The 285,276-nt window shown below is 39.2% G+C and overlaps 22 protein-coding genes, 4 long non-coding RNA genes and 3 pseudogenes across 43 annotated transcripts; 16 read left to right on the forward strand and 13 right to left on the reverse strand.

Annotated features, from left to right (window-relative positions):
- Positions 1 to 8,204: 8,204 nt before the first annotated feature.
- Positions 8,205 to 9,581, reverse strand: LOC122020754. The gene is made up of 3 exons (XR_006122314.1): positions 8,991 to 9,581; positions 8,817 to 8,903; positions 8,205 to 8,700 (listed from the first exon to the last, which is right to left on the reverse strand). It is a non-coding gene; the product is annotated as an uncharacterized LOC122020754 (long non-coding RNA).
- Positions 9,582 to 13,727: 4,146 nt separating this feature from the next.
- Positions 13,728 to 16,401, reverse strand: LOC122020753. 2 transcript variants are annotated; one of them, XR_006122313.1, is made up of 4 exons: positions 15,801 to 16,401; positions 15,627 to 15,713; positions 15,358 to 15,510; positions 13,728 to 13,790 (listed from the first exon to the last, which is right to left on the reverse strand). It is a non-coding gene; the product is annotated as an uncharacterized LOC122020753 (long non-coding RNA). The 2 variants fall into 2 exon arrangements; XR_006122312.1 differs by lacking the exon at positions 13,728 to 13,790 and adding an exon at positions 14,952 to 15,007.
- A 3,929-nt stretch (positions 16,402 to 20,330) lies between these two features.
- On the forward strand, positions 20,331 to 48,692 carry LOC122020750 (cycloartenol synthase-like). The gene is made up of 12 exons (XM_042578772.1): positions 20,331 to 20,513; positions 20,733 to 20,846; positions 20,927 to 21,049; positions 21,160 to 21,426; positions 21,492 to 21,590; positions 21,660 to 21,716; positions 22,626 to 22,672; positions 22,768 to 22,911; positions 23,339 to 23,516; positions 24,009 to 24,089; positions 24,792 to 24,875; positions 48,499 to 48,692. The coding sequence occupies exons 1-12, from the start codon at positions 20,403 to 20,405 to the stop codon at positions 48,640 to 48,642; spliced, it is 1,449 nt and encodes a 482-aa protein (XP_042434706.1). The 5' UTR covers positions 20,331 to 20,402; the 3' UTR covers positions 48,643 to 48,692.
- A 26,325-nt stretch (positions 48,693 to 75,017) lies between these two features.
- On the forward strand, positions 75,018 to 78,925 carry LOC122020038 (gamma-glutamylcyclotransferase 2-2-like). The gene is made up of 9 exons (XM_042577745.1): positions 75,018 to 75,215; positions 75,845 to 75,991; positions 76,079 to 76,155; positions 76,923 to 76,979; positions 77,068 to 77,124; positions 77,216 to 77,256; positions 77,348 to 77,419; positions 77,655 to 77,734; positions 78,535 to 78,925. The coding sequence occupies exons 2-9, from the start codon at positions 75,883 to 75,885 to the stop codon at positions 78,696 to 78,698; spliced, it is 657 nt and encodes a 218-aa protein (XP_042433679.1). The 5' UTR covers positions 75,018 to 75,215; positions 75,845 to 75,882; the 3' UTR covers positions 78,699 to 78,925.
- A 449-nt stretch (positions 78,926 to 79,374) lies between these two features.
- Positions 79,375 to 83,567, reverse strand: LOC122021434 (ribose-phosphate pyrophosphokinase 1-like). The gene is made up of 8 exons (XM_042579552.1): positions 83,296 to 83,567; positions 82,904 to 83,080; positions 81,654 to 81,902; positions 81,223 to 81,366; positions 80,945 to 81,112; positions 80,310 to 80,379; positions 80,083 to 80,164; positions 79,375 to 79,955 (listed from the first exon to the last, which is right to left on the reverse strand). The coding sequence occupies exons 1-8, from the start codon at positions 83,428 to 83,430 to the stop codon at positions 79,778 to 79,780; spliced, it is 1,203 nt and encodes a 400-aa protein (XP_042435486.1). The 5' UTR covers positions 83,431 to 83,567; the 3' UTR covers positions 79,375 to 79,777.
- Positions 83,568 to 88,415: 4,848 nt separating this feature from the next.
- LOC122019873 (glycosyltransferase BC10-like) lies at positions 88,416 to 94,573 on the forward strand. The gene is made up of 11 exons (XM_042577459.1): positions 88,416 to 88,567; positions 89,190 to 89,693; positions 90,697 to 90,795; positions 91,121 to 91,221; positions 91,312 to 91,383; positions 91,510 to 91,600; positions 91,980 to 92,060; positions 93,019 to 93,078; positions 93,169 to 93,291; positions 93,416 to 93,454; positions 94,105 to 94,573. Exons 2-11 carry the CDS (start codon positions 89,310 to 89,312, stop codon positions 94,231 to 94,233), a joined length of 1,179 nt encoding a protein of 392 aa, XP_042433393.1. The 5' UTR covers positions 88,416 to 88,567; positions 89,190 to 89,309; the 3' UTR covers positions 94,234 to 94,573.
- A 240-nt stretch (positions 94,574 to 94,813) lies between these two features.
- Positions 94,814 to 99,819, forward strand: LOC122018704 (probable inactive purple acid phosphatase 28). 6 transcript variants are annotated; one of them, XR_006121872.1, is made up of 6 exons: positions 94,814 to 95,059; positions 95,138 to 95,285; positions 96,488 to 96,879; positions 97,106 to 97,591; positions 97,697 to 97,788; positions 97,870 to 99,819. XR_006121872.1 is itself a non-coding variant. In XM_042576104.1 (5 exons), exons 1-4 carry the CDS (start codon positions 94,865 to 94,867, stop codon positions 97,556 to 97,558), a joined length of 1,188 nt encoding a protein of 395 aa, XP_042432038.1. In that variant the 5' UTR covers positions 94,814 to 94,864; the 3' UTR covers positions 97,559 to 97,591; positions 97,870 to 99,819. The 6 variants fall into 6 exon arrangements, 4 of the variants coding, with proteins under 4 accessions (XP_042432038.1, XP_042432039.1, XP_042432040.1 ...); XR_006121873.1 differs by lacking the exon at positions 97,697 to 97,788 and having other exon boundaries at positions 97,870 to 99,164; positions 99,253 to 99,819; XM_042576104.1 differs by lacking the exon at positions 97,697 to 97,788.
- LOC122018703 (protein TIC 55, chloroplastic-like) lies at positions 97,836 to 99,652 on the reverse strand. Its single transcript, XM_042576103.1, has 2 exons — positions 99,282 to 99,652; positions 97,836 to 99,144 (listed from the first exon to the last, which is right to left on the reverse strand). Exons 1-2 carry the CDS (start codon positions 99,650 to 99,652, stop codon positions 97,920 to 97,922), a joined length of 1,596 nt encoding a protein of 531 aa, XP_042432037.1. The 3' UTR covers positions 97,836 to 97,919.
- Positions 99,820 to 108,126: 8,307 nt separating the features above from the next.
- LOC122021884 (probable small nuclear ribonucleoprotein F) lies at positions 108,127 to 110,994 on the forward strand. The gene is made up of 5 exons (XM_042580057.1): positions 108,127 to 108,266; positions 108,674 to 108,761; positions 109,029 to 109,066; positions 110,622 to 110,686; positions 110,759 to 110,994. Exons 1-5 carry the CDS (start codon positions 108,162 to 108,164, stop codon positions 110,820 to 110,822), a joined length of 360 nt encoding a protein of 119 aa, XP_042435991.1. The 5' UTR covers positions 108,127 to 108,161; the 3' UTR covers positions 110,823 to 110,994.
- A 563-nt stretch (positions 110,995 to 111,557) lies between these two features.
- LOC122018783 lies at positions 111,558 to 114,939 on the forward strand. Of its 3 annotated transcripts, XR_006121899.1 has the most exons (5): positions 111,558 to 111,932; positions 112,746 to 112,886; positions 112,988 to 113,189; positions 114,572 to 114,753; positions 114,822 to 114,939. It is a non-coding gene; the product is annotated as an uncharacterized LOC122018783 (long non-coding RNA). The 3 variants fall into 3 exon arrangements; XR_006121897.1 differs by having other exon boundaries at positions 114,572 to 114,869; XR_006121898.1 differs by having other exon boundaries at positions 114,575 to 114,869.
- Positions 111,978 to 114,933, reverse strand: LOC122018782 (putative serine/threonine-protein kinase). Its single transcript, XM_042576198.1, has 7 exons — positions 114,838 to 114,933; positions 114,592 to 114,750; positions 114,385 to 114,512; positions 114,103 to 114,318; positions 113,777 to 114,024; positions 113,053 to 113,203; positions 111,978 to 112,941 (listed from the first exon to the last, which is right to left on the reverse strand). Exons 1-7 carry the CDS (start codon positions 114,857 to 114,859, stop codon positions 112,684 to 112,686), a joined length of 1,182 nt encoding a protein of 393 aa, XP_042432132.1. The 5' UTR covers positions 114,860 to 114,933; the 3' UTR covers positions 111,978 to 112,683.
- A 1,718-nt stretch (positions 114,940 to 116,657) lies between the features above and the next one.
- Positions 116,658 to 126,653, forward strand: LOC122018802 (Golgi SNAP receptor complex member 1-1-like). 2 transcript variants are annotated; one of them, XM_042576215.1, is made up of 5 exons: positions 116,658 to 116,762; positions 125,288 to 125,515; positions 125,628 to 125,795; positions 126,042 to 126,155; positions 126,380 to 126,653. In XM_042576215.1, the coding sequence occupies exons 2-5, from the start codon at positions 125,321 to 125,323 to the stop codon at positions 126,491 to 126,493; spliced, it is 591 nt and encodes a 196-aa protein (XP_042432149.1). In that variant the 5' UTR covers positions 116,658 to 116,762; positions 125,288 to 125,320; the 3' UTR covers positions 126,494 to 126,653. The 2 variants fall into 2 exon arrangements, with proteins under 2 accessions (XP_042432149.1, XP_042432148.1); XM_042576214.1 differs by lacking the exon at positions 116,658 to 116,762 and adding an exon at positions 122,685 to 122,914.
- LOC122018800 lies at positions 119,086 to 120,599 on the reverse strand (annotated as a pseudogene).
- Positions 126,654 to 127,032: 379 nt separating the features above from the next.
- Positions 127,033 to 128,079, reverse strand: LOC122018801 (ATP synthase delta chain, chloroplastic-like). Its single transcript, XM_042576213.1, has one exon. It carries the CDS (start codon positions 128,041 to 128,043, stop codon positions 127,309 to 127,311), a length of 735 nt encoding a protein of 244 aa, XP_042432147.1. The 5' UTR covers positions 128,044 to 128,079; the 3' UTR covers positions 127,033 to 127,308.
- A 783-nt stretch (positions 128,080 to 128,862) lies between these two features.
- LOC122018799 (probable cyclic nucleotide-gated ion channel 5) lies at positions 128,863 to 137,652 on the forward strand. The gene is made up of 8 exons (XM_042576212.1): positions 128,863 to 129,016; positions 129,722 to 129,873; positions 131,597 to 132,167; positions 133,666 to 133,878; positions 134,700 to 135,001; positions 136,203 to 136,314; positions 136,432 to 136,668; positions 136,748 to 137,652. Exons 2-8 carry the CDS (start codon positions 129,815 to 129,817, stop codon positions 137,426 to 137,428), a joined length of 2,175 nt encoding a protein of 724 aa, XP_042432146.1. The 5' UTR covers positions 128,863 to 129,016; positions 129,722 to 129,814; the 3' UTR covers positions 137,429 to 137,652.
- A 1,349-nt stretch (positions 137,653 to 139,001) lies between these two features.
- LOC122019586 (probable small nuclear ribonucleoprotein F) lies at positions 139,002 to 140,028 on the forward strand. The gene is made up of 3 exons (XM_042577041.1): positions 139,002 to 139,088; positions 139,656 to 139,720; positions 139,793 to 140,028. The coding sequence occupies exons 1-3, from the start codon at positions 139,002 to 139,004 to the stop codon at positions 139,854 to 139,856; spliced, it is 216 nt and encodes a 71-aa protein (XP_042432975.1). The 3' UTR covers positions 139,857 to 140,028.
- Positions 140,029 to 140,591: 563 nt separating this feature from the next.
- LOC122018789 lies at positions 140,592 to 143,903 on the forward strand. 2 transcript variants are annotated; one of them, XR_006121903.1, is made up of 4 exons: positions 140,592 to 140,966; positions 141,780 to 141,920; positions 142,022 to 142,223; positions 143,606 to 143,903. It is a non-coding gene; the product is annotated as an uncharacterized LOC122018789 (long non-coding RNA). The 2 variants fall into 2 exon arrangements; XR_006121904.1 differs by having other exon boundaries at positions 143,609 to 143,903.
- LOC122018788 (putative serine/threonine-protein kinase) lies at positions 141,012 to 143,967 on the reverse strand. Its single transcript, XM_042576202.1, has 7 exons — positions 143,872 to 143,967; positions 143,626 to 143,784; positions 143,419 to 143,546; positions 143,137 to 143,352; positions 142,811 to 143,058; positions 142,087 to 142,237; positions 141,012 to 141,975 (listed from the first exon to the last, which is right to left on the reverse strand). The coding sequence occupies exons 1-7, from the start codon at positions 143,891 to 143,893 to the stop codon at positions 141,718 to 141,720; spliced, it is 1,182 nt and encodes a 393-aa protein (XP_042432136.1). The 5' UTR covers positions 143,894 to 143,967; the 3' UTR covers positions 141,012 to 141,717.
- Positions 143,968 to 145,702: 1,735 nt separating this feature from the next.
- Positions 145,703 to 155,698, forward strand: LOC122019953 (Golgi SNAP receptor complex member 1-1-like). Of its 2 annotated transcripts, none has more exons than XM_042577610.1 (5): positions 145,703 to 145,808; positions 154,333 to 154,560; positions 154,673 to 154,840; positions 155,087 to 155,200; positions 155,425 to 155,698. In XM_042577610.1, the coding sequence occupies exons 2-5, from the start codon at positions 154,366 to 154,368 to the stop codon at positions 155,536 to 155,538; spliced, it is 591 nt and encodes a 196-aa protein (XP_042433544.1). In that variant the 5' UTR covers positions 145,703 to 145,808; positions 154,333 to 154,365; the 3' UTR covers positions 155,539 to 155,698. The 2 variants fall into 2 exon arrangements, with proteins under 2 accessions (XP_042433544.1, XP_042433543.1); XM_042577609.1 differs by lacking the exon at positions 145,703 to 145,808 and adding an exon at positions 151,730 to 151,959.
- LOC122019950 lies at positions 148,132 to 149,646 on the reverse strand (annotated as a pseudogene).
- Positions 155,699 to 156,077: 379 nt separating the features above from the next.
- On the reverse strand, positions 156,078 to 157,124 carry LOC122019952 (ATP synthase delta chain, chloroplastic-like). Its single transcript, XM_042577608.1, has one exon. It carries the CDS (start codon positions 157,086 to 157,088, stop codon positions 156,354 to 156,356), a length of 735 nt encoding a protein of 244 aa, XP_042433542.1. The 5' UTR covers positions 157,089 to 157,124; the 3' UTR covers positions 156,078 to 156,353.
- Positions 157,125 to 157,907: 783 nt separating this feature from the next.
- On the forward strand, positions 157,908 to 166,615 carry LOC122019946 (probable cyclic nucleotide-gated ion channel 5). The gene is made up of 8 exons (XM_042577599.1): positions 157,908 to 158,061; positions 158,767 to 158,918; positions 160,642 to 161,212; positions 162,715 to 162,927; positions 163,749 to 164,050; positions 165,252 to 165,363; positions 165,481 to 165,717; positions 165,797 to 166,615. Exons 2-8 carry the CDS (start codon positions 158,860 to 158,862, stop codon positions 166,475 to 166,477), a joined length of 2,175 nt encoding a protein of 724 aa, XP_042433533.1. The 5' UTR covers positions 157,908 to 158,061; positions 158,767 to 158,859; the 3' UTR covers positions 166,478 to 166,615.
- Positions 166,372 to 179,100, forward strand: LOC122019947. Of its 4 annotated transcripts, none has more exons than XM_042577602.1 (6): positions 176,827 to 177,058; positions 177,222 to 177,325; positions 177,391 to 178,179; positions 178,329 to 178,382; positions 178,496 to 178,680; positions 178,878 to 179,100. In XM_042577602.1, the coding sequence occupies exons 3-6, from the start codon at positions 177,435 to 177,437 to the stop codon at positions 178,956 to 178,958; spliced, it is 1,065 nt and encodes a 354-aa protein (XP_042433536.1). In that variant the 5' UTR covers positions 176,827 to 177,058; positions 177,222 to 177,325; positions 177,391 to 177,434; the 3' UTR covers positions 178,959 to 179,100. The 4 variants fall into 4 exon arrangements, with proteins under 4 accessions (XP_042433534.1, XP_042433536.1, XP_042433537.1 ...); XM_042577603.1 differs by having other exon boundaries at positions 177,266 to 177,325; XM_042577600.1 differs by lacking the exons at positions 176,827 to 177,058; positions 177,222 to 177,325 and adding an exon at positions 166,372 to 166,509.
- Positions 169,828 to 171,126, reverse strand: LOC122019954 (FCS-Like Zinc finger 6-like). Its single transcript, XM_042577611.1, has 2 exons — positions 170,681 to 171,126; positions 169,828 to 170,183 (listed from the first exon to the last, which is right to left on the reverse strand). The coding sequence occupies exons 1-2, from the start codon at positions 171,019 to 171,021 to the stop codon at positions 170,093 to 170,095; spliced, it is 432 nt and encodes a 143-aa protein (XP_042433545.1). The 5' UTR covers positions 171,022 to 171,126; the 3' UTR covers positions 169,828 to 170,092.
- Positions 179,101 to 179,835: 735 nt separating the features above from the next.
- Positions 179,836 to 183,464, reverse strand: LOC122019949 (annexin A13-like). The gene is made up of 4 exons (XM_042577604.1): positions 182,794 to 183,464; positions 180,883 to 181,028; positions 180,589 to 180,807; positions 179,836 to 180,515 (listed from the first exon to the last, which is right to left on the reverse strand). Exons 1-4 carry the CDS (start codon positions 182,861 to 182,863, stop codon positions 179,970 to 179,972), a joined length of 981 nt encoding a protein of 326 aa, XP_042433538.1. The 5' UTR covers positions 182,864 to 183,464; the 3' UTR covers positions 179,836 to 179,969.
- A 131-nt stretch (positions 183,465 to 183,595) lies between these two features.
- Positions 183,596 to 186,593, reverse strand: LOC122019951. Of its 2 annotated transcripts, XM_042577607.1 has the most exons (6): positions 186,456 to 186,593; positions 186,338 to 186,413; positions 186,199 to 186,272; positions 185,003 to 185,135; positions 184,443 to 184,754; positions 183,596 to 183,989 (listed from the first exon to the last, which is right to left on the reverse strand). In XM_042577607.1, coding segments are annotated over exons 1-6 (867 nt in total). In that variant the 5' UTR covers positions 186,458 to 186,593; the 3' UTR covers positions 183,596 to 183,719. The 2 variants fall into 2 exon arrangements, with proteins under 2 accessions (XP_042433541.1, XP_042433540.1); XM_042577606.1 differs by having other exon boundaries at positions 186,338 to 186,585.
- A 47,532-nt stretch (positions 186,594 to 234,125) lies between these two features.
- On the forward strand, positions 234,126 to 239,960 carry LOC122020916 (protein SCAI homolog). 3 transcript variants are annotated; one of them, XR_006122368.1, is made up of 9 exons: positions 234,126 to 234,797; positions 236,085 to 236,291; positions 236,470 to 236,712; positions 237,579 to 237,645; positions 237,716 to 237,904; positions 238,039 to 238,130; positions 238,839 to 239,012; positions 239,098 to 239,223; positions 239,475 to 239,615. XR_006122368.1 is itself a non-coding variant. In XM_042578959.1 (9 exons), exons 1-9 carry the CDS (start codon positions 234,267 to 234,269, stop codon positions 239,668 to 239,670), a joined length of 1,776 nt encoding a protein of 591 aa, XP_042434893.1. In that variant the 5' UTR covers positions 234,128 to 234,266; the 3' UTR covers positions 239,671 to 239,960. The 3 variants fall into 3 exon arrangements, 2 of the variants coding, with proteins under 2 accessions (XP_042434893.1, XP_042434892.1); XM_042578959.1 differs by having other exon boundaries at positions 234,128 to 234,737; positions 239,087 to 239,223; positions 239,475 to 239,960; XM_042578958.1 differs by having other exon boundaries at positions 234,129 to 234,797; positions 239,087 to 239,223; positions 239,475 to 239,957.
- A 7,411-nt stretch (positions 239,961 to 247,371) lies between these two features.
- Positions 247,372 to 248,371, forward strand: LOC122021749 (annotated as a pseudogene).
- A 6,838-nt stretch (positions 248,372 to 255,209) lies between these two features.
- LOC122019587 (anthranilate O-methyltransferase 2-like) lies at positions 255,210 to 256,603 on the forward strand. Its single transcript, XM_042577042.1, has 4 exons — positions 255,210 to 255,290; positions 255,384 to 255,776; positions 255,852 to 256,124; positions 256,229 to 256,603. Exons 1-4 carry the CDS (start codon positions 255,210 to 255,212, stop codon positions 256,601 to 256,603), a joined length of 1,122 nt encoding a protein of 373 aa, XP_042432976.1.
- Positions 256,604 to 285,276: the final 28,673 nt, after the last annotated feature.

Consider the following 285,276-nt stretch of genomic DNA (forward strand, 5'->3'; position numbering starts at 1 on the left):
TAAACTCTCTTTTAAAACCATGGAATCCACATAAGAAAAATTTTAAAAATTAAAATCCTTTTAATTTGATTAGGGCCGACCACTTATGCTTGGGCTCCAAGCATTGGTCGGCCACCTACTTGGCTCAACCTTTTGGTCTTGGTCGGCCCTAGCTTGGGCTTCAAGCTAACTTGGCCGGCCACCTAAAGCTGGCTAGAAAGGTGGGTATAATTCTCTTCATACAAGAGGTTACGATAGGGACCGAGAGGAGGAATTGGTTTTGGTCTCCCGATGAAATTAAGCTCCCCGTGTTCGCCCCGAACATCCAACTTAATTTCATCAATAATAATTCATACCACTAAAGAATTATTATTGAACTACCGCACTAATCCCAAATTACATTTTAGGCTCCTTCTTATTATAAGTGTGTTAGTCTCCCTATGTTTAAGATGTCGGATGCCCACTAATTAATTGAGTTACTGACAACTCATTTTAATTAATGTCTTAGTCCAAGAGTAATACCACTCAACCTTATCGTCATGTCGGACTAAGTCCACCTGCAGGGTGAAACATGACAATCCTTATGAGCTCCTCTCGGGGACATTATTAACCTAGATTACTAGGACACAGTTTCCTTCTATAATCAACAACACACACTATAAGTAATATCATTTCCCAATTTATCGGGCATATTGATTCATTGAGCTAAATCTCACCCTTTGATAAGTCAAAGAAATAAATACTAAATATATGTGTTTGCTATTATATTAGGATTAAGAGCACACATTTCCATAATAACTAAGGTTTTGTTCTTTTATTAAGTCAGTATAAAAAGAACTTACCTTAAATGGTCCTACTCAATATACTTAGAGTGTATTAGTATAATTTATTAGTCAAGATAAACTAATACCTAATTATACTATGACTATTTCAACGGTTTGTTCCTTTCCATCTTAGTCGTGAGCAACTGTTTATAATTTATAAAGAACTGATAACATGATCTTTTATGAGTGACACCACTCACCATGTTATCTACATTATAAATTAATTGAACAACTACACTTAGCAAATAAATGTAGACATTTGACCAATGTGATTCTTTTATTTCAAAATAGATGTTTACAAAAAGCTAGACTTTTAGTATACACTCTAACAATCTCCCACTTATACTAAAAGACTATGCTACCATATATCCTGCCATACATCTGATTCCCAACCCTTCAACATGCCCATCAAAAGCTCTTGCGTTAAGGGCCTTAGTGAAAGGATCTCTCGGGTTATCACTTGATGCAATCTAGGCGGCAACAACTTCTCCTCGTTATACGATGTCTCATATTGGGTGGTACTTGCGCTCTATTGTGTTTACTTGCCTTATAGACTTTTGGTTTCTTTGAGTTTGTTACTACACCACTATTATTACAATAAATTGTAATAATTTTTGGGCAAATCAAAAATCATGTCTAAGTCTATCATGAAGTTTCTGAGCCATATAACTTCTATGGTTGCCTTAGAGACTGCCACATACTCAGATTCTATGGTGGAGTCTGAAAAAGCACCTATTCTTAACACTCCTCCATTGTTATGGCTTCACCTCCTAAAGTAAACACAAAACCCCGAGGTCGACTTACTATCGTCCCTATCTGATTGGAAGTCAAAAATCCGTGTAACCTTCAAGGAGCAAATTATCTGCTTGGTAAACCATCATATAATCTCTAGTTCTTCTCAGGTACTTTAATATATGTTTTACAGTAGTCCAATGTCCCTGCCTAGGGTTACTTTTGATATCTGCTAACCATGCCCACAGCAAAGTAGATATTCGGTCTAGTGCATAGCATACATTAGGCTTCCGATAGCCGAAGCATAAGGAACTGCCTTCATGTCCTCTATCTCCTTTGATGTCTTCGAAGACATCTCTTTAGATAAAGCTACTCCATGTCTAAAAGATAGAAAACCTTTCTTGGAGTCATGCATGCTAAAACGTGCTAGGATAGTATGAAGCTCGGGATAAGCACAACATTCTTTTCTTGTGATCTCTTATTACTTTGATCTCGAGAATATGTGCACCTTCTCCCAAGTCCTACATATCGAATTGCTTGGACAACCATACCCTTACTTCCGACAACACTTTGATATTGTTTCCAACTATCAAAAATGTCATCTACGTATAGTACAAGAAATACCACCACGTTTCTATCACACTTCTTGTATACACAAGACTCATATGGTTATTAAATAAATCCATAGGTCTGGATTACTTCATTAAACCAGATGTTCCAAGACCTTGAAGCTTTGCTTCAGTCCATAAATAGACTGATTGAGCTTGCATACTAGATGCTCTTTGCCCTTTGCAATAAACCCCTCTGGTTGCTCTATATGGATGTTTTCTTCAAGACTTCCATTAAGGAAAATTGTCTTGACATCCATTTTCCAAATCTCATAATCCATATGAGCAGTAATAGATAAAAGAATCCGGATAGACTTAGCATAGCTACTGGTGAAAAGGTTTCCTCATAATCGATACCCTTTTTCAACAAGCCTTGCTTGAAAGTTTCCACCTTCCCGTCTGTCCTTCTTTTTCTATTGTAAACCAAATGGCTTTTACATCATTTGGTGATTCTACAAACTCCCAGATTTTATTAGAATACATATATTCTAATTCTGTATTCATTGCACTTTGCCAAGATGCTGCATCTTTATCTTGGAGCGCTTCATCATACGTCCGGGGATCAGGTTCATGTTCACGAGGGATCAAATCCAAACACTCTCCCAAAACATGAATCTTTTAGGTTGTCTAACAACCCTCCCACTATGACGAGGCACTTTCTGCAATTGTGTATCATTTGTGATACGTGTTGCATTTTCTTGTGATATTTTATCTTGTACAGTTGGTATTAAATTAGACGTGTCCTTTATTATTTCCTTAAGAACAAATTTACTTATGGGCTTGTGGTTCATTATATAGTCCTCTTCTAAAAATCGAGCATTTGTGCTAATAATGACCTTCTGATTTTTTTAAGACTATAAACCTTTCTTTCGTTTCTCTAAGATAACCCTCAAACAAGTGAACTCCTATCCAACTTATCAGTGTCTCCCTTTAGCACATGTGCTGGACTACCCCAAATCCGAATATGCTTTAGACTAGGCTTACGCCTATTTTACAATTCTATAGGAGTAGAGGGTTCTGTCTTAGAAGGTACGATATTCACTTCTGTTTCCAGAGTATATCCCTAAAACAAATTTGGTAATTCTAAATAACTCATCATTGATCTAACCATTTCCATAAGAGTTCTATTCCTTCGTTCTGTCACACCATTCTGTTGGGGTGTACCAGGTGCAGTTAGTTGGGATTGAATCCCGACTTCTGATAAGTGACTCCTAAACTCTCCTAAGAGGTACTCGCCACTGCGATCTTACCGTAGTGTCTTGATACTTTTACCTTGACGTTTCTCCACATCAGTTTTGTACTCTTTGAACTTATCAAAGCACTTAGACTTGTGGCGCATCAAGTAAATGTACTCATATCTCGAATAGTCGTCTATAAAAGAGACGAAATATTTGAAACCACCTCTTGCCTGGATAGTCAAAGATCCACACAAATCAAAATGAATCAATTCTAACACATCTTTGACTCCTTACCCCTTAGACTTAAAAAGTTTTTTGGTTATTTTTCCTTCCAAATAAGACTCACAGGTTGAAAAGTTTTCCACTACTAATGAACCCAAAAGTTCATTGGCTACCAATGAATCCTACTCAAATTAATATAACCTAGCCTTAGATGTCAAATATATGATTGGTTCATTTTCGAAGGTTGCTTTCTCTTGTTAGAGTTAGAAGATATGTTATTAATTTCCATTTGTTACATCATGGGAGTTATTGGATAATAAATTGTCAACCAACGTACCAGAACTGATAACTTCCCTCTTTTTCTTGATAATAACATTGTTATTAAAAGAGGCAGAATATCAAGTTCTTTAAATAGTTTAGAAACTGAAAACTAGTTCTTTCTAAACTTGGTACGTAAAGATAATTTCTCAAAAAATCATGTTTTATTCCTATCGGAGGATAAACATCTCCCACTGCAACAGCTGCTACTTTCGCAGCAGTGCCCATGGTGATTTATTCTTCATATAGTTGTCGGATTTTCTGGAACCCCTGCAATGAATTGCAGACATGATCAGTGGCTCCCGTATCTACACACCAGGGACCGGTAGATAACACCTCTAAACATGTTTCAACAACTAATGAATAAAATACCCCTATATTGTTCTTGGTTCTGAGAGGACAGTCCATCTTAAAGTTTAAGTTTTGTTTCCAATCTTAATTGGGACTACTAAGTCTATTCTATAGTATAACATATGAAATCTTAAAAATCACAAAAATATTTGGTCAAGACCAATAACTTAAAATCCCCGTGAATTTTGTCTGTCATGATAGTATGGACGTATATAAAAACAAAGAGGAGATTTTATCCATTAATTTTATTATCTCGTCAACCTAACTTTATGACAAATAAAATTAATAGTTGGTCTATCTTGATTAAATATTTGGTCAAAACTTTGAATTTAAAATAATATTGATTCCTCAAAACAATATCATTTAAATTCACCAACACCTCAAACACCGTGAATTTTGCATGCCACGATAGTGTGGACGTATACAAAATCAAACATTTGTAAGAGAAGGGTTTTACCCATTAATAACCTTGTCAACCTATTTTTATGACAAATAAAATTACCTCAAACACTGTGAATATTGTATGTCATAATAGTGTGGACGTATACAAATCCAAACATTTGTAAGAGGAGGTTTTACCCATTTTATTATCTTGTCAACCTATCTTTGTGACAAATTAATAGTTGGTTTTCCTTTGATCACACAAATAATAGCAGTGACTCCGATGGGGAATATACTATTAAATGTGTCTAGGTGTATACCATTACTTGATACTAATTCCATTAAATAAGATTGTGCCCCTTCCGATGGGGAAGATCACACGCTCGTAATTAATTTCATATAATCATCCAAGATGGAAGTTTGATCTAATGATCCGTAAACAAACTCATCCGATGGGGAGGGAGGCACTCAGAGCCAACACGCAAGTTTGTCGTATCACTTACAAACCAATAATGGAGACCGTGAAATTTATCTAAAAATCCCTCTCCCACTTTATTATTTAAGGTGAGGAATTTTAACTATGCAAGCATACATCACATGCACACACATCACAGTAAAATAAAAGCAATAAATATGGAAATTAATTTTTCAACTATTATGGCTTCTTTCATCACTGTCCTCCATGTGCTGTCAATCCTATGGTTCATGCCGTCGGGTCCATCGAGCTTCCTTTTCCGCTGCGCCTCTGGTCCTTCAATAGCACCACGCCTCGCAAGGACACGATCCGCGACAGAAAAAAAAATTTACATACATCGATTCTATATTCCACAAGGGAATGTACATAAAGTCTAGATCGAACATAAATGTAAAATCCTAAGGCTAATACAACTCCTGCTGTATTAGTTAAATACAATCATGCACACACAATAAAATTCCCTTGACATGTCTAAGGGTCCAATCACACACAATAACCATAAGTCATAGTAGTTGGAGCCTGCAACCACAGAGTTAGTATATCCTACTATTATCCGGCCTAAATTATGTATGACATGTGCATAACTAAACTGAAAACCAAACACACAGAGGCAAACCCTAGCTTTGATACCAATTATTGGTTGGTCCTAGAAAGATCGTACCGGTTCCACTGTACAAAAATTTTGTATAAGTGTCGAACCATTCTTAACAACCTATTGTGTTCTTTAGAAATTAAATTCGGAATTGCAAACGGAACTTAACATTATTGATTCCAAATTTAACTTATCTGTTCTTAATGGCTTAGACTTGGATCGCAAGCGAAACTTAACACTATTGATCCAAATCCACCTATGTTATAAATTCAATTAAATATTAATTTCAGAAATTAGCTCCCAAGTCAAACATGGCGAGGCATATGCCCTTCTTGGGTATGGGAGCATCCACCACTGCCTCGACAAAGTCTCTTAACAAAATTTAATATTTAATTTCCTAAAATAACATTAGTATAACCAAAAAGAACAATCGAATCACAAGATCAAAAAAATAGAAAAAAAACGCAACTTCGAATATCTAATCCGAAAATCTAGAATCATATGCCTCTTGTGTTTGGAATTCATACAAAGAAAAACTATCATGATGCGGAAAATAATTACTAGTTATACCTTTCTTTGTATACAACTGTAACGACCCGTCCCCTCAGCCCCTTGGGCGGCCCAACTGGCGGCCCATTTGGCGGCCCCTTGGCGGTCCCTTGGGCGACCCCACTGGCGGCCCAAATTGGCGACCCCTTATGTCGTCGACCGACGACCCTCGGGGTTGTGCCGTTACTCACAAGGTCTTCCCACCCCTGGCCAGTGGATTGTTGCCTTCCCCAGGATTCGAACTCTAGATCTCCAGGTTAAATACTAGAGTTTATGAATCCTGGTAGCCAAGTGAGCTAAATTGTCACGCCCCGGCGAAGTCCATGTCCGAAGAAATTTCGACAGAACCTCCCCTGTATGGGTGACAATCTGAATCATTTCTACAGATACAATATACATTAGCCACAGGCGGCTAGAATATATACACAACCGCACAGTTATATATGCAGCTTACTCGGCTAATACCACAAAAATACAACCACGCAGTTATATATAAATCTAACAGCCCACTCGGCTGTACCAAAACCAAACACAACGGAAATCCAATAGACAACACATACAACTATAAACAAAGATTGCTAGCCGGCTAGGCTTACACCACACAACAAAACAACATTCCAGAAACATAACTGGAACACAAAGCGAAATACAGAAATTTCATATACCAAAAATGTAAATAAATAAAAATGAAGACAGATCTTCTGATGTGACGTGGGGACCGGCAGGTAGGATACTCCAAGCGACTCCATAAACAACCTGGTACCTGAAAAGATAGTGTCCACGGGGGTGAGTTCAACAACTCAGCGGGTAACAACTGATATGCATAATAAAGAAAATAACAACCAGCACTAATCATGCGTACAGTCTCCTGATACAAGAAGGGTAAATGCAACTAAAATAAGCAGGAGAAAACTGTACTAACCAGGACCAGGGTATAAGTACAACAAGGTCGTCAGACCGAGAGTGTCATAAATCCTGTATGCATGTCAATCATATGCATCCATATAAATGCAACAAGTAAATGCAGCAAACACAAGCAATAATTGCATCATGCATATGATGCAAATGTCATGGTCACCCCTGACGCCAGTCAGGCATCTCACACACAATGGTGAGACTGAGTGGGTAGGGTTGTGATAACCGTGCACTCTGTCATCACTGCTCTTGATGAGTGACCGAGTGGACGGGATGCTGTCGGAGTACACCTATCCTCCTTCCCCAAATCATAAATGGGGGAGCACAATACTCTCATCTCTCGGTACACGATGACGGGGAGGAATCTTTGCCGGCTACCACGCTACATCACACTACCCATGAGCGGACCAACGGAGCCAAACAGAGTCCAACCGCCTGCCGGCTACCACGCTGCTACACAAAACCAGCGGAGCCAAACAGAGCAGAACTGTCTGTCGGCTACCACGTTGAGTCACCAGACCAACGAAGCCTAACAGCAGAACTGCCACACACCTGTCTGATATACCACTAACCCGTGAGTGGTGGTGTGTACAGATACATGTAACTGGCGATGTCCTCGACAATAATGGAGCAAACTATCGCACAGCATGCAACCATGTTAGATGATGCATGACACTAAACATGACAATATCCTGAACAACATAGCAATATCCATACATGAATATAAAATGTGTACCATAGAACAATGAACCAAATCAAAGTTACACCAATCATATAAGGTATCAAAAGCCCTAGGTCCTGAACATAATAAATAACATGATTGTGTCACTACCCCTATAAGCATGTATGATCAGATAAGTACTAACATGATGTGCATAATAAATAAACAAACAAGCATATAACAGAATCAGGTAGTGATCAACCGAAGCAAATAAGAAAAATACAATCATTGCTATTTATTAAAAACATTACTATGCATATCAAATGACATAAAGTCAAAGTACCCGCCTCCAAATCGAAAAGTCCAAACTAGCCCAAATTCGACGTCGAGATACTCGTCTCGCGTCAAAGTCCTGTGTCACCAATACATATACATTTTATTTAGCTAATTACTAGAAATAGCTAAATAAAAATCTCTTACACTAAATTAGGGACAACCCCTAATTAACACAATAACATAAACCTAATTCACAATCAACCATTAGATCAAGAACCCAAACTTAATTCCATTTACACATGATTACACATCTACATAATCAATCACCTAATCCAAACACATAAGCAATTATATATGTACCAATTCCTACCTAAATCAACATGTATCATAATCATGTTCCTTACCTAGATTCACATGATCATCTAACCAATTCCTCCAATTCGGAACATGATCTACAACAAGTATTCAAATACACCTAATCCTTATCTTAATTCAGCCGCTGCTGGAACTCAAGGGTTGTTGTTGGACAAAGTGTTGCTGGATGAAAGGTTGCTGCACAATTAGCGGCTGTTCGTTTCCGGACACGAGGTGAGCAGCTGCTGGAAGCAAGAATATCTGCTGGAGTTCAAAGCTCTGTTGCTAGAAAACAAGTAAGCACAGATTCCAGATCAAAGAACGAAACAATTCATAACTCGGAACAAATTACATTGTTCGGACCAAGAACAGAAGATCCAAAACCAACAACCCAAACTTACCTCAACCGTGACCTAAATTTCCTCCGCAAGGAAGGAGTCCGAGCTCCGATTAAGGGAAACAACAAGAACTGATCCAAGATCTTCCTCCTAGTGTAAAACAGGAAGAAGGTTACAAGCCAATAAACCCAATCAAACAAGATCCTTGAATCCATAAACTTCTCGTCCCTATTTTACCTTGAGGATCACTGCTAGGGCACGGTAACACCGGCGATGGATGGACAATGGCACGCAGAGACAAAGGAAGTCAGGCGATCGTGTGGAGACGGCTAGGGCAGAGAGGAAGGGAAAAGGGCGATGGCCAGCCCTAGGTGGCTGCGATGCCAACTCCTCTGCGGTGGCTAGCGACACCGTCGCTGATTCTGCTTCGACGAAGCAATGGCAGCGGGGAATTAGGACACAGTGGTCAGGGTCAGATCAGGTGGTCGATTAGTGGGTTGTGCCGACGTGAGGTCCTGGCGCCGGTGCTCGACTGGGCAGCGGAGCAAAGATTAGGGCACAGGTAAGACAAAGGAGAGGTGGGTGGAGCCTAGGGCACGACTTGATGCTTGGTCTCCCGGCGAGCTCCTGTTGACCGAGACCAGGAGAGGGGAAAAAAATCGACAAGGGCAAAGGAGTGGAATCGGGGCAGAGGCGAAGAGAAGAAACGAGACTCCTTGGTTGCCCCTTTTTGTCCACGAGAGAGAAGAGGAAGAAGAAGGAAAGGGGGAGAAGAAGGGATCTGTGGCGGAAGAGAAGAATCGGGAGAGAAATAGGAGGATAAAGGAAACCGTCGGGGAGTAGTTCGGTGGGGGAGAAAAGAAAAAGAAAAGAAAAATAAAAAGGAAAAGCAAAAATAAACTTTTCCTTACTTAAATGGGGTAGTCTAAATAGACTTTCCCGGGTCCCATTTTTATCCCCGTAACCTAGGCCGTACGGGCTCCGAAAAATTTCCAGAAAATTTTCTAAAAAGTCTGGAAAATTCTCTTATCGTTATTCACCATTTTTTGATATTTTACATTCTCCCCCACTAATACAAATTTGGTCACCAAATTTCATTATCTATCATCAGCAAGTACTAGCAAAAGTTAAACAGTATAAATGTTGAACGGAACCATAATTTACATAATTCAAGTGAAAAGATGGGGGTATCGAGCTCGGATAATATCCTCGAGCTCCCAGGTAGCCTCCTCGTCTGAAAGATGCTGCCATCTGACTTTAACCAGTCGGATCGACTTGTTCCGCAGCCGACGCTCTTTCCAATCCAAAATCCATACCGGAACCTCCTCGTAGGTAATGTCAGGCTGTATAGGAACTGAGATATCTGTCTGCACATGTGTCGGGTCGGGTATGTATCTCCTCGGCATGGATAAGTGGAATACGTCATGGACACCTACCAAAGCTAGTGGTAGCGCCAAACGATAAGCTATTGTTCCAATCCTCTCCAAGATCTGGAAATGGCCAATGTATCGCGGAGCTAGCTTACCTCTGAGGTCAAATCTCTTCACCCCTTAAGTGGGTGAAATTCGCAGAAAACATGGTAACCTATAAAGAACTCTAAGGGTTTTCGACTCTGGTCAACATAACTCTTCTAGCAGTCCTATACCTCTGACATCCTCCGTCTGATTGTACGGACCAACTCTGCCTCATGCTGAGCACTATGAGGTCCCAACAACTGGGCCTCCCCAACCTCAACTCAGAGGGTGGGTGTCCGACAATGCCTACCATACAACTATTCAACCGGTGCCCTCTACATAGTCAAATGAAAGCTGTTGTTGTAGGCAAACTCTACCAATGGCAAATGGTCCTCCCAACTGCTTTCAAAATCCAATACACATGATCTCAGCAAGTCCTTTAGAGTCTGAATGATCCGCTCTGACTGTCCATCTGTCTATGGATGGAAAGCTGTACTGAAACGGAGCTGAGTGCCCAAGGCCTGCTACAGACACTGCCAATCGATCCAGGGAATCAGTCTTCTGCATCGCTAAGAAGTGCGTCGATTTGGTTAATCGATCAACGATTACCCAAATCGCGTCATGGCCTCGTCGTGTCCTAGGCAAACCCACCATAAAGTCCATGGTGATGTGCTCCTATTTCTATTCAGGAATAGGAATCCTCTGTAGAAATCCGACAGGTCTCTGGTGTTCAGCCCTCACCTGCTGACAGACAAGACATCTAGCTACAAAATCTGCGATGTCTTCCTTCATGTCGTCCCACCAATAGGAACACCTCAAATCTTGGTACATACGGGTACCGCCTGGGTGGATAGCAGATTGAGAGCGATAAGCCTCCTGAAGTAGCTCCTGTAAGACCGGGTGAGACTGAGGTATGCATAATCTGCCTCGGGAGTATATAATACCCTCCTCATCTCGTGTGAACTCGATCTGTTGCCCGGAAACTATCTGACTACCAGGAAGCTATCTAGCTGCTAATGAATTGAAAATGTTGATCACCGGCCTGGGCCTCTCGGATCCTCGTCCTAATCGACGACTGAGCAACCATGGTAACAAGAATACCCTGCTCTGTTTGCCCCTGCTTCTGAAGGCCCAACTTGGAGAAACCCTGAACCAAGTCTGTAACTGAAACTCGGTGGCAAGCCAAAGTCCCTCTGGACTTCCTACTGAGTGCATCGGCAACCACATTAGCTTTCCCCGGGTGATAGCTACTGGTACAATCATAATCCTTCAAGAACTCCATCCATCTCCTCTGTCGGAGATTAAGTTCCTTCTAAGTAAAAAGGTATTTGAGACTCTATAATCCGTGAGAATCTCAAAGGTAATGCCGTATAGATAATGTCGTCAAATCTTCAAAGCAAAGATGATGGCAGCTAACTTCAGATCATGAACTAGGTAGTTCTTCTCATGCTCCTTCAACTGTTGAAAAGTATAGGAGACTACCCCACCGTTCTGCATCAGAACAGTGCCCAAACCCTGAAGAGACGCGTCGGTATAGAGCACGAATTCGTCCTCTCCAGAAGGTAAAACCAAAACTGGAGTCGACATTAATCTCCGCTTCAGCTCCTGAAAGCTGGTCTCGCAATCCTCGGACCACATGAACTTCATGTCTTTCCTGGGCAGGCGTGTCAGTGACATAGCTATACGGGAGAAACTCTCGACGAAAGGTCTGTAATATCCTGCCAGTCCCAAGGACTGCGGATCTCCTGCACTGATTTCAGCTGCTCCCAACGGTAACAACCTTATCTCCTGTGGAACTATGGTATACTCCTACTGGTGACCATGTGTCCCAAACATCTCACATAAGACAATCCAAATACGCACTACTGATCTTCACATATAGATGTTCTCGTCAAAACATCTCTAGAACTATGTGAAGATGGTGTATGTGACTCACCTCGGATCTGAAATAGATCATAACATTGTCAACAAAGACAATGGAAACCGATCCAGCATCCTAGGAATACCAAAAATCATCGAGTCCATGAAAACATTTAGGGCACTGTAAACCTAAATGGTAAAACCAAGAATTCACAATGTCCGTACTAAAGACATTCCTGACCATAAGATCCACGATAATAAGTCGGAAATCTAATCACCAACAATATAAATAACCAAAGAATATATCCTCCAATGTGAGAGCAACGCTCCATCACAAGAAATACCACATATGTGGGAGCAACGCTCTACCACAAGAAATCCTCAATATGTGGAAGTAACGCTCCACTACATATAATCCCTAATATGTATCTGCAATAAATATGGGACAATGCTCCGCTACAAGCAATCCGTAATATGTGGGAGCAACGCTCCACCACAAAATAATCCCTAAATATGTGCAAGACATATAACTATCAACTAGTGACTGCACGAAATCACTCTACCACATATCACTATGAACAACCAAGGTATCACAATCCAATACGCAAATCAAATCCATCGTCAACTCTATCAACATCGTAGTGGGTCACCCACTAATAGGAGAATTAGCTGACAGAGTAATACAACAAATGACATAATGTAGACACTCTATATAAGTAGAATCATCATCATGCTACCAACAATACACCTGACACACGTGCACACACAACATAACTATGATCGATATAATCATCCAATTAGTACACACCAAATATACTCATAGCACAGGTAAAAATCAGTGTGATACCTCCAACATTACATACCGAACCCGTGTGCATAAATCATCGTAGGTATAATCGATATTACACCTCAAACAACACTTACATGACATATATACACCTATGCCAAGAGTATAATCAACGTAATACTTCCAACAAATCATACTCGACACGAATGTACACACAGAACAATTATAATCAACAAGATACCTCTCATAAAACACCAAACACATGTACACATACCATAACACAGATTTAATTGACATGATACCTTCAATTATACAATCAGACACATACACCTAACTACATAGCTATGATCCACAAGGAACCTACAAGAACCATATCAGAACATGTATACATATACTACTTGCAAATGGATAGCCTACCACAGGACTCCTACAACACATAACAAGTATCGTATAACTTGGCTCTGATACCACTAAATTGTCACACCCCGGGGAAGTCCCTGTCCGAAGAAATTTCGGCAACACCTCCCCTGTATGGGTGATAATCTGAAATATTTCTACAGACACAATATACATCAGCCACAGGCGGCTGGAATATATACACAACCACGCAATTATATATGCAGCCTACTCTGCTGATACCACAAAAATACAACCACGCAGTTTTATATAAATCTAACAGCCTACTCGGCTGAACAAAAACCAAACACAGCGGAAATTCAATAGACAACACATACAACAATAAACAAAGACTGCTAGCCGGCTAGGCTTACACCACACAACAAAATAACACTCCAGAAACATAACTGGAACACAAAGCAAAATACAGAAATTTCATATACCAAAAATGTAAATAAATAAAAACGGAGACAGATCTTCTGATGTGACGTGGGGACCGACAGGTAGGATACTCCAAGCGACTCCATAACAACCTGGTACCTGAAAAGATAGAGTCCACGGAGGTGAGTTCAACAACTCAGCGGGTAACAACTGATATGCATAATAAAGAAAATAACAACCAGCACTAATCATGCGTACAGTCTCCTAATACAAGAAGGGTAAATGCAACTAAAATAAGTAGGAGAAAACTGTATTAACCCGGACCAGGGTATAAGTACAACAGGGTCGTCAGACCGAGAGTGTCATAAATCATGTATGCATGTCGATCATATGCATTTATATAAATGCAGCAAGTAAATGCAGCAAACACAAGCAATAAATGCATCATGCATATTATGCAAATGTCATGGTCACCCCTGACGCCAGTTAGCCATCTCACACACAATGGTGAGACCAAGTGGGTAGAGATGTGACAACCGTGTACTCTGCCATCACTGCTCCTGATGAGTGACCGAGTGGACGGGATGCTGTCTGAGTACACCTATCCTCCTACCCCATATCATAAATGGGGGAGCTCAATGCTCTCATCTCCTGGTACACGATGACGGAGAGAAATCTCTGCCGGCTACCACACTGCGTCACACTACCCATGAGCGGACCAACGGAGCCAAATAGAGTCCAACCGCCTGCCACGCTGCTACACTAAACCAGCGGTGCCAAACAGAGTAGAACTGTCTGCCGGCTACCACGCTGAGTCACCAGACCAACGGTGCCTAACAGCAGAACTGTCACACACCTGTCTGATATACCACTAACCTGTGAGTGGTGGTGTGTACAGATACATGTAACTGGCAATGTCCTCGACAATAATGGAGCAAACTATTGTATAGCATGCAATCATGCAAAATGATGCATGACACTAAACATGACAATATCCTGAACAACATAGCAATATCCATACATGAATATAAAATGTGTACCATTGGACAATGAACCAAATCAAAGGTACATCGATCAGATAAGGTATCAAAAGCCCTAGGTCCTGAACATAATAAATAACATGATTATGTCACTACCCCTATAAGCATGTATGATCAGATAAGTACTAACATGATATGCATAATAAATAATCAAACAAGCATGTAACAGAATCGGGTAGTGATCAACCGAAGCAAATAAGAAAACACAATCATTGTTATTTGTTAAAAACATTACTATGCATATCAAATGACAGAAAGTCAAAGTACCCGCCTCCAAATCGAAAAGTCCAAACTAGCCCAAATTCGACGTCGAGATACTCGTCTCACGTCAAAGTCCTGTGTCATCAATACATATACATTTTATTTAGCTAATTCCTATAAATAGCTAAATAAAAATCTCTTACACTAAATTAGGGAAAACCCCTAATTAACACAATAACATAAACCTAATCCACAATCCACCATTAGATCAAGAATCCAAACTTAATTCCATTTACACATGATTACACATCTACATAATCAATCACCTAATTCAAATACATAAGCAATTATGTATGTGCCAATTCCTACCTAAATCAACATGTATCATAATCATGTTCCTTACCTAGATTCACATGATCATCTAACCAATTCCTCCAATTCGGAACATGATCTACAACAAGTATTCAAATACACCTAATCCTTACCTTAATTCAGCCGCTGCTGGAACTCAAGGGTTGCTGTTTGATAAAGTGCTGCTGGACGAAGGGTTGCTGCACAATTAGCGGTTGCTCATTGCCGGACACGAGGTGAGTAACTGCTGGAAGCAAGAATACCTGCTGGAGTTCAAAGCTCTGCTACTAGAAAACAAGTAAGCACAAATTCCAGATCACAGAATGAAACAATTCATAGCCGGGAACAAATTACACTATTCGGACCAAGAACAGAAGATCCAAAACCAACAACCCAAACTTACCTCAACCGTGACCTAAATTTCCTCCGCAAGGAAGGAGTCCAAGCTCCGATTAGGGGAAACAACAAGAACTGATCCAAGATCTTCCTCCTAGTGTAAAACAGGAAGAAGGTTACAAGCCAATAAACCCAATCAAACAAGATCCTTGAATCCATAAACTTCTCGTCCCTTCTTTACCTTGAGGATCGCTGCTAGGGCACGGGAACACCGACGATGGATCGGCAGTGGCACGCAGAGACAAAGGAAGTCAGGCGATCGTGTGGAGACGGCTAGGGCAGAGAGGAAGGGAAAAGGGTGATGGTCGGCCCTAGGTGGCTGCGATGCCAACTCCTTTGCGGTGGCTAGCGACACCATCGCTGATTCTGCTTCGACGAAGGAATGGCGGTGAGGAATTAGGACACAGTGGTCGGGGTCGAATCAGGTGGTCGATCAGTGGGTTGTGCCGACGAGAGGTCCTGGCGCTGGTTCTCGACTGGGCAGCGGAGCAGAGATTAGGGCACAGGTAAGACAGAGGAGAGGTGGGCTGAGCCTAGGGCACGACTTGATGCTTGGTCTCCCGGCGAGCTCTTGTTGATCGAGACCAGGAGAGGGGGAAAAATCGACAAGGGCAAAGGAGTGGAATCGGGGCAGAGGCGAAGAGAAGAAACGAGACTCCTTGGCTGCCCCTTTTTGTCCATGAGAGAGAAGAGGAAGAAGAAGGAAAGGAGGAGAAGAAGGGATCTGTGGCTGAAGAGAAGAATCGAGAGAGAAATAGGAGGAGAAAGGAAACCGTCGGGGAGTAGTTCGGCGGGGGAGAAAAGAAAAGGAAAAGAAAAGAAAAAATAAATTTTTCCTCACTTAAATGGGGTAGTCTAAACAGACTTTCCCGGATCCCATTTTTATACCCGTAACCTGAGCCATACGAGCTCCAAAAAATTCTCAAAAAATTTTCTAAAAATTTCAAAAAATTCTCTTATCGTTATTCGCTATTTTTCAGTATTTTACAACAACGACCTCTTGATCTTCTACCATATTCCTCTTCTTATCTTGGATGTTGTGTGGGAAACGATCTACCGAGATGAGAACCACCCAAGCCCTTTTTCTTCCTCACCAAGTTTCGGCCACCAAGACTCTTCCAAGGATATAGAGGTTCGGCCACCACCACCAAACTCCAAGGGATGCAAGAAACAAAGCCTCCTTTCTCTACTTCTTCTCCTAGCTTGAACCGGCCACCAACAAAAGCTCCAAGAGAGGGAAGAACCCGGCCACTAAAGAAGAAGAGAAGAGGAGGAGAGCAATGGCTAGGGCCGGCCACCAACAAGGAAGAGAGGGAGATAAATAGAATAGAGTTGTCACCAATGAAGGCACCCCTACCCCCTCTTTTATAATCTTTGGTCTTGGCAAATAAGGAAAATTTAAATAAAACCTTCTTTATTTTCTTTGCCATGACAAGGAAAATTTAATTGATTAAATCCAATTTCCTTTTCTTAATTATAATGGTCGGTCACCTCATAGCTCCAAACAAGGAAAGTTTTAATAACACAAGAATTAAAACTTCCTAATCTGTTTTCGAAAATTTTTAATAAAAAATTTATCTATTAATTTTTCCTTTCATGGTTGGTTATAAAAGGAAATTTTATAAATTAAAATCTTTCTTTTAAACATGTGGATGATTTCCAAAAAGGAAAGTTATCTTTAAAATTAAAATTTCCTTTCAATCTACAAATAAGGAAAGATATCAAATCTTTTCTTAATCTTTTGTAGAAACTTATAAAAGGAAATATTTAATTTTAAAACTCTCTTTTAAATCATGAACATGGTTACAAAAAAGGAAAGTTTTATCAAAATTAAAATCTTTCTTTCAATCTACAAATAAGGAAAGATATCATATCTTTTCTTAATATTTTGTAGAAAGCTATAAAAGGAAAGATATAAATTTTAAACTCTCTTTTAAAACCATGGAATCCACATAAGAAAAATTTTAAAAATCAAAACCCTTTTAATTTGATTAGGGTCGGCCACTTATGCTTGGGCTCCAAGCATTGGCCGACCACCTACTTGGCTCAACCTTTTGGTCTTGGCCAGGCCTAGGTTGGGCTTCAAGCTAACTTGGCCGGCCACCTAAAGGTGGGTAGAAAGGTGGGTATAGGTGGGTATAATTCTCTTCATACAAGAGGCTACGATAGGGACCGAGGAGGAATTGGTTTTGGTCTCCCGATGAAAATAAGCTCCCCGTGTTCGCCTCGAACACCCAACTTAATTTCATCAATAATAATTCATACCACTAAAGAATTATTATTGAACTACTGCACCAATCCCAAATTACATTTTAGGCTCCTTCTTATTATAAGTGTGTTAGTCTCCCTGTGTTTAAGATGTCGGATGCCCACTAATTAATTGAGTTACTGACAACTTATTTTAATTAATGTTTTAGTCCAAGAGTAGTACCACTCAACCTTATCGTCATGTCGGACTAAGTCCACCTGAAGGGTTTAACATGACAATTCTTATGAGCTCCTCTTGGGGACATTATCAACCTAGATTACTAGGACACAGTTTCCTTCTATAATCAACAACACACACTATAAGTAATATCATTTCCTAACTTATCGGGCATATTGATTCATCGAGCTAAATCTCACCCTTTGATAAGTCAAAGAAATAAATACTAAATATATGTGTTTGCTATTATATTAGGATTAAGAGCACACACTTCCATAATAACTAAGGTTTTGTTCTTTTATTAAGTCAGTATAAAAAGAACTTACCTTAAATGGTCCTACTCAATACACTTAGAGTGTACTAGTGTAATTTATTAGTCAAGATATACTAATACCTAATTACACTATGACTATTCCAATGATTTGTTCCTTTCCATCTTAGTCGTGAGCAACTGTTTATAATTTATAAAGAACTAATAACATGATCTTCTGTGAGTGACACTCCTCACCATATTATCTACATTATAAATTAATTCAACAACTACACTTAGCAAATAAATGTAGACATTTGACCAATGTGATTCTTTTATTTCAAAATAGATGTTTACAAAAAGTAGGCTTTTAGTATACACTCTAACAGATATGAACACATTTCTTACTTTTTCATGACCCAAACTTCATTTCTTGATATTTATGTGTGATGGCATCCTCAACTCCTATTAGACAATGGGTTTTTTTTTAATGCTCCATTTTGAAGCATACATTATCTTCATGTATATTATGGAGTTACCATATGTATGATTGTCTAAGTGCTAATTATTCTTTGAAGATATGTGTTGAGAATGCTTATTAGTTGATTATGAAGCTCTCATTGTATCTGCATTCTAAGTTATCTACGGGCTTAAAATTTATTCCGCTTGAAATTATCTTCTCAACATGCTCTTACTCCTCCCATTGTCTAGGTAGATTTTGTTGGTCCCTTAGCGGCTGGCTAGAGGGAGGTGAATAGCCTGTACAATAAAAACAAACAAATCTTCCTCGACTTTATAACTTAATAAAAATAAACACTTGCATAAGAGAATTAAAAGCACGGGAAGAGTTACTTGGTCTGCAATCAATGGATTGCTAATCCAAGAAAGTTAAAGCTCACTAAAATTTCATTCAGGTGGAGAAGTGTCTTACAACAGTTAAAGTACTCAATTTGCAAAGCTAAACAAAAGACAAATCAGTTACAAGTGTTCTATTGCACTACTGAGATCAGGGTTGTATTTATAGCCCTGATCAAGGCGCTTGGAAGGGTTCCAAGCGCCTGGACTCGGATAGAATTTTATCCGCGTCGTAATGGCTCACAACACGTTGAGTTTCGATAAACTTTCTAGTCCGGGAGCCTTGACCTGTTCTGGACGCCTGAACCGGGTTGAATCGGCCTTTGCAGCATCGTCGAGCCGAGGTGCCCTCGGGCTCTCCAGGGGCTCTCTCTCATGCTGTCCTTCTCACTAGCTGCGTCTTTCACTCGATTTCCTGTGCTCCTAAGTTCCTGCACACTTAGACATAAGGGTTAAACACCAACATGAACTAACTTGACTTGGTTGATCACATCAAAACTATCTTGGGGTACTTATAGATTTCTTTGGGAGTAATTTAGCATCCTCTCAACCATGTTTCTTTGACTTCTAACTTCTTATCCAAGCATCCTTGAGATTCCTAGCATAAAATTGTTTCATGGATAACTCCTTAGAGAGCTAGACACTTAAACAACGATGGATGCCTTGCCCACATGAATGTTGTACTTTTTGTTCTCCATAATTTCTTCCTACATCTTCAAAGCTGCTAAATGGGTGATTTATTAAATTGGCTCATCCTCTATTTCTCAGTTGATTTCAAGAGCAATTGTTTTTTTTTTGTCTAGTTGTAAATCTCAAGAACTTGGAATCATTGACTTAAATGTTCATAGGCTTGCCCTTCTCTCATAATGGTGGTAGCATTTATTTTACTGTCTCTTCTCTCCATAGGCTTTAAAATTGCCTCCTCGTGTAACATCATCTAGCTCTTGTCAACTCCTTACCCTCAATGGGATACTCCTGAAAACTTTTCTTCCTTTTTATCCACAAATTTCTTAAGCACAAAGTGCATTTACTAGAAAATCATAAAATGAATTAAATAACTTTGTAATTGGTGACTATAATAAGTTGTGATGCTTAATTGGTGACTTTAATAAGTTGCGATGCTTATTAGTATATACTAATGCTCTTTTTTTGTGGCTTGATGATGTGTGTTTCAGGAAGATTTATACTATCCACATCCATTTATACAAGACATCGTTTGGGCGTTCCTTCATAAAATTGTTGAACCTATTTTGATGCATTGGCCTTGTAGCAAGTTGAGAGAGAAGGCTATTAATACTGCTATCCAACATATTCATTATGAAGATGAGAACACTAGATATATTTGCATGGGTGCAGTTAACAAGGTAAGCCGAAAGATTTCTTTGAAGAAGTTGATTACTGTTAATTTTTATAGCAAACGATAGGATTCATTATCGGCAATTCATCATAAGTGCATAACAACCAAGAATGTGAATGAAAAATCCAAGCCAGTTTTTCTTTCTTCTGACCAACACTGTAAATGTATTACAATTTATGTAGCAATTATGTGAGCAATGTTTTCTTTTGAAATTTCATCTATATAGGTACTTAATATGCTTTGCGTCTGGATTGAAGACCCAAATTCAGAGGCATTTAAGTTACATCTTCCACGAATATATGATTATCTATGGTTAGCTGAAGATGGAATGAAAATGCAGGTATGCTAGAATATGCAGTGCATGTACTCTTATTAGTTTTGGTATGTGTAAAAGAAGTTGTTGTATTGTTAATTTTGTAGGGCTGTAATGGCAGCCAGGTGTGGGACACAGCTTTTGCTGTTCAAGCAATTATGTCAACTGATCTTTCTGAGGAATTTGGTGAAACACTCAAGAAGGCTCACGAATTCTTTAAATGCTCACAGGTTAGCATTTTTTAACAAAGTTCTCAAAAGTATGTGTATTCTTCTACTGAATATTTACCCTTTATTGAATATGCAAGTACATTAAGTTTTCTCTTCTTTCTGATTGGAAGATCCTTGAAGATTGCCCTGGTGATCTTGATTTTTGGTACCGCCACATCTCCAAAGGTGCATGGACCTTTGCAACTGCAGATCAAGGGTGGCCTGTCTCATTGCAGCAAAAGGCGAAGCCCTCGCCCCCAGGGCCCCCACCGACCGGACCCACGGCCATCGTGAGGGAGGTAAATCGCAGCACCCGAGCTAGTATGGGACGGACCGGGTGGGATACAGGGATAGGGGAAGGGTGGCCTGTCTCAGATTGTACAGCAGGAGGACTTAAGGTAACTGCTATCTTCTATTGGCAAAGCCAAATTTCTTGATGTTGATGCTGATATTTCTTCTACAGGCAGCCCTCTTGTTATCTAAGGTTACTCCAGAGATTGTTGGTGATCCAATTGAAACAAGGAAGCTTTATGATGCTGTTAATATCATCCTTTCACTAATGGTAACAACACCAAAAATAGATGGAAATACTTAACAATAACTTTTTCTTCTAATTGTAGTTATGTTGCAGAACAAGGATGGTGGTGTTTCCGCTTGGGAACCTACAAGGTCCTATGCTTGGTTGGAGGTATGTGCCCCAAGAGCATTATGTTGCTATTGCATTCTGCATATGTTTCTAGCTCAATCATGTATCTGGAGTATGCTCATTGATTAATTCACTTTGGACAAACAAGAGTTGTTTATATAACACTAGCTAGGGTCATCCTTGAAGTTGTTAATTTTCCAAGTAATTAAATTGAGGCATAAAGGTTCTTTAAGCCTAGAAATGGGAAGGAGACAACATGCATGTGTTGATGAAGCACATGAGCATTTACGAAATGTAGTTTTAAAGATGTAAAAATGAGATTAATTATTGTTTACTATTATTATTATTAACTAATTCCTTAGATCATTAGTTCAAGGCATTCTTATGTGCATTCCAGAACCATACATACTTTGGATAGTTGAGGAAAGCGCGAGGAATAAGACAGCAAAAAATAAAGGAAAGAAAGAAAGTTTGGAACATATATACAAATTGGTGTGGCTAGTTTATATTTAGAAAATCTTATTATATGTTCCTTTTCAATTTCAAAATAAAAAAAAGTGAAAATTTCTTAACGGACTGGTATCTTTTCTGATTTTTAGAAGAAAGAATTAATTAAATCCACAGATATTTTCCAGTTTTGTATAATATGAAAGATAGGATGGAGTTAGGGATGGGAACAATGTACAATTTAACAAAACTTGCTTTATCTTTACTTGTTGGAACAATGTACAATCAACTTAAGCTTCCTTCTAAGGCAACATCTTTTGTGGAAACTGAAGTATAAGTTAATAAACCTAATGTCTTAGTTATATTGCAGAAAGTATTGATTGGTCTATTGGATTGGTTGATAAGAACCTAGAATTTTTATCTATAAATTAGGATAGATAATTATATGTCACTCTTCTACCAAAGTCATGGCAATCTTCACTTACTAAATTATTTTTTTTATAGATTTTTAATCCCGCTGAATCATTTGGAGACATTATGATTGATTACTCGTAAGATTCCATCACTTCTATTTATTAATATAATATTTTCTATTTAGTTACTTTAATTTTTTATTTGCAATTGAATTGCAAATGCTTTTTTATAGGTATGTCGAATGCACCACTTCAATGATTCAGGCATTGACATCATTTAAAAAGTTATATCCAGACCATCGGCAAGATGAGATAGATGATTGTATTAACAAATCAGCCCATTTTCTTGAAAAGGCACAGCGAGATGATGGTTCATGGTTTGCACTTATAGTTGTCCATTTCATTTAAATTCATTTTGTAGGATTCAATCGGTTCAGTTTAAATTTTCTATATAAAATTTTACTTTTGAGGGGTGTTTTTCGGTCAGAGGAATTAGTAACAACAAATGTAGACTATCCTCTTGATCATTTTTGTCCAAGTTCCTATTTTGCCAATTAATTATGGTGTTGCATTACAAAGTCATATTTGTAAAATTAAATATCCTGTTTCTTTAAAGATTCATCAAGCTAATGTGTTATAATCTACATTTGCGGTTACTAATTCCTAAAGATCCATCTTGCTGAACTATCTTATCACTAGTCTTATTTTGGTATTGCCAAGAATAAAATCTTTACAATCATTTATTCTAAAAGTGCTATTAAGGCATTTAAACTTTTGCTATATTCTGTTAACTTCTTCTAATAGGTATGGATGTTGGGGAGTTTGCTTCACTTATGGCACATGGTTTGGAGTAGGGGGATTGATTGCCGCTGGAAGGACATACGAGAGCAGCTCTTGTATTCGAAAGGCATGCAACTTTCTATTATCTAAACAACTCGCCTCTGGCGGCTGGGGAGAAAGTTATCTTTCATGTCAAGATAAGGTTAATTCCTAACTGATTGCCCATTTGTCTTTTCCAGCTTCTTCCATGAATCAGCACCATTATATGGGTTTTAGTTCAGTTTTTCATATGATATTCTACTCTCTTTTTCTTTTTTTAACATGCAAGTCATATATTTCAATGTTTATGGTCGTGGTACGGGTAGCTAATAACATGTCCTTTTCCTTTTTAAGATATAGCGAGAGATCAAATTTAGCTAGAAAGATTTTTTCCCCAGATTGTTTCATCGGGTTGTTTCATGTTTTTGTATTAGCCAAGATGTTTATGAATCAAGTAACATACTGACATCTTGATTCTGAATATTTCTACATAAGTTTACTAAACAAACTCTATTCGAATTCTAATTCGTTTACCCTAAAATTATGATTGGGTCACACTGGCATCTTGACTGGTTCAGAAGTTACTAACCACTTTATTTTTCACATTATCAAGATGGCAAGTGACTAAGATATTTCTTGTGTTCTCTTCGAACAGGTCTACACAAATCTTAAAGGCAATAGGATTCATGCAGTGAATACAAGCTGGGCAATTCTAGCTCTAATCAATGCTGGAGAGGTTAGTTATCTGTCAATCACAAATCTCATGAAGGCTTTGATTTTCTAGGATTACAAAGTCACAAGCAATTTTTTATCTAGTGAATGGAGAGAAAATAATGAAAATATTGTGTTTAAGTTCATGCAAAATGAGTGAAATTTTGATTCAATAAAGATTATGGTGCAAGTGCTTACTTGTCTTGAGATCTTCGAAAGAACTAGAAATCAATCAAATGTTCAAAATTAGCACGTGCAAAAAAAAAAAAAAAAATATAGCGTTCAAAGATGAGGTTATTTAGGGGGCTATTTGGGGTTGCTAAGAGGGCCATAAGTCTCAACTATTTGTGATTGTTAAATCACTTATCTTTTCTAGTCGCCTTATGTATCTTTCTTGACGACATTGTTTCTTTTTACATCATTGTTTTTTTTTGTTTATGAATTGTCTATCATCCTAAGTCCAAAAATAAGGCAAATCATATCACCATCTATAAAATTTTCTTCGAGTGCATCACCGATACATCATCAATAGCTCTCTATTGATTAATAGATTCAAAATACTCCCAACTATTTTCTCAATTATTTTTTCATTACATAGAAGGTTGAAAACCTTTTGGTAATATATTGTTAGGTTGCATTAGTTTTTGTGTTATTAATAAAATGTTCTTGAATGTAATTACGTAACAGATGAAGTAACATTACTTTTTTCAAATTTGTGTTGAAATAGGGTGATAGAGATCCAAGACCATTGCATAGAGCAGCTAAGGTATTAATAAATATGCAAATGGAGAATGGCGAGTTTCCCCAACAAGTAAGACATCACTTCTGTTTTTTTAATTCATCAAACACCAATTGATTATTTCTATAGATAGTTTTATTTTCTATTTTACTTTTATTTTATTGAGGATGTGTTTTAGTGCTTCTCTAGTCTTATATTTGTTACTTCTGTAAATTTTTAACAATTATTTTAACTTCAATGGAATTATTTTTCTTCCATTTTTACATCTTATTCTTTCATTTATTTTTTTATTAGTGTTATGTTCTTTTACACTTTCTCAATTTTATTTTACATATTGATACAAAGGAATAAATTGAAAATATGTGAAATATGTAGTGATAAATAATGTTGTTTGCTTTTGCGTTATTCAAGGATAGGTCGGATACTGGACTCCAAAAAAAAAAGAACTTTAGATTAGATTCATGCTACTTTCATTTTCTCATTTCTTGAGAAATGAGATGAGCAAGCGAGGAAAAGAAAATAAGTAAGGACATGTATTTATTTTTACTCATTTGTTATAGACATATATAATTAGATGAATGATAAATGGTTTAATTAGGTGATGTGATGAGATGGTTAATCAAGGAAGAGGGAGATAAAAAAATTATTAATGATGTTAATGATTACGAGTAAAATGATAATAGTTTGAACATATTTTGACAAATTTAAACCTCTACAGTGCATTCAGAAAAAAAAAATGATAAACTCTATCGCAAAATGAGATTTTCTCTTCTGCTATCAAGTTGTTTATCTCAACTAGTATTCCGTAATTCTAATTGCATTCTTGGTTTATAGCAATGTTTGCTATTGCATTATTTAAATACGTACTTATATTTGTTTCTGGCTCTCTGGCTCTTATTTCGTCCTCATATTGAATTTATCTCTTTCATTTCTATAAAAGACAAAATCAATAGTAATTGATCCTGACCGCGCGCTGAGTCGATGGAAACTGGAGATGTAGCGCCCTCTGCTGCTCCCGGGTGATCTCCGCAGCGACGTAAGCCTCCGATGAACCTGCAACAAAGCCTGGCCGGGAAGGGGTTCCCAGCGACGACCCTCCGATGCTCAAGTCAGGCGATGGCGAGAAGAAACAGAGTCAGAATAAAGACTGTGGCTATAATAGATTAGGAGAAAAATCATACCTCCGTCGAAGTCCGGGGATCTTTATATATGACCCCGGAGAGGCGTGTACACGCTTCCCAAGGCGTGCACGTTCCTCAAAGCATATCTCAGAATGGTTGTGTCAGAAAAACATGTCTGACGTCATACCGAAATTGTCCGACCATACCTCTGCCATGGTAGCGGAAACTTCCTCTGTACGATCCTTGGTACGACCCGGCCGCCGACCATGCTGCTTGTCGGCGGCAGGTGTCTCGAGAATGATATCACTAGCTGCCCCTTTTGTCCTCTTCTAAGCCCCTTGTCTCTAATTGGGTCGGACGGGCTGATCGCTCGGCCTCCCGGGTGCTCGAGTATACACGCACCTTGGACTAAGCGAGATGGTCGCTCGGTCACATACTCGGATGGGGCACCAGCTAGTTGTTCTGCAGTTCGGCCGAGCAGCTTGACTACTCGGCCTAGAGGTTCCTCCATAAGGGAGCTTGTGAGCGTCGGAAGCTCGACCCAAGGTCGAGCTGTCTTCGTGCCGACCCGTGATCTACTCAAGCCGGTCGGCCAGGAGACTTCCTCCCCACTCAGCCGGACTTTTGACTCTCCCGTGTCGTTGACCCCTTCCTCTGTGGGCCCCCACTTCTTACCACCGAATCACGTGCCTTCCCTTCAAGTCTAGTCGAAGGAGGCGGCAAGTCCGACTGAATGGACCGTTGGCTTGATGGCGTGTCTGCCACTCGGCTACCGATGTTAGTGTCTATCCGATCGGGGACTACGCAAGTAGGTGATGCCGATCGGCGCGTCATCGGTTGGCACTTGGAAAGTTTTGTTTGCCAACGGTTGTCTTGCCGTTCCGGCAGTGGTCAACGCTGATATCCCTAGAAACTTCTCGGGATTTGTGTAAATCACCGCCATTAAGGCTGAGCACGCGACCACGCCCGCATAATGGTGCTCATTAAATGCGACCCGTGAGTGGGCGCCACGTGGTCGCGCAGCCGTCACCGCTCGCTCGAGCTGTCAGGGCTGATATGACCTTTGGCTTTTCGAATTCGACGGTCAGATCCGCTCCTCGGATCCCGTGACCTGGATCAGACGGCTCCGGTCGATTGAGCCCAACGTTTATAAGGACATCTCCTCTTCCCCAGCCGCTTCGCGTTATCGCATGCGCATCCGAAGGCTTCCACTCCATCTCGTTCAATGTTCCGGCGAACTCGTTTCTTTGCATTCCGGTGATCCCTCGCCTCCTCCTTCGGTCATATCTTTCGTAAGGCCCCTTCGCCCTTTTCCTTTCAGTTCTTTTGCGTTTCTCTTTGCACTCTCGCCGTATTCGTGCCCCCCTTAGACACTGTTCCGGCCATTCTTCTCGTTAACCCCCACCATCTCTTGCTTCGGCCCTTGTCCTGATAATGGCTAGTTCCTCTCGCCTGTCCGACCTCGCCCCCGACCTCTGGTATACCACCACGGAGAGCTGATTTGACGAGAGGGATGCACTGAGCCTCACCCGAACCTTCAAACTTCCTTCTGACCATGAACTAATACTTGCCACCCCATCCGACCGGCCACACAACCCTCCGACCGACGCTGTTTACTTTTTCCGAGACCAATTTGTGGCCGGTCTACACTTTCCTGTTCATCCGTTCATCATTGAGGTGTGCAACTACTTCCGCCTCCCGCTCGGCCAACTTGTCCCAAACTCCTTTAGGTTGCTGTGCGGGGTAGTTGTCCTCTTTAGGCTGCACGACATCCCCTTAGTCCCCAAGACTTTCCACTATTTCTAATATCCAAAACAGTCTGAGTGGGGAACCTTCCTCTTCCAGTCGCGGATCGGTCTTGTTTTCTTCGACAAAATGTCGACCTCGAACAAACATTGGAAGGAGAACTACTTTTATCTTCGTTTTCTCGAGCGGCCACCTTTCCGAACTAAATGGCAGACCACCGTGCCGAGCCCGCCAGACCTTGGCAAATACAAGAGTTAGCCAGATTATCTCCACGCAGCCAATCTGCGGCCGGGTAGAGATTCAACATCCACAAGCCGCTTTGCGAGGATGTGCTGTACATATTCGGATTGAGCCTGATCCGAACCAAGCTTCTGAGCAGCATGGGTAAATGTTTTTCTCACCCCCCTTCCTTTTGGTCTAACTGATTTATTCTTCTTTTATGCAGCCAACATCATGTGGCGGGCCAAGGCTACTGATCGGATGAGGTTGAAAGCTGTCGAGGTAGAGGGGAGATGGCTGATCTGGGCATCGAACCGGTCGGCTCACACGAGGTTGAAAGCGAAGAAGCTCCACCTGCAGTTGGAGAGTTGGACGTTCGGCTCCCTACAACCGAGACGGTCAATGATGCTATATCGTCTGCCGAACATCCGGAGTCGGAAGACGCGGGGCACTCGGTCGAGGACTCCCCCTTGGTGATACACAAAAGGCGTCGGACAGACCTTCACACCCACTTAGCTACATCTGTGGAACCGGTGACAGAGCAGGTCAGTGCCCCCTCTGCAGTAATCACCCCGGCCCCCGCCTCAGTCGAGGCCATCTTTTCGAACCGAACTCCCTCCCAGCTTGATCTACCAGTAGCTTCCCTTGAAGTGCAGCCCGTCAGTTCCCAGCCCCGAGCTCATCTTCGGCTTCGACGGTCAGGTATAATTTTCGCTCCGCTCAGCGAGTCGTCCGGCCGCGCAGCCTCAGCCCAGTCGGATCTGAGCGGTCGTCGAGTGGTTAAAGCCATCCTCCATCTCCCCACAGAAGAATTTCTTCTGGCGGCTGATTGGTCAGTTGCCCCGGAGTATTAGATCACTATTCGCGGATAGCTCGCCAAAATATGGGAGGATGCGAGGGACCGCGTTGCCTTGATGACTCCCGGTCAGCTCGGCGACATCCACTTGCAGCAAGCTACCGGGGTATGCTCCTCAACCTACTACATGGCTATTTAAATTGGTTCTTGATATTATTTCGTTTTGAGTATAGAACTAGGTGGAGAACATCGTGGTTAGCAATCGTTTGGCTGCGCTAGAGGAATAGTTGAAAAAACTTCAGATTTCTGGAGGGGCACCTGCTCAGGGGCTTTCGTACGCCACGCTTCGGTCCGAACTGAACAAGATAGAGAAACTGCTTGCGGCCGAGCGGCACAAATCTTCTGGTCTGGAAACCAGGGTAGCTGGGCTTGAAGCCCAGGTTAAATCTCACGACCAGGAGATTAAGCTGGCGACCAACAGAAAGAATAGGGTCGTCCCTGGTTTAGAAGCACAGAATGTGCAGGCCCGAGCGCTGGAGCAGCGCACCCAAGAATTAGCCGACCTGCTATCCACCGAGCGAGAAACCCGATCGGCTGTTGAAGCTAAATTTCAATGAGATAAGAAGGATCTCCAAGACGCTCTCGAAGCTTCCCGAGCTGCACTAAAGGAATATCAAGACGGTGAATCAAGCCTCTTCGCGGTGATGAAGTAGAACTATTTCCGCTCGGACTAATTTGGCGAGAAGTTTAGCGATCAGGTAGTCCTGGCCTTTGAGGAAGTCATCCGGGCTATAACTGCTTATCTGAAGGCTAAGGGTCATCTCCCTGAGACTGCATCTATCCCCCCCCCCCCCCCAAAGACATGGCCGGACTGCTGGAAACCATCCCTGAACCTATCTTTGATGTCCTGGAGTGAGGAGCGTCTTTAGCTTGTCTTTGTCTATTTTGAAATTTCATCTGTATGCTCGTCATTCCATGAGTTAATATTATCCGCTTTTATCTGACTTTTAGCCCACTTGCCTATGTATTCTTATACGACGAGTCAATATAAAATTCCGATTCTGCTAATGTTACTCCTTCGCACGCATTCTTTCCGAGCGGCATTTGGTGGTCTTCGGGCTAGGGGGTTTATAGTCGCCAGTCCGACTCTGGGATATAACGTCGCCACTCGACGGTCTTCAAGCTGGGGTTTTTATAGTCGCTGGTTCGACTCTGGGATTTAACATCGCCGCTCGACGGTCTTCGGGCTGGGGGGTTTATAGTCGCCGGTCCGACTCTAGGATTTAACGTCGCCGCTCGACGGTCTTCGGGCCGGGGGGTTTATAGTCGGCGGTCCGAATCTGGGATTTAACGTCGTCGCTCGACGGTCTTCGGGCAGGGGGGTTTATAGTCGCCGGTCCAATTCTGGGATTTAACGTCGTCGCTCGACGGTCTTCGAGTCGGGATTTTTATAGTCGCCGGTCCGACTCTGGGATTTAACATCGCCGCTCGACGGTCTTCGGGTCGAGGGTTTTTAGTTGTCAGTCCTGTTAGGACCAAAAGTAGCTAGAGGGGGGGTGAATAGCTCGTCGCGTTCGCTCGTTGCTCGGCGTTGCTTGTTCCTTCAAAGATGTGCAGCGGAAAATACAGAAACAATCACACAACGCTAACACGGTTGGTTTACTTGGTATCCACCTCACAAGAGGTGACTAATCCAAGGATCCACACCAACACACACACCCTCCACTAAATAAAACTCTCCTTTATGGTAACTACCAAGGGCGGAGAGGCCCTACAAGACTCAATACAAGAAGAGAGGGAAAGGATACAAGAAATACAAGCTTACAAGCTTACAATGAGTATAAACCCTAACCCTAGCTTCTCTTCTTGGCTTTGATCCGCCTCTTGACTTGGAAAACTTCCAAGATCCTTCAAGAACTAGCGATCTGAGCTTTGTGAGTGCTGTGGAGGAGCTGGCGAGAAATCTGGAGTGAATCGGAGAAGAGATGCCGAAGGAAATGAACGCCTGCGGCCTTTATCGACGCCAACGGTCGGATCCCGATCGATTCGAATGTTCCCAATCGATCGGGGAGGCTTTGGATCGATCCACGGATCGATCCAGAGCACCTCTGTGCTCTGGAAAAGCGCCTGGATCGATCCACGGATCGATCTAGCGCTTATCGCGCGAAGCAGCCGCGTCCCAATCGATCCACAGATCGATTGGAACATCTGGATCGATCCACGGATCGATCCAGAGGCTCTCTGTTCGCTTAGGAGAAGCCTGGATCGATCCACTGATCGATCCAACACTTGGTTTTTGCCCAAAACCAAGTTTCAAGCCTCTCAAACCAACATCCGGTCAACCTTGACCTGTTGGTACATCATGCCTAGCATCTGGTCACTCCTTTGACCTGCTAGGACTTCCCACCAAGTGTCTGGTCAATCCCTTTGACCCACTTAGACTTTTCTATTCATGCCAAGTATCTGGTCACTCCCTTGACCTACTTGGACTTCCATCAGATGTCTGGTCAATCCCTTTGACCTATCTGTATTTCCTCGTGCCAAGTATCCAGTCAATCCTTTGACCTACTTGGACTTCCCAACACCAGATGTCCGATCATCCTTGATCCATCTGGATTTTCCCTTGCCTGGCTTCACTCACCAGGACTTTCACCTAGCTTCACTCACTAGGGTTTTCCATCTGCCTAGCTTCACTCACTAGGGCTTTCACCTGGCTTCACTCACCAGGACTTTCACCTAGCTTCACTCACTAGGGTTTTCCTTCTGCCTGGCTTCACTCACCAGGACTTTCACCTAGCTTCACTCACTAGGGTTTTCACCTGGTTTCACTCACCAGGACTTTCACCTAGCTTCACTCACTAGGATTTTCCTTCTGCCTGGCTTCACTCACCAGGACTTCCCTGTCAAGTATCCGGTCAACCTTGACCTACTTGACTCTTCTTCAATCAATTTCTTATTGTCAAACATCTAAACTCAAACCAAGACTCAGCTTGGTCACCCAGGTCAACCTTGACCTGAGGGATGTTGCACCAATAGGTCCGACTCTGGGATTTAACGTCACCGCTCAACGGTCTTCAGGTCGGGGGGTTTATAGTCGTCAGTCCGACTCTGGGATTTAACGTCGTCGCTCGATGATCTTCGGGCCGGGGGGTTTATAGTCGCCGATCCGACTCTGGGATTTAACGTCGCCACTCGACGGTCTTCAAGCCGGAGTTTTTATAGTCGCTGGTCGGACTTTGGGATTTAACGTCACCGCTCGATGGTCTTCGGTCCGAGGGGTTTATAGTCACCGGTCTGACTCTGGGATTTAACGTCACCACTCGACGGCCTTCGGGCCGGGGGGTTTATAGTCGTCAGCCCGACTTTGGGATTTAACGTCGCAGCTCGACGGTCTTCCTTCGGTATAAATTGTTCCTTTGATTTTACTCCTACGGTCAAAAGATACAACAGGATTGAACATTATGAGTTACAATGGAACACCTTTCACCTAGCTTGGTACGGCTGGAGGTGATTTGTGCTCCACGGTTGCTCTAGCTTCCGCCCATCTTCATCCTCGAGGTAATAGGCGCCCGAATGGAGCTTTTCTATAATCTTGAACGGCCCAGCCCAAGGAGCTCCCAGCTTGGTCATGTCGCCGATTGGCTTGACTTTCTTCCAAACAAGATCGTCGACCTGAAAAGATCTGGGAATTACCCGTCTGTTGTAGCTTTGCCTCATCCTCTGCCGGTACACCATCAATCGAACGACGGCCTTGGCTCGCGTCTCGTCCACCAAGTCCAGCTCCAAATGCCTCCGCTCAGCAATGTTCTCGTCGTAGACTTTGATCCGGTCGGATTCTACCCCGTCTTCTACCGGGACGATGGCTTCTCCACCGTACACCAGGTGAAAAGGGGTCGCTCCTGTTCCCTCCTTGGGCATTGTTCGGAGCGCCCATAATACCCCGGGCAGCTCGTCTACCCAACTGCCACCTTCATGGTCGAGCCGAGCCTGGAGAACTCGTAAGATCTCACGATTGGTGACTTCGGCTTGCCCGTTACTTTGGGGATACGCTACAGAGGTGAAGGCTTGCTGAATGTTGTACCCCTCGCACCATTCCTTGAGCTGCTGACCCGAGAACTGCCTCGCATTATCAGAGATGAGCCGTCGCGGGATGCCGAATCGACAAATGATATGCTGCCGTATAAATTTCTTGACCATTTCCTCGATTATTTTAGCTAGTGGCTCGGCTTCAATCCACTTGGAAAAATAGTCCACTACTACTAGCAGGAACTTTCGCTGTCCGGTCGCCATTGGAAATGGTCCCACAATGTTCATGCCCATTGATTGAACGGGCAGGACACCGTGGAAGTTTTTAATTCTTCCGCGGGACGATGTGAGAAACTGTGGTACCATTGGCAGGATAAGCACGTGGCGACTGTTCGGGCGGCATCCTCCTATAAAGTCGGCCAAAAATAGCCGGCCAAAAGAATCTTCCTCGCCAACGAGCGACCGCCCGGATGCCCGCCACATGAGCCTTGGTGTACTTCTTGCAAAATGTAGTCCACATCTTCCGGACCGACGCATTTAAGCAGAGGCCTAGATAATGCTTTTTTGTAGAGCTGGTCACCAATGAGGACGAACCGACCAGCTCTTCTTCTGAGCATATGTGCCTCCGACCGATCGGACGGCGTTGTTCCAGACTTCAGAAACTCTGTTATAGTCGTTCGCCAATCATTTGGAAATGTGAGTCCCTCCATCTGATCGATGTGGACGAGCAGGGACACTTGCTCGACTGGTTGCTCAATGACGATTGGTGATATTGAACTGGCCAACTTAGCCAGTTCATCTGCAGCCTGATTGGCTGCGCGGGGGATCTTCTGTATCACGACCTGTCAGAAACCGACCCTTAGTTTGGCGAAGACTTCCGCATAAAGCTTGAACCTAACGTTGCTTATCTCAAATGCTCCCGAAAGTTGCTGAGCGACCAACTGTGAGTCTGAATGGATTAAAACATTGCTAGCTCCCACATGCCGAGCAGCCTGCAAACCTTCTATAAGCGCCTCATACTCCACTTCGTTGTTGGTTGCTTTATAGTCCAGCCGTATGGACAGGTGCATTCATTCTCCGTGGGGGGGAAACCAGCAACACGCCTACTCCACTTCCCTGCCGAGTGGAAGATCCATCTACATACACCTTCCAGGTGGCTTCGGACTCGGGATTTTGTACCTCAGTGATGAAGTCTGCCAACGACTATGCCTTAATTGCTGTCCGAAGCTGATACTGTATGTCAAACTCGCTAAGCTCTATGGTCCATTTGATCAGTCGCCCGGACCCCTCGGCGTCTAGTAGAACTCGACTTAAGGGGTTGTTCGTCATGACAATGATCGTATGCCCCAGAAAATAGGGTCGGAGCCTTCGAGCGGCTAGAACAAGTGCGCAGGCAAGCTTCTCAAGACCAGTGTAGCGAGACTCAGCATCCTTTAGAATGTGACTAAGGAAATACACTGGCTGTTCTTCGCCGTTCTGCTGAACTAGCGCTGAATTGACCGCATGCTTGGTTGAAGACAAATAAATGCGGAGAGACTCGCCGACAGATGACTTAGCTAATACAGGTAATGAGTTTAGGTAGGCCTTCAATTCTTCAAACGCTCGGTCACACTCCTCATCCCATTGGAATTTGATTGCCCAGCGCAGGATCTTGAAGAAGGGCATGCTCCGATCGGCCGTCTAAGAGATGAACCGGGAGAGCGCTATTATGCGGCCCGTAAGGCGTTGGACTTCCTTCAAGTTTCGGGGCGGCGACATATCCTGTAGCGCTTTGACCTTGCTAGGGTTGGCCTCAATGCCTCGCTCGGTGACTATGTAGCCTAAGAAACGGCCACTTTTTGCTCAGAACAGACACTTCTGTGGGTTCAACTTGATCCCGTACGCCCGTAATGTCTGGAAAGTTTCCTCTATATCTGCACAGAGGTCGGTTGCTCGGAATGATTTAATGAGTATATCGTCAACATATACCTCTAGGTTTCGCCCGATCTGCTTCCGGAACACCTTGTTCATGAGTCGCTGGTACGTAGCCCCTGCGTTCTTCAATCCGAATAGCATAACGTTGTAGGAGTAAGTGTCGTCCGCCGTGATGAAACTAACCTTCTCTTGTTCTTTCTGGGAGAGTGGCACCTGGTGATAACCCTGATATGCATCCAGCATGCATATCAGTTCGCACCCGACAGTCGAATCCACCATTTGGTCAATCTGGGACAGTGGGTAAAAATCCTTCGAACACACCTTGTTCAGGTCGCAGAAGTCGATGCAGACTCTCCATTTGTTTCCGGGCTTGGAGACTAGCACCATATTTTGCAAGCCATCTTGGGAACTATACCTCGCGTATGTGGCCGACCTCCAGAAGCTTCTCGACTTCTGCCCGTATTATGACGTTCTACTGGGCACTATAGTCCCGCTTCCTCTGCTTGACGGGCCAAACGTCCGGCCGGACATGTAGCTTGTGCTGCGCAACGCTCGGCGAGATTCCTGGCAGCTCGTGCGTCGACCACGCGAAGACATTATGATTTTGTTAGAGACATCTGGTCAGCTCCTCCTTCTGGCATGCCTCCTGGTCGGAGGCTATGAACGTCGTGGCCTCCGATCGAGCCGGATGAATCTGTACCTCCTCCTTTTCTTCATAAACAAAAGTAGGTGGCTTCTCGGTTATAGTATTTACCTCGATACGGGGGGCCTTCCGAGCGGACCTCTACTCTGCTCACACCATCTCCACATATCAACGTCGCGCTGCCAACTGATCACCTTTAACTTCTCCCACTCGGTCTTCCACGGGGAATTTGATCTTCTGATGGAAAGTTGAGACGACCGCCCGAAACTCGTTGAGAGCTGGTCGGCCCAAAATGACGTTGTACGCTGAGGGAGCGTCCACAACGATGAAGTTAGCAGCCCGCGTCCTTCTGAGTGGTTCTTCTTCGAGTGAAATGGCCAACTTAATCTGACCGACTGGTTAAACCTCGTTACCCGTGAATCCGAACAAGGGTGTGGTCATCGATAGTAGCTCCGCCCTGACGATCTGGAGCTGGTCGAATGCTTTCTTGAAGATGATGTTGACCGAACTCCCTGTGTCAATAAAGATGCGATGAATAGTATAGTTTGCTATTACCGCTCGGATGATGAGGGCGTCATCGTGCGGCACTTCGATTCCCTCGAGGTCACCTGGACCAAAGCTGATCGCCGGCCCGCTCGCCTTCTCTTGGCTGTATCCCACAGCATGTATTTCCAGTCGTCGGGCATACGACTTGCGGGTGTGGTTGGAGTCACCACTTGTTGGCCCACCAGCGTTGATGTTGATTTCCCCCCCCCCCAGCGGAATTACTTCTATTTTCTTCCTCCCGAGCAGATGGTCTGGCTTGCTCATGGGAGACTCAAGGGTTGGCCCTTGGCTGGTGTTGTTGCTGCTGATGGTGGTGCAGCTCGAGTGAACGTCTAACTATTCACCGCTCGGCGTGCTGATGATGAGCTCGCCTGTCCGGTGAAGGTGACCGGCGGCGATAGATCCTCGGCTCGGGTTGGCTGACCGGGGGGAGACTCCGGCAGTCCCGAGTGTTATGGGTGGCTGATTGATGGATTTTGCAAAACATGGGCGCCCATACCTTGCCTTTTTATCGAGGTCGCTCGGCCGCAATGTGTTGGACTGGTGACCTGGAATCTTGAGGTGGCCTCATCCCCTCGGCACATGGTCCTTTTGGCGGTGGCTGGTTGATGTGTGTTCTCCATTCAGTTTGGGCTGGGGGCTCGCCCGGTGCTTCCTTCTTTCGGGCCGCCTGCGCTTCCTACACATTAATATACTCGCTTGCCTTTTTCAGCATGTGGTCGTAGTCACGCGGCGGCTTACTGATGAGCAAGCGAAAAAAAGTCCCCGTCGACTAGGCCTTGTGTAAAAGCATGCATCATCGTCTCAGACGAGACCGAGGGGATGTCCATAGCTGCTTGGTTGAAGCGCTGGATGTAGGCTCGGAGAGTTTCTCTTGGCCCTTGCTTCATGGAAAAGAGGCTAACACTAGTCTTCTAATAGCGTGGGCTGCTGGCAAAGTGATGGAGGAATGCCGTTCGAAAATCTCTGAAGCTCTTAATTGATCCGTCCGGCAACCTCTGGAACCAGCGTTGAGCCGAACCAGACAATGTAGTAAGGAAGACTCTGCATTTGACCCCGTCGGTGTATTGATGAAAAGTGGCAGCATTATCGAACTTACCGAGATGGTCGTCCAGATCGGTTACACCACTATACTCCCCGATCGATATTGGAGCGTAATGCTTTGGGAGAGGATCTTGCAAGATCGCCATAGAGAACTGACGATTGACCCGCTCGGGGGATGACTTTGCGCGCGACGCTTTCCCCTTTCTGGCGTCCCGCACGGGTGCTTCATCGGACGATCCCTGGTCGGCTAGGGCCAGCTTCGACGGAGTCTGGAACAGTGCCCGATGGAATGGAATAGGGCCAATCGGCGCGTCTCCTGGTGTGCCGATCTGCCCCTTGTTCTGAGCCCAGGTAGAATATTGTTCCGGTAGGTCCTCCATTGTCGCTCGGCCTCTAGAAACCGAGGCGGCCTGCTGCGCTATCCTCTCAGCTTGCGCCTTCTACTGTTGCTCAATCATCTTTGCGGCTCACGCTTGGATGAGTGCCTCAAGCTCCTCGGGAGAGAGCGTTACCATGAGTTGGCGTCCAGCTTCTTCCATCTTCTTGGCTCGGATTCAGGTGTGTTCCCACAGACGGTGCCAATTTGATCCTGTTCGCGCGCTGAGTCGATGGAAACTGGGGACGTGGCGCCCTCTGCTGCTCCCGGGTGATCTCCACAGCAACGTAAGCCTCCGATGAACCTGCAACAAAGCCGGGCCGGGAAGGGGTTCCCGACGATGACCCTCCGACGCTCAAGTCAGGCGATGGCGAGAAGAAATAGAGGCAGAATAAAGACTGTGGCTACAGTAGATGAGGAGAAAAATCATACCTCCGTCGAAGTCCAGGGGTCTTTATATAGGACCCCGGAGAGGCGCGTGCACGCTTCCCAAGGCGTGCACGTTCCTCAAAGCATATCTCAGAATGGTTGTGTCAGAAAAGCATGCCTGACGCCATACCGCAATTGTCCGAGCATATCTCTGCCATGACAGCGGAAACTTCCTCCGTACGATCCTTGGTACTGCCCGGCCGCCGACCATGCTGCTTGTCGGCAGTAGGTGTCTCGAGAATAATATCACTAGCTACCCCCTTTGTCCTCTTCTAAGCCCTTTGTCTCTAATTGGGCCGGACGGGTCGATCGCTCGGCCTCCCGGGCGGTCGAGTATACACGCACCTTGGACCGGGCGAGACGGTCTCTCGGTCACATAATCGGATGGGGCACCAGCTAGTTGTTCTGCAGTTCGGCCGAGCAGCTTGACTACTCGGCTAGAGGTTCCTCCATAAGGGAGCTTGTGAGCGTCGGAAGCTCGACCCAAGGTCGAGCTGTCTTCGTGCCGGCCCGGGATCTACTCAGGCCGGTCGGCCAGGAGACTTCCTCCCCACTCTGTCGGACTTTTGACTCTCCCGTGTCATTGATCCCTTCCTCTGTGGGCCCCACTCCTTACCACCGGATCAGTAATATTCATCAATCTTTCACTATTTGTTTGTGTAGGAGATTATGGGAGTCTTTTGCAAAATGGCACAATCAGTTATTCGGCGTATAGAAATATATTTCCAATATGGGCCCTCGGAGAATATCGCGCTAGTGTATTGGCCCCTTAAGAATACTGAGACTTGCCTTTGCAATGATATGATTAAATTTATTGTGATCAGGGGCGTAGCTACATGGGGCCCAGGGGGTGCGACCGCCCCCTCTGAAATTTTGGGGGAAAAAAATTAATACAATGATTTTTTTAAAAAAATGGATTTAGTTATAAATTCTAAAAAATTCAGGATTTTTTCATAAAATGTTCAATTAAAACAAAAAAAAATCCAAACTTTTTTTTTCTCTCTCCCATTACCCGTACTTTTTTCCCCTCTCCCTTCATGTGTTTTCTTCCTCCTAATCTCCTCTCCTTTTTTCTCTCCTGTGGTCTTTTTTCTCTCATAATCCCCTTATTATTCTTTCCCTAATTTTAATTTTACCCTCAAAATTCTTTTGTCGTACATTGATGTTGTTGTCATCCACGTTGCTATCGTCGTTATCACCAGCACCGTTGTCATTTGCTGCAGCGCTGCCATCGTCGCTTTGCCGACGCTCCACAACAAACGCATTTTGATTGAGGCAAAGTTTTCTTACTTTATCTTTTTTTATTACGAATTTAAGTGTTGGAAAAACATATAGTGTTAATTTTTCATATATGTATAATTTATTTTCTAGTTAAGTATGTCAAATATTTATAGATATTGAGATCTTCTATGCATTTAATGTTTGATTTGTTTATGAAGATGATCAATTTCATTGGCTATCATTCAAAATTTGATCAATTAAATAATATCATTGATTATTTCTCATCATATAATTCACTACAAGAAAACCTGCAATTAACGATAGAATTTAATTTTCATCACTAATTAGCGACTGAAATAAATTATTGTTAGTAATTTAGCGACAAAAATTAAATTTTATTATCAATTCCATCTCTATACTTATTTAACCTCTTTAATTAGCTACGAAAACTTAATTCCCTCGCTATTTTAGCAACAAAATAAGTTTTCGTCTCTATTTTAGCAACTCAATTAAGTTTCTGTCACTAATTAACTTTCTAATTAAGATTTTTATTCTCGATTTTTCTTCCCAGAGCCCTAAAATCTTCCTCTATGATCGACCTTCTCTCCTATCTCTGACATACTGCTCTCCTCTCCTCTTCGATCTCTAGCACTGGCATGCATCTCATCGGTATGCACGATCTTCTCCCGTTCCCTCTCCTCTCTTAGTGACTGCTTGGCGGTGGCCTCACAGCGAGGACTCGCTTTGGCCATAGCCTCACAATGAGGTCTTTCCTTTGTTGCGACCTTACAGTGAGGTAGGGAGGTTGGGCTTGACCTTAGTAGTATGCCGTGATCAACTTGAATTCGCCCCTCCTGAATGCAAATTCTAACTACGCCACTGATTATGATCATAATAAGCTATCGAGTGTGTGTCTATGTGCTCACACATCATGAAAACAAATCGACTAGTATCATGCATGCATTATGGATTCTTACTATGCATATGTCTACTTGTGATGAAATTATGTGATGCACTACTACAATTTTATTGGAGAACCTTTTGCATGGGTTATGTTTGTTTATTTTGCATTTAGTTTAACCTTGTGTTAATGCCTCCGTTCAAGGAAAATAATAATAGTTACTTGTTATTTTTGGCTAGGAAATAAATGCTAAATCGAATTAGAGAACCTCTCTTAAGTTTCAAGTTATGATGAACTATGGGAACAATAAAAGATATCCCTTTACTTGGCTCCAAAATTGCCACCCTCCGTGGAATTGCAAAACCAACACTACAAGAAAAAAGCCTTACAATAACGGTTTTTCACCGTTGTCGTAGCCCCTTTCGGATTGTTGTTAAAGGTTGTGTTGTTAAAGGGGGTGCTCAAAGACAACAGTTTTTAACCGTTGTCTTTGAAGATAGACAACAATTTTACAACGGTAAAAACTCGTTGTTTTGTCATTGACAACAGTTTTTCACCGTTGTCTTTGAACGTATGTCTTTAATAATAGGCTCTTCAACAACAGTTTTGAACTGTCTACGACAACGGCTAAAAACCGTTGTCTTTTTAGCCAATGATAATGGTTTGACAATGATTAAAAACTGTTGTCTTTTTAGCCAACAATGTTATTTAACATCAGTTTGACAATGATTTTTCACTATTGTCTTTTAATGTCATTGACAACAGTTTCACATATTTAAACTGATATCTTTGGGTACAATATACAATATTTTGACAATAAATAAAAAATTGAATTTTTTCCATCATTTAATAACCATTATTTTATTTAAATAATATATTTACAAAATATCATATATCAAAAACCTACAATCCGATCCAAACATCATAATCCAGTGCAAATTTCATTAAAGTACCAAACATCATCATCCAAACATCATTAAAGTACCAAACATCAACATCCAAACATCACAAAAGTTTACAAAACTATATAGTACCCATAACAATATATCACACATATATATGAAGTCCAAAATATCTTGTTTTGTTGTATCAAATCTTCTCTACCTATGCATCTTCTAAATACCCTGTGCATCTTCTAAACACCATATCGAGAACTGCAACCTTTTCTGCTTTCTCCTCCCTCCTAGCTTCTCTTTTCTTCTCTGTTCTGGGTATGGTCATTATCTTTTCCCTGAGGTAAATAGCATATGATTGCAAGTTAAGTCATTTCCCAGGAGAAAATGGCGTAAAGATGATGATGACAAAGACGCTGTACACATTTGAATATGATAACAATACTTCTTTCTAGGCACAAACTAAAATTACTGCATACCTCACTTTCAGTTCAAGTTATCTACAAAATATCATTGATCAAGAACCTACAATCCAAACATCATCATCCAAACATCATTAAAGTACCAAACATCAACATCCAAACATCACCAAAGTTTACAAAACTAAATAGTACCCATAACAATATATCACACATATATATGCATTGAAACTTAACAGACTTTATTGATATGAACACTTAACATCATAAATGTTCAAGCTTGTCACTTTTCCCTGCATCAATAATGCATTGAAACAAGGTATCACGCAACCAATCCACGACAGTTTGCATGTCATTCGAAATTGAAAAGTAAACTTTTGTTAGCAAAAAAGACAACTTGATAACATGCACTATGAAGGTGAGACTAGGGGAAATTATCAGGTCATTTTACACTATAATGGAATAAATCCTGGTTAGGACCTGATTAATATGGAACTAAACAGGCTACACTATACAAAAAAGTAAATTTCAATAGAGGGAGAATACATATAAAAATCATACTTTTAGTTCAAAGATGGAACAAACCTGAGCACGAATAAAGCCAGAAAGAGCAAAAGTGGTATACTGGCCGGTGTACACTCCATTATCATCCAAGTGTCCAATATTGATTTGGACGGATGCGTGATCCTTGCCAGTGATTAGTCTGTTCGTAGCAGAACTAGGGGAGAAAACGAAAGTTGGAAAAAACATCACAATAATCAACATAATCGATCAATATATCCATGCTACAGAAGATCTAATTACTAATAAGATAATCACCATTTTCTAAGGATATAAAGATTCATCATGTCACCCGCTTTGTTCTGCATCTTGAAAGTGATATCGCTTCCCTAGATTCACAAATATGTGACCAAATTACCTGATAACACAATAAAAACAATTAGGGAAAAATATTTGACCAAATCACCTTATAATAAACATAGCCTTCAAGCACATAAAATACGAAAATAAAATTCAAGAAACTCAAAGACATACCACTACTTTGTGGACCCATGATAGAAACTACAGCATAGGAGAATCCATGCTCTGCCAACTTCACTGGCTTCATAAAGTGTTCAAGACTCGTGACATTGAATACACCATCTCCGTCAATCAGTTGGATAGAGCAACATTCATTAGCCATTTTTGCTTAAAAAAAGAAGAAAACAGTAATTGATGTGAGGTCAAAAACAATCCTTTAACCGACACATAGACATCAATTGAATTATTGCATTATAGAAGTGAAGTAATAATCCTTTAACATGACAGACATAATAGATTACTCATATCACAAGCCAATGCATATAACTTATCATACAACTATACTTATTGGTATTGATGGAGTCTATTTGTTGATCCATTCCATTGGATTGTAGGTTATTTTCTTTGTAACGACTTGGATGCTGAGATCTCTAGTTATGGTATCATCTCCTAGAAGCCAACATGACTACATGAAAGGCAAGCAAGGTCATGGACTCTAGTGAGTACTTAGATAGACTTGAACCTTCCTAAAGTATCATCTCTAGTAATGGTACAATCGTTTTTCAGAAACTTAAGGGGAAGTTGTTGATGTAGTTGTACTTGAGTTGGACTCATTTTAATGTGTTAGTAAAATGTATGACGTTATGTTTAAGTTGGACAAAACCTCTATATCCTGAAGCTTTAATCCATACATCAAACTTTAATGAGAAAAGTAAATGACCAAATTAAAGATAAAAATATGTTATAGCTACATGCGCAAAAGGCAAAAATAACATATTCTGATGCATAAAGCAGTTATTGGGTTGCGCGAGTAATCCAATAAAGCATCAGGCTGAAGACATTCAGAACATAAAAATAGGGGAACTTAAAGAACAGTGATTATTGGGCTATTAGATCAAATACCAAACTAAAGCATCAGGCTGAAGACATTCAGAACATAAAAATAGGGGAACTTAAAGAACAGTGATTCCTATTTCAGAAATTCAGATATCATTTATTTGTGACACCCAAGAAATGTTGCAAGTATTCTGCAAACAAATCGAAGTAACATCAACCTTAAGTTTAGCATGGAAAACTTTTGATCGGGTTAAGTAGACATTACTGTCCTGTCTGAAAGGATCTCTTACTTCCAAAGGCAAGTAATTATCCTACAATAGTAGAAAACACAAGAGGAGAAAACTAAGTAATCTCAAGACTAAAGCAAGATGGATAAGTGAAGTAACAGATAACATAAAGAAGTAGCACCAGGGTTGCAATATCATCAACGCAACCATTGGTGTCGACTTATCACACCTCAGTACGTAGCTCATCGGTTGTCCCAAAGCCAACCACATATCCCTCAAAGGTCCACCATAGTCCATCTAAGGAGCCTCCTTCATCCATGGATTGACGCAGTAAATCAGCTTCGACTTTGTAAAAACAACCTCTTCGCCTTTCCCTTACAACACCTCCTTCGAATCAGAAATTTAAAAAAAAAAAAAAAGGAAAACTTTTTCCAATCTGGAGTGCATTCCCACTATCGAACTGCATTTCGATCCCGCACAAATGAAAAAATAATAATAAATACAAGAATCAGATGAAGGCGTAAAGAAGTTCACCCCTAGTACAGCAAAGAATACCAGCGCATGGCCCGTTGGTCGGGATCAAACCCAAAAAGCAAGGAAACCTAGCATCAAACTCAAGCTCTCCTAAATACCATCAATTCTCCTTACTTCGGGCACCGGCTTCCTTGGTCGAGATGCATCGTAGGGCTCAGTACTCGAAAAACATGGATATGCGAGAGAACTGGGAATCAACTCCGCGGAACGCTAGTCAGAAATGTCTTCGACGAAGGAATCAGATCTATGGGCGACGACGAGCTGATTATTGGGCTGCATGAGTAATCCAGCTTTGCCCTGCAGGGAAGCGTCTCCCTCGCGGTCAGTGACGACTAGGAGGAGGATTTGTAGAAGTAGTGATTATTGGGCAGCACAGCTTGGAAAGGAATGGAGAAGGGGCGACGGGTTTAGGGCTTCGAGAGGAAAGGAGAAGGGACGGTGTGTTTAGGGCTTGGAGAGGAAAGGAGAAAGAAAAATGTGAAGTAGATGAAGAGATCGTAAAGGGGGGAATGCGGCGGCAAAAAAATTTCGAGGAGAGGGAAAGAAAAAACGCTGCTGCAAAAAATGGCGAAGGGGAAAAACGGCGAAGGGAAAAAATAATGGTATTCAACAACACTTAATAGACAACGGTTTTCAAAAACTGTTTCGTAATCCCAAAAAAATAGCGCACATAGATAATAATTTTCAAAAACTGTTGTCGTAGCCTTTAAAAATTGTTGTCGTAGCCCTAAAAAAGCATAAATAGACAACGGTTTTTAAAAACCGTTGTCGTAAGCTAAAAAAACTGCTAAAAGACAACAGTTTTTGTTAAAACCGTTGTTAAAAGGCAAAAAGACAACGATTTGACATAAAACCGTTGTCGTTTGAGTGTTGTTGAATGAGGATTTTCTTGTAATGCAAATGCAGTATGCGGGTTGACTTGAGTTTGAGGCCGCGAAATCTTAGCTAGACCGCCATCTTCTTGAAGCCAGGTGACATAGCTACCCATTTCTCCTATAAATTACATATGGTTAGCATTCACACACTTTGTTCAGTTGCTAGACTCTGTTCCAAATTATCATTCTGGCATCCGACTGGATGGCTCATTTCTGTTCCCTTTTCCTTTTCTTGATTCTATGTTATCAAACAAGACCCACAAGTAACGAAATCAGGGGGGGCGAGAAATAAAATCTTCTCAAAATATAGAAGTTGATTCACAAATAACAGTCACTGTTAAGACAGTTATGATAAACCTTGTCCTGCCAAAAAGCATCAAGAAAGCAAATCGAGTTTTTGATCACCTCCTATGTGGCATAGCTTTAGCTTCGTGGGATTCATCACTTATTCACCTTTCTCGGACTTCCATGTGGCATAGCTTTAGATTCGTGGGATTCATCACTTATTCACCTTTCTCGGACTGGGCACTACGCATGAAGGTGCAGACTTCGCCGATGATAATTTTTTGGGATACTTCTCTTCTGTCCTGCTGGCTATTCCGATGCTCTCCAACATTATGATTGTCAGGGATTGCGTCTCCTCCATGAGCTCTGAGATTTGTTGATATGCTGTAGTTTATGAATAATTTAAAATTCACTGATTATAAAATAATTAAAAATCATCCAAAGGTTGACTATTTTATTTTATGATAATGAATATAATTATGGTTAATTTTTTATATTTATATATCCAAAGATAACAAAGATGTTGAATTAGAGCATATATAATTACCTAGTATATTACATTTTATTTGAGCATCAATTATGCATGTATTGTAATATTACCCAAAGGAGAACTTCAATATGCATTTAAAATTCATATGAATGTTATCTAAATTTTATATTATGATTTACGAATCAAAGAAGTGAAATATGAGCAATCTATATATTATGTTGCTCTTCATTCGTAAGCTTTGTTTAAAATTCATATGAATGTTGTCCTTGTTCGCTTCAGGCGGTCCTCTCTGAGTGAGATGTCCAACTTGATCTGGCTGATCGGCAACACTTCATTGTTTATGAAGTCATAGAGTGGAGTCATCATTGGCAGCAGCTCATTTCGATCAATTTTCAATTCTTCTTGTATATGATATTTACCGAGCTCTTTCTATCAATAAAAGTTCGATGGACTGTATAATTAGCAATTACCGTTCTAATGATTAACGCATCATCGTGGGGAACCTCCACCCCTTATAAATCTTTAGGACCGAAGCTGTTTTCGGGTCCTTCAACTTTCTCTTTGCTGCAACCAACAGCATGGATCTCAAGCCGCCGAGCGTGCGACTTCTTGGCTCGATTAGAATCTCCGTCGGTCTGCCCTCCAGTGATCATTCCTATCTCCCCCCTAGCAGCGTTACTCGAGTTCTCCTCTTCCCTTGCTGATGGTCTAGAAGAGGTTCGAGTAGGGATTTGGTCATTCCTTGGTTGATGACGGCGTGGCTCAGCCGTCCTTTCCTCCCTCCTTCATCCTGCTGATCGGCTTCGTTGTCACCGGTCTGAAAGTGGGGATTGACGACGATATTTGCAGGAGGTTGACCGACTGTCCACCGGGTCGTAGCAGTCGTGGGTGTTATGAGTCATCGACTCGTGGAAGGTGCAAAACATAAGTGCCCGCCTCTTGCCTTTTGGACGAGCGGCTGCCACGTGCTGCACTGCCTGTGCTCGGGACTCATGGGGCGATGGGGCTCCCGACCGAGGCCCCTTAGGTGCTTGATGGTTGTTTGGTTGACACCGGTCGGATGCTCCTACGGGCTCGGGAGTTGTCTCCTTCTTCCTTGCCGCTTGGACTTCTTCCACATTATTGTATTCGTTGACCTTCTTTTGGAGATGACCAAAGTCTGCTGGCGGTCGTCGTACGAACGATCGGAAGAACTCTCCTTCAATGAGCCCTTGGGGTGAAGACATTCACCAATACGTCTGAGGAGGCCGCTGGAATGTCCATCGCCACCTGATTGAAGCGTTGAATATAGACCCTCAGGGCCTCTCGGGGTAGCGAGAATCGATTCACGCTTATCTTCTGGTGTCGGTGACTACTTTCGAAGTGATGTAGGAAAGACGCCCAAAAATCTTTGAAGATGTGTATCGAGTTATTAGGCAGCCGCTTGAACCATCATTGCGCTGATCCAGTTAGAGTAGTAAGGAAGACTCAACATTTTACCCCGTCCGTATACTGATGAAGGATCGTCGCATTGTCAAACTTGGCCAAGTGATCGTCGGGATTAGTCGCTCCATTGTACTCCCCGATCGTCAGCGGGGTATAATGCTTTGGCAAAGGGTCATTTAGTTTCCCCTCCGAAAATTGCTGATTAACTCGCTCGGGCGAGTCGTCTTCCCTCGGTGCTTTTCCCTTTCGTGCATCCCGTATGGGCACCTCATCCGATGAAGATCCCCGGTCTCTATCCGCTCGGCCCCTCTCTTCTTGAGGAGCCCAGAATAACGCTCGGTTGAATGGACCCGGCGCATTAGGGGCTTCTCCATAGGTGTCGATCAGCCTCTTGTTGGGTTCCCGAGCGGATATTTGTTCCTCTTGGTCCCTTTGCTTAGCTCGTCCCACTGCAGAAGTTGTAGGCTCCTGCACTTGTCGATCGGCCAGCGCTTATTCCTGCCATTGCTCCAGTATCTTTGTAACTTGAGCTTGTATTAGTGTGTCGAGATCCTCTCGTGTCGGTGTCACAGTTGTGAGTCATCCAGTGTTATCCATCTTCTTATTTGGATGCAGGCTACGTTCCCACAGACGTCACCAAAATGTTCCTGTTCGAATATGAGAAGTTGGAAAGCCGAGGATGTGGTGACCACCTGACGGGATGAAGACTTGCAAAACATAACCAAAACCAGGGAAGAGGTCCTTGGCGTTGGCTCTCCGACACTCAAGTTAGAAGCAAATGGTGGGAAAAGAAGTCGAGAATCAGAATAATAGATGAATCTTGTCTTTCCTCATACCTGGGATGCCCTTTTATATCTTTCTTAGTGACCTTTCATCTGCCCTTGTTTAATGACATCAATTGTCAGAGGAAGGTTTTTTATCTTGACTTCCGTGCCTTCATGATAGCTGGAGTGTTTTTTTTTGTCTTGACTTCTTTATATTTAATAATAGGCGGAGTGTTCTCTTTTATTTTCTCGTATCCTCCTGTATAATGTTATTACTTGCTCCGGACAGCCGGTCTGAGCGGCTCATTTATCTGCGGATTAGAACACCCGATTACAGGTTATTCTATGCATCCGACCGGAACATGGTATCCATTCATTCGACCGACCCATGGTCCATCCAATCGGTCGGGTGATCCACTCGGCCAGTCCTTTATCGACCGGGATAACCAGCCAGCCGCCACCCTTGGCCGAGGGCGTTGACCACCTTGACTTTGATACACTGTGTCCATTGATCCATGATAGGTGGACTCCTTATCACCGCATCAATGTTAATGGTCGGGAATCAAATGTATCAAATAAGTACCAAACACCCCTTAATAGGAAAACAATGTATTGCATATATGGTACCTTCTTCCACATCGTCATTTCCTTGGTCAATTAATTAATGGTGTTAATGGTCGGGAGTAAAATGAATAAAATGATAATACTTTAAAACTATTAAAAATATTTCTATGAATTTGAACCTCTTGGTGCATTTGAAAAAATAAGATAAATTCTGTAGTGAAATAAAAACAACTTTTATGTTTTTGCTATTGCATTACTCAAGAACTAATGTTTATTTCACTCTTCTTTGGTTGTCTGAATGTATTGCATTTATTCAGGATCATTTATTTTGACAATATCAATGGTAATACTCAATCATTTCTTTCTTTTTGTTTGTGTAGGAGATTATGGGAGTCTTCAACAAAAATTGTATGAGCAGCTATTCATCGTTTCGAAATATATTTCCGATATGGGCTCTCGGAGAATATCGCACTCGTGTGTTGTGCCCTAAAGAACGTAAAATCTTACCTAATACACTGGTATGATTGAAATTATTATGATCATAATAAGCCATTAAATTGTAAAAACAACTAGTATCTTGCATCATGTATCCTGGCTTGGTTATGTAAGTCTCTACTTGTGATTTTAAAATTTTCAGTTTCATAATAAATAATATTTCATAGCAAGTATAAAAAGTTGATGGAATACTAAGATGTATCTCATTGAATTTTAAAAATGTCTATGAATATTTGTTTTCTGTTTTGAGTGGTAATTTTGCCTTTATCATCATAATATCATTTGATGCAACAATCATTTTTCAGTTCATATTCATTTATACTCTCTGCAAACATATCATATACAAAGAATTAAACAATCAATGTTACTAACTGGAGATTGACTTGAGATTGTTGAGATGCCAAAAATTGCACAAGAAAGATTTTGTGAATGCTATCAAGAAAGAAAGCTTCCTTGCTTCTCCACTAAGAACTCTGAAAGTTCCGATAGATCATGTGTAAAATGCCCATGACCGATAAAATCAGACTATAGAAGGAGGTGGTTTTCTCCCCCTGTTATGTCTCAGGAAGTGAAAGCAAGGAACATCTTTTGCAGTTATTTAAGGGTCTCAGCCAAAGGTGCATCAGTTCTCTTGATCAATATCGATGAATCCTCTAGAGTACTCTTCTTCCTTCTATACCTCAACAACTTTTCCTGCAAAAGATTCCAAGTTATCGACCTCGACTATTTCAATGTCAAAGAAATGAATGAACAACCTCTAAGAAAGTGAATGTAGAGATTAGCTAGAGAATCCTTGGGACAAACAATTCAAGTAAAATTGAAAGGGAATGTAACAGTTGGTCCATCAACCATCATCAAGAGTTTAAGACAACAATATTGTGAGGTGTAGGATGTGAAATAGAAACCTAACCAAAAACACTTCATGGAGCATTTGCCCTGAACTAAAAGCCTAACCAAACCACGTAATCCTCTATCTTTGTGCTTATTTTGCTTTTCTTGGGCATACACTTATTTTCATCACTAGCTCTTTTTCATGATACATAACGTTTTAATCTGCAATTTCGCTTGCCCACAGACATAAAATGTGTCTAATTAGGTTACACAATCTCATAAATAGAACACGAGATTTGCTATGCCAACTGATGGAATAAAGTTCTCCGACTAAATGCTCTCTCTATATTGGAATGTCAGAAATTTCATCTCAATTAGTTCGCGTTTTAACTCGGAAGAGTAGACAAACTGGATACTATAAGACGCAATATCGTAGATTTCAGCTGAAAAAAAACCCATGTTTTTTTTACAATCCACTAATCTAGATGAAGGAAGAAGAAACAATTTTCTTTCTCAAAACGAGTGGGTCTGTGGATGGTGGCATACTTCAACTGAAACAATTTTCTTTCTCAAAACGAGTGGCTGAAATTGTGGATGGTGACATACTTCAGCTGAACAATTCTCACACGAGCATGTTATCAAATGTAGATCTGTTACATTAATGACCCCATAGTCCCGGTCCTATAAATATGGAGAGAGGTACATACAGGTACACATACGTCAGGCGTATGGTGGGGTAAACCTCAACTCGTCAGTTCCTAAGAATCGACCCCTGACCATTACGCTAGAGATGTCATGCGCACACCGTCTGTGCTACGCTCTGGGGGCCACGAGCATGTTATCAAGCACACACAACACATGACTATACTTAATTTTGAATAGAAGTAAATAACTCGATTCATTCAACAAGTATAAAGTACCTATGATCTACTAATGAGAGGAAGAAGAAGCCGTTTTTATAAGGAGCAAATAACTTGATTCATTCAACAAGAACAGAAGGAGCACATTGTTTCATATAAGTAATATGTCAACAACAAATAATACTAGGAACATGATTACTCTTCCACTAACCTTTGTATACACTCAAGGTTCATGTGGATTTTGTAAAAAATCAAATTCTCATCCAAGTCAGTTTTTCATCTTAAAAACTCACGTGCACCCAATAGGTACTATACCTTCGGGTGGATGCACGAAGTTCCAAACCTGGCTATACATGAAATCTATTTTCTGATTTCATGCATGGTTCTCAACCACGAGTCCCTTTCTAAACTTGTCAGAACTTTTTCATAACTACCTCATCCACAATAAGTGACTGACATCTCGACTCACTTATGATAAATCCATATTTCTTGGGACTTAGACGTGCCCTATTTGATCTATGAAGTGGCGGTGTATTAACAGGTTCAACTGTTACCTCATCCCAATGAGTAATCAGTTGTGGGTCTTATTTAGGCATCTCTTTTGTGTCTATTAGAGTCATTTGAACTATTTTAAGTTCAACCTCACTCTCACTTGTTTTCTTGCAAGAGAAACCATTTCTCTAGAAATACAATATGCCTTGAAATGAACATTTTTTGTTTCTTGGGATCATAGAATTGGTAATCGGTAGTTTCCTTAGGGTAACCAATTAATATACACTTATCAGACTTAGCATCTAGCTTTTCTGATACAATCCTCTTCTCATAAGAAGGATAACGTCATATCTTCAAATAAGATAACTAAGGGTTTTAACAAGTTCATATCTCAAATGAAGTAGTCGAGACTGCCTTAGTTGCGAGTTTGTTTAGCAAGTAAACAACTGTCACAAGCACGTAATCCCAAAAGGTTTTGGGAAGACTTGCATGATTTACTTTTAACCTAACCATGTCCAACAAGGTTTGGTTTCGCCTTTTAAATATATTGTCATATGTGGTATGTAAGGCAGAGTCTATTGAGATAATGTTTCATTGTCTCTTGGACAATCTTGAATCTCTTGGCTTAAGTACTGACCACCTCGATCAGATCAAAGTATCTTAATACTTTTGCCAAGTTATTTCTCTACTTCATTTCTGAACCCGTCTAAACTTTTCACAAGCCTCATACTTGTATTTCATTAAATACATATACCCTAATCTTAAGTAATCATCGATGAAGGTCATGAAGTAGTTATAACTTCCTTGTGCATGAGTTGACATTTGTCCACATATATCGATATGTATAAGACTCAATATGTCATTCTCCTATTGTATCCTTTTAAATAAAAGATAACTATGTCATCTTGCCTTTTAAGCAAGAAGCACGCATATCAAATGAATTCAATTCAAATGATTCTAAGATTACATACTAGTGTAATTCGAATACATGTTTCTTACTTGACCAAGGAAACTTTGCCACATGTAGGAAGCTAATTGATTATCTAATTGTCTACTATTCTTTAGCTCACTTATGTCATTACATATATGTGAGGCACACTCGGTATCCAATACCAAGTGCTTAAAGAAATAGTGTGAGATCCAATCTCGAAGATAGGGGATAGGACATTGGATGCCTTTTTCAATTCTTCATGGACTCTAGATAAATCATGTCGTTTCTTCTCCAATGTCACATTTTACCACCATGGTAATATGAGTCCTTTGGAGTTAACCCGGTCAATTTGTTTGTTTTCATAGTCGAGCACAAATTTAAAGAAAACATTCTAACTCTAATAATTTAGAAATACACAATTGAGCATGTTTAAGAAAGATGATTTTATTTCGTAAATGTAAACAATTTACATATAAATACGAAATCCACTTACTTATCAAATTCAATAGCCCTTATTATGAATTTGGGAGATGATAGATTTTCTCCAAGTGGATTGATATCCACTATAGATAAGAATACCTTTGACTTCGGCCAACAAGTCATTCTTATCTCTAACGGTAAGTAACAAATTTACCGATTCCATATCGCTTATATACAACTATCACATTATGTTAGCAACTAATTGATATTCGCATAAACATTGGGTTGTTAACACATGAACAAATATAAATCAAATGCATATCAGCCAACTTCACCTCTATCCACATTGATCATGACTTTGACACAACAAATCAACGCTTCAAGTTAAAACTAACCCGTTAATCATGAGAATGTATTTTTACGGTTTGAACATATTTAATTTCATGTTGAGCTTGACTTTGGCCAATAACTCAAACAATAATTTAAACTCTGATTCTTACCATATTAATAGAAGGTGTAGGCTTTAATATTTTAATGTAAGAGCATCCACAATGTATCCGTGTTATAACACTTATCCTCTCATCAAAAAGCATGGGGTCCACTGTCACATACTCGTTATAACAACATATCTTTTTTACTCACATTCCTTTTAACGTTAATACTCATTATTCATGGGTCATATGTGAGACCCTTGATATTATAAAATAATCTCAATTTTATCTTTAGTGACTTTTTCGAGTAGTGCATTAAAAGCATGTGGTATTTTACCCTAAACCCTATATTTTTGATATAGGCTCTCGGAGAATACCACACTCATGTCTTGTGCCCTAATTAAAGACCATTGAGTCTTGCCTTGCCTCCTACAATGGTCAATGGTATGATTAAAATTGAGATAGCGACAAGCTATTAAATTGTTCTCTTACCTTTTTAAATATTTTTTTAGTAATTCAGTATCAAATTATTCAAACTAATTAATCCTAAAGATGATCTATCCGATTTCATAGAAATTTTTTACCGAATACTAAAATAAATCAAGAATAAATTTCCATTTTCAATTGTGTGTTAAAGTTCTCACACATTATGAAAAAAATTAACTAATGTGTGTCTAGTGCCCACGCATCATGAAAAAACACTTGTATGATGCATCTCTATTTGTGATAATGATTATGTGGACTACCAAAATTTGAATTTGATTGGCGAATCTTTTACTATACGTAGGTTTTGTTTGTTTATTTTGCATTTAATACGGTTCACGAAATTGAGCGGAGAAATTAGAATGAAATAGATAAATAAGAAAAGATATTTGTTAATTGGGTTAGAAAATAAATGCATTTCCTATTGATTGATAGCTAGGAAGATATAGCTAACAAACAAAGAATAGCTTTCATATTGATAAATGTCTACATTAAACATTGTCTTCAGCTTGTAATGATCTATTTATGTGATAAAAGGTGATTCGTTTGTCCCTAGTGTTCCTGTCAACTCATCCTTAGGTCAACACGGAGGAGGTAAATCACGGGTGGCTACTAGCCATTAGTGTAAATGGCCAAGACATGTGGGAGGTTATGCTCGGTCACGTAGAGTTTCGACCCTAAGACCTCATGTGACAACACTCCATGTCTTAACCATCGCACCACCCCGAGAGGACTTGTAACGGTCTACTTAGCTTGATCGTCGGATCCTCCTGTCCACTCATTTCATTTTGCTTGATTAGGCCTCTTATGGACCTCATTGATATACTTAGTTTGTCTTATGTAAATAAGTGGAATTTTTTTTTGTGGCATCTAGAGAAAGAGAGATATAGACATGACAACAGATGTGTGCCTAGAATAATCAAGGAAACATGGAGAAAGGGAATTAAGGAGGAGCAATCAGCAACGGGAAGGAAATAAAAGAAAACTTTGTGTGTTTGGATCGTGGATCCTCACGATCGGCAGTCGGAGATCCATCGATGGACCTTCATTGCCATTCAACGCGAGGCACAAGTTGAAGAGGCAAGATGATTGAGAGGGATAGATCTTGACGAGGTCGGACAGGGAGCAGGTCGGATCGGCTAACTTGGTCCAACACTAAGCACAACATCAAAACGTCCCTTTATTTTTATTTTTAATTGAAAAAATAATTATAATGGCTATGATTATGATATAGAATAAAATTAGTTTATTTTAGTATTATTAAATATATTTTTATCAATTAATGCGTTACGTTCTAAATTTTATTTCTGATGTTTAAGTTAAATATCAAGTACTTAGCAAATCATTATGGGCGCACTTTGAGTGTTGAATTATCGTGAAAATCAATTAATTAATTCGGTAATCATAATAAAATTCATTCTGCTATTATCAAAAGAAAGAAAAAATTGATTTATTCAATTTCAATTTAATTAAAGCTAATAAGGGAATTTTGGGGAAAAAATGAGGTGCTCGTTCTCTTTTAATATTAATATTATTTAAAAAGAAAAAGAAAAAAGAGTGTATTACTGTATTGTCTTTTTAAAATTCTAATGAATAATAAGATACTCCATTTGATCAATATTATATCAGGTAGCAATTTAAAATTTTTATAAATACTATATTATTAATTGTATCGGCCAAATAAAAATGAGACAATTATTAATATTTTAATTTGAGTTGATTTTTTATTATACTGGCACAAATATGTGAAAAAAAATGAGAACTTAGATTAAAAAAATAATATTTTTAACATTGATTGCTACCATGGCTCTGAATGGAAGTTTATTAAATGTCATTGCGCTCCTAGAATTTTCATCAATTTCATTTCACATCAATGCCGTGATTTTTCTTTTTGGTTTTCAGATTAATTTTTTCCATTAGCAGCAAAAATAGACGGTCAAACAAAATGGATTTATGGATCAAATTAGAAAGTAAAAACTATGAGGCCGAGGCAAACTTTAAAAAAAAAAAAAACAAACTCATTATGCGGGTGCAGGTACGAGTTTTTGTTCAAAAAAATAAAATATTTAAGATGATAAAAGATGAATATATTCGTCTTTAATATTTCTGTCAATTTATCTCAGGATCAACATGTAAGAGATAAATTACGGACAAATATTAATCTTTGGAATAATAACTAATATATAGGAGAGATATTTATCTCGATTTTATTAAAATTTGAATTCTAAATTATATGATGACAATATTTCATATACTAATCACTATACCTATCGACAAACTGTTCAACAAATATTCAAGTTCCAACGGCTGATGGATTTGCCATTATGTACAAGAAAGGACATGATTAGTTCGTGTTGGCGTGTTGCTGCTTTATATATGCAGAGCTAGGAAATAGTTTATTGAGTATACTCTAATACTTGACTCTCAACTTGGTCTTGGACCAAGTGTCACTTCTTCATTTGGGTCAAAAACAACTCTTGCAAATTATTTTCTCACTGAGACAAAAAAAAAAAAAAAAAAGGACACCTTAATGGCATAATCAAATATTTCATACGCCAACTTTTAGTTGCTGGTTCACGAAATGAAACCGACAATCTGTAAATCCTTTCTTAGTGCATATATATGCATGCATTCAAGATATTCTTATACATTTATGAATAATTATTTTATAAAAATAAATATTCATAGTTAATCATTTATTTTTTTACGTATATGATTAATAATAACTTTTCACGGATTAATAAATATATTAATATATAAGTAGTAATAAATATAGAAAATATAAATATCTAGATTAATGCTGAATATGACTAAGTTGAGAGAGATGGAAGGATAGATATCCAAGTTGTACTTATGGACGTCTTGAATTTAGAGGTACACTGAACAAAACCCGCTTAAGAGGAGACTACATATTAAATATCATTAGTCATTCCTCTTATGAACGAGTGTAACTAATCTTTTGACTTGAGACTTTCATGTATTCTATACGTGGAGTTATGTACTTTGACACTGTTGAAAGTAGTGTTTAATCGGATTATGATTAATATGAATGTTGGGAGTATAGTAAAACGTAGATAAAATAGTGTTGAATCAATAGAGGATTCATCCCTCTTTTAGATTAGGAGTTAACATTTTGATCGTTGGATAGAGATATTAGTAACTCGAAATCCATGATCATGGGAGGAATGATTTATCATTCAAGAGGAGTCTGTTATATCTAATAAACCAAGTAAAATAATTAATTTGGTGATAATGCATAGTGCACCGAATTAATTGGGATGTAGATTAGATGAAGAGATTGAATCACATAGTAATCGATTCATGATGGTTTGTAATTTATAACGAATATTTTATCACATTAGGTGTCTAAAAATTATTACTAGACGATTATCTTAGTCTATGTATGTATTTATATTGCCTTCGTGGATAAAATCTAGAGGGTTGCACGCATAACACATAAACATGAACATTATGTATAATTGATTATTTTAGTGGATACTAAAATTAATCAATTTTATTATTTCTAAGAATTAGAATTAATTAAATTATTAATTAATTCTAAAAAATCAGAAATTAGAATAGATCAAGATCAAATATGGATTTATTTGATCCAAAGACGAGAGAATGGAGAATTCGAGTAGACACAATTAGGATGATTAATAGAGAATTCGAATAGTCATAATCATGATGATTAATAGAGAATTTGAACAGCCACAATCAGAATTAATGTCGTGATAAGGAAGAGTTCACCTGGAACGAGTTAATTGCCACAGTGTAGGTCAACGTCAGGGCTTAAGCAAGGCTCATCCACATAACCCGGGTGGAAGGTGGCTACATTAGTCGATCAGATGAACCACTATCCGATCGGCTGACCGGACTAACCAGTGTCTGGTCAGCCTGGTTGGTAGGAGAACGAGCCGAGCGGGCTACCCGTCCAGCTCGGAGTATGACATTGTACATATTAATAACGAACCGATAAAATAATAAAAGAGGAAAAGACTGAGATATTTAATAAAGGGAAGAGAAAATAAAAGAGAACATTCCATCTATCATTGAATACAAAGAATCCAAAACAAAATAGTTTTCTGCCAATGATTAATGCTAGTTCCATGAATGTGAGAAGCCAAGATAAAGATGTCTTCTATCGGTAATTAATATCATTAAACAGGGGAAGATGGTGTTGGATCGAGTAATTCGCTAGAGGGGGGTAAATAGTGATTTAGAAATTCGAGTAGAAGATCGAGTATGCAGCGGAAAAATGAAAACAGAACAATGTTAACACAAGTAATTTTTTACTTGGTTCGGAGCCTTCGTCGACTCCTACTCCAAGGCCTGCACTCGTTGAGTGTTTTCGTTGGGCAATACACTAGCAGTTCGAAAATATGATTACAAAATTAAAGTACAAGAACTACTTTAGAAAAGAAATACCGACAATAGTAAAGAAAATAAAAGGCAGCACATTGTCGGAGTAGCTTCGCAGCGTCGTAGAAGTACAGCACAGCAGAGCAAGCATTGGAAGATCTTGTTGTGAGTTGTTCTTTGCTCCAGGGCTCACCCTCCTTATATAGGAGGCTTCGGACGTTCAGATCCCTTCCGAGCGCCCGGAGTGTGGCGTAGCCCAGTCAACCATGAAGCTCCACGTGGTGACGCGGCGAGGGGATAAAGTTTGCATTCCGGGCGCCCGGACTCCTTTCGGGTGGCCCGACCTCCGGGCGCCCGAACCTCTATTTTCTAGCAACCTGCAAGAAAACGTTAGTCCAAGGCAAAATGCAAAACTACCCTGAAAAACAAAGTGTTAGCATAGTATAGTTATAATAATAAAAATAGTAATTAGATTTCGTCTCATCGAAACCGGAATCTAGTCAAGATCTCAACTTAGAGTTCCGAAATAGTTCTAAGTTAGATCGGCGCCTAAGTTCCCTTCTCAGGAATTCGTCCTCACCGTGACTTATCTTAACTTACCTGTCAGACGTCCGGTCAGCCCGTCAATTCATCTGGACTTCGTGCCAGCTATCAAGTCAGTCCGTTGACCTAGCTGGACTTCGTGCCAGACATTCGATCAGTCCGTCGACCAGTCTGGGCTTCTCCTGCAACACTGAGTTAGCACAATGAAACAGTACAATTAAACTTAGGGTTACCTCTCTAGGGTTGCCTAGCTTCACTCACTAGGACTTTCATTGCTTGGTTTCACTCACCAAGACTTTCATTACTAATAGAGGGTTAAATCCTCGTAGAGCTAAATATATGTTTATATAAACTTTAGACTCTAAGGCTAAAAAAAAAAATACAGATATAGACCTTAATTTCAATTATGTAGAAAAAGAAAATAAATCTTTCTAGTAAATGAAAATTTACTGAACAGGATGATGATAAAGATAAACGAGAACATATAAATACCATAAATATCAAAATTATCCTAAATATTATTAAAAATTTATTTTAAAAATAGTAATTAAATCTTCGAAAACTCAAACAATGACTTAAACATTCCTTTTTGGGCCCGAAATTTGACAGTTATGCATTCCCGGTAATAAATATAATTCTCTAAATTATGTACACTTGGCTACCGACATAGCCTAATTTTGATTCCTAAGTCAAAATTATATCTCTTTAAAATTTAAGGGGTCACGTTGGGTCGATCTTGCATCAGTCTATATCTAAATTTTGTTTTACCAAATTCATCAAATTTCAATTTTTCTATGTAAATTACTTTACAATTATAATTGTGTCACACTGGCATCTTGATTGATTCTGAAAGTTACTGAACATTTTATATTTCACATAATCTAGATGGTAAGTGACTTAGATATTTTTCGTGTTCTCTTTGGGTAGGTCTACACAAAATCTTTAGGGCAACAAGTTCACGCAGTGAATACAAGCTAGGCTATGCTAGCTCCAAATGATGTTGGACAGGTCAATAGGTTATTTGTTGATCACCAATCTTACAAGGGATTAGATTTCCTAGGACTACAAATTTAGTCATATCATCATTTATAGAATTTTCTTGAAGCACATGACTATCACACAAGATTCTAAAAATGTCCCTACATTCCCCAAAATATTTAAAACTCATACAATCATTCATAACTATTTCCTCAAATTTTTTTCATTATGGAAGCCATAACAACAAATAGTAGATTAAACCTTTTGGATTATATTATTAGGTTCTCTTAGTTTTTGTGTAATAAAATGTTCTTGATGTAAAATTGTAATAGATGAAGTAACATTACTCCTTTTAAATTTGTGTTATTTATTTAATCTACTTGAATTACTTAAGTTAAGTTTTTAAAATTTTTATTAAAAATTTGATAAAAATATATTTTATATTATTTTTTATTTCCTTATTATTTACTAGTATTCTATTGTATTCATTTTTAATATATCTGATTTGGATAAGATCTCTCTTCCCTTTTTTTATTAAATTTTTTATATAAACTTTTAAAAGTTTCACTCTTAGCTATTGCAAAAAAATATGATAGTACCTTAAAAATATTGAGAATATTTCTATGAGTTTAACCTCTCGGGTGCATTTGAAAAAAAAAATAAGAAGGTAAATTCGGTAGTAAAATAAACAAACTTTTGTTTTTAGTATTGCATTATTCAACACTTATGTTTATTTCATTGTTGTATGATTGTCAAACCGAATTTATTACATTTATTTAGGATCATTTATTTTGACAATATCAATAATAATACATTATGGGAGTCTTCAATAAAAATTGCATGACCAGCTATTCATCATTAATTAGAAACATATTTCCGATATGGGCTTTGGGAGTCTCACTTGTGTCTTGTGCTCTAAGGATCTCTAAGTCTTGCCTCCCATAATGGTTTAATTAAAATTATTATAATCAAAACAAAACAAGTTATTAAATTGTTCTCTTAAATTTTCATTTTCAATTGTCTTAAAGTTCTCACACATCATGAAAAAAAATTAATATGGATCAAGGTGCTCAAGCATCATATTGGGATTGAAAGCCGGATATTTAGTCCTAGCTAAAAGTCTAGCATCGTGCATCATGTATGTAGGGATCTAGCGCGCTAAACATACTTAAGCGTAGTTGAAAATTAATTAGATCCTCTCTAGATAATCCATGCGAATGAGAAAACAATCATATACTAAGTTTTACATGAGAGGTATACCTTTGTTGCGTGCCCTTCGTTATCTCGACAACAACCTTTTTTCTTTAGATGCATATCTCAGCGCGATTAAGCGTCCACGCCTCTACGGTATCCACACGAACACATCCTTCGTTCGTCATCTGAATGAAGTCTTCGAAGAAGAACCACCTTCATGGTGCTAGCCAATCATGGAGGTTCGGCTAAGAGCAAAATTCGCCCAAGGAGGAAGAAGGAGAAAGAAGAGGGAAGATTAAGAGTCACCATTTTCATCTCTTTCTCATCTAATTCTCATCTTACGAAAAATTCACTCAAAAAATCTATTTATATTCATCCCATGAATACCAAGGGCCTTTTATATCTTTGTATTCCTCTTAATAGGTTGGATTATTATATTGGATTAACCATTAATCCAATAACTCAATAAGTCTAACCCATTGAGTCTAACCCATTAGTCCAATGTGTTTAATTCGGATTGGACTCAATCAAATCCAATGAGTGAGTTCATTTGAGTCTAACTCAATGAATAACTCAAAAAATCTAATCATCTCATAATTGATTCTTAGGACTAATTACTAACCATGTGCCCTTACTATGCATCTCTACTTGTAATGAAGATTATGTGAACTATCAAAATTAATTAGTGTTTGTTTATTTTGCATTTTGGTTGACGAAATTGTGAAATTGAGTGGAGAAAGAATGAAATAGATAAATAAGAAAATAATAATAGTTATTTGCTAATTTTCATGAAAATCAGATCGCGCCTGTGTTTAAAAAATATATAAAAAGTTCATCCTATTTTTTATTAAAGCATGTATTATTATTATTATTATAATAGTTTAATCAAAATTTAAAATAATTTTAATTAAACTATTCGTATATTAACTAAAATTAATTCCAACTTGTGCAGAACTTCAACATTATTATATCAATTTTAATTAAAAATACTATAAATATAAAATTGTTTTAATAAAACTTTATAATATAAACAATTTAACTAGAATTATTTAAAATAATTCCAACTAAAATTATTCTACAACATAATAATTTTGACTAAAACTTTTTAAAAAAATTATTTTTAGAATAAAATTTAAAATGGGATTTTTTTTTTTGATATTTTTTCAATATGAGAGACTATTTTAATAATAAGAAAGGAGGCATTTAAAAAAAATTTGCCTCAATTATGCTTTGCCCCCAAAAAATCTAGTCATAACAATTTTATGTTTACGACCTCATAGTTTGTAGTTTCCAGTTTTATCCTAAATCCATTTTGCGGAAAAAAAATATAATCTTAACAACCAAAAAGAACAATATGCCTCATTGATGTGAAATGAAATTAATGAAAATTCCAGTTGGGGAAACTATACAAAATTATATAATTATTAAAACATTAAAAAAAACAACACGTCAATTTTAACCACTTAAATTCAAACTTTAATAGAATAATTATTTCCCTATATTTACTTTAATATAATAAAAAATAACTCTAATTAAAACATTATTACGTGTGTTATCGCCTTTTTTTCAAAAAAAAAAAAAAATTAAAAAAAACACCTCGTTTTTTTCCAAAATACTTTTATTGTAATATTATTATATTAACTATAATTACAGCTAATACAATATAAAATAAAATTATATCAATTAATTAAAAGTATCATATGAAAATATATTTTTTTATCGATTCAGTGGCTCTACTTTAATTATAAAAATTATTTAAACTTTATTAAAAATAATTTTAACATTCTATTAGCATGTATGCTACAATAATATATTTTTAAAATGAGAAATATAATAAAATATTTTTTCATAATTTTTTAAAATGTGTTTATGGGTGGGACGAATTACCTAGATAATAAGGGTTCGAATCTTACCTATGACATATTTTACACTGGAAATTTGAATTACTTGTGATATTGGACCGTCTGTTAGAATTCATCTATGTTTTCCAATTTATCCTTATGGCCGGTGAGAAACTTCTATGAGGTTGTGTCAATTACCTCCCAGATTAGTCATATCATTACCTGAATTATCAAAAAAAATATTTTATTAGTTTTTTGGTAATATAAATGTTCAGTTCTTACAATCTGACTAATCTTAGATGTGAATGGTCTGGCTGTTACAGTGTATACTAAAAGTCTAGTTTTTTGTGAACATTTATTTTGAAATAAAGAATTACATTGGTCAAATGTATACATTTATATGCTAAGTGTAGTTATTTAATTAATTTATATTGTAGATAATATGGTGTGTGGTGTCACACATAGAAGATCATGTTATCAATTCCTTATAAGTTATTAAAAGTAGCTCACGACTAAGATGGAAAGGAACAAACCATTGGAATAGTCATAGTGTAATTTGGTATTAGTTTATCTTAACTATAAAATTACACTAGTACACTCTGAATGTATTGAGCATGACTATTTAAGGTAAGTTCTTTTTATACTGATTGCATAAAAGAACGAGACATTTGTTATTATGGAAGTATGTGCTCTTAATCATGATATAATAACAAGCACATATACTCAATATTTATTTCTTTAATTTATCAAAGGGTGTGATTTAGTTCGATAAATCAATAGGCCCGATAAATTGGGAAATGATATTATTTATATGGTATGTTGTTGATTATAGAATGAAACCGTGTCATAGTAATTTAGGTTGATAATGTCCCCAAGAGGAGCTCATAAGGATTGTCATGTAAACCCTGCAGGTGGACTTAGTCCAACATGACGATGAAGTTGAGTGGTACTACTCTTTGAGCTAGATATTAATTAAGTGAGTTGTCAGTAACTCATTTAATTAGTGGACATTCTATATCTTAAACACAGGGAGATTAACACACTCATGATAAGAAGGAGTCCATATAGTAATATGAGATTGGTGCGGTAGTTTAGTAATAACTCTTTAGTGGAATGAGATATTATTGATGAACTCGAGTTGGGTGTTCGGGGCGAACACGGGAAGCTCAAGTTCATCGGGAGACCAAAACCAATTCATCCTCTCTGTCCCTATCGTAGCCTCTTATTTATAAAGTCTTATACCCACTCATATCCACATTCTTACCCACCTTAAGGTGGTCGGCCAAGCTTAGCTTGGAGCTCAAGCTAGGGCCGGCCAAACCAAGGTTGGATGGGTCAAATAGGTGGCCGACCCTAGCTTGAACTCAAGCTTAGGTGGCCGGCCACAATTAAATAAAAGGAGTTTATTTAAAATCTTTCCTTATGTGGAAGTCATGGTTTTAAAAGAGAGTTTAAAATTTAAATCTTCCCTTTTATAGCTTTCTACCAAAGATTAAGAGAAATGTTTGATATCTTTCCTTATTTGTAATTAAAAGGAAGATTTTAATTTTTGATAAAACTTTCCTTTTTTTGTAATCATCCTCATGGTTTTAAAATAGAGTTTTAAAATTTAAATCTTTCCTTTTATAGCTTTTTACAAAAGATTAAGAGAAAGATTTGATATTTTTTCTTATTTGTAGTTAAAAGGAAGATTTTAATTTTTGATAAAACTTTCCTTTTATGTAACCATTCTCATGATTTAAAAGAGAGTTTTAAAATTAAAATTTTTTTTATAGTTTCTACAAAAGATTAAGAGAAAGATTTGATATCTCTCCTTATTTGTAGTTAAAAGGAATATTTTAATTTTGAAAAAAAACTTTCCTTTTTGTAATCATCCACATGTTTTAATAGAGAGATTTTAATTTATAAAAGTTTCCTTTTATAACCAACCATGAAGAGAAATTTTAAAGAGAAATTTTTATTTTAAAAATTTTCGGAAACAAATTAGGAAGTTTTAATTTTGTGTTTAAAACTTTTTTTATTTGGAGGAATTGAGGTGGTCGGCCACATTGATAGAGAAAAGGAAATTTATTTTAATCAATTAAATTTTCCTTTTTATGACAAAGAAAATAAGGAAGTTTTTATTAAAACTTTCCTTATTTGCCAAGACCAAGGAATATAAAAGAGAAGGTAAAGGTGTCTCACCTCATAACAATATACATCTAGTATTTCTCTCTTTTCTTCCTTGTGATGGTCGGTCCTCCCTCTCTTCTTCCTCTTCCCCTTTTCTTCTTCCTTGGTCGGCGGCATCAACACTCTAGGAGACTCTTGGTGGCCGGATTTTGCTTGGAGAAGAAGTAGAGAAAGGAGGCTTTGTTTCTTTGCATCCCTTGGAGTTTGGTTATGGCCGAAGACCTTCATCTCTAGGAGATTCTTGGTGGCCGAAATTTGCAAGAAAAAGAAGGAGGCTTGGGTGGATTCTCGTCTCGGTAGATCGTCGCCCACACGACGTCCGAGATAAGAAGAGGAATACGACAGAAGATCGTGAGGTCTATAAGCTATAAAAGGTATAACTAGTTATTAGTTTCCGCATCATAACTAGTTCATCCTTTTATTTAGATCTTGAAATACCAAACACAAGAGGCTAATGAATCGAGGTAATCGAATTTATGTTTTTCAATTTTGTGTTTCTTTTGTTTTTCGAACTTGTGATTCGATTGTTCTTTTTGTTATGACCAAAAGTAGCTAGAGGGGGGGGGTGAATAGCTCTTCGCGTGCTCGTTGCTCAGCGTTGCTTGTTTCTTCAAGGATGCGCAGCGGAAATACAAAGAAACAAATACAAACACGCTAACACTTGGATTTTACTTGGTATCCACCTCCAAGGGAGGTGACTAATCCAAGGATCCACACAACGCACGCACCCTCCACTAATGAAACTCTCCTTTATGGTAACTACCAAGGGCGGAGAAGCCCTACAAGACTCAATACAAGAAGAAGAAAGGGTAGTAAAGAAATACAAGCTTACAAGCTTACAATGAGTGCACAAACCCTAACCCTAGTTTCTTCTTCTTGCTTTGATCCGCCTCTTGACTTGGAAGAGCCTCCAAGAACCTTCAAGAACTGGCGATCTCGAGCTTGAGAAGAGTTGTGGAGGAGCTGGTGAAGATCTGAAATGAATCTGTGAAGTGATGCCGAAGACAACGCTCGCCTGCGGCTCAAATACGACGCAACGGTCGGATCCCAATCGATTCGATTATTCCCAATCGATCGGGGAGGCTTTGGATCGATCCACGGATCGATCCAGAGCGCCTCTGTGCTCTGGAAAAACGCCTGGATCGATCCACGGATCGATCCAGCGCTTATCGCGTGAAGCAGCAGCGTCCCAATCGATCCACTGATCGATTGGGACCTCTGGATCGATCCACTGATCGATCCAGAGGCTTTCTGTTCGCTGGGAAAGGTCTGGATCGATCCACTGATCGATCCAGAGCTTGGTTTTTGCCCAAAACCAAGTCCCAAACCTCCCAAACCAACATCCGGTCAAACTTAACCTGTTGGTACGTCATGCCTAGCATCTAGTCACTCCCTTGACCTGCTAGGACTCCCTCACCAAGTGTCCGGTCAATCCCTTTGACCCACTTGGACTTTTCTTTCATGCCAAGTATCTGGTCACTCTCTTGACCTACTTGGACTTTCACCTAGTTTCACTCACTAGGGTTTTCAATCTGCCTAGCTTCACTCACTAGGTCTTTCACCTGGCTTCACTCACTAGGGTTTTCAATCTGCCTAGCTTCACTCACTAGGTCTTTTACCTGGCTTCACTCACCAGGATTTTCATACTGCCTAGCTTCACTCACTAGGACTTTCACCTGGCTTCACTCACCAGGATTTTCATACTGCCTAGCTTCACTCACTAGGACTTTCACCTGGCTTCACTCACCAGGATTGTCATCTGCCTAGCTTCACTCACTAGGACTTTCATCTGCCTAGCTTCACTCACTAGGACTTTCACCCAGTCAGGTATACCTACTTGACTCTTCTTCATTCACACTGATCAGTCCCTGATCAGAATCTCCCCACACGAGCAACTGCACCTGCATTGTCCATGTGTCTACATGTATTGTCAAACATCGAAACTATGACCAAGACTCAAGCTTGGTCAAACCAGTCAACCTTGACCTAAGGGATATTACACCAACAATCTCCCCCTTTTTGATGTTTGACAATACCTTTAAGTTTGGACCATTCTGAGTTAAGTTAATCACATAGCCTTAACTCCATTCATGCCAAGGTATGAATGTTGGTTCCCTTCATTCTCCCCCTATGACCTCCCCCATAGGTAATGAAGGTCTAACTTAAACCACACATTCTCCCCCTATTGGCACACATCAACCCATCTTTGAACACACATCAACCCGTGCCTCAATTTTGGGCACTCTTCAACAAATGCCCCATTGTTGAAAACTCTCCCCCTGAAGAGTTGCTCATCGTTGTTCACAACTTCACTCATTGTGACCAACACGATAATGAAGGACTCATTCCCTTCATTTTCAAATAATGCTCGCTCTGGAGCATTAACATGGTCTAATGACCCAAATGAAGGTCTCATACCCTTCATTTATCCTTAACCCTACATTCTTCCTCAATGTAGACAAATATCCATCCTTGAGCATTATCCACTTAACGGAAGGTTAACCAACTTCCAAGGTTTATGAAAAATAATTTTCATGCCTTTAAAGAGTCCCTCCCCCTAAAAACATGGTGGTAACTTCTGTCATTGCACCAACAATGACCTGGATTCCCTAAAACTTTAGGAAACCCTATTGTAGAAGTTTTGAGGTTCAAATATTCAAAATCTGAAACAAACCTCAACCTAAACTTCAACTTAGCCTTCTTTAACCAATCCATCATTGTTTTCACATGAAAACACCTTTTTTATGTATACACATGTATTTTTAGGGGTTTGGAAAGGTTATCTAGACTAAATTAGGTTTAAAAATGCTGAAATCAGGCTTTCCCAGCCAAAATCAGCAACTTGGATCGATTGGAGTTGGGTTCCAATCGATTGAACCTTTCTGAATCGATCCACTGATCGATTCAGACTTCCTGGATCGATCGGCTGATCGATCCAGCGAGCTTCTACTATTTGCCTTCTGAATCGATCCACGGATCGATTCAGGCACTCCAATCGATCCATGGATCGATCGGAGCTCTGATAGTAGCTAAATTTCAAAATCAGCCAACTTCAGAAACCCCTAGAAAATTCTACAAAAATCCAAAAATCATGAAATTCCGTGTAGGCATTATTTAGGGCATATACTATCAAGGAAAAATAGTTTTCTATGAAAATACTTCATATTTTCAAATATTGACACAAACTTGAAAACTTGTAAAAACTTTAGTGTTTTTCTTCAAGATTGTGTCTAACTATTCAATGATGATTACTATCAAAAGATAGCCTTCACCAATGTTTTCCAAAATCATTTTGAAAACATTTTCAAACCAATATCCCACCATGTTCCTTGGGCTTAATGCACATGACTTGTACATTAGCTTTCCCAATGATGGTAAAACACATAACTATGTGTTTTGATGAACCTAAAACTCAGAAGAATGCACTAAATCAACATCTTGAGTTTTGTTCATCTTCCTAACATCTCACTTGTATCTAATGTGCACTTAAACACATACAAGTCACCTTATAGTCCTTGTGAGATGTGAGATTTTGGTTTTACCCTATTCTAGGGATCATGCATACCTATCTAGGCATTTTAAAGATATTAAACATCCACCTAGGATGTCACTTGTTAATAAGTTATGTTAAATGCCATTTGTCCTTAATTTCAAGGAATTTAAACTTAATGCATGATTATGTTATGGCATACATCAAGATGAAATAATTTTCAAAAGAGAATATCCTATAACTACTTGATGTATGAATGTCATGACATGGTATTTTTGGATTTTTCATAATAAAACATAAATGCAAAAATAGACATGATGTCATGACATATGATGAGCAAATAATCATGGCAAGGTTTAGCATAAGTAAAATATACCTAGATTACATATCTAAGTATCCTTAACCACTTAGCTAACCCAAAATATATCACTTGTTTTAACTTAAAATGTTAAACCTAGATTGCCCTAAATGCTTCAAAGAAATGCCAAAACCTAAATTGACATTTCTATTTCTCTTGATTTGTTTATGCCACTTAAAAATTAAGCATATCCTCAAATGTTGGCATATTCCATTTTTCCTCAAGAATAATCACATAAATCAAGGCCCGGATTGCCTTAAATTTCTAAGAGAATACCAAAATCCCAACTTGGTATTTCTCTAGGTTTTCCCAATTTATGCCATTTTAAGATAAAATCAAATTTTCACCATTAGGCACATTTTACTCTTTCAAGGAGTAAATAATAATTCAATTTCATTTTCAAAGGTTAACAAAAACCTTGAAAATGCTCCTTGAGTGTCAATTTCTTTATGATTGGGTTAACTACCCTTTCACTTAGAGTTGACACTCTCTAACCCATTTATGGGATAGAGAAAATGCTCCTAGGAACCCAACACCTATTGGTGCTCCTTGGATGCTCTAGGTATTCACTAGGGATAACTTCCCTAGATACCTTCCTAGTGACCTTGTTTGGCTTCTTAGAAGCCTTGGTCACATTTTCTATGTCAACTCTAGGGATAGCCTCCCTTGTGACCTTGTTGGTGACTTTCTTAGACTTCTTAGAAGTCTTAGTCACTTTGGTTGCAAAGATACTTCTAGGGATATCTTCCCTTGTATCCTTGACTTGACCTCTAGACTTAGGGTTTGTTCCATAACTATATGGAACCATATGATAACTAGACACATCCTTTTTAGCTTTGGGTTTGTATCCCAAACCTCTATGGTCATTGGATGGCTTTTGTACCCCTAAACCTAGGTTATGCTCATTTTGCCCTAATAGGATATTTTCCAATCTTTTTAGGGTCTTTTCTAATTTATCAAGTCTTGACCTCAAGACTTGATTTTCCCTTACTAAGTCCTTAGTATTTGATTTTTCATTTGATCCATGAGTATTTTTATTCTTGGGCTTGTATCTATTATCCTTAGTGTTTTTGCCCAAATGTCTATCTACCTTCCTAACCTTAGGTTGGGTAGTCTTGGCATGTAGGGCCACATGCTTTTCCTTAATGCCCTCATGCTTTCTATTCTTATGGTAAATTGTATTAAAATGATAAAAATTTGAACTATCATGCTTTTTACCATAACGTAGAGGGGTAGGCTCAATAAATGTTACCTTCTTCTTTACCTTGGAAGCTCCCCCTTGACTGGTGCCTCCTTGAGCCTTGACCATCTTCTTTCCCTTGGGACACTGACTTCGGTAATGCCCTTTTTATTGACACAAGAAGCACACAATGTGCTCCTTGCTCTTCTTTATCCCGGGGGTGGTCTCCTTTGGCTTCTCCTTGCCCTTTCGTGTCACTTGACCCTTCTTCTTGGCCAAGTTGGGACACTTGCTCTTGTAGTGCCCACTTTTCCTACACTCAAAACATATTATATGTTTTTTATTTTTAATTGAAACATTTATACCTTCTTGTGTAGGGGTGGCGCTTTCTCCTCCATGTGATGTGGATGTAGAGACTTCCTCTTGATCCGATAGTGATGCTCCTCCATTTGATTTTTCTTGACTTGTGGAGGTGGAAGCTTCTTCATCCTCTTCTCTTCTTGACCCGGATGTAGACGATTCTTCTTGCTCTTGATCCGGTGTCAATGAAGATTGCTCCCCCTCAATCCTAGAGGTGGAGGCTTCATCATCTTGTACATGGAACAAGGAGTATGCTCCCTCCTTGTTCTCTTCATTGCACTCCCTTGAAGATGAAGCTTCTTCTTGGACTTCTTCTTCGGAGGTTGAGCATCTCTCAACCTCGGAGTCCTCCTCTTGGTCTTGCTCCAAAGAGTCACCCTCTCTGGATTCTTCTTGCTCTTGTACAGTGGAGGGGATCTCTTCATGAAGCTTGGCCAATTTACTCCACAATTCCTTTGCATCTTCAAATTCTCCAATTTTGCAAAGAATGACGCTTGGCAATAAATTGACCAAAAGCTTGGTCACTTTGTCATTGGCCTCGCACCTTTGGACTTGCTCTTGACTCCACTTGCTCCTCTTGAGAACTTTGCCCTTTGAGTTTGTTGGAGTCTTGAAGCCTTCCATAAGAGCAAACCATTGCTCTATCTCCATCATAAGAAAATTTTAGATTCTTGATTTCCAAGAATCGAAGCTCGTGGAAGTGTATGGTGGAGCCACCCTCGTGTCGAATCCGAGCCCATCTCGGAATTCCATTGTAGAAGTTGAGCTTTTGAATTTCTTTGACTTTGACAATTTTGCTTCAACTTCTTCACCCTCTAGCTCTTCTTGTTATGCTTGACCCTTCCGGCGATGATTCCGGTGAAGAGCGGTCTCGCTCTCCACCTGTTAGGACCAAAAGTAGCTAGAGGGGGGGTGAATAGCTCTTCGCGTGCTCGTTGCTCGGCGTTGCTTGTTTCTTCAAGGATGCGCAGCGGAAATACAAAGAAACAAATACAAACACGCTAACACTTGGATTTTACTTGGTATCCACCTCCAAGGGAGGTGACTAATCCAAGGATCCACACAACGCACACACCCTCCACTAATGAAACTCTCCTTTATGGTAACTACCAAGGGCGGAGAAGCCCTACAAGACTCAATACAAGAAGAAGAAAGGGTAGTAAAGAAATACAAGCTTACAAGCTTACAATGAGTGCACAAACCCTAACCCTAGTTTCTTCTTCTTGCTTTGATCCGCCTCTTGACTTGGAAGTGCCTCCAAGAACCTTCAAGAACTGGCGATCTCGAGCTTGAGAAGAGTTGTGGAGGAGCTGGTGAAGATCTGAAATGAATCTGTGAAGTGATGCCGAAGACAACACTCGCCTGCGGCTCAAATACGACGCAACGGTCGGATCCCAATCGATTCGATTATTCCCAATCGATCGGGGAAGCTTTGGATCGATCCACGGATCGATCCAGAGCGCCTCTGTGCTCTGGAAAAACGCCTGGATCGATCCACGGATCGATCCAGCGCTTATCGCGCGAAGCAGCAGCGTCCCAATCGATCCACTGATCGATTGGGACCTCTGGATCGATCCACTGATCGATCCAGAGCCTGGTTTTTGCCCAAAACCAAGTCCCAAACCTCCCAAACCAACATCCGGTCAAACTTAACCTGTTGGTACGTCATGCCTAGCATCTAGTCACTCCCTTGACCTGCTAGGACTCCCTCACCAAGTGTCCGGTCAATCCCTTTGACCCACTTGGACTTTTCTTTCATGCCAAGTATCCGGTCACTCTCTTGACCTACTTGGACTTTCACCTAGCTTCACTCACTAGAGTTTTCAATCTGCCTAGCTTCACTCACTAGGTCTTTCACCTGGCTTCACTCACTAGGGTTTTCAATCTGCCTAGCTTCACTCACTAGGTCTTTCACCTGGCTTCACTCACCAGGATTTTCATACTGCCTAGCTTCACTCACTAGGACTTTCACCTGGCTTCACTCACCAGGATTTCCATCTGCCTAGCTTCACTCACTAGGACTTTCATCTGCCTAGCTTCACTCACTAGGACTTTCACCCAGTCAGGTATACCTACTTGACTTTTCTTCATTCACACTGATCAGTCCCTGATCAGAATCTCCCCACATGAGCAACTGCACCTGCATTGTCCATGTGTCTACATGTATTGTCAAACATCGAAACTATGACCAAGACTCAAGCTTGGTCAAACCAGTCAACCTTGACCTAAGGGATATTGCACCAACACTTTTTGGTTAAACCTAGGGTTACTATAAGGAAATTAAATATTAAATTTCGTTGAAAGGCTTTGTCTAGGAAGTGGTGGATGCTCCCATACCCAAGAAGGCCTAGTGTCTCGCTATGTTTAAACTGGAAGTCGATCTCTGAAATTAATATTTAATTGAATTTGTAACATGGGTGGATTTGGATCAATAATATTAAGCATCGTTTGCGATCTAAGTCTAAACCACTAAGAACAGATAAGTTGAATTTGTAATCAATAATGTTAAGTTTTGTTTGCGATTCCAAATTTAATTTCTAAAGAACACAATAGGTTGTTAGGAATGGTTCAGGACTTGTACAAAATTTTTGTACAGGGGAACCGGTATGATATTCCAGTAGCAACCAACACTGGCTCCATGAAAGTGTCCTACTAGCCATCAAGATAAATCACAAGCGTAGATAGGGCTATAAACGAGTCGAGTTCAAACTTGTTTAATAAGGTAACCGAATCAAAGTCAAGTTGAGCCTAAAATACATCAAGCCGTTGAAATGATTATTCAAATTTGACTTGGTTTCTTTTTTATGAATTTGAGTTTGGTTCAAGCTTAGCTTGAACATGGTTCGTTTAGATGTTATTGAACCCTCAATTTAAGTTTGTCTAATTGCTTGAAACTTTTATATTTTAAACTTGTTTAGTTGTTTATTGAGCTTAGTTATTGAGTTTGATAATACAAACTTGTTTATTCATTTTAAATTTTATTTATTTATTTAATATATTGATAAGAATTTTATTGATGAATATTATTTACAAACATGTTCACGATATTGTTCATAAACATTAATGAGCTGAATACACATGTTCAATCTTGTTTGTTAGTTTAATTGGTTGTTCAAATTATTTATTTAATTGATTTTATATTAAACAAATATAAATAAACTCTTACCAAGTCGAACACTAAGCTTGTTCATGAATATTTATTTCATATATAGCCTTAAGTGCAAATGGGTATAGAGAATAATATTTTATTATTTTTTAATCCAAATATCTAGCTTTTATGATTCAATTAATCCTAAAGGTGACCGTTCAACCTTATGGAAATTTTCCACTGGTTATCGGGATAAATCGAGAAGCACAGATGTATGGGTCCTAACGAATGACCCAGCGTCATAAGTTTTTTTTTAATCTCTCTAGGTGTAATGTGCTTGAGTGAGATTTGAACCCTTGTTGCATAAGGAGTTCGTTCCACCTCTTACTAGTGAGAAAGAAAAAAGCTCAAGTGTCTAAGTATTTCAACCTTTCATTCACTTGAGATGGTCAATCTGACTTTATGGAAGTTTCTCACTAACCACCGGGTAAATCCTGAAAGCATAGACGAACCACAAGGACGACCTAACACCATAAGTGGTTCAAGAACTGTAGACGTTTATTTGCACTGCATGGAAATCGAACCCTCGTCCACTTACCTCTTACCATTTTCTTTAATATCATGTATCATCTTACAACCTAACTAATCTTGAGGTAGACGGTTTGCTCTCATATTCCTCTCACCAAGTAAATCCAAGAAACATGGTGGCTCCTGACGTGGCACCCCAACTTCACTAGTAGTTTAATGATGTGTACCCCTTATGAGAATTGAACCTTAGTTGCTTATCTCTTACTACCCCCACCAAGTCCTCTGGGGAGCTTACCTCTTATCAATAATTTTTTTCTAATACAAGTATTTAATTTTTTTAACTGACTAATCCTTGAAGTGACTAATCCAACTGACAAAAGTATATCACTGACCACCAAGATAAATCTGAAAGTGTAAGCGTCTCATCGCCTAACAACTAACGTCTCTGGATCTTCGTTCCACTAGAGGAAATCATAGTGCAGTGCATCATAGCTGAGACTTGAACTATGAGTACTTAGAAACTGCTGGAGTGTCATTGTTGCTGTATCATACCCAGGGGAACTTACCACTTACGAGTTTTTTTATACCAGATATTCAGATCTTACAACCCAACTAATCTTGAGATAGATGGTCTGACCTCACATCCTGCCCACCAATTGCAAATTCAAGAAGTGTGATGGTTCATAGGCCGACATCATCAGTTGTTCAACCACTGCAAACGTCTGAGAATGCACTAAATGAGAATCAAACCCTTGTCGTTGGATTTATCCTGCCTTACCATCTCATCGTGCCTCGAGGCACTTATATCTTACCTACAAATAGTTTGTTTTTTTATATATAGCTGCCACTAAGTATCTAGTTTACGCCGACTAATTTTGGGCGCAATCGATTTGGTCTCATAGAAAATTTTCATCAACTATCAGAGTAAATCAAGAAACGCTTGTAGGGAGCCCATTAGCCCAATATTCTTAAGTCAATTACTCATTAAGGAAAATTTATCCGTTAATTTTTCAAAACTGAGACTCAATAGGAACTGAGAATGAGCTTTACCGCTACATCATTACCTCAGAGCCTCTTACTAGTGAATAGTTTTTTTAGTTGGTACTAGGTATTCAGTTTATGTCTACTAATTTTGAGAGTGATCAATTCGATTCCACTGAAATTTTTCATCGATCACAAGATAAATCGAAAAGTATTCGTAACGGATAATCCATCAATCTAATATTTTTATATCAATCACTCATTAAAAAAATTATTTATTAATTCACTAAAATTATAATTTGATGCTTAAATATTTGAAAAATTGAAAAGACCCTCTGCATCGTTTATGAACCTCTTACTAATAAATACAGTCATATTCACAATCGTAAAAATCAATTCGATAGTAAAAATAGATTCACTCATCCCAAATACAACAATCTTAATATAAAAATCCAATTAATTTCATTGTTCACACGGTTTTATAATTTTTTTTCTATCAATCACAGATATAAATTAAAAAGTGTACATAGCCGATAGCCCAAACTCTATAAATATACTATAATTGAAATTCGAATCCAGATACAAATATAGCAATTTTTATTGGTGATAAAAAATGAATATGCTTGTTTCCAGTACTTCCGTCAATTCATCTTAGGATCAACACAGAGAAGATAAATCACGGACGACTACTAGTCTTTGGAATAGTGACTAGCACATAAAGAAAATATTTAACCGAGATTCGAACTCCAAATTTCATTGATGATAACACCTCATGTGTTAGTCAGTAGTTCGGAGCAATCCTCACGTGGCTTGATCACGTGGTGATGACAGCCGGATGCACACGTGTCCTGTCGGTCTTATCCTTTCCACATGTTCCTATTTATTTACAGCTTCTGCTATTGCCTTATTCCCCTCTCGAAGCCCAAATCTGAGAGAGAGGAGAGCGAGCAGAAGAGCTAGGGTTTCGCCTCGGTGCAAATCTCGGTGAAACCCTAGTCCAAGCTCGCGCTCTCTCTCTCTCCCACTCTCGCGGCTCCGGTTCCCCGGCGACGGCGACAGCGCCAGTGAATAGACACCAGGTATTTGAGAATCGAAACTTTCTCTGTAAAGGTGATCTCTAAGAGTCGCATTGATTTGTTTACTGACCTTTCCTGACAGTCTCACACTGATAATGATATTCACTGCTAGCGTACAATGGTTCGGTATTTTTCTTCTAGCATCAAGTTAATCAAAATGGGAAACTGGTAGCTTCAAATAAATGTTTAGTGAACAAAGATCCGATCTTGAATAGCCAAATCCTAGATTCAAAATAGTCAAAATGAGAAATTTCTAGTTTAAATGCAACGAGGGGGAAAACAATCATGACTGGGAGAGACAAGTAACTAAAATGGAAGATGATCAGAGAAGAAAGTTATGATCTATTCATCAAGTATTTGACAATTCCTTCAATTGTGCTTACTTGGACCTTCATAAAACATGATGCCATATTTGTGATTATCAACTATTCAGTTCTGTTAGTTCTACCTTCCTCTAGTCATGCTTGAGTAGCCAATCTCGTCTCCTTGGCTATTGTACTACAAAGATTATTGTCGGCAGCATGGTTTCGCGCATAATCATTGTTGCATTTTGTTCAAACTTCTTGTCTCTAAACATTAATTATGCAAATCGGTCCTGTGCATTGATGCTATGCATGATTTTGTCTTCGCAGGAAGCTCACTGATCACTATCCTACCAAGCTAAATAACGATGGTGTTGTGGGTTTTTGGATATGGATCGTTGGTTTGGAACCCTGGATTTGATTTTGATGAGAGAATAGTAGGCTTCATCAAAGATTATAGACGTGTCTTTGATCTTGGTAACAGTTGTTTCCTTGCCTATAGGATATTTATCGGCGTTACATGTGAAGTATTTTACAGAATTATATTTCCTTCCTCCTCTGCAGCATGCATAGACCACAGAGGTACACCAGCTAATCCAGCAAGAACTTGCACGTTGGAATCAAAGAGCAAAGCAGTCTGTGTAAGAAATTTTTTGGGTCATGGTTTATCTATCTAGGGCGGGATCATGCATTTGCTATCTAAATCCCATTTACCTGGCTTATATTAGCAATTTTCTGCTTGTGTTTTACATGTGTGATCAATTGATTAGTTGCTTCTGTGTGCCAGAAAGTACTAATAATTCATTGCCTATTATGACACACTAAGGAATATATGTTGCTGTATTTGTTACTCTGAGTGATATATCAGTAACATCCATGGATTCATATGAGTAGCTACTATCTATCAATATCTTTCTTCTCGGACTAAACAAAATTGATGTGTACTGGTCATGGTCGTTGCAAGTTGACTTTTGCCAAATATAAGTTGGTTTTTGTATATTTAAAAAGTTAATACTGAATGTTTGCTTTAAATTTTAGTTTCTAATTGTTATTTGATATATGACAAACAGACAGATGATCAAAACACAAAGGGATGGTAGTTATGGTTGCTGGAGAACTGATCGGCATATATTTAATTTAAACCATGCTTTTGAAAATCATTCCGTGCCGATTAGCTTGGGTGAAAGTTATTACCTCACTTGCCGAACAGCAAACACTGCCACAGTATTATTCCTGTGAAGACCCAAACCCCAGTTCAAAATGATTTTTCGGACCACGATTGAACAAGTTTACAATTGACAGATGAACACAAGAATCTCTAAATAAGACTTTAGTTTTTAAGTGGTTTTGTTCTGTCAAACAAGTGTCTTACATATCTATCTCTTAAACTTATTTTCTTTTACCTCAGTGGGGTGCTGCATACTGCGTTAAAGGAGGTCAAGAAAAAGAACAAGCAGCAATGCAGGTTAACATTATTTCATCGGTTGTTCTCCTGATGATATCTCTATTGTACATATAACAAAGTTGCGAAATTATTCACTTGAACATCTCAGTATTTGGAGAGAAGAGAGTGCGAGTATGACACGAAGGTGTTTGTGGACTTTTACAAGGTGTGGATCTCAGACTCTTGATTGATGCTACTGTTACTTCTTCTTTTCCTATTATTTGTGAAATTTGTGTAATGCAAAAATATTCTTTTAGGAGGATGATCCATTTAAGCCAGCAATAACAGGAGTCCTTGTGTAAGAACCAACTTGGTGACAATCTTTTTCTCCCACAAATATCTGCGTTTGCATTTCCATTTGAGTTAAATTATCTTTTCAATATTTGCAGTTTCATATCCACCCCTGATAAAGAAGCCAACAGATATTACTTAGGTCCAGCTCCTCTGCAGGATATGGCAAGGTAGCATACAGAGGGAAATTTTAAAATCATCAAAATATTTTAATGTTTTCAAACTTTTGTCATTTCACTCCTAGTCATTTGCATCTTTAATTTTCATCGCTTCTCCATCAAGTGAAAGTAATGGTGTTGGTTAAGGGTGAAATGAAAAAATTCCATTAATGAATCAAAAAATTCCTTTTTTATTTTTTTATTTCTAGTTTTTAAATTCTTAGCCAAGCTCTGTGCTAATTTTCAGGCAAATTGCCACTGCAAGTGGTCCATGTGGGAACAATAGAGACTACTTATTTCTACTAGAGAAGGCAATGCTTGAAATAGGTATGAATCATCTCTTGACTTCCTTCTGCCACTCACATAGCACACTATTATCAGTTGTTTGATCCAAGTTAATATGAAGGAAAATTTCGATTTGCTCATAGGATTTACTTTCCTTTTCGAGAACCTCCTCAGAATTTCAACAACATCAAAATGCTCCCCTAAAGAAGAAAAACTAAGCGTTGCCCCCCAAGTCTTTGTGATTGTTGCTCCATCTCACTGAAAATTGGTATAGAGTTTCAGAAATGCCATAGTTTTGTGTGTTCATCGCGCCCCTATTCGGGAATTTTGATAATTTTAGAACTTTTGATGGGGTTTTAAAATTATAGGTGTGCGAGAATAACAAGCATCAGAGAGTTCCCCAGGAGTTTATTTGGCTAGGCCCTTTCCGATGCCTAAGTCATCATTGGTGCTTCAAGAAAGAAGATAAAAAAACAAATGTAGAGATGAAAGGAATTTGGGGTTTGTGAAGGCATACCTTCCTTTACTATATTACATGTGCTATTTATATAGCCTTATGCTCTCAAACCCTAATGATTTAATGGATTTCGGGTTGTGGTTCATGGGTGTTAGAGAGGCGATATAATCGGAGGTAACAATAGGTAAGTTGTAAGGGTAAAATGAAATGTTCTCTAATACAAGATCTTTCATTTGTGCCAATCACGGTAGCTTAGAAGCCATAAAATTCATGTAGTCGACTTTAAATAGTTGAAACAAATTTGGTTTGATGATGATCATAATGTTTACTTTAGAGTTTTACTTGAATAACCAATCAGTTGGTAACATCGAGAGGATAAATGCAGGCCATGAAGATGCAAGAGTGATTGAGTTGGCGAACGAGGTTAGAAAAGTGCTCGCAAAGCTTAAAGAGAAGAAGATAACTTCCCCGCGTATCTCAACCAAATCCCATCTGCCTCGGATCAACATTGCTTGCCTCCCTGAGACTGCCGTTGCGAGTTCAAGATAAGTGCAAACATCAAATGCTAAAGGAAGATCGTCATCAAACCAAAGGAAGATCGTATCAACTATATGCATGCTCGAGCAAAGCTCTATTCTGTAATACTGAAACTGCCCAACCTTTTCAAATCTCAAGTAGTGATTACTGCCTAGCATCTATAGTAGATTGTATCGACTAAATGGTGTGCAGTGGAAAACGATATGAATTGTGAGTTGAGATTGCAAGCTTTTCTTCTATTGTGCCAAACTTACCCCAAACCAACATGAGTAACCCAAGCCCATTCTGGACTAAACTGAAAATTATATAGATCATTCTATGCTTTTGGATTTTATCTCATCAAATTCATAAAACCTTTCCTCTCCAAACCCTCGAAGATCCTTTGCTCTTACAACGATGCTAAAGTCTGTAACTTCCTACTCCATGCAACTCACCACCTCTTCTCCAAAATTATCCATTAGTACCTAAAAGTGTTCTAGACTAGGGTAATCAGTTGGATTCAAAGTCGATGAATAGGCAAGAGATTTCCACATCGGATATTATTACAATGGCTGCAGTCAATTTTTCGAATGAACTTTGGCTTGAATTCGAAAGCTTGGCTTACAAATTGCTCAAGCAAAGATGTTACAAAAAACCCAAACCCAATTCATCTCTGAAAGTTATCCATCAATGGACCAGGATGATAAAATTGTGAAAAGATTTCCAAGTATTACATGGAGGAATACACTAGAATTTTGTCTCAAAGTACAAAGCGATCGACAGGAGAATATCTGCAATGAGATATTGAAAGGATATTGTACATAAGCTGCACAAGATCCTCCCGCCTCCGTCAGAATCAATCAATGTCCAAACTAGAATTGGGTTCATAGTCAACCTGGTCAGTAAAGCGCGACAGGAATCCGATATCAGACTCGTCTCTCTCTTTATTCAAAAACTTGTCGAAATGTTAAATAAATAAACAGCAATCGTTATTGAAGATCAGTCAAAGGAGCTGAAGGGGTTATTGTTGCCGAAGCTCAATAGAAAATGTCTCCACAGCCAAACAAAAAGCTGCTGCTGCTGATTTGTCGATCTGTCAACTAGAATATTTATCATAGAAAAATGCTACTTACTGAGCAATCATCATGAACCCGCCAAATTGTCTCGCCTAGGAGATTTGCAACGGAAAGAACAGTCAACTGAGGAAAACTTTGTTCCGATGCAGGGATAGTGTTGGTAACAATGACTTCCTGGAACAAACCACTCGATAGCCTCTCAATTGCAGGAGGGCTGCATCCAAATTAAAATATAATTATCGACGTGACTAAACTCAAAAAACACAGTGTAACGCTAAAGTAGAGTACAAAGGAGCAACCTAATTTCCATATTTGAAGTAAAACAAGACGAGGAAAGATACCTAAAGACAGCGTGTGTGCTGCATGCATAAACCTCTCTTGCTCCTTCTTGATGTAAAAGAGCTGCACCTTTTTCTATAGTGCCTAGAATCATCGAAACAGTAATCTGAAAGTCAATAAAACTACTAATCTGAATGGTCATATATCATCTAAGTAGTCTAAAGAGACACTGAGGGAATGAGCAATAGGAGTTATGGTTGAAGAATGAAGACAATAAGGAATGGCTTACCAGCAGTATCTATCATATCGTCCACCATGACGGCCACTTTTCCTTTAACATCACCAATCAGGTTCATTACCTTCACGGTTGCAATAACATACTTCATTAGTTGATGATAGTAAAGTAACAAGAAGAAAAGTCAAGGATATTCCATACAAGTGACAAGGGAAATGACCAACAAAGCATCAACCTCACTTTTTTTACCATCTCCTAATAAAGACTAAAGTACAACTGATTCCAAAACATATCTCAACATTGACAAAGTCTGATTATGTGATGTATAATGGAGTGAATTATAATCATCACATTTAACTTAGAGGGAGACTAGCAAAAAAACAAAAAAAGAGTTTGTGATAAACAATACTTTGTTAAGCCAAATATGGGTTGGTGGAAACAAAATGGGATGTATTGAGAACTCCAGATTACTCCCATAGTCTTCCATACAGTTACTTATGCATTTAATAGGTGAAAGCACTTGTAGCAGGATAGTGTGTTATTCCTATTCCACGTATAAGCTATGCAACTTCTACAAATTTTCACTCATCAGAGAGAAGCTTGATCAATATTCGACATCACTGTACAGAAAAATCATGTTGAACATATATTCTACAATAAGAATCAATCGAGTAAACTATTCAGTTTACCTCTGCAACGTTATGTCCATGGCGTCTTTTATCAACAATTGCTAGAGGTGCATCGGATAACTTTTTCGCAAAAGCACGTGCTCTTGCCACGCCTCCAACATCTGGTGAGACCACGACCAAATCATTTGAAGAAATAGTTTTACTTGCTAGGTAATCAAGTATCACTGGCTAGACAAATGAAACAAACAAAACCTGATTAGGAGAGATGTTAACCAATTTTATAGTAGAATTCAAAATAGAAAATGCGTAAACAATTTTAAATGACCGACAATAGCTACCTGACCATACACATGATCAACTGGAATATCAAAATATCCCATGGACTGTCCAGAATGCAAATCACAAGAAATCACTCTATTTGCGCCAGCTTCCGTGATCAAGTTAGCAACAAGCTTCGCAGCAATAGATTCACGGCCTTGAGTCTGAAAAGACAATCACATGCAGATGAGATGTAAACTCGACCAGGTTCACCAAAATAATCATCTAAAACATACATGAGGAAGCAACATAGGTTTCAAGTCAAGGAACCTAAAGCAAGAACTGCACTATTCATTAAGAAACGAAATAAAAACAATCCAAGAAAACACTCGACTATTGATAAGGACTGATTGGAAAAAATATTAACTAAAAAATTTTGTAAAAAGAAAATATTTAGTGACGGAAATGCTAGATAGAAAAGAGTAACCATATTAAACTTAGAAAATATTACCTTTCTATCTGCTCTAGCATAACCAAAATAAGGAATTACTGCAGTGATGGTTTTAGCAGACGCCCTACGGCAAGCATCAATCATTATCAAAAGCTCCATGAGATTTTCATTTGCCGGTGGGCAGGTTGGTTGAATAAGATATACATCACAGCCCCTAACGCTCTCTTGTAACTGAACATAAATTTCACCATCTGCAAATCGCTTTATATTTATCTTTCCAAGTTCCAGACCTAAATAGCTAGCAATTTCCTACCATGGAAACAAAAAAAAAAGTAAACAACTAACATAACATCGAGAAAGATAATTAACAATATAGAATCAGATCATCAGTAGTAATACCATATTATACACATAATTACTCAAGATAAGAATCTTATTGCTTACCATGACTTATTGTTATTATAAATATACAATAACACGATCATTCTTTAACAATTTTTTAATGTTTCTACTACTTTCTGAATCTAAGTTTAATAACTTTCTGAATTGTTAACTGTAAGAAATACAAGGTTATTTTTTTTGTTTTCACAATACTTCTTCCCAAATTTTCAAGAGCTTCTAACTTATTGGATTAATCTTTCATAATTTTCCATTCTTTCACTTATCCTTTCCAAAAATTAATCCTGGAATACAGTGGAACAGAGTTTTGAAAAAAAAAAAAAATTGGTGTGTTGTCATCATATATGAAGTCAGCAGATTCTTCAAACTAAAACACTCTGATTCTCGAGTATCAAAAAAAAGTTAAGACTCACTGACTTACCAGTTCTTTCAAAAATTTCAGATCCTATCCTGGCCTATTCAATGAGAGAAATGGCAGGGATATGATTACAACATTGATATCTTATAAGTTAACAGTGTCAATAAGAAAAGAATGAGGCATGAATCATATTAAATGATTCACAAAGAACCCATAGATAGTATCAAGGATGAATCTCTCAACATGCACAGCACCAAGTTAGATGTAATTGGAAGATCGCCAATAAACTCTAATAACCTTAAAATCAACCATCTGGTTTGATGACTATGAACATACATATTTAAATAAAGCAATAAACAAAAGGAAAACCCGCCTTTGTGTCTGAAATTCGACACATAGAGAACCCAACCAACTTGCATAACAGATTTTTATTAGGAAAAAATTAATGAAAGAAGTAAAATTGATCGTTTATATATTTTTTTTTGAATAAAAATATTATGTATTCGATATAGAGGAATAAATAGAGATTAATTGATGGTGATGGTTCTTGTACCTGAGAAAGTGAGGGATTGGCAGTTCCTGAGAAGATACGCAGGCTTGTATCAAACTTCGATCTGTCGTCCCGCAAGCTCAGTTCCATTAAATTTCCGGGCAACGTCCGGTTGCTGGCAAATGGAATGCCTGTCGGCGTGCCATTGTTCGATGTCAGTGGGTCAACCAATCTGCACCTCTGTCGAAACAACAATACAATTCATCAACATATTACATAAACAATCCGATTCCATCTATTATTAAAATCACATCTGTTGCAACCGCATTAAACAAATCAAGTAACACAAAGCGCATTGGAAGGATTTTTTTTCTTTAAAAAAAAAGCCTTTTTCTTTGACTTCGACGCATTCTTCAATCATTCTCGTGGAGAAATAACACTAGATTAAGGATTACCACAGCGGAACGAGTGTACGGAAGGCTGCATCGCAAGCGACGGGGAACGATCGAAAAGCCCTCAGAATTTCGAGAAACCGGATTGGCGGAAGCGGAAGCAGAACCGGAGAACGCAACGGAAGCCATCGTGACCATATTAACCGGCCGGCGGCTTGACGGAAGATCGAAATTTTACTAGGGTTTCCCGCCGGCGCGCCCGATGAATCGAAGGAAAGGAAGAGGCTGCACCCTGCACGGCTCTGGATGGCAGAGGGGCTTCTGCCGCTTTATTTTATCATCCAGAAAAATAAATTCCCTCATTTAATTCCTGTATTATTATTATTATTATTATTATTATTATTATTACTATTATTATTATACTTAATAAATATTATTAAATTATTTTTAAATATATTTTTTTGGAGGGCAATTATCTTACTTTATTCTCCTTCCTTTTTCTTCCAACTTTCGAAATATAGCACTAAGTTGAAAGAATTTATCCTTCTATCGTATACCATTTTTCAAAATCATGTTCCATAAATAAGGCAAGTAACTATATCGTTCTAGATTGATCTGGGTCATCCTTCAAACAAAACCAAAGTGAGCTCAACTGAGAATTACAAGGTTATGAGGAAAAACACGAAGAAGTCCCGACTTTTATAACTTTCCTTGGGATGTCGCTTATCCTACCGTATCAAAGTGTCCCTCCAGATTAGGCCTAATAGGGGGTCCGATGGTAAAGCTCACAAACTTAAATAGATTTGATTGTGGGAGTCATGTTCAACTCAAGAGATGATGTGGACTCGTAAATATAAGACCATCCATATCAATTTCTTTATAATATTTTTAAAATTAATTTTGATAATCATTTTTTATATATACTATATCAATTATCTTAAAATTTTTATTATTTTTTATTATTTCCTTATCTCTTCTAATTTTTTATTATTTGTTCTCTCCTAATATTTACTAAATCAATTTTTTTATTTTCTCCCTCTCTCAAATTAAATAATATTTTAATATTTAGAAAACGAATTTTATTTTCTTAAGTTTCACGTACTATTTATAAAATCTAAATTTAGATAATGAATAAAATAGTTAATATAAAAAAATTACATAAAATTATAAAATTTAAGATGAATTCTATATTTAAGGAAGATGATATAAGTACTCTAAACACGTGACTCAAGAAGAATAGATTGATCATTCTATATAGCCCAAGCATTTTAACTCCTATATACCTAAGCAACTCTTGTACGGAGCTATGGTACCGCGATAAGATATCTAAATTGTCATCTAGATACATACAATTCAATCCCTAATTTAGACCTGTAGTGCGACATGATAGGCTCCAACAAATATCTAGATGTTAGGATCACATCACTATTATTGCATAACGGTGAGTGGGTATCTTCCTCTTCGTTTTCTTTTGGGCCAATCTTCTTCCTCTTCCCGGTCATCACCGAAGTTGAGTATATCAGCGACAGGACACGAATTTTGGATGCATCATAGCCCATCCAAGATTGCATTTATTGAATATTACTAACAGAACTTAATGAAGAAATAAAATCGGTAAATTACTGAACCATATGGCTAAAATTTCAGAATACTTAAATCATGTATTTAAGTTTTAAAATTATGTATCCAATTTCAGTTTTACCTTTCTAAATCGATTGCTAGCAATTGATTCAGACACAATTCATCAGCACAGCAATATATTTAAGTATCGAAATGATGCTTAGGGATATGAAGAATAGATGAAAGATATTATTAGAGTTCAATTAAAATTTTACATTGAAAAAAATTTGATAAAGATCATGGGATTAAAAAAATATAGAATATTTTCATTAATATGAGATATTTTGGGGAGAGTCTAAGAGTAAAGTCATTAGAACCTAGGTCAAAATGGACAATATCATATCAATGTGGAAATATATAGATATTTTTTTCAGAACAAATATCTAATAAATTTAGAGAGTTCAGTATAATATAAAATTAGATTCTATATTTTTATCTAGTTTTTTATTATTATATTCATATTATTAAATATCAATTTGATATATTATATTAAAAATACATGTTTTTAACTTGTTTCTGATTGAGTTATATTCCACCAATTAATTGCAACATTGTAGACATCAATTTGTGAAAAGTTACATGACCGCATAATCACTTCCAATCTATTGAGAATAGTAAAAAGAGTAAAATGAATATTGAGTATGTGATTTTATCATTTTAAAACTTAGATTCATGTAGTCAATTTTAAATAGTTAAAATAAATATAGTTTGATGATGATCATATGCTCACTTTAGAATTTTACGCTCGTCCCCAACAGGGGCGTAGCCAGGATTTTTGATTAGGAGGGGCAATTTTCAAAAATTCATGAAACGAGAAAGGAATAACTTACAACTCTTTGAAGATCATTGCTTTTGAGAAAAATAGAGAAGATAAAATAGAGAGGAAGAAGTAAAAAAATGGAGAACTTTACTTTCTTCGTTAGCAATCTTGACTAGTTTCGATGAGCTCGGCAATAACACAAAGAAAGCAAGGTAAGACAAAACATGATTATTTTGTTGTGCAAATAAAATTCTAAAAAATACCAAAAGAGGAAGAAGATATGGGGGTTGATGGCTACTTGATCTTGTTGCTAGAAGAGGGCAGCAACTGGTGTTGTATTTCTTGCTTGCTGGAGAAGAGAAATGAGAAGAAAAAAGCTCTTGTGCTTCAAAAGAGGAGAGAAAAAAATTGTAGGTTTACCAACGTTGGAGAAGAGAAGGAGAAGAAGCAAATGAGGAAGAAAAAAATAAAAAGAGAGGAATGAGTGAAGGGGTTGCATATGGTACGGCGGGGATGTAACATTGTGCAAAAAGGCGGGTCCCGCCGCCCAGCGGCCCCCTAGGCCTGGCCCCACAGGGATCCTAGGAGGAGGTAAATCAGCGGTGAATGCTGGCCCGGGTAAAGCGTAGTGTCTCCGGAATTTAACACAGCCGGCCCAGATTATTCATCCAGTGCGCGCCCGTGGACCTTCGACCCTACGACTCATTGTGCAAGGATGCCACGCCTTAACCGATTGATCCAGCCCGCGGGGGCATACGACGGGGATGTAACATTGCAGCAAAAAGGCGAAGCCCTCGCCCCCAGGGCCCCCACCGACCGGACCCACGGCCATCGCGGGGGCATACGACGGGGATGTAACATGCATAGGGAGAAGAGGGAGAGAGAAAAATGAAAGATTTCGTCAAAAATATCCTAATTCAAATCAATTAAACTTGGTTAAATATTAAACTTGGTTCGGTCATAACTCAACTTTAAATCAATTTCAATTTGAACCAACATAATTTTTATCTTCATATCTACCCGTTGAATTTAGTTCAAACTCGATTCAATTTTAATTTAGTTTCCTTACTTTGTGCTCTACGATTTAGTTCATCCGTTTATTATTATATATTTTATTTTTAGAATTCAATACTTAACATTTCAAATTGTGATATTTTCTCGTAGAAGTGGTACCAATGGATAACTTAGGTCATGAACTTTCCAAATATATGATCAATTTCAGTTTTCGACATTGAATAATGATGAATCAACTACTCAAAGTTACGATAAGGACTTCCAAATAAATAAATAAATATATATATATACAAATTTTTTTTTAATAAAATTTGAGAGGGGGCGGTCGCACCCCCTCTCCTTAAGGTGGCTACGCCCCTGGTCCCCAACATCCCCGTGAACTCGTCTTAGGGCCAATACGGAGGAGGTAAATCACGGACGGCTACTAGCCTTTAAAACAATGACTAGCACATAAGGGAGACATTTACCTCGACTTTGCAAAGATTTGAATCCTAAATCTCATGATGGCAACACCTCATGTGTTAGCCACTAGACCGTCCCGAAGGGCTAGCGAAGTTGAAAGGGAAGAATCAATTAGTCGAGACTATAAATCTTTTGTTAGCTATACTGATATTTAACTTTTCAAATCGATTAATTTTAAAATTGACCGGTTCTATCCCAATTTTTTTTTTTCATATATTACTAAAGTAAATCACCAAGTAGAATGACGCTTGCTCGACAATTAATATTCTAGAGTTCTTTTTTGAGTGGAGAAAATTAATTTCACTATCGTAGCCTAGAATCATATCGGCACAATAAACCCTAAAACCTGAATTGAGCTTGCGACTCCAAAACCCTTCATTGGATCCCAACATGCGGTAAAAATGTGAAACGCTCGCCCTAGCGCCCTTGTCAATTTATCCAAGGATCAACACAAAAAGAGGTAAATCACAATGACTTAGGAGACAAGTGAATTAGAGATGAGTTATACGGCGTGCATGAATTTAAGCCTCGCTAACCTCGAGATTCGACCCCAAGACCTCATGTGACAAACAACCATCCACTTAACACCTCAACTATACCCGTGGGGGCTTCATTAGATCCCAACACGTGTGACAAAAGGTGATTCACTTGCCTAGCCCCCCCCCCCCCCGCTAATCCGTTCTCAAGGTAACATTCCTAGGATAACACAGAAGAGATAAATCACAAGTGACTACTAACCATGTAGCAAAGGCATGAGGAAGGCATGCTAGGATGCGTCGAGTTTCGACTTCCAGATCTCATGTTGCAACATCCCATGTCTCAACCATCGCACCCCTGAGGGTGACAGACTTGCTCTCATGGAATTTTCTCACAGACCATTAGGGTAAATCGGGAAATGCACGTGGCGGACAGCTCAGAAGTCCAACATTCTTTGGTTGCGCGCCTCATTTGGAATTTTTTTTTATAAATACATCATGACTAAAAATCGAATTGCGAATACCTAAATGTTAATTTGGATATCCTACCGTGACACCGTAATCCCAGATTTCATTGGATCCCAACACGACAGTATCATTGGTGCATCAAAAGGACCCACAATCCTCCAATAACGAAGAGGGTACACTGTCTCGTGAAAAAAGCACTGTCTCGTGTTGATCCTCTCGATCCGGGATTTAGAAATCAACTTACAATTCGTACGAGGAAGCCTATCACTCCCGTGGACTCCGCAATTTTGTGACGGTCAAACGTCGCGTAGCAGTTTGATCCATGCAATTCTTGGATAGGATCCTTATTTTATGACGAAAAAGGCTTCTAGGGAGCGGAAATTTAAAGTGCTAAAAATCAACTTAATTGCGAAAAAGCACTCTTTCGAGTACCTTTCATCTTTTGTCTTTCTCACTCTCTCGATTGCTCGATCCTCGTCGAGCTTCCATTGAGCTAGCGGATTTCACTCAGCATCCGTTCCGCGGCCGATCTCGGGTTTGCCACTGTTCTCTCTTTGTTCTCCTCTATTTTAACGGATTGTTTTCCCCTTTTTTTCTTGATTTTCATCCTGCTGTTGTAAGTTTTGTTAGAAGATTAGGTTTTGATTGTTTGGTTTCTCGCGGAGCTGAAGCTGTCGAAGAGACCGAGAAGCTTTAGAGTGAGTGTGTGTGTGTGTGTTTTGAATTTTGTTTGAGCGGATTGTTACTCATATTTTGTTCAGTATGATTGCGACTATGTTCCTCTTAATCAAAGTGTCTTGAGGAGTTTTTTCGGCGATTAGGGTCGCTTTTAACTGTAGCCATCTAATTTCCAGGCTGGAGAATTTAAAAAAGTTAGTTTGATTAGATTTCCTCTTTTCCGTTGGGATTTTGTTTACTGTGCAGGGTGGATATCACTATAGATAGGGCTCCCTTAAGACATATTGCTACATATTCAAGGTGGAATCTGTCTTAAAAAGTAGGCATGCTCGTCCACTTTCTTTTTCTCTGAATGATTAGTCAACTCTTGTCGATAATGAATTTTATGTTCTGAATTCAAAGAGTCAATTTTTTGGGACAGTCAACTTCTTTAGACTGCAAATAGCCTAAGTTAGGTTATTCTCTTTCTATCGTTTCAGGTTCCCTGTGCATCAGGAACTAACAGGTCATTACTTCCTGCTATGGCCTTTAGCAACCTGGAAGGTTCTGGCACGGGAAGATTTTGTTGATTTGTTTCATGGTCCAATGGGGTTGAGCAAATGCTGATTGCAGAGGCATGGTTACCAGACAGCAGTGACCGAAATATCATGCCTACTCCACGCCATAGAGCCCCATCAAGAAGGCCACATTGGATCATCAGCTTATTGCTGTTTGTATGCATTGCTGTAATTGCTCTATATGTTTATCCTCCCCAACGATATTCAGCATGCTACTTCTTGTCTTCCAAAGTCTGTGGTCCATTTACAGAGTGGCTTCCACCTGTGAGACGTGCTAGGTTTTATACAGATGATGAGCTCTTTGCACGTGTTGTTATCAGTGACATTTTGTCGGTGCACGTTGAGTCAAAGAATCCTAAAATTGCTTTCATGTTCCTAACCCCAGGTTCACTGCCCTTTGAGAAGCTTTGGGAGAGATTTTTCCTGGTACGCATTAACTTGGATTTTCTTTTTTAGATAATTCAATATTTTTCAGGTAGGATTTGATTTAGGATGGATGTTTATTATGTTTATAACTTAATACAATGCATAAACGTTCATATACCAAATTCTATGGATGGAGGCCTTGTTGTAGTTTTTTCTTGATATAATTGAAGACTTTGGCCAACCCCGCCTAGTGGGATAAGGCTTGGTTGTTGTCATATATACTTGAAGACTCTTCTAATCATTAGATGGCATAATGTTAAGTATTATTTGTACAGTGTTGACATTGGATAATGAAAGAGTTGCAATTAGGGGTGGCAACTTGCTGTGAATTGTTTACTACACATCATACCTTTTTGGTACATTGAAACTGCCACTGGTTCCATGCCCACTATGAGTGCTTACTATTCTTTCCAATTCCATCCCATCGCTGCTTGCAGGTACTGAGCAAACCCAAACATGACCACACTTTAACATATTTTGATACCTCTAATGTTATAAATAATAAAAAAAATTAAACCTCAAATAGATAATTCAATGTTTCATAAATAAAATATATCTAAAAGTATGCAAGTCAGGCTTGAATGATGATATGCCCAATAAAATCTTTACATCAATATACCAATTCACCATGATCCATTTAAACTGATTGGGTAGGCATGGGTACCTGAAAATCCTATCCCATTGTCACCCTTGGTTGAAACAAAGTAAGATGATGAGCTGTGATGCTTGGTTAAATGAGAAATAGATGATTAAAGGGGTAGGCAATTCGTTGGTTTCTTGCATTAGTGTGTTGATTGTTGTCCAAAAATTAAAGAGGCGAATAATTTCTGGTTTGGCTTGATTTCTAGTTTCTAGGTAGGTTTACTCAGGTTTTTTTTTTTTATTTTGATGTATATATATATTTTTTTTTTACTTTCTCACTATCAGGCAAATAATTTCTGCAACCTATCCACTGGCCATAACACAATCTCTCTCCTGCTGTGTTGTTTCTTTGTATATTTAGGGCCATGAAGATAGATTTTCTATTTATGTGCATGCATCAAGGGAACAACCAGCACATGTGAGTCCTTTATTCATTGACAAGGAAATTCATAGCGAAAAGGTACTTTTCAATAAATTCCTATTCTCCATTCTCATTTTGGAGCAAATCATGTTGTACATGTGGCTAAATGTACAGTTTTTTATTTGGGCTGAAATTCCCTTCATTCTCCAAGCACTATGGATATAGGCATTTTTGATCTACATATACAAATATATGGGCCATTAATATAATTCTTTGATACTAACAAATAAATATACACAAATTTCTGATTGCTCATCATCTAGAACTGAGGATTCCATTTTAATGTTTATGAAAAAGCTGGAGTTATCTGGTTTTGGGAACTAGTATGTGCAAACACGTTTTTATTAATCCAATGGGCATGCAGGTGGCGTGGGGAAAAATTTCCATGGTTGATGCAGAGAAGAGATTATTGGCAAATGCACTCCAAGATAAAGATAATCAACATTTCGTGTTGCTCTCAGAGAGGTGTATCTTAGCAACTATATGATGCTTTCTCTTTTCAATTGATTAATGTTGTTCAGTCAGCATGTTGGTTTTTTACTTCTTGTTTGGCAGTTGTGTACCACTACACAATTTTGACTATGTGTACAATTATCTGTTGGGAACAAATGTCAGCTTTGTTGACTGGTAAATTACTTTAAAATATTATCCCCTCGTGATTATTGTCTATGTTTTTTCATGATTCTTTCAGTCATAGATAAATAACCTGATTAAATTCTCAGCTTGTAAAAGTATTCCTTTCCTTATTTTCAGTTTTGAGGATCCTGGTCCTCATGGAACAGGCCGATATTCTGAACATATGTTGCCTGTGATTGAAAAGGAAGATTTTAGGAAAGGTGCACAGGTAAGCTATTTTACTTTGGCAGTGTAATGAGAATGGCTGAATCCAACTAGGTTCATTGTAGTTAAATTGGTTTGGGCGCATTGTAGTGAATGAATTATTGAGAGCAGTCAAGGGCTTCTAAAGTCACAAGTTTAATCTTAGGTTTCATAGTTTCTGTAATCCTGCTTGAAAAGTTTAAGTCAACCTCACTATGAAACAAATACCAATCTAACTTGGAACGTTGGAACTAGGGTGGAACAAAATTAATTCAAGGATAGATTAGTTATTTTTTCCCTATCATAAATAAGCTTACAAGTTACAAGTGTATTATCTTAAGCTGCATTGGTTCTTTTACACCATATTTTTCTTTTCTACATCCCAAGTGATATCCTTGTCACAGTGGTTCTCAGTCAAGCGGCAGCATGCGGTGCTAATTCTGGCTGACAATGTCTACTATACCAAATTCAAGCTTTACTGCAGGGTAAGTTGTGGGTGTGGAGAGCCAAAGATCACATCAACAAATAATTGTTAGCTATAAAAGATGGCTTGCCATTCTAAGTCATCATATTTTACTCAATAGGTGATGTATAATGTCAAGTTATATAACTCCAAAAGGGTGCTTAAATTTTGTGAATGTTTTTCCTATATTTTAATATCTGACAATACATGTCCACCAATGCATCTTATTACAAAGCAATGACTCTGTTCTCTGTAATTCATATTTTCTCAATGCTTCTTATGACTGAAGTATAATAAAGGATAAATAAAATCAGAATATTGGTGGTCATTTGACCCATGATGGCAAAAGGGTGCTTCGCTTGCCCCCATCGCCTCCGCCAACCCGTCCTCAGGCTAACACGGAAGAAGTAAATAGCTACTAGCCTGGGACAGCTGATTGGTATCCATCATTATTCATCTTATAATTATCATGCATCTACTTGCCATATAAAGAACTATACTTAAAGAATTACACTCTATTGTTCATATATTTACTATATGAATGAAATAATTATGCTTAAGATATTAGAATCATATGTTCCTAAGTTGGATGTTGATTTTTGCTGCTGGTGTAGATAAATGCTCAAAATAGATTTGGAACTTTCTACTTGGGATCTTTTAAACATGATAAAGTTATAGTAATTGCTGATCTATAGCTGGTTTCAGACCATCTAACTTCTTCAGTTGAACCATTCAGATTTTTTAAATGCATTATAAAAGAAAGAGCTGCCAAGGTTCTTTCCCTACACATCCTGTGATAGTTGTACTCATCGTATTAGGCGCCCCAATTTACTGGAAGGATGTATGGTTTATATCATCTCATTATAATTTAGTATTGATTTATATGTTATATTTGTGGTCATCGAGCACATTCTTGTTATGATGCTTATTGGTTATCTCATTGATAATGCTGCCCTTGCCATGCGTTTTGAATGCCACAGCCTGGGATGGAAGGACGCAATTGCTATTCTGATGAACATTATCTACCAACTTTTTTCAGTGTCAGTATATTTTTGGTCTTTTGATCGCCAACACCTGTAATCTATGCAAGATCAAAACTTTTTTCAATTTAACCTAGCTTTTGACTACAGATGGTCGATCCTACTGGAATAGCCAATTGGTCTGTCACCCATGTCGATTGGTCTGAAGGAAAATGGCATCCAAAAGCTTATAGGGCTCGAGATGTAACTTTTGAAATCTTCAAGAGCATTTCAGTATGTTCAACCTTTCTTTCAATAGCTCATACAATGTGTTATTTTTTCATTTATGGATCTTTACTTGAGTTGGATATTGCAAACAGATAGAACCTACTAATTGTAATGATGCTATGATTTGCAGTCGATCGATGAGAGCATTCATGTTACAAGTGATTCAAAGGTAAAATTAGTAAATTTTCTTCCAGTTAGATATGTGCATAATTTCCAACGGTGTTATTGGCCAATTGAGTTGCTATGATATGAAACAATGTCTAGACATTGTTCCTTTTGTTGATCAATTGAAGTATAAGATTGATTTCCAATGCTACTGAAAATGTTGATAGTAAGATTACAAAGTCATCAAGCAACACTTCCAACTTGTAAAGTAAGACCTAGATGTGCACCCAATTGATATGGAGCATCGATTTAGTTCGGATTTTTACTGACCCTCACAAAACTTATAGAAGTCAGTTTGGCGTGCCGTGTATGTATTCCTTGGAATGGAATATCACTATTCCTTGGAATAGAGTATGTATTCCTTGGAATGAGGTAACTAATAGATACGAAGGATGATCCATAAAATGACAATTCTGTGAGAATTAGTATTCTGAAAGAATTCATAAGGAATAACACTATTCTTTGAACAAATACACCAAGAATTATGCTGCGATAGCATCCCAATCCCTCAGAATGACCAAATTGCTGAACATTGCTTGTTTTGTTTTTGAATCAGTGCATTTCTTTTTTAACATGCCTGCTCACTTCATTTGTTTCACCCCTTTTTTCACTGCAAAACCAACTTATTTTTGCCTTTCTTGAATCGTGTCACAGAAACTGATACAGCGCAGACCTTGTCTATGGAATGGAATGAAGAGACCATGCTACTTATTTGCTAGAAAATTTTATCCAGAATCTCTTGATAATTTGTTGCATTTATTCTCCAACTACACCATCGTATAAGCTGGCACTCCAATCGCTATTCATTGACAATCAGGGATCAAGGAGACTGCAAGGAGATCAGAGTTGAAGACCCTTTTAAGGTAGAGGCCATTGACACCCTTGTCAAGTGATCAAGGATTTTATTTTTATCATGTTCATTTCTTGGTTTCTCTGCCATTTGAAGAGTCTCTTGTGTCTTCATTGAAGTTCTTTAGAGGTCAGAATAATATTCAGTTGAGAGACAACTCGATATTGTGTTGTATTCTACACTTCACAATTTTATTGTCTTAGTTTGACCTCTAAACTTTGTAATGCCTGGAATGTTTTCTTAAGATCTGTTTCAGATTTATTCAGTGAAAAATAATAATTTTTATTTTTATTTCATTGTTTAAAGATAAAATTTTCGAGGGCAAATTAAAATTTTTGTTGGATAATTAAGTATAATATTACGGTTAAATTATTCAACGTCACCTAACTTGCTCATCCTTTAAAACGTGGGCTGCAATTAATGGGCCCAATAATTGCGCCTATTTTGTTCCTTCAAGCCCGTCACGTGACGTTCCTCCCATCCGGCCCAATAAGAGTTGTCTCACGTGATGGGCGTCTACTCCCGCTACCCCTTCGTCAACGCGCGATTACGCAGGAGAAGAGGATGCGCCGGCGTCCATGGCGTCGATCCTTCTTTTCGCATCTCGTACTCATCCTTTTCTTCCTCCCCCTCGTTCTCTTCCTCTGCCACTCCCTTCTGTGGGTCGCATTTTTGGGCGCTGACGCCGTACCGAGGGTGAAGAGATCAGCTGAGCTCCCACTTCGATTCCGATCCGATGGCAGCTTCAAGATCCTTCAGGTGATTGATGTTTTCAGTTCGATCCCTCCTCGTAACTCGACGATCGCAATTTTTTTCATCGAGAACTGTCTCTACTAGGTGGCTGACATGCACTATGGGAACGGGCTGGTGACCCGGTGTCGAGACGTATTGCCATCGGAGTCCTCCCGATGCACCGATGTCAACTCGACGGTGTTCCTAAAGAGGATGATCGAAGCGGAGAGGCCCGATCTGATTGCATTCACAGGTTTTTATACTGGTTTTTCCGCTTCTGGTACTCGGTTGTTCTTCAGCCAGAAAGATTGGATTTGTCTTTGAGGCTTTGGATACATCTTCACTTTCTTAGTTTTGCAAATCCATATATTCTTAATACGAATAGTTAGCTGATTTTTCGTTAACTATCTATCATGCTTCTTCCACAAAAATTTCTCTTCTTTAGATTTTTGTTCTCAAATGGAGTTCTAGAGTTGTGCTACTGGTGAAGCAATTTTTTTCTTTTTCCTGCATCTCTTTTAACCTTTTAAGAATGATACGAGCGAACTCGTTTTCACTTTCCAAACTGTATTAGTATATAAGAAACTTTCATGGGAAAAACTCAAAATCTTATCAATTTGTGAAGGTTTTAATGTTTTTAATTCAGATTTTTTTTTGTTTATTAATTTGTTAAGGCGAGGATTTACAAGCTTCCTGGTCTTTCCTCCTTATTTTTCTGTTACTGCCTTTTTAGATTCAATCACCATGGTCCTTCTAATAGAAGGTTGTATAGAAGTAGAAGATGCAAAAACAAGTGCACAAGATATGAAACTAAAGAGCATCGGAGATACAAAAACCAACTGTTAACCAAGCTTTAGGGACTTTTGAGACACAACACAGAAATGGAACACAAGGAGAAATACCGTGTCATCCGCTAGACAGATCAATAGGATCAATCCATCAAGCAGTGTTGACCTGCCTCAAACCAAAGACCTGCCACATTCCCATTCATTTTAGCCATCCGACAATGAGATTGACTGGTTGAGATATATGTGGAATCTGCAGACCCAGTATAGATACACACCTGATGAAGAGAATTTGCTGATGTTTATTCACCCCAACTAGCTAAGCATGAAGCAAGTCAAACCATTGGTAAAGTCTGGTGTTCTGTTTGCGAATCCTTAGTGGGAAATAAGATCCCTTTTTGGTTGATCCATAAAGTATACATCCAACCATGTGCAGCGGAATTAGCCTACTTGAAAACCACTTCTGAAACGCAATGCTCCATCTCCTTTACCTCGTTTAACTTTCCCGTTTTACATATTATAGTCAGTTTAAAGATCAGAGAACGTATAAAACCACTCTTTGAGAGGCATTGTTAACAGAAGCCTATTCTTTCTTAAATTTTCATGTTCTGCATGCAAATTAACTTATGTCTCAGGTGCTTCTATACATGTAGAGTTTTCATCTTTACAGGGGATAACATATTTGGCGCCAGCGCTACGGATGCTGCAGAATCCCTTTTCAAAGTCTTTAGACCTGCCATGGAATCCAGGATTCCCTGGGCAGCAATCTTGGGCAATCATGATCAGGAGTCAACCATGCCAAGAGTGGAGTTGATGTCATTTATCTCACTTATGGATTATTCAGTGGCCCAAGTAAATCCATCAGGTTTTTTGGTAGATGGATATGGGAATTACGACATCAAGGTGCATGGAGCATGGGATTCTGGACTGGCTAATACCAGCGTTCTCAATCTCTACTTCCTTGACAGTGGTGATCGTGCTATGGTCGGTGGACGGAGAACTTATGGATGGATAAAGGATTCTCAATTGACTTGGCTTCGAGCTGTTTCTGAAGATCTACAGGTTGGTGATTTAGTCATAACAGTAGCACTCGAGTTCCCAACATATACAAACAATCATAACTTACCGTTAATTGCATTCTACATTTCTATTTATACTATTTATATGTCAAAGCTTCTAAAAAAAAATCCAGCCTAGATGCTTTGCTTCACTAACATTATTATTTATATGTCAAAGCTTGTAATACAAACTCAAGAATAGATGCATCACTTTGCTTACTTACTAACAGAGATCATCAAATCTACAACAGAGCAGGTACCCGGCTCCTTCGCTATCATTCTTCCACATTCCAATTCCAGAGGTTCGAGAGCTGTGGTTTAAGGGTTTCGTAGGCCAGTTCCAAGAGGCAATTGCTTGTTCTTCTGTCAACTCTGGGGTCCTTCAGACCCTTGTCTCCATGGGAGATGTAAAGGCAGTATTCATTGGCCATGACCATCTGAATGATTTCTGTGGAAACTTAGATGGTATATGGTTCTGCTATGGCGGTGGCTTCGGTTATCATGGGTATGGAAAACCCAGTTGGCGAAGGCGAGCAAGGGTAGTTTTGGCTCAACTTGGAAAAGGGAAAGGGACATGGATGGGCGTTGAGGTGATCAAGACCTGGAAGCGGTTGGATGATGATAAGCTGACTAAGATCGATGAGCAGGTGCTTTGGAGACGAGATCCATGGGAGGGCCAATGACATTTATGCCTCTCGGTGCCTTGCACATCACTCGTAAGCATATATTTTCAATTATTACCTCTCGATTGCATGATTTGCAGCTAGTGTTTTCATTAGCATGAAGTGTAAGAAGCTCCTTTATGCCTACCCAAAATCTAGTGAAAATGTCAGCGGTCAAACCTTAAAGTCCAAAACATATCTAGGGTCAAGTTTGTCAACACGACTCAAGTTTGTCAACACGGCTTGATAATGTTAGTTAGTTTTGACTTCGTTCCACTTGATTGTCTGCTCCGAAACATAATACTATTTTAATTATTTATTGAAATGTAAAGGTCAAATCTTGTGGCTACCGATCGATCGCTGCGGCTGTGAAAATTAACGCTCACAATTTTCTGTGTGATCGTATGAAGTTGGTGGTGATGAGATCGATCGCGGCGGAGCAAGCGAAAGATCCGGCCACAAACAGCGCCGCCGCCGCAAGCAGAAGCGCCTTCGCCCGCAGCCCCGCTGCCAGGATAGCCGCCCCAACGGCCGCGGCGGCGGCCGCGAGCAGCGCCTTGTTCCACCCCCGGAACGCCTTCAGGTCATTCCTGCACTGCTTGCAGTGCACCACGTGGCGGTAGTAGCGGTTCGCCGGGTTCGGCGCGTGCCGCTCGCCGACGCCTCCCTTGGCCGGGAACGTGGCGGACATCCCCGCGACCACGCCGACCGGAGCCTGCTCCACCACCGCCGGCTCCTTCGGCGGGGAGATAGTCGCGTGCCCGAAGTGGTACGGCATGCCGTGGCCGGCGCGGTCCATCCACTTTCGGTACTCCGCCACCCACGTGTCCGACGATCTCAGGTTTAGGTAGAGGTCTCTGGTGGGGCGGCGCTCCTTCACGAGCACCTCGTTCTGCGACGAGAGGAAGCCCATGTCCTGCTCGAAGACGCTGCATTGGTTCTGGTGGATGAACCAGTCGGGGATGAGTTTGAAGAAGCCTGGCCGGGCGCTGGCGCCGAACCGGGCAATGAGCATTGACTTCCCCTGCCCCGTCGGCCGGCAGAGGAACAACGCCGACAGGTACTGCTTCTCTCCCTTCTTGTCGATTTGTTCTACATCGTTGGAGAGGACGCAGGGGGCTTGAAAGCGGAGGAAACTCCACTGCCCGGGCCGCGTCCTTGGCCGCCCCCACCGACCGGCGAAGCCGCGGGCGGTGCGCTCGGTGACCTCGAACTCCAGCGGCTGCGCCTCCTCACGGCGGGCAGACCAGTCAGTGCGGTCGTGGGAGATCGGCACGTGCGCCGGGTCCATCAAGTTCTCGAGAAGGATGGAGTGGTCGTAGGGCAGCTCATGGACGGAGGAAATGGCCTGAAATCCCGGCCGGTCATAGTGCTCGAACCATGGCAGTTTCAAGTTCACCGGCGGGGTCTTGTCCGACATCCAAACCCACACCACCCCCTGCGAATCGCGCACCTCGTACGACCTCACGCACGCCGCGCGAGGGATCTTCGCCGACTCCGGCAGCTGCGGGATCTTCACGCACCGGCCTTCGCCGGCGAACTGCCAGCCGTGGTAGAGGCACTCCAGGCGTCCATCCACCAATTGCCCCTCCGACAGCTTCGCCAATCTGCATCAAAAAAAAAAGAAGTGTTTTGCCCCAAATTTTAGTGCTTTAAATCCGAAGAAATCTGCATCAAAATCAATTTTTTTTTCTTCTTTTCGCCCCAAAATCTAGGGTTGTAGATGAGAAGAAGCCAAGCACACCGGTGAGGGCATCGGTCCTCGAAGCAACGGAGGACGCCGTCGCCGTCGCGGAAGAGGACGAGCTGCTTGTCGAAGACGGACAGGCCGAGCGGCGCGTCGTTGGGAACTTGCTCCGTCAAGTACAGCGGGTACCACTCCTCTCTCCAATCGTACTCCGCCACGTCCTCCTCCACCTCAGCTTCCGCCGGAACCAGCACCTCCTCCCTCCCGACGTCCTCCGCGGCCACCGCCGCCCGACACCTTCCGCTTCTTCTACTCGTCCTCTCGATCACAAGCTCCCTTCTCGACATCGAAGGAAGGCGAGCGGAGGAACATTCGAGGGATTTGTGAAAGGAGAGAAGGCAGACGGAGGAGAAGCGCAAGAGAGCCATCGATCGGAGTTGTGTCGTGTCTCTCACTCTCTCCCTGTTTAATCTTCATCCTGCAAAAAGTATTATTATTTTGCATTTTTTTCAGTCCACAAAAAAAATTTATAACAAATTTAGTATGTTATAATGCAAAGGAGTTTGATTGGAAAAAGAAAACTAATTTGGATTTATCTGTTTATGTCAACAGCTGGAAAATTAATTTATTTTCAAAATAATTTACTCAACAATAAAAAATTTATTTCGTAATACTTCCGGTTCAATAAAATTCCGCCAAACCAAATCGAACCGTCCGTCGAAGCGATCGTTTTTAGACCATCTCTAATCCATAATATCATATTTAGTGTAGTTTTTACATTAAAATGATGTATTTTTAGCACTAAACACTATTTTAACTCTAATCCATCCTCACTATATCACACTAAAAAAATATTGATCCAGCGGTAAGAATGGGGGGCCCACCCTCTGAAGGGTCCCAGCCTAACGACGGAGGGAGGGCTGGCCCAGCGGATAATGGTCCGAGCGGAGCTATAGATAACCCATCCATGAGCTTGGGTTTCTGACGCCAAGGCAGGAGGATCTAAGGGCCGAGCAGGAGTCCGCTCGGCTGGGACCTAAGGGCCGAGCAGGTGGTCCGCTCGGCCAAGATAAGGGCGAGGGTACAAAGGTAGCCGAGCGGCCTATGCGCTTGTCTCGAGATATGGGATGTCAGAGAAGGCACGTCTGATGATAAGGCCGTACCCGAGATTGCACGATGGAAGCTCCCGCCGTCACATCAGGGAGAGGTGGATACAGTAGCAGTATGGCCTCATATATGCTCTTCTGACAGGCCCATACTTGGGTATGGTCTGAAGCAGATGACTGCTTCGATCGACGTGCCTGGGCTCTTTCGATAGCTCTATATAAGGCCTCCATTTCTTCACCGGAGGTACGCGCGTCTGGATCTCTGAAGCCACTTCTTTGCTATTTCCTCGCCTGACTTGAGCGTCGGAGGGCCGTCGCCGGGACACCCCCCCCGGCTCGGTCTTGTTGCAGGGTCGGCGGGGCACTCAGGGAGCGCCACGTGCCCAGCGTCCGCTGACTCCTAGTTCGGACAGGATCAAATTGGCGCCGTCTGTGGGAACGCACCTGCATCTGAGCAGAGACAATGGACGAGGCTGGAAGGGTACACAATGTGGCACTCTCACAAGAAGAGTTGGACGCTCTGGTCGAGATGAGGGCCGCCAAACTTGTGGAGCAGAAACAGAAAGAGGCAGCCGATCGGCAGGAGCAACAAGCAACATCTGCGTCGGGTGGCCGAGCGGAAGCACCTCAAGCCACCGTGGCGTTCCATCGGGCCTTATTCCGCACCCCTGAAACCGTACCAGCTCGGAAAGACAGGGGATCTTCTTCTGACGAAATGCCCAGGCGAGACGCCAGAAAGGGGAAAGCTCCCCGAGCAGATTCATCTCCCGAGCGGATCAATCGCCAATTCTCGGAGGCCATTCTACGAGACCCTTTGCCCAAGCATTACGTGCCTCCGACGATCGGAGAGTACAACGGAACAACGGACCCAGATGATCATCTGGGTAAGTTTGATAACACAGCTACACTCCATCAGTATACAGATGGAGTAAAGTGCCGCGTCTTCCTTACAACTCTCTCGGGATCGGCTCAACGGTGGTTTCGGAGGCTGCCGGACGGATCTATCACTAGCTTCAAGGACTTCCGAACGGCCTTCCTCCACCACTTCGCTAGCAGTCGGCGTTATCAGAAGACAAGTGTCAGCTTGTTCGCCATCAAGCAAGAGCCGAGAGAATCGCTTCGTGCTTACATCCAACGATTCAACCAAGTGGCGATGGATATTCCAACGGCCACATCAGAGACCATGATGAATGCCTTCACACAAGGCCTAGTGGATGGCGACTTCTTCCGATCGCTCATCCGCAAGCCGCCCCGAGATTATGATCACATGCTAAATCGGGCCAACGAGTACATTAACGTGGAAGAAGCGCAAGCCGCCCGGAAAAAGGAAACTCCGACAGAGCGGGCACCTGTTCATGCCGAGCGGAAACAGCACGCCGCTCAGCAGCCACCTAGAGGACCGAGGGCAGAAGCAATCCGATCCCCTCGTGTAAGGTCCCAGGTACAAGAAGTAGCTGCCGCTCGAAGCAAGCCAAAGAAGAAATGGACCCCGATGTTCTGCTCCTTCCACCAGACGGATACGCACAACACCAGGGATTGTCGAAGTCTTCCCTTCGTGGCTCATCCTGTGCCGCGGAATGCCGGACGGCGATCTCCCTCAGCCGATCGGCGACAAAGAATTCGGGAAGCCGATCGGACTCGAGTTGATAGGCCACGGCAACAGACTCCCGATCGGCATCGCTCACCCAGGCAAGAGAATCGCCGAGCGTCCAGAGAACGATCCCGACCATCCGCTCGCGAAGAAGAAAATAAAAGCAACACTTCCCGAGGCGAGATCAATGTCATCGCTGGCGGGCCGACCGGAGGAGACTCCAACCGAGCCAGAAAGGCGGGTGTCCGGCAGCTGCAGATCCACGCGGTCGGCTGCAGCCAAGAGCGGGCAAGTGGACCGGAAATAACTTTCGGACCCGGGGACTTAGAAGGAGTAGAAGTGCCCCATGACGACGCACTGCTCTTTAAAGCGGTAATAGCAAATTACACCATTCACCGCATATTTGTTGACACAGGTAGCTCGGTCAACATCATATTCAAGAAGGCGTTCGATCAACTGCAAATTGATCGAGCCGAGCTGCTGCCCATGGCGACCCCGCTCTACGGGTTTACGGGCAACGAAGTTCAGCCGGTCGGACAAATCCGGCTGGCTACCTCGCTGGGAGAAGAGCCGCTCAGGAGGACCAGGACAATAAACTTCGTGGTGGTCGACTCTCCCTCATCCTACAACGTCATTTTGGGACGACCGGCGCTCGGCGAATTCCGAGCGGTGGTCTCAACCTTCCACCAGAAGATAAAGTTCCCCGTGGAGGACAAAGTAGGAGAAGTGCGGGGAGATCAGCTAGCAGCTCGGCGGTGCTATATAGAGATGATCCGAGCAGAAGCTTGTTCCGCTCGGAAGGCGCCCCGAATTGAGGTACACGCCATAACCGAGAAACCTCCTGCTTTAATTTATGATGAAAAGGAGGAAGTCCAGATCCATCCGACCCGATCGGAGGCCACGACTTTTATCGCCTCTGATCTGGGGGAAGAACAGAAGGAGAAGCTGATTCAATGCCTCCAACGAAATCATGATGTCTTCGTCTGGTCGACACATGAGTTACCTGGAATTTCGCCAAGCCTAGCGCAGCATGAATTGCATGTCCGACCGGACGCTCGGCCAGTGAAGCAGAGAAAAAGGGACTTCAGCGCCGAGCAGAATGCCATTATCCGGGCGGAGGTGGAAAAACTTCTGAAGGCCGGCCACATACGCGAGGTGCAGTTCCCGAGTTGGCTGGCCAACGTAGTCTTGGTCTCCAAGCCGGGCGGCAAGTGGAGGGTCTGCATCGACTTTCGAGATTTAAACAAGGCATGCCCCAAGGATTTTTATCCTCTGCCCCGGATAGATCAGCTGGTGGACTCTACGGCCGGCTGCGAATTAATTTGCATGCTTGACGCCTACCAAGGATATCATCAAGTGCCGCTCGCCCGGGAAGATCAAGAAAAAGTAAGCTTCGTAACGGCCGACGGCACATATTGTTACAATGTGATGCCGTTCGGATTGAAGAATGCCGGTGCCACCTATCAACGCTTGATGAACAAGGTGTTCAAGGAGCAGATCGGGCGGAATCTGGAAGTTTATGTGGACGACATTCTTATCAAATCCGTCCGAGCGGCCGATCTTTTCAAGGATATGGAAGAAACCTTCCGAACGCTGCGCAAATATGGAGTCAAGCTAAATCCCCAAAAGTGCCTGTTCGGAGCCAAAGGAGGGCGTTTCTTGGGGTACATAGTGACCGAGCGGGGAATCGAAGCAAATCCCAGCAAGGTTAAAGCACTGCAAGACATGCCGCCCCCAAGAAATACAAGAGAAGTGCAAAGGTTGACCGGTCGGATAACTGCTCTATCGAGATTCATCTCCAGAACCGCCGACCGGAGCCTGCCATTCTTCAAGATCTTGCGCAAGGCCACTAAGTTCCAGTGGGATGAAGAATGTGACCGAGCATTTGAGGAGTTGAAGACATATCTGAATTCTCTGCCAGTGTTAGCCAAGCCGGTCGGGGGTGAGTCACTTTATATGTATCTGTCGACAACTGAGCATGCTGTAGGCTCAGCACTTGTGAGGGCGAGCGGCGAAGAACAGCCGGTGTATTTTCTAAGCCACATTTTAAAAGATGCTGAATCTCGTTACACTGGGCTCGAGAAGTTGGCCTTTGCTTTGGTTCTAGCCGCTCGGCGCCTTCGACCGTATTTCTTGGCTCACACCATTATTGTCCGGACGAACAGTCCACTCGGAAGAGTGCTGTTGAATCCAGAAGCGTCCGGACGGCTCATCAAGTGGACGACAGAATTAAGTGAATTTGACATCCAATATCAGCCCCGCTCGGCGATTAAAGCCCAATCCTTGGCTGATTTTGTGACCGAAGTGCAAAGGCCAGAGCCGGAAGCTATGTGGAGAATATATGTGGATGGATCCTCCACTCGGCTCGGAAGTGGGATCGGAATATTACTACTCTCACCTCAGGAAGAAAAGATGCACCTATCCGTCCGGCTAGATTACAAAGCTACTAACAATGAAGCAGAGTATGAGGCCCTCATAGCCGGACTGCAGGCAGCACGGCATGTGGGAGCGGGCCGGGTGACACTCTATTCTGATTCACAGTTGGCCGCTCAGCAACTTTCCGGCACCTTTGAAATCAACTGTGTTCGGCTCAAACTCTACGCTGAGGCCTTTGAAAAACTCCAAGCTACTTTCCGAGAGGTGCTTATTCAGAAGATCCCACGAACGGAGAACCAGGCGGCCGACGAGTTAGCCAAGCTCAATAACGCCGGTCGCCATTCAGCAACCAATTGAAAAAACGCTGCTGGTGGCGCATGTCGACCGGATGCAAGGCCTCGCGTTTCCAAGTGATTGGAGGACACCTATTATAGAATTCCTCCGTTCGGGCACCACACCGTCCGATGAATATGCAGCCCGGCTCCTCAGAAGAAGAGCCGGTCGGTTTACACTCATCGGAGATCAGCTTTACAAGAAAGCTTTCTCGCGCCCTTTGCTGAAATGTGTAAGCTCGGAGGACTCAGCTTACATCCTCCAGGAAGTACATCAAGGATCATGCGGGGGTCATCCGGGCGGACGCTCATTGGCCAAGAAGATCCTCTTGGCCGGATACTTTTGGCCAACTTTACAAACAGATGCCGCTCGGACAGTATCTACATGCCTTTCATGCCAGAAGTATCACAACTTCTCCCACCGACCGGCAGAGGAGATGAAGGCATCAACCATTTCATGCCCGTTCGATCAATGGGGAATGGATATTGTGGGTCCATTTCTGATGGCGACCGGGCAAAGGAAATTTTTACTAGTGGCAGTGGACTATTTCTCCAAGTGAGCGAAGGCCTGAGCCGCTCGGCCAGGTACATTTTAGCCGAGGCTACCTCGGGGAGGATTATTTACGAGCCACGCACTCGATGTGGAGGCCTGAGCCGGTCGGCCGGGTATATGGTTTTCCGAGCCAAGCGCTCGACAACGAAGGCCCCGAGCCGCTCGGCCGGTGGTATACGGATCAAATTGGCGACAAGCGCTCTAAAAACGGAGGCCCCGTACCATTCGAAAGGGGGTATATTATCCGAGCCAAGATACTTGATGAAGTGGACCCTGAGCCGTTCGGCCAGGGGGTAATTATCCAAGCTAGACTTGAAATGAAGGCCAAGGTCGCTTGACCTGGTAAGGAGTTAGCCTTAAAGGCCGACGAGCACCGTCGTTAAACATCGAGAGCCGCGCCGACCGGCTATAAATATCCGCGCCGTCGAGCACCGACGTTAAAAATCGAGAGACGAGCCGGCGTCTATAAATCCCCGAGCGGAAGGTCGACGAGCACCGTCGTTAAAAATCGAGAGCCGCGCCGACCGGCTATAAATATCCGCGCCGACGAGCACCGTCGTTAAACATCGAGAGCCGCGCCGACCGGCTATAAATATCCGCGTCGTCGAGCACCGACGTTAAAAATCGAGAGACAAGCCGGCGTCTATAAATCCCCGAGCGGAAGGTCGTCGAGCACCGATGTTAAAAATCGAGAGCCGCGCCGACCGGCTATAAATATCCGCGCCGACGAGCACCGTCGTTAAACATCGAGAGCCGCGCCGACCGGCTATAAATATCCGCGCCGTCGAGCACCGACGTTAAAAATCGAGAGACGAGCCGGCGTCTATAAATCCCCGAGCGGAAGGTCGACGAGCACCGTCGTTAAACATCGAGAGCCGCGCCGACCGGCTATAAATATCCGCGCCGTCGAGCACCGACGTTAAAAATCGAGAGACGAGCCGGCGTCTATAAATCCCCGAGCGGAAGGTCGACGAGCACCGTCGTTAAAAATCGATAGCCGCGCCGACCGGCTATAAATATCCGCGCCGACGAGCACCGTCGTTAAAAATCGAGAGCCGCGCCGACCGGCTATAAATATCCGCGCCGTCGAGCACCGACGTTAAAAATCGAGAGACGAGCCGGCGTCTATAAATCCCCGAGCGGAAGGTCGTCGAGCACCGACGTTAAAAATCGAGAGCCGCGCCGACCGGCTATAAATATCCGCGCCGTCGAGCACCGACGTTAAAAATCGAGACGAGCCGGCGTCTATAAATCCCCGAGCGGAAGATCGACGAGCACCGTCGTTAAACATCGGGAGCCGCGCCGATCGGCTATAAATAATCGCTCCGACGAGCACCGTCGTTAAAGATCGAGAGCCCCACCGATCATGATTGTTCGCAAGTACCAGATTGATTGACCCGATCGGCCGTCGGTTTGCCAACACTTCGCATTCACTGAAGGCAATTATTATAGCCGAGCGCTAAACGATTCTGAGGAAATAAGTCAATTGGTTAACCCGATCGGCCGTTTAGTAGGAAGCTAGGGGAGTCCAACTGATGCTACGAATATGCAGCAACACGCTAAAACGAGACAATGAAGGGCAAACAAAAAAATGCAAGCAAAGAAACATAAGGAGGCCGAACGGCTGAATTTGGAGGAAGGGCCGAACGACCCCACGGATACTATAAGCGACGGAAAGGCGACGACCGCCCGCTCGGACACATAGTCCAGTCAGTCGGACTCACTGCCTCCTTCGACTAGACTTGAAGGGAAGGCAAGTGATCCAGCGGTAAGAATGGGGGGCCCACCCTCTGAAGGGTCCCAGCCTAAGGACGGAGGGAGAGCTGGCCCAGCGGATAATGGTCCGAGCGGAGCTATAGATAACCCATCCATGGGCTTGGGTTTCTGACGCCAAGGCAGGAGGATCTAAGGGCCGAGCAGGAGTCCGCTCGGCTGGGACCTAAGGGCCGAGCAGGTGGTCCGCTCGGCCAAGATAAGGGCGAGGGTACAAAGGTAGCCGAGCGGCCTATGCGCTTGTCTCGAGATATGGGATGTCAGAGAAGGCATGTCTGATGATAAGGCCGTACCCGAGATTGCACGATGGAAGCTCCCGCCGTCACATCAGGGAGAGGTGGATACAGTAGCAGTATGGCCTCATATATGCTCTTCTGACAGGCCCATACTTGGGTATGGTCTGAAGCAGATGACTGCTTCGATCGACGTGCCTGGGCTCTTTCGATAGCTCTATATAAGGCCTCCACTTCTTTGCTATTTCCTCGCCTGACTTGAGCGTCGGAGGGCCGTCGCCGGGACACCCCCCCCCCGGCTCGGTCTTGTTGCAGGTTCGCCGGAGCACTCAAGGATCCAGCAGGGAGCGCCACGTCCCCAGCGTCCGTTGACTCCTAGTTCAGACAGGATCAAATATATATTAGTTTTTTATTCATAATTTAATTATCATTCTACATTTAAATTTACTAATATTTTTATATGATAATTAAATATTTAAAATTAATATTTCATTAATATTTGATAGGTTAAATTTTTTAAAATTCAACCTCCAACTAATAAAAAAAAATTATGATTTTTATTTTTAATATTTTATTATTTTTTTATGAAATTAATGATATAATTTATAAATGTAATTATAATTAAAATATATTAAATAAGTTTAAAATAATAATTTTAATAAATCAAATCTTTACAAATATATATAATAAATTTTAAATATGCTACTAAATAAATTTAATTTAAAGTTATAATAAATAATAATTACATTTAAATATCTAATATGTAAAAATAATGAAAATAATAATTATAAATTAATTACATTTAATTTTATTAGTTATATAATAAAATTAAAAAAAATGAAAACCTCTCCCACACTAAATAATTAATTTTAATTAACACCAAATTTAGTGTTTTGTTGATGGATTGAAGATGGTCTTAGTAAATGGCCCGATCACATTGTTAAAGCCCAGTTTCAACGGCCCATCTATAAATATGTCTTCTGCATCTCTGCACCCAAACCCTAGCGGAGCGCACGCCTTTCTTCTCCTCCTCGTCGGTCGTCTTTGTTCCGGTGCAGTTAGTTCTTCAGTAATGGCGGTTAGTTCTTTATCTACTACCTCTTCTTTCACCCTTTTACGCGTTCGTTTGTCCTGGCGTCTACAGGCTATTGATAGATCTACCATTTCTCTCATCGCTGAAGAATGAAGAAATCTATCTGTCCTAGCAAATCATTGAAAAATAATAATTTTTCTTCCATCAAGATTATAAAGTTCTCTCTGGCTTCTTCTGTAAATTGTGAGACGTGTTAGAAATCAAGTTTTAGTTGTTTTTGAACTTGTGCATTGATCTCCATAATTGTTTCATTTTATCCCCGTTCTTCTATTTCTTGTCGATCCAAGACCATGTTTCCATCCCGGTTGTTGTTTTGTAGTTTGTTCTCTTGCCTAATTGAATTTTTCCGCTAAAGAGCACCTGTAACTTTCTTTTCTTTTCCTTCGTTGCAGACTGTGCCAGTTAACCCAAAACCTTTCTTAAACAATTTAACTGGAAAGCCTGTGATTGTAAAGTTGAAGTGGGGAATGGAATACAAAGGTAAGTTTTGTCTGAAGCTCTTGACTAGTATGCTTAAGATAGTCCACAAACTTGTATCTCAAGCAGTTAGGGACACAGGAAATCCCCTGTTTCAAGGGATCAGATATACCAAAAAATAGTATGTTTAAGAGAAATAACTGCACGTATGTATATATGTTAGTGGCTTATGCACTTGTTATATGATGATTGCATCTAATGGTTGATTCTGTTGGGACTTCTACAAATATCATTTAACTCACTACTGCAATTTTCTGTCTGTTGTCACAGGTTATCTTGTGTCAGTAGATTCCTACATGAACTTGCAGGTATGTAAACAGTTTTTGCTGATCATAATAGTCCCTCAATATATAAGTTCCTCAACTTTTCATCAGGAATTTTAACAAATCACGTCCTTGTTACCAATTCATTCCCTAGCATTTATTTTTTCTTGGCTTATCCTCAATTCTAGTGCAAGTTGTTAGAAAATCAGCTTGCAGCATGATTTTCTGGCAAAAGTAGATATTTGAGTTTTCCCCCATTTAAGATGATTATTTAGGAGTTTTTCATAACTAAGCTTAGGTTTTAACTTGTCAAGTTGACTGCTTGGTAAAAAGTGGCATAAAAACCCCATAAGTTGAGAGCCAGCTGAAGAGTTGGGCATTCTCGGATGCATCAGTTGAGAATGTTAGGTTTGTTGATCTTAATCTGTGAATCCAGCCCCTTTTGTGGCAGTAAAGGCGAAACCGTCACCTTGGCAGCCCCTCCAAGGTGACCCCCTACTATTTGGAAGGGAGATTAATCACGGGAGGCTTCATCCAACAAAAACAACGCATGCAAGGATGAGTTGAGGCAACCACAGGGCATTCCGCACTTGTTGGGAATCGACCCTCGGCCTATTGACAGCAACACCCTTGTATGAACCAACTATGTCAACCCATGAGGTGAATCCAATCCCTTTTTGATTGAACTTTAGGTGGATTTCATATACCTCAAAAAAGTACCCAAAAAATAAGGTAGAATGATCACTGAACATCTGAGATTTGATCTGTGGTTGAACAGTGGACTCACCCCTAGGATCATTGCGATTGACACGCTTTTCTTCTTAATATCAGATATTAACATACAGTCATTAGTAATGGATCAAAGTCATGGAAGCAGACTTTTAGTTGTACCGCCCACTATTTGAAAGGATATAATAGTTCCTTCCGGGTGCGTGTTAATTGATGATGGGGCAACACTTCGACATTTCACTTCTACAGGGAAGTCTCCTGGGAGGAATTCCTCCAGGCTTATTACAGCTTTTCATAGAGGGGGTAGATTGAAGTGATTGCAGCAGAAAGCTGACCTGAAATAGAAATATAATTCTGTCTGTTGGCTTTGTAGAAAGATCAAACATGACCATAATTATTCTTCTCATATCATTCTAATACAATGGATTGAGGGGGTGCATCTATGCCACCAGAGGAAATGCTATATGATAGAAGAGTTCTCTTCACCGCGTAAGATCACTGGAGGTTCCCTTTTTTTTGTTCTTCTTGCCCAGTAAAGTGGAACAAAGAAAGGTTGCTTGCTACCAAGCCAAGAGCTTGCAAAATGATTTTCGAATGAAAGTTAGATATTGAGTTTCTCCCAACCTATGATAATCAGTTTGATGTTTAATCCTCTTCCAATTTAAGATGGCCATTTTGGGTTCTCTCACCCTTTCAAAGTTGATATTATATTGTCATTTTTCACCATGTAAGTTTTATTTCCAAATCAACTTGGAAGTAACTTAGAAATCTAATTCTTTTATTTCAAAAGCCATACCACAATGGCCTTGAGTTTATCGATAAATTGCTCATTTTTATCTCACTTTAATTCCTTCAAATTCTGAAACTGTAGTTGGCCAATACTGAAGAATTCATTGATGGCCAATTTACTGGAAACCTGGGGGAGATTCTCATAAGGTAGGCTTTTCAAGATCTTCTTCCATGAACTTTAGTATTATTTTTTTTATTAATTTTGTTTTCATTTTGCAGGTGCAACAATGTTTTGTATCTTCGAGGTGTGCCAGAGGATGAAGAGATTGAAGACGCTGATTGAGGATGGTTATTTTCTCGTTCTTATTTTACAAACTTTGCATGCACATTTTAATGCAGTCAGATTATTGTAACCTAGTGAAACTTGAATTGGAATTTTTTAGATTGTATGTATTTTACGTCTTGCACTAAGAACTGATACTGGATGAACTTAAGCTCCTTTTTACCTCCGATCACTGAAGGGCCACTTAGTTTTTTTGATGTAAAATTAAAAAAAAAAAAACTCATGAGTTTGTGTGACTATGGTTTGGGTCGTGAGCTCACGACCTCCGCACAAACTCATGACTAGGCTACTACAAGCTCATGGCTTGAGATGAGGTCAAGTCATCGTGACTAGGCTACTGCATAAGCTTTTTTCTTTTTTTTTTTTTCATGAATTTTTTTACATGTTTGCTGGAAATTGAGGGGAAAATAATTGTATAATTAACACCAAATTTGCTAAGATTATAATAATAACATTTTTTTAATCCCCATGGGATGTCTAATTGCGGTATGTCCAATCGATTAGAGGCGGTAGATGAGCAATTACCTTTTTATTACAATAATAATAACATTTTAATCATAAATTTAAATCAAACATCATTGGCTTAAATTAATAATAATTTAATATTTTCTTATCGAAATAAGCCGAATATTTTCTTAGGGTTTTAACGGCCGAACCAACTTGAACCGGCAAACGGTCGCGATTTTGAATTTCTTTTTCCGGTTCATTGACCCTAAAGTTGTCCGTCGACTTTATTGTTCGATCGGGTCGGCCTTCTTCTCCAATAGCTCAAGCGATCACATCGTCACTCGCCGGCGCGCCCTTATTCTTCCCCGGCAACGCCGCTGGTTTCTTAACACTGCCGCCTGTGTCCGTGCCGGAGAAGTAATCTCTCTCTATTCTATCTCCTTACCACTGGAGACGTCTGCCGATAGGGCACTTGTCAATGAGATCAAAGTAAATGCATTCGAATGATTACTGGAGAATGGAAGGGACTTATTGGATCTGATGAAAGATGGAGCTCAGGTGGAGTCGAATAGCGAAGAGCAGAAATCTGGGGAAAAATTGCCTTGCTGCTAACATTTTCAAAACATCCTTATCGATTCAGCTTCTGCTTCAGAGACTCTACAGGTAAAGATTTTGTTTTCTTTTCATGAAGGTTTTCTGAAATTGGAGAAAGCTTTAGAAGATGATACCGCGATCTGAGTACTTTGGAAAATGGTGGATCAGAGGGTGCGAATGATACCATTCTGTCAGAACCGATCAGGTTGAGTTTACGAGTGAAAATCATACTAAGAAGAGAAGAAGAAGAAATCAAAGGCTTCTTCCTATGATGGCGAGGTTGGTGATTTAGTTAATGATGAGACTTCAACTGAGGAAGCTCTGTAAAGAGGATCATGACTGGAGCGAAGAGTTCTTCAGCTGTCGAGAGCATCCAAAAGCCTCAAATTTGGTCTGCATAGATCAGCTTTATTTAGCAGTAATGGGCAAGATTGATGGAAATGTTGGAAGATGGCTTGATGCAACTTCTTTTGAATGTCTAGAAATGCTTTGATGGTGTGAGCTTGCTGATCATCAGTAGTGCTTGTTTCGATTCACAATTCGCTACAATGTGATGAACTTCTATGCAAAACCAGGAGTATGAGATTTGTCAAGCTCATCTTAGGTTTTACAGACTTGATTGATAAAAAGCCACTTGCAACATGGAGAATTATTCAAAACATACATTGCTGCAGCATTATCTTTATTTAACTTGTAAAGCTTCTAACTTGAAAGATTCAGCCTTACAGTTGCTACACAAATCTGAAACATATAACTAGTTAACTTCCCACTGTTCTGCAATTGCCATATTAATGTTTACTGGGTGTCTGACATGAACAAACTAGGGTGATTGAGGCCTGATGCTAACCCTTGCCCTCCTCTCCAAAAATGTTGGTTTTACAGGAGTAGAAGATATCTGAGCCCTACAAGTCAGCATGGCCACTATGTCAGACATTGGAGGCCTCAAGTCTGGGTGTAGCTGAAGGCACAGCAGAGCAACTTGGCACACCTGCAACACTTCTTTCTCCACTGTTCCTTCATCTAGTAATTTTGGATCCACTATTTCCCTCACCTTTGATCTTTCATAGAGCTTCCATGTCTGCAAGATGATAATTGCTTTAACTTTATTTTATTTGTTTGTGCAGATTTTGACTTGAACTGAAGATGGATTCAGAAATGGAGGAGCAAGGAAAGGGAGATGAGAGTTTACATATTCTGGAAGGTATTGCATCTCAATTGGAAGAGAAAGATCCGTGTTGGTCCTGCAACTGATGATCTCCAGCACAAGAACACCGAAGCTGTAGATGTCGGCTTTTGCCGAAAGCTCACCTCGCAGAGCATATTCAGGTGCACAATACCCTCTGAATTTTAGACAATGCTATGGAATGATTTTGTTGAACTATTTTACAGAAAAAATATCCTCGTATATTGGTTTTAGCAAGAGCTGCCCCATATAATCAATTGCTAAAACACACTCCAAATTGATTTGTAAAATGATCCTCATATTTTCGGAGAGTAGACTGATTTGCAAATCAATTTGTGCCCAAACTTGGAACAAGGATGACCTACTTTACTGTCTTGGATGCTTAAAATGTTCAACTTCTACTGTCTTGAAGTTGAATATGGTGTAAATTTATACTTTTCAAATAGCAAGTTAATTTACAAACCAGCTTGTGAGTTGAAAAATGACCAAGAATCGGATTTTTAAGAGCACAAGTTAATTTGTAAATCAATTTGCACTCAAATTTAGGGCAAAACTAACCTATTTTAGGGTCTTCAATGGTTGAAATGTTCATCTTTAACCTTAGAGTTGACTAGCGTGCCAATTTGTGTTATAGGTAGGGTTCCTTTTGAGGGAACAAATATCACTAACAATTTATTATGTGGACTACTTTTGATAAACTGTCCTACGTTCAACATGAAAATTAACTCACAGAGTTCCTGCAAATCTTGTGCTGAGATAAGTTTGATCCTCTGGGAAGAACTTGGCCAGACCGAAGTCGCTGATCTTAGGCTGAAATTTCTCATCTAGGAGGATGTTGCTGGCCTTGATATCTCTATGAACAATCCTCAAGTTGGAGTCCTCATGCAGGTACTGCAATCCCCGCGCTACTCCGACAATGATTTCAAATCGCGTCTTCCAGTCTAGAGATTTCCCACTCTTTCCTATTTGATCACCATGCTCAACATGTCAAAACCATGATTATATACAAGCAAACAAAGCGGTCAATATGTTCCATAGGAAAAATTAGATAGTAACACCAGATATGATCTTGTTCAAGCTTCCATTGGTCATGTACTCATAGACGAGCAGGCGCTCTGAGCCTTCCGAGCAGCACCCAACGAGGCAAACTAGATTCTTGTGTTGGATGCTCGTCAACATTCTGACCTCTGCAAGGAACTCCGACTCACCTTGCTGAGATTTTCCAACACTTAGTTGCTTCACCGCAATGATCCTTCCATCATCTAACACTCCCTGTTCAAGAAATATAGTCTTGCATAGAGCTCAATGACAACGATGAAGAACAAGATAGATATCAACCTTATAGACTGGACCAAATCCACCTCCGCCTAGTTGATTCTTCGGGTGGAAATCCTTTGTTGCTTTCTTCAGAGTTCGATAACTGAAGTAAGAAACCATCCGAAGATTGCCACTGAAGGAATCAGGAACTGAAATTCAACAGAAACAAAACTAACTCATCCATCATTTTTTTCCACATATGATGAAGAAGATGGTGATGGAGTTTACAAATGGGGCCTTTGGTGGAGTTGGCAATCTTCCACAACGACCCCTTCTGCTTCCTGCACCTCCAGCAAAACACCATGAGTGCAAAACCAACAAGAAGTGAAGCTACCGCGACGCTGATAAAGAGCAAAAGTGATGCTTGCTGCATTGGAGCTGCAAAGTCTGGTACAAGATCATCAGTGTTGGCTTGTTTTTGATCCAATTATTGTTAGAATTATATGTTTCAATGGCAGTAAAGATCGAAGGTACCTTGGAGAAACTGAGGTGGCATCAATCTGCTGGCTCTTCAGCATAATATGATCTCTTCATGCTCGTGGAGGAAGAGGGGGCATCGTTGGGAACAAGAAGGGGTGGCGAAAAAGGTATTATTTTCAGTTATTTGAATCCGATACCAATATGCTTTAGTTGACTGGAAGTTTCGAATTCAAGTTGAGTTTGGGTTTCCTTGGATTGTGTGTGCTTGCATGTTTCATATATTTATTATCAATTGGGGTCAAACCTACAGCTAATGACCAGATAAATCTCTCTTTAATTACTCAATAATTGTCATTTTTCATTTGTTTTGAACCTTGAGAAAGAAACAATTGGACCAAGTCTTGTAATTAATTAATATTTTGTGATTAATTGAACAGAAAGTTAATAATAAGGAGAAAATTGGATTTAAATACTTGTGGACGGCAGCAGCTTAGTTTCCAATGCTGGATCAATTCAATCTCACATACTTACAAAATATGAAAAATAATATATTATGGTGTAATTTTTTTTTTTTAAAATAATTTAATAACTACAAATAATGGAATTTAGTTATAAAGTAGTTAACATAACATAACACAAATTGCCATCCTCTATTTTTATTTTCATGATGTACTTATTTATCCTAAGGCGATAAACAAGCCAAGTCAAGTTAAGATTTGTGGTGTTTAAGTTTGTTTGATAATGTAATCGAACTGAGTCAAGCCGAATCTAAAATGAATCAAGTCGTTAAAATGATTGTTTAAGCTTGGATTAATTTCTTTTTTATAAGCTTAAGCTTGGTTTGAGCTTCACTTGAGCTCGATTCATTTAGATGTTATCGAGCTTTGTTTGAAACTTTTAAATTTTAAACTTATTTGATTAGTTATTGAACTTCATAATATAAATTTATTAGTTCATTTTGAAAGTTTTTTTTTTATTTATTTAGCAAGTTGAAAAGAATTTTATTGATGGACATGGTTCACGAACATTGTTCAGAAATATTGTCTACGAACATTGTTCACAAATCTTGTTTACGAACATTGTTCACAAATATTATTCATGAGCATTGTTCACAACGAACTAAACACATATATGTTCAAGCTTATTTGTTTAGTTAAATGAGTTGTTCAAATTTGTTCATTTAATTGAGCTTCTATATATTGAATAAACATAAATAAAATTTTACCAAGCCGAATACCAAATTTGTTCACGAACATTTAACCCTAAAGTTTCTCCTATTTATTATTCTTGTAAACACTAAAGAAAAGTAGATAGGAAAGAATGAATATTGCCAACAAATTAGTAATCGTAAAATGCATCCACAAGATTACATAATTTTCTCCTTTTATTATTTTTCATTGTTGCTAGAAAGAGACAAGAAAAGGAAAATAGAATACTTGAAAATTCTAAAGAAAGCTATCACAAGAGCTGTCATGATGTGATGAAGATTATGCATTTATTTCTTTTATTTTTTTTCAGTACTCATGTCTTCATGCTATCAGAAAAAAAGAATATCCAAATGAAGTTTACAATGTGTCTCAGATATGTGATATAAACAACTAATTATGAATCATTTTAAAGTTAGTGATATAATCAAACTGCAGAGAACTTCACTGTCAGGCTCACAATAAACTAGTGCCACTTGGTGTTGTTTGTGAGCTAAATACCATTACATGTGCTTAATGTGTTATCACTACATGCCAATTATAGAATCTTGAACAAAGAAACCCAAAGGAAGCAAGAATTGGGAGAGAAAACCAAGAGGGAAAATTATTTGTATTGAATATGTGTTCTTAAAAGATGTTTATTTACTAGAAGAAAATATTTTTGTTGCAGGAGGACAGATTGGCAGAAGTTGAGTGTTTACAGAAAGAAGCAACACAAAGCTGTGACAGAAGCACAAGGGACATTTTCTGTAGAAAGAATACAAAAAAGAAAAGGTGAGTTCCCATGAGTTTCTGTTGCTCCAATCTCGTTGAACAGACGATATCTATCACCTGAAATTGACTAGGAATTGGTTTGGGGATTTAGGTATTTCAGTATTCATATTTCGATATTGAAGAATATCCAGGTGAATCTGTTTACAAGAGGAAAGATCGTTGTTGTGGAAGGACAGAAGTTGTGGTAATGGTTCAGGTATGAAACTATGAAATGTTTACAAGAGTTTCGATAGGATTGGAGCCATGGAACCTTAGAAATGTTCGAACTTAGATATGTATAACATTGCGGCATGTGTGATGAAACCAGTCAGGGTGCGTTTAGTTCAGCCAAATAGTTATTAGAGTGAGTTGGAGTTGATTAAACCAAGAAGGCTATGTAGTTGGTTGGACCAAATTGAGGAGGCTAGTTGAACGAGTCAAACAAATAGGTTCAAGCATTTGTGAGGGGATCCAGTGGGCCAAGGGCAAGTTGAGCACATAAGGGTTGGTGGAACTGAGGTGACGTTTGATTCTTTTTAGGAAACACAATGGAAATGAGAATTATAATACAGTGGAATGAGAATGAGTATTAATAGATATCACTTTTAAAAATAATATTTGATTAGTTGAATATAAAATATTGGAATAAACTAAAATTTTCTTTTTTACCCTTAGAGGAAAATAAGAGAAAAAAATAGATGTGAGAGAAAAATATGACAAAAGAGAATGATGAGAGAGAAAGTGCGATAAGAGAAAAATGATATGAGAAAGAATGAAGAGAGAAAAAGTATGATGAGAAAAAATAAGGAAAGAGTGGGAGAGCATAATGAGAGAGGATGAGGAGAGAGAAAATATAATAAAAGAGAAAGTATGATGGAAGAGAATAAAAAGAGAGAATGTGTGATGAGAAAAAAATGAGAAGAGAGAATGTGTGTGATTAAAGACATTGAGGAGAGAGAAAGTGTGATGAGAAAGAAAATGTGACGAGGAAAAATGAGAAAGATAATGTGATAAGAGAGAAAACATGTTGCAAAGGTTGGAACCGCCAACCCAGCGGCCCCCTCACCCCGGCCCCACAAGTATGAGAGGGAGTAAATCACGGTGAATACGAGCCCGGTTATGACATGATGGTCTCAGGTGTTTAGCACGGACAGATATTGATGTTATCGCATTTGCTGCCGCAGACCCTCGACCTCTCGACCCATGTTGCAAGAATCCATGTCATAACCGGCTGATCCCGCCCGTGGGGGCATGATAAGAGAGAAAACATGATGAGAGAAGATGGGGAGAGAGAATGTGATGAGAGAAAATGAGAAAAAGAGTGTGTGATGAGTAAGATTGAGGAGAGAGAAAGTATGATGAGACAGAAAGCATGATAAGAGAGTGTAATGAGAAAAAAATGAGGAAAGAGAATGTGATGAAAGAGAAAACATGATGAGAGAGAATGATAAGAGAGAAAGTGTGATATGAGAGAAATTGTAATAGAAGAGAATGAAGAGAGAGAATGTGTGATGGAGAGATTGAGGAGAAAGAAAATATGATGAAAAAAAATATGATGAGTGAAGACAAGGAGAGAGAAAGTGATATAAAAGAAAAATTGAACAAATATATATTGAGAGTATTTTCGTCTAAAACTTAGCTCTCATTCCTATTTCCATCAAAATCCAAAAGAGGAGGTGAATTTTATCAATACCCAAGTTTTTGGAGTGCATTCTAAAATTTTAATTTCATTCCCATCAACCAAATATAATGTTTGGAAATGACTCCATTCTCTCATTCCTAAATCCCTAAATCAAATACCACCTGAGTAGGCGAAACGATTAGGCAAACAAGACGCAATGAAATAGGACAAACCAATGTGTCTAAGGGAATTGATTAGGCTAGGCAGGCTTGCTTGTACTATGAATCAAATGGAATATTCCATGTATCAATGTTTATCATTCCTTGTATATTCTTTTCTTTATAATATTTCTACTATCCAAAGATAAAAATACTTATTCCATATCAATTTCATTCCATGAACCATTCATAATTTATCCATTCTATGTCTCTTACAGACGAATAGTTTGCTAGGATATGATAGTATTGTCATCATGAGATCTAAGAGTCAAATTCTGATTAATAGCCGAATGACTAGCAACCATCCATGATTTACTTCTTTCGTGTTGACCTAAGAGCGGGCTGATGGAAACGTTAGAGATAATCCAATCGGCTTTGCCACCATGGAATAACCCAAAATTAGTTAACATAGTGATTAAGCAAATGGATCACATAGCTGCATTTTACAATTGGTTTTAGGGGTTATCCATTAACCATGGAAAGAAGGCGCCACTAACCAACCGAGTAAGCTAAAAAATATAAATCCTTCAAACTATCAAACAAATTTAAATTGAGAACATCTTAACAAAATAAGCTCAAGTCAAGCTTTTAACCAACTCAAGCTTGTTAAAAAAAAACACAAACTAAAATTGAACAAATGGTTCAACAACATGCTCGGCCTCGTCACACAAGGTTGAATATAGCCTTGGCCACCAATGCAACAAAGTAAATGACATCAAAGAATAAGCTCGAGACAGAACCATCAACCGGCCACAACAGTGACTATTTTTATGGCCTTATTCAATGAAACAATAACTTTCTATTGTAGATTCAGCACTGAAATATCCTCCTGTTCTCTCTTGTTGAATATAAGAAGTTACCAATATGATGAAGATATCATAATACCCTCAAGTTTAAACTATTTTCTCCTAAAAGGAGCACATCAGCTGTAAAAAACATTCACCTTTTCTCAACCTTGAGCTTTGCCACAGCCACTGCCATCTCCGGACCTTGACAGATCGTTGTGATGGTTGACCTTGGCATGCCCCCGGAACCCTCCTTTACCAGCAGTCTCTGCTGCCCTGGGCCGAGTCTCGACGTAGGTGGCCGAACTCATCTCCATCTGTGACACCCTGACTGCGCCGAGGAGCCGCTCGGGCAGTTCTTCCTCCGACTGGGCTTCCACCAGAAACCCCATGTCTATGGTAACCGCCGTGACGAAGCCCAGGGCGAGGCGGAGGATGGCGTTAGCGAGGGCGGAGCTCCCGACGTCAACATCGATCTCCAGGTAGTTCTCCCCCCGGTGGTAGTTGCAAGTGAGCGCCTTCCCGAGGAGGCAGGCGGCGTGGTTCCCGACCGCGGTCCTCACGATCCACGGCCCCTTCACGATCCGGTTCACGATCTTGAACCGCGCGTTCCGGAAGGCGTCGTCGCCGTGGACGAATCGGTAGAAGAGGGATCCGGGCGGGATGGGATCCTCCGCTACGAAGTAGAAGACGGCGGAGTGGCACTCGCGGCCGGGAACCTGGATGTTGACGGCGAAGAGGAAGGCCTTACCGGACTGCCCGAGGGAGTGTGCGCGGCGGAGGGCGGAGGCGATGCGGTTGTCGGGGCGACCCAGGACGTCGTCGAGGCGGGAGGCGGGAGGCGGATCGGAGCCAATCCATGCCGGCGGGCTTGAGGAGCCAGTCGTCGGAAGGGATCTTCTGGCGCCTGGAGAAATAATTGGGGCCTCGGAGATGGAAGAGGTCGCCGGGAGGGGAGGCCCAGCCGTTGGATCCGGTGTTGAGGTCAACGTGGCGGAGGGAGCCGCCCTCGATCGCGGCGCGTCGCCAGTCGTACTGGGGCTCCTCCGTAGCCCCCGCCACCTCGACAGTAAGTTCGGTTCCGTCGGGGGAGTGATCGGAGGAAGGGTTCTTCGTCGTCGGTGACATCTCCGGCGAGGACGCTTGTCCCAAGTACTATCGAGGCCAATCACCGGAGTCGAAGGTCGTGCCTTCTATTTACCCAAAGAGGAGAGATCCCCAGCCCTGAGAATGCCCTCCTCGATCACCAAAATTAACAAAATGCCATTGTGCAATGGACACTTCCAGAACTACACGCGCCGCATTCTAGTTCGCTGGAGTCGATTTCTGTACCCTGTCCGCCAGAAACAGAGGATGAGCTAACAGCTGTACGGGCCGGAGGGTTCCATAAAAGCAAAGAAAAGATGTTGATAGAAATTGGATCAACTTAAGCAAAGAAAATTAATTTTAATTTCGGAATCATTTTTAACTTTACAATTGAAAACTTTATAATATTTTAAAATAATAGCATTAAAACGGTAGTTTTATAATATTTTCCATTTAAAATATCTTTATTCCATTTATAACATATTAAAATAAATTATTGGTTTAATCAATTACTATACATAAAATATTAGTATAGAATAAAGATATTTTTGGCATCATTTTGATAATTAAGGATGCCTTTCAATTTGTGCCCCAATTTAACTCAATACTCAAATTCAACTTAACTCTTTTAGTCGTGATCTAGTGTCACATCATGTGGGCCACTTGATATGATATTAAGTGATAATTTAGGCTTATAACTATCATTAAAATCTAAATTTATGTCTCATTAAAAGTTCATTCTGAATCTTAAATATTCATTAAATTTATTTTTAGAATTTAGTAATAAAATTATAAATCATTTTCTTTGCTTCCTCAAAACTTCATTAAATAAGAGTAACAATTGCAAGAAAACCCTTGAAATTCCCAAACTCCGCACTCAAACCATCAACACACAAACCACTTCCACAAATTACATGACAGATCTGAAGCTCTTTATTGTCAACTCCAACGCATCGATTGAATCTCGCAAACCTACACAGCTGCCCATCGATGATTGATCCCCCTACACCGGGCGATATTCGTCGTTGTCGTCATGGTGGTGATGGCCCTCAGGGTTAGTAACGATCACATAGATAGCATAGATGATTCCAGGGATGTAGCCCAGTATCGTCAACACCACACACAGCCAAAACTCCATCTACAATCGATCGGTTGGTGAAACAAAGAAACGAAAAACTTGCGAGAGAGTTTAAGCCGAGGCGACTTACTTTGCAACAGCCATAGCGGAAGAAGACGCCCAGAGGAGGAAGAATGATAGCGCACAAGATCTCGAGGAATCGAATGCACAACCCCATGATTACTTTACTCGATCGTGGTATGCTTCTTCTCCTTATCCTTCTGCTTCTTCTTATTTGGATCTGGGATCTGTTGATATGGAAATGATAGACGATGGAAAAGCCAATAAGGGTTTGCTACGTGGTGCAGTGAGCTGTGAGATCAATTTAAAAGGACGGAGCTGGGTCAGTGATGTAATGTGAGAGGTCAAAGCGCGGAATCGACCGTCAGATTTTGCCGACGCTGGGTGGAGTCGGTGATGAGCGGTCGAGATTGAACCAGTGGGAATGGCATGATATTAATTTTGGAAAATAGAATTTAAATTTTTTTAAAAAATTACTAACCGCATAAAAAGGTTATGCGTAGACGTTCGCCAGGTGTCGGTCGGCCGGTTGGCCGGCCGAGATACGCCGCCATTACCTCGTCGGAGGGATGCTGCGAGCCACCGCGCGCCTCCGCCGATGGAGATGGATGGCCGTAGGAGACGGCGGAAAAGACTCCAGAATGCGGTCGGCGGCGGCGGTGGCGGGAAGCGGGAAGGTGGTGGGTCGAATTGAGGGAAGGCGTAGAAGCTCTCGGGGCGGAGGCGCGGCCGTCCAGGATCCGCCGCCACCGCCGCGTCGGTAGGGGTGCTCCCAGTCGAGGTCGGACTAGCGAGCCATCGCGATGGTGGACTAGATGGAGGCGGCGCAGGGATGGAAGGCCGAAGGAGGGTGCGGAAAAGGCGCCAGCATGCTGTCGGCGGCGGCAGCGGCGGGGGGTCGACTTGGATGAAGGCGTATCCGGAGGTCGGAGAACATCCACGGCGGCCGGTAGCCGGCTCGGATCGATGAGGACGCCATTGAATTGGGAACGAAGAACTGCGACTTCTTTGTAGAAGTGATTGGCTCTCAGACCAAATAAACCCGGTTTATTTTTAATCTCTTTCCCGACTTCGACATAAACCGGTGGCATCATGTCCGACCTGTCGGCTTTTGAATGGAGTAAACCCGGTTTATTCGAGATAAACCGTGAGAGAGGTGAATTGGTGGTGGTGGAGGAGTCGACTTCGATCGGTTCGGCCATCGATTTCAATTGTGTGCGTGCTTCAAATCATAGCGCTCGTCGCGGAAATCGCGAAGTGACGACTGGCTCGATCTCCGGAGGTCGATCATGGAGGCGTCCTCGTGGGACGCCCTTCGGAAACAGGTGCCCTAACTTTGCCCGGATTTCTACTGAAACCTTCCGCTTTTGTTGATTTCGCGCGGAGCTTTCTATCCTCTCTATGATTTGAAGGCTTCATTGTTCTTTTAACTTGACCTTTGATCGATTCGGCTTCCTCCTCTGAATTATGCTGTCGGCGAAGGAGGTGTAGGTGCCTTTTCCTTTGATTTAATCAGAAACCAAGGAGCCCTAGTGCCTCAGATCTGTTCGTTTCTCCATATTCACGACATGTTTTGTAGATCTTAGATTCTCAGTAACCGTCTTGCAAGATCATCGAAGAAGTACATTGACTCAAATCACCCCTGAAATAATGTGCACAATACTGCGAATTTATCAGGCTGTTTTTTTTCCTTAATTAATATTTTCCTTGATTCATATTTCAATTGCTTCTTTGTTTAACATTGCATGTTGAATTGAAATTCTGAGCAATCATTATAACCTATTCTGCCAGGAATGCTGAAAAGGGATTAAAAAACTTGTCTTGAACTGATGAACATCACAGTTGGATGTTAAGGCTAATCAAAAGGCTTCTAAACCATCGTTTTAAATTTCATTTTCCTTTCTATACATAGTTATGGATGTTCGATATGCTAGTTAAGAACCTGGAAGGTGTCAATGCAGCTTTGAAAATATTGTGCATCAAAACACAACTGATTTGTGGATCCAAATGAACACACCATCGTTACATCACACCCACCCTCTCTCGATCACATGGACATTTAATTATCTCATTCTTCTTCATGCATTATGTTAAATTAGTGTTATCTCAATGTCTCCTACCAAGCCAAATTATCTTCACTAATCTTGTTAATGCGTGTAGATACGATTTACAAGCCTGAAAATAGATATCTGATCTTTGAGGGAAAGCATACCAACAAACAATGATGTAAACAAAGATTAAACAACTTTATGGAATCTATGAGAGTTTGGTAATCCAAACTTGTCATGAAATCATCAATTTGATGAAACTTTGGTGTTTCACCATAATTTCCTGCCTTATTATCGATACTATATTTTCCACATTTTACTCTATATAATCCACTTATATAACTCAGGGAATACAACCATAAGTTGATATGTCAGAAAAATACCGATTGCTATTATAATCTAAGAAGGTTTGATGCAGAGTTTGAGGGAGAGAATTAGGAAGTAAAATATAACCAATACTGTACTTTCTTTATTATACTGGTTCACCCTTTATTCCATGCAAATCACTTATATGAACTAGCACTAAGGTGTTTAAAAGGCAATACCTAGAATTTTACAGAGAAATTATGTCACTTAGTTGTTGCAATGAATTCCATTTTTTGATTCAAACTTCAAGATGCTACTTCCTTATAGGACATTTTAGAAGAGCTTAATACAACATTGTTTGCATTAACATTTTGATTCACCAATTGCCAGTCAACTTTTTAGTGTTGGATTGTAAGCTATACCCATTCATATGTCCGTCATCATTGTGAGCATCAAACTGTATTTGTTCCAACTATTTGGGATCAGCTAAATTGATATTATGCACCATTGAACTTTATTCAAGGCTATGTCTAGCTATGAAAATTAAAGCTGTTGCCGAATCACTGTCAAATTTCATACAAGTTCTTCAAAGAATTATTGTTTGTTGGAAAGAAATATCCCTTAATTTTGACAGTTAAAGGATATGCATAGTTACAAGATGGTTTCTAGGACTGTTCATATTGTTCTTCATTTACTGAAATGCTGAAAAATGACTTCTCAATTTTCTCTAAGTGCACCTGTAAGCAGACATGTTGGAACCGTTATTCCATTCATATAACAAATCGTTAAGAGTGAGATTTTGCTATAACTAGTTATAAACACAGCCTGTTGGCTGTTGTAAATTGTTGAAGTGAGGACAACAAAGAATTTGAAGTAGAATGCATAAGAAACTAGATGAAATTAAAAACTGAATGGAGAAAATTTATATTATGCCATCATCAAACATGCATCACATTATGACGGTTTATTAGGTATGAAATGTAAAGTCCTCCTTTTATAACACAAGGAGTTTAGGATGAGAATTTAAGATCCTTCCTAATTCTGAATTAGCTTTTCCATTAAAAGATAAACCTAATTTAACAATGGTAAAGAATTTCATTTTCTCTTGCTATACTCTACTGGTCGAATGCAGTTCGTTCCATGTGTCATGATATCGAATGTACCTCAATCTGTCAGTAGCCACAAGCTGTCACCAGTCAAGGATAGCTTGTGAACTGATGCCAATCTGTGGGTTCGTTGCCTACATGTTCAGTTTTCTGGTTATTTTTTGGTCAGCCTTGTGTTTCACCACTGTTAAAGTAATTTTCTCATTTGATAAATATGTTTCCTTCTCCTTGTTGCTAGGCAAGGAAGCTTGAAGCTCAATTGGATGAGCAGATGACTTCATATCGTAGGCTCGTTTCGTTAAAATCCAATGGTTCAGAGACAGATCTCGAATCTGGAATTGAACATTCACTAAAGCAACTCCAACAAGTCAATTTGCAGATGCAAATCTGGGTATCTTCTGGAGGCTCACAGATTATTTCTCACACACTGACACGGCATAAAGAAATTCTACAAGATCTCACTCAGGTACTTGATTCTGCTAACATCTTTTGATGTTTGGTTAAGGTTTTATCAAATATGATCTTGGTACCCAAAAATGTTAGGAATTTAATCTGATCTTTGATCTGGACTCCTTCAGGAGTTCTACAGGCTTCAGTCTAGCCGCAGAGCAAAACAAGAGCGTTCTTCGCTTCTTCTAGACTTTAGAGACTTCGATAGAGCAAAGGCAGACATGGAAGATGGTGCCAATACTGAACAACATGCCCTACTTAAAGAACAAGCAGCTATAGGTAGAAGTTCAGGGCAGGTGCGATAACTCTCTACTCTTTTTCTCGTCTGTATTCTGTGCATAGAGGAAGGGATTGTAGTTGAGGGCGAAGTCAAATAAAATATTTTTGAATACTTCCTTCTACTTCAGTTTTATCGAATGATAATATGATTATCTGAGGATGATAACATGGAAAACAACTACCATAATCCTTAATTATAGTTCTTACATATCAAGTGAATAATATCCCCCTCTTATACAAACTTTGCCTTCAAAATGCCACAGATGGACAATGTAATCTCGCAAGCACAAGCCACTCTGGGAACACTAGCTCTTCAGCGTTCCACGTTTGGTGGCATCACTACCAAGATCGGTAATGTCAGCAGCAGACTTCCTACGGTATGTTGATCAATGCACATGATTTCTGCACAATTCCACCTTCTTTTTTTTTCTCTTGAATTTGGCTGATTGAAAACGTAAAAAAAAATATGTCGATAATGAATAAAGATCAAAAATCACTGGGCTCCAACTCCTAAGTTTTTTTTCATAATTAAGTGTCTTGTCAGCATTTCTACCTAAAATTTTATCATGTGATGATACTTATTCTACAATTTTGTCTGCAGGTAAATCATATTCTTTCATCAATTAAAAGGAAAAAATCGATGGACACCATAATCCTGTCCCTCGTCGCGTCAATTTGTACATTTCTCATGTTGATTTACTGGTTGTCAAAGTAATTACTGTCTTAGTTAATTACATATAATGGCGAGGTGAAGCCATCTTTTGTAACTTATAAAGATTTAGTTAATTTCCCGTATGCATTAGTTCTCAAGGGAGCAACACAATGTTTGACTTTGAGTTTAGTAATCCAGGTCAATATTCAAAATATTCTTCTCATTTGGGATTCGATCGAAATCTGATCTTACCGCATGCTGCATGGGAGTAAGGTATCAGAGCGTGTAGCAATTATTTATAATAAATATTAGCTTTAAAATGATCAGTAATGTTGCAAAGTTGCAAATTATTTGAGATTGTATATTGATTCTCCTTTCACTATTAAGATTTAAATCGATTAAATTATTTTCTCATTTAATTGACTAAATCATTCCGGACTTATTGCTGCCGGTGGTGGTAGTTGTTCTGGCAAGAAGTTTAGAACAGTGCTCCGGATTTATTTGATAAGCTAATCGACTAACCGGACCAATATTTTAAGTCAGTCTAGATTTATTTGATAGGCGAATGGATTAAGTCGTCTCCAGAAGCCTAAACACCTAGATTAATTTTTTAAAAAAACATATAAAATGCTATTTCAACATTCACATCAGTGATCGTATGCTTCAATCAATCAAAGAACAGATGAAGAGAACCATTACGATCATTCAACATCATATATGTTATTTATTACCTACACAAAGTAGAAATGGGGAAGATGAATGCAAAAGGAGCAGACTCGATGAGGAATTCAGAAAGCCAAAAGGCCATCTTCCACAAAGATTCAACGAAAACTTGGTGCACAAGGAACAGAAGCAGGAAGAGGATTGTCACCAGTCAATTAGAAGGTAACGGCGGAGAAATCAAGCTTCGTAGCGATCTCATCGAGCTGCTTCTTGACGCTCATGTCGACGAACTTGGACCCGGTTGCGCCGAACCGAATCGTGAATCCGGCGATGAGGGAAGGATCGAGCGCCGTCTTGATCCGCACGTTGTTGGCGCCGGTGAGCCGCTGCACCACCTTCGCGATCTGGGCGAGGTCCTGGGGCTCCAAGGTCACCACCGAAGTCACGACGGCGACCTCCGTGTTGGTGATCTTGTTGTATTGCAGCTCGAACTCCTTGATGATCTCGCTGAGGATGTCGATCCGCCGCATGTCGACGAGGATGTTGAGGAAGTTGGCGGTGTAGGGGAGGAGCTTGAGGGAGGAGGCGATCTCCTTCACTACCTCGGCTTTCCGCTCCGCCGAGATGGTGGGGTTGGAGAAGAAGGATTGGACGGCCGGGTCGGCGAACGCCTTCTCCACCTTCTCGATGTCGGCGGCCGTCTCCTCGAGGGATCCGTTAGACTTCGCGGCTTCGGCGAGAGCGTTCGCGTAGCTCGAAGCGGCGGAGTCCGCCATCACGGCACCGAGGGCGCCGCCGCCGTGGCGGCGGCGGGAAGGCAGGATGATCCTAAGGCGTCGGGGGACGGTAGAGGGAAATCGTCGTAGGAAGCAGGAAACACGGACAGAGGAGGAAGAAGGGGCGGCGGCGGCGGGGCGGAGGACGAGGGGAGAGGAGCGGAGGGCGGCCATTTCTTCGGCGAAAGCGAGAACGAAGAGACATGAAGAGATAGAGTTATTCGGCGTTGGACGGCCAGGATGAGAGATGGATGACGATCCAACGGATTAAAATTGAGTACCTATCAACTCGAGATTGAGTGACGGAGTGAGTCCGATGAAAGTCTTTGAGTGAGCAATAGAAGAACACGTGGCGATCCATTGGGCTTTAAATGGGCTTCCATTAAGAAAACCTGGGCCGCATGTTACAATTTACGGAAAATCTCCCTTGAGTTCATGAAATATTAAGTTTGTTCCGCTTACTTTTTTCATTTTACGCCTTCTTATTTCCAGTTTTACTTTGACTAACGACAAGACGGATTTTTCACGGGAGCATTGGAAGATGCATATTTTTCTAGAACTTTCCTGGAACTTGCACTTCTATGCCAATTCTATCCCCTACTGCCTTTTTCTTATTTCTTCTTTTTGCACGGTACGCGGCTTTATAATCGGGGTATAATTGTCTTTTCAATTTACAATGGTTGTTCGGTCCGATGCTCATTTTAGTCCGAACCTAACCGGTTTAGCTCCAACTTCAGTGTTACTCATGTGCGGCCGATGGTTGAACCAGTTGCTGAGTTGCAGGATGGGTGCGTTTGGGTTCCGATTAATTAGGCAATGAAACTGTCTCTAGAACAGCCATTTAAGGAACGATTTGAGTCGCGACAATCAAATAGTGGTCACTTAGCATCAATGCCGTCGTATAAATAGTAATGTAAGTCGTGTTCTATCAACCGGTTTGGTTCAGTTTCCAGTTGTTATGAGTTGCCCGAACCGGTTCACGTGGGAAATAAATATCTGGTAGTCTTCCTACTGCTTTCCTTCGCGGTCTTCGCTTTCTCCGTTACCGTTCGCGGTGTTTCCCAATCCACTCATCGCCGGAGGAGCCTGCGACGACTTTCATCTCTCATGAGGATCAACAATCGCCTTACTTGTCAATCCGCTTGAGGTAAGCATCCCATCTCGATCAGGGCCTTATTATGATATCCCTTTTTGCTATCAGATATTAGTGTCGATCCTTCAACTTAGGGTTAGATCTTGGATCGGGACTTAGTTTCGTTCTTTAAGTTAGTTTATTTTTTTTATCTATGCCTTTGATTTTTTTTCCTTGTTGTTTTGTTGTGCTGGTTGGTTTACGACCTAAATAAACATCTTTCTTGACAAGACTTTCGCTGGGTAAGTTTCATATCCTGCCATGGGATTTAGGGTCTAATATGATGGATATGTTCATATCTGAGCTTCAAAAAAACTTCAACTTCGGCGTGCTAGTCGTCGATTTAAAATTAATATTTGGCATCATGAAACTTAGGTAAGTTTACTTGATGAACTTGATTTTTTAGTTGAACTTAAGTTGAAATGAATTTTTTTTTTTTGTGAATTTTGTAGTTCACAAAAATTTATTCTTGTATAAGCTGAAGTTTCTTCTTCCCGAGGTGTTCTTGTATAAACTGTTAGAAGTATTTGTGCTATAAGTTTTCACCTTTTATGTTCGAGAATCTATCTTTAACCTACATCGTGACTGAAATATGTTAACCATGAGGCTGGTTCTCTGTGTAATTGCAACTGCATCTGAAATACTTAGAAATTCATGAATTTTGTGGCTGCTTTGTGAAATGCACTTACTGTTGATTATTGTAATTGCTGTTCTTTGTAGGAGCTATGTTTCTCTGATAGTGTTCAGCTGGTTCCTGGATTATTTCTGTGGAGGGTAGATCATATATCATTTATTAGCCTCTGTGTTTCAAATATGTTTGACGGTGGACATAAAGCTCAATATATGGACGGTCAAAGAGAAAAGTTTGTGAGGTTTGCCTATTTCTTACCAAGCATGCCAAGTCAAACTGTTTGTGTCATTCTCTCTCTCTCTCTATGTGTCTACAATTTTCCATTTTTACATCAAGTTCTTTAAAATTTGTAAATATATTTATCAGTTTTAAATATCACTCTATGAGATCTTGTGTATATTCATATGCCCACATACACATACATATGCAATCAGGGATTGACACATGTTAATTTTGATTGATTGACCACTTTGCATGCTTAATCTATCAGGAACTTGAAAAATCTATACATTGGCCCACACATTTTGGAAAATTAGTTGAATTGGATGGCCCCAAAGTTAACATCTCCATTGACTTAATTGGCATTGTTATTTGAAGGTGCATTAGCAGAACTTGAACATGAAACCAATTCAAAAGCTAAAACTATTGGGAAAAGGTCCAGGTTTCAAAAAGCTGCCACCTAGGTTATTTCGACCAACCTCCACTTCGCTTAGGTGGAAGGCACTCCTCATTAACCGGGCCATTTATGTGACAGCGCAGGTGACCCACGTGTTTCAGGTGGTTCAGTGGGAAAAATGGTTTTGGGATAAAAGCTTAGTTGTTGTTGTTATTCACTTACTAAAGATAACCCTAATTTCTATCAACCTCCACCTGAACACCCTTAGGCCTTCCCCTGCATTCTCTGCAGTCTACTGATCCGCCATGTCTACACTTAGGAAACTAGGTGTGTTTCCTAATTTTCCTTTGATTTTTCATTGCATTTTCATTGTTCTTCTTCTCTCTTATTCATTGTGGCCTAGTTTATTATTGTCATTATGCTATAGCTATTCCTTTCACCTTTCCACTGCATTGCTATTGCATTTCTATGAAATTTTCAAGACGTTCACTGTAACCTAGTTATCCTTTTGTGGCATTCTTTCAAGTTGAGATGCTCATGAAAAATTTTAACCAATGTATTGTAAATATTCTCTCACTTTACGCTCTATATGCCTTATGCTATATATGCCAACTATAGGAAACAATCATCAAAATTAGTTACTCGTAGACCAATAGAATATATGATATTTGTGGATGGATTTTATATGATAGGTCGACTATCTTGTTATATCTTCACTATGTATTGCTTTCTTCAATTGAAACTTATCTTGCATTTGATGTAGTCTTATTTTTTGAATAATATTTTAATGCAAACTTCCTAGGCCCTTGCCCAACCACCTCCCATTAACTGATATAGTCTTATTGTTTTAATAATATTTTAATGGCAACTGTCTAGGCCTTGGCCTGACCGCCTTCCTTTTAGAACTGCCCTATAATATCTTGGAAAAATTCAATACCTCAATCTATGTTTTTTGTATTCTTAACAGAGGATTATCCTCAAACCTTGGATGAAGTCACTGTTCATCTTCACTATATGTAGTTAAGACTTGAGATTTTAAAATTTTGACATGATTTACTTTGAAAAGTTTAACAGTGAACTTCCCATAACACCTCTGCTTTCTTATGAAATTAGAAGAGGAAACTGAACCGTATTTGTGAATCTTGAACTCCTCCAAAGGTGGTCCAAATTCCATTATTCTTGTACTTCAAAAGTTGATTATGTGGAAGATATGGTAATGCATAATCTGCAATAGTGGAACTAAAGTTTTTCCGAATAGATGAAAGCATAACATGAATTGTTGAAGAAGATGAATTTTCTTTCTTTATCTGTGTGCACTACATTATTAAATGCTTGTTTTGATTCCTAGGCTTGAAGAGTCAAGTCCTGCGTTGTCATTTTCCTCGGATACGGATAGAAGGAATAGAAGCACATTCAATGTTGAGGGATTTGGTCAAGGATCACACACCTCATTCAAATTCATAAGGGGAGGAGTGAGAAAGGGATCTGAGGGTCTTAAGTTTCTTGGCAGGTCACTTAGATTTGGTGCTTCTAGGGAAGTTTTTCCTGAAGACCTCAAGGTTTCTGAGAAGAAGATTTTTGATCCTCAAGATAAATTTCTGATTATAATGAACAGGCTTTTTGTCATATCATGTATTCTTGCAGTAGCAGTGGATCCTTTGTTTTATTATCTTCCTATAAAAGATGAAAATTGCCTAGGAATAGATCGGAAGTTAGCTGTTGCATCTACTACCTTGCGGACGATCATTGATTGTTTCTATCTTATTCGTATGGCTCTTCAATTTCGTACTGGTTACATTGCCCCATCAACCCGAGTGTTTGGCAGAGGTGAACTTGTAATTGATCCAGCACAGATAGCAAAACATTACTTGAGAAGCAACTTCATTATTGACTTCCTGTCTGTCCTACCACTCCCACAGGTGAGTTGAACTCTTATGTAGTCATCTGGGTATTTGGTATGACCCACATCAAATTCGTTCACATTTACTATGGGAAAATATTATTCTAAATTGACTTTTTTATTTTTTTTGTATGTTAAATTGAGGAGATGTGTTGTATGATACCTCATACTCAATCATGTCGCTTCAGAGTGACACATAAGGTTTCTTTATTTTGATAATTACTCAAGAGAACATGCCAATTAAAGATTTTTTAGACTATTATTTTCTCTCTGCAGCTTTCTGTTAGCCAAATTTCTCGTGTTCATATTAATGGAATTTATCATTTTTCACATTTGCCTATAACATGAATTACAGCTATTTGATCTTGGCTGCATAGTAAGCCAAATTGTTATGGTTAGATCAGAAAATCTGAAGTTATATAGCATGTAGAATCATGTGAATCCCTGACACAATTCAATGCTACCGGTACTCAAGAGGTGATTTGATATCTGTTTATTTGAATGAGAGTGGATATACTACTGTTTTGTAAAAGCCTGTGAGCTAAATACATTATTTTTTCTTTTTGTTATGTTGGGATTAGAAATATAGATGCGCTATATAGATCTCTAATTGTGCTGGCAACTTAAGATTGAGGCGGAAGTGTTCTATCTAACACTGTTAATGACAGTTTCAAACCTTGATGGAAAAGGTGGAGGATAGAATTATGCTCTAATAGGAAGCATAAAATTCTGTTGTCAGCAAGCTAGTAATCATGGATATTGCTTGTTCTTGGTTATATATTGATCCTGTATAACCATAATAAATGGACATGACCCATTCAAAACATTGAGTAGAGATAGAAGCCTTTAAAGCTTGCTCCTCTGAAGTTGAATTTCGGTTCATCTTCTGTTTATGGACCAGCAAGGAGCTCTGTAGTATCAGAGCAGAAAAAGCAGCAGCTTTCATCTTGCTGCAGCAAGACTCAATGGCATCTGAAAACAATTTTGTGCAACCTGTGATTCCATGTTTTGACGGTCACTATGACCATTGGAGTATGCTAATGGAGATTTTCTATGGTCAAAAGAGTTTTGGCTAATCGTTGAATCTGGAATTCAAGCACCAGCACAGATGCAGTCTTGCATGTCCAGAAAATAGAGTTGGAAGGGAGAGAGCTCAAAGACTTGAAGGCAAAAAAATTACCTTTTCCAGGCAATTGATCGTCCCATCTTGGAAACAATTCTTAGCAAAAAAACTTCCAAAGATATTTGGGATTCCATTTCATCAATTAGAGATGAAATATACATGTAAGAAATCGCTTGGCTTGAAAGATGTAAATTTCAAGCTTGAAAGTGCATCTCTACAAAACATTGATGCAAGGCTTGGCTTGCAGTGCAATTCCTCTAGGCTAGTAGACCATAATATTTACATTCGTGGTAATTGTGTATTTGATGGCTTTCCTGGCATGTCTTATTTTTATACTGGCAGTCTGTGGTATTTATAACTTGACTTCGTCTAAACCCTCAATTAATAAATGCAGATTGTAGTTTGGAGGTTTCTTCATAGAAATAAAGGATCAGATGTACTGGCTACAAAAAATGCATTGTTTGTTATTGTTCTGCTTCAGTATATCCCTAGATTATTCCGCATTATTCCTTTAACATCAGAGTTGAAAAGGACTGCTGGTGTCTTTGCTGAAACTGCTTGGGCTGGTGCTGCATATTATTTATTGTGGTTCATGCTAGCTTGCCATGTAAGTGGTTACTTTCTATGGTTTACCTACTTGATTTACATCTTTTACATTCTTGTTTTTCTGTAGATTAACTAAGATCTCCTTCCGACAATGGTACCAGAAGAAACTTACAATAATGGAACTTTTCCCGTGTTCTATGATTTTGCATGCTTAACCTGATGGACTTTGCAAGTTTCATTGGTTGGTTGATTATTAATCAACTATTCCTTGAAACAAATTAATAAATGAGTTTATGGTATTAGGTTGAGATCTCACTAGATGCTCTCAATTTGTTTTTTATATGGGTGGTTGATCTTGAGATTTCTAATTGCAGTTAAGTAAATCAATTGTTGTTGACTATCAGCCAGTTTCAGATAGTTCATCTTGTTTCCATCTGGATCACTAACTTTCAAATTGGTTCCTGTGAATCCTTCCATTAAATTTATTACAATTATGAGTAACAAACAAGTGGTGTTGGTAATGATTAAATACTCACATCATGTTCCTAGTAGCATAATTACCCACACATACATGCCACATTCATGAAAAAATAATCACTCGTGAGGTTGCTAATAAAAGGGCAGTCTGATGCACAAAACTCTACCAATGTGGGTCTCAGAGAATGGTCTATTGTACATAGTTTTATCCTGTTTTGCAAGAAGTTGTTTCTGCGACTCAAACCTTCACATGGCTGTTAATATAATAGGATATTATGCTAATTAGGGATAACAGCTAGTAAAGTACCTAAAAAAACCAAATGATTGTCTACTTGAATGAAAAAATGGAATTTTCTCAAAAATCTTATGCAAAATATTATATGAAGAACAAATGATGTTGTCCAGGTTGTTGGTTCTTTCTGGTACTTGTTGTCTGTTGAGCGAGAAGATGATTGTTGGCAGTCAGCTTGTAAGCAACAGAATGACACGTGCATCACAAATTACTTATATTGCGGCAATGAAGATCTTGATGGTTTTCTCAAGTGGAATGCCAGCTTTATTCTGGAGCGATGTAATGCTGATGATAGCAATAATGCTTTTTTCCAATTTGGAATCTATGAGCAGGCTTTGACTTCGGGTATTGTGGCATCTAACCATTTCATTTCCAAAATTGCTTACTGCTTCTGGTGGGGATTGCAGAATGTAAGGTACTAGTCCTACTTCTCATCATCGTTTCAGTAGAATAGTATGTATTATTTTTTTTGTCATGATTCTTATTTCTTAGTTTGTTAGCTAGCTTGTATTGTCTATGCTAACTAAAGGTTGAAACTATTCCACCGTCTGTTGGCTATTATGTATGATCAATGAATTTAACTTCAAGTAGTTTGAATATGGTTGCTGCACTTGCCGTGTTCAGGCATATAATCAAGTGAACCTTAACAGTATGACAGCTAAGGCAACCTTAACGGGTGAAACCAGGACTTTCACTATTTTAAATTTTTTGTATTCTCCAGTGATCGGGCCTGATCTTCTCCCGTTAGAGATATTTCAATTCAACCAGACTGATCTGGTCAGGTCTACTTATTATAGTTGAACGCAAAAAACAAAATTATTTTTATACAGTTGGAGATTTTATACAGGTGCTTACAGGCGTGTTAGAATTTTTTTATTGGCATAATATTAGAGACCTTGGAATCAATCTGTCCATGATGAGTTATTTTATCGAATGGAGAACTTTTTATCCAATGGTTTCTATGTGACAATTTCCTTTTTATTGTTTGTTATATCATGGATGTGCTTAGTTACTCTTGTGACAAGCTAAATAACGAAAGGTTGTCATATGCGTTATTTCTGCCCGAAATTTAATCCATCAACAATTGATGTAGCTGACTTTGTTTGAACCATTTTCTTCCTATTAGATATCATTTTATCTATTAATAATTCTATGAAGTCCTCTCCAGCCAACTTTGAATTCTCATTAATGATTTAATGAATCGAAACTATGTGGGTGCTTGTGCTCATTCACTTCTATGCAGAAACAGTTGAGACCTAGAAGCAACATCGCTTGGGCATTTACCAAATATTTCATCTGCTGTGCCTTTCTATGTATAAGAATTTTTCGTTGCTATCTACGCTGATAGGAAAACTTACCCATGGATATAGTTCATTTTAAATCATTCGCTAATGGGGTTAAGTTCATGGTAGTAGCCTTGTAAACTTCAGTTGAATGTTTTGCAATCTCCAATGTGAGATCAATTCGAGAGGTAGGTCATATTTAATATTTTGTATGGGAAGGTTCTAAGTTAAGGCAGTGTGGAGCAAAAAGAAAGATATTAAGGACTTGGCATCTGTAACTTACCCCGAAAGCTGCTGCATTGACTAATGAACTTTTCAAATTATGTGGAACAGTACGCTAGGCCAAGGGCTGCAAACAAGCACTTATCTTGGGGAGGTGATCTTCTCAATCATCATCGCTGTTCTTGGACTTGTACTGTTTGCCCTCCTTATCGGTAACATGCAGGTACTGCCAGTGGCCTCGATTTTCCGTTTGTCATCATAAGTCACGACCAGTAGCTCTAGGCAAGGATCTTGTGATACAGTGGGGTTGACTTATCAAATACTGTTATTATTCTTCCAGACATATCTTCAATCGATGACGATACGGCTCGAAGAGATGCGAGTTAAGAGGCGTGACTCAGAACAGTGGATGCATCACCGTATGCTACCACCAGACCTCAGACAGCGTGTCCGTCGATATGATCAGTACAAGTGGTTGGAGACGAGAGGTGTGGATGAAGAAGGTTTGGTTCAGAGCCTTCCCAAGGATCTTCGGCGGGATATCAAGCGTCATCTTTGTTTAGCCTTGGTTAGGAGGGTAGGCTTCTCTCTCTGTTCATCATTACTTACTTGTCATCAGATAATCAACATCTATAACTGACTCATCTTATGTGCAGGTTCCTTTATTTGAGAAGTTGGATGAGCGTTTGCTAGATGCAATTTGTGAAGGACTCAAACCTAGTCTGTACACAGAGAACACATACATTCTGAGAGAGGGGGATCCCGTGGACGAAATGCTCTTCATCATTCGTGGGAGCTTGGAGAGCATAACTACTGATGGAGGAAGAAGCGGGTTCTTCAACCGAACTCTTCTTCAAGAGCGTGATTTCTGCGGTGAGGAGCTCTTGACTTGGGCACTAGATCCAAAGTCCGGTGGCAACCTACCAACTTCCACGAGGACCGTGAGAGCACTGAATGAAGTTGAAACATTCTCACTGAATGCTGATGAACTCAAGTTCGTGGCGAGCCAGTTCAGACGTCTCCACAGCCGGCAAGTCCAGCATACATTTCGATTCTACTCACAGCAATGGAGGATGTGGGCAGCTTGCTTCATCCAAGCCGCGTGGAGACGCTATGTCAAGCGGAAGATGGCCGAGCTTCTGCAGAAGGAAGAAGAAGAAAGACGGAGAAATAACTTGGTGAAAGGCACCACAAGCCTTGGTGCGGCCATCTACGCATCGAGATTCGCTGCCAACGCGATGCGAGGTGTTCATCGGCTTCGGAACAGGAGGGCCCTTGGATTGGTGAGGTTGCAAAAACCACCCGAGCCTGATTTCACTGCAGAAGGTGCTGATTGAATCCAATTCCCTGTTGGAGATGTGTGCACGAGGTAATTCTATATTCACTTAGCTTATAAGGGATTGATAACTCTGCCTGCTTTTCCAAGTATTTGTGTTTCATATTTAGAATGATAAAGTAGTATACAAGTGTGCCTAGACTAGAGATGTGATGATTGATTCATTAGCTTCAGGTTTAATTGTAAATCATCTATTAATATTACAAATCCACAATCCAACACTAACTAGCAAAACTTGCCAGGAGAGGTTGAATTCTTCACTATCAACTATTTAGCTTTCAACCCGTATAACCTACGACCGTGAGGTGTTTAATCTTATCGCTTCTGTTTCAAATGATCGATAATTATCTAGTAGTTAAGACTAGCTATTCAGCTAATGAGTTGCCAGTTTAGAAAAAGTGATGGAGCACTTTGCCTAAACCCTCTTAGGAATGAATACAGAATACTATGGAAATAGAAAACAAGACATTTCCCCAAACAATATTTAGATAATATTTTATATTAATTTATATCAAGGTTCTTAGATTTCCCCAATTCTTTAGAGCATGAGATAAGTTGTCAAAATTATAAAATTGATAATTTTTATCCAATATGTAATAATTTGCGGCAAATGGAGCCAAAATTAAGCTAGAAAAGATATTAGTACTTGATCATATCAAAATTAGAATGAAAATAAGTTGTTTAAAGTTCATTAGCATTTTTTTGTCCCTCAATATATAAGTTCCTCAACTTTTCATCAGGAATTTTAACAAATCACGTCCTTGTTACCAATTCATTCCCTAGCATTTATTTTTTCTTGGCTTATCCTCAATTCTAGTGCAAGTTGTTAGAAAATCAGCTTGCAGCATGATTTTCTGGCAAAAGTAGATATTTGAGTTTTCCCCCATTTAAGATGATTATTTAGGAGTTTTTCATAACTAAGCTTAGGTTTTAACTTGTCAAGTTGACTGCTTGGTAAAAAGTGGCATAAAAACCCCATAAGTTGAGAGCCAGCTGAAGAGTTGGGCATTCTCGGATGCATCAGTTGAGAATGTTAGGTTTGTTGATCTTAATCTGTGAATCCAGCCCCTTTTGTGGCAGTAAAGGCGAAACCGTCACCTTGGCAGCCCCTCCAAGGTGACCCCCTACTATTTGGAAGGGAGATTAATCACGGGAGGCTTCATCCAACAAAAACAACGCATGCAAGGATGAGTTGAGGCAACCACAGGGCATTCCGCACTTGTTGGGAATCGACCCTCGGCCTATTGACAGCAACACCCTTGTATGAACCAACTATGTCAACCCATGAGGTGAATCCAATCCCTTTTTGATTGAACTTTAGGTGGATTTCATATACCTCAAAAAAGTACCCAAAAAATAAGGTAGAATGATCACTGAACATCTGAGATTTGATCTGTGGTTGAACAGTGGACTCACCCCTAGGATCATTGCGATTGACACGCTTTTCTTCTTAATATCAGATATTAACATACAGTCATTAGTAATGGATCAAAGTCATGGAAGCAGACTTTTAGTTGTACCGCCCACTATTTGAAAGGATATAATAGTTCCTTCCGGGTGCGTGTTAATTGATGATGGGGCAACACTTCGACATTTCACTTCTACAGGGAAGTCTCCTGGGAGGAATTCCTCCAGGCTTATTACAGCTTTTCATAGAGGGGGTAGATTGAAGTGATTGCAGCAGAAAGCTGACCTGAAATAGAAATATAATTCTGTCTGTTGGCTTTGTAGAAAGATCAAACATGACCATAATTATTCTTCTCATATCATTCTAATACAATGGATTGAGGGGGTGCATCTATGCCACCAGAGGAAATGCTATATGATAGAAGAGTTCTCTTCACCGCGTAAGATCACTGGAGGTTCCCTTTTTTTTGTTCTTCTTGCCCAGTAAAGTGGAACAAAGAAAGGTTGCTTGCTACCAAGCCAAGAGCTTGCAAAATGATTTTCGAATGAAAGTTAGATATTGAGTTTCTCCCAACCTATGATAATCAGTTTGATGTTTAATCCTCTTCCAATTTAAGATGGCCATTTTGGGTTCTCTCACCCTTTCAAAGTTGATATTATATTGTCATTTTTCACCATGTAAGTTTTATTTCCAAATCAACTTGGAAGTAACTTAGAAATCTAATTCTTTTATTTCAAAAGCCATACCACAATGGCCTTGAGTTTATCGATAAATTGCTCATTTTATCTCACTTCAATTCCTTCAAATTCTGAAACTGTAGTTGGCCAATACTGAAGAATTCATTGATGGCCAATTTACTGGAAACCTGGGGGAGATTCTCATAAGGTAGGCTTTTCAAGATCTTCTTCCATGAACTTTAGTATTATTTTTTTTATTAATTTTGTTTTCATTTTGCAGGTGCAACAATGTTTTGTATCTTCGAGGTGTGCCAGAGGATGAAGAGATTGAAGACGCTGATTGAGGATGGTTATTTTCTCGTTCTTATTTTACAAACTTTGCATGCACATTTTAATGCAGTCAGATTATTGTAACCTAGTGAAACTTGAATTGGAATTTTTTAGATTGTATGTATTTTACGTCTTGCACTAAGAACTGATACTGGATGAACTTAAGCTCCTTTTTACCTCCGATCACTGAAGGGCCACTTAGTTTTTTTGATGTAAAATTAAAAAAAAAAAAACTCATGAGTTTGTGTGACTATGGTTTGGGTCGTGAGCTCACGACCTCCGCACAAACTCATGACTAGGCTACTACAAGCTCATGGCTTGAGATGAGGTCAAGTCATCGTGACTAGGCTACTGCATAAGCTTTTTTCTTTTTTTTTTTTTCATGAATTTTTTTACATGTTTGCTGGAAATTGAGGGGAAAATAATTGTATAATTAACACCAAATTTGCTAAGATTATAATAATAACATTTTTTTAATCCCCATGGGATGTCTAATTGCGGTATGTCCAATCGATTAGAGGCGGTAGATGAGCAATTACCTTTTTATTACAATAATAATAACATTTTAATCATAAATTTAAATCAAACATCATTGGCTTAAATTAATAATAATTTAATATTTTCTTATCGAAATAAGCCGAATATTTTCTTAGGGTTTTAACGGCCGAACCAACTTGAACCGGCAAACGGTCGCGATTTTGAATTTCTTTTTCCGGTTCATTGACCCTAAAGTTGTCCGTCGACTTTATTGTTCGATCGGGTCGGCCTTCTTCTCCAATAGCTCAAGCGATCACATCGTCACTCGCCGGCGCGCCCTTATTCTTCCCCGGCAACGCCGCTGGTTTCTTAACACTGCCGCCTGTGTCCGTGCCGGAGAAGTAATCTCTCTCTATTCTATCTCCTTACCACTGGAGACGTCTGCCGATAGGGCACTTGTCAATGAGATCAAAGTAAATGCATTCGAATGATTACTGGAGAATGGAAGGGACTTATTGGATCTGATGAAAGATGGAGCTCAGGTGGAGTCGAATAGCGAAGAGCAGAAATCTGGGGAAAAATTGCCTTGCTGCTAACATTTTCAAAACATCCTTATCGATTCAGCTTCTGCTTCAGAGACTCTACAGGTAAAGATTTTGTTTTCTTTTCATGAAGGTTTTCTGAAATTGGAGAAAGCTTTAGAAGATGATACCGCGATCTGAGTACTTTGGAAAATGGTGGATCAGAGGGTGCGAATGATACCATTCTGTCAGAACCGATCAGGTTGAGTTTACGAGTGAAAATCATACTAAGAAGAGAAGAAGAAGAAATCAAAGGCTTCTTCCTATGATGGCGAGGTTGGTGATTTAGTTAATGATGAGACTTCAACTGAGGAAGCTCTGTAAAGAGGATCATGACTGGAGCGAAGAGTTCTTCAGCTGTCGAGAGCATCCAAAAGCCTCAAATTTGGTCTGCATAGATCAGCTTTATTTAGCAGTAATGGGCAAGATTGATGGAAATGTTGGAAGATGGCTTGATGCAACTTCTTTTGAATGTCTAGAAATGCTTTGATGGTGTGAGCTTGCTGATCATCAGTAGTGCTTGTTTCGATTCACAATTCGCTACAATGTGATGAACTTCTATGCAAAACCAGGAGTATGAGATTTGTCAAGCTCATCTTAGGTTTTACAGACTTGATTGATAAAAAGCCACTTGCAACATGGAGAATTATTCAAAACATACATTGCTGCAGCATTATCTTTATTTAACTTGTAAAGCTTCTAACTTGAAAGATTCAGCCTTACAGTTGCTACACAAATCTGAAACATATAACTAGTTAACTTCCCACTGTTCTGCAATTGCCATATTAATGTTTACTGGGTGTCTGACATGAACAAACTAGGGTGATTGAGGCCTGATGCTAACCCTTGCCCTCCTCTCCAAAAATGTTGGTTTTACAGGAGTAGAAGATATCTGAGCCCTACAAGTCAGCATGGCCACTATGTCAGACATTGGAGGCCTCAAGTCTGGGTGTAGCTGAAGGCACAGCAGAGCAACTTGGCACACCTGCAACACTTCTTTCTCCACTGTTCCTTCATCTAGTAATTTTGGATCCACTATTTCCCTCACCTTTGATCTTTCATAGAGCTTCCATGTCTGCAAGATGATAATTGCTTTAACTTTATTTTATTTGTTTGTGCAGATTTTGACTTGAACTGAAGATGGATTCAGAAATGGAGGAGCAAGGAAAGGGAGATGAGAGTTTACATATTCTGGAAGGTATTGCATCTCAATTGGAAGAGAAAGATCCGTGTTGGTCCTGCAACTGATGATCTCCAGCACAAGAACACCGAAGCTGTAGATGTCGGCTTTTGCCGAAAGCTCACCTCGCAGAGCATATTCAGGTGCACAATACCCTCTGAATTTTAGACAATGCTATGGAATGATTTTGTTGAACTATTTTACAGAAAAAATATCCTCGTATATTGGTTTTAGCAAGAGCTGCCCCATATAATCAATTGCTAAAACACACTCCAAATTGATTTGTAAAATGATCCTCATATTTTCGGAGAGTAGACTGATTTGCAAATCAATTTGTGCCCAAACTTGGAACAAGGATGACCTACTTTACTGTCTTGGATGCTTAAAATGTTCAACTTCTACTGTCTTGAAGTTGAATATGGTGTAAATTTATACTTTTCAAATAGCAAGTTAATTTACAAACCAGCTTGTGAGTTGAAAAATGACCAAGAATCGGATTTTTAAGAGCACAAGTTAATTTGTAAATCAATTTGCACTCAAATTTAGGGCAAAACTAACCTATTTTAGGGTCTTCAATGGTTGAAATGTTCATCTTTAACCTTAGAGTTGACTAGCGTGCCAATTTGTGTTATAGGTAGGGTTCCTTTTGAGGGAACAAATATCACTAACAATTTATTATGTGGACTACTTTTGATAAACTGTCCTACGTTCAACATGAAAATTAACTCACAGAGTTCCTGCAAATCTTGTGCTGAGATAAGTTTGATCCTCTGGGAAGAACTTGGCCAGACCGAAGTCGCTGATCTTAGGCTGAAATTTCTCATCTAGGAGGATGTTGCTGGCCTTGATATCTCTATGAACAATCCTCAAGTTGGAGTCCTCATGCAGGTACTGCAATCCCCGCGCTACTCCGACAATGATTTCAAATCGCGTCTTCCAGTCTAGAGATTTCCCACTCTTTCCTATTTGATCACCATGCTCAACATGTCAAAACCATGATTATATACAAGCAAACAAAGCGGTCAATATGTTCCATAGGAAAAATTAGATAGTAACACCAGATATGATCTTGTTCAAGCTTCCATTGGTCATGTACTCATAGACGAGCAGGCGCTCTGAGCCTTCCGAGCAGCACCCAACGAGGCAAACTAGATTCTTGTGTTGGATGCTCGTCAACATTCTGACCTCTGCAAGGAACTCCGACTCACCTTGCTGAGATTTTCCAACACTTAGTTGCTTCACCGCAATGATCCTTCCATCATCTAACACTCCCTGTTCAAGAAATATAGTCTTGCATAGAGCTCAATGACAACGATGAAGAACAAGATAGATATCAACCTTATAGACTGGACCAAATCCACCTCCGCCTAGTTGATTCTTCGGGTGGAAATCCTTTGTTGCTTTCTTCAGAGTTCGATAACTGAAGTAAGAAACCATCCGAAGATTGCCACTGAAGGAATCAGGAACTGAAATTCAACAGAAACAAAACTAACTCATCCATCATTTTTTTCCACATATGATGAAGAAGATGGTGATGGAGTTTACAAATGGGGCCTTTGGTGGAGTTGGCAATCTTCCACAACGACCCCTTCTGCTTCCTGCACCTCCAGCAAAACACCATGAGTGCAAAACCAACAAGAAGTGAAGCTACCGCGACGCTGATAAAGAGCAAAAGTGATGCTTGCTGCATTGGAGCTGCAAAGTCTGGTACAAGATCATCAGTGTTGGCTTGTTTTTGATCCAATTATTGTTAGAATTATATGTTTCAATGGCAGTAAAGATCGAAGGTACCTTGGAGAAACTGAGGTGGCATCAATCTGCTGGCTCTTCAGCATAATATGATCTCTTCATGCTCGTGGAGGAAGAGGGGGCATCGTTGGGAACAAGAAGGGGGGTGGGGGGGTGGGGGGGCGAAAAAGGTATTATTTTCAGTTATTTGAATCCGATACCAATATGCTTTAGTTGACTGGAAGTTTCGAATTCAAGTTGAGTTTGGGTTTCCTTGGATTGTGTGTGCTTGCATGTTTCATATATTTATTATCAATTGGGGTCAAACCTACAGCTAATGACCAGATAAATCTCTCTTTAATTACTCAATAATTGTCATTTTTCATTTGTTTTGAACCTTGAGAAAGAAACAATTGGACCAAGTCTTGTAATTAATTAATATTTTGTGATTAATTGAACAGAAAGTTAATAATAAGGAGAAAATTGGATTTAAATACTTGTGGACGGCAGCAGCTTAGTTTCCAATGCTGGATCAATTCAATCTCACATACTTACAAAATATGAAAAATAATATATTATGGTGTAATTTTTTTTTTAAAATAATTTAATAACTACAAATAATGGAATTTAGTTATAAAGTAGTTAACATAACATAACACAAATTGCCATCCTCTATTTTTATTTTCATGATGTACTTATTTATCCTAAGGCGATAAACAAGCCAAGTCAAGTTAAGATTTGTGGTGTTTAAGTTTGTTTGATAATGTAATCGAACTGAGTCAAGCCGAATCTAAAATGAATCAAGTCGTTAAAATGATTGTTTAAGCTTGGATTAATTTCTTTTTTATAAGCTTAAGCTTGGTTTGAGCTTCACTTGAGCTCGATTCATTTAGATGTTATCGAGCTTTGTTTGAAACTTTTAAATTTTAAACTTATTTGATTAGTTATTGAACTTCATAATATAAATTTATTAGTTCATTTTGAAAGTTTTTTTTTTATTTATTTAGCAAGTTGAAAAGAATTTTATTGATGGACATGGTTCACGAACATTGTTCAGAAATATTGTCTACGAACATTGTTCACAAATCTTGTTTACGAACATTGTTCACAAATATTATTCATGAGCATTGTTCACAACGAACTAAACACATATATGTTCAAGCTTATTTGTTTAGTTAAATGAGTTGTTCAAATTTGTTCATTTAATTGAGCTTCTATATATTGAATAAACATAAATAAAATTTTACCAAGCCGAATACCAAATTTGTTCACGAACATTTAACCCTAAAGTTTCTCCTATTTATTATTCTTGTAAACACTAAAGAAAAGTAGATAGGAAAGAATGAATATTGCCAACAAATTAGTAATCGTAAAATGCATCCACAAGATTACATAATTTTCTCCTTTTATTATTTTTCATTGTTGCTAGAAAGAGACAAGAAAAGGAAAATAGAATACTTGAAAATTCTAAAGAAAGCTATCACAAGAGCTGTCATGATGTGATGAAGATTATGCATTTATTTCTTTTATTTTTTTTCAGTACTCATGTCTTCATGCTATCAGAAAAAAGAATATCCAAATGAAGTTTACAATGTGTCTCAGATATGTGATATAAACAACTAATTATGAATCATTTTAAAGTTAGTGATATAATCAAACTGCAGAGAACTTCACTGTCAGGCTCACAATAAACTAGTGCCACTTGGTGTTGTTTGTGAGCTAAATACCATTACATGTGCTTAATGTGTTATCACTACATGCCAATTATAGAATCTTGAACAAAGAAACCCAAAGGAAGCAAGAATTGGGAGAGAAAACCAAGAGGGAAAATTATTTGTATTGAATATGTGTTCTTAAAAGATGTTTATTTACTAGAAGAAAATATTTTTGTTGCAGGAGGACAGATTGGCAGAAGTTGAGTGTTTACAGAAAGAAGCAACACAAAGCTGTGACAGAAGCACAAGGGACATTTTCTGTAGAAAGAATACAAAAAAGAAAAGGTGAGTTCCCATGAGTTTCTGTTGCTCCAATCTCGTTGAACAGACGATATCTATCACCTGAAATTGACTAGGAATTGGTTTGGGGATTTAGGTATTTCAGTATTCATATTTCGATATTGAAGAATATCCAGGTGAATCTGTTTACAAGAGGAAAGATCGTTGTTGTGGAAGGACAGAAGTTGTGGTAATGGTTCAGGTATGAAACTATGAAATGTTTACAAGAGTTTCGATAGGATTGGAGCCATGGAACCTTAGAAATGTTCGAACTTAGATATGTATAACATTGCGGCATGTGTGATGAAACCAGTCAGGGTGCGTTTAGTTCAGCCAAATAGTTATTAGAGTGAGTTGGAGTTGATTAAACCAAGAAGGCTATGTAGTTGGTTGGACCAAATTGAGGAGGCTAGTTGAACGAGTCAAACAAATAGGTTCAAGCATTTGTGAGGGGATCCAGTGGGCCAAGGGCAAGTTGAGCACATAAGGGTTGGTGGAACTGAGGTGACGTTTGATTCTTTTTAGGAAACACAATGGAAATGAGAATTATAATACAGTGGAATGAGAATGAGTATTAATAGATATCACTTTTAAAAATAATATTTGATTAGTTGAATATAAAATATTGGAATAAACTAAAATTTTCTTTTTTACCCTTAGAGGAAAATAAGAGAAAAAAATAGATGTGAGAGAAAAATATGACAAAAGAGAATGATGAGAGAGAAAGTGCGATAAGAGAAAAATGATATGAGAAAGAATGAAGAGAGAAAAAGTATGATGAGAAAAAATAAGGAAAGAGTGGGAGAGCATAATGAGAGAGGATGAGGAGAGAGAAAATATAATAAAAGAGAAAGTATGATGGAAGAGAATAAAAAGAGAGAATGTGTGATGAGAAAAAAATGAGAAGAGAGAATGTGTGTGATTAAAGACATTGAGGAGAGAGAAAGTGTGATGAGAAAGAAAATGTGACGAGGAAAAATGAGAAAGATAATGTGATAAGAGAGAAAACATGTTGCAAAGGTTGGAACCGCCAACCCAGCGGCCCCCTCACCCCGGCCCCACAAGTATGAGAGGGAGTAAATCACGGTGAATACGGGCCCGGTTATGACATGATGGTCTCAGGTGTTTAGCACGGACAGATATTGATGTTATCGCATTTGCTGCCGCAGACCCTCGACCTCTCGACCCATGTTGCAAGAATCCATGTCATAACCGGCTGATCCCGCCCGTGGGGGCATGATAAGAGAGAAAACATGATGAGAGAAGATGGGGAGAGAGAATGTGATGAGAGAAAATGAGAAAAAGAGTGTGTGATGAGTAAGATTGAGGAGAGAGAAAGTATGATGAGACAGAAAGCATGATAAGAGAGTGTAATGAGAAAAAAATGAGGAAAGAGAATGTGATGAAAGAGAAAACATGATGAGAGAGAATGATAAGAGAGAAAGTGTGATATGAGAGAAATTGTAATAGAAGAGAATGAAGAGAGAGAATGTGTGATGGAGAGATTGAGGAGAAAGAAAATATGATGAAAAAAAATATGATGAGTGAAGACAAGGAGAGAGAAAGTGATATAAAAGAAAAATTGAACAAATATATATTGAGAGTATTTTCGTCTAAAACTTAGCTCTCATTCCTATTTCCATCAAAATCCAAAAGAGGAGGTGAATTTTATCAATACCCAAGTTTTTGGAGTGCATTCTAAAATTTTAATTTCATTCCCATCAACCAAATATAATGTTTGGAAATGACTCCATTCTCTCATTCCTAAATCCCTAAATCAAATACCACCTGAGTAGGCGAAACGATTAGGCAAACAAGACGCAATGAAATAGGACAAACCAATGTGTCTAAGGGAATTGATTAGGCTAGGCAGGCTTGCTTGTACTATGAATCAAATGGAATATTCCATGTATCAATGTTTATCATTCCTTGTATATTCTTTTCTTTATAATATTTCTACTATCCAAAGATAAAAATACTTATTCCATATCAATTTCATTCCATGAACCATTCATAATTTATCCATTCTATGTCTCTTACAGACGAATAGTTTGCTAGGATATGATAGTATTGTCATCATGAGATCTAAGAGTCAAATTCTGATTAATAGCCGAATGACTAGCAACCATCCATGATTTACTTCTTTCGTGTTGACCTAAGAGCGGGCTGATGGAAACGTTAGAGATAATCCAATCGGCTTTGCCACCATGGAATAACCCAAAATTAGTTAACATAGTGATTAAGCAAATGGATCACATAGCTGCATTTTACAATTGGTTTTAGGGGTTATCCATTAACCATGGAAAGAAGGCGCCACTAACCAACCGAGTAAGCTAAAAAATATAAATCCTTCAAACTATCAAACAAATTTAAATTGAGAACATCTTAACAAAATAAGCTCAAGTCAAGCTTTTAACCAACTCAAGCTTGTTAAAAAAAAACACAAACTAAAATTGAACAAATGGTTCAACAACATGCTCGGCCTCGTCACACAAGGTTGAATATAGCCTTGGCCACCAATGCAACAAAGTAAATGACATCAAAGAATAAGCTCGAGACAGAACCATCAACCGGCCACAACAGTGACTATTTTTATGGCCTTATTCAATGAAACAATAACTTTCTATTGTAGATTCAGCACTGAAATATCCTCCTGTTCTCTCTTGTTGAATATAAGAAGTTACCAATATGATGAAGATATCATAATACCCTCAAGTTTAAACTATTTTCTCCTAAAAGGAGCACATCAGCTGTAAAAACATTCACCTTTTCTCAACCTTGAGCTTTGCCACAGCCACTGCCATCTCCGGACCTTGACAGATCGTTGTGATGGTTGACCTTGGCATGCCCCCGGAACCCTCCTTTACCAGCAGTCTCTGCTGCCCTGGGCCGAGTCTCGACGTAGGTGGCCGAACTCATCTCCATCTGTGACACCCTGACTGCGCCGAGGAGCCGCTCGGGCAGTTCTTCCTCCGACTGGGCTTCCACCAGAAACCCCATGTCTATGGTAACCGCCGTGACGAAGCCCAGGGCGAGGCGGAGGATGGCGTTAGCGAGGGCGGAGCTCCCGACGTCAACATCGATCTCCAGGTAGTTCTCCCCCCGGTGGTAGTTGCAAGTGAGCGCCTTCCCGAGGAGGCAGGCGGCGTGGTTCCCGACCGCGGTCCTCACGATCCACGGCCCCTTCACGATCCGGTTCACGATCTTGAACCGCGCGTTCCGGAAGGCGTCGTCGCCGTGGACGAATCGGTAGAAGAGGGATCCGGGCGGGATGGGATCCTCCGCTACGAAGTAGAAGACGGCGGAGTGGCACTCGCGGCCGGGAACCTGGATGTTGACGGCGAAGAGGAAGGCCTTACCGGACTGCCCGAGGGAGTGTGCGCGGCGGAGGGCGGAGGCGATGCGGTTGTCGGGGCGACCCAGGACGTCGTCGAGGCGGGAGGCGGGAGGCGGATCGGAGCCAATCCATGCCGGCGGGCTTGAGGAGCCAGTCGTCGGAAGGGATCTTCTGGCGCCTGGAGAAATAATTGGGGCCTCGGAGATGGAAGAGGTCGCCGGGAGGGGAGGCCCAGCCGTTGGATCCGGTGTTGAGGTCAACGTGGCGGAGGGAGCCGCCCTCGATCGCGGCGCGTCGCCAGTCGTACTGGGGCTCCTCCGTAGCCCCCGCCACCTCGACAGTAAGTTCGGTTCCGTCGGGGGAGTGATCGGAGGAAGGGTTCTTCGTCGTCGGTGACATCTCCGGCGAGGACGCTTGTCCCAAGTACTATCGAGGCCAATCACCGGAGTCGAAGGTCGTGCCTTCTATTTACCCAAAGAGGAGAGATCCCCAGCCCTGAGAATGCCCTCCTCGATCACCAAAATTAACAAAATGCCATTGTGCAATGGACACTTCCAGAACTACACGCGCCGCATTCTAGTTCGCTGGAGTCGATTTCTGTACCCTGTCCGCCAGAAACAGAGGATGAGCTAACAGCTGTACGGGCCGGAGGGTTCCATAAAAGCAAAGAAAAGATGTTGATAGAAATTGGATCAACTTAAGCAAAGAAAATTAATTTTAATTTCGGAATCATTTTTAACTTTACAATTGAAAACTTTATAATATTTTAAAATAATAGCATTAAAACGGTAGTTTTATAATATTTTCCATTTAAAATATCTTTATTCCATTTATAACATATTAAAATAAATTATTGGTTTAATCAATTACTATACATAAAATATTAGTATAGAATAAAGATATTTTTGGCATCATTTTGATAATTAAGGATGCCTTTCAATTTGTGCCCCAATTTAACTCAATACTCAAATTCAACTTAACTCTTTTAGTCGTGATCTAGTGTCACATCATGTGGGCCACTTGATATGATATTAAGTGATAATTTAGGCTTATAACTATCATTAAAATCTAAATTTATGTCTCATTAAAAGTTCATTCTGAATCTTAAATATTCATTAAATTTATTTTTAGAATTTAGTAATAAAATTATAAATCATTTTCTTTGCTTCCTCAAAACTTCATTAAATAAGAGTAACAATTGCAAGAAAACCCTTGAAATTCCCAAACTCCGCACTCAAACCATCAACACACAAACCACTTCCACAAATTACATGACAGATCTGAAGCTCTTTATTGTCAACTCCAACGCATCGATTGAATCTCGCAAACCTACACAGCTGCCCATCGATGATTGATCCCCCTACACCGGGCGATATTCGTCGTTGTCGTCATGGTGGTGATGGCCCTCAGGGTTAGTAACGATCACATAGATAGCATAGATGATTCCAGGGATGTAGCCCAGTATCGTCAACACCACACACAGCCAAAACTCCATCTACAATCGATCGGTTGGTGAAACAAAGAAACGAAAAACTTGCGAGAGAGTTTAAGCCGAGGCGACTTACTTTGCAACAGCCATAGCGGAAGAAGACGCCCAGAGGAGGAAGAATGATAGCGCACAAGATCTCGAGGAATCGAATGCACAACCCCATGATTACTTTACTCGATCGTGGTATGCTTCTTCTCCTTATCCTTCTGCTTCTTCTTATTTGGATCTGGGATCTGTTGATATGGAAATGATAGACGATGGAAAAGCCAATAAGGGTTTGCTACGTGGTGCAGTGAGCTGTGAGATCAATTTAAAAGGACGGAGCTGGGTCAGTGATGTAATGTGAGAGGTCAAAGCGCGGAATCGACCGTCAGATTTTGCCGACGCTGGGTGGAGTCGGTGATGAGCGGTCGAGATTGAACCAGTGGGAATGGCATGATATTAATTTTGGAAAATAGAATTTAAATTTTTTTAAAAAATTACTAACCGCATAAAAAGGTTATGCGTAGACGTTCGCCAGGTGTCGGTCGGCCGGTTGGCCGGCCGAGATACGCCGCCATTACCTCGTCGGAGGGATGCTGCGAGCCACCGCGCGCCTCCGCCGATGGAGATGGATGGCCGTAGGAGACGGCGGAAAAGACTCCAGAATGCGGTCGGCGGCGGCGGTGGCGGGAAGCGGGAAGGTGGTGGGTCGAATTGAGGGAAGGCGTAGAAGCTCTCGGGGCGGAGGCGCGGCCGTCCAGGATCCGCCGCCACCGCCGCGTCGGTAGGGGTGCTCCCAGTCGAGGTCGGACTAGCGAGCCATCGCGATGGTGGACTAGATGGAGGCGGCGCAGGGATGGAAGGCCGAAGGAGGGTGCGGAAAAGGCGCCAGCATGCTGTCGGCGGCGGCAGCGGCGGGGGGTCGACTTGGATGAAGGCGTATCCGGAGGTCGGAGAACATCCACGGCGGCCGGTAGCCGGCTCGGATCGATGAGGACGCCATTGAATTGGGAACGAAGAACTGCGACTTCTTTGTAGAAGTGATTGGCTCTCAGACCAAATAAACCCGGTTTATTTTTAATCTCTTTCCCGACTTCGACATAAACCGGTGGCATCATGTCCGACCTGTCGGCTTTTGAATGGAGTAAACCCGGTTTATTCGAGATAAACCGTGAGAGAGGTGAATTGGTGGTGGTGGAGGAGTCGACTTCGATCGGTTCGGCCATCGATTTCAATTGTGTGCGTGCTTCAAATCATAGCGCTCGTCGCGGAAATCGCGAAGTGACGACTGGCTCGATCTCCGGAGGTCGATCATGGAGGCGTCCTCGTGGGACGCCCTTCGGAAACAGGTGCCCTAACTTTGCCCGGATTTCTACTGAAACCTTCCGCTTTTGTTGATTTCGCGCGGAGCTTTCTATCCTCTCTATGATTTGAAGGCTTCATTGTTCTTTTAACTTGACCTTTGATCGATTCGGCTTCCTCCTCTGAATTATGCTGTCGGCGAAGGAGGTGTAGGTGCCTTTTCCTTTGATTTAATCAGAAACCAAGGAGCCCTAGTGCCTCAGATCTGTTCGTTTCTCCATATTCACGACATGTTTTGTAGATCTTAGATTCTCAGTAACCGTCTTGCAAGATCATCGAAGAAGTACATTGACTCAAATCACCCCTGAAATAATGTGCACAATACTGCGAATTTATCAGGCTGTTTTTTTTCCTTAATTAATATTTTCCTTGATTCATATTTCAATTGCTTCTTTGTTTAACATTGCATGTTGAATTGAAATTCTGAGCAATCATTATAACCTATTCTGCCAGGAATGCTGAAAAGGGATTAAAAAACTTGTCTTGAACTGATGAACATCACAGTTGGATGTTAAGGCTAATCAAAAGGCTTCTAAACCATCGTTTTAAATTTCATTTTCCTTTCTATACATAGTTATGGATGTTCGATATGCTAGTTAAGAACCTGGAAGGTGTCAATGCAGCTTTGAAAATATTGTGCATCAAAACACAACTGATTTGTGGATCCAAATGAACACACCATCGTTACATCACACCCACCCTCTCTCGATCACATGGACATTTAATTATCTCATTCTTCTTCATGCATTATGTTAAATTAGTGTTATCTCAATGTCTCCTACCAAGCCAAATTATCTTCACTAATCTTGTTAATGCGTGTAGATACGATTTACAAGCCTGAAAATAGATATCTGATCTTTGAGGGAAAGCATACCAACAAACAATGATGTAAACAAAGATTAAACAACTTTATGGAATCTATGAGAGTTTGGTAATCCAAACTTGTCATGAAATCATCAATTTGATGAAACTTTGGTGTTTCACCATAATTTCCTGCCTTATTATCGATACTATATTTTCCACATTTTACTCTATATAATCCACTTATATAACTCAGGGAATACAACCATAAGTTGATATGTCAGAAAAATACCGATTGCTATTATAATCTAAGAAGGTTTGATGCAGAGTTTGAGGGAGAGAATTAGGAAGTAAAATATAACCAATACTGTACTTTCTTTATTATACTGGTTCACCCTTTATTCCATGCAAATCACTTATATGAACTAGCACTAAGGTGTTTAAAAGGCAATACCTAGAATTTTACAGAGAAATTATGTCACTTAGTTGTTGCAATGAATTCCATTTTTTGATTCAAACTTCAAGATGCTACTTCCTTATAGGACATTTTAGAAGAGCTTAATACAACATTGTTTGCATTAACATTTTGATTCACCAATTGCCAGTCAACTTTTTAGTGTTGGATTGTAAGCTATACCCATTCATATGTCCGTCATCATTGTGAGCATCAAACTGTATTTGTTCCAACTATTTGGGATCAGCTAAATTGATATTATGCACCATTGAACTTTATTCAAGGCTATGTCTAGCTATGAAAATTAAAGCTGTTGCCGAATCACTGTCAAATTTCATACAAGTTCTTCAAAGAATTATTGTTTGTTGGAAAGAAATATCCCTTAATTTTGACAGTTAAAGGATATGCATAGTTACAAGATGGTTTCTAGGACTGTTCATATTGTTCTTCATTTACTGAAATGCTGAAAAATGACTTCTCAATTTTCTCTAAGTGCACCTGTAAGCAGACATGTTGGAACCGTTATTCCATTCATATAACAAATCGTTAAGAGTGAGATTTTGCTATAACTAGTTATAAACACAGCCTGTTGGCTGTTGTAAATTGTTGAAGTGAGGACAACAAAGAATTTGAAGTAGAATGCATAAGAAACTAGATGAAATTAAAAACTGAATGGAGAAAATTTATATTATGCCATCATCAAACATGCATCACATTATGACGGTTTATTAGGTATGAAATGTAAAGTCCTCCTTTTATAACACAAGGAGTTTAGGATGAGAATTTAAGATCCTTCCTAATTCTGAATTAGCTTTTCCATTAAAAGATAAACCTAATTTAACAATGGTAAAGAATTTCATTTTCTCTTGCTATACTCTACTGGTCGAATGCAGTTCGTTCCATGTGTCATGATATCGAATGTACCTCAATCTGTCAGTAGCCACAAGCTGTCACCAGTCAAGGATAGCTTGTGAACTGATGCCAATCTGTGGGTTCGTTGCCTACATGTTCAGTTTTCTGGTTATTTTTTGGTCAGCCTTGTGTTTCACCACTGTTAAAGTAATTTTCTCATTTGATAAATATGTTTCCTTCTCCTTGTTGCTAGGCAAGGAAGCTTGAAGCTCAATTGGATGAGCAGATGACTTCATATCGTAGGCTCGTTTCGTTAAAATCCAATGGTTCAGAGACAGATCTCGAATCTGGAATTGAACATTCACTAAAGCAACTCCAACAAGTCAATTTGCAGATGCAAATCTGGGTATCTTCTGGAGGCTCACAGATTATTTCTCACACACTGACACGGCATAAAGAAATTCTACAAGATCTCACTCAGGTACTTGATTCTGCTAACATCTTTTGATGTTTGGTTAAGGTTTTATCAAATATGATCTTGGTACCCAAAAATGTTAGGAATTTAATCTGATCTTTGATCTGGACTCCTTCAGGAGTTCTACAGGCTTCAGTCTAGCCGCAGAGCAAAACAAGAGCGTTCTTCGCTTCTTCTAGACTTTAGAGACTTCGATAGAGCAAAGGCAGACATGGAAGATGGTGCCAATACTGAACAACATGCCCTACTTAAAGAACAAGCAGCTATAGGTAGAAGTTCAGGGCAGGTGCGATAACTCTCTACTCTTTTTCTCGTCTGTATTCTGTGCATAGAGGAAGGGATTGTAGTTGAGGGCGAAGTCAAATAAAATATTTTTGAATACTTCCTTCTACTTCAGTTTTATCGAATGATAATATGATTATCTGAGGATGATAACATGGAAAACAACTACCATAATCCTTAATTATAGTTCTTACATATCAAGTGAATAATATCCCCCTCTTATACAAACTTTGCCTTCAAAATGCCACAGATGGACAATGTAATCTCGCAAGCACAAGCCACTCTGGGAACACTAGCTCTTCAGCGTTCCACGTTTGGTGGCATCACTACCAAGATCGGTAATGTCAGCAGCAGACTTCCTACGGTATGTTGATCAATGCACATGATTTCTGCACAATTCCACCTTCTTTTTTTTTCTCTTGAATTTGGCTGATTGAAAACGTAAAAAAAAATATGTCGATAATGAATAAAGATCAAAAATCACTGGGCTCCAACTCCTAAGTTTTTTTTCATAATTAAGTGTCTTGTCAGCATTTCTACCTAAAATTTTATCATGTGATGATACTTATTCTACAATTTTGTCTGCAGGTAAATCATATTCTTTCATCAATTAAAAGGAAAAAATCGATGGACACCATAATCCTGTCCCTCGTCGCGTCAATTTGTACATTTCTCATGTTGATTTACTGGTTGTCAAAGTAATTACTGTCTTAGTTAATTACATATAATGGCGAGGTGAAGCCATCTTTTGTAACTTATAAAGATTTAGTTAATTTCCCGTATGCATTAGTTCTCAAGGGAGCAACACAATGTTTGACTTTGAGTTTAGTAATCCAGGTCAATATTCAAAATATTCTTCTCATTTGGGATTCGATCGAAATCTGATCTTACCGCATGCTGCATGGGAGTAAGGTATCAGAGCGTGTAGCAATTATTTATAATAAATATTAGCTTTAAAATGATCAGTAATGTTGCAAAGTTGCAAATTATTTGAGATTGTATATTGATTCTCCTTTCACTATTAAGATTTAAATCGATTAAATTATTTTCTCATTTAATTGACTAAATCATTCCGGACTTATTGCTGCCGGTGGTGGTAGTTGTTCTGGCAAGAAGTTTAGAACAGTGCTCCGGATTTATTTGATAAGCTAATCGACTAACCGGACCAATATTTTAAGTCAGTCTAGATTTATTTGATAGGCGAATGGATTAAGTCGTCTCCAGAAGCCTAAACACCTAGATTAATTTTTTAAAAAAACATATAAAATGCTATTTCAACATTCACATCAGTGATCGTATGCTTCAATCAATCAAAGAACAGATGAAGAGAACCATTACGATCATTCAACATCATATATGTTATTTATTACCTACACAAAGTAGAAATGGGGAAGATGAATGCAAAAGGAGCAGACTCGATGAGGAATTCAGAAAGCCAAAAGGCCATCTTCCACAAAGATTCAACGAAAACTTGGTGCACAAGGAACAGAAGCAGGAAGAGGATTGTCACCAGTCAATTAGAAGGTAACGGCGGAGAAATCAAGCTTCGTAGCGATCTCATCGAGCTGCTTCTTGACGCTCATGTCGACGAACTTGGACCCGGTTGCGCCGAACCGAATCGTGAATCCGGCGATGAGGGAAGGATCGAGCGCCGTCTTGATCCGCACGTTGTTGGCGCCGGTGAGCCGCTGCACCACCTTCGCGATCTGGGCGAGGTCCTGGGGCTCCAAGGTCACCACCGAAGTCACGACGGCGACCTCCGTGTTGGTGATCTTGTTGTATTGCAGCTCGAACTCCTTGATGATCTCGCTGAGGATGTCGATCCGCCGCATGTCGACGAGGATGTTGAGGAAGTTGGCGGTGTAGGGGAGGAGCTTGAGGGAGGAGGCGATCTCCTTCACTACCTCGGCTTTCCGCTCCGCCGAGATGGTGGGGTTGGAGAAGAAGGATTGGACGGCCGGGTCGGCGAACGCCTTCTCCACCTTCTCGATGTCGGCGGCCGTCTCCTCGAGGGATCCGTTAGACTTCGCGGCTTCGGCGAGAGCGTTCGCGTAGCTCGAAGCGGCGGAGTCCGCCATCACGGCACCGAGGGCGCCGCCGCCGTGGCGGCGGCGGGAAGGCAGGATGATCCTAAGGCGTCGGGGGACGGTAGAGGGAAATCGTCGTAGGAAGCAGGAAACACGGACAGAGGAGGAAGAAGGGGCGGCGGCGGCGGGGCGGAGGACGAGGGGAGAGGAGCGGAGGGCGGCCATTTCTTCGGCGAAAGCGAGAACGAAGAGACATGAAGAGATAGAGTTATTCGGCGTTGGACGGCCAGGATGAGAGATGGATGACGATCCAACGGATTAAAATTGAGTACCTATCAACTCGAGATTGAGTGACGGAGTGAGTCCGATGAAAGTCTTTGAGTGAGCAATAGAAGAACACGTGGCGATCCATTGGGCTTTAAATGGGCTTCCATTAAGAAAACCTGGGCCGCATGTTACAATTTACGGAAAATCTCCCTTGAGTTCATGAAATATTAAGTTTGTTCCGCTTACTTTTTTCATTTTACGCCTTCTTATTTCCAGTTTTACTTTGACTAACGACAAGACGGATTTTTCACGGGAGCATTGGAAGATGCATATTTTTCTAGAACTTTCCTGGAACTTGCACTTCTATGCCAATTCTATCCCCTACTGCCTTTTTCTTATTTCTTCTTTTTGCACGGTACGCGGCTTTATAATCGGGGTATAATTGTCTTTTCAATTTACAATGGTTGTTCGGTCCGATGCTCATTTTAGTCCGAACCTAACCGGTTTAGCTCCAACTTCAGTGTTACTCATGTGCGGCCGATGGTTGAACCAGTTGCTGAGTTGCAGGATGGGTGCGTTTGGGTTCCGATTAATTAGGCAATGAAACTGTCTCTAGAACAGCCATTTAAGGAACGATTTGAGTCGCGACAATCAAATAGTGGTCACTTAGCATCAATGCCGTCGTATAAATAGTAATGTAAGTCGTGTTCTATCAACCGGTTTGGTTCAGTTTCCAGTTGTTATGAGTTGCCCGAACCGGTTCACGTGGGAAATAAATATCTGGTAGTCTTCCTACTGCTTTCCTTCGCGGTCTTCGCTTTCTCCGTTACCGTTCGCGGTGTTTCCCAATCCACTCATCGCCGGAGGAGCCTGCGACGACTTTCATCTCTCATGAGGATCAACAATCGCCTTACTTGTCAATCCGCTTGAGGTAAGCATCCCATCTCGATCAGGGCCTTATTATGATATCCCTTTTTGCTATCAGATATTAGTGTCGATCCTTCAACTTAGGGTTAGATCTTGGATCGGGACTTAGTTTCGTTCTTTAAGTTAGTTTATTTTTTTTATCTATGCCTTTGATTTTTTTTCCTTGTTGTTTTGTTGTGCTGGTTGGTTTACGACCTAAATAAACATCTTTCTTGACAAGACTTTCGCTGGGTAAGTTTCATATCCTGCCATGGGATTTAGGGTCTAATATGATGGATATGTTCATATCTGAGCTTCAAAAAAACTTCAACTTCGGCGTGCTAGTCGTCGATTTAAAATTAATATTTGGCATCATGAAACTTAGGTAAGTTTACTTGATGAACTTGATTTTTTAGTTGAACTTAAGTTGAAATGAATTTTTTTTTTTTGTGAATTTTGTAGTTCACAAAAATTTATTCTTGTATAAGCTGAAGTTTCTTCTTCCCGAGGTGTTCTTGTATAAACTGTTAGAAGTATTTGTGCTATAAGTTTTCACCTTTTATGTTCGAGAATCTATCTTTAACCTACATCGTGACTGAAATATGTTAACCATGAGGCTGGTTCTCTGTGTAATTGCAACTGCATCTGAAATACTTAGAAATTCATGAATTTTGTGGCTGCTTTGTGAAATGCACTTACTGTTGATTATTGTAATTGCTGTTCTTTGTAGGAGCTATGTTTCTCTGATAGTGTTCAGCTGGTTCCTGGATTATTTCTGTGGAGGGTAGATCATATATCATTTATTAGCCTCTGTGTTTCAAATATGTTTGACGGTGGACATAAAGCTCAATATATGGACGGTCAAAGAGAAAAGTTTGTGAGGTTTGCCTATTTCTTACCAAGCATGCCAAGTCAAACTGTTTGTGTCATTCTCTCTCTCTCTCTATGTGTCTACAATTTTCCATTTTTACATCAAGTTCTTTAAAATTTGTAAATATATTTATCAGTTTTAAATATCACTCTATGAGATCTTGTGTATATTCATATGCCCACATACACATACATATGCAATCAGGGATTGACACATGTTAATTTTGATTGATTGACCACTTTGCATGCTTAATCTATCAGGAACTTGAAAAATCTATACATTGGCCCACACATTTTGGAAAATTAGTTGAATTGGATGGCCCCAAAGTTAACATCTCCATTGACTTAATTGGCATTGTTATTTGAAGGTGCATTAGCAGAACTTGAACATGAAACCAATTCAAAAGCTAAAACTATTGGGAAAAGGTCCAGGTTTCAAAAAGCTGCCACCTAGGTTATTTCGACCAACCTCCACTTCGCTTAGGTGGAAGGCACTCCTCATTAACCGGGCCATTTATGTGACAGCGCAGGTGACCCACGTGTTTCAGGTGGTTCAGTGGGAAAAATGGTTTTGGGATAAAAGCTTAGTTGTTGTTGTTATTCACTTACTAAAGATAACCCTAATTTCTATCAACCTCCACCTGAACACCCTTAGGCCTTCCCCTGCATTCTCTGCAGTCTACTGATCCGCCATGTCTACACTTAGGAAACTAGGTGTGTTTCCTAATTTTCCTTTGATTTTTCATTGCATTTTCATTGTTCTTCTTCTCTCTTATTCATTGTGGCCTAGTTTATTATTGTCATTATGCTATAGCTATTCCTTTCACCTTTCCACTGCATTGCTATTGCATTTCTATGAAATTTTCAAGACGTTCACTGTAACCTAGTTATCCTTTTGTGGCATTCTTTCAAGTTGAGATGCTCATGAAAAATTTTAACCAATGTATTGTAAATATTCTCTCACTTTACGCTCTATATGCCTTATGCTATATATGCCAACTATAGGAAACAATCATCAAAATTAGTTACTCGTAGACCAATAGAATATATGATATTTGTGGATGGATTTTATATGATAGGTCGACTATCTTGTTATATCTTCACTATGTATTGCTTTCTTCAATTGAAACTTATCTTGCATTTGATGTAGTCTTATTTTTTGAATAATATTTTAATGCAAACTTCCTAGGCCCTTGCCCAACCACCTCCCATTAACTGATATAGTCTTATTGTTTTAATAATATTTTAATGGCAACTGTCTAGGCCTTGGCCTGACCGCCTTCCTTTTAGAACTGCCCTATAATATCTTGGAAAAATTCAATACCTCAATCTATGTTTTTTGTATTCTTAACAGAGGATTATCCTCAAACCTTGGATGAAGTCACTGTTCATCTTCACTATATGTAGTTAAGACTTGAGATTTTAAAATTTTGACATGATTTACTTTGAAAAGTTTAACAGTGAACTTCCCATAACACCTCTGCTTTCTTATGAAATTAGAAGAGGAAACTGAACCGTATTTGTGAATCTTGAACTCCTCCAAAGGTGGTCCAAATTCCATTATTCTTGTACTTCAAAAGTTGATTATGTGGAAGATATGGTAATGCATAATCTGCAATAGTGGAACTAAAGTTTTTCCGAATAGATGAAAGCATAACATGAATTGTTGAAGAAGATGAATTTTCTTTCTTTATCTGTGTGCACTACATTATTAAATGCTTGTTTTGATTCCTAGGCTTGAAGAGTCAAGTCCTGCGTTGTCATTTTCCTCGGATACGGATAGAAGGAATAGAAGCACATTCAATGTTGAGGGATTTGGTCAAGGATCACACACCTCATTCAAATTCATAAGGGGAGGAGTGAGAAAGGGATCTGAGGGTCTTAAGTTTCTTGGCAGGTCACTTAGATTTGGTGCTTCTAGGGAAGTTTTTCCTGAAGACCTCAAGGTTTCTGAGAAGAAGATTTTTGATCCTCAAGATAAATTTCTGATTATAATGAACAGGCTTTTTGTCATATCATGTATTCTTGCAGTAGCAGTGGATCCTTTGTTTTATTATCTTCCTATAAAAGATGAAAATTGCCTAGGAATAGATCGGAAGTTAGCTGTTGCATCTACTACCTTGCGGACGATCATTGATTGTTTCTATCTTATTCGTATGGCTCTTCAATTTCGTACTGGTTACATTGCCCCATCAACCCGAGTGTTTGGCAGAGGTGAACTTGTAATTGATCCAGCACAGATAGCAAAACATTACTTGAGAAGCAACTTCATTATTGACTTCCTGTCTGTCCTACCACTCCCACAGGTGAGTTGAACTCTTATGTAGTCATCTGGGTATTTGGTATGACCCACATCAAATTCGTTCACATTTACTATGGGAAAATATTATTCTAAATTGACTTTTTTATTTTTTTTGTATGTTAAATTGAGGAGATGTGTTGTATGATACCTCATACTCAATCATGTCGCTTCAGAGTGACACATAAGGTTTCTTTATTTTGATAATTACTCAAGAGAACATGCCAATTAAAGATTTTTTAGACTATTATTTTCTCTCTGCAGCTTTCTGTTAGCCAAATTTCTCGTGTTCATATTAATGGAATTTATCATTTTTCACATTTGCCTATAACATGAATTACAGCTATTTGATCTTGGCTGCATAGTAAGCCAAATTGTTATGGTTAGATCAGAAAATCTGAAGTTATATAGCATGTAGAATCATGTGAATCCCTGACACAATTCAATGCTACCGGTACTCAAGAGGTGATTTGATATCTGTTTATTTGAATGAGAGTGGATATACTACTGTTTTGTAAAAGCCTGTGAGCTAAATACATTATTTTTTCTTTTTGTTATGTTGGGATTAGAAATATAGATGCGCTATATAGATCTCTAATTGTGCTGGCAACTTAAGATTGAGGCGGAAGTGTTCTATCTAACACTGTTAATGACAGTTTCAAACCTTGATGGAAAAGGTGGAGGATAGAATTATGCTCTAATAGGAAGCATAAAATTCTGTTGTCAGCAAGCTAGTAATCATGGATATTGCTTGTTCTTGGTTATATATTGATCCTGTATAACCATAATAAATGGACATGACCCATTCAAAACATTGAGTAGAGATAGAAGCCTTTAAAGCTTGCTCCTCTGAAGTTGAATTTCGGTTCATCTTCTGTTTATGGACCAGCAAGGAGCTCTGTAGTATCAGAGCAGAAAAAGCAGCAGCTTTCATCTTGCTGCAGCAAGACTCAATGGCATCTGAAAACAATTTTGTGCAACCTGTGATTCCATGTTTTGACGGTCACTATGACCATTGGAGTATGCTAATGGAGATTTTCTATGGTCAAAAGAGTTTTGGCTAATCGTTGAATCTGGAATTCAAGCACCAGCAACAGATGCAGTCTTCACTGATGTCCAGAAAATAGAGTTGGAAGGGAGAGAGCTCAAAGACTTGAAGGCAAAAAAATTACCTTTTCCAGGCAATTGATCGTCCCATCTTGGAAACAATTCTTAGCAAAAAAACTTCCAAAGATATTTGGGATTCCATTTCATCAATTAGAGATGAAATATACATCTTAGAAATCGCTTGGCTTGAAAGATGTAAATTTCAAGCTTGAAATTGCATCTCTACAAAACATTGATGCAAGGCTTGGCTTGCAGTGCAATTCCTCTAGGCTAGTAGACCATAATATTTACATTCGTGGTAATTGTGTATTTGATGGCTTTCCTGGCATGTCTTATTTTTATACTGGCAGTCTGTGGTATTTATAACTTGACTTCGTCTAAACCCTCAATTAATAAATGCAGATTGTAGTTTGGAGGTTTCTTCATAGAAATAAAGGATCAGATGTACTGGCTACAAAAAATGCATTGTTTGTTATTGTTCTGCTTCAGTATATCCCTAGATTATTCCGCATTATTCCTTTAACATCAGAGTTGAAAAGGACTGCTGGTGTCTTTGCTGAAACTGCTTGGGCTGGTGCTGCATATTATTTATTGTGGTTCATGCTAGCTTGCCATGTAAGTGGTTACTTTCTATGGTTTACCTACTTGATTTACATCTTTTACATTCTTGTTTTTCTGTAGATTAACTAAGATCTCCTTCCGACAATGGTACCAGAAGAAACTTACAATAATGGAACTTTTCCCGTGTTCTATGATTTTGCATGCTTAACCTGATGGACTTTGCAAGTTTCATTGGTTGGTTGATTATTAATCAACTATTCCTTGAAACAAATTAATAAATGAGTTTATGGTATTAGGTTGAGATCTCACTAGATGCTCTCAATTTGTTTTTTATATGGGTGGTTGATCTTGAGATTTCTAATTGCAGTTAAGTAAATCAATTGTTGTTGACTATCAGCCAGTTTCAGATAGTTCATCTTGTTTCCATCTGGATCACTAACTTTCAAATTGGTTCCTGTGAATCCTTCCATTAAATTTATTACAATTATGAGTAACAAACAAGTGGTGTTGGTAATGATTAAATACTCACATCATGTTCCTAGTAGCATAATTACCCACGCATACATGCCACGTTCATGAAAAAATAATCACCCATGAGGTTGCTAATAAAAGGGCAGTCTGATGCACAAAACTCTACCAATGCGGGTCTCAAAGAACGGTCTATTGTACATAGTTTTATCCTGCTTTGCAAGAAGTTGTTTCTGCGACTCAAACCTTCACATGGCTGTTAATATAATAGGATATTATGCTAATTAGGGATAACAGCTAGTAAAGTACCTAAAAAAACCAAATGATTGTCTACTTGAATGAAAAAATGGAATTTTCTCAAAAATCTTATGCAAAATATTATATGAAGAACAAATGATGTTGTCCAGGTTGTTGGTTCTTTCTGGTACTTGTTGTCTGTTGAGCGAGAAGATGATTGTTGGCAGTCAGCTTGTAAGCAACAGAATGACACGTGCATCACAAATTACTTATATTGCGGCAATGAAGATCTTGATGGTTTTCTCAAGTGGAATGCCAGCTTTATTCTGGAGCGATGTAATGCTGATGATAGCAATAATGCTTTTTTCCAATTTGGAATCTATGAGCAGGCTTTGACTTCGGGTATTGTGGCATCTAACCATTTCATTTCCAAAATTGCTTACTGCTTCTGGTGGGGATTGCAGAATGTAAGGTACTAGTCCTACTTCTCATCATCGTTTCAGTAGAATAGTATGTATTATTTTTTTTGTCATGATTCTTATTTCTTAGTTTGTTAGCTAGCTTGTATTGTCTATGCTAACTAAAGGTTGAAACTATTCCACCGTCTGTTGGCTATTATGTATGATCAATGAATTTAACTTCAAGTAGTTTGAATATGGTTGCTGCACTTGCCGTGTTCAGGCATATAATCAAGTGAACCTTAACAGTATGACAGCTAAGGCAACCTTAACGGGTGAAACCAGGACTTTCACTATTTTAAATTTTTTGTATTCTCCAGTGATCGGGCCTGATCTTCTCCCGTTAGAGATATTTCAATTCAACCAGACTGATCTGGTCAGGTCTACTTATTATAGTTGAACGCAAAAAACAAAATTATTTTTATACAGTTGGAGATTTTATACAGGTGCTTACAGGCGTGTTAGAATTTTTTTATTGGCATAATATTAGAGACCTTGGAATCAATCTGTCCATGATGAGTTATTTTATCGAATGGAGAACTTTTTATCCAATGGTTTCTATGTGACAATTTCCTTTTTATTGTTTGTTATATCATGGATGTGCTTAGTTACTCTTGTGACAAGCTAAATAACGAAAGGTTGTCATATGCGTTATTTCTGCCCGAAATTTAATCCATCAACAATTGATGTAGCTGACTTTGTTTGAACCATTTTCTTCCTATTAGATATCATTTTATCTATTAATAATTCTATGAAGTCCTCTCCAGCCAACTTTGAATTCTCATTAATGATTTAATGAATCGAAACTATGTGGGTGCTTGTGCTCATTCACTTCTATGCAGAAACAGTTGAGACCTAGAAGCAACATCGCTTGGGCATTTACCAAATATTTCATCTGCTGTGCCTTTCTATGTATAAGAATTTTTCGTTGCTATCTACGCTGATAGGAAAACTTACCCATGGATATAGTTCATTTTAAATCATTCGCTAATGGGGTTAAGTTCATGGTAGTAGCCTTGTAAACTTCAGTTGAATGTTTTGCAATCTCCAATGTGAGATCAATTCGAGAGGTAGGTCATATTTAATATTTTGTATGGGAAGGTTCTAAGTTAAGGCAGTGTGGAGCAAAAAGAAAGATATTAAGGACTTGGCATCTGTAACTTACCCCGAAAGCTGCTGCATTGACTAATGAACTTTTCAAATTATGTGGAACAGTACGCTAGGCCAAGGGCTGCAAACAAGCACTTATCTTGGGGAGGTGATCTTCTCAATCATCATCGCTGTTCTTGGACTTGTACTGTTTGCCCTCCTTATCGGTAACATGCAGGTACTGCCAGTGGCCTCGATTTTCCGTTTGTCATCATAAGTCACGACCAGTAGCTCTAGGCAAGGATCTTGTGATACAGTGGGGTTGACTTATCAAATACTGTTATTATTCTTCCAGACATATCTTCAATCGATGACGATACGGCTCGAAGAGATGCGAGTTAAGAGGCGTGACTCAGAACAGTGGATGCATCACCGTATGCTACCACCAGACCTCAGACAGCGTGTCCGTCGATATGATCAGTACAAGTGGTTGGAGACGAGAGGTGTGGATGAAGAAGGTTTGGTTCAGAGCCTTCCCAAGGATCTTCGGCGGGATATCAAGCGTCATCTTTGTTTAGCCTTGGTTAGGAGGGTAGGCTTCTCTCTCTGTTCATCATTACTTACTTGTCATCAGATAATCAACATCTATAACTGACTCATCTTATGTGCAGGTTCCTTTATTTGAGAAGTTGGATGAGCGTTTGCTAGATGCAATTTGTGAAGGACTCAAACCTAGTCTGTACACAGAGAACACATACATTCTGAGAGAGGGGGATCCCGTGGACGAAATGCTCTTCATCATTCGTGGGAGCTTGGAGAGCATAACTACTGATGGAGGAAGAAGCGGGTTCTTCAACCGAACTCTTCTTCAAGAGCGTGATTTCTGCGGTGAGGAGCTCTTGACTTGGGCACTAGATCCAAAGTCCGGTGGCAACCTACCAACTTCCACGAGGACCGTGAGAGCACTGAATGAAGTTGAAACATTCTCACTGAATGCTGATGAACTCAAGTTCGTGGCGAGCCAGTTCAGACGTCTCCACAGCCGGCAAGTCCAGCATACATTTCGATTCTACTCACAGCAATGGAGGATGTGGGCAGCTTGCTTCATCCAAGCCGCGTGGAGACGCTATGTCAAGCGGAAGATGGCCGAGCTTCTGCAGAAGGAAGAAGAAGAAAGACGGAGAAATAACTTGGTGAAAGGCACCACAAGCCTTGGTGCGGCCATCTACGCATCGAGATTCGCTGCCAACGCGATGCGAGGTGTTCATCGGCTTCGGAACAGGAGGGCCCTTGGATTGGTGAGGTTGCAAAAACCACCCGAGCCTGATTTCACTGCAGAAGGTGCTGATTGAATCCAATTCCCTGTTGGAGATGTGTGCACGAGGTAATTCTATATTCACTTAGCTTATAAGGGATTGATAACTCTGCCTGCTTTTCCAAGTATTTGTGTTTCATATTTAGAATGATAAAGTAGTATACAAGTGTGCCTAGACTAGAGATGTGATGATTGATTCATTAGCTTCAGGTTTAATTGTAAATCATCTATTAATATTACAAATCCACAATCCAACACTAACTAGCAAAACTTGCCAGGAGAGGTTGAATTCTTCACTATCAACTATTTAGCTTTCAACCCGTATAACCTACGACCGTGAGGTGTTTAATCTTATCGCTTCTGTTTCAAATGATCGATAATTATCTAGTAGTTAAGACTAGCTATTCAGCTAATGAGTTGCCAGTTTAGAAAAAGTGATGGAGCACTTTGCCTAAACCCTCTTAGGAATGAATACAGAATACTATGGAAATAGAAAACAAGACATTTCCCCAAACAATATTTAGATAATATTTTATATTAATTTATATCAAGGTTCACTTAGATTTCCACCCAATTCTTTAGAGCATGAGAATAAGTTGTCAAAATTATAAAATTGATAATTTTTTTATCCAATATATAATAATTTATGGCAATGTAGAGCCAAAATTAAGCTAGAAGATATTAGTGCACTTGATCATATCAAAATTAGAATGAAAATAAGTTGTTTAAAGTCTATTAGTATTTTTCTAGTTATTTCATCAAAAAAAATATAATATTTTTTATAAAAAAATTTAACCAGTGGTTATATACATAATTTTTTGTACACTAAGGCTACGTTTGGTTGGGTGTAATGTAATCTAGCTTGTAATGTAACCAAATTTGTAATGTAATGTAATGTAATCTTGATTACATTACTACGTTTGGTACTGTAATGTATGTAATCTTTGATTACAAAGGTGATTACATTCTTTTGTTTGGTGTCCATTATTTTTTATAAGGAATGTAATTCATATTATTATAAAATGACAAAAATATCCTGTGACCTCTATCAGCGGTCGCCACACCTCTGCCAGAGTTTGCGGTAGCCATCGACAACCAACGGCCGGCGATCGATGACCGCGGTCGGCTGACGACGGCGGCGGCCGGCGACCAGTGGCAGCCTGCGCCCGGCGGCGGCGGCGACCGGCGGCGGCCGGCGGTCGACAACAAACTAGGGGTATATTCGGCATTTAAACTTTGGTAAAACAATGACCTCGTAATGTAATCGGATTACATAGCATTTGCTTTGTAATCCAGATTACAAATCTTCACTATCTTTTGTAATCCAGATTACATTACATTACAACTTTTAAATCAAACCAAACAAAATAATCGACTTTGTAATGTAATCTGGATTACATTGCAAGGTAGATTACAGGCTACCAAACGCAGTCTAAATGTAATTGATTGAGTTTGTCAATGCCAGTGTGTTTGTTCATGGAGTTTGGTCAGCATTACTTGTGGACCAAATTTACTACTGATGATGATGTTTGGTAGATCAGGGTCATTCAATATCGACACGGCTTAATTTTCAATCGAAGTTTGAGTTGTTGAGAACCTAATCTGTTTGAAATGTGTTCAGATGAATAAGGCTGGAGGCATAGTTTATAAAATCGCGATCCAGATCGTACGATCCTCTGGATCGTAGGATCGTACGATCCGGAAACCCAAAATCGATCCAGGATTGTGTAGAATTGTTTTTTTCAGTAGGATTGTAGCAGGATTGGTAGGATCGGAACAAAATTGGAGTAGAATCGGACCAAGATCGGTGGAAGCTTTGAGAGGTCATAATTTTTTATTCTGATTGAATCACGGGCTTATAATATATCAAATCAAAGCTCGTTCAGATATCTTTAATAAATGTCAAAATTTATCCTTAGCCACCCTATTTCAAACTCAAAAAATATCATTTAAATCTTTTTTGGATGTCTAGAAAATTTTATCTTTTTTTATTTTTTTTCATATTATTAGGGTTTTAAATTATTTAAACATATGTTTAATTATTTGAGTTAGTTTTTTTTATCAATAATATTCTGTCATTTCTTTTCCTCAAGCTAATGAGTTTTTGGATGTCTATTGTCTAGTATTCTGTGGTATCAACCAGTTTTTAGAAGATTATTTTCGACGTTCATATTTGAATCAAAGGATTCAATAGTTTTTGTTATATACTTTATGACCTTTAAATTGAATTATCTTATAAATCAAAGAAATATTTTTGACAGAACGTGTTATTATTATTGTGTTAATAGAGATTTTTTATTCTTTTATTTTATGATATGAAAATATAAATATTATTACTATGCGAGAATGATAGTTGAATTACAAATTAATTTAAATTTGTATAATGTAATTTGAGGTGTTGAGTGTAAATGATTGCATATCTATATATATAATTAGTTATTTATTTATATGTAAATGAGTTTTTTAGGTATTTTTTTAATTATTAATCATATATGATTAGATTTTAAGGATTTTTGGTAAGATCGTACAATTCTACGATCTGATACCTAAATCGATTTTGTGTAGAATCACGATTCTACAAACTATGACTGGAGGTTAACATGTGGCTCATAAGCAAGCAAATTAACATTAACAGAACTACAAACAATGATTTAACCTCAAGAGAGCTAAGAGATCACTTCAGGTAAGCTTACATCCAGCGAGTCTATCACTCAATAATATGATCTCAAACCCTTGAAGCATGACCTTTACACTCAGGATAACATTATAGGCTTCACCTACACACTTAGTCTGCACATAATAAACTAGCTAGTGAACATATTACTTTTAAATCTTTGGAGCTAAAAAATGTCAAATTGCTCAATTATCCTCATCCAACAATGATAATTACCTACAAGTGTCTAATAACTATTCTCAGATACTAAAATTATCTGTTGAAAACATCTTAATTAAGTTGTAAAAATTTCAGAGCTTTGAAGAAAGTGTCCTAAAGTAACACAAGCAATCTTCATTCAATTATTGAGGAAAATGCAATGGTTTCCTCGTCTACTAGAGTCTGATGTAAAAAAGAGAAGGGAAGCAATGATCACTGTCACTAGCCTGAAAGATGTTTAGTAGGATTCATCAATCTAAATCACCATGACAAGCATGACCTGAAAGAGAATGAATCCTTTTGATCACATAAGAAACTGTTTGTGTAAAACTATTAAGCATCCAAAGCTCAATTCTATCACCTTGTTTCAAGCTTCAAGATGCATGGGGCCCAGGATGTGCAAGCTGACACTGATCTCACCATTAGATTCTTTGTTCTCCACTGGGAGATTAGTGATGATGAAAAAAAGGAGAAGCACACATCTCATGAATGCTGAAAACATCCAAAAACAAAAGTTGCATCAACGCACATTCCATCAATCAATTACTTTGGAGGACAGTCGAAGGGTCATGATCACTTATCTTAGACAGCTCTAAAGTTGAGTGATAGCACCCCATTTCATTCAAAGAGAACTAATTTACAGGGAACAAAAGAATCTAAAAGACTAATTTACAGGGAGATACATTACTTTCACATAGGCACCAAGAGAAGTTGAAAAACATAGTAGAATTCATGGATGACAACCATTTGGTTGAAAGCAGCGCAAGAAGCAGTCCCTCTTCAACTACTATTCAAGAGGCATCTCTCTTTCTGCTCATCTAAGTTGATGTGCTGCTGACGGCATTCGAGGCTGCAAAAGGCAATCTCACCCCTGCAAAATGAAGAGAGTTCTGAAGAACACAAACGAGTAGCCAAGCAAATATTTCTGTGATAGAAGATCTTACAGCATCAAGATTTATGAGAAATTCATTGGATATTTTCCAGATCATTAGTATTGATAACAGAAGCTGATAAGATTTGGAAAATACAGAATTTTACAAGTTTTGATTCAACAAAAGAAATCTAACAAACCATAGAAGTAGATGATTGGCGTATACCATAAATGTAACATTGGAAGTAAAGTTGGTTGGAACAAGCATGGAGAATTAGGGTGTTGCACAAGAATTCTGTGGAGATTTCAAGTTTTGGTTGAGTGCAAAATGAAAGAAGTGAAATCATGAGTTCAGACGGCGAGAAATGGGGGTGGAACAGTTTAGCTCTGAGGGTGAGCCCCAAAAACTATCTTTGATCCAGAAATCTTGAGTAAAGCAAAAAAGAGAGAATGGATGGAGCTTTTCGTGTGAAGGTCGGAGGAGAGTAATCAAATACCGGTACATGAAGGCATCCCTGCCGGGCCCTAGTCGCCGGTTGCATAGCCTGCAGGCCATCAAGAATCCCGCCGTCTCAGGCGATACGAAGAGCTCCCTCCTCTGCACGCCGCCGCGGGGCGAGAGCATGGACCCCATGAACCTAGCCGCGCGCCAGTCCATCCCGACTCCGGCGATCGATCCCTGCATCACTCCTAGATGCGGATCGATGGCTTTGCCTCCTATCGATCTTTCCGGATCCGACAGCTGAGGGAGCTCGATGTCCAAGAGGACGCCGGCCGGGAACTCCGTGGAGCTAGTGGTCCGCCGAATCGGAGGCCTTGGACGATTCCCCAGTAACATCGTTTTCTCCGGAAGTGGAGGAAGGCGAGACGATGTGGCGGCGGCGGCAACGGCGGCGGAGGGATCGCCGAGAAGGAGAGTGAGCTGAAGAGACGAGGTGGGAGATCAAATAAGAGAGATGAATAGATCCGGACCGTTCAATTTCGATCAGCCTTCATAAATGAGAAGGCAGATAAATATTTAAATAATATAACAAATTTAAATGGATTTTCAGGAAAAAAATTCAACAATGCCCCTCTATTTTTACTTATTATCACCAATAATTATCTCGTGTTAAAAAAATGTATATACTCTAAAGAGAGATTCATTTTTTTGCAATTTTAATTAAAGTTGCTGTAATTTATAACAAAATTAATTCAATATTGATAGTTAAAACTAACTTAATATTAGTTTAAATTTGGTTAAAATTGTTTTAATTTAATTAAAATTGCTCATATATGGTTGTACAATATTAATGTGTTAATTTTGGCCAAAATTAACACAATAATGTAACTTTGTAATAATAAAGAAAATAAGGGGTGCTTTTTTTACCCATAATTTCTATAATTTTATGTGGTATAAAATAAATGTTAAATGTTTAAATAATTTTAAATTATATTCGACGTGTTTTAAATTTATAAGAAAAAAAGTTCCGCGTTTTTTCTAAATCTATTAAAATTCATCAATAATTGTATTAAAAATTGCTAAATATAAAAATATTAGGTGGTCCAGGCGGATGACTTAGTGGCCCAGTGGCCCCAGTCGCCTCGGCGAACTTCGGCGGATCTTAAGTTTTAATATGTTTGTAAATTTAAAATCTAAATTTGTTTGTTTGCATTTACGTCAAGAGGCTCTTCGTCTTCTTTCATTGTCGCAGTCATCGCTTCCAGTAAGTTTTTTTTTTTTTTTATTTCTGTTAATTTTTTTTCCTGATGAGTCGTTGTCGCGGCACGTCTCCGCCGGCGACGGACGCATCGCGGGATGCATCCACAGCCACCGAAAGCTTCCGCAGCTGTCGGAAGTCACAGGACGTGTCCAACAACATCTTGTGACGCTTCCGGCGGCGTCAGAAGCTTTCCACGACGCTTCCGGTGCTACTGGAAGTAACGCTGGACTTCGTCGAACGCGTTCGGTGACGCTTCCAGCGGCGTCGAACGCGTTTGGGTAAGCTTCCAACGGCGTCGGACGCGTTTGGCGACGCTTCCAGTGGCGTCGGATGCCTAAGTGTCCGATGGTGATGCTCGTCGCGTGGTTTTTCGATACTATGCATAATTTATTTTATGATTTAATAAAATAAAATAACTCCCAACTCAGATATAATTTCAATAATAGAGTTTCATGAAGTCTAATTAAATTATCTCAATTAAATATATTTAAAATTTATTTTTAAATAAACATTATTAATTTATATAAAACATATTTAAATATATAAAGATTATATTTAAAATTCTAATAAACATAATTAATTTATATAATCAGATTTAAATATATAAATAATATATTTAAAATTTATTTGTTTAATAAATATTATTAATTTTTATAACAGAAATTATATTTAAAATTTAGAAAATTCTAATAAATATTATTAATTTATAATTTAATATAATAGATTTATAAATTTTATATATAATTAATTTATATTAATCAGATTAAAAAATATAAAAATTCTATTAAAATTTTAAAATTCTAATAAATAATATTAATTTATATAAATCAGATTATATATATATATATATATAATAAATTTTATTAATTAGATTAAAATATAAAAAAATATTCTCAGACGGGTTAATATTATATTTTGTATCGTATAATTAAATTTTATTATGCTATATATAATTTTTTTCAGGTTATCATAATGGCAAGCAATACATCTTTGACAGCATTTGTCACTTAATCTAAATCCGGAATTTTTAGGAGAAAGTCAAATAACATTGAATGGAAGTTTGAGATATTGATTGATCCTAAGAACCCCGATAAAATTAAATGCGAGTTGTGTGAAAAAAGATGTCGGGAGTGTATAGGATCAAAGAGCACATGGTAATATACCTAGAAATGTATCTAGTTATCGAAAAGTATCTTAAGAAGATAAAAATAAATACAAACATACTATTTTAGAAAGAAGGAACAGAAAGAATAACAAAATAATGGAATAACAAAATTGTAGAGCAGAGATGACTATTTCTCTTGACGAAGAACAAGGTCTTGAAATTGAAGGGATAGATGGAATTAAAAACCCTCTTCTACTTGGCCCCATGGACAGATATGCATCGGCAATTGCTTCAAAAAAAAAAAAACAGGCTCAATGAGAGTAAAGTGTTTCGCCAAAAAAATATAAATGAGACTCTTTTCAAAGAGAGAACTCAACAAATTCAACAATATGTTGGGAGATGAATTTATGAAAATGGAATCTCATTCAATGTTGTTGATAATGATAGCTTTAAGCAACTAATGGAGGCAGTGAGTCAATTTAGATTAGGATTTAAGTTTCCAACTTAATATCAACTTAGGGAGTCACAGTTGAAAGTCGATGTTGAAAGAACAAGACAACTACTAAAGAAATATGAAGAAGAATGGGCAAAGAATGAGTGGTCGATCATGACAGATGCATGGAGTGATAGAAAAAGAAGAATATTCTTAAATTTATATGTTAATTGCAAGCTGAGTACTACATTTTTAGAGTGTAAGGAGTCTTCAGACGAAGCACATCCAGCTGAACTTATTTTTTAGTATGTTGACAAGTGTGTTGAACAAGTAGGTTCTTAGAATATTATTCAGATTGTAACAGGCAATACCACTAATAATATGGCTATAGCTAAATTGATGAGAGAAAGCGACTTGAGATCTTTTAGAGTTCATGTGCAACTCACACCGTTAATCTTATGCTTGAAGGTATTGACAAGCTTCCACGATATAAAAAGGTTATTGAGCAAGCCAAGTTTTTTACCATTTTCATCTATGCTCACCATAAGACTTTGTCATTGATGAGAAGTTTCATGAAGAAGAGAGACATAGTCCGACCAGGAGTTATCTGGTTTGCATCAAATTCCCTCACATTGCTAAGTTTGATTGAAAACAAAGCTAGTTTAAAGGTCATGTTTATAAGTGATATGTGAGAGAAATGTAAATGGTCAAAAACAAACAAAGGAAAATTGACTTACTCTACAGTGATGAACATGAGTTTTTAGAATGGTGTGACACTTGTTTAAAAATATTTACCCCTTTGGTAAGAGTTCTTCAATTGGTAGATGGAGATAAAAAGTCATCGATGAAGTTTCTATATGGGGAGTTTTTTCAAGCTAAAAAAGATATCAACGTGACAGTGGAATTAATTATCAGCATATCATAGTCATTATTAGTTAAAAATGAAGGGCATACTTGATATATCATTGCATACCACTACCTTTTTATTGAATCCCTATTTTTACTATAAAGATAGTTTTATTGCTCTTTACGAGGAGGTCGCGACATGAATTTTTGAATGCATGGAAATTTTGCATGCTAATAAGTTAGATCTACAAGATACAATTATTAATAAGGAATTTGCAAAATATAGAGATAAGACTGGGTTATTTGGAAAAGCATTGGCAACAAAAGCATGTGAAAAAAATGATAATACATTTGATCCATGTGCATGGTAAAGTACATACGGTGCTCACATACCCAACTTGCTAAGGGTGACATTGAGGATACTTTCATTAACTATAAGTTCATCTGGGTGTGAAAAAAATTGGAGTATATTTAAAGGAGTAAGTTTTAAACTTTCAGGCTTTAATTAAAGTAACTATAATTTTTAAAGTTTATATTCATGTACTAATTATAATATTTACTTTCTCTCTTTTTTAAAAAAAATTCATACAAAGAAAATAAATAGGTTGGATGCCAACATGTTGAACAATTAGTATTTATCCAATTTAATGGTAGATTATTGAACAAACAAAAAAGAGAACAAGAAAGGAATGTCGATGTCCTTCTTGCAAAAGATTCTTCAAATGCACAAGGTTGGATTATGGGTGGTGGGGAAGATGATGAAGTTGAACTAGGTTCCGAGCTCACTTGACAAATGGTTGATGAAGCAAGTGGAGCAGATGAAAATCTACAATCCCGAAGAAGCTCTAGAGTGAGAGAATTTCATGAAGATGATTTTGCATCCAAAAAATAAGAGGAGGATCACAATAATGATATTGAGTTTGTGTTAGATGAAGAACAAGTTATTGAAAAATATGGAGAATAAGAAGTAGAATAAATATAAGTCAATAAGATATTATTAGTTGTGTAATTTTAAACTCATTTTGTTAAGGTGTGACTTATGCTATTCAACAATTATATTTTGCTTAGTGGTTCACAATGATGTAATCTTGAATTGAACTTTTGCTACTATTTTCTAATGTTTTCCGCCACTAAAGTTGTTTTAGCTTATAGCAAGGTTTTAAAATTCGAGTTGGATAAATATTCTACTGTTTACTACATGATTATGATGATTTAATGTATGTTTTACTGTTCAATTGTTTCTTTTACTCGTATTTATTGAGTCTATTATATTTACTTTGCACAAAACTGTTAGTTTTCTTTTATAGTTTTTCATTTTTTGGTATTGGAAAGTATGCATTTATTTCAGCAGCATACATAATTAGATCTCCATTGCTATTAAATTGTTTAAGACAATATTTAGATTCACATATGACATTGTCTACAATCAGCATAAATCAAGGAATACCAAGGAATCCGCCTAGCGGTGCCTAGCCTTCGCCTAGGCGCTGCTTTGTTGCCCGACTAGTACCTAGCGAATTTTAATACTTGAGTATGAGTAAACATTATTGTTAAAATCGTGATCCTGCTTGTAGGATTGCACAATCCTACGATTCGTAACACCGAATCATTCTTAGATCTTGCATGATCATTTTTTACAATAGAATCGGAGTAGAATCGATGGGATCGTAGTAAGATGAAAATAAGATCAATAGAAACTTTGAAAATACATAGCTTTTGACTGGGATAGAAGCCCAAGACTTATAATAGATCAAATTGAAATATATTCAAAGATTTACAATTGACTATCGGGTGAAATTTGTCAACGTTTAATTTCAAACTAAAAAACATCGTTTAAAGTCTTTTTGAAAGTTAAGAAGATTTTTAGTATTTTTAAAATTATTTTTTGAGCTATTTTATAATTTATGTTATTTTCGCCTGTAGTAGAATTAGGATTAAAGTTATGAGATTATTTAAATATTTATTTAGTTATTTATAATTAGTTTTTATCAATAATATTGAAAACAATTAAATTGGATTATTATTTGAATGCGATTATTATTAGTGTGCTAGTAAAAATTTTATATATTTTTTATTTTATAATATAAAAATATAAATATTATTGATGTCATTATGATAAAGTAATATTTAAATTACTAATTGGTTTAAATTTATATATATTATCATGATGTGATGTAAAAAATTGTAATATATTTATATGTAAATGACTTTTTATTATATTTTTTAAAATTATTAATTATATATCATATCATTTTAATTTTTTTTAATCGATTTTATAATTCAATCCTGATCAATTCGATCATGATTCCAAATCGATCTTAAAATCATAATTTTACAAACCATAGAGTAGATTCAATAGAAAAATATATAATTTTAGTTAAAAGTTATTAGATTATTATGTTAAAATTATTTATCGAAAACTTGAGTTTATTCGATTTGCTTGAACTTGGGCTACTCCGATGATGTGTGCTCCGGTCATATTCGGGTTCAAGCACGACTCATTTACACCTCGAAGCCCAAAAGAGAGATTTATTTTAAGAAAGAAAATATTTTTAGGGAATGTTTGGGTAAATTTCTAAAAATAGGATCTTTTGGGTTAAATTTCTGGAGATTTATTTCCCACGCCGCCGCCGCCGCCGAGAGCAAATCCAACAAAATTCGCGCGCGTCTCGCGTCCATCATCGCCCTACCATCCAAATCCAAAAGCCCGCCCTTTCGCCCTACAAAAGAGGCAAGCTTGCATCATTCCTCCGTCGCTCTCTCTCTCCCAGAACGATCCGGCGAGAAGGTTGGTGACGTTCTTAGTTTATGTTCATTCTTTGCATCCCCTTTTTTTTTTTCGGCGATTTTGCTCTTTTATGCCTGCCGACTCATCGTTATCGGAAAGGCTCGATCTTTATGGGTTTGAGGCCATTAGGTCTACTCTGATCTTTGCTGCGAGTGTTGCGCAGAGAAATCTTACGCTTCTCCCTTGTTTGGTGGCCGAGCGATCTAGGGTTCGCTGGATCGAGTCTAGGTTTTGCTTGGTCTACAATTTGTGTGATGGGAAGATAATGTATATGATTTCCCCCCCTATTTGCGTTTTTTTACTGTTCTTTTTAAGAGGATTGTCTTTTCCAGGATTTGGGAACTTCCATTTGGCGATTTCTGCAAGGGAGTGGAGAATGGGTGAAGGAGGCGGATATCAAGAAGATGGTGATGCCAGAAGATGTGCTTTGGGTGATGTAACTAATCTTGGGAAAAGAGGGCTTATTTTGGATTCAAAAAAGATTTTTTCAGGAGAAGGGATTGACGAAAACAGTCAAGCCAATGTCGATGATAGTTTTGTAGAGGAAAGAGCTTTTAAGAAATGGAAAACAGACATTGATGGCAAAACTGAAGCTTTGGTTGACATAAAAGGGAAGGGCCTTTTCTCTTCCGAGGCTAAAGAGGCAGGCTGGCCTATGACTCCAAACATCATAGGCAATTTTGTCCAGAGAAATATTGAATCTGATTTGGTTTCCCTGCAAAAGAGTTCTGATTCATTAGCAAATGAGACTGTTGGCAAGTTAGGATCAGGCTTTATATCCACTGAGCCAGTGCTTGTGCAATGTGATAAATTATTCGTAACTGATTCAGAAGAAGATTTTTCGGATGGTCATGAAACTGATAGTGCTGGTTCTACTAGATACTCTTTCCAATCAAAGGAAGTTGAAAACTGTTCGACTGCACTAAAATCTCCTGGCTTAGACTTTACAACTTTGAAGGAAGGAAATGTTCATGGTTGCGAAGGTCCCTGGAAGTTCCAAAAAACATCTGGCTCATCGAAAGGCAGTATGGATTCTGGTGTAAATGAATCCAGTAGCGTCCCAAGTTGTGGCAAAGTTGGAATGCTGGAAGAATCTTGTAAATGTCCTTTTTGTCTCAAAGGTAAGTGATAGTTCCTGTAATTCTGTTGGAATATTTTGATATTGCATATAGCACAGTATTAGTATGGATATTTTAACTTAGTTTCATTTTTGTTGTTGTTGTTCACATGTCTAATTTTGGATTTGTTGCTTACATGACATGTAAACCAGCGGCTTACATATGGGCAGACCTAAATTATCAGGACACTAGAGCCAGACTTGCCGGTAAGCTTCTGATAGTTATCCTCATATTTAGAGTATCCTGGATACTTGGTTACATGTTTCACATTAGGGAATGCACAATTCAATCAATTTGATTTTCTGTTTTTAATTTATAGAATTGAAGAAAAGCAGAAGACTTGCGAAGTCTTTAGAAGCACGAAGTTGCAGCAACAAAAGTAGTACCAAAGCTGCTCGAAGGATCTCAGATACATCTGCTTCATTGGAGTCTGAATTAACTCAACAGTGGCGATCACTTTTCCTTTGCACAGAGAATATTGTTGCCCGTGAAGCTTTTGAGCTTGTAAGTCCTTCCTTATGACTTCCTTTTTTCATTTTCCTTTGCACAGAGAATATTGTTGCCTGTGAACCTTTAAGGATTATTATATGTTTAGATGGATGATACTCTTCAGTCTTGATTCCTTACAGTATGCTTTGTAGAGTAGTTATCGACTATGTTTAGTGATACATTGCTCAGATCATGTTTTTTGTCATTTGCAGCATGACAAATTTCTCAGGCTGAAAGAGTTGAAGGAGAACTGCAAGAGAGACTTGGAGAAAAATAGTTTGGTTCCTTCATAGAAATGATGTTATCCTAAGTCACTTCCCAGTTATTTGATTCAGTCATTAGGTAGTTTCGCAAGGAAGATCCAATATGGAGCGTCAATTTGTTACTGAAAATTCTGAGAGACCATTTAAATAATTAAGATTATTGCTTATTAAATTACTTAGTGCCGTATCTGTCAGTGATTACTATTTATCATATGCTACAGCTACACCACAAACAGGCACTTATTGTGTATAATGATTGGAAAGGAATATCCATGATACCATGAATGTTTCAGTTTCAATTTTGAATTGTTGCTTTGCCCTTGGAGCTGGATCATCAGTTTAATGTTGTACTTCATGCTGTTCCATTAAAATCCTGCAGGCACAATGAATCATTATATGAATTTTCAACTTCTATGCAATTTTATTTGAGTGTGAAGAAAAAAAATCCAATTTCGTTTATTTCCATGGTAAAAGGTGATTGCTGTTTCTTTACTATAAGCGGTATGGATTCAATTTTCCTTGTATGTCTCATATTGTCGACAATATTTTATCTGTTTGCTTTAGTTATCTGGAATTTAAGTTTCACATGCGAGTCATTTTAGACTGCATTGATTGATAGCATTGAGGTAAGCTTTGAATGCCAAGATAATTATTCTTGCTGTATGTACGATATAGAAAAACGACAAATTGCAAACTGACCGTCAATGCTATCAAGGTGCTCCTGAAATCACAGAGATAGTGAAAAATTTCTTCTACTCTTTTCGAACAACAGTGCAGGTTTGCCTCTTCTTTCTTGCTTAAACCATTGATTGGATTCATGAGTTAAGTATTTGTTCTTTTTTTTTTCACTTATATGGTTGCTATTTGCATTGGTGGTAGCAAATTTCGGCAACCTCTTTGATTTTTTTATTTTCAGAATTCAATATGAAGCAGCTTTAGCGAAGATCTAAATACCATCAGAAGTATTCCACCTATCTACAGTAATAATCTTCTCTTCGTCTTTTCAATTTTATTGCTATATATTTCTTTGACAAGGCAAGTTCAGCGAGACATGTTCTTGGAGTTGTTGATGAGCGCAATAAGGAGGTCGCCGACCAAGCTTTTTGATTTATCACTGTCACGACTGCTGCTGCTGCAGAATTCATTCCTTATCAGACTTTCCAGGGTCCGACCAGTCTTGACGGTGAAACTACTGTTTATGCTCTTAATATCGATATTGAAACGTGACACCACTATTCTTATCAGAAGGGTTTGCACATCACCGACCATCAATCTTCTTTGCAGTTGCTTCGCGTAGTGCTTTTCAGGTGACTGAATGCATTGAATTACTATGCGTAGATTCTTACCAAATTCACCACACTTGTCCTTTTTCAGAATCTTCTTGAACTCATGGCCATAGAGTTGTTTAAAAGAGGAGAATGTAGTTTTCATTTGGCATGTGCTTCTGTTTGCCAGTATGAGGATTATGTTCTTTTGATCAATGTATCTTCCACTTTCTATTGCTTCATAGAGTACCTTTGCATCGCAGATCGCCAAGCTCGTGTCATCTCTCTCTTCCTTTTTAGTTTTCAGAACTCCCATCAGAATCTATTGTGGAACAGTGCTTCATTTTTAGTGTCAATCATGAACTTGTCTAAGAGAAAAAGATGGCGAAACTCACCTCCTTCATGCTGCCTTTTGTCTTATCAGAAACATCTTTCCCAAGTTTGGAGTTGTACTTAATCTGATATGCTTGTTCACAAGATTTCAACTCAGAAGTCGATTGTGTACAAATTATTTCGATGATGGTGTTAAGATCAACATTGCTTCCAAAAAGTGCTGCCCTTATTATCTCAGCATCTCGCTTGGAAGCTTCACTCACTCGAAGGTAAGCTGCCCTCTTTATCAAGTCAAATGATCATTAGACTCATTTATCGATCGATCATAACCAGTTTATGATTGTAAACAGACTTACGGAGAAAGAATCATGCAGTTGGGCAAGAACATGGAGGAGTTCATGATTATAAAGAGCACGGTAGGTGACTCGAATATGCTTGATTGTTTCTGTATTTGCTGCAAGTATCTCCATGATTCTTTTTGGATCCATTGATGTTGAATTTCCTGTTTTAAAGCAACAAAATGCTAAAAGAGAATTTGTAGGACCAGAACATGTGTACCATCAATGAACTGTAAATGAAAAGTACTATAAAACCATACACATCTTTGTTAGTCATGGTTCCTACTAGTGAGCTTCACTAATTTTCAAACAGGTAAAGTTCGAAAGCAACTTGAATCTTGTCTATCAATGAGGCAACATTAGAAGCATTCATGAGTTATGTCGGGGGCAAGCATTAGAAGGCTCGGAGTTTGGCTTAGCTCGGGTTTGGTTAGCCTATATGTGTTACTAAAAACATTGAACAAACTTTAAGTGATAGGGAAAGATCATAATGATCTCATGCATTTAAATTTGGGTACAAAATAAAAGGGTGCCCCTTTTTATTGAAATGGTCAGAATGATGCTTCTCTTTCATTTACTTATCTTGCATCAATACATTTTTTTCTTCTGGAGACTACCCTTTTGGCGATGCTGTAGCTGAAAGCATTATAGATACATCGAAAATGAAACCACATGATGGATCATCTAGTTATCTATCATCAATAAGGTAAAAAAACATAATTTGAAATCGATTCTAATGGCATAAAAAGGCTAACATGAATCTATTGCAAAAGTTTTAAACTTTGTTGCCGGAGTTCTTGCAAGCAAGGAATATTTTCTACAGGAGTGGGTGGCAACCAGATTTTGGTCTTAATAGGGAAGAGTCCAAGGGAGGAGAAGCTCTTTTGAATCTAATGAAGATGCCCAAATCAATCAAGCTTCTTTATATACTAAGTTCATTTTGTAGGGACCATCCACAATGAAACTCATATGCATTAACAATAGATTAATGTTAACGAATCGAGTTATAAGATTTACATATTAAATTTATATTCAAAATCTAAACTCCCTTTATGTTGCAAGCATTAGATCATTTAATTCGATTTTATTTTTAATGACAATAGATGTTGATGTTAATTCAAGTGTAAATTGACTGAATGGAGACTTAAAACTTTTTAGTAGAGTTCATAGCTGCTATAGAATTATAGCATTTATGATTTCATAGTTATTGCAATATAGACACTATTATGATAAATACTAATAACATTGTATATTAGTAATTATAGTGCATAACTATTATAATTTGGACACTTCATCTTTAGTCAACATTGGTCAATGTTATATTATAGTAGTATTTTAACTCTTATCAATCTTAATAATATACGATGTAGTAATTATATAATTATTATAATATGAGTCTTTTTTTATCTCCGGTCAATTTTGATAATGTTGATCAATATTATATTATAGAAGTTACAATTCTGTAGCTATTATAATTATGAAATTATAGTACAATTATATAGTAACTACAGCAACATCAAAAATAAAAATAATTTAAAAATTAAAATATACAAAAATGATTAACTAGGTTAGATATTTTTAATTGGATAAAAATAAAAGCATTTTACATTTGAAAGTAAAATGTACAGTGTGATAGGATGGAGTACTCTTTGATAATGCTTTTTGACTAAGTTTAATAAAAAAAAAATGATGCCCGTTTCATTTTTACCATTTAAAATTTTAAAATTGCGTTAGAGACAAAATGGTTTTCATGCTTGGTTTGGGTACACGACACAAGTAGAATACCAACAAGACGAGGTCACTAAATGAGTGGATTACCGATATAAGCTCTGACCTTGCCCATATGACACCACAAGACGACATCACTAAACAAGTAGATTTTCGATATGAGCTAAAGTTCAAGTAAGTAGAACTTCATTACACTTGTACCAGAAAAGAAATTGTGAAGGCAGACAGAATCAGCTTCAAGTGCAGTGAGTTGTTGCCTGTTTGCATTCATTCTGAAGGGTCTCCCTTAACATTATCTACATGTTGTGTCTGGGACTTGAATTTAAAGGCTGCAAAATTGGACACAGAATATTACAGATGTCACAAGAATATATACTTCATTCCAATTTCAACCATAATCATAACACAATACATCACTTTCTATATGAACAAGAATATAGACAAAAAAACAAAAAAACATTGTCATCAGAAATGTTCTGATATTCTTCTTTCAGTGCTTCTCAGGTTCATTCTCTTTTTCAAATGTACATCTTCACACTGCTTCTTTGGCCGCTGTCGGTTTGCACCATGTGGCACTAGGAGACTCAATATTCTTAATTTCTTGACACATAGACATGCTAGTGAGATGCCAATGTTCTTAATTTCTTGCACTCTTCTAGATATTGTAGAGGGAGAATATATTCTTCTTTCAGACACACTTAGCCAAGGTCAGTCACTTCTATGCATGTATGCTATTTGATGTGCAAGAGAATAATCTTGACATGCAAAACTTAACTTGAATGTGTTACCTGCGTCCGAAGGAAACATCGACCTTGGCAACCTTTCTCCTTGTTTCCTTGGTTGTAGCCTTTGGCTTCCTCTTGAATTGAGTGAAAAGCTGTGCAAGGACCTAAAATCTTGAAAGCAAACTGAATGCAATTATGATACCAACCCGATGTAATTACAATGGCAAAGCAAGATAGTTTCATCTCTTTGGTCAAGTTTAGCATGATCAATATAGATGTAAGAAGTCAAAGCCACACACTATTGCCATCATCAAGCACATGGAGTGTTTAATTAGCCCATAGAGGCATGTTTCAGGACTTAATTAGAAAGCCAAACTGCTGCTAGTACATAGGTTAGATTGTTTAGACCAGAGCAATGCTGCTCTCGCCACCAGGGGGTTTCCGGATGCCGCCGAAGTAATCTCGTGAGACAGCTTTCCCATCGGCGAAGATATCACTGCCACTCATCTCCCTCAGCTTTGCTATGCTCAGTGGCTTCTCTGCTGACCCTGGCGGCGCATCTTCCTTGAATATGTCATTGCCTGTCAGTTGAAACTTCTGAGTGTGGATCATCGGTGTTGTCTTGGTGAATGTTTCCTCATTTGGCGTGATATCACTGGTGCCGCCAGGTGGCTACAGATAGCAAATAACAGGGGAAAATAGCCAGAATAAAAAAAGATGACTAAAACAATCATATAACATTATTACTCCTATTATAGTGTTGTTTTTACATGTATGAAACACCAATATGAATCAGCTACTATGTAAACTCAATATTTTCCATTTAGTGTTTCAAGCAAACAACAAAAAAAATGATTTTAATTCTGATTCCTCGAATTTGCTAGATGTAGAACAAGACATTTTTCATAAGTATATATAAGTTGCTAAAAAGTAAATTCCATGGAAATTAGGCGCATGCATGTAAACGGCCTTTTCTTTATCCAATTATAGGACTCTTCACTGAATTGTTTTCTACTGAGAAAGAACTGGTATGAAGCTTAAATAATATGTAGAAAATGAGTATGATGAAGTGATGTAAAGAAGTTGAGAGAGGTGCTTTTTACTCAATTATCAGCTCTCACTCACCTTAGTTACTTTTACTGATGAATGTATGCTTTGAGGCTGTGGCAAGACAAAATCCAAGGTACCCCTTAGTTCCAAGTTCCTCGCAGCTAATGGCCTGACTGGAACCTCAGGTGGAGGACCAAATATGTCATGGCCACTAAGCTCTTTGGACTTGGCTTGAGAGAGCTGCTTTTTAACTTGAGCATCTAATTCACTTTCAGCTGTCCCACTTAATTCTCGTTGCTTTGCTACCTCAGCAATTGAGGTTGGCTTCTTTGGAGAAACTGTTTCTTCAGCGCCAAATGAGATCTGGCTAATTGCACTAACTACTTGCTGATAGACACATGAACAAGTTAACAGATTCAATCTCTTCAAAAGAACGCCGACAACAACATAAAAGCATTTGAAGATGCATATATTGCCAATTTTCTTGCGACATTAATATTATCTTCTCATAAATGACTATATTCTGCATATTGGTAGATTATTTTGTGGGCAGTCTACTGATAAAAGGGACTAAAAACTTCAACAGGTAGAATATAGATTAATGATAAGGTCAAATGTAATTCAGAAATAGTTACCTGAATTCTTATACTTGTCTTATTATTTGAATTTGAAGCAGCATTACCAGATTCTTGCATCTCATTCTCACCATCTGCCACAAAGATACCACTTCCTGTCATCTCCCTCAGTTTTGAACTTGAACAGGGTTTTCTGCAAAATGTAATAATATATAAGCTTGCAAGGATCTCGATAAGAAAACTATCATAGGACCACAAGACTTTCTGAAAATTTTATACCAAACAATAAAGGGTACACCACATGACAACAAGAAAGAATACAAAACACAGATATAGCTCCACACCAGAATTAGGTTTGATAACTTGTAACATGCGCCTTCTTTTTTCACTAATTACAAGCTGAAATTCATTTTTGAGAATAACAATTTGATATTTCTCCTTTTCATCAAAATGGATACTTGCTTTTCATCCCTTTAATCATAGAAATGTAAAGCGAATGAGTTTGTAGAAGAATAATTTTGTTTTATGCAAAATTATAGAAAAACAATCATGGTTTACTCTTCATGCAAAGACAACAAAGTAAACTAATAATGTATGGCCGACTCTTGAAGGTTTTTCTACCATTTCTTTTCACTTTTTGGATTTTGTGTTTAATCTTTCACGTCATAGAAATTTGTTACCTATGCAAGCCAACAAATAATTAAACTAGTACTTTATCTCACTACAGGAAACAAACACGTCAAGCAATGCTGGATCCCTCTTCACTTACAGATGGTATGCAAGGACTGATTGTCAAACGCTAATTCCTTTTACAAGACCATTTTGTTTTCGTGCAAAACTATGAGAAATCCCAAAAGTTAGAGGCTTGATATCCATTTAATACTAGCTCCTACGAGATGCTTTCTATTCGTACTCAAAAGTCAAGAAGAAAAATTTAGAAAAATTGATAAATAAAATAGAAGAACACAAGAACTGGAGGAAAACAGGGGGAAATGAAGCTGTGGGTTGTAAAGCAAGGAGATCAGCAACATTCGGAACTATTACACTGCTACATGCTTCCTACTGTTAAGAAAAAAAACCCTTTCTTCTCGTCATATCAAGGAAGTAGATAATGGGAGGAAAACAAAACGACAATTTTCTCACCATGGAACTCGAATCAAACCGAGTGAGAGGCGAAAACAAGATCAGAAATAAACCTAAACAAGAAAATAAGAAGAAGAAAGAACAGACGTCACTATATATCAGCCATTCCCTACCTCTTGCTCAAGCTCTCCGCCTCTTCTGCCGACAGCTGCGCTCCGAACATCACGGGGCTAATGCCGCCTACGGGCTGCCAGGAAACGCGATCGTAAGCGCGAGGAGCCAAAAATTAGGGCATTTCTCGGACTACATTACCTTGAGCGTTCGTCGGTACGGCGGCGTCGCCTGTTCGGTCGCCGTAAGCGGCGCCTCCGACCAAGTGAGCAGATCCGCCGTGGAGGCCTGCGACTTCCTCACCGGCGGATTCCGATCCATAGGTCCTTCGCGGCTTCGCCCCCCTCCCTCTCCCGTTGAGAATGAGCTGTGGAGTGAGCGAAGCCGTCCCTCGGGACTGACAGCTAATGCGTTGTTTACTTAAGCAATAGAGTGCAGCACGACACTTTTTCCTCCCAGTCACGACTTCAAATTTACTCTTATATTTTTTTTATCAGTTTTATTTTTTATTATATATTTGTATGTTTTAATAGTAGATTATATATATATATATATATATATATATATATATATATATGAAATTAATAAAAATAATATAAAATTTAAAACAAAATTGATTAAATCTAAAATAAAAATAAAAATTTTTATATATAAAAATTTATGAAAAAATCATAAATAAAATTGTAAAAAAAAAAAAGGGTATAAAAACCATTTGAAAGGAGGAATACTCTCACTCTGTCAGATAGAGGAGAAGCTATTAGAGTCAGATCCTCTGTCTCTAATTTTTTCTGTCCCCGTATCCCACTCATCACCTTCAGTCCATCATTGGCGACCTCTGGAGGAGTACTCTCACTCTGTTAGATAGGGGGAGAAGCAATTAGAGTCGGATCTCTGTCTCTAATTTTTTTCTGTCCCCGTATCCTACTCATCACCTCCACCCCTCCGTTGGCGGCCTCCGGTTGTTGTCCTAATTATAACTATATTCTATGGAGAAGGTGAACCTAGGAGGATCGCCACCGGTATGATCAGCGTCGGAATCCGATCGAATCTGAACAGGGACTCAGATGCTCAGATCCGATCGAATTTCGGCGTTGATCGCGCCAATGGCGGCCCTCTACATTCACCTTCCCCTAGGATATATTTTTAATCGGAATGACGGTCGGAAGCCGTTGGTGATGGGCTGGGACGACGAGTGGGACATATGGATAGGTGATATTAGGGACAGAGGATCCAATCTATTTGTAATCTTTTATTTTTTTTAATAGTATATTTTAGAAATTATTATTTGTAAAAATTTTAAAAGTATCAAAATAGAGATGAAAATAAAAATTATAAAAGATAAAAAATTTGATGAATTTTTTTTTAAAAAATTGATTAAAAAAACAAAACTAAACAAAAAATTAAATAAAATTAAAAAAACATAGAAGTTAAGGTGTTAAAATAAAATAACTTGTTATTATAAAGAAGAGATGTAAAAAAGTCATTTAAAAGAGGAGAGAGGGTGTTGTCAAAGTGGTAAGATGTTCTTGTTTAGAATTTTCCGGATTAGGATAGGTCCTGTTTATTTATTGGTTGGATGAATTAGACCCTATCTATTTAACAAGTGAGATCCAGTTCACTCAACTAATGAATAAGCAGGGGACCTAGATTGGTTCAGGGATCCTGGATCAGAAAATCCCTACTCATTGTCAGAGGGGGTAGAAAAAGTAATTTATATATTTATTTATCTGCATTGAGAAAGATGAATATATGCGGTGTAAATTTTGTAATTAGAAAAAGATATATGTATTATTTTTTTTAAAGTATGGTATAATGTTATGAATAAAAAAGGTATATGGGTCAATTTTTTCTATTAGTTATTTTTCATCTAATTTTGAGATGATGAATTTTAGTTTTAAAATTATGATTGTTTCTCTTTTTTCTTAAAATTTTAATAAAGTAAAGAAAAGAAATTTTTTTGACTATTTCCACACTCTCAAGTAAATAAAATATTTAAGACTATAGGATTAGACTAAGAGATGTTGGGATAAGTAAATCGCTTTTTATCACCATGGAGTGAGTAAAGCTCTAATTTAAGAATCAATTCACAACGGCTATATATGTCAGAACAAAAAAAAAAAAAAATGGAGCGAACTGATCGTTACAGATTCAGAGTTCCGATTTTTTATTTTTTTTTAATGTTGGTGAAACAGCAACAATCAAGAGGCCAGCAAGACGGAAAGACTCCTTTGTTTTTCTAATCTATTAATTAGGAATATTCAAATTTTAGGGAGTATTTTATAAAAACACAACACCCCTATATTTGTATTTTACTAAAAAGCAAGTATTAAAAAAAATCTTCAACGATACGACATCAGCGTCAATGAGAATAGACGTTTTTTTTTTTTTTCTTTTCTTTACTTTGTCAAGAGTAATTTGACTGAGCGTGGCCACCCCTGTCTAAGTATCCAATGTCCAAGTCTAAGTATATTAAAGGCATCGAACGATCGCCCGAGCATTGTGCATCTCAAGATTGTACCAACCCGAGGACTAAAGTTTCTCAAGCAACCCAAGCACTATAGTTTTCTAAACATCAAGAACCACAGCATCCCGAGTATTGTAACTTCCTGAGCATCGTAGCATCCCGAGCTGCCGCTGATTCAACCTCTCAACCTGTTACTGATCCGATCTATCACGGATCCCACCTTTTGACATGCCCTAGTGCCAAGCACCCAAGGGCCTCGAGTCTGAATGGGTTGTGATCCCGAGCCCGAATGCAAAGGGTTCTCTGTCCCAAGGCAGTTTGACGCGGTGATTATTGTTGTGCCAAAAGATGTCTACATATCTTCACAATGACATGATATTGTCCACTTTGGACATAGACCTTTATGACTTTGCTCTTGGGCTCTCTCCAAAAGGCCTCATGCCAATGGAGATATCATGCATCTTTTTAACTCCATGATCGTTACAAAATCTTTCCAATGTGAGACTTTGATTGAATCCAGGTCAGGGTCTCCCTGCAAGCATCCAGTCATCCTGACCTGCTCCAAGCCTCCCCGCGAGTATCCGGTCACCCTGACCTGCTTGCTTCCGCACAAGTATCCGATCACCCTGACATGCTCCAAGCTTCCCACGAACATCCAGTCACCCTGACCTGTTCCGGACCCACCCTCAACTTCATTCAAGGCCACCCCACTTGGCATCTGGTCCGGACCATGACTCTGATATCATTTGTTACGCCTAAGTATATCCACATATCTCCACATATTGTCCATTTTGGGTCTAGGTCATCATGACTTTATTCTTAGGCTCTCCTCAAAAAGTCTCATGTCAATGAAAATATCTTGTATTCTTTTAACCTCATGATACTTATCAAATTTTTTCAATATAATTTTAATTGAACCCAACACTTAACACTTATATGTATCTTTGTATAAGGAGACGATGTTATTCCCACAACACAGAGATTAATTACTGTTTAATCTGCTTTAATTAATTTTTTATTATTTTTTCTATTTATTATATTACTTGAAAAAAAATGTGAAACCGTCACATCAGCGGCCCCCCTAGAGCCGGTCCCACGGATATGGAGAGAGGTAAATACAGGTATACATGTGGAAAGTGCATGGCGGAGACGTTAACCCCAGACAGTGACAACCCGGGGATCAACCCCTGAATTTTTCAATCACAGAATCATGTACTCCACATCTGTATTACGTCTGGGGACAATTTATTATATTACTTGATATTAAGCATCGGATGGATCTATCAGGTAATTCATGGCAAGCCCTTTAACGCTGGTTATTCTTCATAGAGTTGACTATATCATTAAGAGAAGATTTCAACGTCACTATTCTATGGTGCAAGATAGATTTTATCGTCACATCATCTCTCCGGAATGTGAAATAAATTTATGTCGCATCATCCATTGTAAAAAAAAAAAACAAACACTTTTGATGTTCACTTTCTTTAACAGAGATTCGACCGATCATGATTTCACGATCAGATGGCTACTCAATAGGTGTTTGTGATTACCGAATTGATATTCGAATAGTAAAATTACAATATAATTCGAATTCTTTGAAAATATTTCTATCTAAAAGACAGCTCGGTACTATAATTTACGGGCCTTCAGTATGAAGGTTTTTACCTTTTGCAACAGACGTGATTTATAAATATGTTGATTTTTTGACTAGTTAAATTGTTAGGACATATTTCACAAGCAGGTGACTTCTCGATTAGGTAACCATAATCCATGGTCAGCTCAACTACTATTTAAAATTTTAAATATTTAAATAAATAATTATTATTTTTTAATTTGTTAAAAATAAAAAAAACTGGAATCTCAATTATTTAGTGGGCCAATGCATCTCATGGCTCGTCGCCTCTGATTTGTATCGTGATTCGATTAATATCCAAAAATGTTTTTCTTTTATTTTTGTCCCATTAAACACCAATCATCAACTTCCAAACTCTTAATTTGTACTTATTAACCACCAAATTAATTGCCATTAATTGTTTTTGAGTTGTCCTAATCACCATCATCAAACCCTTTACTAGAATAATTAAATTCATTAAAAATTCACTCTAAGAATTTGTCATTTGGACGAGCCTTTATAAATACTTTCTAATTTATCACATCTAAAATTATTTGATTCGAAGAGGTGGATGTCTAATTAAAAAAAATACATTAAATAAAAGTTCATGCAAAGAGTTCACTGTGTTACGGTAAAATATCATTTATCTATCTATATCTAGTCGGGGGTTAACGATACTAAGCCGTTAGCATGAGTGTTATGACCTTTTTACTCAAATTAAATTCAATAAAAATTGTATTTTTGATCATTGGATCCTCTTGCGCTTCCTCGTTAATTTCGGAGTAGGTGAAAAATTTTGAGACCAAATACCTCGATTATTAAAAAAAAATAAATTCAATTAAACATGACGGTTCATGGACCAGACATACTAGCTAACTAATCATTAATTCAACCTTAAATTCTAAAATAAGATTTGTCAATCAAATTCCACCAATTTTTTTACGATGAATTATTATAACACGAAGTAAAATTAGTACCTATGTAAAATTATTATATTAAAATATTTTTTTAACTTAGTTAAAATTACTCTAATTTGGTTAAAGTCACTCAGATATACTTAATTGGTTCCATCGATTTTAATTAAAATTAATAGAATAATATTAAATTAAGAATATTTTTAAAATGAAAAATAGAATGGAATGTATTTAAAATAAGATTTATCAATCAATTATATTAATATATTCTAAAAATTATTTTAAAAATATCTATATTTTAATAATATACATGACTGTGTATATATAGTATACTACACAATATCCATCCGCACCTAAAGTTTTTTTTTTAGGATATAGGATTTAGGGGTATAATATTTATGATAACGAAAGTGTTTTTTTTTAAAATAACACTATATATATATATATATATATATATATATATATATATATTTCTTTTTTTAACTTCCGGCTATGCCAATAAATTTTACATTTAGGATTTAGTGTTGATGACAACATTTCTCTCTCTCTCTATATATATGGATGATATACTGCATATCCATTCGTGACCACGTACCCCATGAGCACTGAGTATTCTTTTTTAATTTTCACTTCTTTAACCTAAATACTATACCCTAAATCTAAAAAAAATAACATTATATATATGTATATTGTTGGTGCAATTTGTACTAACGGTCTAACTCAGGTTTTGATGAATGATAAAGTAAGTTAAGTTAGGTGCTATCATGATCTATTGCATTTATCGAGTGTGCAGGTTTCGGGAAGTTCAATTTCCGATTGGCAGTCGGGATGTTCAATTCCCGATTAGTGAAGTCCGAATGTGTGATTCCGACAAGTCGGGATGTACGATTCCCAATCGGAGAAGACCCAATGTGTGATTCCGGCAAGTCATGATGTGAGATTCCAGATTGGAGAAGACCGGATGTGTGATTCCGGTAAGTCGGGATGTGCGGTTCTCGATAGGTGAAGAGCATATGTTCGATTCTGGTAAGTCGAGATGTGCACTTCTCAATGGATGAAAACTGGATGTGCAATTCTAATAGGTCAGGATGTTTAATTCTCGAAGTCCGGATGTGTGATTCCGGAGGTAACTCTACACCTGGTAAGTAGAGATAAGTCACTGGAGGAGAGTGACCAAGTGAGGACGCGTCCTCGTTCAAAGGGACAGTAGGCGTCGACTTGATTTAGGTCCATTTCACAAATCTAAATCGAGACCTTGATTAAATTCTGATATCGAGGAGACAGGATCTAATTACTACTCTTTTTTATTACTGTACTAACATTTGTCTTGCAGGTTTATTGGACTAACACGTTTTGCAAGACAAGAAAAGCACAAAAGGCCTTGGGTACTGTTCACTGTTCACCCGAGGTGTCTTCCAAGTGATGGAAGGCGCTTTTAAGCACTGAAGGAGACTTGGTACTATTCATAGAAGGTGCTTTCAGTGCATGGATGGTACCTTCCACAAGATAAAGTTTGACCTTCTCGGCTATAAGCTTAAGCAAGTTTCGGGATCAAATTTGTCCTATTGGAGGCGCCTTCAAGGCCTTGGAAGGCGCCTTCCATGCTCAATAAAAGAGGTGCTCACTCACACTTTCACATACAACTTTGATACGAGCTACTGCGCATTTGATTGACCTTTCGTCTGCTCTAACTTTCTGTGGTTTCTCCAAAAAGTCTGCTTGCCACCAAGCTACACTCCCAAGACATCCGATTATCTCCGATAAATCGACTGTAATACACTAAGTACTCCAACTTGTTGGTAATCTTTTATTAAGTGTTGCATTTCTAATTATTACTGTTTTAAAAGGGAAGTGTAGGCTGTTACACTGTCCCTATTTTTGTACTCGATCACTTCTTCCGGTGGTTCCAAAAGAGGCATTTAGTGGATTATCCATTGATAGGTCCACGGGTCTTGGGTCTTAGAGTAGGAGTCACCGTAGGCTCCGAACCAAGTAAACTGCCTATGTTTTTATGGTATTTTCTATTTTCGATTATTTTACTTATTCTCCGCTGCCTATACTTTGTTTTTAAAATGAAAAAGAATTAGTTTTCAAAAACCACGTGATTTACCTCCTCTCACGTGCGACTCGATCCAACAAGTGGTATCAGAGCAAGTTCTGCTCTGAATTGGTGCAACCACCAATCAAGTAAGGGGGAATTGATTTATTTTCGTAATTCAATTTTTCATTCTATTTGAATTGGTAAAAATTTACCTCTTCAAATGACTCTTTCTCATTCGATTTGTACTCGAAGATTGGTGCAACATCACTTGAGTCGTCAATATTTTTTCAAGCACTACTAATCAATGACCAAGTCTTAGTACCTATCTTTAGTTTTCTTTTTCAAGAATCAAATGGCTCAACTTGAAGGATTCAACACTGCTCGCCCTCCTCTTTTCAATAGAAATGACTTTCCGTACTAGAAGAAAAAAATGGAGGTTTATCTCAAAATGGACATCGAGCAATGGTTCATCATCCGACGAGGGTACCGTGCACCTGTAGACGAAGTAACAAAAGTACCACTTGATCATGAAAGATGGAATCCAGAAGATAAAAAGAAGGTCCAAACCGATTCTAAAGCCTTGAACACGATCCAGTGTAGACTCACAAAGGAAGAGCTCAACTGAGTCGGCTCGCACAAGAACACAAAGGAGCTTTGGGATAAGCTCGTCGAGCTACATGAAGGAATTCTTGATTCAAAGGTAACAAAACGTGACCTACTCCTAAATTCTTTATTTAATATTAAAATACAGGACGGAGAAACCACTAGCTAACTACATGCAAGGATCAAGGATATCCTCAACGGACTACACATGATAGGACACTAAATCGAGAATCGCAACGTTATCAGATACACTTTAAACTCATTTCCTCAAAACTCATTATAGGCATCGATTGTAGATACCTATAAGGTTTCAAGGAACCTCTTCAAGTTAAAATTAGATGAATTATTTTGCGAGCTTGAATTACATGAACAGACTAATGGTCCAAAGGTCGAGAAAGGAATTACTTTTCTTGCAGGTACATCAAAAGTGACTTGGGATGAATCTTCTTCAAACGGATCAGGAGCAGACGAACATAAGCAAGTAAGTTACCTCATACTGATGGCAACTGGAGGAGAAATGCATCAAGATGACGAGTCAGTAAATGAGTCGAGTTATGAATCTTCATCTAGGTCAGACCGACCCGAGGTAAATTCTTTTATAAGTGTAAATTCATTCAAAATAATTGCTTGTTTAAATAAAAGATTAGTTAAAACCGAGGAACACGGTAAACAACTCCTAAAGGAAAATAACCTCCTTAAGGAACAATTGAACATGAGCTTAGTGACCAAGACAAAGATTCAACTCAAGTTGCAAAACTTGATGAAGAAAACACTGTCCTAAAAAGTCAAGTCAACGGGCTCAAAGGACAGTTGGAAAAGTTTACCTCGAGACTAAGTACCTAAAGATAATGCTTGGATCCCAAAGAGCGATGTACAATAAATCCGGATTCAGATACAAACCCAACATAAACTATAAATCACTCTTAACTTTAACTCAAAATACAAAATCAACTAAGGCTTGGGTTCCGAAAGTGTGCTTAACCACGCAAGTAGGAATCAATCAATACTATATACCAAAAGATAAAATTCATTGCATAAATTAAATTAAATCAAATTACTCTCCCTTAATTTCTAAAATTAAACCTTCAAAAATAAATACAAATAAAAAGAATAAATTAAATCAAATAAACCCAACTTAAATAAAAAACAATCTAAACACAAGCTATAACTAAGTATACTACAACTATAAAACAAATCAACACAAACCCAAAACTTAAACCTAAGATCAATAATTCAGGGGGAGACTTCAAACTAGTTGACACCTCCAAAATCAATGACTTACCCGGATGGATAATTAGGACTAGTCTACATAGGAACAAAAGTTTAACTTGACCAATGATACTGATGAAATTTTGGATGATAGTAGGTTAGAGAAACTTTGTCTATGCATGTCTAGGAAGATATGACTTCGACCTGGTGCATTTGACTTAGTGGAACTAACTAAAGCTACCCCTTACAAATCCTAACTGGTTAGACCAAAGTTTGTACTGAGTTCAGTGGATAAGACTATTTGAAAAATTTTGAAGGCATGGTTACTCTAATGATGTCCAAGTGACTCACCATAGCTTAGAAGTCTATCCAAATAATACCTATTTATTGAACCCAAAGCTAAACTCGAATATAATACAAAGTTAAACCCAACCCTAAAATTCAACTTAACTCATCTCACAAAATTATAGAATTCTCTGATTGAAAATATAGATTGGTGAGATGACTAATGATCTTAATTCAAAATTCAAAAAAATAAATTAAAATAAATTAAAAAAATTAACTTAAAATAAATTAAAAATTTTAAAATTAAAATAAAATAAGATAAATTAAAACAAATTAAATTAAATTAAAAGTTAAAATAAATTAAATTAAATTAAAATTAAAATTAAAATTATAACTTAACCTAAAACTAATTTAAAACTTCAAAGTAAAATTAACTTTAAACTTAACCTAAAACCACTTTAAACTTAAAAAAAACTTAAAACTAAAATTAAATTAAAATTAAAGCCAAATTAAAATTAAAATTTGTTTTTAAAAATATATTATTTTGAAAATCATTTAAAAACTATTTTTAAAATTCTTTTAAAAATTATTTTAAAAAATTAACTTATCTAAATTCAAGTTACAATCAAATAACTCAAATTTTAATCCTAATTTAATAATATAAATTTTAATCATTCTGATCAATTAATCAAACTAATACTATCATAAATTAATCAACTGAATAAAGTTAATTAATTCAATATTGACTATGAATCTAAAAATAATTGTAACTTATTTGTTGTTTCAAATTAAGAGTAAATTATATTAAATTATAGTTAATCCTAATTCATAAGTTAATCAAAAATTTAACTATTAACTCATTTCATTAATTTAACTAAATCAGTTAATATGAAAACAATATTAGACTTTACTTAAATACAACTCAAGATTAATCTAAAATTCTATTTCTCAATTTAAAATAACAAATAATCTATGATTAATTAATGATTCAAGATGTTAATTAATCAAATTTCATTCATGATTAATTTTGGATTATTTAAGTTAGAATTAAAAAAAAAATTTTAATTTAGCAATGGGTGAGTGTGTAACACAACTGTTATGGATGTTGCACACATTAAGAGATTGTAACTTAGAATATAAAAAAAATATAAAAATACATATAGATAACATCAACTCAATCAACTTAACTAAAAATTTAGTAAATCATTCAAGAACCAAACACATTAAAATCAAACGTCACTTTATTAGAGATCACGTCACTAGAGGAGATATTGAACTCAACTATGTTGAGTCGAAGTTAAATCTGGCTGATAACTTCACCAAACCACTACCAGAATATGAGTTCAGTAATCTACGAAGAAAATTGGGAATGTGCACAATAGACTAGGACTCTTATTATCAAATATTTTTTAAAATAATTTACAACTTATAGGAAAATTATTTACTTATGTTTTCCAAAATTTTCCATTTCTAGTGTTGTAAAATTATTTTAGCCTTGGACTAGATCAAATTAATAGAAAGCATGATCCTATAAATCTAGGACTTGAGCATCTCACAAATACACTAGGCTTACCTTGATTGTGTATTCACAAACTTAAAACGGCGTGAGATGCAGAGGTAAATTGCCTGGACTTAAGATGCTTATATCGGTGCATCAACACAAGTCTTGTAACGACCACACTTCTTACTACTACTACTACTCTCTAAGAGTGACCGTTACTTATCTACTACTCTACTTAACCGGTTTATTAAAAATCTCTAGGAAAACCCTACCGAAAAATTTCGACAGAGTCTCCCCTGTACCGGTGACCATTTTCCATAATACAAGCATAATATACTCAGCCACAGGCGGCTGGAACATATATCTTCACAACCACGCAGTATAATATCACAAATAAAAGAAAGAAACTACCCTATCAATAGCAACCATCAATATCACTCCATCAATAGAACCCAACTACAAACGCGGAATAAACTTAAATATAATATTGACTCATAATAGCATTAAAAGAAAACTAAAGAACTCTAAACAGAAATGTCTTAATAATTCCTTAGCAAACTCTTGATCTCCCCATAGTCTAGCCATCACACACCTTCATCACCACCACCTTGTCGCCTTCCTTGCTAAATCTTTTCCTTTCCTTTATCTGCAGTAGGAGGAAGTGCAGTCTATAAGCATAAAGCTTAGTGAGCGCTATCTACTCACAAAAACTCGATATGCATGTATATAAATAAAAACATGCTAAAACTAAATGCTAACATATAAAACTACTCATGCTCATATATAGCAAAGGAATCATGCTAACTGAAATACTAAACATTTGTAGTTCATCATGCTCATAAACCAATAAAAGAAGCATACTAAACATGTAAAACTACTAAACATGTAAAGATACTAAACATGTAAAACTACTGAACATGTAAAACTACTAAACATGTAAAGCTAAACATGTAAAACTACTGAACATGTAAAACTACTGAACATGTAAAGCTAAACATGTAAAGCTAAACATGTAAAACTACTGAACATGTAAAATTACTAAACATGTAAAGCTAAACATGTAAAACTACTAAACATGTAAAGCTAAACATACTGAATAATCTAGTAGCAAGGAAACAATTGAAACTACTACTGCATGCTTCAAACAACAAGAAACTAACTTCCTAATTCTAAACATATTTGAAGCTTGTTTCATTTGTTTCAAAACTTATACTTTAATACTTCAAAATAATAATAAACTTCTTTTGGGCCCGGCATTGTACCACTTTGCGCGCATTCTTAATAAGAATCGAGGTAGCTAATCCCGAAACTACTAAGATACTTCTAGGCCTTGTGCCTAGGGGCAACTTGGAGCCCATCCCTTGGACCTTGTGTCCGGTACATGCCCTTTAAAAGTAAAATACTTATAATCTTAATTACTTCTTCTTTAAATGCCTTGGCATTTTAATAGACATCTTGTGTGCAAAAATCCCTAAAGTCTGGACTTTGGAATTTACTTAAGGCCTTGGCCTTTCTCTTTCTTTTCTTTTTCTTTCTTTTACTTGTTAATACTTCTAAAAGTATTTAATAGGATTCTTATTTTTCCACTGGAATACATGGCTGTTCATGCTTATTAAAATAGCAAATGAAAACAACTTTGAGCTTACTAATCATGCTATAAAATAGAGCAAAAGAAAGCAACTTTGAACTTACTAATCCTGCTATAAAATAGAGCAAAAGAAAGCTAACTTGGACTTTCTAAACATGCTATAAAATAGAGCAAAAGAAAGCTAACTTGGACTTTCTAAACATGCTGTAAAATAGAGCAAAAGAAAGCTAACTTTGAGTTTCCTATACATGCTGTAAAATAGGGAAAGAAAAATGCAACTTCCAGCTACATTAATCCTAGCTAATGCAAGCCACATAAGCTAAACTAAACCTGCCATACTTCTTCTACTTATATAGGTTATTCCTGTCCGAACAAATAAACCTGTCCAATTTGAAAAGCTATTCATGCTAATTGAACAGCAAAGAGAGGAATTGAGCAGCAATGTTAAATACACAGCTACTCATGCTAATTGAATGGCAAGGAACTAACACTGCATGTGGTATAATTGAACTATATGTTAAATACACAGTTACTCATGCTAATTAGAGGGTTGTTCGGCTGTTATAATTGAACTATTGAAGCATGTCTAACACATGAACTATATGCTAGAATTAGAGGGCTGTTACTGCTAGTTAATTGCGAAGGAACATCTAACTACAATGCTAATCATACTAACATAATAAGAATATATTCATGCTTGTTAAACTAGCAAACTTCTTAAACTATCTACTCAGAATAAGGGGATGTTCATGTATGGTAATTAGCAAGGAGAAATCATAAGGAATCAAGTTTGCTAAACTGAAGCATAATAAACTAAGCTGCTGAGTTGAAACCTAGTAATCCAAGCTTGCCGAATTGAAACCTAACTATTTGCCAAACCCAATGAAACCCTATCCTGATCAAAACCCCCCCTCTTCCTTATTTGATTCACGGCAGCAAGCACAACCAACTGGCTGCACACAATGACCCGAAAGCAGAGAAAGCAAGAAAGAAAGGCTCCAGCATAAACTCTTATTCGGCACAGTAAAATTCGAAAGCAAGGAAAGCAAATCGAAGCTCGGAGCAACTCCTACTGCAGGTGAGAAGCAACTCACCGACGATTCTTGGACTTACAACCGAGAAAGAGAGGTGCTAGGGTTTCGGGTGAGCTCCAAATCCGGCGTTTCCTCGCGTCCGCGTGCTCCCCTCGACGAGATGGCCACGAACGTGTGAGGATCTCGCGGGAACACCCCTTGACCGGCGCCGGAGAAAGGAAACTTAGCTCCGCCGCCTCTTTCGCCCGAGCAGAAATCGCTTGGAGAAGGAACTCGGCGCCGTCGCGAGAGGAGAAGGGAATTTAGAGAGAAATTTTAGGTTTTCCGGAAAATAAAAACCTAATTTCTTTTCTTATACTCGGTTATAATTATAACTATGCTTTAAATCAATTGATTCCCATATCTGATTAACAAATCGAGCGCAACTGGGTTGGTTGGCTGGGTTTTAACCGAGTCCAGGGTCTCGGCTTCAATCCCTCAGCCGCGCACTTTTTCCCAATTTATTCCCTAATCATTAACTATGCTATAAACTTAGTTCTCACCATAAAAGGTTAACAAAACCGTTTAGCTCAGCTGGTTGGGGCCGGTTTTGCTTGGGTCAGTCCAACCCGAGGTCGTGGGTTCGAATCTCACCTTCAACGTTTTTTTTAAAAACTTCTTTCTTTTTGTAACCCTACTAAACGACCTCCAAAAATTACGTAAAAATACTCTAAAAATTCCTAAAAATCTCTAGAATATTTTAAAAGTATTTCCAAATATTTTTATAGACTTTTAGAACTTGAAATAGGGAAAATTGGGTCGTTACAATTCCCCATACCTTATAAAAAGTTCGTCCTCGAACTTAGAATAGTTTTGGATACTTCTGTCTCATACTGTCCTCCCGCTCCCAAGTGACTTCCTCATGCTTCTGGTTCTGCCAGACGACCTTCACTAGTGGTACTTCTTTGTTTCTCAATCTCTTGACTGCTCTGTCCACTATCTGTGTAGGTCTGCTCTCATAACTAAGATCCTCTTGGATTTGCACTGACTGAGGCTCAATCACTTGGCTAGGGTCGTGGATGCACTTCTTTAACATGGAGAGACATGAAATATATTATGTATTGCTGACATGTCCTGTGGTAAATCCAGCTTGTAAGCTACTTTCCCAATCCTTTCTGTGATCAGGTAAGGTCCTACATAACGAGGACTTAATTTGCCCTTCTTGCCAAATCTCATCACTCCCTTCATAGGAGCGACCTTGAGAAAAACTGAATCTCCTTCTTGGAATTCAAGTGGCCTACGGCGTGTATCAGCATAACTCTTCTGTCTACTCTGGGCAGTCTAAATTATCTGTCTGATCTTCTGAATAGCCTGAGTAGTCTCATCTATCAGCTCTGTCTGTATGCCCAGTTCCACTTCCATCTCTCTTCTTTCACCTGCTTCTTGCCAGCAAATAGGTGATCTGCACTTTCTGCCATACAACGCCTCATATGGTGCCATCTTGATGGTAGCCTGATAGCTATTGTTGTAGGCAAACTCAGCTAAGCACAGATACTTGCACCAACTGCCTTTAAAATCTAGTGCACAAGCCCTGAGCATATCTTCTAGGATCTGATTTACTCGCTCTGTCTGTCCATCAGTCTGAGGATGGAAGGCTGTGCTGAACTTGAGTTTGGTGCCTAGTGCATTCTGAACGCACTCCCAAAAGTGTGAAGTGAAGCGCCCATCTCTATCAGAAATAATAGATTTGGGAACTCCGTGAAGTCTGATCACCTCTTTAACACACAGCTGTGCCAACTGCTCTATAGAGTGAGACACCTTGATGGCTAGAAAATGGGCAGACTTGGTCAATCTATCTACTATTACCCATATTGCATCATATCCATTCGTAGTTCTTGGAAGACCTGTTATGAAGTCCATAGAGATGTCTTCCCACTTCCACTCTGGTATAGGAAGAGGCTGTAGAACTCCTCCTGGTCTCTGGTGTTCTGCTTTGACCCTCTGACATGTCAGGCAGGTACTGACATATTTAGCTACATCTCTTTTGAGTCCAGACCACCAAAACCTCTGTTTCACGTTTTGGTACATCTTGGTAGAACCAGAATGCATAGAGTACGGTGTACTGTGAGCTTCTTCTAAAATTTTCTTCTTTCTGTATCCCTTGCTTGATCTTCTGGATATCTGGATCTTCACTTTGCTTTCTTTGTATATCCTCAAGCAAGGTTGACTCTAGGGTCAATGCAGAGAGTTGCCCATAAATAATTTCCATTCCAAAATCTGACAACTCCTTCTGCAGTGGTAGGGCTAATGATGACAAAGACATCAGGGATGCACTGGATTTTCTGCTTAGTGCATCTGCCACTTTATTAGCTTTGCCTGGATGCCTAAGCTATAATTTTTCCTTCCTACATGAGTACAGCTCCTAAGCCCATCTTGGAAGCATCACTGTAGATGTCAAAACTCTTGTCACTCTCTGGAACAGTCAGAATGGGAGCACTGGTCAGTCTCTTCTTGAGTTCTTGAAAACTCTGCTCACATTTGTCTGACCATTCAAACTTCTTGTTCTTCCTGGTGAGGGCTGTAAGTGGAGAGGCTATTCGGGAAAAGTCTTCCATGAATTTCCTGTAATACCCAGCTAAACCAAGGAAGCTTCTGATTTCCCTGGCATTCTTGGGTCTCTTCCAATTGCTGACCGCTTCTACTTTGGCTGGATCCACTTGAATGCCTTCTTTAGAGACGATGTGACCTAGAAACGCCACCTGCTCCAACCAGAACTCGCACTTTGAGAATTTGGCATAGAGCTGCTTTTGCTGAAGGGTTTGCAGGACTATTCTCAAGTGCGTGTCATGCTCCTCTGAAGTTCTGGAATAGACTAGAATGTCGTCGATGAACACAATGACAAACTTGTCAAGGTATTCTCTGAACACTCTATTCATCAAGTCCATGAAGACTGCAGGTGCATTAGTCACACCAAAAGGCATGACTACGAATTCGTAGTGTCCATATCTGGTCCTGAAAGCTGTTCTGGGTATATCACTCTCCTTCACTTTCAACTGATGGTACCCAGAGCGCAGATCTATCTTGGAGAACACTGTTGCACCTTTCAATTGATCAAATAAATCATCGATCCTGGGCAGTGGATACTTGTTTTTGATGGTCACTTGATTCAAAGCTCTATAATCTATGCACATCCGCATAGATCCATCCTTCTTTTTGACAAACAACACAGGAGCTCCCCATGGTGAGTGACTAGGGCGAATGAAGCCCTTGTCAAGCAGCTCCTGAAGTTGTTCTTGTAACTCGTTTAGCTCTGCTAGAGAAATTCGGTACGAAGCTTTTGAAATTGGCTCCACTTCTCTGTTGGGAGGTAGTCCAGGTAGCTCTTCTGGGAATACCTCTGGATACTCACAAACTACCCGAACTTCCTCCTACTTAGGTCTTTCTTGTTATCTTTATCCTTCCAGTTCTGATTACTTGACTGGGATCCCTGTTTCCCCACTGTCTTGTCTTCTATTTTGACTGGCTTGTGTTGCTTTTGTTGTGCCTTGTTGCTGTTCAGATAGTGCTCACTAATGCCTTGCTGACCAGCTCTTCACCAATCTATGGTCGGTGAGTTTCACTACTCACATTAGGTGTTATTTCTGGTCTCAGCGTTAGGAGCATCAGTCTGACTCGTTCTTTCACTATACTTACTAACTATAGGCAAAGGTGAGCTAGCCTGTTAAATCTTTTAACCGCTTCTTCTACTGGTAGGTCACTTGGTCTAAATTTTATAAACTCCTCATAATGTTTATTGGTGATCCGTTGGCGGAAGAACTCTTAGTAAAAACTCTATCTCAAAGTCAACCCAGTTCATCTGGTTGACTGCTCTCTTACTCTTAACTCACTCCCACTACATACAAGCATCTCTAGATAGGCAGAAGGAGGCATACTTAATGGTATCAACCTTTCGACTTCTGGTCAGTCAAGAAGCTCCGTTGTGCTCTCAAATGTCTTGAACCAAGCCTGGGCATCCCAGGGCTCAGTCGTTCCTAAGAAGCTTTCTGGTTTCAGCTTCAGCCACTGGATGAGATATGCTTCTTGTCTTTTAGATGCTGTGGCGACTTCCAGGGCAGCTGATGGGACTTCAGTCACCACTGGGGTCTCCACATTAATGGTTGGGGGAGTGGGAGGAGCTGGCTTCTGATTGGCCATTAGATTGGTAATCACTTGCTGCTACTCGCTACTTGTCTCTGAAGTTGAGTAACAACTTCAGAGAGAGTAGGCCCAGGGGTTCTGGGCTCTTCGTTCTCCTGAACTCGGTCCTCAGTACAAACGATACGGGGACGTCCTCTTCTTGACATCTAGTTATGCAGGGAAAAAGACTTGGTATCCTCTCTCTAACCCTTCTAATCATACATAAATATGAATAAAGAAAAGGAAAACTAAATCTTCTATCTTACTTAAGCACTTATAAACAAATACTCTATACTGCAGTTAATAATAAGGAAAGCAGAATAAAGAAAGAATTTCAAATACTTTCTTACTTGGAGACGGCAAGGATGATGCTGATGTGTGTGTGATGCTGGAGAATGGGACCTGCTCTGATACCAACTGTAACGACCACACTTCTTACTACTACTACTACTCTCTAAGAGTGACCGTTACTTATCTACTACTCTACTTAACCGGTTTATTAAAAATCTCTAGGAAAACCCTACCGAAAAATTTCGACAGAATCTCCCCTGTACCGGTGACCATTTTCCATAATACAAGCATAATATACTGGAACATATATCTTCACAACCACGCAGTATAATATCACAAATAAAAGAAAGAAACTACCCTATCAATAGCAACCATCAATATCACTCCATCAATAGAACCCAACTACAAACGCGGAATAAACTTAAATACAATATTGACTCATAATAGCATTAAAAGAAAACTAAAGAACTCTAAACAGAAATGTCTTAATAATTCCTTAGCAAACTCTTGATCTCCCCATAGTCTAGCCATCACACACCTTCATCACCACCACCTTGTCGCCTTCCTTGCTAAATCTTTTCCTTTCCTTTATCTGCAGTAGGAGGAAGTGCAGTCTATAAGCATAAAGCTTAGTGAGCGCTATCTACTCACAAAAACTCGATATGCATGTATATAAATAAAAACATGCTAAAACTAAATGCTAACATATAAAACTACTCATGCTCATATATAGCAAAGGAATCATGCTAACTGAAATACTAAACATTTGTAGTTCATCATGCTCATAAACCAATAAAAGAAGCATACTAAACATGTAAAACTACTAAACATGTAAAGATACTAAACATGTAAAACTACTGAACATGTAAAACTACTAAACATGTAAAGCTAAACATGTAAAACTACTGAACATGTAAAACTACTAAACATGTAAAGCTAAACATGTAAAACTACTGAACATGTAAAACTACTGAACATGTAAAACTACTAAACATGTAAAGCTAAACATGTAAAACTACTGAACATGTAAAATTACTAAACATGTAAAGCTAAACATGTAAAACTACTAAACATGTAAAGCTAAACATACTGAATAATCTAGTAGCAAGGAAACAATTGAAACTACTACTGCATGCTTCAAACAACAAGAAACTAACTTCCTAATTCTAAACATATTTGAAGCTTGTTTCATTTGTTTCAAAACTTATACTTTAATACTTCAAAATAATAATAAACTTCTTTTGGGCCCGGCATTGTACCACTTTGCGCGCATTCTTAATAAGAATCGAGGTAGTTAATCCCGAAACTACTAAGATACTTCTAGGCCTTGTGCCTAGGGGCAACTTGGAGCCCATCCCTTGGACCTTGTGTCCGGTACATGCCCTTTAAAAGTAAAATACTTATAATCTTAATTACTTCTTCTTTAAATGCCTTGGCATTTTAATAGACATCTTGTGTGCAAAAATCCCTAAAGTCTGGACTTTGGAATTTACTTAAGGCCTTGGCCTTTCTCTTTCTTTTCTTTTTCTTTCTTTTACTTGTTAATACTTCTAAAAGTATTTAATAGGATTCTTATTTTTCCACTGGAATACATGGCTGTTCATGCTTATTAAAATAGCAAATGAAAACAACTTTGAGCTTACTAATCATGCTATAAAATAGAGCAAAAGAAAGCAACTTTGAATTTACTAATCCTGCTATAAAATAGAGCAAAAGAAAGCTAACTTGGACTTTCTAAACATGCTGTAAAATAGAGCAAAAGAAAGCTAACTTGGACTTTCTAAACATGTTGTAAAATAGAGCAAAAGAAAGCTAACTTTGAGTTTCCTATACATGCTGTAAAATAGGGAAAGAAAAATGCAACTTCCAGCTACATTAATCCTAGCTAATGCAAGCCACATAAGCTAAACTAAACCTGCCATACTTCTTCTACTTATATAGGTTATTCCTGTCCGAACAAATAAACCTGTCCAATTTGAAAAGCTATTCATGCTAATTGAACAGCAAAGAGAGGAATTGAGCAGCAATGTTAAATACACAGCTACTCATGCTAATTGAATGGCAAGGAACTAACACTGCATGTGGTATAATTGAACTATATGTTAAATACACAGTTACTCATGCTAATTAGAGGGTTGTTCGGCTGTTATAATTGAACTATTGAAGCATGTCTAACACATGAACTATATGCTAGAATTAGAGGGCTGTTACTGCTAGTTAATTGCGAAGGAACATCTAACTACAATGCTAATCATACTAACATAATAAGAATATATTCACGCTTGTTAAACTAGCAAACTTCTTAAACTATCTACTCAGAATAAGGGGATGTTCATGTATGGTAATTAGCAAGGAGAAATCATAAGGAATCAAGTTTGCTAAACTGAAGCATAATAAACTAAGCTGCTGAGTTGAAACCTAGTAATCCAAGCTTGCCGAATTGAAACCTAACTATTTTCCAAACCCAATGAAACCCTATCCTGATCAAAACCCCCCCTCTTCCTTCTTTGATTCACGGCAGCAAGCACAACCAACCGGCTGCACACAATGACCCGAAAGCAGAGAAAGCAAGAAAGAAAGGCTCCGGCATAAACTCTTATTCGGCACAGTAAAATCCGAAAGCAAGGAAAGCAAATCGAAGCTCGGAGCAACTCCTACTGCAGGTGAGAAGCAACTCACCGACGATTCTTGGACTTACAACCGAGAAAGAGAGGTGCTAGGGTTTCGGGTGAGCTCCAAATCCGGCGTTTCCTCGCGTCCGCGTGCTCCCCTCGACGAGATGGCCACGAACGTGTGAGGATCTCGCGGGAACACCCCTTGACCGGCGCCGGAGAAAGGAAACTTAGCTCCGCCGCCTCTTTCGCCCGAGCAGAAATCGCTTGGAGAAGGAACTCGGCGCCGTCGCGAGAGGAGAAGGGAATTTAGAGAGAAATTTTAGGTTTTCCGGAAAATAAAAACCTAATTTCTTTTCTTATACTCGGTTATAATTATAACTATGCTTTAAATCAATTGATTCCCATATCTGATTAACAAATCGAGCGCAGCTGGGTTGGTTGGCTGGGTTTTAACCGAGTCCAGGGTCTCGGCTTCAATCCCTCAGCCGCGCACTTTTTCCCAATTTATTCCCTAATCATTAACTATGCTATAAATTTAGTTCTCACCATAAAAGGTTAACAAAACCGTTTAGCTCAGCTGGTTGGGGCTGGTTTTGCTTGGGTCAGTCCAACCCGAGGTCGTGGGTTCGAATCTCACCTTCAACGTTTTTTTTAAAAACTTCTTTCTTTTTGTAACCCTACTAAACGACCTCCAAAAATTACGTAAAAATACTCTAAAAATTCCTAAAAATCTCTAGAATATTTTAAAAGTATTTCCAAATATTTTTATGGACTTTTAGAACTTGAAATAGGGAAAATTGGGTCGTTACAAGTCTGGGCGTGAAATACCAAATATTATAGTGATCAAGTTAAAGAATTCATTTTTAGTCAAACACTAACTGGATGCACTTACTTAACTTGACTAACCAAGTGAATACTACTATCTTCTGGTAGTTAGTTAGGAACTAATGGTTAGACATTTAAGGATGATTTTCTAGATGGATATTTTTTTACATACCAGGTCTAGGGAGAGGTAATTTGAAACAAACTTTAAAAACCTTCTTTTATCCATTGTGAAATTTTTTTAAACGCTTTTTGAAAAATTAATAGTTAAAGTGTTTTGAAAGTTATGTTGCGAAAATATTTCAAAAACATTTCGAAAATATTTCAAAAACATTTTGAAAATATTTCTAAGCATTTTGAAAATATTTCTAAGTTAAAAATTATCAACATTTCGAAAATATTTCTAAACTAAAAATTCGTATTTAAAGTATTTTTGAAAATATCTCTTAAATTCTTGTTAAAATACTTAAAACTCCTTATTACTTATCAGAACTTTTGAGAAATTATGCTATGCCTGTACAATAAATTTTTGAGAAATAATTTATAAACTCTTGGAAATTTTGTTTTACAAAAACCAGCTTTATAAAATTTAGCCTTGAAAATATCTCGAAAGCTACCTTAAAAATTGTTTTTGCGAAAGTTAGCGTTATAAAACTGTTTTGCAAATGAAATTGGTTACACTTACTCCTCCCTCCAATAAACCTAAAAATTTTATAATTATTTTGTTACTTTTCTTGCTTATTTCACAAGATCTATTATGCGTTTCACAATCTGATTCATTTATTTGTATATTATTTTGATGAATGTTAAAGGGGGAGGGTTAGAGGTTTAAGTTAGAAAATCAAATAAGATCAAAAAACTTAACCCTAAAAATGATTAAGAGAACAAAACTTAACTATCTTATCTCTCTTAAAATCATATGTTTTGCATATTTTTTTCCTAACTTTAACTCAGGTCGTCATTACATTTAAAAGGGGGATTGTTGGTGTAATTTGTACTAACGATCTAACTCAGGTTTTGATGAATGACAAAGTGAGTTAAGTTAGTTGCTATCGTGATCTAATGCATTTATCGAGTGTGCAGATTTCGAGATGTTTGATTCCCGATTGGCAATCAGGATGTTTGATTACCGATTAGTGAAGCCTGGATGTGTGATTCTGACAAGTCGGGATGTGTGATTCCTGATTGGTGAGACCGGATATGTGATTCGGCAAGTCAGGATGTGCGATTCCTGATTGGAGAAAACCGAATGTGCGATTCTCTATGGGTGAAGACCGAATGTTCAATTCTCATAAGTTGAGATGTGCGATTCTTGATGGATGAAGACCGGATAGACGATTCTAATAGGTTGGGATGTTCAATTCTCGAAGTTTGGATGTGTGATTCCGAAGGTAAATCTATACCTGGTAAGTAGAGGTAAGTCACTGGAGGAGAGTGATCAAGTGAGGATGCGTCCTTGTTCGAAGGGACAGTAGGTGTCAGTCCGATTTAGGTCCATTTTGGAAACCTAAATCGAGATCTTGACTAGCTCCTGGTCTTGGAAAGATAGGATCTAATTACTACTCTTTATTATTACTATGCTAACATTTGTCTTGCAGGTTTATTGGACTAACACGTTTTGCAGGGAAAGAAAAGTACAAAAGGCCTCGGGTACGGTTCACCCGAGGCGCCTTCCAAGTGATGGAAGGTGCCTTCAAGCATTGAAGGCGCTGAAGGCACCTTGGTACTGTTCATAGAAGACAGCTTTAGTGCATGGAAGGCGTCTTCCATAGGATAAAGTTTGACCTTCTCAGCGATAAACTTCACCAAGTTTTAGAATCAGATTTGTCTCATTGGAGGCGCCATCAAGGCCTTGGAAGGCGCCTTCTACGCTCAATAAAAGAGGTGCTCGCCCACACTTTCACATACTTGGTTGCTACTCAGAATACCGTCATAGTTCCCCTGTACAAAAATTTGTACAAGCATAGAACTATCCTAGCTACCCATGTGCTCTACTGAAGTTAAATTTAGATTGCAAATGATGCTTAATATTATTAATCCAAATTGTCCTTCAGAATTTAAACTTGGATTGGAAACGATAGTTAACATTTTTACTCCAAGTTTAACCGATGTGATCTTCCTAAGTTAAACCATATTACAAAAGTTAATCAAATATCTATTTCAAAGATCGACTTTCAGGTTAAACATGGCAAGACACTAGACCTTCTTGGGTATGAGATCATCCACCACTTCCTACACAAAGCCTCACAAAGAAATCGGATATTTAACTTCTTACAGTAAACTAGGTTTAACTACAGAGACCTCAATAGAAGCACAATATCGAAACGCAAAATCGATAACAAAAACGATAGCATAACATCGATAGCCTCTTATGTTTAGTTTTTCAAGATCTACATAAAGAACATGAACTAGTTATGATGCGGAAACAAATAACTAGTTATACCTTTCTTTGTAGCTAAAGACCTCTTGATCTTCTGTTGTATTCCTCTCCTCCTCTTGAACGTTGTGCGGGCAACGATCTACCAAGATGGAATCCACTCGAACCACTTCTTCTCCTCCAAGACTCTTGAGCCACCAAGGGATTCCAAAATAGGAAAGTTTCTTCCTCTTCTTCTCCTCCAAGCAATCAGCCGCCTATGCGTTCCTTCTCCTTTTCTTCTTCTTCTCCAAGCCCCGGCCACTATGAGTAGATGAGGTGCCGACCCTAGAGCGAAGAAAGGGAGGATGAAGAGAGGAGGATGAAGAAAAAGAAACCAAGGAGAAAGATGAGAAGCAAGGGCCGACCACACCAAGGAAAAGAGAGGAGCTAAGAGAGATCAATTCTATTCACATAAGGCACCCTCTACCTCTCTTTTATAATCTTTGGTCATGACAAAAAAGGAAAGTTTTAAACATAAATTGTCACGCCTCGGGGAAGTCCCTGTCCAAAGAAATGTCGACAGTACCTCTCCTGTACGGTTGACAATCTGAAACATTTCTACAGACACAATATACATCAGCCACAGACGGCTGGAATATATACACAACCACATAGTTATATATGCAGCCTACTCGGTTGATACCACAAAAATACAACCACGCAGTTATATATAAATCTAACAGCCCACTTGGCTGTACCAAAACCAAACACAGCGGAAATCCAATAGACAACACATACAACTATAAACAAAGACTGTTAGCCGGCTAGACTTACACAACACAACCACACAACACTCCGGAAACAAAACCTGAACACAAAACCAAATACACACATATCATATACCAAGATAAAAATAAACAAAATGCGGAGACTGGTCTTCTAATGTGATGTGGGGATCGGCAGGTAGGATACTCCAAACGACTCCATAAACAACCTGGTACCTGAAAAAGATAGTGTCCACGGGGGTGAGTTCAACAACTCAGCGGGTAACAACTGATATGCATAATAAAAAAAATAACAACCAGCACTAATCATGCATACAATCTCCTGATACAAGAAGGGTAAATGCAACTGAAATAAGCAGGAGAAAACTGTACTAACCAGGACCAGGGTATAAGTACAACAAGGTCATCAGACCGAGAGTGTCATAAATCTTGTATGCATGTCAATCATATGCATCCATATAGATGTAGCAAGTAAATACAACAAACATAAGCAAATAAATGCATCATGCATATGATGCAAATATCATGGTCACCCCTAATGCTAGTCAGCCATCTCACACACAATGGTGAAACCGAGTGGGTAGGGCTGTGACAACCGTGCACTCTGCCATCACTGCTCCTGATGAGTGATCGAGTGGACGGGATGCTGTCGGAGTACACCTATCCTCCTACCCCAAATCATAAATAGGGGAGCACAATGCTCTCATCTCCCGGTACACGATGACGGGGAGGAATCTCTGCCGGCTACCACGCTGCGTCACACTACCCATGAGCGGACCAACAGAACCAAACAGAGTCCAACCGCCTGCCGGCTACCACGTTGCTACACTAAATTAGCGGAGCCAAACAGAGCAGAACCGTCTGTCGGCTACCACGCTGAGTCACCAGACCAACAGAGCTAAACAGCAGAACTGCCACACACCTACTGATATACCACTAACCCATGAGTGGTGGTATGTACAGATACATGTAACTAGCGATGTGCTCGACAATAATGGAGCAGACTATCGCACAACATGCAATCATGTGAGATGATGCATGCCACTAAACATGGCAATATCCTGAACAACATAGTAATATCCATATATAGATATAAAATGTGTACCATAGGACAATGAATCAAATCAAAGGTACACAGATCAGATAAGGTATCAAAAACCCTAGGTCCTGAACATAATATATAACATGATTGTGTCACTACCCCTATAAGCATGTATAATCAGATAAGTACTAACATGATGTGCATAACAAATAAACAAACAAGCATGTAACAGATCGGGTAGTGATCAACCGAAACAGATAAGAAAAACACAATCGTTGCTATTATTAAAAACATTACTATGCATATCAAATGACATAAAGTCAAAGTATCTGCCTCCAATCGAAAGGTCTAATCCGGTCCAACTCGGACGTCGAGATGCTCGTCTCACGTCAAAACCCCGAGTCACGAATATATATACATTTTATTTAGCTAAAATTCAAAGGAATGGCTAAATAAAATCCTTAAGGCTAATTTAGGGTAAAACCCTAATCCGCACAATCGCAATTAATACATCCTAATTAAATCCCATGGTCAATTAGGGTTAGTTACCTTAACCCCAAACAAACCATTAGATAGAAATCCAAAACCTAGATCCAATTACATATGAATCTAAAACATTATCAACCACATGTTCCATTCTAAATCCAATTCAAACATAACCCTAATTCAAATCTACACATGATCATCCTTTATAGAAATGAAATAACATCAAGACTCACCCAATCTAAATGCTCTGCTATAGGACTTGCAGTCGAAGAACCCTACTGCTGGCCTGAGCCAGGTGGATCACTGATTTCCCCAAACAAGTACCCTACATTACAATCCAACTAATCCATGTCAATTACAGCTAAAACAGAAATCCCCAAACCAACTAAGATAGGTCAACAAGGCTTGTATTAAAAATTCATTACCCAATTGGCCTCCTTCTCCCGTTGTAACCCACTTTTCCCCAAACAAGTACCCTACATTACAATCCAACTAATCCATGTCAATTACAGCTAAAACAGAAATCCCCAAACCAACTAAGATAGGTCAACAAGGCTTGTATTAAAAATTCATTACCCAATTGGCCTCCTTCTCTCGTTGTAACCCACTGTTGCCAGTAGCGTCGCTCTGTCCAATCCGGCCAGCGAAGAGGGAAATCACATTGTGAGCAGCGCGAGGAGAGCACTATGAGAAGAGAGAGGAGAGGAAAGGGAAGGTCGATTTGGTTGAGAGATGACACGAATCCAGCCTCCTCTGTGCCCTAGCCGCCGCACCGTCGACTATTGTTGCTAAAACTCCCGAAACAAAAATCCCTCAGCCAGATACAGGTAGGTCTCGGCCGGATACAACTAGGTCTTCCTCAGCACCATCGAGCTCCGGTGACAAGTCTCCCCCGGCCTCGGCGTCGGGTCGTCCGCAAGAGAGGCAGAGCGTGTGGGCAAAAGGGGAATCGGGGAAGAGAGGAGGAAGGGGAAAAGGGAAAGACTTGAAGTTTCTCTCGGCCGGTGGTTTTTGTACCGGAGGTGAAGAAACGGACGACGACAGCGGTTTTGGGAAGAGGAAGAAACAACAGGAGGTGAGGGCTCGGGTACGGGGCGCGGATCAGGGAAGAAAACGACGAAGAGAAATAAAAGAAAATAAAACATTTCCTCGCTTAAATGGGGCAGCCTAAACATGCTTTCTCGGGCCCCGTTTTTATCCCCGTAAACTCGTCCATACAGTCTCCGAAAAACTCCAGAAAAATTTCTAAAAATTCCAAAAAATTCCCTTATCATTATTCGCCATTTTTCGATATTTTACATTCTCCCCCACTAATAAAATTTGGTCCCCAAATTTCGTTATCTACCATCAGCAAGTAATAGCAAAAGCTAAAACAGTATAAATGCTGAACAGAACCATAACTTATATAACTCAAATGAAAAGATGGGGGTATCGAGCTCGGATAGTATCCTCGAGCTCCCAGGTAGCCTCCTCATCTGAATGATGCTGCCATCCGACTTTAACCAGCCGGATAGTCTTGTTCCGCAACTGACGCTCTTTCCGATTTAAAATCCATACCGGAATCTCCTCATAATTGACGTCAGGCTGAATAGGAACTGAGATATCTATCAGTACATGTGCCGGGTCAGATATATACCTCCTCAACATAGACACATGGAATACGTCGTGGATGCCTGCCCAGGACGGTGGTAGTGCCAAACGATAAGCTACCACTCCAATCCTCTCCAAGATCTGGAAAGGCCCAATGTATCGCGGAGCTAGCTTATCTCTGAGGCCAAATCTCTTCACCCCTTTCGTGGGTGAGATTCATAGAAAAACATGGTCACCAGTAGAGAACTCTAGGGGTCTCCATCTCCGATCTCTTCTGGCAGTCCTGCGCCTTTGACATACTCCGTCTGATAGTACGGACCAACTCTGCCTCATGCTGAGCTCTATGAGGTCCCAACAACTGGGCCTCCCCAACCTCATCCCAGAGAGTGGGTGTTCGACAAGGCCTACCATACAACGCTTCAAACGGTGCCATCTGGATAACCAAATGAAAGCTGTTGTTGTAAGCGAACTCTACCAATGACAAATGGTCCTCCCAACCAGGGACGAATCTAGAATTTATAGATGGAGTGGGCTATGAATATGAAACAATTATGAAATAAGTATCAAAATAAAATAAATGAAAATAAATTAATTATTTTTCTTTGATGTCAAATTACAATTATAAAATATCTATCTATTTTTCTAAAACAATAAGATAGATTGCATTGGTAATATGCATTTTATACGGTAATAAGTACAAACTTTTTCTCAATATACAATATATACAAATACCTCTGTCTTATTGTGGCCTATTTATTTTAATACATATGATCACTTTGATCCATTAAATTTTTTTATATTCTCTTATGAGATAAATTGATATTATTTTATCTATATTTTACGTTTATTAAAAATTATTTCTGAAAAATTTAATTCAGATTGATGGTCTAAATATAATTAAAAATAAATGGGTTTATATATATATATATATATATATATATATATATATATAATTTATTTATGTATTAATAAAATATTTATTTAAAAAACACCATTTTTTAGCAATGATAGTATTTTAAATTAAAAATAAATAAATAATAATTACATATGATACCTATATTCAAACAAAAATAAAAATATTAAAAATGTGATAAGATATCTTTCTAATTCACGAATTGAATAATTAATACAAGATATTTTATGCGGTTCACAAAATCTCATGCACTATTTGAAGCAGAGGTAATGAATGAAGATTTTTCCTGTGGCAATTTGAAGCAGTGATTTAGGGATTAGGCTTATCGATTTGTTATACGTGGGGCTACCGAATTGGAAGGGAATCGACCATCACTGCCGTTGCTTGATTTGGGAAGATTGTTGTCTCGGTCGCCTTGAGGGGAAGGAGATTTAGAAGAGATCGGCTCTTACAGCTAAGTCTTCCTTCATTGGTTCACGAGGAGTAGCAAGTTTCTTCTTCCATCTGCATCCTTCCTTTGCGAGCCATGAGTTCTCGGAATCCATATTGGTAGTGAGATCCTTGTTTCTCTTTGGGTTATTTCTAATATTGGTCAACCTCCTCAGTCCTCCCCAGTCCCTACGCTTGAGACTGTGAAAGAAATTAATCTTCTTGCTATGATGAACTTCAATGCTAAACAGATGTTGTTCAGAAACATCGCGTTCTTTCCTTCCTTGTTGTGGTAGCTTGATAGTTTTTTTTTTGAGGGGTGGGCTACAGCCCAGGAGGGCCCCAACATAGATCTGTCTCTGCTCCCAACTGCCTCCAAATCCAATATACATGACCTCAGCAAATCCTCTAGATCTGTCTCACCAAATCTTCAAGGCAAAAATAATGGTGGCTAGCTACAAATCATGTACTAGGTAGTTCTTCTCATACTCCTTCAACTATCAAGAAGCATAGGAGACTACCCTGTCGTGCTGCATCAGAACAGCGCCTAAACCCTATAGAGATGCGTCGGTGTAGAGCACAAATCCGTCCTCTCCAGCGGGCAAAACCAAAACTGGAGCCGACACTAATCTCCGCTTCAGCTTCTGAAAGCTGGTCTCACAGGCTTCTGACCAAGTGAACTTCACGCCTTTTCTGGTCAGGCGTGTCAATGACACAGCTATGCGGGAGAAACCCTTGACGAAAGGTCTGTAATATTCTGCCAGTCCCAAGGACTGCGGATCTCCTGCACTAATTTCAACTGCTCCCAACGGTAACAACCTCTATCTCCTGTGGAACCACGGTATACTCCTACTGGTGACCGTGTGTCCCTTATATCTCACATAAGACAATCCAAATACGCACTACTGATCTTCACATATAGATATTCTCGTCGAAACATCTCTAGAACTATGTGAAGATGGTGTACGTGACTCACCTCGGATCTGAAATAGATCACAACATTGTGAACAAAGACAATGGAAACCGATCCAACATCCTAAGAATACCAAATCATCGAGTCCATGATAACATCTAGGGCACTATTAGCCTAAATGATAAAACCAAGAACTTATAATGTTCGTAAATCAGACATCCTCAACCATAAGATCCTCGACAATAAACACCAAGTAATAGATCCTCCAGTATGAGAGCAACGCTTCATCATAAGAAATACCACATAGGTGGGAGCAACGCTCTACCACAAGAAATCCTCAATATGTGGGAGTAACACTCCATTACAAATAATCTGTAATATGTATCTGTAATAAATATGTGAGCAATGCTCCACTACAAGCAATCCGCAATATGTGGGAGCAACGCTTCACCACAAACAATCCATAACATGTGTGGGAGCAACACTCCACCACAAATAATACATAAGTGCCCAAGGCACCTAACTATTCAGCTAGAGACTGCACGAGATCTCTCTATCACAGATCACTGTGGGTAGCCTAGGGTATAACAACCTAGTAAGCAAATCAAATCCATAGTCAACTCTATCATCATCCTAGTGGGTCGGTCACCCATTAATAGGAGAATTAGTTGACAGGGTAATACAACCAATAACATAATGTAGACACTCAACATTTTACATTCAACATAGGTAGAATCATCATGATGCTACCAACCATACACCTGTCACACGTACACACACAACATATGTATGATCGACATAATCCTCCAATTATTACACACCAAACATACTCACAACATAGGTATAAATCATCGTGATACCTCCAATAATGCATACCGAACCCGTGTGCATATATTAACATAGGTATAATTGACAATACACCTCAAACAACACTCACATGACATATATACACCTATGCCAAGAGTATAATCAACGTAATACTTCCAACAAATCATAATCGACACGAGTGTACACATAGAACAAATATAATAAATAAGATACCTCGAATATTACACCGAACACATTTGCACATATCATAACTCAGATTAAATCGATAAGATACCTCCAATAAAACACTCAACCACAGGTGCACATTTCACAACATAGATTTAATCGACAAAATACCTCCAACAAACCAATCAGACCACTCGGGTATAATCTACTAGAAACCCACAACAATCATAATTGGAAAAATATACACCCACTACATGCAATTAGACCGTCCATCATAACACTCCTACAACACATAATAATCATATGTACACACCTCATAGATATGCAAAAATCAGCATACTTAATCCAATCAACCTGACATTCCCTATTCTAACTTCTATGTTATCCAACTAGATATATACAGTCAAAAATTAAAGTACCTATAGGATACATCGATCCTATATAGATTGACCAAACCGACAACGGTATACGATTAATTCAGTCTTTCCCCACGTCAATACAAGCCATGTACTCAAATGTGCTCAAGATATCCAACTAAGCACGAATAACCCAAAGATCAGCATTTCTATAAAATAGAGTAAGTCAATCCTCTGTTGATCGGACCAACCAAAGTAATAAATCGATGATCGACTATCTAAATCTAACAAATGTACGTTAACCCTCCGCAATCACAAAGGTATATCGATCTACGACTACCCAAGTCGACAAACGTAAATCAGTCTTCTACTGACCGATCTAACAAGAGTAAATCAATATTTACTTATGAAATTAACTAAGATAAAATGACATTCTACTGGCTAAGTCAACAAGAATATATAGATATCATCCACTACCCAGCTAACAATAGCAGAGGCTGGTATGTGCCTTCATCTCCTACTAATAGTAACAGAAGCTAAAACTATTGATGGTATGATATGAAAAATTACCAGAGACTATAATCCTTGATCTCTATTAAGGTCGACCATGCTCAATGGCTAACCCATCACATGTAATATGTGTTACAACAACCAGACATATACTAAATAAATAATGCTAATACATGTCATAAACTATAAAATTAAACATCATACCTATATGCCATCTGGAGATGTTCCATTGCTGTCCAGTCCCCAACTTCTGACCTCAAAATTCCGAACATGAAAATCGTCGGAAACCCATATAAATCCGAAACGAAAGTCCGAAACATAAATATAATGGAAATCCGTAGCTCCGAAAATAAATACCCAAGTTTACTAGTAAACTAGGCTAACACTGAAATCCAGAATACCATAAGCAGGTATCATAACCCGCTCTGATACCAAATAAATTGGTATCAGATAAATCTCAAAAATCCAGAACACATAGCAAGTATCTTATACCTGCTCTGATACCACTAAATTGTCATGCCTCGGGGAAGTCCCTGTCCGAAGAAATTTCGACAGCACCTCCCCTATACGGGTGACAATCTTAAACATTTCTACAAACACAATATACATCAGCCACAGGCGGCTGGAATATATACACAACCACATAGTTATATATGCAGCCTACTCGGTTGATACCAAAAAAATACAACCACGCAGTTATATATAAATCTAACAGCCCACTTGGCTGTACCAAAACCAAACACAGCGGAAATCCAATAGACAACACATACAACTATAAACAAAGACTGTTAGCCGGCTAGGCTTACACAACACAACCACACAACACAACCACACAACACTCCGGAAACAAAACCTGAACACAAAACCAAATACACACATATCATATACCAAGATAAAAATAAACAAAATGCGGAGACTGGTCTTCTAATGTGATGTGGGGATCGGCAGGTAGGATACTCCAAGCGACTCCATAAACAACCTGGTACCTGAAAAAGATAGTGTCCACGGGGGTGAGTTCAACAACTCAGCGGGTAACAATTGATATGCATAATAAAGAAAATAATAACCAGCACTAATCATGCGTACAGTCTTCTGATACAAGAAGGGTAAATGCAACTGAAATAAGCAGGAGAAAACTGTACTAACCAGGACCAGGGTATAAGTACAACAAGGTCATCAGACCAAGAGTGTCATAAATCTTGTATGCATGTCAATCATATGCATCCATATAAATGCAGCAAGTAAATGCAGCAAACATAAGCAAATAAATGCATCATGCATATAATGCAAATGTCATGGTCACCCCTGACGCCAGTCAGCCATCTCACACACAATGGTGAGACCGAGTGGGTAGGGCTGTGACAACCGTGCACTCTTCCATCACTGCTCCTGATGAGTGACCGAGTGGACGGGATGCTGTCAGAGTACACCTATCCTCCTACCCCAAATCATAAATGGGGGAGCACAATGCTCTCATCTCCCGGTACATGATGACGGAGATGAATCTCTGCCGGCTACCACGCTGCGTCACACTACCCATGAGCGGACCAACGGAGCCAAACAGAGTCCAACCGCCTGCCGGCTACCACACTGCTACACTAAACCAGCGGAGCCAAACAGAGCAGAACCGTCTGTCGGCTACCACGCTGAGTCACCAGACCAACAGAGGCAAACAGCAGAACTGCCGCACACCTATCTGATATACCCATGAGTGGTGGTGTGTATAGATACATGTAACTGGCGATGTGCTCGACAATAATGGAGCAGACTATCGCACAACATGCAATTATGTGAGATGATGCATGCCACTAAACATGGCAATATCCTGAACAACATAGTAATATCCATATATAGATATAAAATGTGTACCATAGGACAATGAATCAAATTAAAGGTACACAGATCAGATAAGGTATCAAAAACCCTAGGTCCTGAACATAATATATAACATGATTGTGTCACTACCCCTATAAGCATGTATAATCAGATAAGTACTAACATGATGTGCATAACAAATAAACAAACAAGCATGTAACAGATCAGGTAGTGATCAACCGAAATAGATAAGAAAAACACAATCATTGCTATTCGTTAAAAATATTACTATGCATATCAAATGATATAAAGTCAAAGTACCCGCCTCCAATCGAAAGGTCCAATCCGGTCCAATTCGGACGTCGAGATGCTCGTCTCGCGTCAAAACCCTGAGTCACGAATATATATACATTTTATTTATCTAAAATTCAAAGGAATGGCTAAATAAAATCCTTAAGGCTAATTTAGGGTAAAACCCTAATCCACACAATCACAATTAATACATCCTAATTAAATCCCATGGTCAATTAGGGTTAGTTACCTTAACCCCAAACAAACCATTAGATAGAAATCCAAAACCTAGATCCAATTACACATGAATCTAAAATATGATCAACCACATGTTCCATTCTAAATCCAATTCAAACATAACCCTAATTCAAATCTACACATGATCATCCTTTATAGAAATGAAATAACATCAAGACTCACCCAATCTAAATGCTCTGCTGTAGGACTTGCAGTCGAAGAACCCTACTGCTGGCCTGAGCCAGGTGGATCACTAATTTCCCCAAACAAGTACCCTACATTACAATCTAACTAATCTATGTCAATTACAACCAAAACAGAAATCCCCAAACCAACTAAGATAGGTTAACAAGGCTTGTATCAAAAATTCATTACCCAATTGGCCTCCTTCTCCCGTTGTAACCCACTGCTACCAGTAGCGTCGCTCGGTCCAATCCGGCCAGCGAAGACGGAAATCGCACTGTGAGCAGCGCGAGAAGAGCACTATGAGCAGTGAGAGGAGAGGAAAGGGAAGGTCTATTTGGTTGAGAGATGACACGAATCCAGCCTCCTCTGTGCCCTAGCCGTCGCACCGTCGACTATCGTCACTAAAACTCCCGAAACAAAAATCCCTCGGCCAGATACAGCTAGGTCTTGGTCGGATACAGCTAGGTCTTCCTCAGCACCATTGAGCTCCGGTGACAAGTCTCCCCCGGCCTCGGCGTCGGGTCGTCCGCAAGAGAGGCAGATCGTGTGGGCAAAAGGGGAATCGGGGAAGAGAGGAGGAAGGGGAAAAGGGAAAGACATGAAGTTTCTCTCGGCCAGTGGTTTTTGTACCGGAGGTGAAGAAACGGACGGCGGCAACGATTTTGGGAAGAGGAAGAAACGGCAGGAGGTGAGGGCTCGGGTACGGGGCGCAGATCAAGGAAGAAACGACGAAGAGAAATAAAAGAAAAGAGAAAAGAAAATAAAAAGGAAATAAAACATTTCATTGCTTAAATGGGGTAGCCTAAACAGGCTTTCCCGGGCCCCGTTTTTATCCCCGTAAACTCATCCATACGGTCTCCGAAAAACTCTAGAAAAATTTCTAAAAATTCCCTTATCATTATTCTCCATTTTTTGATATTTTACATAATTAAAACTTCTTTATTTGTGGCCTCCTATTTAAAAAATAAAATTTTAACAACAATTAAAGTCTTTCTTTTCCTATGGCAATAAAGGAAAGTTTTAAAATTAATCTCTCTCTTTTAAAACATGTAGACAACTACAAAAAAGGAAAAATTAATTAAAACTTCTCCTTTTTAAATCATTGTTACAAAAAGAGTAAGTTTTATAAAAAATTAAAATTTCTTTTTTAAACATTATAGATAACTACAAATAAGGAAAAATTTTAACAAAATTAAAATCTCTCTTTAATCTTTTGTAGCTAGCTATAAAAGGAAAGATTTTAAAATTTTAAAACTCTCTTTTAAAACCATGAGGATGACTATAAAAGGAAATTAAAATATTTTTTTTAACTACAAAAAAGAAAAGATTTTAACAAATAAAATCTCTCTTTTAACCATTGTAGATAACTATAAATAAGGAAAGATTTTAACAAAATTTTGTTTTAAACAAAACTTCCTTTTTCCTTTACCTATGGTCGACCCCATGCTTGGTCACCAAGCATGGCTTGGCTGGCCACTACATGAGCTCCAAAATAATGCTTGGTCGGCCCCCTTGCTCCAAGCAAGGATGTGTCCGGCTCATTACTTGGGTGGGTAAGAAGTGGACTTTGTGGATACAAGGCATTATAGAGGTTACAATAGGGACCGAGAGGAGAAATTAGTTTTGGTCTCTCGATGTGCTTGAGCTTCCCGTGTTCGCCCCGAACACCCAACTCAAGTTCATCAATAATAACTCATACCACTAAAGAGTTATTATTGAACTACCGCACCAATCCCAAATTATATTATGGGCTCCTTCTTATCATGAGTGCATTAATCTCCCTGTGTTTAAGATATCGAATGTCTATTAATTAAATGAGTTACTGACAACTCACTTAATTAATATCTAGCTCCAAGAGTAGTACTACTTAACTTTATTATCATGTCGGACTAATTCCACCTGTAGGGTTTACATGACAACCTTATGAGCTCCTCAAGGGGGCATTATCAACCTAGATTACTAGGACACAGTTTCCTTTTATAATCAACAACACACCATATAAATAATATTATTTCCCAACTTATCGGGCCTATTGATTTATCCAACTAAATCTCACCCATTGATAAATTAAAGAAATAAATACTAAGTATACGTGATTGTTATTATATCGGGATTAAGAGCATACACTTTCATAATAACAGATGTCTTGTTCTTTTATTAAGTCAGTATAAAAAGAACTACCTCAAATGGTCCTGCTCAATACACACCTAGTGTACTAGTGTAATTTTATAGTTAAGATAAACTAATACCAAATTACACTACAACCACTCCAATGGTTTGTCCTATTCCATCTTGGTTGTGAGCTACTATTTATAATTTATAAGGAATTGATAACATGATCTTCTGTGTGACACCTCACACCATGTTATCTACAATATAAATTAAATGGACAGCTACATTTAACATAAATGTAGATATTTGACCAATGTGATTCTTATTTCAAACTAAGTGTTTATACAAAAAGCTAGACTTTTAATATACATTCTAACAACTTTCACATACAACTATGATACGAGCTACTGCGCATTTGATTGAGCTTTCATCTGCTTCAACTTTCTATGGTTTCTCTAGAAAGTCTACCTGCCACCAAGCTATGCTTCCAAGACATCCGATCATCTCCAGCAGACCAACTACAACACACTGAGTACTCCAACTTATTGGTAACCTTTTATTAAGTGTTGCATTTCTAATTATTACTATTTTAAAGGGAAGTGTATGTTGTTACACTGTCCCTGTTTTTATATTAGATCACCTCTTCCTGTGGTTCCGGAAGAGGCATTTAGTGGATTACCCATCGATAGGTCCGCGGGATCTTGGTCTTGGAGTAGGAGTCGCTGTAGGCTTCGAACTAAATAAACTGTCTGTGTTTTTTTAGTATTTTCAATTTTTGATTATTTTACTTATTCTCCGCTGTGTATACTTTGTTTTTAAAATAAAAAAGAACTAGTTTTCAAAAATCACATGATTCACTCCTCTCTCACGTGCATCTATGAGCACTATATATATATATATATATATATATATATAGGCACCACATGGGTACATAGTGTTAAATTTCACTTTTTAACCTAAACAATAAACTCTAAAAAAAAAAAATTTCAAAAATAACACTAGGTGCCCATGAAGTGCTCATAGATAAGTGAGTAGGGTAACAAAACCTCTCTCTATATATAAGATTTTGTGCGTTTTGGGGATTTTTTACGAAAACTAGGTCAAAAAGGATGTTAGGTTCTCCATATTTGTTGTTAATTTCTTTTAGTGAGTCTCACCTATCAAGGACTGACCAATTGAGCCATAGCCTCGACTATTTTTAGGTTTTATGCCACTTACCTATCTTAGCCCGCACAAGTCTTATATGTTCAAGGTTGATCTTCCTTGTACAATTACCATTCATAGAATCATTACTTTGATAAGGACCGAGAAAGATCGTAAAACCTTAGAGAAGAAGAAAGTAGAGCCTTTTTGAGACCTAGAAAAGAGTTTATTCTTTATAACGAAATATTGCCTATTAAAATTTCATAAGAGCTACACAAATAAGTAATAAACACTTGAATTTACATATAAAGTTTCAAAAGGAAAGGAGCTTATCTTTATTCAATAATATGAAATGTTTATTTGACTATACAATAAGAAGATAATTCCAATGTAATTTATCCTTGTGTTCACAATAGAAGTATTAAGATAATTCATCATATATTTGCATTACAGTAAGTGTATAACTCAACAAACATTTGACTCACTTGAGATGACTCAGTTTCAACAATGCCTCTGCTACCACATCATCTTTATTCTTCTTAAAATATGACTTTGCTTGCTGAACAAATATATAGAGACAAGTTTTCTGTGTGAGTAATTATATGTGATATAGGAATAAAAAACAAAATATTAAACCAACCTAAACCGTACCTTAATGATTTTGGATTTTTGTTTGACGAGCGTATACAAGAGTTTAGTTGATAATGATGTGGCAGCTACATCAGTAGATGAGACAGGGGCTTCTTTAACTTTAATAGGAGGCTCAATATTTTCCTCTCCTTTGCCCTTGGCCATCTCTGTCTCATGCTTATCTTGGAAAGTGACTTTTTTAATCCTTTTGGCCAAGGGCACTCCCTTAGTTTCTTTTACAGGTGGGGGTGTGATTTTCTTTATACCACTTCTCTTTGACCTTGTTATTGGCCGATTGGCAGGTAATGCCACAATATCCTAGGCAAGCAACTGACTTTGAAGATCTTTGATTTTTCTATCTTGCTCTGCTATAATTTAATCTTTTCCATCTATAATTTTGTCATTCTCATCAATTATTTTGTCCTTGGAAGCTATTGAAGTTTCTGAATCACTGGCACAGATTTTATTCTCAACAATTAACTAACTAATTCTGGCCTCCATCTGAATGATAAGCTGGTCCTTGCCCTCAACCACAGACTCTAAATGAACAATTTCAGTCTCTCTTGCTTCACAATTTGTACAAGTCTCTTTCTCCTGAATACATTCGGCAGTAGATTGCTTAGGAACTTGTTTAGGAATTTCTTGAGCTTCGGCTGTCAGTTTAGGAAACTGCTCAGGAACTTGTTGGGGATTTTCCTGACCTTCGGCTCCCTGTTCAGGAAATTGCTTGGGAACTTGTTCAGTATTTTCCTCATAAACTGATTGTATAAACCCCTGAGCGATTTGTTGATCTATATGCTCTACAACATCTTCTAGGGAATTGTTTGAGAGCAGATGTGTCTTTAGGTCCGATGGACTTAAATCAACAATTAGTTTGGCAGCAGGTAATTCTACGATCCTAGACTTTATTGTCTTTATATGGGAACCTGACCACTTCCATCTGCATATTCTTGGAAGGGTATGTTGTCTGTAAGGATCCATTATTTTGACATGTTCACACATCCACACCTGCAATATAATACAAATGGTTAAATATGAAATTTTCTGCATAAATCTTATGAGTCTATCATTAAATTGAAGTACTTACAACGAGGAGATGTGTGAACCCTTTAAGCATGGGAGCTTGATTTCCCTCAAGGCCCTCTGGTTTTGGCCTATGTGAAAGCATCACACCAATGGTCCCCAGTTGTGGGCTCATATAGTCATATACAGTCTTACACCAATTATACCTACCTAAATTAGCAAAATCATCTACACAATCTATTAATGATTATACTAGTAATCTAGATATACTACTAGTAGTAGTAAATAAAACAGAAACAAAGAAATACAATATTAAAAATTAGCAAAAGAGAGTATCAGATTCAACAAATGAAGGTTGTTTGCTGAGGTTGATCATCTTGTTCTCTAACTCCTTTTGTGTACACTCCATATTACTGAAGTGTTGAAGAAATAGTGGCGTGGTGGCAGCATGCTACTGCAAATTTACTTCATCGCCTTGGTCTGGTAGTCCTAGAATCAGTGAAACATCTTTCCTTGTGAAGCTGATCTCCTTATTGTGAAAGATGAAACATCAGCCTTCAACGTCCCAATTGTCAAACATATTTTGCATAAGGCTTCGGATATTTGCAATTTCAGGCATGGCTATTGCACAAGCAAATGGGCTTTCAGTGATCAACTCCATCTGCCAGTCATTTATGTGTAGTGATGATAAAAAACCCTTGAAGTGAGAGTAATTATTTTTCCAATGCACTTTTTTACAATATGCACGAGAATCAGAAGTCCTCTGGCTTGCCATTTAATTTTGTCAAACAAATATATAAGATCTTAGTGATACTCAATTGCCTTCATTGCAATGCAGTTAGTTTTCACCCATACTATGATACATTACACTATTATTTTGTAACGGTAATATGATACATTACAATGTCAATAATTTCTCCTAGGTAGTACAATGTGATTAGTAGCTGCTACAACATGAGTATTGATCACATTGTTGCAGTTAGGGTCAAGTAGCTGCTACAATAATGAGAAACCAATAGAGACTGTAGGGTTTAACCATGTTGTATCAATCATTAGGGTTTAACTACGTTGTAGCAGCTACGCGACGGTAGCTGCTACAACAAAGATAAACTTTTTTTTTAAACACTCTATTCTCTTAAACAAAATCTTTAATCCTCAGCCCTAAAATCATTAAACCCCATTGTAGCAGCTAGGGGACGAATCAAAACCCTAAAATTCAAACCCCTAAACAAAACGAGAAGAATCAAAACTTTAAACCTAACACCATACTTACGATGGAGGTAAAGATTTGGATGAGAAATAAGTCGTCATGGTGAGATTGATTGACGAAGACACCGTGTGGGCACCGATTTACTATGATTGAAATTCTTTCAAAATATTTGTCACACGACCTGTTTCGGAGTAAAACTTTGGCCGATGAGGGTAAAAAGGTAATTGCATAGTATATTTGTGCACAATAATTATAAAATTATAATTGGTAAGAAAATATTATTTGGAGATCAGTAGTAGCTACTAGGTGTTGTAGTAGCTATTCTGGAGTAGCTGCTACAATGTGTAGCAGCTAATCTATAGCAACTACTACACAGTGTAGCAGCTACTCTTGAAAAGCTGCTACAACGTAAAGCATCTTTTGATGACGAGCTACTTCAACATGTTGTAGTAGCTGCTATAACGTGTAACAGCTTCTAACTACTTATACATTAACTGATACAACATGTAGAACCTCATTTAATTGATCTAAATAAAAAACTGAGATTGCTATAATCTATTAATCGTTGAAAATGCAGACTAACATATTGTTGAGCGTAAATGAAGAAAGATCTAGTACAACATTGTAGCAGCTAACATTCCAAGTTAGCTGCTACAAGTTATAGCAACTACATGGACAGTTAGCTGCTACAAGGTGTAGTAGTTATTTGTCGAAGTAGCTGCTAAACGTGTAGAGCAAAGCAAAGGCGTTGCAGCAACAAAAATAATTTTAAACAATTTTTTACCAAGTTGATATACAGCTACAAAAATATTTTTAGGAGTAATATCTGTTAGAAATTGTAGTTACTAAAAAAATGACTTACCAAGTGGCTGTTACACGTTGTAGCAGCTACATCGATAGTTAGCTGCTATAAGGTGTAGCAGTTAATTGTCGAAATAACTGCTACAACTTATAGCAGCATTCGATGTCCAAGTAGACCTAACCACGGTTCGGAACCGATGGTTCAACAGTTCGAAATCGCTGGTTTGATGGTTCCAGGCAAGTCGACCTTTAACCTTAACCACCCAAGACGGTTACGGTTCATGATTCGGAACCGCCGGTTCACGGTTCGTTATGATTCACTACTGTTCAAGATTATTATGTTAAAAAAAATAAAATTTATAAATTAAAAATTACAAATTATAAATTACAAATTATAAATTACAAATTACAAATTACAAATTATAAATTAAAATTTATTGGAAAAAAGAGCTTACACTTATTTAAGTTGCCTACGTATCCCCTTAGAGGAATCAAAGCTCACGTAGTTCTTTTATATTTTTATTCTTTTACATTGTCACTCACTTTCATTTCCCGTTCTTGTCGTATTTGTTCCTTTAGTATCAAAATCTTCAACTTCGTCATTTGAAAGTTGCATTCCTTGGATTCTTTTCTCTGCTCTGGTTCAATTAGTTGGTTGCTACTCAGAATATCGTACTGGTTCCCCTGTACAAAAATTTTGTACAAGTCCTGAACCTTCCCTAACAACCTATTGTGTTCTTTAGAAATTAAATTTGGAATCGCAAACAGAACTTAACATTATTAATTCCAAATTCAATTTATCTGTTCTTAGAGGTTTAGACTTGGATCGCAAATGGTGCTTAACATTATTAATCTACATCCACCCATGTTACAAATTTGATTAAATATTTATTTCAGAGATTGGCTTCCAGGTTAAACATGGTGAGACACTAGGCCTTTTTGGTTATGGGAGCATCCACCACTTCCTAGGCAAAGCCTTTCAACGACATTCAATATTTAATCTCCTTATAGTAACCCTAGGTTTTACCATTAAGAACAATCGAATCACAAGATCGAAAAAATAAAAGAAACACAAAATCGAATCATAAATTCGAAACCTAGAATTGTTAGCCTCTTGTGTTTGGTATTTCAAAATCCATACAAAGAAAACTAGTATGATGCAGAATAAGACAACTAGTTATACCTTTCATTGTAGCTTATAGACCTCACGATCTTCTATTGTATTCCTCTTCTTATCTCGGGCGTCGTGTGGGCGATGATCTACCAAGACGAGAATCCACCCAAGCCTTCTTCTTCCTTCCAAGTTTCGGCCACCAACTTTCTCCAAGAGATGATGAAGTTCGACCACCAACTTTCCTCCAAGGGATGCTAGACAAGAGAACCTCCTTCTCTTCTTCTTCTCCTTCAAACAACCGGCCATCAATGGATCTCTACACCAATATGCCACCAGCCACCAAGAGGGAAAACAAAGGAGAAGAGAGAAAGAGTAAGGGATGACCACCACCAAGGAAGAGAGGAGAGGAATAGAAGATGTATATCCCTTGGGTGAGACACCCCCTCCTTCTCTTTTATATTCCTTGGTATTGGCAAAAAAAGAAAGTTTTGTAACAAAAAAATAAAATTTCCTTTCTTATCTATGACATGACCGGCCACATGCTTATTCTCCAAGCAAAGAAAGATTTTAAATAAAATTAAAATCTCTCTTTTAAAATTGCTTTTGTGAATAGTTATAAAAGGAGATTTCATAAAGGAAAGTTTTATAACAAAAATTAAAATCTTTCTTTCACATTATAGATAACTACAAATAAGGAAAGATTTCAAATCTCTCTTTTATTCATTTGTAGAAATTTATAAAAGGAAAGATTTTAAAATTTAAAACTCTCTTTTAAAACCAACATAAAAGGAAAGTTTTTAATAAAATAAAAACTCCCTTTTATTTCCTTTTATGACCGATCTAAATAAGGAAAGTTTTATATTAAAATCATCCCTTTAAATCCGTTTTATGGATCTCTATAAAAGGAAAGATTTTACAAAAGATAAAACTTCCTTCTTAATCATGGTGTGGCCAGCCCCTTGCTTGGGCACTAAGCAAGGCTTGGCCGGCTCTAGCTTGGGCTCCAAGCTTAGCTTGGTCGACCCCTTGCTTGGTCACCAAGCAAGGCTAGGCCGGCCCTAGCTTGGGCCTTAAGAAGCTAGGATTTGGGTACATATAAGGCTTTATATAAGAGGCTACAATAGGAATCGAGAGGAGGAATTGGTTTTGGTCCCCCGATGAGCTTGAGCTTTCCGTGTTCGCCCCGAACACCCAACTCGAGTTCATCAATAATATCTCATTCCACTAAAGAGTTATTATTGCACTATCGCACCAATTCCATATTACTATATGAGCCCCTTCTTATCATGAGTGTGTTAGTCTCCCCGTGTTTAAGATATTGAATGCCCACTAATTAAATGAGTTACTGACAACTCACTTTAATTAATATCTAGCTCCAAGAGTAGTACCACTCAACCTTATTGTCATGTCGGACTAGGTCCACCTGCAAGATTTACACGACAATCCTTATGAACTCCTCAAGGGGATATCATCAACCTAGATTACTAGGACACAGTTTCATTCTATAATCAACAACACACCATATAAATAATATCATTTTTCAACTTATCGGGCCTATTGATTTAACGAGCTAAATCGGACCCTTTGATAAATTAAAGAAATAAATATTAAATATATGTGCTTGTTATTATATCATGATTAAGAGTACACACTTTCATAATAATAGAGGTTTTGCTCTTTTTTATAGTCAGTATAAAAAAAACTACCTCAAATGGTCCTGCTCAGTACACTCATAGTGTACTAGTGTAGTTTATTAGTCAAGATAAACTAATACCTAATTACACTATAACCACTCCAATGGTTTGTTCCATTCCATTTTGGTTGTGAGCAACTGTTTATAATTTATAAGGAACTGATAACATGATCTTCTGTGTGTGACACCACACATTATGTTATCTACAATATAAATTAATTGAACAACTACATATAAATGTAGACATTTGACCAATGTGATTCAACAAAAAGTTAGGCTTTTAGTATATATTCCAACAATAAGGAATCAAAGCCCACGTAGTTCTTTTACATTTTTATTCTTTTACATTGTCACTCACTTTCATTTCCTGTTCTTATCGTATTTGTTTCTTCAGTATCAAAATCTTCAACTTCGTCATTTGAAAGTTGCATTCCTTGGATTATTTTCTCCGCTCTGGTCCAATCATCCAGTAATGCTTGGGTTTCGAATGAGTCGGGAGACAAAGTTGATCGTCGTTCATCTAATATGTTGTTGTCAGCAGTGAATGTCTGCTCCACAGCAATAGTTAACACTGGACAAGCTAAAATTTGTTTGGCGATCACGGAGAGAATAGGAAAGCTTTGAGCCTTCTGTGACCACCACTTTAAGATATCAAAATTTTCGTTATCTGCTTCATTAAAATCAAAAGAAGTCGTAAAATAATTCTCAAGTTCCTGTGTGGAACTTGAGGATCCTCGTGGACGTTTTGTCTATTCTTTTAATAAAAGTTGTGCTTTTGTAAGTTTTAAATTACTACTAGTAGTTTGTTGTATTTCATAAATATTAATTTATGTTCCATATTTTGCATAATATTGATTATAAATATCATATAAATAAATTATAACATTATATATAATATTAACTGGATCAGGAGAAGAAGAATCTTTAATTGGAATTAAAGCGTCATAATATAAAGTTAACATTTCTTGTAAAACTTCTAATTTAAATCTAGGATCTAAAGCAAATGCAATTAAATTAATTTCAAGAATAAAATAAAAATATTTTTCCCATTTAGTTTTCATAACTAAGATGCAAGGAGATAAAGATTCATTATTAATATATTCATTACTATATTAGAAAAATTTTCTAAAACTAATTGAGTAGTGGGATAATAAACACCGAAAAGTTGTTCGATTGCGTCATTAAATACTTTTAAAATTTCACAAATACTACTACAAATATTTCATTGTTGTAAAAATAAATATATATTAATATTAGTATTTTGTGTAAAAAATGAACATAATAATTCTTTATGTTCAAATGAATCTTGTAATAATTGGTATGTTGAATTCCAACATGTTGGCACATCACGTGGAAATTTTTTAGGTCTCATTCCATTAGTTTTACAAAACCTACCCCATTATTTCATTATAGATGGATGAGACCATAAATAAGAAATTATAATTCTAATTGGTTTAATATACTTTTTAAAATTTTTAGTCCATCTTGAACACATAAATTTAAAACATGACATACACAATGAATATGAAAAAATAAACCGCCAATAATAGACTGACAAACAAATTTTAGATCATCTATACAAGCGGTATTGGAACTAGCATTATCTAATGATATTGAAAATATTTTATGAGTTAAGCCATATTCTTCTAAAATTAAATATAATAATTGTGCGATGTTATGAGCATTATGTGATTCATCAAAAACTCTATAAGCTAACAATCTTTTTTGGAGGTTCCAAGAGTTATCGATCTAATGTCAAGTCACACCCATATACGAATGTGTTTGCTAATGATCAATTCAAATATCGGAACATAAATAAACTTTATTATCTAATTTACTAAATTCATCAATTAAATTCTGTTTTCCTTGTTTTACTAATTTTTTAATTGTACGAGTAAGTGTAGTTCTAGGAACACGTTTAGTACATGAATTAAGAGATTCTTTACAAAAATCTTTAAATGTACATTTAGATCCAAAACTAAAAGAAAGATGTTCTACGGAAATAAATTTTGCTAATGATTCTCTTAATTTATTATCTGAATATAAAAATAAACTGAAATCGGTACTACTGCTAGTTGAAGAAAATCTTGATAATTGTGTTTGAGAACGGTCGAGTCCATATTCCGTCGGGTGCTTCGTTTCTACATGTCGTTTCAATGACCCATAGCCGCCACCGACTTGGAATTTGTAGGAAGCATTGCAGTGCTTACATTTTGCACGCATTTCTCCCGACGAAAGAGTGACATTCTCAAAATGTTTAGTGAAAATAGAAGACTTTAGAGGAGGAAGTTCCCGAACCTTAGAAGTAATTGCATCGATACTTGTGTTTCGGGTGTCAGATTCGGAAGATACTCGATCTCATCATCGGTGGATTAAATGTTGGGGGTCCTCCTCCCGCGGATTCATTATTTCTTTTCCCTTTTGAGCTCGAGATGATGCATCTTCGCGATCTCCTTCCATTTAATTGAATATTGGAAACGAAAGCGTGTAGAGAATACGAAATTGAGATTAAGAGTAGAGAAGATGTGTGTGAACATGATGAAATGAGCTCTCTATTTATAGAGTTTTGATAGTAACGGACACTAAATCATAGCCATTGATCAAAAAACGATCAAATGATCCTAACCGTTGAAAAAAATACACACCCCCCCAACGGTTAACCGGCGGTTCAAGTCGTTTTAAAAAAATAAAATGGTTAAACCGGCCGGTCGAACCAGAGGTTAACCGGCGGGCCGAACCGGAGGTTAACAGGCAATTCGCCGGTTTTGCACCAAAAGAACCAGAACAGGCCCGACAACTTGCAGGGCCGGTTCCGGTTCGACTTGGCGAACCGGGTCAACAGGTAATCGGACCCGGTTCGCCCGTTGACCTAGTTACGGGCTTGGGCCAGGTCCAGGCCAGACCCGACCTGGGGTCGGGTCTATGTCCAAGTGGCTGCAGGCGTTTGTAGCAGGCGTTAGCCTTGCACGTTGTAACATAAATCCTTCCTTTCTTCTACGACCACCATTCCAAGTTAGTTGCTATAAGTTGTAGCAGCTATATGGACAGTTAGCTACGAAGAAGCTGCTGCAACGTTTAGAAACAAAGCAAAGGCGTTGCATCAGTAAAAATAATTTCAAATAATTTTTTACCAAGTTGATATACATCAACTTAAATATTTTTAGGGGTAATATCTACTAGAAAATGTAGCTGCTACAAAAATGACTTACCATGTGGCTGCTACACATTGTAGCAGCTACATGGAAAGTTAGCTGCTACAAGGTGTAACCGTTAATTATCGAAGTAGCTGCTACAACGTGTAGCAGCTACCTTTCCAAGTGGCTACAACCTGCAGACGTTTGTAGCAGGCGTCGTCCTTGCACATTATAACATTAATCCTTCTAATATATGTTCGGATCGCGGTGGGGAATAACAAATTAAAATGAAATGAATTACCATTAGGTATGAAATGAAAGGAATTAAAGACGTCATCCTTATGATCGAGAATAGAGAGAGGTGGTAAGCATAACAACAACTGTCAGACGTGGCGTTGTTGGTGAAGGAAGAGACTAGAGAGAGAGAGAGAGAGCGATGAGATAGAGAGCGGTGAGCCAAGTAGCTTGCAGCGACGCCTTTACTTTACTTTCCCGGCAGGAGCGCGAGGTCCGACGGACGACGAAGAAGGAAGGCGCGAGAGAGAGAGCGACGAGAGAAATTTCGCTCGATGATGTTTTGAAAAGAAGGCCAAAAGGGAGAGAGAATAAATGAAATATTTTTTTACAAAGAAATCAAACTGACAACGTCACGTCTACGAGTCACTCACGAGTCGTGCACAAAGCATCGCTTAGTATATCAAATATATATATATATATATATATATACACATATATATATATATATATATATATATATATATATATATATATATATATAGATCAAAATTAATTTAATAATATTTATTAAATTATATTATATTTATTTTACTTAAAGTTATTATAATAATATTAAAATAAAAAAGTTTTTGAAATTTAAAAAATAAAAGAGAGCACTTTAAAATAATTTCTAATAAAAATGTTTTTTTTTTAATAAAAGAAGGGAGTAGGTAAGTGAATCAGGAGAAAAATAAAATAATATAAAGTATTGAAATTAATTAAAAATCATATTTATATTATGGGATTGTCCCCTGGGGCCTGGGCCCACCGTCCATTTATATTATGGATGGACTCCGGGGCATATGAAGGAGGAGTGGGCCACCACCTATTCGTTGCCTTTTTCGTGTCTTTTTTGACGACGCGCCGGCGCCGGTAAAAAGGTATCTTTTTTGATCCTCCTCCTTCTCTCCTATTTCGACCACCACTTCACCTCCTTCGCTCCGGCGCCGCTGCCATGGCTGACGACGACGGGATAGACGGGGCCTCCTCATCTGAAGCCCTTGCCGAGTTCCGGTCGCTGGTGGAGGCCGCCGACCGCAAGTTCGCCCGCGTCCGCGACCTGCCGCCTTCCGCCCGCGGCCCGCTCCACCTCCTCCACTTCCGCAAGTCCTTCAAGGCCTATACCCTCCTCTGGCACTTCCAGCAGCAGCGCCGCCGCGAGCTCGTCGCGGGCGGGCTGCAGCGCTGGGAGATCGGCGACGTCGCCTCCCGGATCGGGCAGCTCTACTACGGGCAGTACCAGAGGACCAGCGAGGTTCGCTTCCTCTTCGAGGCCTACGTGTTCTACGAGGCGATTGTGAGCAGGGGATATTTCGAGACGGCGAGGGCGCCAGCGACGGCGCCTGATCTTAGGTTGAGGTACAAGGAACTGAGGTTCCTGGTGCGGTTTCTCATCGTGGCACTGCTGTTGAACCGGAATGATGAGGTGAGGCAGCTCGCCGATCGGTTTAGGGCTCTGGTAGAAGAGTCAAAGGCTGCCTTCCCGGTACTTAAGTTGGGCTATTATGCTGTTTATTCTCCTTTCCATTGTATTCTTGTTTAAAATTTCATCCCAACTCCCAATTTTTAGTTGATCGAGACAACTCCTGCTTATACATTCTTTTTTTAGACCAACTGGAATAGCGTTCATGGACAATTACTAATGTTTTCCTATCAAAATAGTCATCTAATATGATGGTTCAATGTCCTTTAATTCTCAGTCTCTGAAATCGAGTCTTCATATTGCTTCGCAAAAAGCTTGATTTGAATTCACAAATGGGAAATTTTCACATTCACATAACTCGTGATTGTTGGTATCTGTTATCCTCAATTAGTTTTTCTTTTTAGAAATAAAATTAATTGGCCAATTTAGAATCATTTTGACCAAAAATTGTCTTTTTCTGCACGCCTGACTTCTTTGTTCATGAGTTTATTCATGATCATTCAGGGAGAATGCTGTGGAAACATAACTCACTAAGGGTCTTGTTAGGGTGATGCAAATAACACATTATTGGTGCCTTTTAAGTTTCATGTGAAAGATTGTTTGGGTGAGGTTCTTGATAAAAACTAGCACTTACTCACATAGTTGCCTATTTCAGCTGGCTATTATTTTGATTCCTTAATCCCTTTGCTTGTTAGTTTCTTTTCCTGCCAGTTGATGATCTTTGTTTGGTTCTTCTTGCTCTTTTAGGAATGTATTCATGGTCATGTTATGTAATTTCTAAAGTTGATCACCCCCCTAGTGTTCAAGAAGTGAGAAACAAGAATTGAAGAGGAAGAAGGCATAAATCAAGAACAGACAAGACTGAAGAAAGAAAGCACAGGTTTTACATTGTTCATCAAGGATTTGCTTATGTTCTTATTAGAGTTGTTGGAATAGCGAACCACATAGGATTACACACACTCATTTTATAACAGGAGTCTAGGGCAGAAAAACAGGTCAGGCTAAATAAATGGAACTGGATTGTTGCCCTCACTCCCCTAGTGTGTGTGTCGCTCCACATTTTTCCTTTCAATCCTTGATGAGTCATAGAAAGAAGAAATAGAAATGGTATAATTTATGTACAACTAATCTTACAAGGTTGAATTTGTCTTCTTGTACATTTTAATTTTACTGGTTTTATTTGGAACATTATATTGGTTGTGAATCAAATATATAAATTAGGTTAATCAGGTGCAAGGAACATGGTGGAGATCTTGCCCTATGACAATACGACAATTTTTTTCTTAATTCTATTTTACCAGATACTTCTGTATATTCTCTCTTTTTTGAATGAATTTTTTTTACTCCCAGGCAATGAACTTCAAAGAATGGAAGCAAGTGACACAAGAAATTTCCAGATTTTCTAAAGCTGATGCATCTTCTAAAACTGCAAGGCCTTTGAGATACAACGTTTTATTTGATGCTCACCCAACCTCTTTCCCATATGTGGCAAGGTTTCACTCTACTAGGGTGTTGAGGTTGCAAGATGCTATATTGACTTGCTACCACCGGAATGAGGTCGGTAGATTTTTTATGCTTTCTTTGAATGATCATGGATTTTCTCTGTGAGAACTCACCTCCTTGTGTATTTGATTCTTGGATTGAATTGTTAGCATTATCATGACACTTGCAATGTGGTTATCAAGCTGTCCCAAAGTCTCTTAACTTATACATGTAATTTGATTTATCCTTGCAGGTTAAGGTCGCAGAACTTACTCTGGACACTTTCAGGATTCTGCAATGCTTGGAATGGGAACCCAGTGGATCCTCCTACCAGCCTCCTATAAAGGAACCGTGTCAAAATGGTGCTTCCAGTGACCAGAGTGGAGCCTCAGGACTGATTGATATAAACCTAGCTGCTGATATGATGGATCCAGATCTACCTCCAAATCCCCGTAAAGCAGTTATTTATCGTCCTTCTGTCTCACATTTGATAGCGGTGAGTGTTTGATGGTATAGTGGCTTTGTGGGCTATTTATACTCTCTTCACGCTTTATTGCATTAATTGTTTATCCAATAGCTATTGGTCCAGCATTGGAGTTCTTTTATTTTTGGTGTTCAGAGTTTTATAACCGTTACCATCTTCTCTTCGTGTATTACTATTTGTACAGATAATAAACAATTGAGTTGTTCTATGTTCAAAAAGAGAGGACATATACGTTACATATTTTTCCTATTGCATGTTTGTAGGAACTAGGAAGAATAGCCAGAGTTATTGCTGTTTCATTCATCATTGTTGTCAACATGTGTTTCTTCCAACAGTTTAGTTTTGGCTGCATTGATATTGTCATCCATTGAACTCTATGCGACGATATATTGTTAGTAACATTTGGATTGTCACTTACAGATGATAACCTAGCCTCATAGTAAATATGGTTCAGGTCCATGCTAATAGGGTTCAGCTTATTGCGCAGTCGTCAAGGCCTAAGGCAACCCCTTAATACTGGTTAATTTAAATTCTTTTTCCTACATTTTAATTTTGTAATTATGCATAATATTATAGTAATATCATAAGAAATCTTGAATATAAAGAAACATTCGATAATGGGGTTTCAACACAATTGATTAATATTTAATGCCAAATCTGTGCTTATGGTTGAGAATTCTTGTGGTATGAAGAGATTACAGGAACTGGTTGATTGGAAATTTACTAGAGTGTTTTCAGTTCAATAGTGATCTTTGCAGCTTTTCAGAGTAATCCTTTCTGTATATATGGCAAATTTACAAGTGTGCCATATATGTAACTACGTATGATTTCTCGCATTAGTCTGCCATTTTTTAGTCCATGAACCTTCTTATGTGCAGGTAATAGCTACAATATCTGAGGATCTGAATCCAGACAGCATTTTGCTAATCTATCTTTCTGCTTCAGGTTTCTCTCTTGCGCTGCTGGTATTATGTTAATTAAACTTTTCATGTGATCACAAACAAACTATCTGCAGGAAAGCCAGATTTCAATGTTCCTATTCAAAAAGATATCTATGGAAAGTCAAGATCCTCAAAAGGCAACTATGCTCCACATTCTTCATGGGAAAGGGACAGCTCATTGTCTCAACCTGCTTCTGCCAATAAGACAAACTCAACCGACAATTTAAGGCACTATATATGTTTAGGTTCTCAGGGAGCAGGAAGTATGTTTCATCAAATCTCGCATTCGATTAATTCGGGGTTGCTATTTATTGGAATGACGGAACTGTATCTTCCTTTAATGGAGGGCAAGACATAAGCTTGTAGGATAATCTAATTATTCCTCCTTATATACCAGGTTCAAACAACCTTTATCCTGAAGATTTGGTGCCATTTACACGAAAGCCACTTTTCCTAATTATTGACAGTGACAATAGCCAAGCATTTAAGGTAGACTCTTATGTGTTTTGACACATATTTTCGTATTCATATTTGATAATTTTGGCAATCATCTATTAGTGACTAGTAGTGGAAATAATTTAATTATCAACAAACAATCTGTTAAAATAAATCAGGTGTATTATATGACAAGATATGGACACAAAACTGACATTGAACTGGCACAATTATTCAAATTTGAGCAATTCAAGATAAACAAGGAGCCATGATATCTGACTATCTAGGGTAAGCTTAGTGGACATTTAGCTTACTGGATTGTGATAATTGAACTGAGAGCATTCGTAAGCATCTATCATTTCTCATGAAGTTTTCTCAAGTTTCCCCATGCGTATGGTGACAGTATTAGCTATGATCAACTCAAGATTCAAAATTATAAACAGGCACTTTTTTGTGCTTCTTCTTATGTGATACATCCTCTACTGATCTTCAAATTTGCTTAATTATGATGATGAGCCTTGGTTACGTAGCAACTTCTTTGCTAAAGGGCTGTCAATAATCATGAAATTCCCTCCTTTTCAAGTCTAAGACTATTTGTACTTACCCTTCCAGATCTAAGATTTGTGGAAGTCTTGCATTTGCCTCCCAACTGCTGATTCAATCACTCTAATAATTTGGAAGATGATTGCTAATAGGTTTTGTTTCATGTATGTGATTCCTGATCCAATCTCTTGCTCAATGCTTGTTGGCGAATCTGTGTAGATTGTTCATGGCGCAGAACGAGGAGAAGCATCCATCTTGCTTCTTTCACATGACAAACCAATGTCAGTATCTGATACTAATCCAATCTCGAGTGGAAGCCAGTTTACCCATTTCCTAACTGCTCCATTACAGGCATTTTGCCACTTAGTTGGCCTTTCTCCAGATATTGAAGCTGTAAGTTACCTTGACGTTCATTCTTCATATCCACCACAAATCCTTTCTCTTGATAGATTTATATTCACTTTCAGGATTTATACAGCGGTGCCGAGAACCTGCTTTCCTCTGCTCTAGCTGAATGGGAAGTGTCACTCTGTACATCTAATTCCCTCGATCAGGTTTGGGCCCAAGTATTAACTGATCCATTTCTACGACGACTGATTATCAGGTATCTGCAATTTCTATTTTTCTGCCAATTTCCAACAACATCTCTTAATTACTATATTTAAACTCCTTTCTTTGCAATGAAAAAGAAACAATGAGCTCTTTCAGTCTGGGAGACTCATTGTCTAAATGTGATGCTCAATATATAACGACTACAAGGGAATCTAAGATCATAAATTTCACCATATTTTTGCTGCTACAAACATGAGTATTAGCAAACTCCCTTTATATAATTTCTTGTCATTTTATCAACAGGTTCGTCTTTTGCCGCGCGGCTCTTTCTCTCTTTCATTCTTCAAGGGACAATGTCGTGCATCTACCCGAATGCCTTCCTAATCTTCCTGAGTCGGTCTCTCCTGAGTCTGCCATAGCTCAGATTCATATCCATCACCTCGCAGAAAGATTAGGCGTCTTAAACTATTTTCACTTCATTGATTCCATCAACAGATAACTAGAAGAACACTGTATAATCATCTGTAGATAGAACCATAGTGAATAGCACCAAATCATTTGTTGATTGTTTCGTGTCTATACCCGGCTTTACCGACTCTCTCGCAGAACTCTTGCAGAGCGAATCATCCACATGATTCTGTATAAGATTGCAAGCTATTTAGATAAGTTTAAGGCAAGTTACGAACATTCTTGGCAGTGAATAAACTGTGGACTCATTTGTTGTATCAGAATAGTGGACAAGTTTGAAACTTTCTCAAACATAGAGCTTATTCCACTTGGTTTCATTGTTTGTGCCTGTTCTAATGAGTTAACGCTGAGAATTTCCTTTGGAAGGCTTGTTTTTCCTTTTGTCGCCAGAGACACATGTTGAACTTCCCTTCCTTGGATGTCGATATCTATAGAAAGAAAGAAAGTAGAGGCTTAGATTATTTTAGGCAACAAATAATAATCATACAAATCTCGGATTATTTCACGAAAAGGAGAATAATCACATAAATCTCGGATTATTTTAAGAAAAGGATAACATGACAGTGTTGTTATTTGTTGGCTGAAGAATAAGAACCCTAAGGAATGATGACTTTATTCATAGTTGTTAACATATATAAAAGATTCAAGTAGATTGGGCTAAAGTTACCTTTTATTCATGTGCCTATGAATTTAGGGCATTGTTCAGGAAAAAAGGTTGACACCTTCTATTTTCTTCTTTTGAGAAAGTGGAGTATTTGAACCATTAATTGTGCATCAGTTTCTAAGCACTTGCTCAAAGAGAAGGTCAATCACACCATTTTAGTCTTCACCTTGAAGAAAACTTAAAAGTGGTGAATAAAAATTAAGGGAAATGATATTTTTCAATTGCAATATTTAGAATTTATATGCATAAATATAAATATATGTACATCAGCATTCTAGACAAGTAATTAGTAAATTATAATGACTTTTTTTTTTATTATTGTAAATGGAAATCTAGGTTAGGAATTAATTTTCAATTGATTTTTAAAAATAAATGTGATGTTAAAGGTGACAATCGAACAAGACTACTTGGACAAGAGAAATTAAGGACAATGATATTTTTAGGCAACGGTGACAAAGAGGACTGCAGATTTAGCACGGCGTTGGAGGCACAGATAGAGGGGAGATAGAGTTTGATGCGGCCGTGGGAGAGGGCGATGGGGGTAGGGTGACAGAGGATGGAGAGTGGGGCCGAGAGGGAAGGAAGTGAATCAAAGTGGAGGGTGACTGAGCGGGCAGCAAGAGAGGAGGTGATGGGGGTGGGTGATCGTGAGGATAGATCCGACTACGGTTCGAAATCATCGGTTAAACGATTATTGGAAGGTCGACCCTTAACTTTAATCATTCAAGACGATTAAGATTCACGATTCGCATCGTCTCAAGATTATTATTATTATTTTTTAAAAATATTTAAAAATTATAAAAATATTTAAAATATATATAAAAAAGGAATGCACTTATTTAAATTGTTTAAGTATCCTTTAGAGTATAGAGAAATCAAAGCTTACATAATTAAATTTTTTTTTATTATTTTTTATCTTTTATCTTTTTTACCTTAGGAAATGACGTTATTATTCACTTCCATTTTTGGTTTTTGTAGTGTTTGTTCCTTTGATATCAATATCTTTTACTTCGTCATCTGAAAATTACATTTCTTGTATTCTTTTTTTAGCTCTTATCCAATCATCAAGTTATGTTTGTGCTTCCAAAGAATCAAAAGACAAAGTAGATAGTTATTCATTCAATATATTACATCCAAAACTAAACGTCTATTCTACGATAACAGTTGACACAAGACAAACTAAAATTTCTTTTACAATGATGAGAAGATGAGAAAACTTTAAGTCTTCTATTATCACTATGTAGAATTTTGAAATTTGACTTGCTATCTATTTCACTAAAATAAAAAAAAAGTCAAAATAAATTTTAAGTTTTTTCTGTAACACGAGTATTTTCATAAACATTTCGCCAGTTCATTTAATAAAAATTATGTTTTTGTGAGTTTTAAATTACTAATAGTACTAATATTTTGTGTTTCAGATATATTAGTTTATAATCCATATTTTATACTATAATCTTTATAGATTTCATATAAATGGTTTTAGTTTTTTTGTATAATATTAATAGGATTAAGAGAAGAAGAATCATGGAATTAAAACATCATAATACAAAACTAATCTTTCCTATAAAACCACTAATTTAAGTTTAAGATCTAAACAAATATAACTAAATTTGTGCTTTGATGGCTGATATGCAAAGAGATAAAAATTCATTGATACTTTGTTCATTTATGTAACGACCGCCTCTATGAGACCCTAACTTCGGGCACGGACATTACTCTTTTCATACCTTCCAAAGACATTGTAATTTGCACATCGTTCGATTCAGAAATCTAATCTGAATTTGTTTGACTGTTAAACCATGGTTTGGAGCAAAACAAAGCTGAGAGGTACTCTATAGTTGCGAAGGGGTCTAAACCGTGTGAACCTAACCAGCCCTGTGGCCCTACTCGTGAAGGGGCATGCTATGGTCGTATGGTGATGACCGACCGTGTGACCTTTCCAGACCCAAGTTTGGGCACGGCCGTGTGTACCACACAACCGTGTAAGGCCTCCCTTGCTGGAGCAGGGCACGGCTGTGTGGCTTCCACACGACCGTGTCACCTGAGCAGTGAGGAAGAGGGGCACGCCCGTGTGGCTCACACGACCGTGTCACCTCGGCTGTGACAAAGGGGTGCACGACCGTGTGAAGCTACACGGCTGTGTCATCTTACCCGAGAAGAAGAGGTGCACGACCGTGTGCTTCACACAGCCGTGTCACCTTGACCGAGACCAAAAGTGATGCGCGACCGTGTGAAGCCACACGACCGTGTCACTACGGCCGACAGGAAGAGGTGCACGGCCGTGTGAAACTACATGGCCATGTCACCCTGGCCGAGAAGGAGCTGGTGATGGCCGTGTGAATCCACACGACCATGTCACCCAGGCCGAGAGGGGGCAGATGATGACCGTGTGAATCCACACGGCCGTGTCACGGGCCGTGCAGGGGTCACGCCTAGCACTACAAAGGAGGTTGTTTCCCCCCTTTGTACTCCTTGGTTTACCGTACTCTCCCATCTCTTTAGGAAGAGTCTTTGACATGCTAATTACCAACAAACTGTCAATTTCTCCATACACAACTCTTAATAGCATTTTTATACTAAGCGAAGTAAGACAATAGGTCCATCAGTACTAAAATTTAACATGTTCATGCACTAGCAAGTTCCAAGATCACTTCCCACTGTTCCGTCACACACACCAGCAAACATTGCTCCTGCTGCCCCTCCTTACTCGAGCTTTCCTTTACCTTTATCTGCAGTATAGGAAAAGTAATCTATAAGCAAACGCTTAGTAGGTACCATCTACTCACAAAACAATGCATTAAAAAAGGAAAACATGCTTTGAAAAACTGCTTGAAGGAACATAAAACATGCACTCAATAATTACTCATGCTAAAACCCGTAATTTGGAAATATGTACATGGTATGTATTTTCAAATAGACTCATTATGCAATCATCAACAATTTTAAATAGGATTATCATGAGACGTCAATATAAAATCATGCTTGCATTGAAAACAAGTAATGAAAACCATAATCCCGACCCTCTTAAGGTACTACTAGGTGATCTAGGGGCCTAGGGGCGATCTAGGAGCCCACCCATGGACCTTGTGTCCGGTACATGCATCTTAAAGTAAAATACTTTCTTTTAATACTTCTTTCTTATACTTGCACTAACTTGACATTTCAACAAACACCTTGTGTGCACTTAATCCCTCACACTTATAGGGAAGCACCTTGGAGCACTTGATTATGCTTCTTAGTCCCAAAACTTAATGGGAAGGTAATCAAATACTCCAAACGTGCTCTTAGTCCCAAAACTTTAGAGGGCATTTTACAATCATACATCTATGCCCTTTAACATACATAAAACATATCATGGCATGATTCTTCTTTTAACTTGCATAGATACATACTACAACATGTATCGACGAAGCAACTTATATCGCAGGTGAGAAGTACTTACATCCTTTCGCTAAATCTTACTCTTCTAGGGTGTAGGGAAGATAAATCCCCTCTTGAACACTTTAATCCCCAAGACACCTTCCCCGTGTGTACTACTTCCTTGAGAGAAACCCTCTCCTTAGATCCTAATCTTGAAAAACTTCAAGATTTGGAGCCCTAGCTTTCTTGGCCGAAATATCAAAGAGAAGAAGAAGGAGAAGGGAAAAATTCGGCTAGGGAAAGAAGAGGAGATGAAAGGCTAGATTTTCATCTTTTTCTTTCCCTTTTATACTAGGTGGAAGTTGAAGCATCTTTTCACATAAAATATACTTATAATCAATTGTTTCCTATTTTCAATGTGATGCTTTACCACCACCCTAGTGGCAACTTTAACCAATCATAACTAGAGCCGTCAATTTGGGTTGGGCCCGTCGGGTTGGCCCGCTCTACCAAACAATTTAAGTGGGTTGGGTTGGAATTTTAATCAACCCAAGTCCGCCGTGGGCCGACCCGCCTAGGCCCGCAACCCGTGCGGGTCGGCCCGCTCGGGCTTGGGTTGGCCCGCGGGTTGAAAAACACATGTAAGCTAAGTTTTAGGGTAATTTATTATCTTTCTTTGTTATAATTTTGAAATAAAAATAGTACTTTTCATCCAACATAAATATTCGTTTGTGTTCATTTATATTTAAAATACATGTTTATGTATACATTTAATTGTAGAAAACTTTTTCGAAGTAAAATGTTGAAGATATGAAATATTTTTAAATTTTTTTAAAAAAATTTGATGGGCCCGCGGGTTGGCCCGCCAAACCCGCAACCCGCCTTACAATGGGTTGGGTTGGAAATTTCCCAACCCGCCAAGTTGGCGGGTTGGCCCGCTCCGCCCCGCCAAATGGTTAACCCGCCACTGGTCGACCCGCCCTGCCACGGGTTGACTCGTTTGACAGCTCTAATCATAACTAAGGGGTCTTGGGTTCAATCCTAACCCAAGGCCATTTATTAATCTATTTTTATTTCTTTTATCGCTTCTTCTACTTCTTTTTGCTGTATTTAAATAGAGAAAATTTATGGGTGTTACAATTCCCCATACCTTATAAAAAGTTTGTCCTCGAACTTAGAACAATTGTGGTTACTTCTGTCTCATATCATTCTCGTGTTCCCACGTTGCTTCTTCATACTGTTGATTTTGCCACAACACTTTTACTAACGGTATCTCTTTGTTTCTCAATTTCTTAACTTTTCTATCTATTATTTGAATAGGTCGACTTTCATAACTGAGATCCTCTTGAACTTGTACCATCTGTGGTTCAATCGCTTGGTTTGCATTGGAAACATGCTTCTTCAGCATTGAGACATGAAATACATTATGAACAGCTGACATTTCCTGAGGTAGTTCCAACTCATAAGCTACCTTGCCAACTTTTTTGGTGATCAAGTATGACCCCACATATCGTGGACTCAACTTTCCTTTCTTCCCAAACCGCATCACTCCTTTCATAGGAGCTACTTTGAGGAATACTGAATCCTCGACCTCAAATTCTAGCGGTCTTCGTCGCACATTTGCATAGCTCTTCTGCCGGTACTGAGCAGTTTCTATTCTCTGGCGAATGTTCTGAATGACCCTGGTGGTGTCTTCGATAAGGTCTATCTGGAGTCCCATTTCTTTCTTTTCACCACCTTCATACCAACAGATAGGAGATCTACATCTCCTCCCATATAGAGCCTCGTAGGGTGTCATTCCGATTGTATGCGAATTCTACTAAGCATAGGTATCGACACCAGCTGCCTTTGAAATCTAAGGCACAAGCCCGTAGCATATCCTCCAAAACTTGGTTCACCTGCTCTGTTTGCCGGTCAGTTTGAGGATGAAATGTAGTGCTGAATCGTAACTTAGTGCCAAGAGCTCTCTGATCACACTCCCAGAAGTGTGAAGTAAAACGACCATCTCTATCAGAAATTATGGTTTTGGGAACTCCATGCAATCTGATGACCTCTTTCACATACAATTGTGCTAACTGCTCAATAGAGTAGGATGTTTTGATTGTTAGGAAATGAGCAGACTTGGTCAATCTGTCTACTATTACCTAGATAGCATCATAACCGTTCGTAGTTCTAGGTAATTCTACTATAAAATCCATAGATATATCCTCCTACTTCCACTCTGGGATCTGGATAGGCTGCAGAACTTCGCCCGGTCTCTGATGTTCTGCTTTAACCCATTGACACATCAGACAGGTACTGATGTATCTAGCAACATCTCTCTTCATTCCAGACCACCAAAAACGTTCCTTTAAATCTTGGTACATCTTGGTGGAACCAGGATGAATTGCATAGGGTGTTTTATGGGTTTCATTTAGAATTTTCTTTCGCAGTTCTTATTGATTAGGGACACAAAGACGATTACCATAATATAGCATCCCACGGTCTGTTATTCGAAACTCTCCATTTTCTCCTTCTTGTATTCCCTGCTTGATCTTCTGAATATTAGGATCTTCATCCTACCCTTTCTGTATATTGTCAAGCAAGGTTGACACTAGTGTCAAAGTGGAGAGTTGCCCAGTAATAATTTCTAGCCCAAAATTTACTACTTCCTTCCGTAGGGGTTGGGACATGGCAGATAAGGACAATAGAGTTGCGTAAGATTTTCTACTTAGTGCATCTGCCACCTTGTTCGCCTTCCCTGGATGGTAGAGGATTTCACAATCATAGTCTTTGACTAACTCAAGCCATCTCCGTTGTCTCATGTTTAGATCTTTCTGAGTGAAGAAATACTTCAGACTCTGGTGATCTGTGTAAATCATTACAAGAAAAACCCTCATAGACATCGGTGGAACAACAACGGTTTTAAGCAAAAATCGATGTCTTTGAGTATTTTACACCGGGTTTTTCCAAAAACCGGTGTCTATAAGCGCATATTTTCGCTCATAGACATCGATTTTTAAGCCGATGTCTATGAGCATCTTTTTTTTGTTAATAGACACTGATTTTAACAGCGGTTTTTAAAACCCGGTGTCTATGATAAAATAAAATAATATAATTTTCCCACCAATACTTAGTCGAAATTTGCAACACTTCACTTTTCCCTCTAAACCTAAACCTATATCGCGCCATCCACCGTATACCGTCACCTCATCTCCCTCTTCCCCTTCCTAGATCGACGCCCCTTCCTCTCCCGATCAGGATCAACACAGGACGTCCTTGCTTCTCCGTCCAACCACATCGCATCTCCTCCAACTCCTCCCTTTGGGTGAGAAGAGGCTGCCTGTGTGGCTTGGAGTCATCGTCGGGTCGCTAGAAGTCACCCTCCTCCACTCTTTCTCGATCCCATATCTGGTAACCTCGATTCCTCATCTCCTTCTTCTGATTTGATCCCTCCTTGTCGATCCTCGCGTGGCCAGGACTGATCGGAGCTCCTTGCTCGCTGATTTTGCTGCTCGCAGTAGGATTCGACGCTACCTCCAGGTGTGTTATCAACTAATCGGTCGACATGGTGAGGCTGAAGACATAGATGAGGAGGATAGAGAACTTGGCCAGCCGGCAGGTGACCTTTTCCAAGCACCGGAGAGGCCTTCTGAAGAAGGCCTTTGAGCTCTCTGTGCTAGATTAAAAAGGGGCATTGTGTCCTGGGAACCCTAAGATACTCTCGCTATGGGTTTAGGGCTGCTGCACTTCGATGGTCGCGTCATCGACGACGATGGGCGACCCCTGCTGGAATCCGACGACGGCGAGGAGTTGATGCATGTTGAGCCTGGCATCGCCGTCACCCTCGATTCCCGACCCACGGAGTCGCCTGGAACTCTCTACGTCACCTCAAGGTATCAGTGTCACGCTCACTCAGTTTCTTGCTTCTTGTCTTCTCTCAGATGTGAGTGGATCTTGCAGGAGGGTGATTTGGCTGAGCGACGCCGACAAAGGGAAAGGGTATGCGGTGGATTTCTTGTCGTTGTCCCTCCACACTGTGTGAAGGGGCCTAGAGACCTACCCCTTTCCTTGCATCTATACTCAGGTATTTGATCTATGACTGAGTTTGGGGCGGTTCTACCTGAACTTCTATTGAATCCAAAGGATCAAAATTACAAAACGTAACTTTTTTTTCTTTTTTGTTTATCTTGAACATTAGAAAGCTTTCTGTGTTTTTTTTGGAGAATTCATTGTGGTGCTCGATAATGCGCTATTTTCCCTCACTGATTGGTAAACTTGAACTTTTGTTGCCTCTGACTTGATTTTTCTAAGCATGAATTAAGGGGCTACCGGTGAGCTGTTTCTTGGATAGCTACATGTTGGTGCTTGAGGTTGCCTATTTGAGTTGGTGATTACTAGCTGAGAATGGTCCTTTATAGTAATAATGTCCTGAAGGATTTGAATTATTTGAGGGGCAAATTTGAGTTACACCATTGAGGATAGTCAGATTGGCTGATGGCTCCTGTGCTGTTTTTTGCTTTATTGCTTATGTACTGTTTGCTGGATTCTTCATCAGATCGAGATAGGTGACGAAGATGAAGAGTCTGATAGCTCAGATTCAGAAAGTAATGATGATTTGGAATTGTCAAAAGTCACTGAAATGAGACTTCTTCCTTCAGATGCTGGAAAGTGTATCCTTGCTATCATGCATGCCTCATATTGTTTTCATTTGTGGCAAGTTCATTGATTGATGCATTTTCATGTATAAAGTAGGCGTTGCTGAAGCTTTTGTGGTCAACTTTCTATTTAATGCTATTATGAGTGTGTTTGTCAAAGTAGGAAAGAATCTGATGCAGTTGGCATTGCTTCATCATGGATTTTAGTTATAAGGAAATACTAAGTTTTTAAATTTGCTAGTTCCCAAAAATCTTTATTCCAGGTTCCTTCTCACACACATCTTATCGCATTGCCCTCCAGCCTGCGCTAATCCATCTTCCCTTTATCTTTATCTACAGTATAAGGAAAAGGAAACTATAAGCTAGGGAGCTTAGTAAGAACCATCTACCTCACAAAACATGCATTCCATGAAATCATGTTTTTTTTAAAGATACTATTTGAATACATGCTGATGATCATACTGAAAATGCTAAAAACATGGCATATGGACATGTAAGTCATGACAATCAAATACTGAACATAAAACTAACTGTTGTATCATCAAGGAAACTAAATCGATACCTAAGCTAAGCTAAAACTTATGTTAGGTTAATGCTGAAGTTGAAGTGTATTTACCTAACTGAGTTGTGAAGCTTTGAAAACTACTTTCATAATAGATAAAAATAATAATCATGCTGCTGATGGGCCCGGCAACTGTACTTGCTATACGTGCATCCCTAACTAGACCCAAGGTAGCTAGTCCCAAATCCAGTAGGGTTTACTAGGTTATCTAAACCTAGGGACGACTATGGGAGTCCAACCCAAGGACAACTGAGAGTCCAGTACAGTGCCACTGATAAAAGTAAAATACTGTTCATAGACTGATTTATCTTATCTTGCTCTTACTAGGTTATCTGAACCTAGAGCTAGGTTGTCTGAACCTAGAGACGACTACGGGAGCCCACCCATTGGATCGTAGTCTCATATAAACTGAAGCAAGACTAAGTATGCTATTTAAAAATGCTCCTATGGCATTTAACTGATCTATTAAAATGCCCACTGCGGCATATAACTATACTAGTCATTTTATCGAGCACTTGGTGTGCTCTAACTCTGCATATGGCTGAACTAAGAATATAGAAACATACGATTAGCTACTTATACTGCAGGTGAGGGGTTACTTACATCCTGCGCTAGTTTTCTTACAAATTCGATCGCTAGGTTTCCGGAAAAGAAGATCTCTTCAGTGATCTTCTTACGTCAACACATTATTCTCCCGGAGAGGAGCGTCCTCGTGTCAAAGTTGTCACCGGAAGGTGCTCCTACGACCCTAGGGATGGAACCCTAGGTTTTACTGGGCTTGGTGTGCCGAGAGGGTGAGGAAGAGGGAGGGGCGGCGGGTGAGGGTGAGGGAAAAGAGAAGTTGTCGATCAAAATAATAATTCCCCACTTAAATTTCCTATTTATATTAAGTGATTAACCCAACTAAATCATAAATATAATTTCTCTCCTCTTCTTTCAGCACACCCCTGCTGGGGCCCCCTGGTTACTAAGGTCATCTATAAATTGTAGGGTCTAATGGGTCCCGGGTTCAATTACCGCTTAGGCTATTTTATGTTTTTATTTAATTTTGCTACTTCTGCTATTCCAAAAATTCCATAAAAATAATGGAATATTTCTAAAATTTATTTGAGAATTTTCGAGCATTACAGGAATAAGGTTCACCCGAACCCAACTTCCGGTCTTCTCGAGCAGGGTTCCGCTCTGGCTTCTCGTCCCTCAGAATTGTCGCGTGCTTCCTTCTCGTCCGCCAGCGTACTCATCTGCAGTTTTCGTCCCTCGGTCGCACCCTGTGCCGACCTTCTCACTAGCTGCGTCTCTCGCTCCTCGAGCAATCTTCTGCTCCGGCTTTTCGTCCCTTGGAACCACTGCACGCTTCCTTCTCGTCCGCTGGTGTACTCTTCTGCAACGCCTCACCCCTCGGGCGCACCGCGTGCCGTTCTTCTCGCTAGCTGCGTCTCCCGCTCGACTACCTGTGATCCTAAGCTCCTGCACACTTAGACACAAGGTTAAAAACACACAGGACCTAACTTAACTTGTTGATCACACTAAAACAACTTTGGGGTTACAACAATCTCCCCCTTTTTGATGTGAGCAATCCAAGTTAAGCTAGGGTAAATAGACGTAAAAAAAAACTAACTAATTTTGCAATAAAGTGCAAAAAGATAGAAAATTTAAATTTTGGTCTACCTTCCCCTAGACTTACACTTTTCTTTCTCCCCCTTTGATCACATAAAAATTGGGGTTCAAAAAAACTCTAAGGAAAAAATTTGTAACTTTAAAAAAATTTACAATAAAAGAAAAAAATGTTCTAAATTAAAAGATTTCTAACTAAAAACTAAGTAAGAAAATTTTCTAGGTCCAGCTTTAAGTAAGAAACATTTTTTAAAAAATTCTGACTTTGAAAATTTTGTAAAAATATTCTTGAACAAATTTTTGTAAGTAAAAAGAAATATTTAATTTTAGAAGAACTTTTAACTTATTTTTCTAAGTAAAAGTTTTACACACAAAAAAATTTCAAAGTAAAGAAAATGTTTAAAAGACTTTTTTAAAGCATTATTAAATTTCAACCTTAATGTTTTATCAGAAAGTTAATTAAACATTTTATTTCAATATTTTAGCTTCTAGGTCGTGGCGAGGCACTAGGCCTTCTTGGTTATTGGAGCAACAACCAGTTCCTTAGACAAAGCCTCATAAAGAAAATCACTGTTTAATTTTCTCACTGAAAGCTCTAGATCCGATTAAAATTTAGATTAGGCAAGACTTAGGAATCCAATATACATTCCAGCCAACTGGATTAACTAAGAATTTCTTAGGGACATATTTCTTTGAAATGTTTCTAATTTGTCCCTTATGGTATCTAAAATACCAATTTAAATTGTTAAATTTTCTAACATTGGTATTAGACGAGCATGCATGGTTTTTCAAATTATTTACTTGCACTTTTAAATTATCATTTTCTACTTTTAATTTTTCTTTTTCTAATTTAATTATGTCGAATTCTTCTATTGGGCAAGATTTAGCTAATATTATTTTTAAATTCTTAATTTCTTTTTCTAATTTACAACAATCCTTAGTTAACAATTTAATAAACTTAAATAGTTTATAGGGAGGAAGAGATCGTCCCTGACTTACCTTGTCGATCTCGTTGTCCGTTTCTCCCCATGAACTGCTGCTATCTTCCGACGTGGCTCCCCCTTCATCGATGCACTCGATGCTCATTTCAGAAGAGCTTGACTCGTAGTCGTTGTCTTGATGACTTGCCATTAGCGCAAGTCCAGAGAAGGTTTCGACTACTAATTTAGACGAGGTATCATCCCACGTTGCTTTTAATGCCTTGCGTTTTTGGACAGACTTCTTACCTTTATCATTGTCCTTGTTCTTTAGCTTGGGGCAGTTATCCTTGACGTGCCCTTCTTCATCGCAATGGTAGCAGCGGATGGTCCTTTTCTTTCTACCCTGTGGATGGTTAGTTTTTCTAGACTTACAAAGATTCTTGAATCATCTTACCATCATTACCATTTCCTCGTCATCGAGAGAAGACTCCGACTCAGGTTCGTCTCTCAATGCTTTGAGGGCAAAGTTGTTCTTGGGCTCCTTCGTACCTGCACATCTTGATTCATCCACTTCAAATGTCGAGAATAATTCTTCCAATGTAATTTTTTCTAAATCTTTCAAAATGTAAAAGACATCTACTAATGATGCCATTTTGTATTTCTAGGAAAAGAGTTTAGTGCGTATCTGAGCGAATCTTGGTTACTTACATTTTCTCCAAGATTCAAAATTTCGGTGATGATTTCTTTAATTCTCGAGTGCAGATGCTCAACTGTCTCGTCTTCCCCAAGTTGCAGGCTGGTGAGCTGATTACGAAGTAGATCCCGTCTAGCGAGCTTGGCTTCAGGCGTTCCTTCATGCAACTCAAGAAACTTCTCCCAAAGTTCCTTTGCGGAGTCGTAGTTGTCGATTCGGTTGACTTCTTGTGGCGGGAGAACGCTTAGCATATGGTACTCTGCTTTGCCATTTGCCACGTAGTCGGCCTGCTCCTTTTTCATCCAGTGGTATTTCTCCTTACCTTCCGGTGCTATAAAATCGAATTCCATAATTAACATTAAATCAAAATCGGTTTTAAAAAATACCTGCATTCACTTTTTCCAGCTAGCGAATTCCCCTTCGAACTTCGGCGGGTAGATGCTTGGTCCGGCCATTATTTCGTTGCTTCGTTCAACGGTTAGTCCTCCAAAATGCCTCGGCTTTGATACCACTTGTTGGACCGCTGGGGTTGGCTAGAAGGGGGGTTGAATAGCCTACAAAATATAAAAGCGCAACCCTTCTCGACTTTTCTTAAACTAACACTTGCATAAAATAGAAAAAGCAATAAACAGAAAAGAAGAGGCACATGATGTTTATTGGTTACAACCGGGGAAGTTGTTAATCCAAGGAGTGGAATGCACTAGAATATCTCTTTCAGGCGGAGAAGCCTCTTACAGCAATGAAGCGCACAAATAAGAAAGCTAAACTCTAAAGAAGGCGTACAAGTGTTTGGAAATGAATTGCTTGTGTTGATGTAAAGTTTCTGGACCAAGGCTGTATTTATAGCCTTGGTCGGGGTGTCCCGAAGGGTTCCAGGTGCCCTGGGGGGATAAAATTTTATCCCCTACGCACGGATCGCGGATTGACCGCGGTCTAGATAATTTCCAACTCCGGGCGCCCGGAATGGATCCGAGCACCCGGACCCCTAAGTCAACCAAGTTGACTTTCTGGTCTGGGCCTTCTACTCCGGTTCTGTTAGCCTCAATTCGAGTCTTCCTCTTGATTGGATGATCTCTGCCATACGGAATAGGGCTCACCCGAATCCAATTTCAGGTCTTCTCAAGCAGGCTTCCACTCCGGCTTCTCGTCCCTCGGAATCGTCGTGTGCTTCCTTCTTGTCCGCTAGCGTACTCATCCGCAGTCTTCGTCCCTCGGTTGCACCCCGTGCCGACTTTCTCGCTAGCTGCGTCTCTTGCTCCTCGAGCAATCTTCCGCTCCGACTTCTCGTCCCTCGGAACCATCACACGCTTTCTTCTCGTCCGCCGGTGTACTCTTCCGCAGCGCCTCGTCCCTCGGACGCACCGCGTGCCGTCCTTCTCGCTAGCTAGGTCTTCCGCTTGACTACCTGCGCTCCTAAGCTCCTACCCACTTAGACACAAGGTTAAAAACACACATGACCTAACTTAACTTATTGATCACACCAAAACAACCTTGGGGTTCCAACAATTCTGACATGTGTTATGTGTAAGGGTTGGAGGGAGAGATGATTTAAAGGGAGAAAAGGTTCTGACATGTGTCAAGAGTTGGATGAGGGTAATTTAAGTGTCGAATTAGGAAAATAATTTAAAGGAAGGAAGAGATTCTGACATATATTAAAAATTATATAAAATGAAAAAAATTGATAAAAAAATAATAAACAAAATTGATTAAAGAAATAAAATTAAATAAAAATTTAATAAAATTTAAAAAATATATATATGTATTAATGAAAAAATAATAAACAAAATTAATTATAAAAATAAAACTAAATAAAAATTAAATAAAATTAAAAAATATATAAGTATTAATGATAAATAATAAACAAAATTAGTTAAAAAATAAAACTAAATAAAAATTAATATATATATATATATATATATATATATGTATTAATGAAAAAATAATAAATAAAATTAATTAAAAAAATAAAACTAAATAAAAATTTAAAAATATATATGTATTAATGAAAAAATAATTTTAAAATAAAATTAAAAAATATATATAAGTATTAATGAAAAATTAATAAAGAGAATTAATTTAAAAATAAAACTAAATAAAAAAAATTTTAAAAATTTTAAAAAAAGGGGGATAGAAAGGTCATTTGAATGTGTGTGTGTGTGTGTGTGGGGGGGGGGGGGGAGACAGATCATACTTATTCAAACAATTTTTACTCAACTAAATTTATTTAATTCGTTTCTTTTTTTTTTTTTTTTTCATATGGAGCCATTATTTAAATCACAAGGGCCAGTGGCCTATTTTATTTAAAACCAAATAAATCTTTGTCCATCCATTCTAATGATTTAACGCGTGGGCCACTTGCCATTTATTAAAAAAAAAAAACAAATGCATTTAGGATAATTAAATTAAAGTATTTAAATTTTGATTAATAGTTTTTTATAACTAAATAAAAAATAAATTATTATAATCAAATGAGTGCACCGACACTAGAGTTTTTTCTTTTCATAATGCACTTACTACAACTAAATGAAATCGCATGCTATACAACTAAATGAAATCTTAAAACATGGCATATGCTTTAAGATTGATGTTGTCTAGATTCGTATGGCCATTGGTGTATTCTCTACTTGATCGTGTATAAAGAATGTGATAGCCTCTTAGCTTCCCATTGATTTGTTTTCCTTTACATAGTATGAAACTTGTTTATACATTACATACCAATAATACTATTGATGATTTCAACTACTAAGTGAGATACGTGATCAAGCGACTGCCACGCATATATAAAATCTCGATGAACACATCATGTGATGAAACTCAATGAGGTGGGGGCAAGATTACAAAGCTCACTTGCTTTTATCATGTCCAAAAATGTGTAATTTGAATGGGCCTACATGAATTATTTCATCAACATTCTTATCCAAATTAGGATATGAGTGAAGATGACATTGTTAGATTATATAATTTTATTAGAATTATTTATTTATAGTGGACGTCTACAAGTACCACTATAATCTTGCCCTTTATTCGTTAAGGCCAAACCTAAAAGCTTATATATAACCACCCTCTTCATGCTCCCTAAACCCTCAAAATCATCCCATCCCACAACCATGGAGGGAGGGATGTGTTCGAAGGTAGAGCAAGCTCTTCACATGGTCGGAGGCACTGGAGAAACTAGCTACGCAGCCAATTCGAGACTCCAAGTTGATCGATCAACACAACTCTCTGACCTTGTATATTTTCTTCTAATGTCCTTGTATATAGATTTAGAGTGTTATGTATTATTTGTTGCTCAGGAAAAGACGATCCATCGAACGAAGTCTATGTTAGCTATTGCAGTGGAAGAAACGTACAAGGCATTGCACCCTGATCAAATGGTTGTTGTCGACCTCGGTTGCTCTTCTGGCCCAAACACGTTACTCGTGCTCTCTCATGTTCTTAGTGTGGCAGCCAAACTCCCTACCATGATGGAGTTGCAATTCTTCTTAAATGACCTCCCGGGGAATGATTTTAACAATCTCTTTCAATCGTTGGAGGGGTTCAAGAAGAGGTTGGAGAGGAAGATTACAGGGGATTTACTAGTACCGTATTACATAGCTAGAGTGGCAGGATCATTCTATGGGAGGTTTTTTGCTCGTGCGAGTGTTCATTTGTTTCACTCTTCCTTCTGTCTAATGTGGCTCTCCCAGGTATTTAATTAGTGCATGTAGCTCTTATTTCTTAATTTTTAAATATTACTTATTGTATATGAAATTATTGATTAGGTTCCCGAAGGACTAAAGACCCAATGCGGTGTTCCACTTAACAAAGGAAATATCTATTGGACAGAGACGAGTCTGGTCGAAGTAGAGAAAGCATATCAGGAGCAATTTCAAAAAGATTTTTCAATATTTCTTAGGTCACGTCACACAGAATTAAATGTTGGCGGAAGGATGGTGTTGGTGTTTGTCGGCCGAAGAAAGAAAACCCCAGGGAATGGTGACTTTGTTCATCTTTATGGACTATTAGGAGAAGCTCTTAACTCGATGGTCCTAGAGGTACATATATACTTATTAACATATATAAAAGATTCAAGTAGCTAGCTAGATTGTGCTAAACGACTTAGATATAAATTGTTTGTTTCATGTGTCTATGAATTTAGGGGATTGTTCCGGAAGAAAAGGTTGACACCTTCAATTTGCCGACTTACGGGGCTTCTTTCGAAGAGGTGAAGTCGATGATCCAAAATGAAGGATTATTTGATTTGGATCGAGCAGAGATCTTTGAATCTAGTTGGGACCCATTTGATGACTCGAAAGATGATTTCTATACTATATCAAATTACACCAGAAGTGGAAAAAATGTGGCGAATTATATTCGTGCGGTAGTTGAACCGTTAATTGTGCATCAATTCGGGGTTGCCATACTTGACGATCTATTTGAGCGATACGCACATCGTGTTACAAAGCACTTGCTCAAAGAGAAGGCCAATCATACCATTCTAGTCTTCGCCTTGAAGAAGAAAGCTTATAAGTGAACCAAGAAATTGAGGGAAATAATAATTTTAGATCGTAATGAGAATTTATATGCATAAATATAAATATAAATATAAATGGAGGTTATTGTATGTATTTTTACATATAAACAAATTAATTATGTGCATGAGCATTATAAACAAGTAATTCGTAAGTTATAATGACTTTTTTTTTTATTATTGTCAATGGAAATCAAGCTTAGGAATTAATTTTTAATTGTTTTTTTAAATAAATGTGATGTTAAATGTGACAATCAAATGGGCTTTTGACACGTCAGCCTAGGAAGGAGGGTGAAGGTCACGTTGGAGAGTGGTGTTTGGGAAAATGGACGGCTGATATGAGACATACATAATTACGTGGGGGAGTTTGAGTTGTGCACGACGCCCACTCATTTGAGTTATCAATCAAGTCTAACCACCAACGACTCGATCTAATCCCATTTGAGTCGGGCCATATTCGAGATAACTTGAGTTATGTCAATCAAGTCAATTCTACCCTTACCCTCTGTTTGGATGAAGTGAGGGAAGGTTCATTAATGAAAAGAGAAAGGAGGGGAAGGAAGGAGAAGTAAGGGGAAATAAAGTATTTAACTTTTCCTTATTTGGGAGGGAGGGAAGGTTCATTAACATAACATGTGTTACTTTGTTTGGAAGGAAAGGAAGGGAATGAAGGTTAAATATATAAAGTTATAAAAATACCCTTACTTTTTAAATTAAAATTTTTTCATAATATTAATATTTATTTTATAAATATAAATTAGATATTTTAAATAATAAAATTAATTTTTTATATTATCATTTAAATTAGTTTTTTTAATAAAAATTAATTTTCTTATACTATTCAAAACAATGAATTACCGATAATCAAGTAATTAAATGAGAAATAATGAAAATAATGATTTTAAAAATCTTAAATAAAAAAATTTGAAAGATAACACTGATAACGAGAATTTCTATTCTTTAAAAATTTATTAAATTTTGTTGAAAAAATTAAAAAATAATAAATATCCTCTTAAATTTTGACGACAAAAATGATTTCTCCCTTCAATTCAGTTAGAAGACGTGTTCCCCTCCTCTAATAATCTGGCAGCAAACGAGCTGTGAAGAAGACGAGGAAATTGAACTCCGGCGACATAGCAAAATTAGAAATTGAAACATTTCTTAAACTATTAAAAACAGGGATAAAATTGGAATAAATTTTTTTTTTGATTTTCCTTCCCCTTCCTTGCACCCTAATTCGGGGTATAAGAAAATCTCTTTTTCCATGGATTTTCCATGGATAACAAAGGTTAAAGCTTACCCTTCCTTACCTTTCCTTCCCTTTCCTCACTCCTTCCCAAACAAAGTTCAAAATTTCTCTTCCCTTTATTTCCCCTTCTCTCACCTCCTTTCAAACAGACCATTAGGGATTAGGCTATCATGTCATATCAAGTCTATTCTACGCTATGAGGATTCTACCCTACAAAGATTAGGTGGTCAGATCTCGAAGCTTATCAATCGCATCGGTCTTCTCGGTCTAAATCAAAGGCTGCGATCTTTGTCCCGATACAATAGGGGCCTGATTGATGACATAGAGTATGCATTTCAAGCGGTCCAATATCATTCATGATAAAATATAAATAAATAAATCATAAAAATGAAAGCCGGTAGGCTATAGCTGCTGAAGAAGCATACAAGGTTTAATTTGTACCTTGAGCAAACGGTTGTTGCCGACCTTGGTTACACTTTTGGCCCAAACACATTACTCGTGCTCTCTCATGTGCTTAGTGTGGCAGCAAAACTCCCCTCCACAGTGGAGTTATAATTCTTTTTAAAAGATTTACCAGGGAATTATTTTGACAGGCTCTTCCAATCTTGGGAGGGTTCAAGCAGAGGTTGGTAGGGGAAATTGATGGCGATGCACTAGTATCGTATCATGAAGTTGGAGTGGTAGAATCATTCCATGGGAGGCTTTTTTCCTTGTGCAATTGTTCATTTATTTTCAGGGTTGGTCTGAACGGACATTGAATGGTTAGAATGAGTGTTTCAACATAGGAATATCTTTGTTGGTATAATCGTCCTCAGATCAAGGTTAATCAGTTTGACTAAGTTTGAGTTGGCTCGAGTTTAAGTTTTGATGTTTGACAATATATGAACAAGAAGTCAAGTAGATCAAGGAATAATCAAATACTTGTCCAAGGAAGTTATAACTGGAGGTTAGATAACGGGAAGTTCTAACTGAAGGTTAACCAATGGAACGTCCTAAAGAGAGATTAGACAACAGAAAATCCAAGTAGATCAAAGATGATCACACATTGACTATGGAAAGTCTCACCTGCAATTAGGTAAGGGAAAACCCCAACTGAGGTTAGGCAGAATGTAAGTCTACTAAGTGACTAGTCTTAACTGAGGTTAGATAAAGGAAAGTCCAAGTAGATCAAGGGGATCACATGTTAGCAAAGGAAAGCTCTAATTGCGGTTAGGAAAGGGAAAGCCCTGACTGAGGTTAAGCAGGGTAGAAGTCTACCAAATGACTAGTTTTAACTGGAGGTTAGGCCAGAGAAAAACTCAAGTGGGTCAAGGAGGACCATACTTGGTAATTAGAAATCCAATCGGAAGTTAGCTAAGAGAAAGTCCAAATGAGTCAAAGGTTGACCGAACACTTAGTGACTGAAAGTCCAATGAGAGTTGTCAATGGAAAGTCCAAGTGGATTATAGAGGACAGAACACTTAGTGAAGAAGTCCTAACAGGTCATGGTTATTGGTATAGGAAATATCAAACGACCAAAACTGTGTTTTGATAATGGCAAATGCTTCAAATTTAAGTTATCTTGTTGTTTAACAAGTGTGACTGAGCTTGCAGGAAAGTTTTAAGTTATCTTAGGCAAAAGTCCTAATAGATTTTAGACAGGTGAAAAGTCCTAGTTGCGTAAGGCAACGAAGTTCTAGTCTGGGGAATTGGCAAAGTCTTGGCGGGTCAAGTACGTTGGGGAAATCCTAAAGTCGAGGACTCTAGATGAAAATCCTGGATCACTGACAGCATGTGGAAGACTGGACTGGTCATAATTTTGTTGTTATCATATAATCACATAACTAAAATTATGGGGAATAAAACACTACCGAATGTTGTTTGGTTCAACCTAAGTAATACAACAAAAATTTATTTGTTTAAAGGTTTTAATGAATAATTTAGTTTAATATTTTACTATATTACCCTCAGCCATATATATTATTCTTATTATTCTTATTATTATTATTATTATTATTTAAACTCTACGATTTTTTCTTTTTCTTTTTCATGTTTTTCTTTATTTTTAATGTCTTTTTTACTTTTTTTTTTATTTTTTACTTGTTTTCCTTTATTATTTTTTTCATTTTTTTATTTTTTTCCTTTTTAATTTTTCCCATTTTTTTTTATTTTTTAATTTTTTTATTTTTCCATTATTTTTATTTTGTCGTTATTTTATTTTTTACATTTTTTATTTGTTACATTTTTTCCCTTTTTTATTTTTTTACATATTTTTTATTTTTTTAGTTTTTTATTTTAACGATTTTTTATTTTTTTTACATTTTTTTATTTTTTCCATTTTTTTTATTTTTATAGTTTTTACAATTTTTTCTTTTTTTATTTTTATGTTTTTTAATTTTTTACATTTTTATACTGTTTTTACATTTTTTTTTATATTTTTAAGTTTTTTCTATTTTTTAAGTTTTTTTATTTTTATTTTTTTACATTTTATTATTATTTTTAAAATCTTTTTTTATGTTTTTCTATATTTTTATTTTTTACGTTTTTTTTATTTTTTACATTTTTCTTTGCTTGTTTTAGTTTTTTTATTTTATTTTTTATATTTTATATTTTTTCTTTACATTTTTCTTTATTTTCATATTTTTCTTTTATCCGAGGGTATTTTGAATAAAAAAATACATTAATCCTGGAATTAAGAAAAACCTTAGGGTGTACTTGATTTGTTTACTTTTTCATTTCATTTTTTAGAAAATCATATTTTCTCATTTCGTTTTCTCATTAATCCCATACTTTCTCATTTTTCTTGTTTTTCATTTTCTTAAAAAATGCTCTCTCTTGTGTATTGAAAATGAACGTGAAAAATATAAATTAAACACATTTTATATTTTCTCAAAAAATGAAAATAGAAAAAAAATATAAAAATATAAACCAAATGTCATCTTAATTTTCTAAGATTTTCTAATTCTGAATTGCATGCTTCTTTTGTTGATGTGTCGGACATGAAATATTACTTAAGAATCATCAATTACTTAAACTAATTAAGATTTTTGTTAATAATCTAAGATGTATAATTAAGATTATAAGGATAATCCCCAATCAAATGTACCCTTAAAGTTAGAGGTATCATTCATGTCTAACCACAATGACTTGATCCAACCTCATTTGAGTTGGGTCATATTCGACATAGTTTGAGTTATGTCATATCAAGTCAATTCTACCCTATAGGGATTAGGTTGTCCGATCTGTTTGGTCTCTAGATCTTGAGGTTTCAGTTGCATCGGTCCTGACCAGAGAGGTCTTTGTCTAGACCTAAGGCTTAGTTTGAAAGTTGTAAGGGAAAAGAAAAGCAAGAAAAGAAAGGAAGGAGAGAGAAAGGAAGAGAAGAAAAATGTTGTATTTTTTTTATCTGGGAGTGGAGGAAAGATTAAAAAAAATATATATTTTTTTTTTATTTTGGGTGTTAGAGGGAAGTAATAAAAAAATACTTTAAAATATATTTACTTGACTCTTATAATCTTTAATTTTTTACAACTCTAATTATATGTTTGATACTATCGGCTAATAAATTTATTCATCATGAAAAATTTTAAAATTATTCACTGCTATATAACATTTACAATGTAAATATTGTTACAAATTTATTAAATATATTTTATGCAAGAAAATTTAAATAATTTCTATAAATTTAAATCTCCTAATAATATAATATAAAAAAAATAAATTAATTTAATGAAGACTTAACAATTATAGGATATGTTAGAGATAAATTTATTTTGTATCAACTTTAGAAGGGTATATTTGGTATAAAAAATAATTTTTTCCTCCTACAAAAATTACCTTTCATTTCAGTTGGATGGAAAATCTTTTAATTATAAAGGGAAAATTTTCCCTTCCCTCACTTTCTTTTTCTCTACATAAAAAACTCTCAAACACTTTCTTTTTTTTACTAGATAAAAAAACGCTAACTGTGATTAGGAAAGGGAAAGCCCTGATTGAGGTTAAGCAGGGTAGAAGTCTACCAAGTTACTAATTTTAACTGGAGGTTAGACAAGAGGAAAACTCAAGTCGATCAAGGAGAACCGTACTTGATAATTAGAAATCCAATGAGAAGTTAACTAAGAGAAAGTCCAAATAGGTCAAAGGTTGACTGAACATATAGTAATGGGAAGTCAGGTTGACTGGATGTTGAACAAAGGAACCTTAAACTCGAGTTCATAATTTAGGGTTGGGCAATAGATTAGCTCAATTGATTAAGCAAAATATCAATCGAGTAGGTAGAGTGTCTAATCGATTGGGATCTACTCCAGTGTCTAATCGATTAGGATCTTCTCCAGTGCCTAATCATTTGGAAGTGTTTTGCGAAAACACAATGAGAGTCGGAATCGATTGGGTAGGGTTTCTTGTGAATAGAAGGTTAGGCCTGAGATTTGTGAGAGAACTTGGTGAATTGATTGAGGCGATAGATTCAGTCTTACCCAATCAATAGGGCTAATCAATTTGGGCATTTGTCATGAGAGAACAGAGAATCGATTGGCAATTGATTAGGCTGCTTTCTTTCGCGAATATAAAGTTTCTGAATTGATTAGGGGCAATCGATTAGAAGCTACTGAATTAATTGGTATAACTCACCAATCGATTCGGGATTTAAAAAAGAGTTATTCAGTTTAAACTGTAGGATCGAAAAGAATTTAGATATCTCCACAATAGCATGATATTGTCCACTTTAGGCCTAGACCTTCATGGCTTTGCTCTTGGGCTCTCCCCAAAAGGCCTTGATCCTGTCCGAAAGCTGAATCAACGGACGCTGGGCACGTGGTGCTCTCCTTACGGCTGACGTCGATCTTTGCCCGTCCGCACGGACCTCCGGCGAACCTGCAAGTAAGTTGGGCCGGGAGGGGGTTCCCGGCGACGACCCTCCGACGCTCAAGTCAGGTAAGCAGAAAACAAAGAAGTGGCTCCAAAAATCGTAGAATGCGTACCTCCGGTGAAGTGCGAGGCTCCTTATATAGAGCTGGGAAGGAGCTCATACACACATACCGAGGCGAATACGTGTCCTCAGCCCATACCTCCGTAAGGGCTTGTCAGAAAACTTACCTGAGACCCTACTACTACAGTCCAAGCACGTCTTTGATAGGACAGCGGAACCCTGTCATAAGATCCTGCGTATGGCTCGCTCGTTGGCCATACCGCTGTCAGAGGATGTTTCCTTGTCCTGTTGTCTCTTCTTACTCCATGCCGAGTGTCCGGCCGGTCGACACCCCTTGCGTCCGGCCGGTCATATGTGCTGGTCCACTTAGGATATTCCCGATAGTGTGCTTTGCGGACTGTTCGTAGTATTGCTACCTTATGCCTTCGGTCGAGTGGGCTACCCGCTCGGCCGTACAATCCTATTCAACGAGCGTCGGAACCCTGACTTCTCGCCGGGTGCCTTTGACTTCGATGAGACCCCGTTCGGTCGGCCGGTTCCCCCTTCTCCGGTCGGTCGTTCGGCCCTTTGACTCCACGTGGCGTTGACTTCCCTCAGAGGGGGTCCCTGTTCTTGCCGCCGGATCACTTGCCTACCCTTCAAGTCTAGTCGAAGGAGGCGATTAGTCCGACTGACTGGACTGTCAGTTGGGCCGAGCGGCGTGCTGCAACTACCATCCGCTCGGAAACCAGGGGCAGCCAAAACGCCAGTCAACGCCACCGTTACTCAGCATCTCTTCGAATTTTCCGCCCATCTCCATCATTAAGGTCTAGCACGCGCTCATTAAATGCGTTCCAGTGGTTGAATGCCACGTGGCGATGCTGCCGTCATCGTACGGCGGCGGCGTGGTGCTATGATGGGATCGAGGCGGTTCGAAATGAACGGTGCGATGAGTGCTCCGATTCTCGCGACCTGGATCCAACGGTGAAGACCGTTCGGGCTTTATCCTATAAAAAGCTCCGTTTTCTCCCTTCACCGCACTCTTGCTCTTGCATGCCTCCCAGCTTCTCGCGTTCCAGCTTTCCGGCGATCTCATTCCTCTGGTTTCGGCGATCTTCGGTGCTCTTTCTTCGATCCTCCTCTTCGTTGCAAGGTTCTCTTTCTTTCCCTCTTGATTTCCGGCGTTTTCTTTGCATTTCTTTCCCAAGTTTCCATCTTCGAGATACTGTTCCGTTGCCCTCTTGCTTTTATCTTCTGCCTTCGTCTTTTTTGGTTTCGTCCGCTTGGATAATGGCCCAATCTTCTCAACCTGAAGACCAAACCCTCGGCCCATGGTACACTACCATGGAGTCACGCTTCGATCGGCGTGACGCCGATCTTTTGATAGAAAACTTTGACATCCCTTCTGATTTCGAAGTCCTTTTACGCGGTCCCTCCGCTCGGCCTCATAAACCACCGCGCGGAGCCTTTTGTGTTTTCCGCGACCAGTTCACAGCCGGTCTGCGATTTCCCATTCATCCTTTCATCGTTGACGTCTGTAACTTTTTCGGCATTCCGCTCGGAAGCCTAGTCCCCAATACCTTCCGCCTTTTATGCAGCGTCGTTGTCCTGTTCAAAATCCACCATATCCCCCTCCGACCGGAGGTTTTCTACTATTTTTATTACCCTAAACAGTCCGAGCTGGGCACATATATGTTCCAGGCTCGGCCCGATCTAGTTTTCTTCAATAAACTTCCTTCCTCCAATAAGCACTGGAAAGAATTTTATTTCTACCTCCGCATGCCCGAGCGGGCCCCCTTTCTGACGAAGTGGCAGATCGGACCACCCACCTCCCCAGAGCTCAAGAGATTCAAGACCCAGCCGGATTATCTACACGCTGCCAATATGCTCGCCGGTCTGCGATTCAACATCAACAAATTCCTCCCAGAAGGGGTTATGTACATATTTGGCTTGAGTCCGATCAGAACCCCCCTCCCGAGCGGCTTCGGTAAGAATTTTACTTGAACATTCGCCTTGATTGCTAACTGATTTTCTTCTTTTTCCTTTGCAGCGAATATTATCATGGAGTCGGTCATGGCTGGTATTTTGAAGAGAAAGGCGGCGGCGCTCAAAGCCGCGGCAGCCAAGGAGATGGAAGCGCTCGGTATCCATCCGGTCGGCTCGCATGAAGGGGAGAGTGGGACTCATGAAGAGTCGGCCGCTCAGGATTCTTATCAGAATGAGGCAAGAGGAGCCACCCCCAGCGAAGGACCAACTATCCAAGAGGAAGGTTCCGCTCGGGAAGAGGAACAACCTAGACAAAAGAGGCACCGAGTGGAGACTCCACTCCGATCGACAGCGTCCGCGGTCCAACCATCCGAGCGGGTTATTGCAACCGCTCGCGGCAAGGCTCCAGAGGTCGAGGCTATTTCCTCCGACCGAACCCCTTCTCAGTTGGACGCGCTGACGGACCCTCTTGAGGCCGTTCCAGTCAGCGTCCTTCCGCCTGCTCCCCATCGAGTCCAACGCTCGACCATTTTATCCCAATTTTCGGTGCCGACCTCCGATCCTTCTCCGGCATCTGCCCAGACAATTCCTGGTCGGCGCCGCACCATCCAGGTCTCCCTGCATCTTCCGACTGAAGAATTAATGCCCGAAGCCGATCGACCCACTGCGCCCGAACATATGATCACCATGAAGGAGCCCTTAGCTGAAATGTGGGCCTACGCTCGGGCGCGTGTGGCGATGATCCCGCTTAGCAACTTGGCCGATAGCCACATGCAACAGGCCACCGGGGTAAGTGTATTTTCTTACAAAGTCCTCCATACAACCTTTCCGATCGGCTACTAACCATTTTTCCTTGTCAGAGATGGGTGGAGGAGATTGCGGTCTCCAATCGGCTTGCCATGGTGGATGAGGAGCTCAAACGGCTACGGAGTTCGGGCGGCGCTCCTTCCCAAGGCCCTTCGTATGCCGAGCTTCAGCTAAAAAAGGCTCAAGATTTGTTGGTGGCCGAGCAGAAGAAGACGGCCGATCAGGCCCACGCTTTGGCCGAGCTCGAGCGCGTGAATAAATCTCTAGATCGCAAGATATCCCTGGCGACCAAGCGGAAGAACACAGCTATCTCCGACCTGGAGAAGAAGAATGTTGAGGCTCGGGGCTTGGAGGAGAAGGTGAAGGAGCTGATGGACCAACTGGCCAAAGAGAAGGTTGCCCGAACGGACGAGGTGGCAAAGCTCGAGGCAGCTTTACAAGAACACAAGGCAGCCGCCGATGCTTCCCGAGCGGCCTTTAAAGAATACCAGGAGGCCGAACCAAGCCGGGTTGCTGCCCTGCAGCAGAAATACATCCGTTCGGCTGAATTTTCGAAGAAGGTCTGCGAGCGGATGTACATGGCCTTCGAGCTTGCCATGAATGCCACGACGGAATACTTGAAGTCCAAGGGGCAACTTCCTGAGTCCGCAGTCATCCCGGCTAAGGACCAGGCGACACTTCTCAACGACATTCCGACGACGCTTTATGATTATTTGGAGTAGTTTATATGTAGTCCAGCCGCCTGGCTAAAAAACTATTACTTTTTGTAATTAGGTCGTTTGGCCTTATCTTCTAAAATGTTGTCTTTCTCTTTGCTAATCTATATGCGTGTTGTCCGATCGGCTCGCTAACTACCATTTATATTCGCTTACTTCTCCTCGTAATTCTCCCTTCATCCTACCTTTCTTGTGTTCGAAAGGGGTTTTTACGAAGTATTTCGCATGGATAGTCTACTCGGATGAATATATACTTTTTCGCAACTGAAATTTACGATAGTTGTTCGCATAAGTACCTTTGGTTACCTGGCCGATCGGCGACTTTATTGTCTTAGCCAACGCAACTCGATTTTTAACGTCGGAGCTCGACGGTCTTCCGCTCGGATGATTTATAGACGCCGGCTCATCTCTCGATTTTTAACGTCGGAGCTCGACGGTCTTCCGCTCGGATGATTTATAGACGCCGGCTCGTCTCTCGATTTTTAACGTCGGAGCTCGACGGTCTTCCGCTCGGATGATTTATAGACGCCGGCTCGTCTCTCGATTTTTAATGTCGGAGCTCGACAGTCTTCCGCTCGGATGATTTATAGACGTCGGCTCGTCTCTCGATTTTTAACATCGGAGCTCGACGGTCTTCCGCTCGGATGATTTATAGACGCCAGCTCGTCTCTCGATTTTTAACGTCGGAGCTCGACGGTCTTCCGCTAGGATGATTTATAGACGCCAGCTCGTCTCTCTATTTTTAACGTCGGAGCTCGACGGTCTTCCGCTCGGATGATTTATAGACGCCGGCTCATCTCTCGATTTTTAACATCGGAGCTCGACGGTCTTCCGCTCGGATGATTTATAGACGCTGGCTCGTCTCTCGATTTTTAACGTCGGATCTCAACGGCCTTTTAAGGCTAATTTTAACACTGCCGTTCGGCGAAGCTATTTGCCATCCTTTATCATTTCTGCTTCCTGCATTACAAGGACATGGACGACCAACACATATATAAAATTACATTTAGCGCACCTCTCACCCAGCTCGATACGGATGGAGATGATTCGCGCTCCATGGTCGATCCAGCCGCCGTCCGTCCTCATCCTCCAAATAATAAGCGCCCGAGCGGAGCTTTTCGATGATTTTGAAGGGGCCCGCCCAAGGAGCCTCTAGTTTGCCGACGTCGTCGACCGGCTTTACTTTCTTCCAGACAAGGTCGCCAACTTGGAATGCTCTGGGGATTACGCGCTGGTTGTAGTTTTGCTTCATCCGTTGCCGGTACGCCATCAGCTGGACGGACGCCTTGGCTCGCTCTTCGTTGACCAGATCAAGCTCCATGTTCCTCCGCTCGGCGTTATCATCATCATAATTCTAGATCCGGGCGGACTCGACGCCGACTTCGACAGGAATAACCGCTTCGCCTCCATACACCAAATGGAAAGGCGTGACGCCCGTTCCTTCCTTTGGGGTCGTGCGGATCGCCCATAGGACGCCTGACACTTCATCCACCCAGCTTCCTCCCAAATGGTCGAGCCGAGCGCGCAGAATGCGAAGAATTTCCCGGTTGGCTACTTCGGCTTGACTATTGCTTTGGGGATACACCACGAACGTGAAGTGTTGCTTGATGCCGTAGCTTTTGCACCAATCTTCGAGCAACTTTCCCACGAACTACTGCCCGTTATCGGAAACAAGTCGACGGGGGATGCCGAACCGACAGATGATGTGTTGCCATATAAACTTTTTGACCATCTGCTCGGTGATCCTGGCCAGTGGTTCGGCCTCCACCCATTTGGAAAAATAGTCGACAGCCACCAATAGAAACATCCGCTGACCGGTCGTCATAGGAAATGGACCCACAATATCCATTCCCCACTGGTCGAACGGACATGAGACGGTAGCTGCTTTCATTTCCTCCGCCGGTCGGTGGGAGAAGTTGTGATACTTTTGGCAGGAAAGACATGTCGCGAAGGTCCGAGCGGCGTAGGCTTGCAGGGTTGGCCAGAAGTACCCGGCCAGCAGGACCTTCCTAACCAACGACCGTCCGCCCGGATGCCCACCGCACGATCCTTGATGTACTTCTTGGAGGATGTACTCCGCATCTTCCGAGCTCACGCATTTCAAAAGCGACCGAGAGAAAGCCTTCTTGTAGAGTTGGTCTCCAATAAGCGTGAACCGACCGGCTCTCCTTCTTAACAGCTGGGCTTCATCCCGATCGGACGGTGTAGCGCCTGAGCGGAGGAACTCCATGATGGGTGTCCTCCAATCGCTTGGAAACGCGAGGCCTTCCATCCGGTCAACGTGCACCACCAAAGATACTTGTTCAATTGGCTGCTGGATGACGACTGACGTTATTAAACTTGCGAGTTTGGCTAACTCATCTGCCGCCTGATTTTCCGCTCGGGGTATCTTCTGGATAATGACTTCTCTGAAATTGGCTTTAAGCTTTTCGAAGGCTTCAGCGTAGAGTTTGAGCCGAGCGTTGTTAATCTCAAAAGTACTAGAGAGCTGCTGAGCGGCCAACTGAGAGTCTGAATGTAGTGTCACCCGTCCGGCCCCCACATGCCGGGCGGCCTGTAAGCCGGCTATAAGGGCTTCATACTCTGCTTCATTATTTGTAGCTCTATAATCCAGTCGGACGGATAAGTGCATCTTTTCTTCTTAGGGAGAGAGCAATAGCATGCCAATCCCGCTCCCGAGCCGGGTGGACGATCCATCCACAAATAATTTCCACATAGCTTCGGGCTCTGGCCTTTGCACTTCGGTGATAAAATCTGCCAAGGACTGCGCCTTTATCGCCGAGAGGGGCTGGTATTGAATGTCAAATTCGCTCAACTCCGTTTTCCATTTGATGAGCCGCCCGGACGCTTCTGGATTCAACAACACTCTTCCCAATGGACTATTCGTCCGGACGATGATAGTATGAGCCAAGAAATAGGGACGGAGGCGCCGAGCAGCGAGGATCAAAGCAAAAGCCAATTTCTCGAGCCCAGTGTAGCGAGATTCAACATCTTTTAAAATATAGCTTAGAAAATACACGGGTTCATCTCCGCTCGCCCTTACTAGTGCCGAGCCGACTGCTTGCTCAGTTGAAGATAAATAGATACAAAGTGGCTCACCCAGAGCTGGCTTGGCTAGCACAGGCAGAGAGTTCAAGTATGTTTTCAGATCTTTGAACGCCCGATCGCAATCTTCGTCCCAGTGGAACTTAGTGGCTTTGCGCAAGATTTTGAAAAAAGGTAGGCTCCGGTCGGCAGTCTTGGAGATGAATCTGGACAAAGCAGTTATCAGACCAGTCAAGCGCTGCACTTCCCTCGGATTTCTTGGTGGCGGCATATCCTGTAGTGCTTTCACTTTGCTGGGATTTGCCTCGATGCCCCGCTCGGTCACTATGTATCCCAAGAAACGCCCGCCTTTTGCTCCGAACAGACACTTCTGTGGGTTAAGCTTAACTCCATACCTCCTCAGCGTTTGGAAAGTCTCCTCCATGTCTTTAAAGAGGTCGGCCGCTCGGACGGACTTGATGAAAATGTCATCCACATATACTTCCAGATTTCGCCCGATCTGCTCCTTGAACACTTTGTTCATCAAGCGCTGATAAGTGGCTCCCGCGTTCTTCAGTTCGAACGGCATCACATTATAGCAGTAAGTACCGTCGGCTGTAACAAAGCTAACTTTCTCCTGATCTTCTCGGGCGAGCGGCACTTGATGATAGCCTTGATAAGCGTCGAGCATACATATCAACTCGCAGCCAGCTGTGGAGTCCACCAATTGCGATCCGAGGCAGAGGATAAAAATCCCTTGTGCAAGCTTTGTTGAGATCCCGAAAATCTATGCACACTCTCCACTTATTGCCCGGCTTGGAGACTAAGACTACGTTCGCCAGCCAGCTCGGGAACTGGACCTCGCGTATATGGCCGGCCTCCAGGGGCTTCTCAACCTCCGCTCGAATGATGGCATTCTGTTCTGCGCTGAAATCCCTCTTTATTTGCTTCACCGGCCGAGCGTTCGGTCAGACATGGAGCTCGTGCTGCGCTATACTCAGCGAAATTCCGGGAAGCTCATGGGTCGACTAGAAGAAAACATCATAGTTTCTTTGGAGGCATTTGATCACTTCCTCTTTCTGGCTGGCCTCCAGATCGGCCGCCACGAACGTGGTGGCCTCCGGTCGGGTTGGATGGATCTGTACTTCCTCTTTTTCTTCATACACCAAAGAGGGAGGTTTTTCAGTTATGACGTTTACCTCAATCCGGGGCGCCTTCCGAGCAGAATTGGCTTCTGCTCGTACCATCTCAACGTAGCATCGCCGAGCTGCCAGTTGATTGTTAGGATCTTCGGATGGCTAGAGAGGGGGGTGTGAATAGCTTCCACTAAAAACTCAATCAATTCCTCACAAAAGCTTGTTAGCACAGCGGAAATAAACAGAAATAAGACTGATGCAAGGAAAGAAGCACAAACCATAGCTTACACAAGTATGTACGAGGTTCGGGGATAACTTGCCCCTACTCCTCGGCGTGTCCGTAAGGTGGACGATCCCTTGATCATTCGGTAGATCACACCCCGAACAAATTCCGGCTAAATGTTTCTCCTTCTCGGTGGAGTAACCTCTCCACAAAGATCACAAAATAGATTTGAAAGTGAAGCACAATTACTTACAGAGTTCTGTGGCTAAAGGATTGAACAGATGAACTTACAGCCACGAAGCAAAAATGCAAAGACAGAAGGAATCAGCCAAGAGCTCAACAACACACACAGCCTCTTGATCGACAGAGAGTTTTTCCAGAACCTTAGCAAACCTCTCTACTTCCTTCTTCTTATTCTGCTTTCTCACTGTCCCGAATCACTGTCACCTGTGTCGAATCGCTGCAACCAACTCAGGTGTCGCCAATCACTCTTCCTTATCATCTGGTTCTCTGAACTCACACCAATATCATCCATGGTCTTCACTGGTGTCTCTGAGCTCAAACCAATGAGCGAGAGTCCAACTGATCGCGGCCAGTGAACGTTGAAGCCCGAATCGCATCACTTGCAGTGAAATACAGCATAAAGGGCACTTGTTCTTATTCTTCTGATGGAGCTTCATTTGAAATTAGCCAATGGCACGATACCTGCAACCTGTAACTTACAAATCTCACAGCAGATGATTTGATCAGGTGAATCAGAAGTGAATCAGAAATATCAGAGAAGCAGCAGAAACAAACGACAAGTTGTGGATCGGTCAACAGACCGATCCATAGCTCTCTGGATCGATCGGGACTCATCCCGATCGTGCTCGAAGATCGATCGATGCGTGGACCGATCGGCGTGGATCGGTCCACGACCGATCCTCCTACGGCCGTTGCTTATTCCTCGATCGATCACCGAACCGATCGGATAGCCCATGAAATATTTATGTGTAATCGATCGGTCCACGCATCGATCGATAACCCACGAAAGCTTGTGGTTTCGATCGTCCACAAACCGATCGATACCTAAGGTATCCGATCGGATCATCAACCGATCCACCAACAAAGTATCCGGATCGGTCAATGCATCGATCCAGTACTGAGTTAGTTTTAGAGCCCCACCCTAAAACCTAACGCCTTCCCTGGTCCGAGAACGAGCTACCAAGCCCTCTCGACCTCGAGAGCGAGCTACCGAGCCCTCTCCGACTTCGTCCGGTCCAGAGAACGAGCTACCAAGCCCTCTCTGACCTAGTCCGGAAAATGAGCTGCCGAGCCCTCTCCGACTTCGTCTGGTCCAGAGAACGAGCTACCGAGCCCTTTCCGACCTAGTCCGGAGAACGAGCTGCCGAGCCCTCTCCGACTTCGTCTGGTCCAGAGAACGAGCTACCGAGCCCTCTCTGACATAGTCCGGAGAACGAGCTACCGAGGCCTCTCCGACTTCGTCCAGTCCAGAGAACGAGATACCGAGCCCTCTCTGACTTCGCATGCCAAGTATCCGTACTCGGACTTTTCCTATCCTCATGATCAACATTGATCATTAATCATTCTGAGTTTAATTAATATCTGATACAAACTTAAATCAGTATCAACATCAAAACAACAGCCAGGTCAGACTGTATCAACAATCTCCCCCTTTTTGTTGTTTGACAACACGATTTAAGTTTAGATCAGAAATGTTCATATTTCTATATTTCCCTAATTTTAGGGGAATCAAGATCCTCCCCCTAAGACAGATATAACACCATGTAAGGATAGGGGAATCAAGGTCCTCCCCCTATAAAGCCAAACTTTCATTTATCTCTAAACTTAGTTATTCTCTCTCCCTTTGTCAAACACCGAAAAGGTGCGAATTAGGTAATAAAACTTTAAAAGACTCCCCCTTAACCCATACTGTCTTTTTCTTAATTCACCTAGAACACCCTCTAAGTGTATTATAAGACAGTGATAAATGAATAAGAGACATACAAGACAAGGCATATGAGTAGCATATTAAAAACCAATAAGGAGCGAAACATAAAGAAAGAAAATAAACAGCATACATAGATGAAATGAACAAGCATCCAGGTCAGACATAAAATATCCAACAAGCAACATCCAAAAACATAGACAGTCAAAATGACATCATAGAACAATGTATATCACTCAGCCTCCTCATCATGAGGAGCATCAACATCATCAACGGGAGGAATGGGTACCTGAGGTGGCATGCCGCTGCTCGAGGATGGATAGTCCGGGAAATCCTGCGGAGGTGGGTATCTGGCCATCCAATCCATAATCGTCTGATGTGTCGCCAGCTGCTGACTGCGTAAGTCATCGTAGCGCTGAAGCTCAGCAACCAGCAGCTCATCGTGCCGATCAAAGCGACTCTCCAGCTCGGCGATCTGCCAGCGCAGATCAGGATCGGCCTCTCCATCGTCAGCAGCAGGAGGAGCAGCAACAGGAGCAGCTGCAACCTGTCGTGGAGGTCCCCGTGGTAACTCACCTAGAGCTCTCCCATCCTTCCACCAAACATCCCCATTTTGTCCTATGATTCCAGACTTGGAAAATGCCCGCTTCCCAAGTCTGCAATCCTGTCTGACCATCTTGACTATTCTACCCTTAGAGACATCAATCTGAAGGGTCTCGAGCCAATCTGTAATTATATGCCCATAAGGCATATAAACAGTGTAGCCGCTCGGCTCACTATAGGAGATGATCGAAGAGTAGATGCTAGATACGATGTCAAAGTCGAGACGCCGACGCAATCCATAAAGCATCAGGCAATGATATGGTCGGATCTCAGACAATGGTTTAGATGTGATAGGCAGAAGGCAGTTTGTGACAATTTTAAAAAGAATATTGTCTTGAGGAGATAATCTCAAGGCTGCAAAGGTAGGAAAGTCAACATCTAGCTCATCAAGGCCACCCGGTCTAGGATGTCTGAAGAAGTACTCATAAATATCGTCAGATGAGATATCAAAAGGTGGAGGTAAAGGATTTGGTAAATCAGGAAATATCGAAAAGACATTACCGGAACACCTCCGACAATCGAGATAGTCAAAGAAGGATGAGAAACTGAAATCAAGAGTCCGCTTAGCAACTCTTGTTTTATAACCTACATCATTAGTCTGATGAAGGTTGTTATAAAACTCAGAGACCAAGTCATAGTTGATATCCCGTTCTAAGTAGACAAGTGAGTCAAGTTTGTAGTAGGCAATGATTTCAGACATAGTTGGACAGAATTCGTCCATGAATTTACGATCTACAGACCTACAAGGGAGTAATTTAAAGGTTCTTTGTCTAAAGGCTTCCTCAAAATTGTGGTTCGGGAATCTCCCGGAAATAGATGGTTGAGGTCGGGAAGGAGCCTTAGACTTCGACTTCTCAGGTGACTTAGAGGTCCCCTCACCTACTGGTTTCTTTCTAAGAGTTAACAATGGGATGCAATGGAAAGTAAATGAGCACAGGAGCCACCCGAAACAAAAAACACAGTTATGGTGAGAAATGAAATCGAAATGCCAAGTTCTAGAGAAATAAGGAGTTACCTTGGTGCCATTGAGCTGTTGGCTAGAGCTTCGGCTAGGGTTCCGGCGTGCAAAGAGAAGAGAAGGGAAGAGAAGGTGTAGGGAAGAGTCGGCTAGGGTTCCGCGTGAAAGAAGAAAAGAAGGGATCGGGAAGATTTAAGGGTTTATTGATGGGTGTACAGTTGATAAAATGATCGGACGACTGTCCGATCAGGAGGTATCAGGAGCCTCTTGATCGGTCCATGGACTGATCCAGGAACATCCTGATCGGTCTGTAGACCGATCAGGAGGTGTTCAGTACTCGCTGATCGGTCCCTGGACCGATCAGGGAACTTCCTGATCGGTCGGTAGATCGATCAGAGAATGATCAGTGGCCACGTACCAGATTGATCTGATCGGTCTCCGGACCGATCATGGAACTTCCTAATCGGTCTGTAGACCGATCAGAAAGTGATCAGTAGCGGGCTCTGCGTGCCAGGCTGACCTAGATCTCTCCAGTTTTGTTGACCTGTAGGTAAAAGTCTAGGCAAGAACTCTAAGGATTGTAGCTACAAGCCTAGAAACAAAAATGCTCATGAACTTAATGGAAAACCAAAAACTAAGGACTTAGTGATGGAAAATCAAGTCTTGAGGTCAAGACTTGATAAAATGGAAAAGACCCTAAAAAGGATGGAAAATATCCTATTAGGGCAAAATGAGCATAACCTAGGTTTAGGGGTACAAAAGTCATCCAATGGCCATAAAGGTTTGGGATACAAACCAAAAGCCAAGAAGGATGTGCCTAGTTATCATAGGGTTCCATATAGTTATGGAACGAACCCTAGGTCTAGTGGTCAAGCCAAAAATACTAGGGAAGTCATCCCTAAGAGTATTTTTGCAACAAATGTGACTAAGACTTCTAAGAAGTCTAAGAAAGTCACAAACAAGGTCACAAGGGAGGCTATCCCTAGAGTTGACCTAGAAAATGTGACCAAGGCTTCTAAGAAGCCTAACAAGGTCACTAGGAAGGTATCTAGGGAAGTTATCCCTAGTGAGTACCTAGAGCATCCAAGGAGCACCAATAGGTGTTGGGTTCCTAGGAGCATCTTCTCTACCCCATAGATGGGTTAGAAAGTGTCAACTCCGATTAGAAGGGTAGTTAACCCAACTTTGAGGAAATTGACACTCAAGGAGCATTTTCAAGGTTTAGTTAACCTTTGAAAATGAAATGGACCTATTGATTACTCCTTGAAAGAGTAAAATGTGTCTAATGGTGGAAGAATTGATTTTAATCTTAAATGGCACATATTGGAAAATTAATAAGAACTATCAAGTTGGGTTTTTGGTATGTTCTTAGGCAATTTAAGGCAATCCGGGCCTTAAATTTAAAAGTGCTACTCTTGAGGAAAAATGGAATATGCCAACATTTGAGGACATGTTTATTTTAATTGGCATAAATTAATCAAGGGAATAAGAAGTGCAAACTTAGGTTTTGGCACTTTCTTGAAGCGTTTTGGGCAATCTAGGGTTTAAGTTTTAGGATTAGCTAAGATTAATGATACTTAGATAGGTAATCTAGGTATATTTTATTTATGCTAAACCATGCCATGATTGTTTGCTCATAATATGCCATGACATCATATTTTATCTTATTTGTATTTTGCATTCATGACTTATCATGAAAAATATAAAAATACCATGTCATGCCATACATACATCATGTAGTTATAGGAATCTTTCTTTTGAAAGCTATTTTATTTTGATGTATGCCACAACATTATCATGCATTATGTTTATTTCCTTAAAATTAAGGACATATGGCATTAGTTAAACAAGTGGCATTTGTTTACAACAAGTGGAATAAACAAGTGACATTTGTTTAACAAGTAAATCAACAAGTAACATCCTTTGTGGATGTCTACCTCTCAAAATGCCTAGATAGATATGCATGATCCCTAGAATAGGGCAAAACCAAAATCCTACATCTCACAAAGACTATAAGGTGACTTGTATGTGTTTTAGTGCACATTAGATACAAGTGAGATGTTAGGATGATGAACAAAACTCAAGATGTTGATTTAGTGCATTCTTCTGAGTTTTAGATTCATCAAAACACATAGTTATGTGTTTTCCCATCATTGGGAAAGCTAATGTACAAGTCATGTGCATTAAGCCCAAGGAACATGATGGGATATTGGTTTTGAAAATGTTTTTAAAATGTTTTTGGAAAACCTTGGTGAAGGCTATCTTTTGATAGTAATCACCATTGAATAGTTAGACACAAACTTGAAGAAAAACACTAAAGTTTTTGCAAGTTTTCAAGTTTGTGTCAATCTTTGAAAATATGATGTATTTTCATAGAAAACTATTTTTCCATGATTAAGTATGCCCTAAATAATGTCTACACGAAATGTCATAATTTTGGATTTTGTAGAATTTTCTAGGGTTTCGGTGACTGAAATGGAATTTCAGCAACTATCGAGTCTCGATCGATCCATGGATCGATTGAGTTCTGAATCGATCCGTGGATCGATTCAAACGGCAATTCCGGAGCTCGCTGGATCGATCAGCCGATCGATCAGGAGTCTGAATCGATCCGTGGATCGATTCGGAAGGTAATCGATTGGAACCCAACTTCAATCGATCCAAGTTGCTGATTTTGGGAAGGCCTGATTTCAGCATCTTTGAACCTCGAGTCTAGGTAACCATTCCAAACCCCTTAAATACATTTGTATACATTCAAAGGGTGTTTTCATGTTGAAAACAAGGATGGATTGGTTAACGAAGACTAAGTAGAAGTTTAGGTTGAGGTTGTCTCAAATTTTGAATATTTGAACCTCAAAACTTCCAAATTTGGGTTTCCTAATGTTTTAGGGATTCCAAGTCATTGTTGGTGCAATGACAGAAGTTACCACCATGTCTTTAGGGGGAGGGACTCTTTAAAGACATGAAAATTATTTTCATGAACCTTGGAAGGTGGTTAACCTTCTGTTGTGAACTTGCTCAAGGTTGAGCATTTAAACTTGAAATGGGGAGAAATGGGGAGTGGATATCCTCATTATTTCAAGTGGACACTCAAGTGGTAGATAATGCTCAAGGTTGGGTAGTTGTCTACATTGAGGGAGAAGTTAAGGATAAATGAAGGGTATGGGACCTTCATTATCGTGTTGGTCACAACGAGTGATGTTGTGAACAACGATGAGCAACTCTTCAGGGGGAGAGTCTTCAACAAATGGATTTGTTGAAGAGTGCCCAGAATTGGAGCATACGTTGATGTGTGTCCAACGATGGGTTGATGTGTGCCAATAGGGGGAGAATGTATGGTTAAGCTTAGTCCTTCATTACCTATGGGAAGGTCATAGGGGGAGAATGAAAGGACTCATGAAAGGGAGTAAGTTAGGCTTTCATTACCTAGAGGGAGTTTGCCCTCTTAGGGGGAGAATGAAGAGCTTAATTTATGCTTTCATTACCTAGTGGCGTGAAGAAGGAGGCTATGGGATTAGCCTAACTTACATATGAGATTGTAAGTGTTATTGTGGTATTGTCAAACATCAAAAAGGGGGAGATTGTTGGTGCAATATCCCTCAGGTCAAGGTTGACCTGGGTAACCAAGCTGAGTCTTGGTTTGGGTTTAGATGTTTGACAATAAGATATTGATTGAAGAAAAGTCAAGTAGGTCAAGGTTGACTGGATACTTGGGAAGAGTCTAACTGGGATGTTAGACAAAATGAAAGTCCTGGTAAGTGAAGGTAGAAGAAAAGTCCCGTGAGTGAAGCGGGGAGAAAAGTCCCGTGAGTGAAGCCAGGAAGTCCTAGTGAGTGAAGCTAGGCGGATGGAAATCTGGTGAGTGAAGCCGGTGAAAGTCCTAGTGAGTGAAGCTAGGCGGATGGAAATCTGGTGAGTGAAGCCGGTGAAAGTCCTAGTGAGTGAAGCTAGGCGGATGGAAATCGTGAGTGAAGCCGGTGAAAGTCCTAGTGAGTGAAGCTAGGCGGATGGAAATCTGGTGAGTGAAGCCGGTGAAAGTCCTAGTGAGTAAAGCTAGGCGGATGGAACCTGGTGAGTGAAGCCGGTGAAAGTCCTAGTGAGTAAAGCTAGGCGGATGGAAAATCCTAGTGAGTGAAGCTAGGTGAAAGTCACCGTGAGTGAAGCCGGGCAGGGAAAATCCAGATGGATCAAGGATGATCGGACATCCGGTGTTGGGAAGTCCAAGTAGGTCAAAGGATTGACCGGATACTTGGCATGAAGGAAATCCAAGTAGGTCAAAGGATTGACCGGATACTTGGCACAGAGAAAAGTCCAAGTGGGTCAAAGGGATTGACCGGACACTTGGTAAGGGAGTCCTAGCGGTCAAGGGAGTGACTAGATGCTAGGCATGACATACCAACAGGTCGAGGTTGACCGGATGTTAGTTGGGAGGTTTAGGACTTGGTTTTGGACAAAACCAAGTCTTTGGATCGATCCGTGGATCGATCCGGATCTAGATCGATCGGTGGATCGATCCGGCCATTCCGAAAGCTTCTAGATCGATCCGTGGATCGATCCAGAGTCCCAATCGATCGGTGGATCGATTGGGGCGATAAGCGCCGGATCGATCCGTGGATCGATCCAGCGCTTTCGCAGCGATAGGCGCTGGATCGATCCGTGGATCGATCCAAAGTCTCCCGATCGATTGGGAACATTGAATCGATCGGGATCCGACCGTTGGCGTCGTTTAAAGCCGCAGGGTCTTCGTGATCTCTTCACGAGCTCTTCTCAGATTCATTCCAGCTCCTCCACAGCTCTCTACAAGCACGTGATCGCCAGTTCTTGAAGGTTCTTGGAGGCTTTCCAAGTCAAGAGGCGGATCTATTGCAAGAGGAAGAAGTTAGGGTTAGGGTTTTTACGGCACATCTTGTAAGCTTTTGCTTAACTTGTATTTCCCTTTCTTCTTCTTGTATTGAGAGTGTTGTAGGGCTTCTCCGCCTTTGGTAGTTACCATAAAGGAGTGTTATTCATAGTGGAGGGTGCGTGCGTGGTGTGGATCCTTGGACTAGTCACCTCTTGTGAGGTGGATACCAAGTAAACTCCTAGTGTTAGCGTGTTTGTGTTTGTTTATGTATTTTCCGCTGCGCATTCTTGAAGAAACAAGCAACAACAAGCAACACCGAGCACCGAGCGAACGCGACAAGCTATTCACCCCCCCCCTCTAGCTACTTTTGGTCCTAACAAGTGGTATCAGAGCAAGGCCGCTCTTCACCGGAATCATCGCCGGAAGGGTCAAGCATAACAACAAAAGCTAGAGGGTGAAGAAGTTGGAGCAAATTCATCAAAGTCAAAAAATTCAAGAAGCTCAACTTCAAGATGCAATTCCAAGATGGACTTGGATTTGATACAAGGGTGGCTCCACCATACACTTCTACGAGTTTCGATTCTTGGAAATCAAGAATCGAAAATTTTCTTATGATGGAGATAGAGCAATGGTTTGCTCTAATGGAAGGCTTCAAGGCTCCAAGAAATTCAAAGGGCAAAGTTCTAAAGAAAAGCAAATGGAGCCCGGAGCAAGTCCAAAGGTGCGAGGCAAATGACAAAGTGACCAAGCTTTTGGTCAATTTATTGCCAAGCACCATCCTTTGCAAAATTGGAGAGTTTGAAGATGCAAAGGAGCTATGGAGCAAATTGGCCAAGCTTCATGAAGAGATCCCCTCCACTGTACAAGATCATGAAGAATCCAGAGAGGGTGACTCTGTGGAGCAAGACCAAGAGGAGGACTCCGAGGTTGAGAGATGCTCAACCTCCGAAGAAGAGGAAATCCAAGAAGCTTCATCCTCAAGGGAATGCAACGAAGGGAACAAGGAGGGAGCATACTCCTTGTTTCATATTCAAGATGATGAAGCCTTCACCTCTAGGATTGAGGGGGAGCAATCCTTGGTGACACCGGATCAAGAAGAAGAAGAAGCTTCTACATCCGGGTCAAGAGAAGAAGAGGAGGAAGAAGCTTCTACCTCCACAAGTCAAGAAAAATCAAATGGAGGAGAATCAAGGTCCGATCAAGAGGAAGCTTCTACCTCCGGATCCAAAGAAAAAGATGCCACCCCTACAAGCAAAGGTATAAATGTTTCAATTAATAATAAAAATCATATAATATGTTTTGAGTGTAGGGAACATGGGCACTATAAGAGCAAGTGTCCCAACTTGGCCAAGAAGAAGGGCCAAGTGGCACAAAAGGGCAAGGAGAAGCCCAAGGTGACCACCCCCGGGACAAAGAAGAGCAAGGAGCACATTGTGTGCTTCTTGTGTCAACAAAAAGGGCATTATCGAAGTCAATGCCCCAAGGGGAAGAAAGTGGTCAAGGCTCAAGGAGGCACTAGTCAAGGGGGAGCCTCCAAGGTAAAAAGGAAGGTAACTTTCGTTGAGCCTATTTCCTTGCAAAATGGTAAAAAGCATGCTAGGTCAAATTTTTATCATTTTAATGCGATTTACCATAAGAATAGGAAGCATGAGGGCTTTAAGGAAAAGCATGTAGCCCTACATGCCAAAACTACTACACCTAAGGCTAGGAATGTAGGTAAAAGTCTAGGTAAGAACTCTAAGGATTGTAGCTACAAGCCTAGAAACAAAAATGCTCATGAACTTAATGGAAAACCAAAAACTAAGGACTTAGTGATGGAAAATCAAGTCTTGAGGTCAAGACTTGATAAAATGGAAAAGACCCTAAAAAGGATGGAAAATATCCTATTAGGGCAAAATGAGCATAACCTAGGTTTAGGGGTACAAAAGCCATCCAATGGCCATAAAGGTTTGAGATACAAACCAAAAGCCAAGAAGGATGTGCCTAGTTATCATAGGGTTCCATATAGTTATGGAACGAACTCTAGGTCTACTGGTCAAGCCAAAAATACTAGGGAAGTCATCCCTAAGAGTATTTTTGCAACAAATGTGACTAAGACTTCTAAGAAGTCTAAGAAAGTCACAAACAAGGTCACAAGGGAGGCTATCCCTAGAGTTGACCTAGAAAATGTGACCAAGGCTTCTAAGAAGCCCAACAAGGTCACTAGGAAGGTATCTAGGGAAGTTATCCCTAGTGAGTACCTAGAGCATCCAAGGAGCACCAATAGGTGTTGGGTTCCTAGGAGCATCTTCTCTACCCCATAGATGGGTTAGAAAGTGTCAACTCCGATTAGAAGGGTAGTTAACCCAACTTTGAGGAAATTGACACTCAAGGAGCATTTTCAAGGTTTAGTTAACCTTTGAAAATGAAATGGACCTATTGATTACTCCTTGAAAGAGTAAAATGTGCCTAATGGTGGAAGAATTGATTTTAATCTTAAATGGCACATATTGGAAAATTAATAAGAACTATCAAGTTGGGTTTTTGGTATGTTCTTAGGCAATTTAAGGCAATCCGGGCCTTAAATTTAAAAGTGCTACTCTTGAGGAAAAATGGAATATGCCAACATTTGAGGACATGTTTATTTTAATTGGCATAAATTAATCAAGGGAATAAGAAGTGCAAACTTAGGTTTTGGCACTTTCTTGAAGCGTTTTGGGCAATCTAGGGTTTAAGTTTTAGGATTAGCTAAGATTAATGATACTTAGATAGGTAATCTAGGTATATTTTATTTATGCTAAACCATGCCATGATTGTTTGCTCATAATATGCCATGACATCATATTTTATCTTATTTGTATTTTGCATTCATGACTTATCATGAAAAATACAAAAATACCATGTCATGCCATACATACATCATGTAGTTATAGAAATCTTTCTTTTGAAAGCTATTTTATTTTGATGTATGCCACAACATTATCATGCATTATGTTTATTTCCTTAAAAATTAAGGACATATGACATTAGTTAAACAAGTGGCATTTGTTTACAACAAGTGGAATAAACAAGTGACATTTGTTTAACAAGTAAATCAACAAGTAACATCCTTTGTGGATGTCTACCTCTCAAAATGCCTAGATAGATATGCATGATCCCTAGAATAGGGCAAAACCAAAATCCTACATCTCACAAAGACTATAAGGTGACTTGTATGTGTTTTAGTGCACATTAGATACAAGTGAGATGTTAGGATGATGAACAAAACTCAAGATGTTGATTTAGTGCATTCTTCTGAGTTTTAGATTCATCAAAACACATAGTTATGTGTTTTCCCATCATTGGGAAAGCTAATGTACAAGTCATGTGCATTAAGCCCAAGGAACATGATGGGATATTGGTTTTGAAAATGTTTTAAAATGTTTTTGGAAAACCTTGGTGAAGGCTATCTTTTGATAGTAATCACCATTGAATAGTTAGACACAAACTTGAAGAAAAACACTAAAGTTTTTGCAAGTTTTCAAGTTTGTGTCAATCTTTGAAAATATGATGTATTTTCATAGAAAACTATTTTTCCATGATTAAGTATGCCCTAAATAATGTCTACACGAAATTTCATAATTTTTGGATTTTTGTAGAATTTTCTAGGGGTTTCTGAAGTTGACTGAAATGGAATTTCAGCAACTATCAGAGCTCCGATCGATCCATGGATCGATTGGAGTTCCTGAATCGATCCGTGGATCGATTCAAACGGCAATTCCCCGCGAGCAGAAGCTCGCTGGATCGATCAGCCGATCGATCCAGGGAGTCTGAATCGATCCGTGGATCGATTCAGAAAGGTTCAATCGATTGGAACCCAACTTCAATCGATCCAAGTTGCTGATTTTGGCTGGGAAGGCCTGATTTCAGCATCTTTGAACCTCTTCGAGTCTAGGTAACCATTCCAAACCCCTTAAATACATTTGTATACATTCAAAGGGTGTTTTCATGTTGAAAACAAGGATGGATTGGTTAACGAAGACTAAGTAGAAGTTTAGGTTGAGGTTGTCTCAAATTTTGAATATTTGAACCTCAAAACTTCCAAATTTGGGTTTCCTAATGTTTTAGGGATTCCAAGTCATTGTTGGTGCAATGACAGAAGTTACCACCATGTCTTTAGGGGGAGGGACTCTTTAAAGACATGAAAATTATTTTTCATGAACCTTGGAAGGTGGTTAACCTTCTGTTGTGAACTTGCTCAAGGTTGAGCATTTAAACTTGAAATGGGGAGAAATGGGGAGTGGATATCCTCATTATTTCAAGTGGACACTCAAGTGGTAGATAATGCTCAAGGTTGGGTAGTTGTCTACATTGAGGGAGAAGTTAAGGATAAATGAAGGGTATGGGACCTTCATTATCGTGTTGGTCACAACGAGTGATGTTGTGAACAACGATGAGCAACTCTTCAGGGGGAGAGTCTTCAACAAATGGATTTGTTGAAGAGTGCCCAGAATTGGAGCATACGTTGATGTGTGTCCAACGATGGGTTGATGTGTGCCAATAGGGGGAGAATGTATGGTTAAGCTTAGTCCTTCATTACCTATGGGAAGGTCATAGGGGGAGAATGAAAGGACTCATGAAAGGGAGTAAGTTAGGCTTTCATTACCTAGAGGGAGTTTGCCCTCTTAGGGGGAGAATGAAGAGCTTAATTTATGCTTTCATTACCTAGTGGCGTGAAGAAGGAGGCTATGGGATTAGCCAAACTTACATATGGGATTGTAAGTGTTATTGTGGTATTGTCAAACATCAAAAAGGGGGAGATTGTTGGTGCAATATCCCTCAGGTCAAGGTTGACCTGGGTAACCAAGCTGAGTCTTGGTTTGGGTTTAGATGTTTGACAATAAGATATTGATTGAAGAAAAGTCAAGTAGGTCAAGGTTGATTGGATACTTGATGGAAGTCCTAACTGGATGTTAGGCAAAATGAAAGTCCCAGTAAGTGAAGCCATGAAGAAAGTCCAGGCAGGTGAAAGTCCCGTGAGTGAAGCCAGAAGGAAAGTCCCGTGAGTGAAGCCAGTAAGGAAGTCCTAGTGAGTGAAGCTAGGCGGATGGAAATCGTGAGTGAAGCCGGTGAAAGTCCTAGTGAGTGAAGCTAGGCGGATGGAAATCGTGAGTGAAGCCGGTGAAAGTCCTAGTGAGTGAAGCTAGGCGGATGGAAAATGGTGAGTGAAGCCGGTGAAAGTCCTAGTGAGTAAAGCTAGGCGGATGGAAAATCCTAGTGAGTGAAGCTAGGTGAAAGTCCCGTGAGTGAAGCCGGGCAGGAAAATCCAGATGGATCAAGGATGATCGGACATCCGGTGTTGGGAAGTCCAAGTAGGTCAAAGGATTGTGACTGGATACTTGGCATGAAAGAAAAGTCCAAGTAGGTCAAAGGGATTGACCGGATACTGGCACAGAGAAAAGTCCAAGTGGGTCAAAGGATTGACCGGACACTTGGTAAGGGAGTCCTAGCGGTCAAGGGAGTGACTAGATGCTAGGCATGACATACCAACAGTCAAGGTTGACCGGATGTTGGTTTGGGAGGTTTAGGACTTGGTTTTGGACAAAACCAAGTGCTGGATCGATCCGGGACGATAGATCCGGATCGATCGCTGGATCGATCCAGCTATCGATCCAAGCTCGGATCGATCCGTGGATCGATCAGAGGTCCCAATCGATCGCGATCGATTGAGGGCCTCGATAAGCGCCGGATCGATCCGTGGATCGATCCAGCGCTTATAGCACAGGCGCTCTGGATCGATCCGTGATCGATCCAAAGCCTCCCGATCGATTGGGAACATTCGAATCGATCGGGATCCGACCGTTGGCGTCGTTAAAGGCCGCAGGCGGTCTTCGGCATCTCTTCACGAGCTCTTCTCGATTCATTCCAGCTCCTCCACGGCTCTCTACAAGCACGTGATCGCCAGTTCTTGAAGGTTCTTGGAGGCTTTCCAAGTCAAGAGGCGGATCTATTGCAAGAGGAAGAAGTTAGGGTTAGGGTTTTTACGGCACATCTTGTAAGCTTTTGCTTAACTTGTATTTCCCTTTCTTCTTCTTGTATTGAGAGTGTTGTAGGGCTTCTCCGCCTTTGGTAGTTACCATAAAGGAGTGTTATTCATAGTGGAGGGTGCGTGCGTGGTGTGGATCCTTAGACTAGTCACCTCTTGTGAGGTGGATACCAAGTAAACTCCTAGTGTTAGCGTGTTTGTGTTTGTTTATGTATTTTCCGCTGCGCATTCTTGAAGAAACAAGCAACAACAAGCAACACCGAGCACCGAGCGAACGCGACAAGCTATTCACCC

The sequence above is a fragment of the Zingiber officinale genome, chromosome 9A (assembly GCF_018446385.1).
Source record: "Zingiber officinale cultivar Zhangliang chromosome 9A, Zo_v1.1, whole genome shotgun sequence".
Classification (NCBI taxonomy): domain Eukaryota; kingdom Viridiplantae; phylum Streptophyta; class Magnoliopsida; order Zingiberales; family Zingiberaceae; genus Zingiber; species Zingiber officinale.

Coding starts and splice junctions, on each gene's coding strand:
- LOC122020750 (XM_042578772.1), top strand. CDS start 20,403: ATGCATTGGCCTTGTAGCAAGTTGAGAGAGAAGGCTATTAATACTGCT. Junction 21,050..21,159: donor AATTCTTTAAATGCTCACAG/GTTAGCATTTTT, acceptor TCTGATTGGAAG/ATCCTTGAAGATTGCCCTGG. Junction 21,427..21,491: donor GTACAGCAGGAGGACTTAAG/GTAACTGCTATC, acceptor TTTCTTCTACAG/GCAGCCCTCTTGTTATCTAA.
- LOC122020038 (XM_042577745.1), top strand. CDS start 75,883: ATGGTGTTGTGGGTTTTTGGATATGGATCGTTGGTTTGGAACCCTGGA. Junction 76,156..76,922: donor CAAAGAGCAAAGCAGTCTGT/GTAAGAAATTTT, acceptor CTTTTACCTCAG/TGGGGTGCTGCATACTGCGT. Junction 77,125..77,215: donor TGTTTGTGGACTTTTACAAG/GTGTGGATCTCA, acceptor ATATTCTTTTAG/GAGGATGATCCATTTAAGCC.
- LOC122021434 (XM_042579552.1), bottom strand. CDS start 83,430: ATGGTCACGATGGCTTCCGTTGCGTTCTCCGGTTCTGCTTCCGCTTCC. Junction 81,903..82,903: donor CCAATCCCTCACTTTCTCAG/GTACAAGAACCA, acceptor TTTCCATGGTAG/GAAATTGCTAGCTATTTAGG. Junction 79,956..80,082: donor AGCACACACGCTGTCTTTAG/GTATCTTTCCTC, acceptor ATTTGGATGCAG/CCCTCCTGCAATTGAGAGGC.
- LOC122019873 (XM_042577459.1), top strand. CDS start 89,310: ATGCTGATTGCAGAGGCATGGTTACCAGACAGCAGTGACCGAAATATC. Junction 91,222..91,311: donor TTCGTGTTGCTCTCAGAGAG/GTGTATCTTAGC, acceptor CTTGTTTGGCAG/TTGTGTACCACTACACAATT. Junction 91,601..91,979: donor ATTTTAGGAAAGGTGCACAG/GTAAGCTATTTT, acceptor TCCTTGTCACAG/TGGTTCTCAGTCAAGCGGCA.
- LOC122018704 (XM_042576104.1), top strand. CDS start 94,865: ATGCGCCGGCGTCCATGGCGTCGATCCTTCTTTTCGCATCTCGTACTC. Junction 95,060..95,137: donor GCAGCTTCAAGATCCTTCAG/GTGATTGATGTT, acceptor TGTCTCTACTAG/GTGGCTGACATGCACTATGG. Junction 95,286..96,487: donor CGATCTGATTGCATTCACAG/GTTTTTATACTG, acceptor TCATCTTTACAG/GGGATAACATATTTGGCGCC.
- LOC122018703 (XM_042576103.1), bottom strand. CDS start 99,652: ATGGCTCTCTTGCGCTTCTCCTCCGTCTGCCTTCTCTCCTTTCACAAA. Junction 99,145..99,281: donor GAGGACCGATGCCCTCACCG/GTGTGCTTGGCT, acceptor TTTTTGATGCAG/ATTGGCGAAGCTGTCGGAGG.
- LOC122021884 (XM_042580057.1), top strand. CDS start 108,162: ATGTCTTCTGCATCTCTGCACCCAAACCCTAGCGGAGCGCACGCCTTT. Junction 108,762..109,028: donor GTGGGGAATGGAATACAAAG/GTAAGTTTTGTC, acceptor CTGTTGTCACAG/GTTATCTTGTGTCAGTAGAT. Junction 110,687..110,758: donor CTGGGGGAGATTCTCATAAG/GTAGGCTTTTCA, acceptor TTCATTTTGCAG/GTGCAACAATGTTTTGTATC.
- LOC122018782 (XM_042576198.1), bottom strand. CDS start 114,859: ATGCCACCTCAGTTTCTCCAAG. Junction 114,025..114,102: donor TGAACAAGATCATATCTGGT/GTTACTATCTAA, acceptor TGACATGTTGAG/CATGGTGATCAAATAGGAAA. Junction 112,942..113,052: donor TGCAATACCTTCCAGAATAT/GTAAACTCTCAT, acceptor ATCATCTTGCAG/ACATGGAAGCTCTATGAAAG.
- LOC122018802 (XM_042576214.1), top strand. CDS start 122,879: ATGGAGGCGTCCTCGTGGGACGCCCTTCGGAAACAG. Junction 122,915..125,287: donor GGGACGCCCTTCGGAAACAG/GTGCCCTAACTT, acceptor CCTTGTTGCTAG/GCAAGGAAGCTTGAAGCTCA. Junction 126,156..126,379: donor TCAGCAGCAGACTTCCTACG/GTATGTTGATCA, acceptor TTTTGTCTGCAG/GTAAATCATATTCTTTCATC.
- LOC122018801 (XM_042576213.1), bottom strand. CDS start 128,043: ATGGCCGCCCTCCGCTCCTCTCCCCTCGTCCTCCGCCCCGCCGCCGCC.
- LOC122018799 (XM_042576212.1), top strand. CDS start 129,815: ATGTTTGACGGTGGACATAAAGCTCAATATATGGACGGTCAAAGAGAA. Junction 132,168..133,665: donor CTGTCCTACCACTCCCACAG/GTGAGTTGAACT, acceptor TAATAAATGCAG/ATTGTAGTTTGGAGGTTTCT. Junction 135,002..136,202: donor TGGGGATTGCAGAATGTAAG/GTACTAGTCCTA, acceptor TATGTGGAACAG/TACGCTAGGCCAAGGGCTGC.
- LOC122019586 (XM_042577041.1), top strand. CDS start 139,002: ATGGGGCAACACTTCGACATTTCACTTCTACAGGGAAGTCTCCTGGGA. Junction 139,089..139,655: donor TACAGCTTTTCATAGAGGGG/GTAGATTGAAGT, acceptor CTGAAACTGTAG/TTGGCCAATACTGAAGAATT. Junction 139,721..139,792: donor CTGGGGGAGATTCTCATAAG/GTAGGCTTTTCA, acceptor TTCATTTTGCAG/GTGCAACAATGTTTTGTATC.
- LOC122018788 (XM_042576202.1), bottom strand. CDS start 143,893: ATGCCACCTCAGTTTCTCCAAG. Junction 143,785..143,871: donor GCCACCTCAGTTTCTCCAAG/GTACCTTCGATC, acceptor ATCTTGTACCAG/ACTTTGCAGCTCCAATGCAG. Junction 143,059..143,136: donor TGAACAAGATCATATCTGGT/GTTACTATCTAA, acceptor TGACATGTTGAG/CATGGTGATCAAATAGGAAA.
- LOC122019953 (XM_042577609.1), top strand. CDS start 151,924: ATGGAGGCGTCCTCGTGGGACGCCCTTCGGAAACAG. Junction 154,561..154,672: donor TTCTACAAGATCTCACTCAG/GTACTTGATTCT, acceptor GGACTCCTTCAG/GAGTTCTACAGGCTTCAGTC. Junction 155,201..155,424: donor TCAGCAGCAGACTTCCTACG/GTATGTTGATCA, acceptor TTTTGTCTGCAG/GTAAATCATATTCTTTCATC.
- LOC122019952 (XM_042577608.1), bottom strand. CDS start 157,088: ATGGCCGCCCTCCGCTCCTCTCCCCTCGTCCTCCGCCCCGCCGCCGCC.
- LOC122019946 (XM_042577599.1), top strand. CDS start 158,860: ATGTTTGACGGTGGACATAAAGCTCAATATATGGACGGTCAAAGAGAA. Junction 162,928..163,748: donor GGTTCATGCTAGCTTGCCAT/GTAAGTGGTTAC, acceptor GATGTTGTCCAG/GTTGTTGGTTCTTTCTGGTA. Junction 165,718..165,796: donor GTTTAGCCTTGGTTAGGAGG/GTAGGCTTCTCT, acceptor TCTTATGTGCAG/GTTCCTTTATTTGAGAAGTT.
- LOC122019947 (XM_042577600.1), top strand. Junction 178,180..178,328: donor ATGTCCTTTTTGTCTCAAAG/GTAAGTGATAGT, acceptor CATGTAAACCAG/CGGCTTACATATGGGCAGAC. Junction 178,681..178,877: donor CCCGTGAAGCTTTTGAGCTT/GTAAGTCCTTCC, acceptor TGTCATTTGCAG/CATGACAAATTTCTCAGGCT.
- LOC122019954 (XM_042577611.1), bottom strand. CDS start 171,021: ATGTTACTGGGGAATCGTCCAAGGCCTCCGATTCGGCGGACCACTAGC. Junction 170,184..170,680: donor AGGGATGCCTTCATGTACCG/GTATTTGATTAC, acceptor TTCATTTTGCAG/GGGTGAGATTGCCTTTTGCA.
- LOC122019949 (XM_042577604.1), bottom strand. CDS start 182,863: ATGAATGCAAACAGGCAACAACTCACTGCACTTGAAGCTGATTCTGTC. Junction 180,808..180,882: donor AACTGCATGATTCTTTCTCC/GTAAGTCTGTTT, acceptor GACTTGATAAAG/AGGGCAGCTTACCTTCGAGT. Junction 180,516..180,588: donor CAAAAGGCAGCATGAAGGAG/GTGAGTTTCGCC, acceptor GTTCCACAATAG/ATTCTGATGGGAGTTCTGAA.
- LOC122019951 (XM_042577606.1), bottom strand. CDS start 186,457: ATGGATCGGAATCCGCCGGTGAGGAAGTCGCAGGCCTCCACGGCGGAT. Junction 186,273..186,337: donor CGTACCGACGAACGCTCAAG/GTAATGTAGTCC, acceptor GTTTCCTGGCAG/CCCGTAGGCGGCATTAGCCC. Junction 183,990..184,442: donor CATCAGTAAAAGTAACTAAG/GTGAGTGAGAGC, acceptor TGCTATCTGTAG/CCACCTGGCGGCACCAGTGA.
- LOC122020916 (XM_042578958.1), top strand. CDS start 234,267: ATGGCTGACGACGACGGGATAGACGGGGCCTCCTCATCTGAAGCCCTT. Junction 237,646..237,715: donor AATCTATCTTTCTGCTTCAG/GTTTCTCTCTTG, acceptor AACTATCTGCAG/GAAAGCCAGATTTCAATGTT. Junction 237,905..238,038: donor AGGTTCTCAGGGAGCAGGAA/GTATGTTTCATC, acceptor CTTATATACCAG/GTTCAAACAACCTTTATCCT.
- LOC122019587 (XM_042577042.1), top strand. CDS start 255,210: ATGTGTTCGAAGGTAGAGCAAGCTCTTCACATGGTCGGAGGCACTGGA. Junction 255,291..255,383: donor CAGCCAATTCGAGACTCCAA/GTTGATCGATCA, acceptor TTTGTTGCTCAG/GAAAAGACGATCCATCGAAC. Junction 256,125..256,228: donor TTAACTCGATGGTCCTAGAG/GTACATATATAC, acceptor CTATGAATTTAG/GGGATTGTTCCGGAAGAAAA.